Raw genomic sequence first — 203,412 nt, 5'->3', positions numbered from 1 at the left:
TTGGTTGCTAGGTGTTACAGAGCAACGGAGAAAAGAACAGATCGAAACACAGTCTCTTTGGGCTGCAGCTTAGATATGGTGACTTGGGGAGGGAAATGCACATGAATTAGCATCGAGAAGTTTAACCTAACACAAAACAAAGAAAGTGACCCGATCGCGACTAAATAGGCATTTTCCCTATTATTCATCATCCACTTCAATGTCCAGTCCATATCCATGCCCTGTATTCATTGTAGGCACGGTAGTCCTGCCTGGATTTAAACTATCCCGCTTTTCCCAGCTCCTGGCTTAACCCTCCCCCCCCCAAAAAACTGAAATGGACAAAGATGTGATCTTTGCAATTCACATTTCAGCACTGCATTCCATTGGTTCTTCTGGCTCCCTGCCAACACCCCCTAGATACCTAAGTTTAACCCTTTAGTCACCAGGTTCAGGCCAGCACTCCTTCTATCCATCACATGCCCCCCAAATCACAGACGGTGCTGGACAGGTTGGCCCTCGCTGGCTGTGATTTCTTCTTGGCAGTGTAGGATAAAACATAGTGAACAATGTACATCCACACACTACATTCCCTACTGAATACACAAAGAACTAAACATGATTCCCCACAAGCATGGATATAGGGAGATGGCTTAGTCTGGAAAACTTTCACGGAAAAGTGCATCAGCCACTTTGTTAGAAGCTGCTGAGATGTGTTGTATGTCAAAGGAAAAGTCTTGGAGAGACAAACTCCCCTGAAGGAGTTTCTTGATAGTCTCTTTCATAGAATCATAGAATCATAGAACTGGAAGAGACCTCAGAAGGTCATCAAGTCCAGCCCCCTGCTCTAGGCAGGACCAGTTCCAACCAGTTTGACTGTGGGAAGCGAACTGCAGATCAGAATGGTCAGTCTGCAGATGAAAGTGTCTCCAAATATATGGTCGTAGCTTCTCTAGAGTGTATACAATGGCGTAGCATTCCTTCTCGGAGATAGACCAGTGGCTTTCCCTCTCCGAGAGATTTTTATTGAGGAAGACAACAGGGTAGAATTGTTGCTCTGGCCCTGTTTGCATCAAAACTGCCCACACACCATGCTCTGATGCGTTTGTGGTGACGAAGAAAGGTTTGTCATAGTCTGGGGCCCTTAGGACAGCATCAGACGTAAGAGCAGCCTTAAGCTGCTTAAAAGTCCACTCAGTCCACTTAACCGCATTAGGTTGCTTTTTTCTGGTCAGGTCTGTCAGTGGTGCAGCGATCCGACTGTAGTGCGATACAAATCGCCTGTAATATCCTGAAAAGTCTAAGAAGGATTGAGCCTGTTTTTTTTGACTTAGGGACAGGCCAGTTTTTGGATAGCCTCTGCTTTAGCCTGTAGCAGGTTGATAGTACCTTGACCCACCTGATGTCCCTGGTAAGTTATTGGCTGTGTCTAGACTGGCCACTTTTTCCGGAAAAGCAGATGCTTTTCCGGAAAAACTTGCCAGCTGTCTACACTGGCCGCTTGAATTTCTGGAAAAGCACTGATGATCTCATGTAAGATCGTCAGTGATTTTCCGGAAATACTATGCTGCTCCCGTTCGGGCAAAAGTCTTTTTCCGAAAGACTTTTGCGCAAAAGGGCCAGTGTAGACAGCACAGTACTGTTTTCCGCAAAAAAGCCCCGATCGCGAAAATGGTGATCGGGGCTTTTTTGCGGAAAAGTGCGTCTAGATTGGCCACGGACACTTTTCTGGAAAAAGTGCTTTTGCGGAAAAGCGTCCTGCCAATCTAGACGCGCTTTTCCAAAAATGCTTTTAACGGAAAACTTTTCCGTTAAAAGCATTTCTGGAAAATCATGCCAGTGGAGACGTAGCCACTCTGTTTAGGCCTATTTGACACTTCCTAGCCCTAACAGTCAGCCTGGCCACCCTTATGCGGTGGAAGACAGCGTGGAGCTGGATTCTTCCCATCCCTCACAAACCAGTTAACCTGTTAAGAGGTGCCCCTTCCCCTCACCATGGCTAGGCTAGCATGGCAGGCAGCCTGGCCAGAGCAGCCCCTGCCTGTTACACACCTGGCTTGCTGCTCTGGGTGCCTACAGCAGAGGCCTGGAGCAGCCCCTGCCTGTGACGTGCTGGGCCTGCCATGGAAAGGGGCTGCTCCAGATGCCCGGAGCAGCATGGAGCAGCTCCCTGCCCACAGAGGGGAGGTGGGGGGCAGGAAGCTGCTCCAGCCCCCACCAGTGAACTGGAACTAGTAAGCATCACCCATCACATCCCTATCTCCAACTTCGCTTTTTGCTAGCCCCCACTTTATACCAGGTCTGTGCAGTCACCTGGGCAGTAGGGTCTGCAAATGTCTTCCTCTTTGCTGTTCTATCCCGGCAGGCCACTTTCTCCACAGCCTTTGCCCTAGACACTCCTTCGTCTCCTCTTAGTCACACCCCCTTCCTCTGGCAGCCTTTCCCTTCTCACGCTTCCTCCTTCCAGGCAGGGCAAAACTGACAGGTGTGTCTCAACAGTACTGGCTGAGCATACTAGCCTCCTCCCTAGCGTCTGGGTGGAACTCCTCTACCACGTCCGGGGGAGTACCTGTCCTGGGACAGACCGAAAGCTTCCGTTTTCAAGGCTGTCTCTCTGGCTGCTTTTGTCAACACTTCGGGCAGTTGTGTTTTTTAAAAGGCTGCATATGAACATGAGTATGGTGACTAAATATGCTTCATTGACTGATTCGTCCTGCCATCCAGTCCTAGCCTCTGGCAGAGGAGAGGGACATATTGAACATGGTATTAAACCCCTCCCCGCCCTGGTTAATAGCCTAAAGGGACCTACTTTCCATGAACGTAGCCAGTTCTTTTTTCGACACCTGGTATAGTCTTGGCTTTCACATCCTCTGACAAACGTTCCGCAGGTGGATTGTGAAGAAAGACTTTTATTTTGGTTGTTTTAAACCTGCCGCGTGTTAATTTCAGGGAGTGACCCCTAATTCTGGTGTTATTTGAAGAAGTAGCTAACACTTCCTTATTCAGTTTTTCCGCACCATTCATGATTTCATAGACTTCTATCAGACCCCGCCCTGTAATCATCTCTTTCAAACTGAAAAATCCGTCTTTTTAATCTCTCCTAATATGGAATGTGTTCAATATCCTAATAATTTCTTTTGCTCCTCTCTATACCTTTTCCAAATCCAATATTTATTTTTGAGATGGGCTAACCAAATTGGCACATAGTATTGAATATGTGGGTATACCATGGATTTATATCGCAGCGATATGATATTTTCTGTCTTATTATCTATCCCTTTCCTAATGAGTCCCAATATTCTGTTAGTTTTTTTGATTACCACTACACATGGAAGCAGATATTTTCAGACAACTATCCACAATGATTCCAAGTTCTCTTTATTGATGGTGTATCTAATTTATATCCCATCATTTTTAAGTATATTTGGGGTTATATTTTGCTAAGTGCATTATTTTGTATTTATCAACACTGAGGGTATGTCTAAACTACATGGCTCCATCAAGGGAGCCATGTAGATTTGTTTGTTCGGCAAAGGGAAATGAAGCCGCGATTTAAATAATCACAGCTTCATTTAAATTTAAATGGCTGCCGTGCTGACCTGACAAACAGCTGATCAGCAGTTTGTCGGCTCAGCGCGCTAGTCTGAACGCTCCCGCGCCGACATGAAAGCCCTTTATCGACCTCCCCGGTAAACCTCATCCTACGAGGCATAAGGGGGAGGTCGATAAAGGGCTTTCAGGTCTGCGCGGAGCGTCCAGAGTAGCACGCTGAGCCGACAAACAGCCGATCAGCTGTTTGTCGGCTCAGCGCAGCAGCCATTTAAATTTCAATGAAGCTGTGATTATTTAAATCACGGCTTCATTTCCCTTTGCCGATGAGCCTAATCTACATGGCTCCAATTCATCTGCCATTGTCTTGCTCGGTCACTCAGTTTTGTGAAATTCCTCTGTAACTCTTTGTAGTCTGCCTTGGACTTTGCTATCCCACTCCTTGCCTTTTTTTCCAGATCACTTATGAATGTGTTGAACAGCTCTGGTCCCAGTACTGACCCCTGGATGACACCTCCTATTTACTTCTCTCCATTCTCACCATTTCTTCCTACCCTTTGTTTCCTATCTTTTAACTAGAGTGCCTGACCACGCTTTGGGGATCATCTTCTAATGATCCTTAGTTTACTTTAATGACAAGCCTTTTGTTATCTCAATCACCCTTCCTCTGTTTACAGACACGCTCCCTGACACAAAGGAGGTGCTGCTCCTAACTTCACTCAGTCTGTCTTGCAGTTAAATGCTCCATCTAGAGGGCTAGGATCAGTAGACCTGGGTACAAAATTCTGGGGGGAGGGGCTAAGACCTCCCCCCTCCAAATGACGCCCCTGGAAGTGCAGCAGAGAGATACAGAAACACGGACACCTTTGTGCCAGACACTATTACTTAGTACTATCTGGTCAGCACCAAGACCGTGCTTGGTGCTACACAGCACACAGAAGGAAAGAGTGCCTGCCCTAAGGAGTTAACAGTCCAAAGCCTTAATCCTGCTAACAGGTACACATGGGCTTAACTTTAAACATATGAAGAGTCCAAGTGATGGCTTCTGGGCTTAAACATACATGTGGCTACATCTGCACTGGCGCAATCTCACGCAAAAACTGTTTTGTGGAAGAATTCTTCTGCAAAAACTCTTCCAGAAGAGAGCGTCTACACTGGCATGTGCTTTTGCACAAGAGCATCCATGCCAGTGTAGACGCTGTCTTGCGCAAGAAAGCACTGATGGCCATTTTAACTATAGGGCTTTCTTGCGCAAGAAATTCATGTTGCGCAAAAGGGCTTATTCCTGAGCGGGAGCATCAGAGTTCTGGCGCAAGAAGCCCTGATTTCGTACATTAGAATGTCAGTTTACTTGCGCAAGAATACGCGGCCAGTGTAGACAGGCAGCAAGTTTTTGCGCAAGAGTGGCCGCTTTTGCGCAAGATCACGCCAGTGTAGACACAGCCATAATGTTGTCCCCTCTCATGATGTTCCAAGTTGCAGAACATTTGATGTTTTTCTTAAGGCCTCCAATTCCCACGAATAAATAAAATCTGGCCTTTTTGGAGGTTCATTTTTAGCCCTCTTGATTGTAGGGAAAATAAGCTTGAAAAAGTGAAACTTAAAGTCTCAAAAACCAGGAGGCCAGAATCAAAGGAACCTCCAACTTATTTTTTTAATAATCGCATGATTTTTTAACATTGGGTGCTGGCAATACTGATTTAAGCTTGTGCACGAGTATTTTCAGGATCAGGGCCTAACAAAAGATGAGGCAAGTTAGGAATTTCAGAGGTAAACATGACTTTTTATTAAACTAAATCTACATCCTGTGGTTAAATACTAATCCCAATATTATGTTTATTCACCACACAAAATCTTTCTGCACCGTGTTTTCATATGTACAAGAGAGGCTGAGAAGAGAAACATGAGAACAAAGTGTTATCATCTGACAGATACATTTTAAAATTCATTTTAAAATTCATTTTAATTGAGAGTTTTTATACACAGAGCGAAAATGAGACCATACTCTAGAAACAGAGAGAAAAAGCAAATGGGGGGAATGAAGGCAGCTAGAGAGACACAGAACTGCTGCAGCAGGCAGAAAAGATGTCCAGAATCTGATGTCAGTCAGCCACGTGTAAATCCACAATAACTCCATTAATTTCAATGGAAATACACAGACAGTGGTAAATAATCAGAATATGGCTTTAGAAGAAAAGGCACAATATGTTTTTATGGTTTAGAAACGCTCAGATAAAATATTCACCAGACAGATCCTAGTAAAAATATTTTACCTCTGATTTAGCAAACTATCCGCATGAAGTCCAATATTAACCAAATATAATCCATTGGACAAAATCGTAACAACTGCTATCTCCTGCATGCTACCAACTCTCCATATTTTAGTGCAAGTGATAAATGTGTTAATTAGTGTTCATTTTAAAGCCCTTGCTCCAGAATCATGAGACCCCTCAACTTCCATGGTTGCAGAAAAGAGTTTGAAATGAAACTGAAGTGTAACCTGCAGAGTAAATAAACAGAAGGCAAATATAGAATCCAAAATGTTTCTAAGCTCATGATTTTTAAACCAATCTCAGGATTGAGGATTGACTCATGATTGTTAAAGGTCTGGGGTTGGCAATAGTGCTCTGACCATGCAAGAATATACGGTTCTAAAGCTCAGTAAGAACAATTCGATATAAAACTTCTATTACCAATGATTACAGAATATAATTAAGACGACACCCTTACTGCTAGCCGTACCTCAGCAGTTTGTCAGGGAATTGGTGCCTTTAGTGAATAATCTTGAATTCATTTTGGATAATGTACCTAGACGCCTTCAGGCACAGAGCAGTAAGGTACTGTGTGAGCCAATTCTTGATGCCCCATTGAAGTCCATGGGACTTCACATGGATGCAGAACTCAGCAAAGGGAGGGCTTATTGGAGGATCAGTGCCTAAAATATTAAAAGTTGAGTTATCAAAGTAACAGACAATGAAGTTCTAAGAATAGCCCTGCCAAATGGCAACAATAAATTCATTTATGTATGGACTTAATGGTTTGCAGGAGCCTTCATGTTTACAGGATCAAGTGCCTAATGAGTTTTGCTGGTTGACTAGCAGGACAAATGTTATCAGATGTTGACAAACGTTATTTATCAAGTCAATTATTAATCTTAAATCAGCTATAAAGATGACCAAATACTTTAAAAAGTGATTTGTCAAATAACAAATACCAGGAGTAATCATCAAGTCATCTGTCTGAGCAGCATAGCTGCCTAACATTCCAGTCCTGCAAACGCTTTCACATGTGCTTAACTTTCAGCACACAAGTAGCGCCAAATAGGGAGCCTAGTGATATTATCCAGATCAGAGGAAAACATAGTTTAACTAGCAGTCCCTAGGCTGGGTTCTTCACGCATGCTGATGAAACACCTTTTTGTTCATAAATTGACGGTGTTTCATCTAGAAATTGTTGAGATGTTAACTACAGAAGCCCATCATTCCTTTTTCAAGAGTCACTGTTCAGAATATGCCGAGCCTGTAAGGGAAAGCTTTATTAGTGACATCGCACAAGTGAGAGACGGTACTTGTATTATCACAGAAAATAACCGTGCAGAGAATCTTTTCTTGTGGGTAGTCTGTATCAAACAAGCAACATCTAAATGCTTTACTGTTTGATCTAAGTGAAACTGTTGGCTTACCTCAGACTTCCTTTTTATCACCCAGCAGCTATTAGAGGCAGACCCTGGGCAGAACACAGGTGGCGATTTCCCTCTGTTTCTTGTCAGCCCCAATAAAAGAGGAGCACAGCCTGCCTTCTTCCCCCTAGGGAAATTGAAGACCAAGCTGTTCTAGTACAGCAATAAAACATACGTTGTGGGAACACTACATCAGGTAAGAGAGTTAAGAAATTCTACCGTATGGGTTTATTTTAGAACAATAATTTATTACAGCGTGGAGTTACTTTCATCCCCCATAACCATCAATGGGGAATTTAAAAACTTATCACTCTCCTAAACCTGGGGGAAGACTCTTTAATCTAAGAGCCCCTCGAAGGTAAAATATATTTGAAACAAAACAGCTGAATTGGCTAGGTCCAAACACAGTGTAATCTACTGGCAATTCTTTCCCCTGGCCATAGACAACATAAGCAGCTTAGTGTCACACTTAGCTCACTCCCGTTTCTTAGCAAAACTGGTATCCAGGAAGACTCTTCAGTTCTGTTCTTGTACAGTGACACTCTGCTAATGTTTAAGTAGCTAGACACTAGGGCAAATTAGGGTGACCAGATGCACTGCTTTTACAAGCTTCAGAGGGGGAGCCATGTTAGTCTGTAACTGGAAAAAACTTAGAAAACAACAAATAGTCTTGCAGCACCTTAGAGACTAACAAAACATGTAGATGGTATCATGAGCTTTTGTGGGCACAACCCAAGCTCATACCATCTACATGTTTTGTTAGTCTCTAAGGTGCTGCAAGACTATTTGTGACTTTAAAAGAAGAGCCTCAGTATTTAGGGCTTTACCTTATATAGATGCCTATTAGCTCACCAATATTTCACACATTTGTCTGGTCAGCCTAGAGCAGGTATAATCAACTGAGTTGCCTACGGCTAAATGATTATGGGTGCTGATCATTCAAATATGTATGCATGAGTATGCGTGAGTGCTCATATGGGCAGTTACTTGCATGCATGCATATACACAAGATTAGGCCTTGCAGCTTCCTGTTCGTTATTTGGCTCTTCCCTGCCATGACCTCATATCAGGCCAACTAATGTGAAAAACTTTCCCCTTGTAGCTTGGCTGAGCTTGTAAACGACAAACATTTATCTCTGTGTGTTACAATTACTTTCTCTGCTTAATCATTCTTTTTGGCTGCAGTCCCTAGCAGACTATATTCAGCCATGTATTATCTACATGCTAATAATCACCACACAATAGCATATTAAGTCATTTATTTAGTGGATTATTTAATTAATTTTTACATGATATCCAATTAACAACTAACAGTGTACACCCCTGAATGCTGTCTGACAAGTGTACTGAACAGATTGTGTGTATTGTATTGAATATCATGTTGCCTGTTGCCACACTTTCAGTTTTGGAGCTTGGTTTGTTTTTTTTTAAACTCTCCATGCAATTTTAGATTTCAGCCAATAACACTGTAATTGAAACACTTCCCACCACTAGAGTCTACACAATATTATCAATAGAAAATGCAAATGTGTAAGGGAAAGTAGAGCAAGATTAGATTTGAAAAGCTTTTTGTGCTAAGAATTTCAGACGATAAACGTATCTTTACTTCTGTCTTAGCTTTAATAAATTATTTCTAATGTTTATTAATAAAAGTTAAATAACTTCTGGCTTTCACAAGGCATCCTATCTTCTCATACCAGTGAATTGCTCCACCTGGTTTCTCTTTACTGTTGACTTAAATGCCTTCAGCTCCAATCCTGCTCAAATTCACACACTTTTACCTGTATGAATTGTGCCCTAACACTGTCTTGAGTTTGTGCATGGTGAATCTTCACTTAAGTCCACAAGACTGGGTGTATGCACAAGTCTTCCATGCAGAACTTGTGGCAGCTAAGGGAGTAAGCCTTGCTATAGTAAAGTTAATCGTGTGTACGTGTTTGCAGAATTGGGGATCTACGTGTCTGTGTAAATGTAAAGTACATATGTGTTCTTAGAATCAGAGCTTTAGGCCACAGTTGGGCAACTTGTTATAGACTCATGGACTCATAGAACACTAGAACTGGAAGAGACCTCGAGAGGTCATCAAGTCCAGTCCCCTTTTCCCACAGCAGGACCAAGCACCGTCTAGATCATCTCTGATAGATGTCTGTCTAACCGGCTCTTAAATATCTTCAGTGATGGAGATTCCACAACTTCCCTAGGCAATTTATTCCAGTGTTTCACCACCCTGACTGTTAAGAAGTTTTCCTAATGTCCAACCTAAACTTCCCTTGCTGCAGTTTAAGCCCATTGCTTCTTGACCTATCATCAGAGGCCAAGGAGAACAATTTTCCCCACTCCTTCCTCTGATACCCTTTCAGATACCTAAAAACTGCTATCCTGTCCCCTCTGTCTTCTCTTTTCCAAACTAAACAAGCCCAATTTTTTGTCTTCCCTCATAGTTCATGTTTTCTAGACCTTTAATCATTTTTGTTGCTCTTCACTGGACCGTCTCCAAATTCTCCACATTTTTCTTGAAATGTGGTGCCCAGAACAGGACACTAGACTCCAATTGAGGCCTAATCAGCGCAGAGTAGAGTGGAAGAATGACTTCTTGTGTCTTGCTCACAACACTCCTGATAATGCATCCCAGAAGCATGTTTGCTTTTCTTGCAACAGTATCACAGAGTTGACTCATATTGAGCTTATGGTCCACTATGACCTCAGGTCCCTTTCTGCAGTACTCCTTCCTAGACAATCACTTCCCATTTGGTATGTGTGAAACAGACTGTTCCTTCCTAAGTGGAGTATTTTGCATTTGTTCTTATTAAACTTCATCCTCTTTACCTCAGACTGTACAGAAGAACCCATGTACTCATGCAGAGTCCCACTGAAGTCAATGCAATATCCAAACAGCCCAAGGGTCCACCTCCCCAGAACAAATTGCAGGTCTAGATCATTGCCCTGTAAGCTCATTAGGAGGCAACTGTCCTAATGTTTCTGCCTGTACAATACTAAGAATGATGTAATTACTAAACACTTAATGGATGATTATTATGGTCATTATCTCTTTCATAATTCATCCAGGTAACTCTTCCTTGTTTTGTAGATTTTTTTTTTATATTGACTAAATAGCATACATTATATATTGCCATTTTAAAGTAATTATTGATAAATAACATGATTTTATTACGTCTAAGTAGCAGGATTTTACTGTTGCTGTAAAAAAAAGAAGGCTAAAGTCAAAGAAAATTTCTCAGAACTTTTATTTAGTGCAATTCTAATAGACATTTTTCAGTTGCATCACCAAAATGTTGTGTATCACTTATCAGCTTTATGTGTCTATCCTATTTGAAAGATGCCACTTTGCATTTTATTTATTTTCATAATCAACCAATCTCTGCGTAAGGTTTAAAAAACTGAGATGCCTAGTATCCCATTTACTGTTAGCTTGTATACATGAATACACAATATCTGTCAGTAGACAATAACTCATTTTCAAAGATTCTCTTGCAAAAGCCTCACAAAATAACTTTTCAAGATGAAGGCCAGAGCTCAGCAGTCAACTCTCTGGGAGGTAGGTCCTTGCACCTACAACAGGGCAGAGGTAAACGCAGAATTGTAGCTTTAATCTTGCATCTTCTTAGGCAACATCCAAGTATTTTAGGGTCAAGATTTACTTACTTAATTTTTGGGTGGAGAAAAAACAGCAATAGAAATATTGTTTTGTTCAGACTTGAATTAAAAGTGTTTGTCCCCAACCCTGCAAAAATTGTTCCAAAGGTCTATGCACGTGTATCACCTGAAGTCTCATTCACTTCAATGGGACTCCATGCAGGTGCAGAAATCTGCTCACCTGGATAAGCTTATAGGATCATGCCATGTTTGGATTTAAACTTTATATGGCAGTGTTTATATTATAAATATTTCAGTTGCTGTGCAAGTTTGGGAAAATCAGCAAGAAAAAATGGCTAATCTGGTTTTACTATGCAAATGGGAAGAAATGCAAAACCTGAAGGAAAAAAAAATGAAACATAAGACATTGATTCTGCAATAAACTACATGAAGGTGCAATGGGACTATGCAAAGGCATGAGTGTCTCCCCATTCATTCATAGGATAATGGAATTTAAGTCAAGAATGGACAGTTGATAACCTGATCTTCATTTTATAAATTTCACCAGGTTCTTGATTCTTTAATCAAACCCATAACTCCTGGTTGTACTAGAGCATATCTTTTAGAAGCAACATCCAATCTTGACATGTGGAGCTCATTGCAGAATAGGGGCCTCATTTAAATTCCATCTGTTCTAAGAATCAGAGACGAATATGGTTAAAGGTTCATGCCAGAGATTAGGAAATTCTGATTTGTACTTCTGGCTTTCTCACTAGGTTCATGGCTGAGGTGTCCTACTCAACTAGAAGTTATAGTCTTAGGGTAGGAATGGCGGGGTGAAATTCAATAGTCTGACATGCCGGATATCAGACAATAGGATCACCTAGCCTTAGATTCTGACATTTCATTGAATCTCTCTGCCTCAACTTCCCTTTCTGTAAAATTGGAATAGTACATGCCTCTCTGGTGTGCTGAGGATTAATTTTTGTAATTACATGTAATGTGTTATGTTGTGTGAGAACTAAGTATTTTTATTGATAAGCTCAGATGCTAATATAGGTAATGAAATGTCCTTGATAGACACACAAAGGAGGTGGAGAGGATTTTTTTAATTGGACCATTTTCTGTTGGTGGGAGAGACAAGCTCTTGATGTTACACAGAGTTCTGAAATCTCTCTCAGCAATGGAAATTGATCCACTAAATGATTCTACCTCCCCCACCTTATCTCTCTAATATCCTGGGACCAACGCAGCTATCACACCACTTAATAAAATGCAGGACAATGTAGCACTTTAAAGACTAACAAGATGGTTTATTAGATGATGAGCTTTCGTGGGCCAGACCCACTTCCTCAGATCAAATAGTGGAAGAAAATATATGGTTGTGACTATTTTCTTCCACTACTTGATCTGAGGAAGTGGGTCTGGCCCACGAAAGCTCATCATCTAATAAACCATCTTGTTAGTCTTTAAAGTGCTACATTGTCCTGCATTTTGCTTCAGCTACCCCAGACTAACACGGCTACATTTCTATCACTATACCACTTAATAAAACCAGGATATTTAACCTGTCTCTTGTGGTGCCACTGATGCCATATGGGAGGACTACCATGTCTACTGATTAGTAAAGTATCAGAGGGGTAGCCGTGTTAGTCTGAATCTGCAAAAGCGACGAGGAGTCCTGTGGCACCTTATGGACTAACTGAAGTGTAGGAGCATAAGCTTTCGTGGGCAAAGACCCACTTCGTCAGATGCATGTAGATGTATGTAGTACATGCATCTGACGAAGTGGGTCTTTGCCCATGAAAGCTTATGCTCCTACACTTCAGTTAGTCCATAAGGTGCCACAGGACTCCTCATCGCTTTTACTGATTAGTAGGTTCACCTGCAGGAGTGACTTGTATCATATGCATTAAATGCAGGAGTCTATCTTTTTTTGTAAGCTAACAGCAAGCTGTGCAATGGCTTCTGGACAGAAGGGAAGTCATGCAGATGTATGAAAGCGGTGGATGGAGGTAAAGAATGTGCTGTAACATGTTTAGCCCATGATGATGCAAAATCGTAGACACTCTGGAGAGGACACATGCAATATTTGGACTGGGGAAATGGAACAGTGACAGAAATGTCGCCGGGTTAGTCTGGGGTAGCTGAAGCAAAATGCAGGACAATGTAGCACTTTAAAGACTAACAAGATGGTTTATTAGATGATGAGCTTTCGTGGGCCAGACCCACGGGGAGAAGACAATGCTCATAGACTCCAATTAAAAAAAACAAAGGCTGCCCACTGCTCAAGCGGGCCGAAAGCCATGACTTTCAAGAAAAGCCCCCGACCCAGACACGTCTCCTTTAGCAGCGGGCTCCCTGCTCGGTTTCCACGCCCTGAGCTTGCTCCTTTCCCTTCGCGCGGCGCCTGCATGGCCGCGGCCTCGCTCGCCCTGTGGATTTGCTGGGGCCGCGTAGGAAGTCGCCGCGTTACCGTTTCCGTTTGTGTCTCCGAGCAGGGGGCGGAGGGAGCGAGGCAGGAGCCTTTGCGCGCAGCCGGCGCCGAGCGCGGACAGAACCCCGGGCCCGCGGGAGGGCAGCGCTCCGCGCGCGCACACACACACGCGCCGGGGGCGGCAGAAGCGGAGCGGGATCCGGATTCGGATCCGGAGCGGCGGCGCGTTCGCACCGCGCTCCCCGTGCGGATTTACAGCTGGTGTTTTTTTGGAGGGGGGGGGTTGCATTGCCGCCGGGGGGGGGGCTGCATTGCCGCCGGGGGGCGGCGTGGCCCCGGCGGGGCGGGGCGGCGGCGATGGGGGGCAGCCCGGCGCTGAGGCCCGCGGGGCGCTGAGCCCGCCCGCCCGCCCGCGGAGGATGTGAAGGGCCCGGCCGCGATGGGGGATTTCTACGACCCGGAGCACCCCACCCCTGAGTAAGTGTCGGATTTCCCCGGGCAGGTGCGCGCGGGGCTAGGCCGCGCGTCCCCGGCCTCGAGTGAGCGCCCGGCGCGGGAGACAGGGCCCCGGCGGGAGGAGCCAAGGGCGCAGGCCCGGCCCCCCCCCCCAGGGCTCCGCGCGCGAGAGGGGGCAGGGCGGGTCCCGCTCCTTGTCAGCGTCGGGGGGGGGTCACTGCCTGCCACCCCCCGGGGTGTGCGTGTGTGTGGGGGGGGGTCACTGCCTGCCACCCCCCGGGGTGTGCGTGTGTGTGGGGGGGGGTCACTGCCTGCCACCCCCCGGGGTGTGTGTGTGTGGGGGGGGGGTCACTGCCTGCCACCCCCCGGGGTGTGCGTGTGTGTGGGGGGGGGTCACTGCCTGCCACCCCCCGGGGTGTGCGTGTGTGTGGGGGGGGGTCACTGCCTGCCACCCCCCGGGGTGTGCGTGTGTGTGGGGGGGGGTCACTGCCTGCCACCCCCCGGGGTGTGTGTGTGTGTGGGGGGGGTCACTGGGGGGGTGTGTGTGTGTGTGGGGGGGGTCACTGCCTGCCACCCCCCGGGGTGTGTGTGTGTGCCTGTGTGTGTGTGTGTGTGTGTGGGGGGGGGGTCTCTGCCTGCCACCCCCAAGGGTGTGTGTGGGGGGGGGTCACTGCCTGCCACCCCCCGGGGTGTGTGTGTGTGGGGGGGGGTCACTGCCTGCCACCCCCCGGGGGTGTGTGTGTGTGGGGGGGGGTCACTGCCTGCCACCCCCCGGGGGTGTGTGTGTGTGTGGGGGGGGTCTCTGCCTGCCACCCCCAAGGGTGTGTGTGGGGGGGGGCTCTCTCTTCCTGCCACCCCCAGGAGTCTGTGTGTGTGTGGGTTTTGGGGAGTCACTGCCTACCCCCCCCACCGTGGTCTGGGGGAGGAGTTGGGAGTCACTCTGCCTGGCACCCCTCTAGAGGTCTGTGGGGCAGGTAGGGAGACTCATTCTTCTCAGCCCCTGAGCATGAATGTGCGGCAGGGAGAGGCTGTGGATCACTCTCCCTGCCACCCCCAGGGATCTATTGGTAGGGGAAGATGGGAATCACTCTCCCTGCCACCCCAAGAATGTATGGGGGAAGGCAGGGGGGGCCATTCTCCCTGCCACTTCAGCTCTCCCAAGGAGGCTTTTTCTCTACACTTGTTTTATGTGGCTGAGTAAAGGGCTCCTCTTTCTGCCTACTGCTTTGTGTATTGCCCCCAGCTCACTTGTAGATGGGTAACAGGTTGGGGCTGGGGCTCTGGCCAGGTAGGTGATTGTGGCATTCTCAAGGAAATACTGAAGTTGAAATAAGGCCATACTGTGCTCCTGCCCCAGTTTCTAGCTGAAGGGGAAAAATGGTCAATGAGATACAAGCCTGAGGAGGGGACAGTCTAATGGCTGATTGTTTGTTTGTTTTTCTCTCTGCCAGGGATTTTCACCAAAACATACATACACAACAATCAGCATATCAGGGCTGCTGGTTTCATCGCCTCTTGGAGAAGGTGGTTCAGTAGCTAATAGTGTTTTTCCTCCTCTTCCTCAACAGTCTAACAGTTAGCTACTGGTCCTGAATAATATTTGTGTGCTTCGTAAACTTTATATATGCAACATCACTGAAATGGTCATCTCTGGGATGAAAGGAGGCAAACCACTGACACATAGCAACCTCCCAGTGGAGTAGTTGAATGGGTGTGAAGGGTAAAGGGAAATTTTGGACAGCACTGCAAACCTGTTAAGCAAAGTGCTTCAAAAACATTAATGTTCAAGGAGAGCAGATGGGGATTTATGACACCCAAAATGAGGCTTTGCTGAATGATGTTCACATCTGATTTTTCTAAAATTAGCTAAATACCAAGGTTTTCAGTTTGAATTCAGGTTCTGTTTTACTAAGCGTAGGTCAGAGAGTCTCATATTTCTTCTAGCGAGTGATGAATAGGTGAATAAGCATATCTGCATACATGGGACAATCCTAATTGTTGGTGTAATTTTTGGCATTCCAGGTCATTTCAGTATTAAAGACAGTAGCTGACATTAAGCTCATACATATTTAAAAACCTGTTTACTATCTTGCATAGTCAGCAGTCACTTAGAACAGCCTCCAAGCATATTTTAAACTCAATTTATAAAAATTCACGCTGGCTTTATTTAACAATGTTTAATATTTCACAAAAACATTTTATCTCAATATATTTGTGGGTTGAGATTTTGAAAAATCTTCAGCAGATACAAGTTGTAAGTTAGACAAGCCTGTTGACATGTGGTTGGGTAAAGAATCCAGAGAGAAGATGGCTTCCCAATTACCTTCCTGTATACTAGAGATATTGGGATCTTGCTTTATACATCTGATGAGTGTTTTCCATTCTGAAAAGCAAGTTTTAGATGTTATTGGGACGTGTGTCCTAAAAAGCAAAAGCTATATATACTTTATAAAGTAGATCAGTCATGATATCTTTCGAGACACAGTATTCCTGCCTCTAATAACCTTCTTCCCCTTTCTCAAATGTCACATTTTAAAAAATGTAGTGCATACCTTGTACCCATAGCCAGTTGATTTTTTCCAAAGTAAAGATCGCTGTTATGTTGGAGGACACAGCTTTAAAAACAAAAGACAGGATATTTTATGATGCTGTAGAACAGTGGCTCCCAACTTTTTCCAGCATACGGACCCCTTTTCAATCTATTGAAATTTTACAGACGTCCCCAACCAATATAGCTATACCCAAAGCTTGCATGTCTTTCAGCCTGTGCTGCTCTCTGAGCCGCATCCCCCAGCCTGCTTAGGAAACAATGCCGGCACGGAGCGCCTCAGCTCCCAACTTTTGGCGGACCCCCTACAGTACCATCGTGGACCACCAGGGGTCCATGGACCACAGGTTGGGAACCACTGTGTAAAAGATGGCTTCCTTCAAATATGGTTCCTTCTGCAGGGTACAAACTATCAGCCTGCATGCAGACTCGTCACTGACAAATTTCTTACACTGTTGCTCCCAAATTCTGTTTGTCCCCCTTTGACTGGGAGAATAAATGAAATACTTGTTATTTATCCTTGTAGCTAATGCAGTTAATGCCCTATCGGAAGAGCTTTGGATTTCTTGTACATTTTAGGTTTTGTTGCTGTGAAAAGAAAGAGGGTATTCATTTTCATATTTTGAAAGCAGGATTTGTAATTTTTGATGTCTGAAATGTATACCTAAACAGTGGTATGTTGGAGTGTGACAGTAATGACTAGTTGACTTGAACACTTAACTGGAGACAAATAAATCAATAGGCTTGGACCTAGTGCAGTTGTTTTTCTTAATGCAATTACTGCTGAGTGAATTTTGCATTAGACATATTAGACTGAAGGGAGCCATTTAATCATATGGTTGGCTGTTGTATTTGTAAATACCAAGATATTGAACTTGGATACAAAGTGATAATGCTGACTTGAGTTTTCCTGTAAGCAATTAAAGTCCATTTATATTTTCACTTGCTTATGTTTTATGGTACATGTTCCTCTCACTAAAATTTACAATTTTTGTGAAATTCACAGTATAATAAAGCCAATTCCTGTTGCCTTTGTGCGAAATAGAATTTGCAGTATATCTGGATAACTGCCCTACAGACAGTTTCCTTATTTATTTATTTTTGTCTAGAGTCAATGTTGCATTCATTGTAAATCTGTCTGGATTTTCTCCTGTAGATTTGCTAGTATTGACTTTGATTTGACAGTATTTAACAAATTAGTTATTTTTGTGCATATTGCATATTGAGTAAAGTTACTAGTGAGTGTATGCTGCTGTGGTGGTGCAATTAAATCCTGAACAAACTATTTTCTTAGCAAAGAAACAGTTTATTTTTCAGTTCAGGTTATGTATTTATTAAAATACCCAGTGAATCGAAAATGCGAAAACCCTTCTCCAACTTAAATGTGCCAGATGAAAGCTGACTCTTGTGCGACACTAAACTTTTGCTCAAAGTGCTGCAAATTCAGATAAGAATTTTGTAGTTCCCTTTAGATTTTTGTAAGCCATTATTTCTTCTGGAAATCGGAGTGAACCACCCAAGGTATCTATTAGGTATCTAAAAGGGTGTCACAATGAGGAGAGAGAAAAATAATTCTCCTTGGCCTCTGAGGATAGAACAAGAAGCCGTGGGCTTAAACTGCAGCAAGGGAGGTTTAGGTTGGACATTAGACAAATCTTCCTAACTGTCAGGGTGGTTAAACACTGGAATAAGTTGTCTAGGAAGGTTGTGGAATCTCCATTGCTAGAGATATACAAGGCTAAGTTAGATATCTTTCAGGGATGGTCTAGATGGTGCTGGGTCCTGCCATGAGGGCACGGAACTGGACTTGATGACCTTTCGAGGTCCCTTCCAGTTCTAACGTTCTATGATTCCATGATAAGAATTGTCTGCAACAAAAAAAGCTGAATGAATTAACAAATTTCAACGGTATACAACTGAAATTTGTATGCGTTTCATGTTTTGCTTTGTGCTGCTGTACAGGTTATAGCTTGGCTATGACCCCTCACCTAGATGGGCAACGCTGCCCACCCAGGCATAAAGGTCTGCCTGTGTGGATCATCCTACAGCAGAAATTCAGAAACTTTTTTCTTTTATTTTGCTTCACTTCCCACCCTCTTTGGAGATTCATGTTCCAGATATGCCCACCTCATTATAGGGGAAAAGGGGAATCTGGATGTTGCAGTTTTTGGAGCACATGGAGGTAGTGGGGGGAATCCCCAAATGACCTATACAGGTAAGAAGGAGGCTCATGCACCCTGTTAGAATTCCAGCTGCCTAGAGCGGCAACTCGTGCAGTGGTTCCATCCTCTTTGTACATGCATGTGCACATTCCAGGTGTAAGCCTTTTGTTTTAGGGCCAAGACATGTGTGGTTCCACTGTCCTGTTGATTCTGAGTGCAGCCACAATTGCTGGTCAGGTAAGTGTAAAGAGAGTGAGAGCAGAGAAAGTGTGTGTGTTCTTGGGAGGTGTTGTGTTTCCTGGAAAGCTGGCCTACAGTAGAATGGCAGCAAAGCTCTGGAAAAATGAGTAGTCCTGTGGCACCTTAGAGACTAACAAATATATATACATTATCATGAGCTTTCATGGGCAAAACCTGCTTCTTTAGATGAGATGATCTTGAAAGCTCTGTGTGTGCTTGGTAGTTGTTAATTTTTAACTAGTCAGGTCCTTCCACCCCTTTGATAATATCTGTGCACTGCCCAGGAAGGTTATGCTCCACAGTTTAAAATTCAGTGCCCTTCAGGATCAGGACCTAAAAATTATCAATCAAATTTAAAAATATTTTAAGGAAATTTTTAGTCTAAAGTTTGAGGATTATGGTAGTTGACCGGACTATATAATTTTTCAAAACTTGTTGCTATTATGCAGACACCTGGGCAATTTAGTACTGTTTGGAGGTAGTGTCGCTTGGGGATTTGATTACTTTTTTCTTGTTGGCAGCTGGATTCTATTTTCTTTTCCCCAAGAGAAAATTATCAGTAGCTTAGTACCCTCAACACAAGGTAGAAGCTCCTGGCAAACACATTGTAGGTGGATATAGTTAAATCAGAAAGATAGTTTCCTCAATTATGTTGTTATAATGCATCAGGGAGACACTAATGCAGCTGAAAAAGACTTATTTTACAGCTGCTTCTCCCTTTGATCACCTTTCCTTATTAGAAAGACTAATCATCTCCCAGGGCATGAAATTGAGGGAGGAAACTTGGTGGTTGTGGCATGTGAATTCTTGATATTACTGCACTGTGTCACTTGCTTTTCTAAGAAAGTGCTTTTAAAAAGAAAAAAACCCAGCATGTAATTATGAGATACATATATGACTTAGATTTTGAGCCTAATATCAATACAGAGAACCTATAGTTTGCAGGGGCAAGTTTGTATTAATTTTTATATTAAAACATCTCAATATTGTTGAATAAATACATTAAAACCAGGCCAAAAAAACCTGTCAAGTGCCCTAATTTTCTGCTTACACCACTTATAATTGGGCTACTGTGTTTGATTTTAAATCCTTTTTTTTATTCGAAAGCATCCAAAGTGCAATATATTCTCAAGTCTATGTATCATTTCTGTTAAATAACTCAGTTAATGTACCCATTGTTTTCTGTTTCAAGAACCTGGACCTATGCAGTCTGTAATTTTAGGACAACTTTTTTGTTTTCCAAAACATGAATTTCTGCAGGCACAAATTGTATTGGGCAAAACAATTTGAGTACGTCTTTCCTATTTCCAAGATTTTTTTCCTCTTCAAGAAGAAATACACAGTAATAATAGACGAGTCTTCCCCCCTAGTCCCTTGAATGCTGACTGTATATTCAATGCAGTTCTCTTGTGCTCTTGAAATGTACACTGTGAATCTTGTCATTGCATTGATTGGACTTCATTGGGGTGGTTAATCATACCAGTTCAAGGATTAATGAGGAATCAGTTAAATCCAGTACGCTTGTTCCCATTTTTAATGTTAATATTTACTGTCAAAACTTTCCAACATGGAATCCTCTGTTTTTAAACATGTTAAGAAACCGCCTAAGTTTCACCGAACACCGCAATTCTAGCTGAAGATGGTGAAAGCTGCCAATGTTCAATATACCTGAAAATCAGGCCACCTCTAATTTGGTCCCTGAATATGAATTTTTGGTGCTTTAGCTTTAGGGAGCCATGTTTAAAAATTATGCCTCTCTGTTTGTGAGTGCTTGTGCAGTGTCTGACCCTTTAGTTAGTTAGTTACCTGGTGTAGTGCTTGCTTCAGTGGGAATACTCACAGCAGTAGTGTCTGCAACCAATTGTAAATGTTTGCAAGATCAGTCTCATAATTTAAATTAGATTTAATTGTTCCCAGTTTGAACATATTTTGAGGTAATAGAGAACAGAACAAGGCACAGTACCTATTTGTGGGAGAACAGCTTACTGATTTGGTCATATAAGCAGGCTAAGTTATTTGAAGAATTCATTAATTATCTGCAGACTATTCATGCAATAGTAGTATGGTAAGATCCCAACTAAAGCTGTATGTACTTTATCAAATCATCCTGTATAGCTTAAATTCTATGTGTGTTCTCTATCTGGAAACTCTGTTATGGATTTTACAAAAATTGATCCTATTCTCTGGACTTTTGGTAGCGAACTAGTTGAGAGGAATTCTGAGGACATTTGCTGATCACTTTGCACTTACACTAGGGCCATAAGCTTATGCTGTGTAAAATGGTAATGTATAATTTCTGTTCTGTTGTGTTCTAACCTAATTTTTCTTTTTCCAACTTCTTGTTCTCTAACAGTTAATTTGTCTTTCTTTGGTAAAGAACAGACTTTATTTTTCAATCAGAACTGGACTTTTCTTTCCTCCATTTAAGAATTCTCTTCCCTTGTTTTTGGGTATGTAACTTTTCTTCTCACTTTTTTTGACAGTGGAGAGGGATTTCGTACTCTGCCCTGTTTCTCTCCTCGTTTCTTATACATCTCCCTTGTGTCCATCTTCCTTTTCCATTAGCTTGTATCTCAAGAAACATTGCAAATGTACCCTGCCTATGCTTCATACAAGGTTTTGAAGGGACACAGTCAACTTGAAACCATATACATTACTCTGAGTTTCAGATCCTTCAGCTATCACCAAGTTCCTTTGCCAACTTCTGTAGTTTTACAATTTTCCCTCTATTTTTATAAGGTTCTTTGTTTTCCAGTACTGGTGCAAAAGATTTTTCTTTGAGAGAACTGTACAGCTGCTCCCCGAGTTACGACCACCTCCATTTACGACCATCTGCACTTACAACCAAAGCGGTCGTAAATGCAGATCCGAGTTACGAATGGCGATCTGTGCTTATGAACAGCGTGGTCACCATGTAACTCTATGGGATCCGAGTTACGAATGCTTTGAGTTACGGACCAAGTGTTGGTCCGTAACTTGTTCATAACTCAGAGTGGCTATATATTAAAATGCTGTCAAATGCACAAAGTAAACAACTAGGAATAGTGAAGTACTTTTCCCTGTAACTTGCAGTTACAGTAATTCTCAGTGTGTGGTGACAGAAGTGATCTAGGTTGGTAGTGCCCCTTTGACATGGGATAGTTATGGAGGGAAGGAGGAGGGGAATGGAAGAAACAGGTTAAGTGGTATCCAGAGAGTACAGCCGGTCCCCGAGTTGTGAACGGTTGACTTACGACCATTGACAGTTACGACCGAAGCTGTTGTAAATGGCAGACCCAGAGTTACGAACGCGATCCGCACTTACGAACAACACAGTAGTGCGTAACTCTGTGGGGTCCGACTTACGAACAAACTGAGTTACGACCAATTGCTTGGCCCGTAACCGGTTCATAAGTCAGAGAGAAGGTGTACTTACATAATTAGATGTTCAATTCGATATATTTTTAAATGGGTGTCTTCCAAATGTATCAGCTTTAGAGCTCTTCAGAATAGTTACTTTGAACACTGAATAGCGTTTAATATTTGCAGTGACTTGTGTATTTGCATTGACATTGTCCTGCCATTTAGCATGGAGCAGGTACAAAGTCAGTAGTGCTTTTTTCTTTTTAACTACTGTAAATATTATGGATGGATGAAAAATGATAAAAGCAGGAGTTAAGGTTGCTAGTATATCCTAGCTGTTGCTGGATATTGTAGCACGTACAGTGTTTTCACTGATTTTTTTTGATTACCTGGGCACACCATTATCAGCTGAACACTAAAATCTTGAAGCAGGTAAAAAGGCCTTTCAATTCACTGCACATACCTTACCTGTGATCACTTAATCTCCGTGGTTTCTTGTCAGTTCAAGCGTCAAATGTAGAGTACTAGAAATATGTAACCACGCAAGTTTTTCTGGTAGGCTTTATTATCGCTGAATACTAGAACTGGAAGGGATCCCGACAGGTCATCCAGTTCAGTCCCCTGCCCTCACGGTAGGACCAAGCACTGTCTAGATCATCCCTGATAGGTGTCTGTCCAACCTGTTCTTAAATATCTCTAGTGATGGAGATTCTACAACCTCCCTGGGCAATTTATTCCAGTGTTCAACCACCCTGACAGTTAGGTTGAACATTAGGAAAAGTTTCCTAAAGCTCCCTAGCTCATGTTTTCTAGACCTTTCATAATTTTTGTTGTTCTCTGGATCTTCTCCAAGTTCTCCACATCTTCCTTGAAATACGGTGCCCAGAACTAGAACTCTTCCTCAAAAAATGAGGTTTACGTGGCTTTTTGACCGGGGGGAAGGGTTGCTGAAAAAGTCGCGTCTAAACTACTTTCACTTTTGAAAGCTCTGCCATTGGAAGGAGATATGCAAATTCGTGGGAATTTGCATATCCTTTCGACACTCTAGCGTAGTCTAGATAAGACCTCCATGACATCATCTAAATCATTGATGAAGATATGGAACAGAACCGGTCCCAAAACAGAGCCCTGCAGTACCTCACTTGTTATGCCCTTCCAGCATGACTGTGAACTGTTAATAACTACTCTCTGAGAACAGTTATCTAGCCAGTATGCACTCACCTTATAGTGGCTCCGTCTAGGTTGTATTTCCCTAGTTTATTGATAAGGTCATGTGAGACCATGTCAAATGCCTTACTGAAGTCTAGGTATACCACATCCACCGCTTCTCCTGTAGACGCAGGGCTTGATGTTCTATCAAAGAAAGCTATCAAATGGGTGTGACATGATTTGTTCTGTACAAATCCATGCTGGCTGTTCCCTATCACCTTATTATCTTCCAGATGTTTGCAGATGAATTGCTTAATTACCTTCTCCATTAACATCCCTGGCATGGAAGTTATACTGACTGGTCTGTGGTTTCTTGGGTTGTTCTTATTTCCCTTTTTGTACATGGGCATTATATTTGCCCTTTTCCAGTCTTCTGGAATCTCTCCCTACTTCCATGTTTTTCAAAGATAGCTAAAGGCTCAGATACCTCCTCTATCAGCTCCTTGAGTATTGTAGGGTTCATTTCATCAGGCCCTGGTGAGTTGAAGACATCTAACTTTTCTAAGTAATTTTTAACTTTTTTTTTAATTAACTTCTAAACCTACCTACCCCATTTCCACTATCATTCACCATTTGGGCGTCCTGTCACCACCTATCTTCTTGACGAAAAACAAAGAAAGCATTAAGCTCCTCCTGTCAGTTCCAAGTTTTCTGTTCTAGTTTCTCCCTCTTCACTGAGCAATGGGCCTACCCTGTCCTTGGTCTTCCTTGCTTCTACTATATTTGTAGAACATCTTCTTGTTACACTTCATGTCTCTTGCTAGATTTAGCTTGTTTTGTGCTTTTGCCTTTCTAATCTTGCCTCTGCATACCTGTGTTGTTTGCTTATATTTATCCTTTGTAATTTGACCTAGTTTCTACTTTTTATACAAGTCTTTGATTTTTTTTTTAGATGTCAGATTTCCTAGTTGATCCAAAGTGGTCTTTTGCAGTACTTTCTATCTTTCCTACGCAGTGGAATAGTTTGCTTTTGGGCCCTTAATAATGTCCCTTTAAAAAACTACCAGTGCTCTTCAGTTGCTTCCCATGGGACCTTACCTATTAGCTGTCTGAGTTGACTGAAATATGCCTTCCTGAAATTCATTGTTTCTATTTTGTTGTTAGAATCATGAACTCTATGATTTCATGATCACTTTCACCCAAGCTGCCTTCCATTTTCAAATTTTCCACCAGTTCCTCCCTATTTGTTAAAATCCAGTCAAGAACAGCTTCCCTCCAGTAGCTTTCTCAACCTTGTGAAATAAAAAAAAAATGTCTCCAATGCAGTCCAAGAACTTATTGGATAATCTGTTTCCTGCTGTGTTGAGTTTCCTAGCATATGTCTGGATAGTTGAAGTCTTCCATCACCACCAAATCCTGCGCTTTGGATGATTTTGTGAGATGTTTAAAAAAAAGCCTCATCCACCTCTTCTACCTGGGCAGGTGGTCTGTAGTAGACCCCTAGCATGACATCACCCTTGTTTTTTACCCCTTTTAGCCTAACCCATAGATTCTCAACAAGTCTGTCTCCTATGCCCATCTCTACCTCAGTCCAAGTGTATACATTTTTAGTATATAAGGTAACACCTCCTTTTTTTCCCCTGCCTATCCTTCCTGACCATGCTATACCCTTCTATACCAATATTCCAGTCGTGTATTATCCCACCAAGTCTCTGTGATACCAGCTACATCATAGTTGTGTTATTAGCACTTCAAGCTCTTCCTGCTCATTCCCCATACTTCTTACATTTGTGTATAGGTATCTAAGATACTGATTTGATTTTGCTTCCCAGTTCTGCCTTCTCTCCTTTATCTCTGCTATTACAGCCCATGCTCCCTCCCATTTCTGAGCCGTCTCCATGACTTCATGTGAAATCCTGTGAGATTGTGGACAGAAACAGCTACCCTAGTGTTTGAATTCTTTTAATATTAAATACTTTCTAGGTTTACAGGTTTAATTAACATCAGTAACAAGTAAACTTCAAAAGTATAAAAGGCAGAACTCCTAAGTAGCCTTAAGCATATATGCGTTGATATATATATCTGTTTCCATAAAATATACATATAGTGCCTTAAGCAATAAAGAAAAATAATGCCTCTGCAATGGGGATGAACTAACAGTGCAGTGAGATTTAAATGCAATTTCCTGAGTTATAGGGTCATACGTGTAAACTTAATGTTGCATTAAAATAGGAGGTTTGCATTTAATTCTGCTTAAGTAAAAGAAAAAGAAGGATCCTGGTTGTATTAGTGGAATTGTGCAATTTCTGTTTGATCAGCTTCATAGGTATTAAAGTTAGCTTGCCTGTTTGTTAGTTACTGACTGATACTCTGTACCTGCTGGGTACACTGGACAGTAACTCCATAATTCTGGAGGCATTGCTTTGACTACGCATGGTCAGACCTGTTTTCATTGCTTGTATCTTGTTAATTTTCAGTGTATGCCGATGAGGCCCAGAATTCCTCATTGAGAACTAATCATGTGTGAAATTTAACTCTAGTTTGGGGGTTCTCCAACTTCATGCACTGTGAACCCCTTCTGACAACAACTACTGCACAACCACAGGAGTGGGGACCAAAGAGGGAGTCTGCCCGAGCCACGTTATCCTGGGTTGGCGGGGAGGGAAAAGCTGAAGCCCCGGGGCTTTGACCTTGGGCAGTGGGGCATAGGATTGGGCTTCAGGCTTGCTGGGTGCCAGGGCCAACACCAGCCTGGATGACTACATTAAAATGGGGTTGCAACCCTCTTTGGGGTCCTAACCCACAGTTTGAGAATCTTGGTCTAATTCACTTACCTGGGCTATTTGCTTTTTTAAAAGTTTGGAGTAGAAGAATCGTTTCCCCCTCCCCCCCCCCGATTACTCCTAAATATCTGATGGAATTTTGTAGTTGAAAAGGAAAAATTAACAGTTCTGAGTGCAAATAGTGTTAGTGAAAGTAGTGAAGCACTTGCAATTGCTGTTCTATCTTGAATAGAAGTGCTGATATTTGCAGAAAGTTCTGAAAACCAGTGTTTAGAAACCGCCATAGCCCATTCTCAGTGTTTCACTTCCTTCATTATTTGTTATTTTGCATAAAAGCAGGATGTGTTAAATTTCTGCTGCTACTATTGTTTGCCCAGCTGTAATAATCTTCTATTGATGTTGGGAACTATACCTGTCTACGGGCAATAATACACTTCGTACGTTTGACCAGCGTATACAGTTTCTCTGTTTTCAATCACTTGGTTCTTCCCCCTTCTGCGGTGGTGAGCTTTGTCAAGTAGCTTAATTCAGACAAAGCAATTGTTTAAAAAATGATGCATGGAGTTTAGGTTATTTTAAAATTTGTAACCCTTGTGTTGGAGGGGAAGGAAGAGTGACTTCCAAGATGCCTGCTGCTGCACACTGAACCCACGCAGCAAGTTTTGTAATATAAGCTTAAACTTAATTTATCACAGCAAACTACAGTGTAATTCAAGAATTTTGGATTCTGTAATGAAGTGACCTGAATAAAAATCTGGCTGGAGGTAGTACAGAATTCATAAATGGCAGCAAAGGAGTAAGTAATGTTCCTCAGGGCTTTATATAGTGGCTAATCTCCGTTTTATCTGTAGAGCTAAATTGGCACACGCCTACATTGGATCTGTCATAAATACTGTGGAAATACAGATTTTCAGAACGATCTGAGAAGATAAGTGGCAAAAGGGGGGGGGGGTCATTGTATGAAATGGTAAGGACCAGAATTCGATGAGATGAGGTAGTAGGTGGTGAATGAGTAACATGCTAGAACTGGAATTTAGAAAGACCCTAAAAGTGTGTTAGTAAGTGGTGAACTGTATGATGCCGCAAAGAAAGCAAATGATGTTTGGATGCACTGAGTTATAAAGGAAGGGACTAAGGATTCGGCTGTAGAAGATGCTTGAGGCCACATCTAGACTACTAAGTGGATACTGATTTCAGATTTTGAAGGCATCTTTGTGTTTGGAAGACTTACAAAGATAAACATTGTGACTAATTTGGGATAGGATTGGAAAGATTTGTGAAGATAGGCTTTAAGAACTAAACACATTCAGACTAGAGATAGTCACTTAGGTTCTAGTTTGACTCCCAGAGATTTTGGATACTTTGAGATCTAACTATGTCAAATCTCTTGATCTGTTAACAGTATTGATAACCAAGGGAGTGTTTTAAATTAGATTTTTTTTTTCATCCAGAGTTCAGTGAGCATAGGAATAATCTGATTATTGTCAAATTTATTCTAAAATGCTGAGAGGGGTGGGTGTGTGTGTGTGTGTGTGTGTGTGTGTGTGTGTGTGTGTGTGTGAGAGAGAGAGTGAGACATTATTTATAAGGGAGACTGTAGAACTCTAGGAACTGAAAAATACAATGAAATCGTTCTAAAGTTTGACATGGAAGACTCTTGGTGTATAATGTGTACGTGTGTGTACACACTCACGGGAAGTGTGTGTTCTGGTTGGAAGGTAAAGGACAGAATTATTTAAATCTTTTAGCTCTTTCTGTTTTGGGAGGACATACTGGGAATAAGGGCCTAGTTACCAACTTTCATGATAAACATGTATAAGTACCTACCATAGGTAATGCAAATTTACACCTTGATTTCTCATTACTTTGTCCCTTTTGAACAGTCTGGATTTTTTCTTCATCTTTGGTTCCTGACCCTTTTTTTTACAGTTTGATAGAATTTGTTTTGTTGTGTAGTTGTATGGTAATGATGAATATGCAATGCAAACTTTCTACGTTTTACTAGAGATGAAGTTATGCATGTGTAATGCCAAGAGACCCCATGGTTGATAGGTTGGATTGAACCATAGATCTCCAAACCTTAGTATATGAGTCTCTACTTCATGAAGTAAAAGCCACATGGCTCTTATCTAATGCTGCAATACTTGTTAATCTTTAGAATGGTCTACGTGTCACAAGAGGGGAACAGTGCGCCACACAAAGTAGGCCTTGGTTCTTGCCACACAAAGTAGGCCTTGGTTCTGCATGCAAACTGTGTTTGTTAAAGTAAATGTCTTGGAGGCAGGGACAGAGGGCAGTATGACAAGTAAGAGTGATTAATTTGACTATAGGTTCCCTAGAGCATCAGATTTTTATTTATTTATTTATTTATTTATTTATTTTTTTGGTGGTGGTGGTACAAGGTGGTTGAATGTTTTATTGGACCAATTTCTGTTGGTGAAAGAGACAAGCTTTTAACTTATATAGAGCTCTTCTTCAGCTCCATGATTTTTCATGGTTAGACACCTTGATTGCCTTTAACTATGAATCTCACTTCTTACCTGTCACTTAAAATGTTGCCCAGCCATGCAGTTTTGACCCTAAATATCTTTAGTGTGTTAAGCTTGGATAAGTGGACTTCCCATTCCCTGGCAGACAAAAAGAGTCTTTGGAACAATGAAGAACTATCAGGAAGGAGACTAAACCTATTGGCTTAATCCAGAGAGATACTTGTCCAGTCTTCAGAGGAGGTTGCATATTTATACAATAGAATCTTTCTTCAAGAAGGAGCCATGTAGGGAGAGACCCAATTGTTGTCTTGATGAGCGAGAGAGGAAAACAAATTAGGGAGCCCACATCAGAGCTGCACAATATTATTAGGCTGGGCTAGTTGATACTTTTGTTTGGCAGGATCCTTGAGGTTTGTTAAATTTAATGACCAACCTCTTTTTCCCCTTGCACAACTATAAACACGCTCTCTGAAGCCACTAGTGTCAAAGAATGTAAAAATGTCACTGTTGATAATTCTGTTTCATAGGCCATCTTGAAAAGGGTAGTCTCAGGGAAGGTTGGTATTTATATCTTCACTTAAGTCTAAGACTGGTCTTATTTCTTAGTTTATGTTAAGAGCATTAACATTTTTCTTCAAGTGGCACAGAGAAGTCTAGCTTCCCTTCCAGTTAGCAAGAAAACTGTCTACATGCTGCAGACATTCCTTAATAAGATGGTGGCCAGACAGCATCATCTGTCTGGCTGCTATTGCTATGTCCTTCTTGTTTTTCAGAGAACTTTCAGACACCTCTCTACTGGAGTAACAGTGCTGACTTAACCGCTGTGACTTGTGGTACTTTGTCTGCTGTTGCTTCCACCATTGCTAGGTCTCAATATTGATCCTTGGGGGACCCTACTATTCACCTCTCTTTGCTGTGAAATCTGATCATTTATTCCTATCCTTTGATTCAGGTCTCTTAACCGTTACTGATCAGTGAAAGAACTTCCCTCTTTATCCTCTTTTAACCTCTCTAATCTGGAACCCTTGAGATTTTACTAGTGCTGCACCAGAGAATTTGCTAAACCATGGGAGGTTACTATTGTGTAGCAGCAATACCAACACTTAACTGCATAATGGGCTCTTAAAAGACATTTCCGGGGGTAAATTAGAGCTAAATAACAGTATAGAACACTGATAGCCAGGACTGGTGGCTGTAAACAAACTTTATGGGACCCCCGCAAAACTTGGCCACACCCGTGATAAGTGGACATCTGTCTAACTGAAGTCATGCTGGACCGCAGATGGTACCGGACCAGAAAGTACTGGACTAGAGAGGTTCAACCTGTAGTTTGCTTAAGCTTCTGTGGCTTGTCACGTTCTACTATATTTTTTCTGTCTCACCTGCAGGTGGACTCATGACGCCTAATAAATAGCTATGGATTATTTTTTGTAGTGATGTGAGTTTACAGAACACATTACAGATGTGGAAAAGGCAAGGTCCCTGCTATGAGTCATCTACAACCTACCGTGGACTAGATGGCAGATGGGAGTAGCAATGCAAATGCATTATGGAGTGAAGACGTTGTTAGAGTTGGAAGATTAATATTCAGTGTCTCTTCTGGTACCTTGCAGTCCTTCTTGTCATCAGCTGTTGGTATTTCATCCCCACATGTACTGTTTTATGATGGGGGGATGGGAGAGGTGGGGTTCTGGTACCAGGGTTTACAGGAAGTGAGATTAAATTTAAACTAATGGCTGCCAGTAAAGGCAGTGGGACTGATGAGTCCCTACCTCTTATATCTAGAGCCCTGCACACATACCTGCAGATATCCACAAATTTTCAGGGTTCTGCTTGTACTTTCTAAGAGCTACAAATAAAAAATCCTCTGATATCTAGAGGAGGATGGGAAGAGGGCATTCCGAGGAAGTTGTGAACTACCTGAGGATGTTAAATTGCAGTTACGGAGCTAATCGTATTGTTGATAATGATAGAGGCAGCGGGGGGCGGAGGGGAGAGAGGAAGGTGGTGTCCTTAAGATGGTGCCGAGGTAGGGGGGGGGGGGGGAAGCAACTAGTTGAATCACTACTCGACTGTCTGACAAGCTTGTGCTTATCGGGTAGTCGACTAGTTGCTTACATGCCTAGAACTACCCATTTGGTATCTCAAATATTGGCAGACGAGGAGTCTTCATTTTAAGATTGTTGTGGATTTTGGGGTAATTTTGAATTTTTGTTTAATAGTTGATTTTAATATTCTTTTTTGTTTTGCCTTTACACGCTGTCTCAGCTGGACTGTGTTGGTGTCTCTTTCATTCTCCACCTTTCTTTAGTTATTGTGCATGCAGCCATTAATTTACTTGCAGTATTCCCAGTCAGTAATCCTGTGCATGGCTGCTATGGCAACGGCATTGCTTATGATGATTCCTGTCATGCTTTAAAAATTAAGCATTCCTTTGGTTTCTTATTTAGATATCTCCTGGTACTAAACCAAAGGGGGAGATAGGGTGAGTTATACATAGTTCTTTAACAGTCCGGGAAGATTTTAGGTTATTTAAGGGGAAGTAGTGGACATGTGTGTTCTCTAGTAAAACAAAAGACCAGAAGCCCTGAAAGTTGGTGTTAGAGTTCTGAGTCACCTTGCTTCCCAATGCAAAGTACACAAGTGGCTCTAAAATTGCTTCATTTTAATATAACCATGTAGAAATAGCGGCTAATACATTTAGCTTTGGGAAAATGTTCTGCAGTTTTTCACATGTGCTGCTTTTTCTGACTCACTTTCCCTTAGTGCATCTTCTCAGAGTAGCAGCAGAAAGGCAAATGCTTTTCATAATATGGTCCTGGATCCATTTTTCATCTTCTCTTTGGGCTTCCTACCAAATCAGCTCTGCCCTTTTTCATGGCAGTCACCCTGCACCCACTCACTTCTACCACTCCATTTCCTTAATACAACTGCTTTGGAACCAGCAGCAGCATTTATGGTTGCTATGGTAGTGTTTCTCTGTGTTACCACAGCTTTGAACAAACATTTTAGCACATGCCAATATCAAGTCTCTATTCCCTTCAGCTGTGAAAGAAAGGAGTTTAAATGATCATAGTAAAAAAAAAGTATAGAGCTATAATTTTTCCACATTGTACTATGTCTGTTAGATCTATTCTTAATGCCTCCTATCAGACCTGGAAGAGGCATCAGTTAAGGTTCTTAATCATTTTAATATCTAGCATTTGGATGGAGATTGTCAATTTGTGTGGCTTGCAAGTTAGTCTGCCTCTTTCTCAGTTAGCAAAGTTCAGCTTTTTATGTGTTGAGAGAAATATTAACACTGGGGATTGCTGGGGTGAGCTGTACCAGTAGCTCCGCACTTGTAAGAAATTCTACACTGAGATTCTGGTGACCATGCATGATGCTACAGAGCACTGATCTTACAGGCCTGGCTAAAACATGAAATTAAGCCGACAAAATGTCAAATGCTGTACACGTCAAGAATTTGGATAATGCTTTCATTCAAAGTGCTCCATCTCTCTTCTTTACCAGAATGTAGGTTGAGCAACGGATCTTCGTTTCCAGCTCTGAATGTGAGAGCCAGATTAAGTGAGGAAAGAAGGCAGCAGGGTTGAAGTTAAACCCTTGTCTACACTTGACATTTTCTCTGATTCCTGCCATCGATGATGGGCTGCATCAGGAGAATATTTGTGTAACAGGCATATGCACCACTGGCGTTTACAACTGTGTCATCCTGGGATAAGCTGCAAAAGTGCAAATTACAACTTATAGCTGTTTGTCTTGTCCACCCTTGGGATTTGTACTGATGGTATTACTTCAATAGCAAGGCATATATGGATGTAACCAGGCAGATTTCTAGTGTGGAAAATGCCTTCCAAATTAGGAAACTCCTTTCCCTAAAATCTCTGTTAATAACGTCCATTGGAAACCAGGCATTTTGTTTTATGAAAGTGCCTGTCACAGCTCTGAAGTTAGGGCTGAGTTGGCAAGCAGGTGTATTAGTGAGGACCACAGTATGTTTACAGTAGCTGGGAGATACGGTATTGGTAAAGCAACCTGAAAGCTAAGTGGTGCAATCAAGGTGAGGTATTTCTTACTATATATTTTAGAAACTTGGTGCATCTGTCTATCTATCCATCTGTGAGTTGGTTTGTTCAAGAATTTCTCCTAAATGGTAAAAGCTAGGACCATCAAATTTGGTATGCTGCTTCCTTTTATCATAACTTAAAGCAAGATAAGGGTTTACCTGTGCCAGGACAATTGAATATGCCTGGAATCCAGTTGTTTTCCATAACATGGAAAGGGGAATGGTTTCCTGGAAAGGGAGTCTGATAGCAGGGACGGTTATGCTCCAGAATGACCACAAGGGGGCAGCAAGCATGAGGGACAGTTATATTGCAGAGTGACCACAGGTGGGCAGCCATACTTGTAACACAGTGGCTCGTTGAGGTGCATGGAGGAGGTCTTTGCATGTTGCCAGCTGCTGATTAGCTGCCTCCCTTCCCCAAAGTTGGATCCCAAACCACTCCCCCCCCCCCCCCTCAGCCCCATCATCGGACACCATTGGGCAGTCCCCTGGACACCAGCCACCAGCTGGGCAGCACAGTGCCAGTTGGCCCTGGGAGTAGGGGCTGGGTCAGCAGCCCTGAGCTCCCCAACACCTGCCCTCCTTCTGGCATCCCCACACCCTCCCCTGAGCCCCCAACTCCCTGCCCTGACTCCTACACCCTCCACCCCATGCCCAGAGCCGCCACAGGGACCTAAGCAATGCCTGGTAAATTCTCTATTAGTTTTCTAAATGGGAGGAAAAATATGCACACTTAGGGTACATCTACACTGCACGCTTATTCAAAATAAGCTATTCCGAAATAGTTTCTTTTGAAATAGCAGGTCTACACTGCAGGGAAGCCTCAAAATTAGTCCAAGGTCGGCTTCCCTAATGTAGATGTGTTATCTCGATTTTAGATCCCCAGAAGGCACTGGGGAGGAATAACTTAGAATGGCCCTGGTGGAGCATGACTTGTTTCGAAATAGCTATTTCGGAATAGGCATTCATTCTCGTAGAATGAGGTTTACAGATTTTGGAATAAGCCGTGTGTTATTTCAAAATAACAGAATGACTGTGTAGGTGCTCACATTATTTTGAAAAAATGCTAGTTATCTCAAAATAACGGTGCAGTGTAAACACACCCTTAGAATGATGTATAAACAATAGTCTTCAAGGTATCCTTTGCTAGGAACTTTAATACCAATGACAGATGCTCCTGTTTTGTAATGTAAGCAACTAGTTGACTGACTCAACTAGTCGCTCTCCCGCCTCTTCCTTCCCCCCTGCTGCAGAAGCAGCAAGGTGGGCGGGAGCTGGTGCTGGGGGGAGCTGGTTTAAAAACGGGTTCCCCTTCTCCCCCAGCACCATCTCTGGCGGGGGGGTGGGAAGAGGCAGAGGCATAGCAGGGGACTGGACACGAGCTAAGAATCAGCTGATTTCCCCCAGCTCGTGCTCCAATCTGCCCCACTGCGCTTGTGCTTTTAAATGTATTAGGAGGGTGGCAGCTCTTAATACATTTAAAACACAGAGCCGCAGCAGAGTTAGGTCCTAGGGCCAGGCGCTAACCCTGCTGCGGCTCTTCATTTCCTCCCTATATCAGCTAATACAGTAGACTAGTCAAATAGCTGATTAAACACCATTTAACATCCCTAATTTGTCATTCCCTATATCAGTGTTTCTTAAATTGTGCTCTGCTGAGCCCCAGGGCTCCGTGAGACATCTCCAGGGACTCCGTGAGGTTGACAAACTGGAAGCATCGATAGGTACAACACACACAATCAGTGGACCACTGGGGCTCCGCATACATTTTTACTCATGTAAAGGGCTCCAGAGCCCAAAAAGTTTGAGAACCGCTGCTCAATATAATACCCTGTCCAGTGACATCTCACTCCTCCAGTAGTAGCTCTAAAACCACATTTCTATCTATCGTGTTTTAGCACTGTTATAAGTAGCCCCTAAGATTCTTGTAAATAAAAGATGAAAGAAAAATGAATTTTCAGTCTACGTTTTGTATTTGATAGCAATGCATATACAGTCAGTTATCCCTGTTTGTGGGGTTCTTTCATGAAACAACAAAGGAGAAACACCTTTAAAATAGGAAAATCTATTATAGAACCACAAAGTCAATTGTTGGAGAGAGGAGACAGGTGTATACTTGAAACTCATTTAACGCAAGTTTGGAAATTGAGCTTAGTTTAAGTTGGTATCGTTTTTTAAGAAGAGGTCTTGACACTATTGCTGTGATTTCTTCTTTTTGTGTATATCTTAGCTCTTCTGCTCTATGCCACTTGTTGGGATGAGGGAGAAAGTACTGGTTAGTCTGTTATTTTCCTGCTTTTCTCATCATTGTATAATCCCATATGTAATTATCAAGGACATTGTTGAGGACTAGAAGTATAACTTTGTGGTCTGTACAACTGCTCACTGTAGTGTAGCACAACGTTTATTCAATTTAATCATAAGAACAGGTACTAATTTATATTTTAAAAATCTAGGCAGATTAGGGATTAATTAATAAAACACATGATGAAACTTCAGATTTCTAAGCTTTTTGGTTTTAGTTATGTTTGTCAGTGAGTGACAAATAAATGGAAAGTGAATTTTGTGTCTCTTGTTTCTAAGCATGCATAATAGCTTCTAATTTAATCTGTCCGGCTGCTCTGTAGTGGTATCAGTATCACGTAAAACACGTTGCTTACTCTGATAGATATTCTATAATTTTAACTAGTGCAATCAACGTGTGGTGGTGTTTTACACTGAAAACAAATTTTACGGAAACTGGGTGGTATGATTTGAGCAATAAAATAGAGATTATTTCATTTCTATGTTGTTGGTTCAGATTCCGCCTAGGATCTGTAACAACTGACAAGTATTGGTGTAGAGTGGTGGTTCAGTGGGCTAGGAGACATTGAGGGGATTCTCTTATTCTTGTTGTACAGCTGTTCATATCACAAATCATACCATATCTGTTAGCACTAATAAGAATTCTCAGTGGTATTGACATCAGTCAGACCAAGGCTTGAATGGGTGTTGAAACTGAACTGATAGGGAGTGAAACATGTAGAAGTGGTCTCACCAAGCTAGAAGCTTCCAGGACCTCGTTCTATCACATCAGGATTTTTTGGTAACATTTGTCTAGTGTGGACAAAGCTTATATGAAAAAGACAATTGTGAGTTGGCATACAATAGAGGCAAAAGAGTTTTCATACTAAGTTAGGAATGTCTGAGATGCTGCACATTGGGAGGTGGCAGGAGATCCTTCCTTTGTGTTAATATGCCCATGACAGCCTGGGCTGGCTAAGATGTTCCTTATTGTGTATTAGGTAGAACTTATATTTACTCTTTAGTCAGACTTCAGACATTTACAAACCTTATGGCCAAGTAACCAGATAAAAGTTTTTCACTGTGATGTAACTGTAGAAAGTGGCAGGCTGTCAGAATTAGGGATGAGAGAAGTTAACTGGTTAAGCATCATCCGTTTAGGGTGATTCCTACTGGATCTGGTAACTGGTAACTTTTGGGGGCTGGAGCAGCCCTCTCTCTGCCGCAGAGAAAGGTTGCTCTGGTGTCTGGAGCATCTTCTGTCCGTGGGGGTCGCGGGTGCGTACGAGCGGGAAACCGGCGGCATGCCTGGCCTCCATGTGGGGCTAGGAGCTGGCAGCCAGCCCCAGCGTGGGGCTTGGCATGGGAGCCCTGGGGGCCGCTTCAGCTGGGCTGGAATAGTCCCCAACTCAGAGCTGGATTTAGTTGGTTAACCTAATGTTTAACCTGTTAACTTAACATTTAACTGGCTAACAGATTGACTGGGATTTTACATCCCTAGACAGAGTTGTAATATATGGTTCTTTAATTTTAATTTGGCTTAAGTGAAAGAAACTACAGCTTTCTGATACTTGTAGTTTTTTATATAGGATTGTATGACTGGGTAAATTCCATCTTTCAGAATTTCACCCACCTGTTCATAGCTGTCTGCAATTTAAGATGTGATTTCTACTTTAGGGTTTCCTCTTTTTCGAAGGGGTGGGGAGGGTGACCCCTTAAAACAACTCCCAAGAGTTCGCGGAGAAAAGGAAACAGTGTCTGATTTAAATAGAAACATGTTTTTTTTTTAATCTACCTGAAGAGTAATAAAATGCAAACCAGAAATCTTTAAACAAGGTTGCTAGAAACATAATCTGTTAACTTGCCATGGCTAAAACATTGTAGCTACTGTGAAGTCATCAGACTTAACGTTTTGTTGTGCTTGTTCCTTTTATAGTTGATTTCAGTGCTTGTACGGGTGGGCAAGGGGAAGCTCTAGGCCGGCAGGGCCCGCTGCACTGCCTGGCTGTGTCTACACTGGCATGAATTTCCGGAAATGCTTAAAACGGAATACTATTCCGTTTTCAGTTTTTCCGGAAAAGGAGCATCTACATTGGCAGGCTGCTTTTCCGGAAAAGCCCTTTTTCCGGAAAAGCGTCTGTGGCCAATGTAGATGCGCTTTTCCGGAAAAGAGCCCCGATCGCCATTTTCGCGATCGGGGCTTTTTTCCGGAAAAGACTACTGGGCTGTCTACACTGGCCCTTTTCCGGAACAGTGTTCCGGAATAAGGACTTATGCCCGAGCGGGAGCAGAATAGTTTTTCCGGAATAGCGGCTGATTTTGTACAGTAGAGCATAATTGCTTTTCCGGAAATTCAAGGGCCAGTGTAGACAGCTCGCAGCTTATTCCGGAAAAGCGTCTGATTTTCCGGAATAAGTGGCCCAGTGTAGACACAGCCCCTCTGTTTAAGCGGTTAACTGGTTAGACATAACATCCAGTTAACTGATTAAATGGGATTTTACATTCCTAGTCATGACAAAACATAAACCTTCATAAAATCAAAGCCTGTTGTTGCTGTTGTAAAAGAAACGTATGAATATGCTTTCTGGGAGCATCAATAGACTTTTATTTAGGAGGGGAAGTTTTCAGCCAGGTCTGTGCTGTCATTTGTTGGAGTTGCTACATGTTCCATACAGAAAGTAATAGCTGGCTTTCTACTTTGAAAATTGTGACCTCACAGAGAGCCTATGGATTTCGTGACAGTGGTAAAATGTCAGGCCCTCTCTGCGTGAGCCCTTCCACCATTTCTGCCAATGGTTGAGCTGAGCTGCACCTTTGGTGAATTATTGGTCTGCATTTAATGTAAACAAGGCCTGCGGGTTTTTTCCCTAGTCAGAGAAAATATCTCCAATCTTGAGCAATTAGCTGGAAAATCATGTCTAGTGATATAAAAAACTCAAATATTTCCATCTATCCATATGAGCAGGGCTCAACAAACTGAGGCGAGAGCTACTCGCCAGTCCTGCACCACGCATGTGCCAGACCGGCACTGTGCATGTGCGCAGCACCGGTGAATGGGGCGCACGGAGCAACCGGCTGAAATCTACTTGCCACGGGCGAGTAGAATCAGCAGTGTGTCGAGCCCTGCATATGAGTATTTCCATGCTCCATCAAAGTCATATGTGAGCATCTCCCAAGCATTTAAAATCAAATGGCAGTAGAAACCGTCATATTTTTTTCTCATAGAAGAAATAACTTATTTTGTATGTAGTATATCCATGTGAAGAACTTTTATTGAGGAAATGCTAAGTCAGAACTGAGTTGTGCACTTAATTCTGAATGCTGTAAGGTTGATTAAAATTAGTTTAATATGGAAAGTTATTTAGTGCTCGAGAGGTTAGAATGTTTAAAGTATCTATTTCCTTGGCTTTGGAATGCCAGATCATATTTAAGTATTGGTGTCCGTAATATAAAATACGGGTGTTTCTCTTGGTTTCCCTGGAAAAAAAAAAGCAAGCTTTTTTTTTTTTTTTTTTTTTTAAGTTGAGATAAATATTTAGTTTTGGTAGTGATGGTGTGGGAGCTTTCTGGAAAAGAACAGGTGCTGTGATCTTTTCATAGGATTGTTAAAAGTAATCTTACAAAACTGGAAGGAAAAATGACTACAATTTCTCGTTTGTTTTTCATGATTTCATAGCTTGAAGCTTGCAGTATGCCAGTATATGGTTCTTACTCATTGAAACAGAGTTTATGAATTCTTAAAGCATCAGAAAAACTCAACTCAGCCAGTTTGGTTTTAACAAGGGTTACCTGGTCAGTGTTCTTGACTGTAGAAGCGTTGGGAAATGGCTAACCTTTTACAAACACAGATTTGTTGCCTCTTCTTTTTTAGAGGTAGTTTGGCACGTTAGGAAAAGTTAAGGCTCACAGGGACAGATTGTGACACCTTTGCTTAGCAAGTAACCTCATTCATTGCAGTGGAACTGTTTGGAGAGCAAAGTGCTATTCAATGTGAGCAAAGGCTTGAGAATCTGGCTCATTTTTTTTTTTTAATTTAAAGACTATTAATAGATCTCTTGTATCAGCAAGGTATTTACACTTTCTTTCTGTTTTTCTTTTGCATGCTTCCTCGGCTGGATTGCAATAGAGAAGAAGAAAATGAGGTGAGTGCATCCTAATTAATTTTTCATCTTTTCAAAAATGTTTTAGCAGAACAATGGGGAGAAGATAAAGCATTAGTCGTTTGTTCAGTACTAGTGTCTTGGAAAAAAAAAAAAAAGGAAGATTGAGACACCAAACATAAAAAGAACCTGATCAGACAGCATTGGTATCAAAAGTAACCAGTTTAAAAAAAAATTATTCTGTGGTCCCTTCAGTCTCGACAAATGTACTAAAGATCTTTGCTTACTGTTGTGACCATCCACACAAATACCAATGTTTACAGAATAGAAGAAGGCTTTAAACCTCTAATTATATAGACTGCTTTCTAACCAAGCTTGTGTTACATGGATTATTACAGGATTATGTAAGGATTTCAGATGCAATAAACTTTTCTTTACAGTTTGTTTTTTTAAGTGTGTGTTTTTGAGAAGGCAATCGTTTCCAAGTTGACACCTATTCTGTAAATTATAAGGCCAGGAAGGATATTTATAATTTTTGATGCATTAGAGCCGTGAATTGTTTTCGCTGTTGTGATTTAGGTATCCTCACAAGTGTTCACATTTCCTACTCTTGTAGCAAACACTAAATAAGAAGAATTTAAACAAGCTTTTATTCATTCTTCATTCACTCTACACCTCCAGCAGTCAATCAGCACAGCAACTTATAAAATAAGTTTAACTAATTATTTTATTTATAAATAGAACGAAACTACAAAATTCAAGTCTGAGCTCAGATTCCAAACCCTTGTCCCCGCCAAAGTTCAGAAGCTTTTGATGTGACATTTTGATTTGGGCCTATTCATAATGAATTGTTTATTTCATTAAATAGTTTGTAAGCTAGATACGAGAAGTAATTCCTCCACTCTACTCTGATTAAGCTTCAACTGCAGTACTGTGTCCAGTTCTGGGTGCCGCATTTCAGGAAAGATGTAGACAAATTGGATAAGGTCTAGAAAAGAGCAACAACATTATTAAAGGTCTAGAATACACAACCTGTGAGAGAATATTGAAAGAATTGGGTTGGTGTAGTCTGGAAAACAGAAGACTGAGAGGTGACATCATAGTAGCTTTCAGGTACCTAAAAGTTTGTTAAAAGGAGTAGGGAGAAAAAAGTATTATTCTTAACTCCTAATGATAGGACAAGAAGCAATGGGCTTCAATTGCAACAAGGGACGTTTAGGTTGGACATTAAGAAAAACTTTGGAAATATTTTAAGAGCAGGCGAGACAAAACACCTGTCAGAGATGGTCTAGCTCCGTGGTCACCAAACGATAGATTACGATCTACCGGTAGATCTCAGGGGCTCCAAGAGTTGCTCTTGAGCCCTCTCTGAACTGTGCACCTGCGCAGTACATTTAATTTTGATTTCCTCATTTGAGGAGCAGCTACTCACCGAGCAACAGCACAGGTGAGTAGCTGCGTGGAATGGTGGGAGCTGAGAGGTGGGGAGGGCTGAAACACCCTGGCCAGCTGGCTGTGGCTTTGAGCTGAAAGAGGCTGCCCCATGCTACAGCTGATCAGGCGGCTTCTCCTCTGTGCCTGCCCACGTAGAGGGCAGGCACAGAGGAGAAGCCGCCCGATGAGCTGGAGCGCGGTTCAGCCTCCTCCAGGCTGAACGCCACATCCCACTGACCAGGCAGCTTCCCCTCTGCACCAGCCCACGTGGAGCATGATGCACCTTGGCTGAGCGCCATGGCGAGCACCATGGCCAGCTGGCCAGGCAGCCATTTCTCTTTGTTCCAGCCCGGCTGCCCTGTGCTCAGCCCAGGGAGGCTGCGCCTGGCTCCAGCTGTGCTGGAGCAAGCTTCCTGGGCTGAGCGCAGGGCAGCTGGGCTGGAGCAAAGAGAAGGGGCTTCTCTTCGCTCCAGCCCGGCTGCCCTGCGCTCAGCCCGGAGGGAGCGTGGGTCAGAGGCTTCCCTCCGTGGCTGGTGTAGGGAACTCCCTGCCCTGAACCTTGTTTCCCGCCCCCCCCCCCGCAGAAACCTACCCCCCCTTCAGAAACAAGTTCCCTCTGACACCCTGTCCCCTAGTGCAGAAACCTGTCCCCTCCTGCCTTCCCCTCTGCAGAAACCTGTCCCCCTGCTCCCCTCTGCAGAAACCTGTCCTTCTGGCACCCTGCCCCCTCTCTCCTGCCCCCACTGGCACCCTGTTCCCTGCCCCAGAACCCACTAGCATCCCTCCCCAGTACTGTGTCCCCTGCTCCCGAATGACTTTTCTATGAGTCAGTGACCACTGACTCAAGGCAGGTTCCCTGCCATTCTCATAAAGAAAGACAATGCAGAAACTTTTTGTGTTTAACATAGTATTTTATTTAAAAATGAAGCCTGGCCAACAAACCCCCAATTGAGGCCAAGCCCCCATCTGGCCACAACCACTTCTGCATTCTCCCTTCCCCATACCCTAGATCTGAGCCTATCAAACCTGCCCGAGCCCCTCCCATACCCCAACCCAAATTCCTGCACCCTCACATCCATAAGCCCGTGGCTTGCTTAGTACCCCAACACTGCCCGGCCTGGAGCCCCCTCCCCTAGCCGGTGTCCCCTTCTCCACCTCCTCCTGCATCCAGATTTCCTCCCAGAGCTTGCACTGCTCACCCCTTCCCACACCCAAATCCCTCATTCCCACCCCAGAGACTACACATCCTGTCTCAACCCAGTGAGGGTCCGGCTAGACTGCAGGAGTTTTTCAGGATTCTGGAGATATCCCAGAAAAACTCTTCTGCATCCAGGGTTGCGTTTGTTCTTCTGCTTTTTTAGGGGAAGAGCAAACAGGCTCTTTCGGTCACCCCTATATTCCTCTTTCCCCAGGAATAAGGGGGCTTCCAAAAGAAGGGTTTTTTTTTTCTGACATTTGGTCTGGTCTAGACAGGCCAAATGTTGGAAAAACCTCTTCCTACTGAAGAATTTTTTTTTTAAAGCAGCAGTATAAGGATTGGGGATAGCAAGTGACGGAGAGGAGGAGAATAGAAAGTGCAGGGCTTCAAGGAAGGGGCGGGGCGGTAGATCTTGGCTTGGTCTATCATTTAAGAAGTGATCTTGGGTGTAAAAAGGTGGGAGACCACTGGTCTAGCTGGTGCTTGGTCCTGCCTTGTGTACTTGGGACTGGAATTGATGACCTCTTAAGGTTCCTTCCAATTCTACCATTCTATGAATATTCACAGACTGTTCAGTCCTTGAAGAATCCAGAATTGTTCTATTTTAAATTGTCCCTACTTTTACTGGTAGGATCCAGATATCCAATACAACTGTAACAAGAAACAAAATGGAGGCAGTTCCAGACAGAAAAAGCAGAAGTCCTACATGTACAGTGCAACATGAAATACAACCATTGCGGGGAAAACTTTGAAAATATCTGCTTGTTTCATGGGGATATTAAGTAACTTAAGAATAACTCTGTGAATGATTTGATATGCAGCGTTTAAAAAGTAAGCAGACTCACTAAACTCTTAAACAACGAATAAAAAACTAAACTGTTTGCCGGACCCTTTGTAAGCTAATGCTATACGCTGGTGTAGGTACATTACTGTGATGTCATTAGCATACCACATCCTGGGAATCCTCACAGAACAGGAGCTGACAGTTTGGGACTTTGTCAGAATTGAGGAAACAAAATAGTGGTTTGAAATTATTCATAGGGTGAATTCACTTTTCATGCTCCCGTCCGCCTCCCACTGTGGGAGATGGCAGAGAAACACAAAACAAGGCGTGTTGACTAATTAACACAGCTGGAGTTACGCATCTTGCTTTGATGTTTCCTCTGAGTTTAGACTTGGCCTAAGAAACAAATCTACTAACGTTTTCTATATGTCTTCGTTGAAGTACTCTTTCCAGAGATGATCATGAGACGCTTATGCTCTACTATTGAATCTTACACTTGAACAGGCATGGGGACCTAAATTTTCAAAAGTGAGCTAATGTGATGTTGGGTCTCCAGTTTTGGATGCTCAAATTCGTGTGTGTTCTACCTTTCCTGAAAATCAAGCACCTCCTTTTGGCTCAGGTTGGGCACTCAACGTTACTAGTAGTGTCTGAAGATCTAGGTCATCATCTTTAACTTAAACCTACTGTTTTTGGTATTTGTAAAAAGACTATGGAGGCTATTTTATACTTGTACAGAGTAGCCAGTTTTCCTAGAAAAGAGGTGGAATGTGATGGTGTTTCAGTTTTGCTGAAGTCGGTTTAATTATTTACCATAGTGCCTCTATCCTTAGCAACTAGTCCCTGGTTTTGCAAAAGTTAAACAGTAACAAAGAACACAAGTGATTCATAATGGAGTGCAAGGAACAATTGCTGTTGCCTAAGTGAGATAATGTTCATGGAATAGTTATGGAGTAAGCTATATTAGCATAAACCCCTCTTTGTACTAGTGTAGTTGCATCCACGTAGGGAGTTGTACTGTTAGTATACCAGTACAGTTAAAGTGTACAGTTGTGTGTAGATAAACCCTAAGATTAAAAAGACTGTCCAAAAATCAGATCAAATAAGCACACTTTGGTTCGTGCACTGAATGCTGCTGATTTCAGGTTTGGATACATTGATAAAGGCCCTTTATCAGTAGAACTTTGCCAGTCTCTAAGTTCTATTTCACTTCCATCACAAGAGCATCCCAATTTTATATGAGACAGAGAAGGTCACTCAGATAACCAGGTCCCAGACAATCCAGTGAGTTCTTGCCACACTGCATCTGAAAATCAATGGAATTAGTGGAGAAACTTGAGCATCTTATTTGGGTTTTATCCAGAATCCCCAGTTGTATTGTACAGGGTTAGATCCAAATGCATTATTATAGTAGACTGGTCTGGAGGTGATAACAGAGTGAATGATTGATTGAGATTATCTCCGAGTAATTTTATTTGCTAACACTCAATTCATTAGAAGTTACCAATGCATGGTGTAAGCTCACCGGAGAACTACATTTTGTGAGGTTTATTAGAAATGTCACTTGCAATTTGACCTGCTTTGAACCTAAATTTATCAGTTAATCTTGTCAACTACCGCATCTCTCCTCCCCCCCCCCCCCCCCCCCCGGCCGCCTCTGTATCTTAAAAGCTGGTTTCCCCCAGCATTGGCTCTGTGGTGCCACCCTCCTGCATTGCTGCCTCTATCAAAGGCGGAGCAGGCATGAAAGGTCTGCCATGAAGCAGCCTCTGCCTGTGGCAGGCCCAGGCTCGCCACGGACAGAGGCTGCTCCATTGGATGTGAAGCAGCCTCTGTCTGTGGGGAGAAACAGGAGATGTTTCCGGGGGGAGCTGGCTTAAAAGCACCACGTTGCCGCCTCTCTGGGGCGGCAGGCAGCCAGTCTGCGAGGGGAGCTGGTTTTTAAACAGGCTCCCCTTGCGGGCTAGCTCCCGCCTGGCTCCTGGCACTGCTGACAGGGTGAGGTGTCAGGGGGCTCCCCGGGATTGGGGCTGGAGCACACTGGCTTCCAGCCCTGACCCCAGGGACTATTGAATACTTGTGTAACCGATAAGAATTCATGAGGTTACACGACTATTCAGTTACCCGATATCCCTAATCACAATACAAAGTCTTCTAGTAAGTGAAAACAAATGGACACAGTCTTGGCAATCTAGTATAGTTTCTGTGATCCATTCGGTTTTTCTGAGGTCAGAACAGAGAGATGTACTACTGCTGAAATAGAAGTAAAAGATTTAATGTATTAAACTAAGAGAAATGGACTAAATTTTTGCATGGATCCTGTCTCTGTCCTAAAAGGCGTTTTGTTCAAACTTCAAAATTACTGCATAATTGATTCTATACAGCACACACCCAGTTCTGTTTTTAGTGTGCCCATACTATATCTGATTTCAGCCAAGCTTGCCCTTTTTAAATTTTATGATTACTAAAAGTGTACGAGTTAAGGGATTGTTTGCTGTGGTATGCAAAGTTCAGTTGTGCCTTTAACAACTTTTTTTTTTTTTTATTGCAGGGCAAGCCTGAAAATGTGCAGAAAGCTGGTTTTGTCAAAGGCCCAGTGTTCAAAGGTGTTGCTTCTAGCCGCTTTTTGCCCAAAGGCACGAAAACAAAGGTTAACCTTGAGGAACAAGGAAGACAGAAAGTGTCTTTCAGCTTTAGTTTAACAAAGAAAACCTTGCAGAACAGATTTCTGACTGCTCTTGGAAGTGAAAAACAAAATGAAACTCACAACTCCCCAGCTGTACCCCTTCCAACTGACTTCTCCCCCAAAATTAAAATGGACCTTGGGGATACTTCTAGTTCAGCTGAAGAATCTTCACCACCAAAACCTAAGGTGGAATTGGGCAAGATCCATTTTAAGAAGCATCTGCTTAGCGTAACAGCAAAGCCACTGCCAGCTGCTGTAGTACTATCACCCTCGCTAGAAGCTCTAGCACCGGCAGAAGTGACAACGGCAGAATTGCCATTGACACCATCTCCACCACACTCTCAAACAGCATTTCCACCAGCCCCATTGCTAACAGCAGTAACTTTGCCCCAACCACCAGTAGCAGTATCTGTTACATTGGCATCTCTTTTGCTACCACCTGTAGAGTCAGAAGTCCAAACTTCAAAGGAGCCAACAAATGCAGTAGTGAAAGAAACTTTAGAATTGGACATTAAACATGATCCTGCATCTAATAGTTCGGAAGAACATGCAGCTCAAATTATGTCTGAGCAAATGGAAATAACTTCACAGCAGGAAGAGTCCCATATTGGGAAGGACGAAGAAATTTCTGACAGCTCAAAAGGAGCTTCTCTGTGTTCCAAAAAGCAGGGTTCTAGGAGGAAATTCTCTCAAGCTGATGCCACGTTGCTGGGTTCTGAATCTGATGAAGATTCTATAAGGACTTCTTCAAGTCAGAGATCACATGAATTAAAAATATCCAGCACAGAAAAGGAAAGAGATCCAAAAAAGAGCTCAACTTCTCTCAAAAGTGAAGATTCGGTGAAATCTTCCTCAAGGTCTAAATTGGACCGAGATGAAAAACATTCTAGCTACTCAAAAGCAGAGAGAGACTCTAGGTATATGTCCTCCCGTTCGAGGTCAGACCGGGAGAGAAGACGGAGCAGGTCTCATTCGCGGTCTAGATCTGACAGAGGTTCTAGAACAAGCTCATCCTATTCACGATCAGAACGCTCTTATTATTATGAATCTGACCGAAGATACCATAGAAGCTCCCCTTATAGAGAGAGGACAAGATATTCTCGTTCTCACACAGATAATAGGACAAGAGAGAGTTCTGATTCAGAAGATGAGTATAGAAGGACCCATTCTAGGTCTAGTGACTCAAGGCGTACATCATCTCATTCCTCTTACAGGGATTCTAGAACTTCTTCGTACTCTAAATCAGAACGGGACAGCAAAACAGAGTCATCTTATGCTGAAACAGAGAGGCGAGGGAAGTCTTCAAAATCAGATAGAGAATCAAAAAGGACTTCAGAAAGTGATGTATCAAAAAGGTGTTCTCCCCTGAATGAGCTGGGATATCGAAGGGTGACATCCCATTCTAAACCTGATAGTAATGTGAACTCTTCCCGTTATAAGTATACCCCTACAAAGACTTCTGCACCAAAGTCTGATAAGTCTAAAGGTTCTTTCTGTTGTACAGAATCAGTTGAAGAAATCAAACAGCAGTCTAATTCTTTAGGGTTAGAGACATCTTGTCTAAAAAGCAGTGAGTTAAGAATGACTATTATAAAAAAGTTTGAGAGTGAATACACTGTTTCTCCATTCAGTCAATTAAATGATTCACCTTCTTTTAAAAAGCTAGATGAGTCAAAAGAGAGTTCTCCTGACTTGAAGTCTGAACTTATAGGAAATGATTGCCATGACAGTATTAAGGAACCAGAAAGTTTAATAAAGGTAAAACGTGATCAATTAAGAACTTATTGCCCCTTAGAACTGAATATAAATGGGTCCCCAGAGGGTAGGTCTGATGACTTAGCAACTTTCTGTGCCTCCAAAATAGAGGATGTTGCAATGTCTTCTGATGATAGTCTAAGTAGATCAGAGGTATCACCGAAGATAAAGAGTAATACATTTTATGTGTTGCCATCTAATGGTTTTCAAAGTATATATAAATCTAAAGAACAAGATTTAGATGATTCTCATATGCAGTCTGAGTTCAACGATTTGTTTAAAGAAACAGAGACTCCAGTTCCTTCAGAACAATATGATGATATATCTTCTGTTACGAACATAGATCATTCTGAAATGTTAGTTAAAAAATTGGATGATCTAACAACTGCATGTAACAGAACGAAAGATTCAGACTTTTGCTATGTTTCAGATACTAGTCCTTCTTTATATCATTCAGAAGTTGAAATTGAAGTTGAGCCCACATATACAAAGGTTACTCAAGAAACTTTAATGGACATTCATGTAGAGCCACAAACAGTTATATGCAATTATGAAAACGCAGAGGATCAAAATTCAGCAAAGTCTGCATGTGAAGATGAACTATATGATAGGAGTCCCTCTCATGAGATGAGCCTTATAGTAGATAATTCAAGCAGAGATTCTTCCCAAGAAGAATGCTCCCTGGAAATCAAATTAGACAATGAAATCATTACACGACAACCAGAGGAAAATCTTGCTTCCGAATTGGATAGAGCCATGCAGAATAAAAATGAAGAATGTTTGCAGCTTTCTGAAACTGAGGTGATAATTGAATTAGATGCCCAGCATATTGGTCCTGATGTAGAAAAAGGAAAACAGTCATTTAAAAAGGAGCATTCGTATTATTTACAAGTTCCAGAAGAACATCTAGCAAAAGAGGAGACAGCTGAGGAAAGATCTGAAGTCTTAGTTGAAAGAACCAGGCCTGATGATTTTAAGGATCAGTCTCTAGAAGTCTTAATTGGCAAGGATGAAGAAAATGAGTCATTGATGGTTTCAGGTTTTTCAGATGCTTTGTTTCCATCTTGCGATGTCATTGTGATTGCAGAAGAAACAGAAACTGTAACTCAGGCTGCCACATGTGACAGTAGTGGCAATACTTCTGAATTCATTTCTGTTCATGACGATGATTATTCTGATACGGCAGAAAGTGAGAGTGATCAGGACAGTGAAGAAAGTGATACAGAGGATTCCGATTCAGATGACAGTGTTCCAAGAAACCGTCTTCAGTCAGTTGTGGTGGTTCCAAAGAATTCTACTCTAAGTATGGAAGAAAGTAGCCCTTGTTCATCTCGGAGCAGCCAAGGCAATGCACGTTACTCTGACCATTGGGATGATGATAGGCCAGAGTCTAGCAAACCATACTATGAAGAAAGATCAGAGAATGCATCCAATAAAAATGGTCCACACATTGAGAACAAATGCTCTCCTTCTAGAGGAATGGACAAGAGTCCAGCAACATCTACTGAGCTTAGTAGAAAGGAAACTGAAGATCTCCAGCCTGATATTTCTCAGCCTCAGAGTGATGGAGTTGATAGTACAAGTCAGACTGACCTAACGTCAAATTCTAATGGCCAGCCAAATCCAGATGAAAGAATAATATTGAAAGAATTGATGCCCGTAGCTAGACCACTTAGCAGACAGCAAGATGAGCAGCCATTTTGTTTTTCTGAGAGCTATGAAAGTGCCGAAAATAAATCTAGGCACCAAACAAATTCTTCCAAGCCAGACAGTAGGCAGGGAAAGGCTGGGTTCAGTAATCTGTCTGGCACAGGAGATTTCTCCAGATTGGATGGTTTTCATTCAACGGAGGACTTAGGTAGCCTGGGGTGGGATTTCTCTCAACCAGAGAAACCCAGTAGCACATATCAGCAGCCTGACAGCAGTTATGGAATGTACTCAGGTTATGTCTGCCAGCAGGGTCCAGGATCATATTGTGGCTCTCAGAATTACTGGCAAGGCAATGGCTATTGGGACTCAAGGCCATGTAGTAGGTCCTCTGGAATTAATTATGAACGAATACAAGGACAGGTACCAGATTCCCTAACAGAGGACCATGAAGAGTATGAACAGGATGATAATTGGGATGATGATTGCAAAGCTCATTTTCCTATCCAGTCAAGTAAATTTCACACTCTTGGTGATCAAGAAAAGGGTTCTGTGCAGGCACATGAGATAAGCAGTAATTCAGCAAAGGAACCAACAGTGGTAAATGAGAAAAAAGAGCAGGCAAAGATTTTGGAAAAACATGATGTGAAAGAGCGAGGCCCACCAAAGAAAAGAAGGCAAGAATTAGAGAGTGACTCTGAGAGTGATGGAGATCCAAGAGAGAGAAAGAAAGTGAAAATGGAGGAGGAGGGGGAACAGTTGGAGTCCTTGCCTCAAGGTTCAGCAGTGGTTCGCCCAATGTGTATCATGGAAGACTTCAGAGACCCACAACGCTGGAAGGAGTGTGCCAAGCAAGGAAAAATGCCCTGTTACTTTGACCTTATTGAAGAAAATGTGTATTTAACAGAAAGGTAACTAATTGATTCACTTTATTTGCTCATAATGGTTTACATTTCACTTTCTCATTTGATTGGGCATTTAGTAAGAAGTCACAATCAGCCCTTCTCTAAGCAGTCATAGAGTGATATATGAGAGAGAGAGAATATCACCTTTCCACTATGTAAGAGAGCTTTTCACAAGGAAGATTAGCCATGGGGGGAAGGTGGTATGGAGAGAGAGAAAGGTATAGATCAGCCAGGGACGGACTGGCCCGGCAGGATACTGGGAATTTCCTCGTGGGCCGTCGTGTCTGCATGCCATTGCCCATCACTTGGCGCGGCTCTGTGTCCGTGCTGTATGCGGCACGTAGAGCCCGACCTGCCGCTTGCACCGTGTGCCAGACATGACGTAGGGGCGGGGCTTGAGGGGCACACAGGGGTGACATCATGGGGAGGGCTGTTCTCAACCCATTTTTCTGGGCCTATTTTGATTGCCAGTATGCTCCTGGGATCAGCTGAATTGTTGATTCATTGGCAATCCATAGAAATATCTAAGAGCAAAATGTATCCAAGTGGAGGAGCAACAGGAAATCAGCTCCTGCCAATATTAATTGGGTTTGCTGGTTTAATTTTCCCATTGAGTGCTTTAAAAAAAGTTCTTTGCTGTTCAGTAGACCAATACACTGAATATTGAGAACCTTGGGTACCGTATTTTCCGGCGTATAGGGCGACTGGGCGTATAAGACGACCCCCTATCTTTTTAATTAAAAGATAGGGTTTCATCTTATACCCCAGCGCCCCTCCGCCTCCTTTGCTCCCGGTGTCCCTGGTCTGCTGGAGATGGTCCCCAGCAGACCAGAGGCACCGGGAGCAAAGCTGCCAGGAGCGGAGGGGCTCCGGCGGGGGGGCAGCCCATGCGCGCCTGGGATGCCCCGTCGCCGGCTTCCCCCGAGGCTTTCAAAGCCGCGGAGGGGCTCCGGCGGCGGGGCATCCGGCGTACAAGACGACCCCCGATGTTTGGGGGATGTTTTTTAACTTCAGAGGTCGTCTTGTACGCCGGAATATACGGTATGTTTGGGGCTTCTCTAGTCCAAACTAATTATCACTTATTGTCATATGTGTCCATGTACCCAAGATGTTTGTAAAAATGGCTTTCTTTTTTTGGAAGAACTTAAAAAACAACAAATAGTCTAGCAGCACCTTAAAGACTAAAAAAAATGTAGATGGTATCATGAGCTTTCGTGGGCACTTTCTCGTCTGAAGAGGTGGGCTGTGCCCACAAAAGCTCGTGATACCATCTACATTTTTTTAGTCTTTAAGATGCTGCTAGGCTATTCATTGTTTTTTAAGGTTTTCCAGTTAGACTAATTCAGCTACCCCTCTGAAGCGCGTGCTCTTTATATTAAAACAGAAAAATAAAAAAAATACACCATTTCTCTGAAGTTCACGTGAGCATACAAGAGCCTGGAGTATATAGTAGCTTCACTTCAGGGCTTATCATATCCATTTGCCTATAGGCCCAGGCAACAGATCACTTTCTCAAGACAAGTTAATGGATATCTTGATTGCAGGAATAGAAGTTATGCACCATCTGTATGAGCTTTAAATGCTCCGGCTACATATATAGTCATTTGTAAATAAAGAACATGTTAGATGGTATTTTAACACTCCCAGAATTACAATCTGAAATTTTAAAAGATAACTAACTGCAAACTCTTTGATTTGTTGTTGTGTAGGAATATTTGATTTATTTTACTCTAGGGATATAAAATCCTGGTTTATTAGTGAACTGGTTAAGTGTTAGGTTGACTTAACATTTAACCAGTTAACAGACTAAGTGGGATCTGGATGAAAACAGCCCCTGTCTGAAGAGCACCCCCTGTGGAGCTGAAGCAATCCCCTTCTCGTTGCAAGCGAGGAGTGCTCTAGCCCCCACCGGTTACCAGTTAACCAAAACAAGCATTACCTGTTTAGGGCGATGCTTACTAGTTAACCTTTCACATGTCTGGTTCACTGTATCTAATTATTGAACCATAAATTCTGGTTTCCAAGCCCTGGGAATGGCTAATAACATGACGCTTCAGAGTAAGACAACTTCGCCTCTCAGAAACGTACCTACACAGTTGTCTAGCTCTGTAAAGGAATGGGTATAAAAGTACTATCTTTACCCTCGTGGCAATGAACTTAAACTCTGAATGCGATTTTGATTATAGTTAATGTATGCTATATGCAAATATTAATAATTTTGCCCTTTTGAAATTCAGCTATGGTGTTTAACTCAGTAAGATCTGTAAAATAATACTCAATTTCTTTTAAATGTAATGGCCTTCACTTTCTTCAAGTGATTCCTTGTTCTCACGTGATAAGATGAGGTAATAAGTGAGACTTGATCATGTACTTCATAGGTTTGAATTCTTCAGCTAAGTTCTGTTTAAATCTTATCCTTTCAGGACCCGAAAAAAAGCGTTTCCTTCCCCCCCCCCCCCCCCCCGTCTATGAAATCCCTTATGATTAGTGCCCTACAAGCTGTGTATCTTGTACTGTGATGCAAGAAACACACATTTGATTCAGTACTGCTCTCTGGTTCTTTAGGGTGCTGAATGAGAGCATGAACCTGGGGCAGAAAACATTTCTCACCCTCCCTCCCCCCCCAAAAAAAAGCCCCACAGATACAGTACTTCTGAAGGTTTCCCTGCACATCTCCATAAATGTGGCAGTTAAGAATGATCTCCTTCTATCATTTGTCAGCCTACCTCAGGCTAATTTCTATAAAGGCTTTAAGATTTGTTCCTTTGAAAATTTCTTTTTCCCTGCACTGAAAAATTTAAGCTAGTGTTTTCCCATTACCCGGAGTGTAGCTGCAATGAAATTAAAATCGGATTATGCGCAATAGAAAGAGGTAGAAAATACATAAATTTAATTAACATATTGGCAGTCTTTTCTGAATGATGATCGCATCAGGTCATGAATTCACCAAAACACAATGCTTTGGACTGCTCTTGCGCCTTTTGTGAGGCAAGTTGAATAGCTGAACAGTGATTTCCAAGTAGTAAATCAATTGTAGTCCAGTAGGGACTGCTGATAAAGATCATGATTTAATTTTAGCTGGAGTGATTTTTTGTCAGTTTGGGAATGCCGTAATGCTGACTTACCCTCTCCACAGGAAAAAGAACAAATCCCACCGTGATATCAAGCGAATGCTGTGTGAGTGCCCTCCACTTTCCAAAGAAGAGAGAGCGCAAGGGGATGTGGCATGTGGCGAAGATTGTCTCAATCGTCTGCTCATGATAGAATGGTAAGTCCGTTTTGGTGAGATGTCACAGCTGCGCTTTCCGCCGACACTGAGAGTCCAGAGACACCAAGTTGTCTTTGTGTTGTCATGTGCAGCGAACTGTTCAGACATGTTCCTTTCTCTTTTGGAGATTAGAATTTAAATCCTAACGTAGGGCTTGCGAGTGAACATAGTCGTCTCATACTTGTCTTGGCCTAATACCAAAGCACTAAGGTGCCTGCACAGGAGGCTCAATGCAGTGCAGCCCAGGAATGGAGGAGGAATAGTTTTCTATGCAGCTGTTTTGTTCTGCAATGTTTTCCTCTTTTGCCTACCTCTCTTTGCTCACTAGGCTTTTATCAGGCTCTTTCCTCTCCCTTTATCTTGAGTCCTCTTGCTCAGAAGAAAGAGGCAGGAGGGCTAAGACAATGGCTACTCCATGTTTTCAGTTGGCAGCAGCCAAAGAATTGGACAAAAGGAATTCAGTGACACCGACTGGCAATCAGATTTGCCCCCCTGAGAAGTGGAGACACGAGTGTTACCATGGAAGAAGAGGGTGACTGATACAGATCCTGTAGCATCTAAGACCCTGGATCTCTGCTGAGCCTAAGCTCTAGACTCTAGGGAAGGGAGTATCTCCCTGGAAGAAGCCATATAAAAATATACAGGGGAGAGGCCAGTTTATTCTAAGCACTGTAACTGCTCTTCTAAAAATACCTTTGTCTAAGTATAAATTGTTCAAAATTGAACATTGATTAGCAGGTGGTTACACTTAGAGTGAAATATGTTTGTGGTTTTGCACTGAATTTATTATTGATTGTTTCATGTCTGTTTCCCAGCTATTTCCCAAGCTGCTTCTGTTGTCACTACCAACCCAGTGGGAGCTGATTGTTCTGTTTCCTCTACTTAGTTCTTCCAGGTGCCCAAATGGGGACTACTGTTCCAACAGGCGGTTCCAGAGGAAACAGCATGCAGATGTTGAAGTGATCCTGACGGAGAAAAAAGGCTGGGGGCTGAGAGCAGCCAAAGATCTCCTGTCGTAAGGCTTTCCTTGTCATGTGACCTTTACGTTATTTCTCAATAGAAAATAAGTTGCCTGCGTTTTTTCAATTTCTTTACTTACAGTCAGCTGGCAATCTCAATTTTCCCCATCCTGAACAATAGTGGCCCCACCTGCTCGTCTCCTTCAACCCTGACATCTAAGCTAATTCCCACAGGAATCAGTCCTTGCCCCTTTTTCTCTTTTCAGCCTATCTCATGAGTAATCCCATCTGCTCACATTCTTTTAACTGCCATTTTTACACCAATGATTCACAGGTCTGACTTTCCACTCTTAGCTTCCCTCTAGCTAATCCCATATCACAGCATGTTTGACATTTAAACGTAAGGTGTCCAAAGCTGAACTCCTGCTCAGTCCACTGAAATCCTCTCTCTTTTCCTTTAATTTTTGATGTCTACGCTACTATCCTTGTGATTTGAGATCAGTTACATGGGAGACATCTTTGTCTTTTCCCACGCTGAACTGATCTGTAAGGCCCTAGTCATATTCATTCTTCATATCTCTCCTCCAGCCCCAGCGCTGCTGTAATGCTTTTGAGAAATCAAACATTTAATGTTGACATATAGGCTTATTTCAAGTATTCACTTCACGTATCTGTAAGAAAAATAAGTTTTAAGCGTACACGTTTGAAAGCTCTTTGAGGCAAAGGCCATGGATTCATGTGTTTGTATAGTGCCTAGGGCAGAAGCGTTCTAATTCTATCAGGGCCTCTGGGCACTGTTGTAACACACATCTATTATAATAGTGCTAGATGCAACACAGAGCATGGTCCCTGCCCTGAAGAGCTTGCATTCAGAGCTGCGTTCCCTCTTAAGATTTTCCATCCGTGAGTGGAGTGAGTTTTGTCTTTTGCATCAATATTGAATTAAAATATTATCTGAAGAAGAATTTGCTTCTCTTTCTCAGATTTATACTGTAGTCGCTAAGACCAGGGGTGGGCAAGAGCCTGTCAGCGGGCCAGCTCTGGTCCACTTAGCTCTTTTAACTGGCCCGCAGGGCAGTTCCTGGCCCCACCCCATAACGTGTTGCCTGGGAGCCGGGATGCGCGAGCGTTTTCAGCTGCTTCTTTTTAAAGGGCTCACGCGTCCCCAGCTCCCAGGCAATGCACAAGCAGCGCGGCCAGGAGCAATGAGCCCTTTAAATAGCAGGGGTTGAAAGGGCTCACAGTTCCCGCCCCCCACTAACATGATGCCTGGGAGTTGCAAGAGAGGGGTGAGTCCTTCCAACTCCTGCTATTTAAAGGTCCCACCCCTTCCACCCGAGGCCTGTGACTACTTCAAAACTTTTTGAAGTAGCCCTCCTTCAAAAACTATTGCCCATCCCTGGCTAAGGCTTTTAGAGTTTAATAGCTTAATGAGATGGAAAGGGATAGCTGAGAATGTTGGGACAGTTGTGTTGAGGATTGATGGGGCAGGAGGTATGGCGGGGTGGGAAGCAACATTCTTCTGTCATGCTTAAGTTACTGTAAAGCACATGTAATAAAATTGCATTAAAGTTTTGGGATATAGATCATGGATTAGATAGCTACTGACAGGGCCCGTAAGAGCAAAACACTGCAAATATTTCCAAGCATGGCTATTATCCCCATTCTATTATAACAAAACATAGAGGGCATCACTGGGTCATGTAGCAATTGTGTAGCCTAGTTGCAAGGCCTCTGGACTGAGACTATTTCTAGGTGTGCCACTGACCTGATCACCTGGGGCATGTCACTTCACCCCTCTGTGCTCAGTTTCCCATCTGTAAAGCGGGGTAATGATCTACAGTTCTTTGAGATTTACTGATTTTAAAAGCCCTACATAAAAGCTTGGTCTTGTGATTATTCCTTAGCCGTAGTAGCTTATCTGCTGCAAGCTTGGTGAGAACTAAACTGCTTTTACAGGACACTCACTCCTACCAACAACCATTTCTTGTACAATCAAATTAGGAAATTAAATGGGGAAGAAACTTTTAATGGTGATAGCTTAAGCCCTTCCAGAATGTTGAGCTAAGCAACACTTAGACTTCAGAAAGCCAGGAAATTTTGTTTCAGGAAATACAATGTTCACGCAATCTTAAGTCTGTCACCTGTGGTGGTGGTGTTCAAAGGGAACACACGTACTGCCACTGTAGTGCTCAAATACAGCCTGCTCTTCTATTCCTTAGTGAAATTTACAACTATTTCGTACTGTTTTACAATCCCTGCATACTTGCATGCCGAATGCCACCTGAGCCTATTCTTCCTTTTACCTCCCCATTGCTAAATCTACAGACTGTTCCGGTACCCCACCTCGTGACTGACAGTACTTATAGCAGGAAGTCTCAGTGCCCAGTCACTGACCGTCTTTGCGGTTCTGTACTGAGAATGTAGACTGGAACCGCAAAGTAAAGCTAATCCTTTTCCCTCTGATCATGCACGTGGGGGGTGAGGGGAATAGGGATGTGAAAGGTTGAACAGTTGTCTGATAAGCATTAGCCTTACTGGCATACTTACTAGTTAACCAAAGGGCCTGGCTGGTGGGAGTTGCCCAACTGACAGGAGCAGCCCTCCCACATCTGCAGAGGCCTGGCTGGCAGGACCCCACCCCAGGCAGGCTGATGGGCTGGAGCAGCCCCCTACCCAGGGCCGGCGATTAACTGGTTAAACAAATCATTTAACCGGTTAACTCCTTTGGGCAGTTTTTTCATCCCTCCTCAGTACAGATCATTTCAAGTTCTTTCAAGCTATTCCACATTTGTCCTCCACCAGTCAATTCACCTAACACAGTGAAGGAAACTTGAGTGCATGCAGGTAATTCCCAGTAGCTATTTGCAGCACCAGTGTGGAAGAGTAATGGTTGTGTGAGCATTTACCTTAACTGTCTATCTGGATAGCAGAAGTTTGAACATTACAGAATTAGGTGTTCTGGAAGACATCACCAGGCAGTTTGAATGTTGGGTGGGTTGATGGGTTTAGGGGGCTGGCCATTCAGTGTATTGTGTGGCATGATTCTGTGCTGGCTTTGAGGGACATGGAGCAGATGACCTAGAAAGTCTTTTCCTTCTCTAATTTGAGGTTCATCTTCCCCTAATAGTACAACAGATACTTTGTTCCCTCTTCATTCCTGCCCACAAGATCAACAGGATACAAAATGAGGCCATCACATATAGCTTTTCATATTTTTTTCAAATCGGATAATGTACATTCTGCCGAAAAGCCTTACTTTCTTCATATCCGAATACTTCCTCGGTAATATATAATGCATTTACATGGTAGGTGCTACTTAGCAAGGAACTCTTATTTTTGTCTGAAGTGCCTCACACGTTGCTTTGTAAATAGCAAAGATAATAGTAGTTTAAAAAAAATCATAATTGCCCAAGGCAGAAAGCACTTAAAATGGTTAGCTATAGTGACAGCTCTGACAGCATGTAGTTCTCCTACTCTGAGAGTTTTTTGTTGTCAATAATAGCTTTCATCCTTGGTATTTAACTTGATTCACTCCTAAGCAGATAATGATGTTTTTCCTTCTGGGGCCGTGCAGTAACACCTTTGTCCTGGAATACTGTGGAGAAGTGCTGGACCACAAAGAATTCAAAGCCCGAGTGAAAGAGTATGCCCGAAACAAGAACATTCACTACTACTTCATGGCACTGAAAAATGATGAGGTGAGTAGCAATGTGTACACATTTGTAAGAGGGATTATCGTGTGTGTGTGTGCACACGCTCAGCTGTAGGTAAATATAGCATTGACTCAAATTGAATGCCATTCATAGATAGCAATTTTTGTCTCAAGTCTCGAGTCAGTGTTTTTCATTTAAGCCCTTTGAGGTATACCAATCTGTAACTAGTTACTTATAGAAAACTTAAAACAACGAATGGTCCAGTAGCATCTTAGAGACTAACCAAAAATATAGAGCGTATCATGAGCTTTTGTGGGCACAACCCACTTCATCTGAAGACTATTTGTTGTTTTTTAAGTCTTTTTAGTTACAGACTAACGTGGCTACGCCTCTGACGCTAGCTACTTATAGCTAATTTAAGTTATCGATTTACAAATAGTTCTTCATTAGCTGTCTTCTGCAGATCCCTGTTCTTGGAGGAAAGTACCTAACTGCATGGATCTGGGATAGTTGTAAGCCTAAGATTCTGAGGGGCCATGTCTGTGTAAATACATCATTAAGGCTACGTCTACATTGTGCATTTTTACGCAAGAAGATATGCAACTGTTAGGGGTATGGAACAATTGCCATATGAGGCGAGATTAATAAGACTGGGATGTTTGAGCTTGGAAGAGAGACAGCTAAGGACAGGATAGATATCTATAAATTCACAACACATGTGGATAAAGTAAATAAGGAAGTGTCATTTACTCCTCATAACGCAAGAACCCAATTAAATTAGTAGAAAGCATGTTTAAAATTAAACGAAAGGAAGTGCTTCTTTATACAACACACAGTCAACCTGTGGAACTCCTTGCCAGAGGAGGTTTGAAGGCCAGGACTTTAATAGGGTTAGAAAGAACTAGATAAATTCATGGAAGTTAGGTCCATCAGTGGCTATTAGCTGGCATGGGTAGGAATGGTGTCCCTAGCCTCTGTTAGAGGCTGGGAATGTGTGATAGGAGAGGATTACTTGATGATTCTGTTCTGTTGACTTCCCCTGTGGCACCTGGCATTGGCCACTGTTGGAAGACGGGATACAGGGTTAGATAGACGTTTGGTCTGATCTAGTATGGCTTTTATTATGTTCTTACGTTCTTATGGTCTGACTCAGAATGGCAATTCTTACATTTTCTCTCCAAAGCTACTAAGGCTGATCAATGAAACAGGAAATAATTATTAAAATTCTTATTGAAGTTTTCACCTTCACCCTGCTGCATACACACTCTGGCACAGATGAATTACTTTTCTCTTTCAGATAATAGATGCAACCCAGAAAGGAAACTGCTCCCGTTTCATGAACCACAGCTGTGAACCAAACTGTGAGACACAAAAGGTGAGCTTTCAAAGGAAGCCTACTGCTGCTTTTGTTTTCAGTTTTGTTTCTGAGTTTTAACAGACTTGTAGAAAATCCATTTTTCATTGACCCTCTATCATTCAGTCGCTGCTATTCAAAAGTAAATATATAACTTGGAAATGGGCCAATGCAGAACTTGAATTTGGGATTTTCAGATCTTTCAGAGATGGTTTTTGCCTCTTGAAGGATTAGCAATCTTACTTGCCAGAATTCCTTAATTTAATATAGAAACTAGGATCAAGCCTGGATAATGTAATGACCAATGTTGTCACCTATTTTTTTTCCTGCTCTAGTGGACTGTGAATGGACAACTAAGGGTTGGCTTTTTCACCACCAAACTAGTTCCATCAGGCTCAGAGCTAACGTTCGATTACCAGTTCCAGAGATATGGGTAGGTAGTTTCTCTGTTTATCTGCTTCAGTGTTACAGTGCGTCTCTCTGTGCTCATACAATTAGAAATCATGCTGCAAGATTGACCAGAGAAAAGCTACCCAATTACATGTGAACAGTGGAAATCAATTGGAGGTTAGGGATGAAAAAGGTAATTAGATAATCTAATCAATGTCTTACCTAACATAGGTTTGTTCCTCTATTGTAGATTTTATGGTATTTCTTTCATTCTGCCTTTAAACAATCCAAGTCTGGTGCCTTCCCTGATTTCTCTTGGGAGATTGTTCTGCCATTTATAATATTGACATTTGCCAGATGTTGTTCTTATATGCTCCTTTTCCTTATTTGATCCCCTTGCTAGCTATCCTACCTGCACTGTGCTATACATAATTCCTTGTTCTCCACTCCCACACCCCTTTAGTGTTTTACAGTTTGCAAATATTTGTGGACAAATACCATTTTCCTCTTTCCCTTACACTCTCTCTCTCTCTCCCTCCTCTCCCATGATGCTTAGACAAGCCACAGCATGCGTATTTAACTATTAGTTAACCTGTACATTGGTCCCTCAATCCCCTAGCTGTTGTTTTTATCTGGATATTCTCTGACTTGGAAAGATTAATGTATCTCAACCTAATGTTTACAGTGAGATGCTTTTTTCGCTCTGCATCATGCTGTGTGGGGTATGTCACACGAGTGGTGCACCCTCTGACAGCTTAAACTGAGTTGAATTGTAGAGCAATTTATACTAGGGGTGTAAAATCCTATTTTATTAGCAAACCAGTTAAACACAATGTTTAACCAGTCAGCTGATTAAAGAGGGGTTCTGGGGGGGCTGCTCTAGCCTGGCTGGACTGGAGTGGGCCCCCAATTGTGGCTGGGCTGGAGCGGCCCTCCTGCTATGGGCAGGGTCTGCTCCATCCCAGCTGGAGCAGTACCTGCTCTGGTGCGCCCACTGCAGACAGGCTGCTCCAGTTGTGCTGGAGCACCTCTGTCCACAGCAGGCCCTGCAGGGCTGGAGCAGCCCTCTCCCCATGGCAGGCGTGGAGCTGTTCCAGCCCCCACTGGTTAACTGAAATGGATAAGGATGATGCTTACCGGTTATCTTTACACATCCCTAATTTATGCTCAATGAAGCATTCCTACCAAAACTGTTTTTAAAAAAATTGGCAAGATGCTTTAAATGAATAGTCTCTTCCTTTTTTGTATGACACCATTCCATGTCAGAAGGCACTATCTATGTAGTGTTTGAGGGCTGGAACTAATTTAATTAGTCTTAAAAAAAAAAAAAAAACCCGTTCCAAAACTTCCAAGTATTTTCATTGGTGTCTCATTCCAAGTGGTAACCAAGTGCAAACTGCCAAATTTGTGAAATAAGACCATCTGAGTAGAGACCTGCAAATCCACGGATATCCACTTTATATCTGCAGCTATCCACATCTGCAGATGTGGGGCATTCTAGCTTCTTTTTGTAGAAACGGATGCAGATACAGATTTTTGTATCTAGAACCCTGCAAGCATTCCTACTGCTTTCCACTTTTCATCTAACATACTGTAACTCCCACAATGCATCTGTACATCTGACTTCCATCTTCAGAGTAGCTTATTGAGAGAGTTATTTTGCAAAGTGGATTATAGAACGGTACTGACATAACAAGTTTAATCGTATAGTGTCTCAGTCACAATGTTCACATTGTTTATATTGGGGCTTACAGTCACTGCTGTAGTCTGGGTTCAGGCTCCATTTGTACTCAGCAGTGTATAAAGGAGCAAAACAAAGACAGGCCCTGCCTCTGTGACATCACAATCTAGGAAACAGGTAGAAAAACAGAAGTACTTAAAATCCACTAAAACAGCCAGGAAAGTGAATGAACTCTTGCTTTCTGACTGTTGGATCTTCATATGTAGCCCAGAGTTGAGCTTCCATAAGTGTTCGCCAAACTTCCTGTTAAGGAAATATGGGAAATATACTAACTGTAGTGAAGTAAAGGTTGGTTTGAGTTTGGGAGAGATTGCATCAGCCAGAACTGGAAGAGCCTGCCATCTATAGAGGCTTATCACCCTATAGACAGCCTTCATATGCAGGAGGCAAACTGTGTGAAAACATTTTGTTTAGAAACCATTTAGATTATCTGTTCCATTCAGTAACTCTTAATTTTTTTAGTATCAGAGGGGTAGCCGTGTTAGTCTGAATCTGCAAAAGCGGCAAGGAGTCCTGTGGCATCTTATAGACTAACTGAAGTGTTGGAGCATAAGCTTTTGTGGGCAAAGACTCACTTCGTCAGATGCATGTAGTGGAAATTTCCAGAGGCAGGTATAAATATGCAGGCCAGAATCAGGCTGGAGATGACGAGGTGGATCCAATCAAGGAGGATGAGGCCCACTTCTAGTAGCTGATCTGGAGGTGTGAATTCCAAGAGAGGATATTTTTTTAGAAGACAGTGGAGGAGAAGAAAATGTGAAATAATCACATTTGAACCACATGACAAACAGAATTTTCCAAGAGCTCTTCAGCAGCCATTCAAAATAGCAGTTTAGTGGGAAAAAGAAGGGGGTGATTGTATCCCATAGTAATTGTTCATCCTGGACTGTAAAATTAGAATGCATTTAGCAGTTAAGAAAATAACCCTGCTGTGAATCTGTCGCTAACCTCTGCAAACTAACTTCACTGTCACTCATGCCCCCTGAACAGCAAAGAGGCTCAGAAGTGCTTCTGTGGCTCAACTAATTGCCGGGGTTACCTGGGAGGAGAGAACAGGGTCAGCATCAGAGCAGCAGGAGGAAAAATGAAAAAGGAACGCTCTCGTAAGAAAGACTCGGTGAGTTTGATCCTTCCTTGTTTGTTTTGTACAATCTCCTTTCCATAAAGGATGAACCAAAGGTTTCATCAGAATGTTTCATCAGAATATTGCCAGTGACAAACATGTTTTACACACGTAAAAACCCAAGCACATACAGCACACTTAAAGCCAGCATAAGACACTCTGGTTATTTTTATGTATAATGCATGCTCATGTGACCTTGTATTAAGCTTCCTTACTTCTAGACCAACGTGATTACAAATTCAAATCTTGTGCTACGGCTTCAGGGTTCAACCTGTTGCAGGAACACAGGAAATGACTGCAACTTAGAGAGGGTGCTTAAACCAATGAAGTGTTTAAAGCAGTGCTACTATTCCTTGCTTTCTCGCAGTGAGCATTGAAGCTGTGCTATTCGGTTTAATTCACCTTAGCTTAGAGGCAAGAGTGCAAGGGAGTCATGTGAACATGCATTAGATCTGCTTTGACATCAGTTTTAATCGTTGTATTTGCTGCTCAACAGAATACATTTAATTTATACAGAATTACAGACTTTCCTAACTTCCATCTCACCTTCTACCATTTCCTCCACATAACCTTAATTAAGGTATTTATTTGAATTCAGGCCTTTGATTGGGTTGTAGTGGTGAACTTACAAGGGCAGTGACAAACTTTGCAGGAAACTCTCATGCGATGCACTTTGGGGGGTTGGAAGGGGGCAGCTTTACCTTGCGATTTCAAGTTTCCTCTAAGAAATTAGAAGGATCCCTTTCACCGTCTGTAAAATGTAGCTGGTTTTTGCTTATGGAAATGCTAGTTACACCCTTTGAAAACTACTTTTATGTTTACCTATCCATTTGGAAGAGGACTGTATTCTGAAACTAGCAGCGTAATTTTTCATTGACATGCCTCTGTTTTGGTGGTCAGGGAATTAAGCTTCTTAAAATTGAGCTTATATTTTTACATTTCCCCAGCAAAGTATTTTCCTACTTACCTTATTCAAAACAGGTTCTCTATATTTCATTTGAATGATGTGGCACTTCTTTCCAGCAAACTTCATTTCAGGTATTCTCTGTATTAAATGACATATCATTAGAAGTAGCAGTTCTTTGATCTTGAGAACAGTTATCCAGGTTTTTCCATCCTTGGATCAAAAAGTGCAACCGAATTGATTTAAGACAAGACAACTCTCTTCCTATGCTTTGCATTTCCTTGAATGTTTTCCATTTGGGCTATAGCTGCCTTTACTACAGTACAGCCGAGGCTTCCATATTCTATCTGCTTAAGAAGACTGGTCAAGTCCCACTCTTAGAATCCTATGGTTGGAAGAGATCTCAGAGGTCATCAAGACCAGCCCCCTTCCCAAAGCAGGACCAGCCCTAACTAATAATCCCAGCCAGAGCTTTGTCAAGCCACAACTTAAAAACCTCTAGGGATGGAGATTCTGCCACCTCCCTAAGGAACCCATTCCAGTGCTTCATCACCCTCCTAGGGAAATAGTTTTTCCTAATATCCAACCTAGACTCCCCCACTGCAACTTGAGACCATTGCTCCTTGTTCTGCCATCTGTCCTCAGTGAAAACAGCCTCTCTCCATCCTCTTTGGAACCCCCCCTTCAGGAAGTTGAAGGCTGCTATCCAATCCCTCCTCACTCTTCTCTTTTGCAGACTAAATAAGCCCAAATCCCTCAGCCTCTCCTCGTAAGTCATGTGCTTCAGCCAACCTCCTCATTTTTGTTGCCCTCTGCCAGCCTTTCTCCAATGCGTCCACAACCTTTCTGCAGTGAGGGGCCCAGAATTGGACGGAATACTCCAGATGTGGCCTCACCACAGCTGGAAAAAGGGGAATAATCACTTCTCTAGATCTGCTGGCGATGCTCCTCCGAATGCATCCTTATAAGCCATTACCTTTATTGGCTACAAAGGCCCAATTTTTACTCATATCCGGCTTCTCATCCGCTGTAATCTCCAGGTCCTTTTCTGCCAAACTGCTGCTTAAGCAGTCGGTCCCCAGCCTGTAACAATGCTTGCGATTCTTCCATCCAAGTGCAGGACTCTTCATGTGTCCTTGTTGAACCTCATCAGACAAATCTTCCAATTTGTCCAGGTCACTCCGGATGCTATCCCTGCCCCACCAACATATCTATCTCTCCCTGTAGCTTAGTGTCCTCTTAAGACTTGCTGAGGGTGCAATCCATCCTCTTATCCAGGTCATCAATAAAGATGTTGAACAAAACCCGACCCAGAACTGACCATTGGGGCACTCTGCTTGATAATGACCACTAACCAGACATCGAGCCCGACAGTCTAGCCAGCTTTCTATCCACCTTACAGTCAATTTATCCAATCCATACTACCTTAACTTACTGGCATGAACACTGTGAGAGACCGTATCAAAAGCTTTGCTAAAGTCCGGTATATCATGTTCACCACTGTCCACAGAGCCAGTTATGATCATAGAAGGCAGTCAGGTTGGTCAGGCATGGTGAATCCATGTTGACTGTTCCTGATCACTTTCCTCTCTTCCGAATGGATTCCTTGAGGATCGCCTCCATGATTTTTCCAGGGACTGAGGTGAGGCTGAGCAGTGTGTAGCCCCCTTTTTTCCCTTGTCCTTTTTCCCTTTTTTAAGATGACCACTACATTTGCCTCTTTCCAATCCCCACACGTTTTCAAAGATAATGGCCAAAGACGCTGCAGTCACACGAGCCAACTCCCTAAGTACCCTCAGATGCATTAAATCTAGACCCATTGATTTGTGTATGTCCAGCTTTTCTAACTGGTTCTTAACCTGTTCTTTCCCCACAAAGGGCTACCCACCTCTTTCCCATACTGCTTTGCCTAGTGCAGTAATCTGGGAGCTGACCTGGTCTGTGAAGACAGGCAAAGAAAGCATTGAGTACTTCAGCTTTTCCCACATCATCTGTCACTAGGTTAACTCCCTCATCCAGGAAGGGCTCCACATCCTCCCTGATAACCCTCTTATTGCTAACATGCCTGTAGAAACCTTTCTTGTTATCCTTGACATCCCTTGCTAGCTGCAATTCCAGTTGCGTTTCTGCCTTCCTGATTATACCTCCACATTTTCGAGCAATATTTATACTCCTCCCTAGTCATCTGTCCAAGTTCCCACTTCTTGTTCGCTTCCTTTTTGTGTTTGAGCTTGCCAAGGATTTCACTTCTAAGCCAGGGTGGTCGCCTACCCCATTTGCTTTTCTTATTGCACATCGGGATGGTTTGTTGTTGCGCTTTCAGTAAAGCTTCTTTAAAATACAGCCAGGTCTCCTGGGTTCCTTTCCCGCTCATGTTAGCATCTCAGGGGATCCTGTCCATCAGTTCCCTAAGGGAATCAAAGTCTGCTTTTCTGAAGTCCAGGTTGTGTATTTTGCTGCGCTCCTTTCTTCCTTTAGTCTTGATCCTGAAATCAACCATCTCATGATAACTCCTTCCCAGGTTACCCACCCACATCTCCTTCCCCTACTGATTCCTTCCTGTTTAACTCTATATCATCATCCAGAAAGTGGACTTAATATTCTTGCCACATTAGAATATGAATATTTCTCCCAGGTATGTTTTGTGTTTGTATAAACTAGAGTGCACATTCAGTTATTACTGCCCCAGAGCATAGCTTGAATATAGACAAATCTCCTTTTATTTGGGGTTATAAATGTAAAGTAGGCTTTCACTGAAGCAGCCCTAGCTGTGTATTATATGGCAGTTCCTGTTTTCATATATGAAAAGGAAAATCTGAAACCAGAAAATCTGGGTCTGGCTCATTAAGCAGCTGTGGGGTCCTGCTGCTGCATAACTGAGAGAACATCTTGACATTGGGGTGGCAAATGGAAATAATACAAATGAAATCAAGTCTATCTTTTTGGTATATGAGATATGGTCATGGGAGAGACTTCTTATGAAACTTCAAAGCCATAGGCTAAAGTCTCATAACTGGTTGAATGATACCTCATGAGTCCCATGGGGTGTATTTGAGCTGTATAATCATTTTCCTTTGGCTTGGTAGGTGGATGGGGAGTTGGAAGCACTGCTGGAGAATGGAGAGGGGCTTTCAGATAAGAACCAGGTCCTCAGTTTATCCCGGTTGATGGTTCGGATTGAAACTTTGGAGCAGAAACTCACCTGCCTCAAGCTCATACAGGTGAGATTCCTACCTTAGGGCAGGGGAAGGGAAGTAAAACGATGTGATGTATTTTTATTTTGAACAATGTGGCTGAAGGCTGTGAAGGAAGAAGGAGAAAACGGGTTTTACAGTTGTGCTGATACACAAACTGGAGGGAAGAGCTACTATATTTAGTGTGGAAAAGGGGTTGGTTGGCAGCCCTACTAAAGAATTTGTAGATCCTTATAGCTTCAATCCTTTACCCATAACGTTTGCCTTACAGCAGTGGTTCCCAATCGCTGGCAGCAGGCCGCGGACCACTTGCTGCTGGGACTGGGGTAGACCACTCCCGCTGTGGCTCTTTGGAGAGGCGTGTCCTGCTCTGCCACTCAGCCAGTCATTGTTGGGCAGGGGTGGGGTCTCTTCCCAGCTGCAGAAGAGCACTTTGCTGTGCTGCGGGAGGGCCATGTGGAGCCCGGCATGGCAGCCTTAGAGCAGCCATGACCTGGACAGAAGCAGTTGGCTGCCCGGTGGGAGGCAGCGCAGGGTTAGGTGAGGGGGCAGGGCTAGTGCTGGGAGGCTCTGGAGGTGGAGCTAGTGCTGGGGGGGGCTGGCACTGGAGGAGGCTCTTGAAGGGGGTTGGGTGCAGTGGGACTCTGCAGACAGGAAGCTGGCACTGGAGGCTCTGGTGCTGGTGGGCTCTAAGAGGTGGGGGCTGGCACTGAGGTATTTGGGATGGGGACTGGCACTGAGGGTGGGAGGCTGGCACTGGGAGAGGTCGGGTGCAGGGGACTAGGGTAAGTGCCTAGTGTTGGGGATAGTGGAGAGGTGGGGGTTCTAGGGGCTGCGGCTTTTGGCAGACTGGCAACATTTTATTTGCATAGTCATTATCTGCATAATGACTATTCAAATAAAGTCTTGCCAGTCCGCCAAAAGTTTGTGAATGGGTTTGCCGGTCCCTGGTATAAATGAAGTTGGGTACCACTGCCTTAGAGGATTAGACTTCTGATGTGCATAGTCCTTTTTAGATGTGAAGGGTTATTAAAAAGGTCATTTTGACAAAATCATCCAAAAGCCGTGATTAATTTTGCTGAGATTAGAATATTTTTTATCAGACAACTTAGTATACTGGTAAAAAGAAACTGGAATGCAGAGGAGTATCTTGGACATCTTAGAATGACTTTCTAAAACCATCCTGAATTTTTGTGTGTCTGGCTTAGAGGGAAAGATTTTTAGTTACTGCCAATTATATGCTCACTCTAACTTCCTGTTAAATGTTCATGCTGTAATACCACGGAGATTCATTATTGCACTGAAAAGAGCAGTTTCTGTTCACTTGGAAGTTACTTCAGCTTTCAGTGATGCTGTTAGATATTGGCATGTGGCTAGTCTAGGTTCCCTGCATTGTGTGCGTTTTTAGTAGCATTGAGTTTTGTAGGTCATTCAGTGGCTAGTAGTGACAGCAAGCGGAAACTAGGTTTGAGCTTCAGAGGAAGCTGCTGACTGTTTCCTTGGGTTCTCTGTAACTTTGTCTCATCTAGAACACACATTCACAAGCCTGCCTGAAGACCTTCTTGGAATGTCATGGCTTGTCTCTCCTCTGGATCTGGATGGCTGAGCTGGGTGATGGAAGGGGAAGCACTGCGAACAATCTGAAGCTCCAGCTAGAGGTCAGTAATTGTCTCAAGATTGCCAGGTAAATGAACCTTTCAAAGCAGCTGTAATAATTGCCGAGAAGAGGGATCATGTGTGTGTGAACAAATACTTGATGCATTATTTCCAAGGTCAGAAGGGACCATTGTGACCATCTTTTGCATAGCACAGGCCAGAGTACTGCCTACAATTCCTAGAGCAGATCTTGTGTGTTTAAAAAACAAAACACCACACACAACACCAACTTCAAATTTTGATTTAAAATGTGTCAGTGAAAGAGAATCCACCATGACCTTTGGTAAGTTTATTAATATTAACGTAAGAATGGCCATGTCGGGTCAGACCAAAGGTCCATATAGTCCTGGATCCTGTCTTCCGACAGTGGCCAATGCCAAATGCCCCCGGAAATGAACAGAATGGGGAACCAAGTGATCCCACTTCTGTTGCCCATTCCCAGCCTCTGACAAACAGAGGCTAGGGACTCCATCCCTGCCCATCCTGGCTAATAAGCATTGATGGACCTAACCTCCAGGAATGTATCTAACTTTTTTTGAACCTTGTTGAAGTCCTGGCCTCACAACCTCCTCTGGCAGGGAGTTCCATAGGTTGACTGTGGATTACTGAAGAAGTACTTCCTTTTGTTTATTTTAAACATGCTACTTATTGAAATTAAAGTTAATCACTCTCGCTGATAAAAATGTCTGCCTTATTTCTAAGTTTGAATTTGTAATGTGCTTCACTGCCAGATTGAAGAGCCTTCTATAAAGTATTTGCAAAAGACTAACACGGCTACCCCTCTGATACTATAAAGTATTTGTTGCCCTTGTCAATACTTACAGACAGTAATTAAGTCACCCCTTAATCTTCTCTTTGTTGGTGTAAGGTATGTTTCCCTTCAATCATTCTTGCTCCTCTTCTCTGAACCTTCTCCAGTTTATGATGAGTTAGTATCTATGGATTAGTATTTAAAAGTAGGTTTAATTTTCAAGTCCACAGGCAGTGAAGTACAATAAGGTGTTAATGAAACTGTGTGATACTGTACTGTGACACAAAGTAGAGATGAAACCCATAAATTGTTTCTTTAAGTGTGTTAGTTCACATACAGAAAGCATGAACTACACAGGAGTTTGCTTTCGTGATTTTCCTTAAACTTAAATTGACATATGCCAAGTTCATGAACTTAAATGTGCTTCCTCTTCATAGAAGGCATGCCACTTAAAATGGATCCAGTGCGCACAGTGTGTGAGGTTTTTTTAAATTCTTTTGTTTTCTGTCACTTGCTTGAAAACTTAACTGATGGCTTGTGGCACGAGGGTCTTAGACTGAGAATTGCTGCCTTCTCATGAGTTAATCTAGTGACATCAAAAGCCTTAAACAATAAGAGTTACTCTCAGTTACATGCTGAGAACCCAACATGCACATTACTACAGGCAGTCCCCGGGTTACATGGATCCGACTTACAATCGGATCCCTACTTACAAACGGGGTGAGGCAACCCCGCACTAGCTGCTTCCCCCCAGCAGACCAGGGAGACGCGGAGCAGCTTTTCTCAGCAGACACCTCAGCTTGAGAATAAAGGACTGAGGGGGAAGTGAGGTGTGGGAGAATAAAACTGAGCTCTGGAGAAATGTTTGGCTAGAGTTTCCCCTACAATATGTACCAGTTCCGACTTACGTACAAATTCAACTTAAGAACAAACCTACAGTCCCTATCTTGTACGTAACCCGGGGACTGCCTGTATAGTAATATGTGGCTTTATTTTCCATAGGCTTCAGATATCTACATGATCATCCTGGGTTTTATGTGTTAGATGGAAATAAGCAGGGCTTGACAATCTATGTAACCTACTCGCCCGGGTTTGGGCGATCTGCGCATGCGCAGAACACTGGACAGCGTGGCTGGCGAGCCCTGGAAATAAGGGTTAAAAAATAAAGGTTTAAAAAAAACCTTGATAAATTCATGGAGGACAGGTCCATCAATGGCTTTTAATCAGGATGGGCAGGGATAGTGTCCCTAGTGTCTGTTTGTCAGAAGCTGCCTGTGGGCAACCAGGGGCTGGAACACCTGATGATTCTCTATTCTGTTAATTCCCCCTGAAGCACTTGGCACTGACTACTGCTGGAAGACAGGACACTGGGCTTAGATGGGCCTTTGGTCTGATCCAGTCTGGCCGTTCTTATGTTCTTACGAATTGCAAAACCATCCAGTCTCTTTACCAGCTCAGCATTGTTATCTGCAGTACATTTCTCTAGTGTTTAGTCCGTTCTAGTTTTATTAAGCGCAGACAGTCATAACACACATGCTGGCATTTGTAACTTTCCACTCATGAGAATGGTGTCAGCTAATGTGTGTATTCCTGTGGTATCCAGTGGATATTTTTTAAACGCTGCTGTCTAGTGAAAAAAGAACTTTCCTAATATTGCTGTTAGAAATTTCAAATCCTCGTACAGTTGACCTCTCTTGGTTCCTCTATCACAATTTCTATTAACTTCTTCCATTCAGTTAGTTGTAGATATTGCAGCAATCATTTTATTTATAAGAACAAAATCTGATCCAATGTGTTTAGTATGCAATCAAAGCCAATCTAGAGAGAGAGATGAAGTTAATATAAAATGGGATATCTATACCAAAGGCCAATTTAAAAGGTTAACCGTTTAAATAATCCACTTTTTATGAGCTATTCTACCTTAGGTTTGTTTACATGCAAATTCAGCTGTAAGTGTATAAGTCCTTTGAACTCATTCCACTTGCAACCTGAATACATTTAGTCATTTTTTTCCACCTATATATTTATTTGGTATCAGTAGTAGTCATTAAAAGTTCACTACTCCAAGTCAGCTCCTATAACAAGTGTGAATAGGACTGTGAAGAACTCAGCTCCTCTAGGAAGAAATGGCTACTGCAATAAAAACTAGTGCTAAGTGATAGTTTCAGATGTAACTGCTGTGGTTTTGTGTTTGTAACCAGATTATGAAGACCCTGGAGCTCTTACCTATACCTAATAAAAACATGTTGGAAGAGAGCAAGGTGCTTCCAATTATCCAGCGCTGGGCCCAGACCAAGACTGTTGTCCCACAGCTTAGCGAGGGGGATGGTTATTCCAGCGAGAACACCTCACGTGCACATACGCCACTCAACACGCCAGATCCTTCCATCAAGCAGAGCACAGAAGGCGACACAGACACCCCGAAGAAGCTTGTCTTTCGAAGGCTCAAAATTATAAGTGAAAACAGTATGGACAGTGCAATCTCTGACACTACCAGTGAGCTGGAGGGAAAGGAAGGCAAAGAAGACCTAGACCAGCTGGACACCATTCCTGCAGAGGTGGCAGAGGAGCAGCAGCAACAGGAACTCAAAGCTTCTATCGACGTGCCAGTGGACAGCAACAAACCTCAGGCAGCTGAGCTGGAGGCTGAGCCTGAAACAGAGGCCAAAGAGAGCAGTGGCATAAAGCTAGAAGAGCCCATTGCGATGGAAACACCGTCTCAAGATGAAGAGGAGGGTGTGTCTGATGTGGAGAGTGAGAGGAGCCAAGAACAGACTGACAAAATAGTGGATATGAGTGACGTGGCTACCAAGCTTCTAGACAGCTGGAAAGACCTAAAGGTAAGAGGAACAGTAGCTCACTGAAGCTACGATAGTTGTATTATAAAAGGAAAGTGTCGTTGTTTGCAGTTGAACATAAACAAGGCTAAGTTTCTGCCTGGTTTGCAAATGCTTTTTGTCAGACAAATAGGAATGTCTTCCTTAAGTGAGGGATTTCAGCCAGAAACACACACATCCAGGTACTTTGTCATTTCCCTTTGTTGCAAATTATACCCTATGGGATTTATGCCACTTTGCTCAATGTCCGTGTGGTGTTCATTCATCAAAAATGAATCAGTTCAACATGGCCACTGAAAAGATGGCTGCTTCATCCAATTCAGTTTAGGTTTTTTTAATATCTGCTTATGGAAGATTTGATCTTTGCTTGGCTGATGCTGACTCGGAGGCCTGTTCTTCTAAACCATTCAGAAACCAGTAGGGTAATAATAGAGCAGTGAACAATTCTGACTCAAAAGCTTCAATGTACATCTGAATCTTACACCAAATGTCTGATCTAGATTTAAATCTGTTCTCTCAAGACTGTCATTGTTGCCTGTCCTATAAATGTTTGCTCTTCATCTGCTGTTTGAAGTAATACTAGGAGATTGTTGTCTTCTGGCAGCATTCTGTTCTGTTGTTGTTATTGCTAGTATTGAGTTAACTTCCAAAGATTTGGAGTTCAGATCAACTAACCTTCCAAAAGTCTGGATTATGCTCTGAACCTTTGAAGCCGACTTGAGTTGTCTGCCACTGGGCGGAGGGGGCTGTGATCCTACATATATACTCTTTCCAGTCCCTGTTCCTTACTTGCTGTATTGTTTTGGCATGTAAGGAAGTTGGGGCTGGCAGACTTCTTCCTTCTTCCAGTATCAGGCTGAGCTTTTCTCTGAGCAAATGAGGGACCTTCTCTGGTAATGAATCTCTTCCATGAGCAACCAGCTCTGACACAGTGAGATCCAGTGAGTCCTGAAGTTCTGTCACTTGAAAATTTAGAACAGTCAAGCATCTGTTCTGAATGGCATAATGAAAACTTCACTCTATCTACCATCCCCATAAAATGAGATTTCCTTGCAGGAATGGAAGAGTGGGTGTTTAAATTTGAAGTGGTGTTTCATTAGGACCCAGCAGAGATGTTGAAAGCGACTGCACCAGAGTGAAATAATTGCTCTTGAAAAGGGGAGGTGTTGAAAGGTGGATTGAAAGATTTAGGTTTAGACTTATCCTGGCTGGGGAATACAAGACAACAGAAGTAATGGGAGGGGACTCTAGTTTGACCTCTCTCATTGGCCTCCTTGTGGGAGAGAGAAAATGCAGGCCTGACATTTTCTTGCGCTACCAAAAGGCTTTGTTGGTTAGGTTAGTTAAGGTATAGGTTGCCTTCATTTTCAGAAGAGAGTTTGTCCACTGTTATTAGAAATTCTCTCGTACTGTATTTGCCTAACACACCATAAGGCCTTCAATGGTAGTATTTTTGCCCCTTAAAGTGACCAATTCTTGATGTTGCAGAAAAATTTAGTAAAGAGAATTGATAATGCACCTCATTAAGCAGTGCTGTACAGGAATGAGGATATTCCTTCTTGGCCTTTGCTGGAGATCAGTGACAGTCTGAATTCATGAAATTGTATTTCCTGTGCCTCTGCTTTAGCTTCAGTAGCCACCAACCTTGGAAGTTATAAAATTATCCTTTTTTGGTAGGAAAGAGAAATCCTTACTCTTACCTGTGTATTAAAAGACTCTGTAATGTATGCCTTTATGGAGTTTTGACTGTAATTCTGTTTTCACCTACTGGGAGAAAAGATGTGACCTCTCTAAGTTACAAATTATACATTAAAGTATGTTTATATATGCAAATAAGGATGTATGTATTTTCCCCCTTTTTAACCCAGTGCATCTACAGTGTATCAGCTAACTGCTTTTGTCTCCAGTTTGTTTGTTTAATCAGGGATTCAAGATTTCTTCACTTAAAGGGACACTGTCAGGTTAAATATATAAACCAAAACATTTTCTTTATGTACTTAATACCATGTATTACTAAAACAGAAAAAATTAAAAAAGCTTCACTTTATGCTGTTTTGTTTTGAATTTTTCTCACTTTGGACAGTCATGGACTATTCAGCATCTCTTTTGTTTATACATTTTCATTTTCTGGATCTCATGCTGTATTGTCTGAGTTGCAAATACTGCAAGGGAATAGTTTTTTAAAAAGTTACTGAAAGATTTAAGAAAAATCTTGGATTCTATTGGTGTTGGGTTTTATAAAATCTTGTTTGGGGCCCCGATTTGACCTGACAGTGTCATTTTAACCCCAAGCAGTGACTCCCAGCACACTGCAGTTTCTGTTGAATTTGGAGTAGCCCTGACTTGAGCCACCTAAACCCACTGGCTCAAGCCCATGATCAGCTGTGGAATCATTACCCATCAGAGTTGCCTTTTGAAATATGGATTCACTTCTTCCCTAAGGGCTTTGCCCTGTTGCGACTTACCTAACATAATTGAGGGCCCTGTTAACCTTGTATAACCTGGTTTAACGTTCTGATCTTGGGTACATGAGTATATTTGCCCAAGAGCTGATTTTGCATTACTTGAATTATAATGTACCATGTATCTGAAATCAGAAACAAACCTTACATATGTGAAAACCTTTTTATCCTGCCGAGTGTTCTTGAGGAACTGTGATGACCCTCTGGAAACATTCTGTCCTGTATTTTATCATGGCACTAAAAGAGTTAACTGCTTCTGTCCGACTTTCACCTGTTAAAGAATTGCATGTTGTCTTTTGGACTAACTGTTAAACCCGATACTACGATTCTGCAATGGCTGATAAGTCTTAAGACTTCAGGCTAGAGAGAGTCATTGGGTCACTTAGTAGAGCCCTATGTTCTACATAAAAGGGGGATGCATAGTTACCCTGTCTCCTGATCTTGTAGACTTTCTGTGAGAGATGGGTGTTTCTTCCCATCAGTTTTGTACTATCACCAAAAGAGGAAGACAGCAAGGTGAATTTTCAGGTGCTTCCAAGTTCTCTAAAGCTGATTTTTTTTTCATTGAGTTCTGGAATTCGAGTCATCTGCAATAATAGTGTCACAGGGAGGGGTGGGTGGGAGGTTGTGAAATCTCGTAACTTTAAGCTATGTCCTCCCCGATCTTGATGATGACCCCCTTGTAATTTCAACCATTTCCATCTAGCTTCTCAGGGCAGCAAGGAGCTTGTTAACATCACCAGCTGACCATGTGTCTCCTTTTCTCAACTCCATTTTCAACTCCGTGCTGAAGAAGGGAGAGAACATAGCGTGCATACTGTGAAGAAACAGGAAGATGGTTGGGAAGCTGGATGATGCATGAGAAATATAATAGGTGAAAAGAGGACAGAGGTGGTTAACTCATTGATGCTGACGTTATTTTGGTGCGTCCATTGCCGGCAATGGACGTCGCTCCGGGAAAATCCCTACTCCTGGCATGAAAGGATTAAGTGAGCTATCTTTTTATATACCTCTATACACAGGACAGCTGCCATGGGTTGCAAGGCTTTGTCTGTTTTGACTCCTGAACCCATGAGGGATATTGGCTGATAATACATACTTCATTGCAACACATACACTCACAATATCCAGTGGGGTAAATTTTCAGCATAGGCTTTTGCACACAGTTCCTGTTGGAAGAGGAAGTGGTGCATGTATCTCCTGATGCTGAAAATGTACTCTAAACCATAAGGGTCGGTGAACACATAGCAGGTAGCCGGTGATGGTTAAATGCAATACTTATATGCTCTTTAGTCTGTGCAAGAACCTGGACAGTGCCACTATACGACAGGATTCAAAGGAAACAGGTAAGGCCCCTGTGGGACAGATGAGTACCTAGTGACATTTATTATGAATACTGTATGGTGTGATGGCTAATGATTCCAGTGCTTTTCACCAAGTGGTATGTGAGAGGGCAGATGTTATTGATCATTAACTCTAATTTTTGCAGTGTTCTCAGGCTAACATTTAGCAAAATCTTACAGTATTAGGAGGATCACAGTGATATGTAGGAGAGGGCAGAGCTCTCCTCAGTAGGTTGTCTTGACTTTGGCTGTCTGCCTTAATCTGTCTTATGACGTATTACTTATCATTTTAACAGTGCTGGTATTTTGAAGACAGTCTAGCTTTTGAGATTGCCCCTGCCTGGTCTTGAACTCAGCAGCCTAAAGTATTAGAAATATGAGTTTCAATTTAGTTGTATATAGTTTCTTTCATACAAATAATCTCAAAAGGCTTTACAGAGTGAATTTAGTTACTTTAACAGAATTGGCAATAGCAACTCAATTTGCGGTATTGCAATAAATCACTTCTCCGAGTTAGCATCATATATGCATTCCTCTAGGGTTGGTAGCATTAAGTTTTTGGCGTCTTTCTTCACAGTACTTTTGGATATGCAGATCTCATAACCTTCTTGCTGACAGGTCAAAAGCATTAAGTTATAGTTGTTTGTTAGGCTTCCTGGAGCATGCCCTTATTTACAGAGTAATTCTAGCACTTTTCTGAGTATCTTTCTGAATGGATAGCTCATGGGATTAGTAAAAGTTAAGTTATCCCTGAACTCTGAGTCATAGCTGAAAGTATTTGAGGTTAGCAGTGATTAAGTAATTGTCCAAATTTGGCCTGGTGAGATGGATTTGGTCTCTGTTACAGTCTGTTTCCCAGTGTCAGCATAAAAGAGTCCCCCTCTATTTAAACAAAAGCGGCGAGGAGTCCTGTGGCACCTTATAGACTGCCCACGAAAGCTTATGCTCCAACACTTCGGTTAGTCGATAAGGTGCCACAGGACTCCTCGCTGCTTTTGCAGATTCAGTCTAACATGGCTACCTCTCTGATACTATATTTAAACAAAAGCACAAGTAGCATGATTGTTAGTCTGCCTGAGCAGAGACGGGAAGGATTGACTGGCCCTTTGGATCCTAGACATGGTCTTTCCAACTTGTAGCTGAGGCACATTGGTAAGGAGTGTTGAAGGTTTACCGTACGATTCCTTGGGCCGTACCTATTCTGTAGATAACTGACTTCACTTCCCAGACCACCTTGTACAAATACCAACCTCGAATTAAGGAAAAAATACTTACATATAATACATAGGAAAATACAGTTGCTGCTTACTGGATAATCTTACTCAACTGTCTTCACATAGATACACGTACCTTCATAGTCTTTCTCCCTCCTTCCCTTTGTAGCTTGTGCAATGACAAGTGTCACTTTGTAGCCCGAGGTGTCCACAGAATGATTTAGAGAAGAAAGGGAAGAGCTTTGCAAGGAAAAGGAGAGCAGTATATGGTATAGAAAAAAAGGGAAGATAAAAGTGGAATGGGGCTGGGGGGGAGAACAGAGGGGAGCCATGACTGGGACGGAGAAAGGATACACAAGGAAGAGACCAGAATAGCAACTAGATTCAATTCAGTGATTGAAAAAAACCTAAAGTTTTCAGTGAGAGAGGCTTAGACAATAAGCCAGAGAAAGAGGAGAAACAATTGGCAAAAAAGAGGGACAGGAATAGAAATGATAAATCCGATGCCATACACTGCATGTAAGTTAGTGAAATTCTCGGTGCTCATATTTCCCATATTTTATGATGTTACTAGAGGGCATCTACTAGCTCCGTTTTGACACTGAAAAGCAGAAAGCAGTGGCCAAATATTGATTAAACTTAAGTTGCTTCTTATATTTTAGTTTATAATTAGGCATAGATAGATCTTTAAAAAGTCCAAGCAACTGGTAATTTTCTCCCTTAATGGGCAATCTTGCCAAATGGCACAAGTTCCAGTGACGTGTTCATGTGATTCTATGGTTGCACAAACTGCAGTGCAATGGATTTGTAGAAGATGGAAAAAGCTCCAAAATAGTGTCAAATGAGCAGTTACTCTGCTGCAGTTTTCCAGCATGCTGAGATACCGGTGTGGATACATATAGTATCCATATAGTAACATTTGCTTGTCTCTATTCATTATGCTAGACAAGCCTTCTTCTTTGGTTTGTTGAGTTTCTACTCTTTCCCTGTTGTACTGTAAGTTCCTTACAATTCTTATTCATTGTCTTAATTGTCCAATGTCCTTTCTTCTTTTATTTTCTGTCCTGCTATCTTTAAAAAAAAATTAAGCTTTCCAACTTGAGACACTGAAAGGAAATTCTGTTAAACTTGATACTCCTTTCTTAGATCAGCAGAATGGTCTCAAATATGCTGCCTTACCTGAGACCCAGAAGGGTGATTTAGGGACTGGCTGGCAGTCTTAACCCTCGGTTTTCCTTTAGCTTAAATTAGACCTTTAAGGGTGATGATTTTGTATTTAATTCTCTGTGTATCCTGTTAAAGATTGCTCTGGAAGAGGGCAGAAAAATGTTTGGACATTATGCCACTTGCATTGATTCAGTAGTTATGTAAATGCAAGTTGGACATGTTTAAAAAAATAAAATCAGCCTTTCACTGGTGGTCTGTCTGGTTTGCATCTCATTTGAGCACCTCTGGTTTTCACAGAGTAATTTTAATTCATCCTTTTATATAATTTGTCTCTGCTTGCACTGTCATTCGACCCTGGAGCCTTTAGTAAACATGTTTCAATAACTAGTGCCCTGTAGGAATATAGTAATTTGGATCTGCTAAGATGGTAATCAATGCAACTGCATCCATGGATGCAGATATCAGTGCATACAAAGTGTCTGTCTACGGATTTGCAGGGCTCTATTCGTAATCTCCCTTGGCAAATTCCATTATCTAATTGACCTAACGTTTTATGGAGCTTGGGGAATCCAGTTCCTAGAATCTAATCTATACCTTCCCTCTTTTTTGTCTGTTTCTATATTAGCCACTGTAAATGTCTCATTTTGAGTACTGTTAGGGTTTTTTTATGGTTATTCTGCTCAATTTCTTATTGGATTCCCTTGGAAATTGGTAGGATTTAGTGTAAAATACGGTATAGACGAACTCTTCCCCATACGTGACCCATGTAAATGAGCTTCCTCTGGTCAACAAAGCGGTGGTGGGGAGTACTGAAATTATTGGCAGGGTACCCAGCTGCCTTTTGTAGCCACTTCAAAGTTGCTGTTGCAGTTGCTGATACTAGATCTAGATAAATAGATTCATAAGCTTAATACCCCTTCTAGCATAAAGAGGCATAGAAGAGTATGCCTGACATTATATCTCTCCAGTATCCTTGGTAATGGCAATAGAGGGCACAGGAATCATCTCCTCTCTGCAGTGTCCTTCTCCGTCACATCTGCTCCTTTTAGTCCCTCGTGGCCATCAGACCTATAAATTCTCACTAGCTTACTGCTTCTGATACAGCCTCTCTCCAAGCTAGGAATGAGTAACGGACCAAACACTTGGCCGTAAATCGATCTGTTCATAACTTGGACCCCATTGAGTTACATAGCGACTGCGCTGTTCGTAAGCGCGTGTCGCGTTCATAACTCGGGGACCGCCTTTAGAACTGCTCCATGGGAGCTTTGGTCGTAAATACGAATGGTCGTAACTCGACCGTTCGCGACTCAGGGACCGGCTGTATACTTAAAGAATTTCTTTCTGCAAGCTTGTGATTTCTTGTATAATGTATGAGCCATTTCAGCTGTTAAGAAAATTTAACTTTTCAGAGGACATTATCTCTCACCTTGGTGCAGACTTAGCATTTAATAATTTTTCTTACCACAAGAAGTTCCTCTAATTTCTTCTCGAGTGGTAAGTTAGTTATTTTCTATAGACCCACTCATAAATCCAGAACAGGTTTTTTTTGGTCCACAAATACATGATAGCAGTGCATGAATAAGAGTGTATAAAATGTGGTTAGATGTTTCTGTGGCTCTTCTCATTATACTGGGTGAGCATCACAAACATCACTGAATTGCTCCTAACTATGTGTTTTATGGAAGGCAAGTAATATTAGTCATAATCTACATATATAAGGAACTCAGAGGGTTCCTCTTTACTGCCTTATTAGCTGAAACATGAGTTTTGCCCCAACTCCATCCACAAATACAAATCTCTGGATCACGTGAAGTTGTGCTCTAAATTAGAGCATGTTAGTCCATCAGGAGGCAATCTGGAGTTTGAGTGCCACTAAAACTGGAGCTAATAATGTTATTGGGGTGCAGAGGCTGGAGTCAGACCTCCTCAGCAGCTAATCCAATCACTCTCTTAATACAGTCAGTCAGTCTGTACTACTGATCAGTTCACACTGGGTAGCTCCATTGTTTTTCCACAGTGAGGTCATTAATGCAGCTGCACTGCTGTAGTGTTTAAGATGCTCCTACACTGGGGATGCGTGCGCGCGTGCGCGCGCACATACAAGAGGCTGCTAGTGGGCCGCATTCAGCCTGCTAAGCTACTGGATCTCGCTCGCAGCCGCTTCACCAGAACCCTTAGGCAGAGATCAGTTCATGCTTCAAACATCCAATTGCTCTCTCCTCTGGATTGCTGGTGAGGGAGGAGGGAGACTTTGTATGCTGTCCCTGCCCACCAGCAAAATTTATCAGCTCCCAGCAAATAGGAGCTGAGAAATTTTGCTGGGGGGCAGGGGCAGCATGTGAAGCCTTCTCCTGTGCCCTCCCCCCCCCCCCCCCGTCCCCCCCTCCGGTGCCTGCAGCAGAGCCACATGGAGCTGCTAGCAGTCTGAAACTTCAGGTTCCTGCAGGGAGGCTGGCTGGGAGCCACTTAGGTAAGCGTCTCCTAGCCTTAGCCTGCTTCTGGAACCCTACTCTCTCTTTTCCCCAACTACCTGCCCCAAGTCACCACCCAAATTCTCTGAACCTCCTTCTTCCAAGTCACAATTCCCTCCCTCAAGCCAGAATCTGTTCCTGCATCCTTACCCCTTCCTAGGCCTCTGCCCCAGATCACAACCCGCTCCTTCACCCATTCTCCCTCTGACTCTCACCCCCTCCTGAACCGCAGTTCCTTGCCACAAGCTCCCTTCTGAACCATAACCATAGAAGTGCAACCCATGACTACTTGCCAAAATCTTGGAGTAGCCCCTCATAAAAAATGATTGCCTGCCAGTGTTTCTCAATCAGTGTTACGAGTACCCTTAGGGGTATTTGAGAAGTCTGGGGGTACGTCAACGCAACTGAAAATTGGAGAAAATAATTTTTTAAAAAGTTTTACAGCGTTTTATTATTTTTGTACTTTTTACACACACAAATTTCTTCAGCCGCCCGGCTATGATTAAGTTGTTTAAAAAAAATGTGTTGCAATGGTAGAAAAAAAAATTGCGTGACTGAAAACTGATACCGGGGGTACTTACACTTTTTTTAAAGGGGCACTTTATTTAAAAAAAAGGTTGAGAAACACTGTCCTACGCTGATGGAAGAGCCTCTGTCAGTGTAGTTCAGGGGAGGGCAAGATACGGCCTGCAGGCCGAATATGGCCCATCAAGCCCTTTAATCTGGCTTGGAGCAGCTGCACACGACACAAAGCAGCCAATGGGAGCTGAGAAATTGTGTTGGGAGTGGGGCAGCACAGAGCTAAATGGAACAGTCAGCCGCTTTGAACAGTCTGGGGCTGCTGGCAGGCCAGGAAGCCTGCCTTGAGAGTCCTGCTGGGCTGCTGACCGGGAGCTACTTAGGCTCTGGTCGGGAGGCACTTACCTACCTCTTGCACCCCACCTCTGCTGTACCCTAACTCCCTCTCACACCCAGCACCCCTTCCTATGCTCCTCTTCCAGGTCAGAATCCTCTCCTGCACCCATATCCCCTTTTGCTCCCTGCACCTCAGACACTTGCCCCAGGTCACAACTAGGTATGTCAACATGTAGTCGAGTACATGATTAACTGATAAGCCTGGGCTTGTCAGTTATTTTTATCGACTACATGCCCTTCCCCCTTGTTGCATCAGAGGCAGCAAGGGGAGGAGTGGGAGCTGGTGCCATGGGGAGTCAGCTTTTAAGCCAGCTCCTCATGAGCACCAGAGCTGTGGAGCCACCTGTCCCCCAACGCTGCTGCTTCTGATAGAGAGGCAGCAGCACAGAGGTTGAGGGGGGCAAATGGGAGTCAGTACGTGCAGGAAGCCGGCTTTCAAGCCAGCTCCCTGGGTCTTTTGCCGTCGACAATGATCATCCTTCCTTTCCTGAGGTTACCTTTCAGAGATAGCTAGTAGTCATAAATCAAATAATAAAGTATGCCTTTACTAGCACATATTGAACATTTGCTGCTGTATGTGTTAGTACCTAGTGTTTAGAAACCAAATCCAGATAGTGGCGAGGAGTCCTGTGGCACCTTATAGACTAACCGAAGTGTTGGAGCATAAGCTTTCGTGGGCAAAGACCCACTTCATCAGATGCATCTGATGAAGTGGGTAAGTGGGTCTTTGCCCACGAAACCTTATGCTCCAACACTTCGGTTAGTCTATAAGGTGCCGCAGGACTCCTCACTGCTTTCGCAAATTCAGAGTAACACGGCTGTCCCGCTGATACAAATCCAGATAGTGAAAAGGCTCAGGGCTTGCCTATGCTCAAAATGTGAAGATGCTACATATGCCAATAGAAGGGGTTCCCCATCGGCATAGGTAATCTACCCACCCAAGAAGCAGTTGCTAGTCAAAGGCAGAATTCTCCCATTGACCTAGCGCTGTTGACACTGGGGCTAGGTGGGTTTAACTGCACTGCCAGGAATGTGAATTTGTCACAGCCCTAAGCTATGTAGTAATACCAACCTGATATGCTAGTGTAGACCAGGCGCTTAACTATCCAGAGACCCACCAGTAGTATAGCTTGAATCTTAATATGCAAAATGAGATCTTATTCTTAAAAGCAAAAATATTGGAAGCCATTTAGTTTTTTCCCATTTACAATTCAAATGGGAGCATTTTAAATAGGATTCTACTTTAAAAAATTGTATCCTAGCCAATACGTCAGTATGTCAAGCTCAGCAAAAAATAGTTGAAATTACTTTTAAAGCACTGTTATAAATTCTGTTTTAAAAGCAAAAATCAAGATTGTTTTTCCCTTATAAAGAAAGGCTAACACTGAAACCAAACCATACAATGAAAACTTTCTAAAACTGTGTTTTTGGACCTGCCATAATACTTGCCTAGTTATGTACGGCATGGTTTTACTTTAAGCAGAGTAAATTTCTTTACTGTTGAATTTCTTAAACATTGATTTAACTAATTGAGGAACTTCTTTCATACAGCTGAACAGAGCAAAAAGCACTTCGCCCCATCAATAAAATTGCAAAATGTGGTTTTTAATGGCTATTGGGTTTTCTGAGTCTAGTACTGGAAGTAAATACCTTGCCAAAAGTGATGTCATTTTGTGACACTAGGAAACCCAGTGGAAAAGGCTGTAAATTTCCAACCAGCTTTAAATAATAAAAACTTTGACATTTAGTATTTTAAAATAAACATTTCATTGAAGTATTTATTAGTTTTACTTCTGACCCTAAACTATTAAACTAGGTTGGAAGGAAGGTTAATCTCTTCATTCAGACATTCACTGACGGCATCTCAAATGACATGGCTTTTGAGTGATACGGCTGCCTCCAGCTCTAAATGGGGAAATGAATGATGAAATGTTTATACCTTTTGAAGAATATTAACTTATTTTTTATTCCTGGTGACAAGTGCTTACTCTCTGGACACTTAGGCTGCTGAGTTGAGTAGTGCAGTCTCCCTTCAAATTAAATAGTGTATTGAACTGTATAAAATGAAACTGAGTTAAACTTGAGACTTAGAAGAGGGAGGCTCAGCAAAGATTTAAGTGCAGCTGAGTTATAGAAATATACAAAAGAAACTGACGGTACTCAATTGCAGCAGCAGAAAAGCCTCATCATATTATTTTGTGTAAACATAGCATTGTTAAGCCTTCCATTTAGTCTTTTCTGCCTTTGGCATCAGAAGATTTTCTTTAATGCTATGTAGAAAATAGGGCTGTACTTCGGTTGGGACATGATTACAGAAGCACTGGCTATCCACTGACTAGAGGTCTGTAAAACACCCAATAGAAAGATCCTGTTCAGAGGAGCTGGCAGTTTCAGGGTAAGGACCTTTGTGCTGTGCAGGGTTTGGTTGACTTCAGTGAAGTTCCAAGTGGCTATGCATGTAGATCTAGTAGCAGAATCCAGTCCCAAGGTAACAAAAATCAAATACAGTACATGGAGTCCCAACAGATTATGCTAACCTAGTCTTTTTTGAACGATATGGTGATCACTTTTTACTAATGCCACTTAGTATTTTGAGGACCTGAAAGAGAACATGTTTTATGGAGGCATTTTTAATAGAGGGCTATAGGTGCTTATGAATATTCTGCGTTTGCCTACATTTATAACCTTCATTCTTCATGGCAGCATTTCCCATAATAGCCTGCCTCTGTTATTTCCAATAGGTCAGGTATTTTCCCCTGTGTGCAGTACTACTCTGTCTTTTCATTAGGGATGTTAGTAAGAGGGTAATTTGCTAATTATGTAGATAGAATGTTTATTGATTACACAATTAGTTGATAAGGGAAGGCTCAGCCCCAGCTCACGCTGGGTCCAGGAGCTACCCTGGCAGCAGCTCTGCATTTAAAGTGTATTAGGAGCTGGGAGAGCAGGCAACCTGGCTCCTAATACACGTGAAATGCAGAGCCCCAGTGGGGTAGCTCCCGGACCTAGACTGAACTGGGCTGCTGGCCAGTCCACTAACAGATTTACTGGCCGCGGGGGAGAAGGGGAATGCGTGTAGTAATCTATAGCTTTTGCTTATAAGTTGATCGGTTAATCAACTACACTAATACATCTCTACGTTTCATCTGACTTTCAGTATTATTCAGCAAGAAAATGGGTAGCTTATCACATATTCCACTTCCAAGGAGTATTAAATTAGCTTCTGTTGTTAATTAAACTTTAGTCATGCTGGGGAGGGCATGGAATGAAGATGTTCTTCATTAGCTCTTCCACTTATCCCTGTATGTGGCAACAGGCTCTTGGTCTGAGTTGAAACTATAACTTTCTCCTGCAATTATTTTTAAAAAAACGTCACTGATCCAGTATGCAGCATCACATGCAAGTTATGTGTATTATATCCATATTCCGGTTACAAGGAACAAGTACAGTAAGCAAAATCCTTTTTAAATGTAGGTAGTGTATAATTTGAAACATGTAAGTGTTTATGAAAGGTGTTTCACAATCTGTAACGCTGTATAGTTGTCACTGCTAAACATATCCAGAGGCACTTGACAAGAACATTTAATCTGTCTACCCTTACACTTGCCCTTACACTGCAGGAGCCCGCCCCAGGCTAGAGCAGCCCCCTTTCTGTCTTGGACAGGGGGTTGGGGCTTTGGCCCTCCTGCCCAGAGCAGCCGGGCTCTTGCAGGGTCAAGCCTCCTATGTCATAATTTCTGTAAACTGAAGGGGGTCACTTATTTTAAGATATGAATGGAGGTAGTGCTAGGCATAAAAGGCATTTCGCAAACCATCCTACTGAGACACAAATGTAAATGAATATTCTAGTAGCACCAACAGTGTACTATGAATTATCTACACAGGATAGACAATCTATGCCCTAAAGAGCTTAAAATGTTAAGCAGTGTGCATGCATGTGTAACTTATATTCAAAATCACTAAAATGTGTGCACAAAATCTGCTTTTCCTGAATTCTCTGCTAAACTGGCGTTCTCCCCTTTGTTCCTGAAGCAATGTCTTCATCTGACATCACAAACAAAGTGTTGCTATGGATGTTGTTGTGGGAGGTCAATAAATGCATCGCTTAGGATCTGACTGGCGCCACAGAGGGGGGAGTGATTTATTTCAGTAATGGTTTGTACAGTTTGTCAAACACTAAGTCAGAAGTAAATAATTACATAGCACCTTTAATAATACTCTGCAGTGTCCTAGCACCTTTCATTCAGAGACCTCAAAAGCACTTTACAGACATTAACCTCAACATCTCTGAAATAGATAAGGGAGCATTGGTTCACTTCACCAACCAGTGAAACCTGCTCTGGGCATGGCACCAAGTTCTATCACATAAGGAACACCAACAATAATGTAGGTTAGGAAGTGAGGAAAAATACCAAGTCATCTGGAACAGGGAAAATGTATGCATACGAAATGTAAGTTATATGACTCAGAGACTTTAAGGTCAGAAGGGACCATTATGATCATCTAGTCTGACCCCCTGCACAGTGCAGGCCACAGAATCTCACCCAACCCTCCTAGAATAATCCTCTCACCTATATCTCAGATATTGAAGCCCTCAGATACTTTGAAGACCCCAAGATGCAGAGATCCTCCAGCTGTGATCTGTACCCCATGCTACAGAGGAAGGAGAAAAACCTCCAGGGTCTCTGCCAATCTACCCTGAAGGAAAATTCCTTCCCGACCCCAAATATGGCGATCAGCTAAACCCTGAGCATGTGAACAAGACTCACCAGCCAGACACCCAGAAAGTTCTCTATAATAATTCCTATCATCCCTCCATTGACCTATTTCCCACTGATAATGAATGGTCAATTAGTTACCAAGATCATGTTATCTCATTAAACCATCCCCTTCATAAACCTATCTAGTTTAATCTTGAAACCAGATAGATCTTTTGCCCCCACTACTTCCCTTGGAAGGCTGTTCCAGAACTTCACTCCTCTAGTGGTTAGAAACCTTCGTCTAATCTCAAGTCTAAACTTCCTACTAGCCAGCTTATATCCATTTGTTCTTGTGTCCACATTGGTATTAAGATTAAATAATTCCTCTCCCTCCCTGGTATTTATCCCTCTAATATATTTAAAGAGTGCAATCATGTCCCCCCTCAGCCTTCTTTTGGTTAAGGTAAACAAGCCAAGCTCTTTAAGTCTCCTTTCATAAGACAGGTTTTCCATTCCTCGGATCATCCTAGTGGCCCTTCTTTGTACCTGTTCCAGTTTGAATTCATCCTTCTTAAACATGGGAAACCAGAACTGCACACAGTATTCCAAATGGGGTCTCACCAATGCCTTGTATAATGGCACTAACACCTCCTTATCCCTACTGGAAATACCTCGCCTAATACATCCCAAGACCGTATTAGCCTTTTTCATGGCCATGTCACAATGGCGGCTCATAGTCATCCTATAATCAACCAGGACTCCAAGGTGGTTCTCCTCCTCCGTTACTTCCAACTGATGTGTCCCCTGCTTATAACTAAAATTCTTGTTATTAATCCCTAAATGCATAACCTTACACTTCTCATTATTAAATTTCATCCTATTGCTATCACTCCAATTTACAAGATCATCCAGATCTTCCTGTATGATATCCCGATCCTTTTCTGAATTGGCAATAGCTCCCAACTTTGTGTCATCCGCAAATTTTATCAGGACACTTCCACTTTTGGTGTCAAGGTCAGTGATAAAAAGATTAAATAAAATTGGCCCCAAAACTGATCCCTGAGGAACTCTGCTAGTAGCCTTCCTCCAACCTGACAGTTCACCTTTCAATATGACCCGCTGTAGTCTTCCCTTTAACCAGTTGCTTATCCACCTCTCAACTTTCATATTAATCCCTGTCTTTTCCAATTTAACCAATAATTCCTCATGTGGTACTGTATCAAATGCCTTACTAAAGTCGAGGTAGATTAGATCCACTGCATTTCCTTTATCTAAAAAATCTGTTACTTTCTCAAAAAAGATCAGGTTGGTTTGGCACAATCTACCTTTTGTAAAACCATGTTGTAATTTGTCCCAATTGCCATTAGCCTCAATGTCTCCAACTACTTTCTCCTTCAAATTTTTTTCCAAGATCTTGCATACTACAGATATCAAACTAACAGGCCTATAGTTACCCGGGTCTCTTTTTTTCCCTTTCTTAAAAATAGGAACTATATTAGCAATTCTCCAGTCAAATGGTACAACCCCTGAGTTTAGAGATTTATTAAAAAATTTTGCTAATGGACTTGCAAGTTCATGTGCCAGTTCCTTTAATATTCTTGGATGAAGATTATCTGGGCCCCCCGATTTACTCCCATTAAGCTGTTCAAGTTTGGCGTTTACCTCAGATATGGTAATATCTACCTCCACATCCTTAGTCCCATTTGTTATGTTACCATTATCCCTAAGCTCTTCATTAGCCTCATTAAAGACTGAATGACATTAATTCCCTTTGCAAGGTCCAACTCTACCTGACTTTTAGCCTTTCTCACTTTGTCCCTACATGCTCTAACCTCAAGAAGGTAGCTTTCTTTACTGATCCCTCCCATTTTCCACTCCTTATATGCTTTCTGCTTTTTCTTAATCGCCTCTCTGAGATGCTTGCTCATCCAGCTTGGTCTAACACACCTGCCTATAAATTTTTTCCCTTTTCTTGGGATACAGGCTTCTGACAGCTTCTGCAACTTTAACTTAAAATAATTGCAGGCCTCCTCCACCTCAAGATCCATAATTTCTTTAGTCCAATCAACTTCCCTAACTAATTTCCTTAATTTATTAAAGTTAGCCCTTTTGAAATCAAAAACCCTAGTCTCAGATTTATTTTTGTTTATCCTTCCATTTAATTTGAACTGAATTAGCTCATGATCACTCGAGCCAAGGTTGTCCCCTACAACCATTTCATCTATGAGGTCCTCGCTACTCACCAAAACCAAATCTAAAATAGCATCTCCCCTTGTTGGTTCAGCAACTACTTGATGAAGGAATTCATCAGCTAGCACTTCTAGGAAAATCTGAGCCCTATTATTATTACTAGAGAGACTTTGGTCAAAATCAGAGGCATAACACACACCATTGTAAAAATGCTCCAGGATTTGTAATGACCACGCGTGCACCTCTGTTTTATGTCAGATCAGAGTCATGGCTCATCCAGCAGCACGAAACCCTTAACACTATGCTGTGACATTGGTTCACACCTTAAAGAAGTATGAATTCCTAGTCCTGCTTCCTGTGTTGTTCATATCCAAGTATTAGCCAGGCCGAATCCTGATTAGCTTGAGATCTGCTAAGTTCACAAACCTTGGTGAAATGGCTACAGATGAGATGCTCAGGGTATATGATAAACTCCTTTCTAAACGAGGGTGGAGTAAATCGTTAAAGCAGCAAGATTATACAAAGCAAATGAGAGAATTTTTTAGTATTTTTAATTTCAAAGATCCACCCAGATAATTAAGTCTGAAACTTAAACTACACTTAAACTAATGTAGGATCTAATATGTAGGATCTATTTTTCTGCTTTTAAATAAATTATATCAGTGTTCCTACCACAGATAGAAAATGCTGTGGAATGGCTAACTCTTGAGATTCCTGGGATGTAAATATCTACGGCATTTTACATATGGGGGAGCTCACTGGGCAGTCACTGACAGAACCAGCATTAGAATTCTGGGTCTAAAGCTAGTACTGGATGCATAGACCTGTGGCTCTCGACCTTCCTGTACCCCTTCAAGAGTCTGATTTGTGTCTCATACCCCCCAAGTTTCACTTCACTTGCTTACAAAATCAGACCTCAAAATAAAAGTTTCCCAGCACTCTCTTACTGAAAAATGGCTTTCTCATTTTTACCATATAATTAAAAATCAATTGGACTCTAAATATTGAACTTACATAGAGCAGTATAAAGAAGTCAGCATCTATATGAAATGTTTGTTTGCACTGACTTCTCTAGCACTTCATGTAGCTTGTAAAACTAAGCAAATGTCTGTATGAGTTGATGTACCCCCTGGAAGAACTCTGCGCACTTTCAGGGGAACTTCTGCCCCTAGCTGAGAACAGCTGCACTAGACTATGTAGTTTCTGAATTTAAAAACTGGCCATCGTAATACCCCATAGACTTCACACTCTTTAATGAGACAGCCTCAGCCAAAATCTGTCCCAAGAGTTGTGTTAGTATTTGTGGCACTCTCTTATCTTAGGTGCATGTAACCCCATTGCCATGGTACTGGAGCATCTCACAGTCTCTAATGGGTTTACCCCCATACATACCCTGTGAGATAGGGAGCTGTTACTAAGACCCAAAGAAACTGACTTGCACGTTATCGTAGAAGTCTGTGGCAGAGCAAAGAATTGAAGTTTGGTCTCCCAAGCCCCAGCCTCGTGCCCTAACCAGGACTTTCCTTCTGTTATACAAAGATGTACTGGCATCATCAGGACCTATGTTGTAAATACCAGACAAGCACAGAAGAATAACATTGTGATAAGAAAATTAATTTATTTTAAATTTGTGAAGCAGGTATTTACTGCACAGCAGACTGAAAGCAAGGAAAGTTCTACTTTACCAGAACCCTGACTGAAATAGTCACCATTAATTTTTGTCTTAATGTGGCAGTAGCCAGGAATATGACAAATGTCACTTGAATCTTCATAACTCTAACTCCTATCTATAAAGGAAAATGAGCTTCATCAGTATCTCTAGAACAATGGGAAAATGTCTCAAGGGGTTCAGAACCCTCCATTATCTCTGGGACATTGGTAAGCGTCACCAGGCAGGACCATGAGACTTACTGCAGTAGAAATGCAGTGTTGTTGTAGCGGTGTCAATCCCAGGATATTAGACAAGGTGAGTGAAGTAATATCTTGTATTTGACCAACTTCTGTAGGCATGAGAGAGGAGCTTATGCAGAGCTTTTGTTAGGGTGTGGAAAACTTACTCAGTCTCACAGCTAAATAAAAGATGGAGCAGTTTAGTGTTGGTACTACTACTTGGAATAAGTTTCCCAGACCTGAACAACAGCTCTGAGCAAGTTCAAAAGCTTGTGTGTCTCATCCGCCAGAGATGGTCCAATAAAAGGTATTCCTCTCCAGTTTGTCTGTGGTGATAGTATGAACAGTTCAACAGTGTTGACTGCCAGTAAGTTCCCTAGGCTTTACGTGTGGGTCATGGAGCATTAGTGAATGTTGGTAGCCACTCTACAGTGCAAATTAGTGATGGAATAGGGTAACCATTTAAATCGTTAACCAATAAGCATGATCTCATTGGTTACTGTAATGGTTCCACCCCATATCAGAGGCAGCAGTGCAGGGTGGCAGTATAAAGCTTATACTGCAGAGCCTGCAGTGAAGGCAGCTCCCCAGGCCTGGAGCTGGGAGCCAGCTCCCAGCGCACACTGGCTTCTGATCCTGCTCTTGGGGAACCAGCTGTGCTGCAGGCTCTATGTAACTATAAGCTTCATGCTGCTGAGTCCCCAGCATGTAACCGCTGAGCTTTTAAATTGTTACCTAATTAACTGCTTTTAAACCTCCCTAGTGCACACCCATTTTCTTCACCCAGTACATGGTGGTCTTTAAGCCACAGGGTTATTAGCTCCTTGCAAAAGAATGCTGAGAGTGTGTTTAGTCATTGGATTTCCTCATCAAATTTCTTTTGCAGTAGCTGGTCATGGTATTATTCTGCCCATGGGGTAACCCTGAGCTTGGCCCAGGTGTCCTCTCATAGTTCAGGTCAGCAATACGGAGAGATCAGCTTTCTAAGATGTTGCCTCTCAATGTTAATATGTTAGCAGTTCCACTTTGCTCAGTGCTAGGCAATCCAACTTTGAAGCTTTCATGCTTCAAAACACAGCAGCCTGATTCACAAAGCAGCTTTTCTTTCTTCACTATGTCCAATGAGGCAGTTGGCTTCTGGGCACGGCATAAGAAGTCCCAGATTCTAAAATATGTCTCTTGAGAAACACCCAACGGCTTTGTGCCAGCAGCTGAGGCCAGGTGGGATAGCTGCCCGTATTTTCTTGGAGAGTGCTGATTGAACCATAATTGTGTAACATAAAAGGTGTGACTGTGCACAGTTGATGCACTCTTTCCTGGAAAGTCTTACTGTGTGATTGTGCTGAAACTGTTTGCTATGAGAGGGTCGGACAAACGTGATCAGTCAGTTACACAAATGTGTTTGAGGCCCCAGGAATGCACTTAAGCATTAGCTTCATTACCCTTTCTATATAGGAATGCCCTCCTGATAAGAGTGATAGAAATGTAGCTGTGTTAGTCTGGTGTAGCTGAAACAAAATACAGGACTATGTAGCACTTTAAAGACTAACAAGATGGTTTATTAGATGATGAGCTTTCGTGGGCCAGACCCACTTCCTCAGATCAAATTGTGGAATTAAAATAGTCACAGCCATATATACCAAAGGATACAATAAAAAAAAAAAGAACACATATGAAAAGGACAAATCACATTTCAGAACAGAAGGGAGATGCGGGGGGGGGGGGGAGGGGGGAGGAGGAAGGTGAATACCTGTGAGCTAATGATATTAGAGGTGGGGAAGGGTAGATGTCTGTGAGTTAATAGTATTAGAGGTGATAATTGGGGAAGCTATCTTTGTAATGGGTAAGATAGCTGGGGTCTTTGTTCAGCCCCCTGCGGAGAGTGTCGAATTTTAGCATGAATGCCAGTTCAGAGCATTCCCTTTCAAGTGCAGATCTGAATGTCTTCTGAAGTAGGATGCAGGTGAGTAGGTCATTGAGACAGTGTCCTTTCTGGTTGAAATGGCAAGCAACTGTTTTTTCTTTGTGATCCTGTCTAATGTCTGTTTTGTGGGCATTGATTCTTTGGCGAAGTGTCTGAGACGTTTGTCCAATGTACATAGCAGATGGACACTTTCGGCACATGATAGCATAGATTATATTTCTGGAGGCGCAGGAATATGTATTCTTGATCTTATAACTCATTTGGTTAGGCCCAATAATGGTGTCAGCAGAGTGAATATGTGGACAAAGCTGGCAACGGGGTTTGTTGCAAGGGAAAGTACCAGGGTTGGTATTAGTGTGGTATGTCCTGTGGTTGTTGGTAAGAATCATCTTGAGGTTAGGTGGTTGTCTATAGGAGACTATGGGTCTGTCTCCCAGAGCTTCTTGGAGTTTAGTGTCCTGTTCCAGTATAGGCTGTAATTTATTGATAATGTGTTGGACAGGTTTAAGTTGGGGGTTGTATGTGATGACAAGTGGTGTTCTATTGTTGGTTTTCTTGGGTCTGTCTTGTAGTAGATGGTTTCTAGGTATTCGTTTGGCTCTTTCAGTTTGCTTTTTTATTATTTCTCCGGGTGGGTAGTTGAGGTTTATAAATGCTTGGTAGAGATCCTGAAGTTTCTGGTCTCTGTCAGTGGGATTAGAGCAGATGCGGTTGTATCGAAGGGCTTGGCTATAGACGATGGATCGTATGGTGTGTGCTGGATGGGAGCTGGAAGCATGTAGGTAACTGTATGAGTCAGTGGGTTTTCTGTAGAGGGTGGTGTCTAATTTTCCATTGTTGATTTGTACTGTGGTGTCCAGGAAATGGATCTCTCATGTGGAATGGTCCAGGCTGAGGTTAATGGTGGGGTGTAGGTTGTTGAAATCTCTGTGGAATGTCTCCAGTGTTTCTTGGCCATGCGTCCAGATCATAAAGATGTCATCGATGTAGCGTAAGTAGAGAAGGGGTAAAAGAGGACGGGAGTTGAGGAAACGTTGTTCTAGGTCAGCCATAAAGATATTAGCATACTGTGGGGCCATGCGTGTACCCATGGCTGTGCCGCTGATCTGGAGGTATAAGTTGTTCTCAAACTGGAAATAATTGTGGGTGAGAACAAAGTTACATAGGTCTGCTATCAGGTTGGCAGTGGTGTCCTCTGGGATAGTGCTTCTAATAGCTTGTAATCCATCTTCATGTGGGATGTTGGTGTATAGTGCTTCTACATCCATGGTGGCAAGGATGGTGTTATTGGGGAGGTTATCGATGTTTTGTAGTTTCCTTAGGAAGTCAGTAGTGTCTCGGAGATAGCTGGGGGTGTTGGTTGCGTAGGGTGTGAGGAGAGAGTCTACATAGCTGGATAGACCAGTAGTGAGTGTGCCAATACCAGAGATGATGGGGCGTCCGGGGTATCCAGGTTTATGGATCTTGGGAAGCAGATAGAAAAATCCTGGTCGGGGGTCAGAAGGTGTTTCTGTGTGGATTTGTTTCCTGAGTAGCTGTAGGGAGGCTTTTAAGGAGACAGAGTAATTTCTTTTGGTATTCCGAGGTAGGATCAGAGGAGAGAGGTTTGTAAAATGTGGTGTTGGAGAGTTGTCTGGTTGCCTATTGGTTATAGTCGGCCTTATTCATAATGACCACAGCACCACCTTTGTCAGCTGGTTTGATTATAATGTCCAGGTTGTTTTTGAGACTCTGGACGGCATGTTGTTCAGTGTGGCTGAGATTGTGTGTCGCTTGTTGTCGTTTGCGAATAATGTCAGTCTGTGTGTTGTTGCGGAAGCTTTGTATATAGAAATCCAGATTGTAATTCTGACCGTCAGGGGGAGTCCATATAGAATTATTCTTCCTTTTGTGTTGATGGGGGGATCTGGTAGGTCAGATTGGTGTTCACTGGTGGTTTGGAAATATTCTCGGAGGCGGAGGCGGCGAAAAAAAGCTTCAAGGTCACCACAAAATTGTATCCGGTTTGTGGGGGATGTGGGGCAGAAAGAGAGACCCCTGGACAAGACAGACTCTTCTGCTGGATTGAGTTTGTAGCTCCTGATAAGAGTCTCTAAGAAATATTCTAGCTCAGAGGGGTAGCCATGCTTAGTCTGTAACCAAAAAACAAACAAACCATAAACCCATGAATGGTCCTTTAGCCATTCAGTGTTGTTGTTTTTTTTTTAAAGTATTCTAGATGTTGGCCTTCCAGAGCTGATCCACTTACTGCAAAGTGAATTGGAATCTCTACTGGCTTCTGCATAACCCATTGTACTTCACTCCGGTTCTGATTTTAGCAACGTGACTATTCACAATACAATGAGTGAGAGACAAGGTACATGAGATAATGGCCTTGTCTTTATGGACAGCAGCACAGTCGGGCTGGTGCAACTGTGCTGCTGTAGCCCTTTAGTTGAAGGCGCTCTTATGATGACAGGAGAGCTTCTCCTGTCCGAGTGGTTAATCCGCCTCCCTGCAAGACGGTGGCTGCGTTGCTGGGAAAAGCACTCCTTTTGACATAGGGCCATCAGCTGTACTGATGCCACTGCATCAGTGGGCGGGGGAGATGTTAGGTTGGTACAACTAAGTCACGCAGCAGTGTGGATTTTTTTTTTTTTCAACCACGAATCCTGCCCTTTGAGAGTTCTATTGCAAGTTGACAAGTGAGGCTTCATTTTACTCCAATTCCATCTCTTGCAATCTGGTACTTGGCGCTGGCGTGGCCTGGCCTGTGAGGAGCTCTTGAATGAACTCAGATTGAGTGTGTTTTGCCTTTTTAGCACTTTCTGTTACTCCTAGGCGAACTCTTTTCATAAAATAATCCCACCGTATCCGACTACTTCCACCAATCTGCACTACATCTTCCAGAGTGTCCCCCGGCCCCTACCACTGCTTGTCGGGGGTGGTTTAATTCTGTCGATGGAAGATCTTACAGTGGTACAGCAGCATCAGTACAGCTGTGTAAGAGTAAGCTTTCTAGTGTAGACATGGCTAACCCTCCTTTGCCCTGTGACTGCTGAGGTGTTAATGGCCTCTTTGTTATGAATGATTCCTCACCACACATCAACTCCTATGCTTCCCAGTCTGTTCCACATTGTATCTAGCTCTGACAGTCTACTTTCCTCAGACTTGAAGAGCTCAGCTGAGCTGGAATTCTTGTGGTAGGGGTCTGGTACATCACACCATATCTGACCTTTTCCCCTGGACGTAGCCACCTCTGGAAGTTGGGAGTGGATTAATTAAATCAATTGAGCCTGACCTATGCTAAAGGGGAAGGTCCAATTGAAGATATGCAGCGGAGTTGAAGTATCTTTAGTCGTGTTTTTGTGCTGTCCACACAGCGGGGGGGGGGGTTGACGAGAGCATTTGCTCCCATCAGCTTCCCTTACTCTTTGTGAGAAGCAGGACTGCTGACGCCAATGGGGGAGCCCTCTCCCTTCGACTTAGTGGGTCTTCGCTGGACCCGCTAATTCGAATCCTGGAAGATCGATTTCCACATAATGTAGACGTGGTCTTTGAGAGCTCTCACCTGTAAGCTTAGGGTGGCTAAATGAGAGACCTTAGAGCAGACTTGCTATGCCTCCAAAAGCTTTCTAGTGCAGACATGGCCTGAGGCAGAAATAGAATGCCCTAATTCAGATCAGGGGTCGGTTTACCAATAGAAAAGTCGTTCTTTGACTTTAAGTACATCTACAACTTCATCTATTTATAGTAAACAGGAAAGATGGCAACATGAGATCCTGCTGGCTTGATTGCCCTGCTGACATACTTGGATTGCTGACACAGAGTGACTGTAGCATTTGGTATGGCTATGTAAACTGAACAGATCTGATACACAAATCACCGAGAGAAATAAAACAGGACCTACCACAATGCCATGTTTTTAAACTGTATTTGCACTTTTAGAGACTTGGGCCTTTTTAGTCTGTTTACAGTGTTATGGGACTTAATTTTTTTTTAGAGTAACAGGCAAAGTGTAAATTTCCATGTAACCCTTCCCATCCCACAGTTACATCAGCAGCAGTCTCAATGTCTGACTCAAAATCTGATTATTTTTCTGGCTTGCTTTGCAGGAGGTGTATCGAATCCCAAAGAAGAGTCAAGCTGAAAAGGAGAGTAGCGGTATGTAGTCAAAGATACCTTTCAAGTAGCAGCTGAAACTGATTTCCTTCAGGAGAAAAGTCGTTTTCTTTGTGTCTAAAGTTGAAGGCTTATCAGAGAGGCACTTTGTATATTGTGCTATATGTATTACAGTGGAACCTAAGAGATCCTTCGTAGATACTGTACATACATGTCCAAGCTGGCTTCTGTCCTAAACCACTTACAATCTAGGCAGACCGTATAGGCAAACATTAACATAAGAACGGCCGTACTGGGTCAGACCAAAGGTCCATTTAGCCCAGTATCCTGTCTGCCGACAGTGGCCAGTACCAGGTGCCCCAGAGAGGGTGGACTGAAGACAATGATCAAGCGATTTGTCTCCTGCCGTCCCTCTCCAGCCTCTGACAGAGGCCAGGGACACCAATTCTATCCCCTGGCTAATAGCCTTTTATGGACTTAACCTCCAGGAAATTTCTTTAAACTCTATTATAGTCCTAGTCTTCACAGCCTCCTCTGGCAAGGAGTTCCACAGGTTGACTACACGCTGTGTGAAGAACTTTCTTTTATTAGTTTTAAACTTGCTACCCATTAATTTCATTTGGTGTCCTCTAGTTCTTCTATTATGGAAACTAATAAAAAACTTTTCTTTATGCGCCCTCTCCACACCATTCATGATTTTATAGACCTCTGTCATATTCCCCCTCAGTCTCCTTTTTTCTAAACTAAAAAGTCCCAGTCACTTTAACCTCTCCTCATATGGGACCCGTTCCAAACCCGTAATCATTTTAGTTGCCCTTTTCTGAACCCTTTCCAAGGCCAAAATATCTTTTTTGAGGTGAGGAGACCACATCTGTACACAGTATTCAAGATGTTCTTGCACAACAAGCCTGCAGTGTAGACATAGCGATTTCTCTGTGTGCCCCTTGTCACTGGACTCCATGCAGCTCATCTCCCCTAACTAACTATCCTTGCTTTTGTGAATCGCCAGCTTCAGGTGTTCTATGCGCCAGGTCTCAAATCATGTTTGCAGAACCAGCTCAATACCACTTTTCAGCAAACCAATATGAGTGAGCCCAAATGGTGTTTAAATCAACTTTTGAGACTGATACCATAGCCTGGGTAAAAGCCAAGATTGGAATATTATTTCCAAGCTCAGTTAGCGTATCGGCAGCTCTTTGTTCTTGGGTCCAAGGAGTTTCATGCATGCTAGAGTTTGATATAAACATGAAACAGAAGTAGTTTGTACCCTGGGTCACAATTCTGTTCTGTCTTAGGAGTCACTTATTTGTAACTTGAGCTCAGACAGTGTGTTTGCACCTGTTAGTCACTGTTTCATGAGGAGAGAAGGAACTCAAAACTGGTGTGCAGCGTTTGTTACGTTTTATCTCTTCACAGCCCCAGAAGAGCAAAGTCCATTGAAACCAGATGTTAAATTACATCTAGTGCTACATGACATAGGGGTGTTTGTGGAAAGTAAGGTATATGCTCTGGGCACCTTATGTTGACAGTTTTATGCATTAGACCCTGACTTTTTTTTCCCAACTTAAAAGGTTGGAGCTAAAAAGGTTGTTCCCCTGCTCTTTACAAACAGCATTTCATGCTACAATTTACATTGATTGGGTGACCTTTTGTTAAATTAATTGAATTGTGCTAGCAACCTTGCCAAAAGGCAATTTTTCTGCTAGAAAATATTCTGATGGACCCTGAAGAATTCATGCTACTCTTGCTGAGTTCAGTGGATAAGACATTTGCACAGCCCAAATCCTTGCAAATTTTCAGGTATGCGCTCTCAAGGAATGACTTCTACTTAGCTATTAATACAGTACAGCACAGTGGGATGTAATGTACACACTCATACCGTGGTGATACTTTCACTGTGATACAAAGCTGTGGCTTTCAAAATGTGGAACATTTTTTAAAATCAGGGTTCTCTCTTGGAGAATCTTCTCTGCTTCTTTTTTCCCCTTTTTATGCTTCTCCATCTGGCAGCCATAGAGGAGACATTAATATTAAGACACCACAAAAGAGAAAAAAATGAAATAGGACAGCATTAAAGAAATTCTCCTAATAGAATGGATGTAACTCCTTATGTAACTTTTCACTCTGTATCCAGGCCGTTGGTTCATAGCTCAGAGAGAGGTTGAGGACCGGGCGTAGAAACTACTGGATGGGCTTCAGTCATTTACACTTTGATTTTTGTAAAACTGTTCCTCTTCGCATCTCAAGAAAGGCTCTTTTATGGGGCCAAATGGACTGTTGCCTGAAGTCTGTTATTTCCAGGTCACTTGGCATTTTTTTCCTTTTGAATCTTTGGTACATCTGCAATTTAGATTATGCTTAATTTCTCTCCTCCTTTTCCCCCACTTCTGCTTCCCCTCCCAAAAGACTCAATCTCAACTAAGACACAGGGATCAGGGTACAAGTAAATGTTGGAGGTTTTTAGTTGCTCTAAAAAAAAAGTCTGGCTATTATGAAAAGCATCCTAGATTGTGTTTACCATTTGAGAGCATTACTCTTTGCAGACAGATGCATCATCAGTGTTGACACTTTTGCAGCCAGCCAGCATTATGCTGTGAAAACCACTGTTGAAGAATCACTGATAACAGTGCAAAATGTCATGGCCTGTCTCCCTCGCAAGCCTCTTAAAATCACTGTGACAGGCCTTTAATAGGTACAGTAACTTGTTGGTGCTGTAAACATGGGGTGCACAAATCCATTGTGAAAAATGAAAGTATTAAGTATGGCACAAAGTTGAAGGAATATGTTGTCAGCATGTCTAAATACTAATTAGAACCTGTCTCTTGTTTAGAAGGGTTTAATGGAAACAGGGGCAGATGACTGTTTTGCGGGGCCCCGAGCAGCATAATTCCGCGGGGCCCCCCCCTTTGCCACGGCACATGCGCGGTGGCGCCACGGTGCATGCGCGGGGCTTTTTGAGGCGCAGGGCCCGGGGCGGCCGCCCCGTTCGCCCTGCCCTATATCCGCCCCTGAATGGAAGTAATTATGTTCACACTGTATATGAAGGGAGGGTGTAGTGTCAAAACATGTCTCTGATGGATGTGAAGGCACGCTGTCCCAGTCACCTGAGCTGAGTATCTGGAGACAAGATTATACAACTCCCACCAAGTTTTACCGCACAAACTGTGCCCTCTGTCTTGTTAAAAATTCCCAGAGTTCTTGGCCAGATGCTCTTCTAGTCTAATAAACTACATAATCTATGTTGAGGACTATGTACATGCTAATTTTTTAGATCCAAACTTTTCAATAGCAAAAATGCATCTATCAACCTCTATTCAGGTCTGAAGACAACGTTTTTCACTCTTAAGTAATTTTATTCAAATTTAGTTGCAGGAGAGGAACTCCCCTAGGATCTAAGAATAAGCATGATACATTTCAACCTATTACGTAATGCTCCAGGAAAGAAAGTAAAGTCACTAAAAATAGGGGTTTAAAAAGAAAGTACTGTCTCGTGCGTAGTTTTGTTCCTGATACGAGACATCCAATGTTTCATTTGAGTGAATGGACCAAAAATACACAAACTACAACAGCAGCAAAGGAGAAGGCAAAACCCGACTGAAATGTAAAGACTACTTCCTTTTTTCCATGTTGCTTAACAGGAGATCGCGGAAGGGATGCAGTTGGTCATAGGGACCAAACTGCTACCCCAAAGAACCCCAGCCAGAGCAGAGAGAGAGAGCCTGAGAGGCAGAGCCAGAGTAAAGAGAAGAAGAAACGGAGAGAGTCGTTGTCCCCACCATCTTCGGCCTATGAGAGAGGAACCAAGAGGCCAGACGACAGGCAAGTTGTTTTCCTATGCCACTTCCATCAAGGATATTCATGCTGGGCATTCTGGTGATCCTATGCCAGTCCAGCAGGGGGAAGTTGAATTGTTTAGCTTTTTTAAGATAAAGTTGCCAAAAGTTGTTTGTGACCGCCTGAAAATAAATAGGAAACATGAAATGTTCTGCTAAATGAATATGCTCTGTGGTTTTTGGTAAAGATAAGTGAGTCTTTTATCTCTAGATTCTTGCTTCAATGTAGTCTGCTTCATCTAGTGTTGCTTGACGTTGTGTGGCTGAGAAGAGCTCACCAAACCATCTCAATTATCCTTAGTCTCCCATCAGCTCCTCAAAGCTGCCGAGGAATGAATTATGCTGCTGGTGTTTTGAAAGCTCTATCCAGTCCTCGTCCAAAAATTTCCCTGAAAGGGATAAGGTTTAGAGGGGGAATCAGAGAATCCCAAACTGGGTTCTGAAGGCTTCCTCTCAGCCAGCCCAGAAGATACTATATTTGATTTTAAATTGTTTTGCAATAGGACTCTGCCTGCACACCATAGATAATAACTGTGCAAAGGAAAAATTGAAATCACTTCTATGGATATGAATCTTTCAAAAATAGCCAAGAGGTAGATAAGCAGTATCTCCATATTACAGATAGCTGGACTTCAAAAATGTTAGACACGCACTCACCTTGAAATCAAATTAATTTGATAGTTTGTTTACAGTAGCTGCTGTTACTACACCTGCCCTTCAGACCTGTTGCACATTTTTGTGATTTTTATCAACCGACTTATTTTTCACATACTTTACGTGGAATACCCAGACAAATGGGAGAGCTGACTAACTATATATGGGAAACCGTGAAATTGACTATGCGCCAGATGCACAAGAATATTCAGTGGTGATTTTGTTTGGTTTGTATTACATTAGCAGCAAGGGACCCTAACTAAGATCCGTTGTGTTAGGTGCAGTGCATACACAGTAAGAGACAGTCCCTGCTTGGAGGAGTTCACAATCTGAATAGACAAGAGGACAAAGTGTAGGAGGAAAGAGGTAGTATCCCCATTTTTCAGATGGGAAACTAAGGTGCTGAGTGTGTGACTTGGCCAAAATCACACAGGAAATTTGACTGAAGTAGGTATTGAGCTCAGCTCTGGAGAGTGAGAGCCCTGTCCAAGAGGGACTTGTGGAAAGTTAGGATTAGATCTTGAGAATCTTCTGGCTCCTAGTCCTGTCGTCCAACCACTCCTGCCTGTCGTTAAACTGCTTGTAATTTTAAAGTCAGAATACATGCACACTTGTATTATTCTGGTGTCATTAATACAACCCAGAGGAAGTAAATGAAGTGCAGACAATGGGGAGAGAAGTTGGCATATAGAAGAGCTGATTGGGAACAATATAGCAACTTACTGAAATGTAATAGTTATGGTCTGCATTTACCATAATAAGTTTCTTCTGAAGGATCAGCAAAGACTGCTGTGTTTGGAGGGAGAAAAGTCCAGAATATAAAAAATGGACAAATGTGTGTCCCAAGTATTGAGCATGAACTGAACCTGTTCATTCATGTCAAATCACACTACAGAATATCCTTTAGCTTTCATCTGGACCCTTAAACTTTCCTATCTAGCCACTGATGCCATCTGCATGGTTATTTTTCAAGTGCTGTATATGAGTGTGGCACTGTGTAGAAACTCTATCGGAAATAAAATGACCCCTGCTTAGAGAGCAGATACTGGTTGTTCCCTATGAGCCAAACTTGATAAGGCGAATGTGCCAACTGGTGGAACAGGTTGGGCAAGTGCAGTGGAGTGGAAAACAAGGGGTTAATAATTATGAATAAGTGATACCTGGAGATGATGAAAGGCAGCAGAGGTCAGTGGAGTTAATAAGCATTTAATTTAGGCATCTGGGATTCTTGGGGTCTAGACAGAGAGAGAGCTCTTGTTCTTACTAGTTAAAATGCAGCACACATCCTTGTTAAAGCCAGTACCAAACCAATCAACATCTACTATATGGACTTCAGAAAAGCTGAGAAGTTATTTTTAAATTGAGTATATATAAGCTGCTAAAGGGACACACTTGAACATTACAAGGGTGAATATTTTTCACTTATTTCAGCTACTAAAAAGACCTAACATTAACTGAGACATGGGTGAAAAAATGTCTTGGGTTTTTGTGTCTTTTTACTTTATTTAGTTATAGCTACCTTCATTGTGTCCCTTGTACATCAGTTCATTCAGTCTATCTTACGCTGAATATGCTTACAAATATCAATAGGGCTATTTAAAAACACAATATGAGGTTTTTTAATTGGTCGGCTTACAAAAATTCAAGTTGACAGTGTCCCTTTAAGAGAAACTGCATTAAGAGTTTATTCCAAAAAAGTCAGTGTTCAAAGACAACAGCATTCCATTGTCCTCATGTTATTCTCTATTAAGCAAGTTTGAAAGGCCAGTATAAAAATTGGAATATAAATCCACAAAAGCTTTCAATTTGCAGAACAAAAACCAAACCAATGACTGGAGGCAGAAGTAGTGATGGTTGAATTACTAACATATATGAAGAGAGAGAAAAAGGCAAAAAGCACAGGAAACATGAGACAAAGTAAACTTCAGGGCAGGAAAGTTCTTGTTACAGCAAGAGGAAGATTAGAAAACCAGAAAATACTGAATAGCAAACCATCAAGCATAAGTGGCCTCTGGTGCTGGATGTCAGAACGTTCTTTGCATGTTCTTCCCAGCTACCCCTCTCTTTGCATAAACATTTACTTTGTACAAGAGAAAAATATACAAAGTGTAGTGGGGCAAGAACGATGCTTGGAGAAAGAGGGGATCACTACCCACAGAGGCAGCCTAAGTTATTCATCTGACTCTCTCTCATAATATGGGCCTACCAGTCTGTAGCTAAGGCATTTGGTTAGTACTTAATTCCAAAAGCAGTCTGAAAACCTTACAGTGGAGGTGAGGTGTACAGATATCGGAGGGGTAAAGAACTGTGAAGGTGATGTTAGAGCACTGGAGGTACGCTCGAGGTATCCTTGCCCTTGTCGCTGCTCTGGAATGGAGATTCTCCTAGAGGAGATGGGCCCGAGGATGAATTGAGGAACTGTTAGGACACATGCTTAACTTCACCATTGAGCACCTGTTTTCTTTTAATGTACGTATTCCTTTGCGTCAGTTGACTCAATGTAAATTCTTCAGATGAGTGAAGAAAAATAGACATTTTTGTTTAATTACTTAAATGGGGTTCTCAGTGCCATCAAGATTTATAGAAACCTAAATACTGACTCGTATTTGAATTGGACTGAAGGAACAAATGGCTGTCCTAACTATTTGTAGCCATATGTTCTTAATATACAACTTTTTATTCATGCATCCAGTTTGCCTATTAAGACTATATTGGATGTTTTGTAGAACCCAACTATAGTTAAGGCTGCAAAGCATTTTCATTTGCAACACCTGGTTTCACACACGCATAACTTTGCAAAATATACATCTTCATCTTTAAATGTACATGCTTTGTGTCTGACCAAAGTTGATTATCTTTTTTACACCTGGAAAATCCCTTCAGCTGTTTTGTGTTTCAGGAAGAAAAATGACTCCTATTTAAATAAATAATGTGGTTTGATTTTTTTTTCTAGGCAGATCTGTGGTCCAGTAAATAGCACAACTGTAAATGGAGTCAGTTGTTTTTAATTCCATTGTTCTTAAATAACATCTGCAAATTAAGATGGAGATTAGTATTCAGAAATAATTAACATTCCAGAAAGTCTCTGTGGTTGAATGTCTGAATGTCAATTGTTGAGTTATGCATACACAGTAGCCTTATTCTTGTGGCAGAAAGACTTGAATGTTTTTTACCCTTCCATAGGTCCAGATCAGTGAAAACATTTCCTTCCCTTTAATATCAGCCAAAACAGATACATTGATATTTCCATCATAGTCCCCTTTTCATATGCTTATACATTTTGAGAAATGTAATATTTACTATTGTCTTGTTGACCACTAGGAAAAGTTATGATGCAATAGATATTGTTTAGCTTATCAAGCACCACTTCTCTAGGGTTGCATTGACTGAACTTGAGAGCATAAATGCACATAAAATATGAGAGAACATACTTATTTGTGGTGGTCTGCAAAAATCCTTAAACACTCAGATAGGCCAGACCCATGATGCAGCTGTGAAGGACGTCTCCAGTGGGGATGTTAAAATCCTGTTTAATCAGTTAACCAGTTAAACGTTAGATTTAAATGGACTTCTGGGTGGGAGGCTGCTCCCGGGCACCAATTAACCGTTATACGGTAAGTATCACCCAGTAACTGGTTCACATCCCTAATCTCAGGGGGGAATGAATATTACAGGAGGGGGAGAGCAGCAACATGAGCTTCCTCAGTATTTTTAGATGCTACTAAGTGTCAGCCTCTTAATTCATAATTAAGACTTGCTGATGTCAACATAGGATAGTTGAGGAATTCAAAGGTTTAGGTTCCCATTGGAGACTTCTTTTGTTTATGTATTATACTGCAACACAGCAGAGGTTACCCAGCTGTAGCCTGGACCACTGTTGGCTCACAAGATGCTAACTGATTGCAAGATTCTGGCTTCTTAATCTTCCAGTTGCTAAAAGTACATTTAAAAACAACTTTTTTTCCTAATATTACTTTTCTGAAAGACTATTCCTGTAGTGACCCCAGAGATATTCTATTAGTGGGAAGAAAGAGTACTGAGTGACTATTAAGATATGGTCTGTGCTATGAAAATGATTGGGAGTGTGTCTCACCTGATAACATGTTGCATTTCCCATATGTATAACAAAAGTTATGCTAACTTCTACTTATGCAAATACAGCTTGAAGAACCCCAGGAAAGCAGTGTGTAGGCGATAGCTGTCTGGTGGTCTGAATAAAAATATCCAGTGAAAGTTTAATCTGGTATGGTACTGAATGCCTTTGTTCGGGGTTCTTTCAGTAGTGTGGGGTTTGTTTGCCTCCAGCAAAAGATTAAGTTTCAGGATTAGATCTGCTTGTGATAATACAAACCAGATTTTCTGCATTATTTTAAACAGTCTTTTTACAAAAGTAAATGTTATATGTGCACATATATCCAAATATCTTGCACACACATGCAGAAGGATATGAGTCTGTGTATGAAATGGAGAAAAAGTCCAAACCCAGTGATTTTTCTTTTCTTTTGCACTCTATTTCAGACTATCGTTTCTTTTAAAAAAAAAAATTAAAATTCACTCTACAGCTAAGAAATGTGTCCAAAGGCTCAGTTTGGAGCCATAAATGTTCTGTTCTGGTTCCTCCTTCCCTCTCCTTTTGGTTTGTCAAAGTGCCTCTCAGTGTGCCACTATAATCTGCAAATCTCTGGGGCAGAAGTTACGAAGTGGTTTTCTTTTTCAGGTATGACACACCAGCTTCTTCGAAGAAGAAAGTGCGGCTCAAGGATCGCAACAAGCTGTCCACGGAAGAACGCAGGAAGCTCTTTGAACAAGAAGTAGCCCAGCGGGAGGCTCAGAAGCAACAGCAGCAACTACAGACTTTAGGGATGACTTCCCCACTTCAATACGATTCCATGGGCTACAGTGCTCCCCACCACAGCTTCATTGGCTATCCCCCTGGCTATCCCATGCAGGCTTATGTGGATCCCAGCAATCCCAATGCTGGGAAGGTGCTACTACCCACTCCAAGCCTGGATCCCATGTGCTCTCCTGCAGCTTATGAGCACCCCCAGACTTTGGTTGGGCACACAGTTGAACCAGCCCTGACTACTCCTCAGCCAGTACCAGTAGTACAACATGTAGCAACGACGATGGAGGTTTCTGTTTCTCAGTATGTAGCACAAAGTGACACCGTGGTCCATCAGGAGCCTAACGTAGCTGTCTTGCCAGTGCCTGCCCCAGGTCCAGTGCAGGGGCAGAGTTATGGAGTATGGGATTCCAATCAGCAGACTGTAACTGTGCAACAGCAGTACTCTCCGGCCCAGTCTCAGCCAACCATATATTACCCAGGACAGACGTGTCAGACGGTTTATGGTGTGACATCATCTTATTCTCAGACAGCTCCACCAATTGTACAGGTAACACTATAGTGGAAAACGCGTTATGAACCCTTCAAACACAGATGGTCAAGAAGCACCAGACACGGAAAGGTGTTAGATTGCTAGCTGGAAGACACATTTTTCTACAGTTAACCCTGACCAGATGCTAGAGTTAGAAGTCTGGAGCATTAGTGCAACTTAATCATGTGGACCAGATTTGTGGGGTCCAAATAAAACATACTCTTCTCTCAATTTAAGATTTTTTTTCTTTGTGTGTAGTGAAGTATCTCTTCCTCATTGGGACTGAGTGCTTAAAAAAATCTCTCTCCTGCTGCTATTCTGCATGTTTGACTGAAGCTGTAGTCAGTCACCCCTGAACAACTAAATAGACTAAGCTTTTTGATCCTATTATGGGTTAGAGCTTCTAATTTTAGGTGTCAACTGATAAACAGCCCCAGTATGTGCGCATAGACTCTCTGTGTCTCAAAAATGAGATTGCTTACTGGATGAAAACAAGAGGCTGGAAACGGTATTTGTATTTAAGGGCTTGTCTATACAGAGCAGTAATGTAGATTATGTGGATGTGATTTCAACAAATCTGAACATTTTAGAGCATTAATTGCTCCATGTAGACCTTGCTGGTTCTTACTAAAGATTCCCGAGTGTGCTTTAAAATTGTGAAGTTTGAAACGGTACTTTGTTAAAGCCCACTAAGGAATGTTACAAAGAGATTGCTAATTACAGTATATGCTACTGTAATTTTATACACACATACACCCCTAAGTATCTACACATCATGAATAATTACACATTGCACTATATGCTAAGAGACACTTGTCCAAGAATCAGATTTTTTTCATCTGCACAAAATTCAAAAAAATCCCCAAATGTGAAATTAATTCCCAGACTCTGAAGTCATAACTGTGTAAGGCATGTATTTCCAATCCTTCAATCATTTCAATCATTTTGCTAATTTATCAACATCCTTTTTTAGTTCCAAGTACTAGAATTCCAGTAGTGGCTGTACAGTGCCAAATACAGAGACAGTATAACATTTCTGCTTCAATGCAATAGGAGTAGAGGTCTTACATTGAGTGTAGGGTACTGGTCTTCAAGAGATCTTCAAGTCCTTTCCAGTCCTAGGATTCTGTGGTTCCCCAATTTATATATCTGTGGGTCACATTATCCTTGTGGTTTCAACCTGTGTATAATACTCTGTTTATTCAGAACAAGTTCGCTATTTCTTTTCAAAACAATTCATCATCTTAGATGACAAGTGCAGATTTCATCAAAAGCTGTAGTGGACAATATTTTCCAAAAGTGATTACTGGCAGGAGATGGAAGGATTTCAGAATAGTTGATTATTTCAGGTTGTTGGTATTTTTAAAATATTGAGTCGCGGGACATTTTTGTGTCTAATCACGCTTCGCTTGGTTACCAGTATTTCAGTCTTTTTACTGAGGAACTCTAGCCATGTTACATAGGGTCTTCTCAGTCTGCAAGTATGGATTGCACCCAGATCCTTTTCAATGATAAAGGAGGAGGTGAATAAGAAAGTTTTGTTTGCCCCTTTATAAAACACAAGAACCAAGATCACCCAATGAAATAGCAGGTTTAAAAAAACATAAAGATGTGCTTGTTTACACAATGAAGAGTGCACCTGTGGAACTCGTTGCTTGAGGATGTAGTGAAGGCCAAAAAGATGATCACTTCATAGGGGATAGGTCCATCAATGAATATTAGCCAACGTGCTCAGGGATGCACCTCCATGCTCCAGGTGTCCTTGCATCTCTGACTGCCAGAAGCTGGGATTGGGTGTTTGGGAATGAATCACTCAATTGCCCTGTTCTGTTTCTTCCCTTTGAAACATTGGCCCTCTCCACTATCAAAATCCTGGATATTGAGCTAGATAGTCTGTTAGCCATACTGGGTAGACGATTCCTGCGTTCAGTTGTCCCACTGAGAAGGTTCAGTGTCTGTGCAGTGGAAGAATGAAGTGTCATAGAATCATAGAATACTAGGACTGGAAGGGACCTCAAGAGATAGAGTCCAGACCCCTGCCCTCATGGATGTGTCATTCCTTTAAGTATCAATATTATACGTGGTATACCTAGATTTTAATAAAGCATTTGATACGGTCTCACGTGACCACCTTATCAATAAACTAGGGAAATACAACCTTAGATGGGGCTACTATAAGGTGGTTGAATAACTGTTCTCAGAGGGTAGTTGTTATTGATTCACAAGCATGCTGGAAGGGTGGGGTTCTGCAGGCGTCAGTCTTGGGACTAGTTCAGTTCAATATCTTCATCAGTGATTTAGATGATGGCATAGAAAGTACGATTATTAAATTTGCAGATACAACCCCTCCCAATTTGGTATCAAGTACTTTGGAGGATAGGGTCATAATTCAAAATGATCTGAACAGACTAGAGAAACGGTCTGAGGTAAACAGGATGAAGTTTAATGCAGAGTACTCCACTTAGGAAGAAACAATCAGTTTCACATACACAGAGTGAGAAGCGACTGACTGTCTAGGAAGAAGCACCGCAGAAAGGGATCTAGGGGTCATAGTGGACCACAAGCTAAATATAAGTCAACAGTGTGCCACTTTCAAAAAAAAGCAAACATGATTCTGGGAAGCCATAATAAGTCATTCTTCGCTCTACTCTGCACTGATTAGGCCTCAGTTGGAGTATTGTGTCCAGTTCTGGGCATACATTTCAAGAAAGATGTGGAGAAATTGGAGAAAGTCAGTCTAGAAAACTTGACCTATGAAGGAAAACTGAAAGAATTGTGTTTCTTTAGTTTAGAAAAGAGAAGCCTGAAAGGGGACATGATAGCAGTTTTCAAGTAGCTAAAAAGGTGTTACATGGCGGCGGGGGAGGGAATTGTTCTCCTTAACATCTGGTGATGGGACAAGAAGCAATGGGCTTAAACCGCAGCAAGAGAGGTTGAGGTTGGACATTAGGAAAAACTTCCTGTCAGGATGGTTAAACACTGGAATAAATTGTCTAGGGAGGTTGTGGAATCTCCATCCCTGGAGATAAGAGCAGTTTGGATAGACAATCAGGGGTGATTTAGATGGTGCTTGGTCTTGCTGTGAGAGCAGGGGACTGGACCTGATGACCTCTTGAGGTCTCTTCCAGTTCTAGTGTTCTATGATTCTATGATATTCTGCTGGAAATGTGGCATTTGATAAGTTAGACATGTGGTATCTGAAGTGGTGCTGGCAGTGAGTTTTGCTCAACATCACGGATATTTTGTACTGGCGAGAGATCCAAGCCATCCCTTCCTTGGATACTACTTAATCTACAGTGATAGATACATGCTGTTCATGTATGCCTATTATGGCAGACACTGGTGTTTGTTTTCAACAAAATGGCTGCCACCAGTTAGCTGCTCAGAAATGCCATTGTAATTTAAAATCCATTGCAGGTTTTATTTATGATTTCTTTTTTGACCTAAGCATGTTGATAACTAACCATTTTTCTCAGCTCTTGTAGTTTTCTTCTAGTACTCGGGGAAATAACAGTTCTGAATGCCCAGAAATAGAATATTTTACATATTTAAAAAAGAACACTTAAATTTGATACATCTTTGTTCTTCAAAGGAAATTTGTGAAACATTTTGTGACATTAAAAAGGCATCAATACATATTCCTATTCCAGAATAGTTGTACCATACAGTCCATTCCCGTCTCCACTGCATGTTAAGATTAAATCCATTTCACCCTATTTCTTTATTCCACAGTTGATCACAGAAGTAACAAAGGATTTTCAATAAGGGAACTGATTTACCAGTCTCTCTCACTTTGTTTCAGGGTTATGCACAGCCAAGTCTTCAGTATATCCAAGGGCAGCAGATTTACACAGCTCATCCACAGGGAGTGGTGGTGCAGCCGACGACAGCAGTAACAACTATCGTAGCAGCTGGGCAGCCTCCGCCCATACAGCAGGTGGGGCCTGGAGCAATACAAACTGGCTTTGTAACATGCCAGCAATGCCTAGGATACAATTTTTGTCATGACCCATGAGAGAACATGGTTTGTGTGTCTTATTTGCTGTACCCTTTCCCTGTTTCCCCTTTTTTTTTGGGGGGGGGGGGAGGGGAGGCGGGTAATATCCTGTCCATTTCTCCTAAATCATAACTAGAAAGTCAGTGGATTTACTATCAAAAGGGTTGTTAAAACCTAGAGTTGATTCCTTTGCAAACAGCATCCTTTCTCTTGCTCTGCTGCCTGGCATTGTGAATAGGGCTGACTGATTCCATATCCACCGTTTTTTGTCTCCTACCCGATAGCATTTGTACAGATAACTTATGAAAGTGCTATCTTAAAATGATATGCCCTTTCCTCCTCCCTCTCTCTGTGTGTGGCTTTGCTGTGAATGATTGCCAGGCTTGGTCCTCTATTTTGAGAATAGAAAATTACTTGTATTATGTTTGGTGATCTGGCCTCAATGCTGTTCTGTGTAAGGGAAATATGTCTGCCTCCCAAGCAGACTGCTGTCTTGCCACTGAATAGGAAAGGTGGTTATGTTCTCTAGTAGCCTTGTTTCCAGACTGGATTCAGTATACTAAGCCTTTATCATGTGTGAAAGCCTTTATCTTGGTGCTGTTCTAGTCAGCCACCTCACAGAATGGCATAGATTCCCCTGAGGCTATTGACTGCCTAAAATTATGTCTACACTACATACTTCTGCTGGCATAATTACATCACTTGGGATGTGATCCTTGGCCTACATAACTGACATGAGAAGCCCAGAGTGTAAACATAATTATATCAGCATATCTGTGCTTTTACCAGTATAGCTTGTTTCGCTCGTGTTTGTTGGTATAGCTGTGTCCACACTAGGGCTGTGTCTACACTGGGCCACTTATTCCGGAAAAGCAGCCGCTTTTCTGGAATAACTTGAAAGCTGTCTACACTGGCCGCTTGCTTTTCCGGAAAAGCAATGACGATCTACTGTAAAATTGTCAGTGCTTTTCCGGAAAAACTATGCTGCTCCCGTTCGGGCAAAAGTCCTTTTCCGGAAAAACTATTCCGGAAAAGGGCCAGTGTAGACAGCACAGTAGTCTTTTCCGCAAAAAAGCCCCGATCACGAAAATGACGATCGGGGCTTTTTTCCGGAAAAGCGCTTCTACATTGGCCACGGACGCTTTTCCGGAAAAAGTGCTTTTCCGGAAAAGCATCCTGCCAATGTAGATGCGCTTTTTCCGGAAATACTTATAACAGAAAACTGTTCTGTTTTAAGCATTTCCGGAGAAGGGTGCCAGTGTAGACACAGCCTAGGAGTGCTTTGCTGGTATAGTAGGCCGGTTTTGCTATTCTTCTAAGACACACCTAGTGTAGATATGTTCTTAAACTCACTAAGCTAATCAGAAGCATCACATTGAAAGTGAAAGGTGGCCCATTGAACTACTGCTTTATGAATGGATTTGTAAAGTAACCATTACTTTCTTATACATACTTAGCTTTGTGTTTAAAACCTTTGCAATGTCATTCTTTGTTCATCTTTCTCTGCTGTTGTTGGGTTATTTTTAGCCAGAGCTGGTGGTGACCAACAATCTTTTGGATCTACCGCCACCATCTCCTCCCAAACCCAAAACCATCGTCCTCCCTCCCAACTGGAAAACGGCCAGAGATCCAGAGGGGAAGATCTATTATTACCATGTGATCACAAGGTAAATGCTCACTTACCTATTCAGTGCTAGTGTCCTCATTCGGGTATTAAAAATTATGCAGTGTTAGCAGTTTTCCAAACTTCGGTGCAATGTATTGTCCCGTCTCTGTAACGCCACACCAAACTGCTTCAGGAGGCAGTGCTAGCAATTCATTTAGCCATTTCCTTATGTGTCAGCACTGTTTCCTAATGAAATGTTTGGCAAATCCTTTTTCATTCATACAACTCCAATTTTAATTGGAAATAGTTTTCCTCTTAACTTAAAATATTGTGTAATGCGACTCTGCTCTGTTTAAACAGCTGTTGTATTCCCTCCTAGCAGTAGGTGAAGTGGTTCTTCAATACATGATAGATTTTTGTAAGCTTTTCCTGTCTATTTACCACACAGTAAAATATATACCACACCTTATGTAGTCCTTTAAAGTACTCAAAGCTTTAGAGATGAAATTCCATGTAAATGCAACATGTTGTTGGTTGTTAGGTATGTTTATAGGACTGCTGTGTTTCTAAGGTTGTTTTAGTTTCTTGGCATCTATTTTTATTTCCCCACTTTGTCAGCCTTCCCATCCTTAAAACTGTGGTCAGCATTAGAGTAGGTCAGATAAAATCATGTTATTTCTTTCCCCAACAAACTGTATTCATTTAGGTGTTTGACAACTTTATTTACTGTAGTTTCAACCAATTTGCCAGATACTGAAGTCAGGTTTACTGACTTGTAATTGCCCTGATGAGCTCTGGAGCCTAATTTTTTACCCCTTCACATAACACAAGAACTGTGGATCAACAAATGAAATTACTAGGCAGCAGGTTTAAAACAAATGAAGGCAGCACTGCTTCACACAATGCATAGTCATCCTGTGGAACTCCTTGCCAAGGGTTGTTGTGAAGGCCAAAAGTAGAACTGGGTTGGAAAAAGAATTAAGTAAGTTGATGGAGGACAGGTCCACCAATGGCTATTAGCCAATTTAGTTCAGGATACAACCTCATTATCTGGGTGTCCCTAAACCTCTGACTCTAGAAGCTGGGACTGAATGAAAAGGGATGAGTCATTCAATACATTTCTCTGTTTTGTTCGCTCCCAATGAAGCATCTGTCACAAGCCACTGTGAAAAGACACGATACTGAGCTAGATTGACCGTTCATCGGACTCCGTTTGGCCATTCTTATGTTCTTCTTATGCTTTATGGTCATTAAGGTTTTTTTAGGGTTAATTTAAGTCAGAAAAAGAACTGAATTCCTATCCAAACCTCCTTATTTGAAGGAAATTGGACTGTTATAGATGTTTGTTTGTGCTATCCCTATTTGCACTAGTGCTTAGAAGTCCCTTGTAATACCAATGTAAGGAGCATTTCAGAAAACCAGGCAATAGGGAGACCTTTACTGATTGCTTAACAGTGATTAATATTCTGTGTTTTTGGAGTCTGCTCATAAAAGGAATGACATGGAATTCAGCCTTCAGCTGTTGACATTGATAGACTTAGGCAATGAATCCTCCATCAGTTGCTTTGGAAACTGCTGACTGAACATAATTAGACTTAAGCTCATAGCAGTCTTACCCCCCTGGAAATGTTTTGTAAGCACGTTTTGCAACTAGCAGCTTTCTAAGGCTGATACAGTAGAGTCAAATTGCATGATTACTCATTTTCTCCATCTCTTACTTATCAGCTCATTTTCCCCATGGGGCAGATATTAGTTTAATGTTACCGCTTGTGTAGTGATGGAATAAAATCCAGCTGCCCATCATTAAAGTAGCATTTAAAAATAGCGTCTTAGGTTTGCAGAAGGACATGCAGAACATTTTAACAAGCATATTTCGTTTTTCCCCACAGTTCTCTCTCAGACTTTAAAGTCAGAAGGGGCTATTGTGATCATATTTGACCTTCACACACCCACTCCTGTAATAGACCCCTCCCCTCTGGCTGAGTTACTGAGGTCCTCAAATCAAGATTTAAATGCTTTGAGTTACAGAGAATCCACATTTGCTCTCCTCCCTGACCCACACCCCCAAAATACGTTTGTTTGGATTGTGGCGATTTTGGATACTTCCACTGATGAATCCAAACCAGATGGTCCCTTTCATCCGGGTTTCAGATTTTGTCCATAGAGTACAGACAGATACAAGTCAGGCCTTGTTTAGAAATCAGAAGTTAGCGATGGAAAAGTCTTATAGCAATCAGTTATTTAGTCTATCTGCCAGAGCCCAGTATAGAATCATTTTCCCTGTTGTCCTCTTCAGGACTTTGCTTAGCCTAACTTCAGATTATTCCAATGATGGGATGGATGTTTCAGAACTTCTCCTGGGAGACCATACTCTAGTCAAATAAACAGCATTTTAAAGAGATCTTTCCTGATAGCCTAAATTTTCCATTGTGTCTTTTCATCCCATTACTTGTTCTTACCCCACCTTGTATCACACTAAACAATTTCTCTCCCTTGTTGATGGATATGCTCTTTAATCTGGCAGTTATATCTCACTTGTTATCATTTAGCCAAGCTTTTCCATATTACATTAATTATTCTTCATCAATCAATCAACCTCTCCAGTGGGTATGTCAACATGTAAACTAGGCTTATCCGTTAATCAATGGCACGCAATCCTCCCCCCTTCCCCCCACTGCCTCTGTATCATAAGTAGCAAAGTGGGGAGAGGAGGGAGCCAGTGCCCGTGTGGAGCCAGCTTTTAAGCCAGCTCCCCATAAGCACTGGATCTGCAGAGCTGCCTCCCCCCCCCCCCTGCAGACAGAAAGAGGCAGCAGCCCAAAGGGCGAGTGCGGGGGAGGTGGGAGCCGGTACGCATGGGAAGCCGGCTTTTAAACTGGCTCTCCATGCATGCCGACTCCACAGAGCCACCTGCCTCTTCCCTCCCCCATCCTCTGTCAGAGGCAGCAGTGGGTGGGGGACAGGGGAGGCTGCTCCATTGGATAGCAGAGCAGACTCTGTTCATGGGGCGCTCACCCCCGCACCTCCTGACAGAGGGGCTGCTGTATGAGGCAGCAGCATGGAGCAGCAGGTGGGAGCTGGTCTGCTCAGGGAGCTGGCCCCACTCCGGGGGAGGGGGACTATTGAATAATTGTGTAACTGCAAAGTTTTAGTGCTGTTACATGATTACTCAATCAGTGTAACATCCCTACTCTCCAATACTTTGTTCATTCTTGTTGCACTTATGAAACCTTCCTTGTTTGTCTGCATCTTTCCAATAATGAAACGCCTAGACCTGAATATTTGATTCCAGGTGTGGTCTGCCCTCATTTCTGTAAAAAAGAGACTCCTATACACAAGCTCTGTGACATGTCTCTGTACAGACAAAGCCAACCACACTATTTCTGTGTATTAGCACATTGCTTTGCAAAGTTGTGTTGTTTCATAAACCTTTTAAACTTCTCTTACTGTATCATTCCCTGTCTTCACTGGCATTCATTGCTACCCTATTTGGTGGTATCTCTGAATGCCATCATTGTGCTATTAGTGTCATCCCTTCTTCCAGGTCAATGACTAAGAGTAGATCTGCCCCCTAATCCAGTTCATAGATGCCCCAGCATGAATTCATTGCTGTGTATTGACGACTTACTTATAGTACTTTCAGTGCATTTGACACTGTTCATATCCCTGTCAATTCTATTTTGTCAGTTGCCTCTATATAAAACCAAGGGACGCCCACATCTTCAATACTGTGTACAGATGTGGTTGCCTCTTCTCAAAAAAGATACCTTGGCATTGGGAAAGGCTCAGAAAAGGGGTTTGGAACAGGTCCTGTAGGAAGAGAGATTGAAAAGACTTAGACTTTTCAGCTTAAAAAAGAGGAGACTAAGGGGGATATGATAGAGATCTATATAATCATGACTGGTGTGGAAAAAAATGAATAAGGAAAAGTTATTTACTTATTCCCACAATATAAGAACTAGGGGTCACCAAATGAAATTCATAGGCAGCAGGTTTAAAACACACAAAAGGAAGTTTTTCTTCACTCAGCGCACAGTCAACCTGTGGAACTCATTGCCAGAGGATATGGTGAAGACTAGGATTTTAAGAGGGTTCAAAAAAGAGCTAGGTAGATTCATGGAGGTTAGGTCCAGCAATGGCTATTGGCCAGGATGGGTAGGAATGGTGTTCCTGGCCTCTGTTTCTCTGGAAATCGGTGACAGGGGAGGGATCCCGTGAGGATTACCTGTTCTGTTCCCTCCCTCTGGTGCATCTGGTTTTGGCTACTGTCAGCAGACCGGATACTGGGTTAGATGGACCTTTGGTCTGACCCAATATGGCTGTTCTTATGTTCTTACGTAATTCAGAATGTTCTTTTCTAGGAAGGTTTTGTAAGGCACTGTTTGTGTGATCAAAGTGGAGAGTCCTGTCCATTACCATTTATTTGCAAGAAGGTAATCAGGGCTGGCTTCCAAGTACAGAGGCGATGAAGGTAACTTCATTGATGTGCTTCCATTACTCCAAGATATGAATGAAACCATTCCCTTCTTTTTCTAGGCAAACCCAGTGGGATCCTCCTACTTGGGACAGTCCCGGGGATGATGCCAGCCTTGAACATGAAGCTGAGATGGATCTCGGGACCCCAACGTACGATGAAAACCCAATGAAAGTAAGTGTGTGATCCACAGATGAAACCTCTCATCCTTCACGGCTTTTTAAAATGGAGAGTGGTAAATTACGTCGTTCTGAGTATGAACCGAAGATAGAGGTGTTCTTTTAAATGTAGATCGAAGAGCTCAGATTATTGGTCTGGCCAGATTCTTCTCAAAACTTTATTAACCATCCCACAAGATTTTTCTTGGCCCTTTAATGTAGGAGAACTAATATATATTCTTACTGGAGAGTCTTGGCCCTGTCTAGCTCTTGAGAACCCTAGCACCACCAATTCTGTCCCATAGCTGCTGAATAAGTTTCTCTTCATTATCTGGAATGCCTCTTGCTTGGAGGTAGGACTCTGTCAGACATGATCGCTTGTTTGTTAGAAGTCTTCATAATGTTCCAGCTTCCCCTCTCCAAATAAAAAAAACAACCCATATTGGGTTATTATTGACCCTGATGCTAGGTCTTTTACCAAGTCAGAGTCATGGGTACAGTGTTTGAGTTGGGCTGAGCAAAGAGCTCTCTTGTGCAAAGAGCTCTCTTGTCTTATTGGTCTAGAAAGAATTAGAGATGTCATACTTTTAATGCTGGGCTTTCATTACCTAGTGTGGAACCCTGTTTCTGGCATTGGGAGGCACTGCACTTCGGGAGAGGAAAGCTTAGTGTCCTTCAAGTGCTTGCACATGTCCGTTCCATATTAGATGTGTGTGCTTCTTAAGTACAGTCACCAGAAATGTTTTCCTTAAGGGTACCTGTCAAATTGGGTTTGGCTTTAGCAACTCCTGGTACCACAGGCTCATGGTGCCAGTATAAAGGGGCTAGCGAACCCTGAGCCCATCAATTTCTTCTTCCCGCCAAAGAGGGGGGGATGCATACTGCAAGCTCTGTGCTGGGAGCTGCTGGAGCTCCAAATCATGGAGGTCAAACATGCCAAGATACCCAGCTTCCCCCGGAAGCCTGAGAGGGGACAGAGTTACTGGAAGCTTCGCAAGCGGATGTCCCAAAAGAGGTCCAGGTTCATTCGCCTCTTTGGAGCTATGAGGATACTTGAAGTAGACAAATGAGTGTCGCTGATCTCTTATCCCACGCTGTGTCTAGGTAGCACAGATCTTCTGAAAGCAGTCTTGCTTTAGGATCAACTCCTCCTTTAGTGCAGTTGACTGGCAGTCTTTACACAAGAGTGGGGTGAACAAGAGAGATTGTATCGCCTCATTGCAGGTGCAGTACCGACAATCCTATTCCCATGTGTCTCCAGACTGTGCAAATTAAAAAAAGTGGCCATTCAATGAAGGGAACCAGGCATAATAAATTATACATTTTCTTTTGTCACTAGTTGTTTGTTTTTCATTTGGACAGTAAATAGTTCCTGTACATAGTTTAGTTGAAGATTCTGCCTTCGTAGTGAATTTTCATCCGCCCCTCTGCTTCTCACATGCCTCTTGCCTGAAGTACTTGGGTGAGGGGGTCACATCTGGAATCGAGCCTCATATGATGAAGAACGGGGAGGCCAGATGGGAGCTCCTGTTGAGGAAAGAAGTATTCAGATGCTCTTCAGAGCCGTGATGATCAGACTGAATACTTCAGCATCAGAGAGGATTGCTGCTCTGACTGTCAGAGAGACAGCACTGTTCTCTGGTGCGGAGGGAGAAACCTAAGAAGCAGCTGACTGAGAGGGGGTGTTTCCCCAACTCCGCAAAAGGCCAAGCCTGTGGAGTGCAGTGCAGCGTGGCTAGCGTTGGGCACTGCCCCGTTCCCGCTCCTCAGGCAGTACTGTTGATTCCGTCCTGTATGCACGCTCCATTGAATCCAGTGCTAGAACAGCCAATTGCAGAGACACAACACAGCTCCAACATGATTGTAGCTCAGTCAACCATGGAGGTGCTTGCAGCAACCCGAGGCTTGTTGGTGCTGTTGATTTTCTCCCCCTTTAGGGGCTCCGTTTTCAGGACTACTCAGCACTCAGAAGCTCTTTGAAAACCCAACAAACTGATCAACTTTCATCTTTCTCCCCCTCTCACAATCCTGAAAAGTCCCAGCCCAACCTCCTGTTCAGATTATTTCCTTCCTCTACCTAGTGTTGCTGGTCTTCCCCCGCTAGCTGTCTGGCTAGCTCCCATGGTCATGCATTACTAGTTACTCCTTGCCAGATGTCCGTACAGAACTCAAGTCACAAGCCCACAGATAATACATTAAAAGCACAAGGTGACGTTCACTGCTAGTTTCTTTGCTTATATTACCGGAACACCCAAAGACATCCAGGATCAGCCCTGGTTCTAGGCACCATACAAAAAGAGAGATGATGTTCCTGCCATGGGGAGCTCTGCTCGAAGTAGGAGTAGCCTTGTCCCACTTCAGTTCTGCAATGAGACACTTTCCTCAGCCGTGTGTACAAAAAGCCCTTGAAAACGTAGTTTCTAGGTGATACCACCTGGGAAGGAACCAGTCTCCCATGGGTTAATAAAATCCATGCGTTGCTTTTCTCCAAGTATTTTAGCTTTCAGCATTCTATGATAATTACTTCATTTACAAATGTTTACTCCCTTGGGGGGAAAAACACCACCACAAAAATAACGAGAACTTGGTATGCAGTGGCTCAGCAATGGAGCAGTTAGTTGGACAAATTGTCAAAGGAATCCATCAGGCCATATATCTATTTTGCTATTGGTTCTGTATCCTATTGGCTGCATTTGCCTTCCATTGGATTTCATGGAATATCAAGACATTCTTGGCATAAGCAGCCATCATGTCGCTTAAAATAGATGAGATGCACATCCTGTCGTTACTGATGCTTCTTTGCATGTATATATAGAAAGGCCATTGAGTACATTTTCAATGCAACATGCAGTGAGTTTCCTGTGTGACTTAGCTACCTCCTTACGCCACTCCATTTTCACACCATCTCCCTTTAAAATAGTTAGTGAGATTGACAAAAGGATTACATATTCTATACATTAATTTCCTTTATGAATGCTCTTGATTTTTGAAAGTGAAAGAAATTCAAAATTATGCTCTTTCACCAACCTGTTACATAGTTGCATTTAACTCAGCCAGGAGAAAGTAAGTCTGGTCAGCTTGTCTTTTGTGTGTAATCTGCTTCTGGTCAATTTCGTTTTCTTGTTTATCTGTACTATTCCAGTCCTGCTGTGTAGGTTGCCAGCAAACAACACAAGGAAACAGTTGCATCCAAACCAAAAGCAAACTTTCCATCTAAACTTAAAAGGATGTTAATAAAGACCAGGGATGTCAACGTGTAGTCTGTGTGTCAGGCAGCAGGGTGGAGGTGAAGTGAGCCAGTGCCCGTGAAGAACTGGCTTTAAGCAGGTTCCTCACGAGCACTGGATTGTCCTTACCCCCCGCCCCTCTCCCCCCACACACACCCATGCGCGCTGCTGCCTCTGATAGAGAGGCAGCAGCGCAGAGGGTGAGGGGGCAGGCAGGAGCCAATACACGTGGGGAGCCAGCTTTTGGCTCTGTGTGCACCAGTTCATGGACAGGCAGGAGCTGGTGCTGCAGTTCCCCCCAGCACCAGCTTTTTGATGCCGCCTGCTTCGCCGCCCCCCCCCCCCCCCCGCTGCCTTTATCAGGGAGGCTGCTATGAAGAGGCTGGTCTGGCAGCAACCCCTGTCTGTGGACCTTCAGAGCTCCCCTGTCCACAGCGGGCCCAGGCTAACCACGGACAAAGGCTGCTTCACAGAAGCACTGTGGAGTTGGTGCTGGGGGGAGCCGACTTTTTTAAGTTTCTCTGACTTCTGATTTTTTTGTGCATTTGGCAAAAGTTTGTGAATTGTCAGTTTCACTGTTGCACATGCATAATCTGATTTTTTTTTCTGTTAGTGTGGGCCTTTCATGCATCCACAGGAGTAAACTCTCCCCCAAAAAAGCAATCCCCCAACCTTTTAAAAAAAAATAGCACAATGTGTTTGTAAAGCCACAAAAACCTGATCGGCACACTCCGATAACCTGAAACTGCTATTAATTTGCATTGTGAAATTGACTAGGTTTCAGGTTGTGTTTTAATGAAACTTTCAACATTTTATGCACTGAGATCACCAAATTAGACTCTTTCCTACTGTGCAGGACTTTGCTATAAAATTAAAGACTTTGTAGCATGTTTCAGCTTACTCTGCTTCAGTCTCTCACTGACGTCAAGGTGCATAATAAGTGCTGAGCTAGGGGGCTTATCATTATTCTACATGTACCTTTATGAAAGGCTGCAGTTATAAAAGATGGTGTACATTTTAGTTTATGAACTTACAATCTACACATTTTTCATTCGTTGTAATAGCGTTGCTAATACTGATTTCAGTTTAAACGAATCGGGTCTGATGCTTGTTTCATAGAAAATTAGGTTTGCCAGTGTACATGAGAGAGCACAGAAGAGTGATACAACTGCTGATGGATTTAATCACCTACTTTTCGTAAATTAATCAAAATTAAATCAAACTGTTTGTTGTCTTAGTAGATTCTGTTTAGTCATGATTATTAGACATAATGGGAGGAAACCTTCTAGAGTTCATTCATTTCATTGTCAGAGTTAGAATTCACTTCAGTATATTTAAAACCCTTACGCATCTAGTGCAAAACAGGCAATATCTGTCACCCGTCTAAAACGTGACATTGCACTCTCCTAAGGAACTGAATGTTGTAATTGCAAGGATGTAAATTTCACAAGTGCTGGCAAATGGGCGCTGTGCATTTGGTATAGTATTTATATAGGCAACTACTTACCCTTCCTCTCCCAGGACTTTTGAGGCGTGCCATGAAGTTCATTTTTAGTACCCATTTAGTTGTAGGTATGTGAAATCTGAGAGAGACCTTGCATGGGGCTGTGGGATCCAGTGTCATCAATATATACTGATGACACTCAGCGCAACATCTCCTGTCATTGGACCCAGACAGATGTTCCCTTGCTCTGTATCTGACAGATATGGAGTTGGGTGCTCAGTGTGGAGAAGACCAAAGCGATACTCGTTGCCAGAGGGAAGCATTCTGAGCATCTGGAAAGGTCTGACTGCTCCTTCAGTTGAAGGAATGTGCATCCTTATAAAGGTAGCTAGAGTTCTTAAACGCTTACTTGAGCCGTCTATATACTCTTGAGTATTGGCCAGAAAAACCTGTTTACAGCTAGCTAAGTCAGGTAAGTCAATTGCTCTCAGGTGTGAAACTTGTTGCAGTCAAATACTCCTTGGATCTTTGCCACATACTGTCTTGGCTAACCTTAACCCACATTCCATTTTATGGCAATGTACAGTTTAGTCACTAGCAAGTGTTTGCTTTTTTTCCCTTTACAGACATGCCTTCTTGTCTGTACTAGACTTTCCTTTTACAGGCTTCCCTTTTTGTGGTGTGTTTGCAAATACTCAAACTGAATTCTGTCTGGCTGTTTCTTAGGTGGCAGGTTGTCCCCATTCATTAACAAGTTTTCAGAAGTAGACACGTTCCTGCTTCCTCTAGTTTTGTACCTTTTAGGTTGGGAACTAGGCTCAAATTTCAGAAACCATTCAGGCTCTTCCTAACCTAGAAATCAAACCACGAATAGTCTAGTAACAATGCCAAACTTGACAGTCTCTACAGGCAAGAATTAATGGACACAAATCAGACATCCGAAAAGGCAACACACACAAGCTTGTTGGGAGAACACTTTAACCTGCCAGGGCACTCATTAATGGATCTCCAAGTTACCAGGTGCTTTCAGGGCAATTCCACAAACCAAATACACAGGGAAGGGTTGGAGCTTAAGAATTAAACTTGTAAATGAAGTTATCAGAATGGAATTAATAGGGATATCTGGCTATCTTCCACATCCTAATGACTTAACCCACCAACCATACAATGGAGGTGCTAATTGTTCTTATCAGCCTCTTGTAACTACTTGAACAATCTATTCCCTCTTTTTTTTTTTCTTCCCCTCCCTTCCCCCCCCCGCTTCCTTATTTATTCTTGGATCTGGACTTTTAATACTCAGTCATCTGAAGAAGCGGGTTGTGCCCACGAAAGCTCATGATACCATCTACATGTTTTGTTAGTCTTTAAGGTGCTACTAGACTATTTGTTGTTTAAGTTTTTCCAGTTACAGACTAACTCGGCTACCCCTTGAAGCTAGAAATCAAAGCACTTCCTGCTGAGGAGTAGTATTACTCCAGTCCTGGGGCTGATTAGCCTGTGACATGACATCACTGCCATATGTCATATGGCAAATATGAGGAAGCACGATTCTGGAATACTGGCAGTAATGTATGCGGTGTTGATGACAGATGGTCTTCAGCAATGGTTTTTTTCTCCTCTTTGATTCTTTTGGCCCAGATTATACCTCTACTCTTGGTGGTTAATAAACCCAGAGCCCCGAAAGGTGGATGAAGCAAACTTCTGCGTAACTTACATATTAATTTAAGTGCTTTCTCCTTGGGTGAGCAGTGCAGTAGATGCATCAAAGCATGGTTATTTCATTACCTCAATTCATCTTTCAAAAGGATTTTGAAGTCTACTGTGTTGCTTCCACCTCCTTTATTTTAAGAAGTGGGGATCACGGGTGGATTTCATTTCTATTTTAAAAGATGAATCTCAGGCAAGTAGCAGTGTTAAAACACCTAACTTTTTTATATTATAAATAATAAAATCTTAGGTATGTTAAGTCTGGGTTTAATATACAACCCCTTTATTGCCAGCCTCTATATTAATATATTTTATGGTTTATGCGTCTAGAAGGCGGAAAACAGGCGTAGGATTCCCCTTTTGAATTTCTTGATGTATTTGACACTCCCAATTCCTCCCTTTCAGTTGACCATGTTGACCTGCTCTCTACCTGGCATGCTAGTCTCATTTCAGCCCCTCTTCATTTACTATCCTGACCACCTTTCTGCTACTGTTTCCTGCTCTGGGATTCCTGATCACCGTCGTCTTTGCCTCTCTTGATCCTCGGGACCAGCTAGTGCTGTTAGCTCCACAGCATTTTCGTTTAACATATCACCCACTGATCCAAGATTAAGGAATTGAATATGGTCAGAGTACGCCTTTTTAATTGTTAATATTGCGTATTACTGATGGATTGTGCAGCCTGGTGTGAGCATGCACACCATTTTCCTTCTAGGCAGGAGGAATCCAGTCAAGGAACAGCCTGTGATACAGTTTTTACTACATCTCTGATTCTCTTCTTTTGTTTACTACAACATCCTTCTCTCTAGCCTTTGACTAAGGCAGTCTTGCTCTGCTAATATCCATTCCGCACGCTGCTGCAAAAACCATTTTCCTAGCCCACTGCTTTGACCATGTCACCTCTGGCTCCCACTTTTCTGTAGTATCAAATATAAGCTGCTTGTCTTAACTTCCAAGGTCATCCACAGCCTATCATTTCTCATTCAGTATTGAAAGATTAACTCCCCCTCTGATAGCCCCATGGTGCTAGCTTCCATTGCCATCTTGTTACGTTTTTCAAACACGCACCTTTGTGCTTTCTCCTCTGCTGCCCCTCACTTTTGGGAGAAGTTCCTGCAAAGCGAGCGCCATCCTCCTCAGAACTCTCCTTTGCCATGAAGCCTATCAAAAAAGTGACAATAATTAGGCTGCTGGCATGCAGAGACCACTACCTATTATCCTGACCAATATTGTCTCCTTTCCTTGTACTCCCATGTTGATCTGCTTGAATCTATCCGCTGTTTGTCTTTTATGTAGATTGTAAGCTCCTCGAGACAGGGACTGTCTGTCTTCTGTTTGTACAGCACCTCGCACGGTAGAGTCTTGATGCAGGTCTAGGGTTCCTAGGCGCTAGGGCAATACAAATAAATACTAAGCAAGTTTCTATATTAAAAGAAAAATGCACTGACATTAAAAATAATGAAGTTAAAATTAATTGTACATCTTGCAGCTTGAGATTTCTTTCTGATTTGATTCTGTTTGATGAGCACTGAGTTCAATCCACTCTGCATGTTCCAAAGCCAGCTGCAATTAACCAAGATGAAGAAGTTTTTAATTATCATTTTGGTATGTCAAGCCTGGGACCTGTGCAGCAAGTCCCTTCACCCTCTGAGGACTGGGGATTAATGTTTGTAGCTTGCAGCAAAGAGAGGGAGCCACTGGGCGGCGCAATATTAGTCTGTAGGTGTGAAACAAAACACAAGTGGCTTGTGCTGATTCTCATTTCCTGGCAACAGGATGGTAGGTTCAAGTATATTTTGGTCCATACATAATCATTTAAAATTGTCATCTATAAAATATAACTTGCAGTATAACTACCACCTTATCAGAAATTTAAAAACTGCTTTGCTACGTGCACTGCTGCAAAATACTCCTTGTTCCAGTTGCACTGGGTCAGAGCCATGTCGTGTTCAGTGCTGTCTCAACAGAGTGAAAACATGATCAAATTTAACAGAAGACAAGAAATGGGTGAAACCAACAACAAGGAAGAGTTGGGGGGAAGAGCACTGAGAGAGAGTTCACTTAAGGCCTTCTGTACACAGCTAAAATATTTCATATTGATTAAAACGATTGTCGGGTTGGGTTCTCCTTTGTGATTAAACCACTTGTCAGTGTTTAATAATTCCCCCTAATGTGCTCAATTGAACAAGAGACTCTTTTCCTCCTTGCCTCAGTCTTCATTTCCGAAGAGGGCCGGTGCTAAGAATAGCTGCGGCATGTCTTTCCAAAATGCCAGTCAATTCTAGCTCTCACAAGCAGAGCAGCTGGCTTACACCTTGTGCAGAAAAGGCTCATGCTGGAGGCACAGGCGCCATGAATGGTTCTCCGGAAGAATCCGAGATCCCACTGCAGGAAGCTCTGAGAAGTTTTCAGCTATGCATCTTTATTTTCAGTGGTTTAAACAAACAAAACACTGTTCTGCGCTGCATGTTCCTCCTCCTCCCCCCTTCTTTTCTGTGCTACAGATTAAATCTGTAACCACGTAGGATTGTTTAGTGTTGAATTTGGTTTGTGTCCACATGCAATATGACTAATACTTCGTCAGTATCCCAGCAGATGTTTCATTCCGTAGGTGGGTGCATATTTGTCTACCTGATTGGTTCTGCGTGCTATGCTTTGAAGTGCACCCGGAATCCACTAATTGTATCTGGGCAGTGGGTCTGGCCAGTCATCCTTCCTCCTAGTTCTTCCTACAGTAAGACACTGTAAAATGTATTTCCCTGATTCTGGTGCATGTGTCTCCAAGTCCAGACCCTGTCCTCTCATGAGTCTGTGAGACAGCAAGTGCAGATACTGTGCTGCAGTGCAAACACAGGAAGCTTGCATTAGATACACAGACCAGGTTAACACATTTATGTTGTGATCAAAGCAAAACTGGGCATCTTATTTCACCTTGGATTCTTCAAACACCTCTGACTCAGTATAGGTATTTCTTCCATCTCCACCACCAACTATTTCGTGATTTAGGTCACGTCTACACTGGGGATACCTGTCTTGGACTAGTTATCCCAGTGCAAATTCTCCAATAAAGACACGCTGAAATGGTGGGTATATGACATTGCATTGGTTTAGAGCAAGGGTAAGTTACACCCGTGTAAGCCTTGATTTGGCAGTCATGTGGCACATCTAAACGTTTATGCTGGATAGCAACAACAATGTGAATATCCCAGTGACACACCCTTTGTCATGAAAACTTGCCAGTACTGATTAGCGCTTTCCTGGCCTTCAGTCTTTCAGCTCTGCTGCTTCCCTTCTCCACTATGTTGTCTCAATACCACCTCCCATTTCCTGCTCTCACCTGTTACCTCAAACAAAAAACAGGACTATGTAGCACTTTAAAGACTAACAAGACGGTTTATTAGGTGATGAGCTTTTGTGGGCCAGACCCACTATTTGATCTGAGGAAGTGGATCTGGCCCACGAAAGCTCATCACCTAATAAACCATCTTGTTTAATCTTTAAAGCGCTACATAGTCCTGTTTTTTGTTTCAGCTACACCAGACTAACATGGCTACATTTCTATCACTATTATCTCAACTCTTCCTAAGCAAGCCAAACAGAAATATCAACTTCTGCTGGTCACCCATCCATTTAAAATCACCCACACAGGAAATGCGAGCCATGGGCAAAAGTAGCCAGGAGAACTTTGCACTGAAACTTACACCATCTTCCATTCCTGTTAGCGCCATTATCTTTGTGGCTGTCGCTGTTCTGTTAATGATTAAATTTGGGTTGTAAAAAGTGGAAGGAGGGACTGTTATCTCTTTGAAACATGGGCGCTGGATAAATAACCACATACTGCGGTATACCCATAAACAGCAGGGTCTCTCATCTGTTCCTAGCCTCATGATATCTGAGCCCCTTCCCAGTCACTGAAACTAGAGAATACATCAAGGGGGATAGATTGCTTCCTTCTCACTAGACGGTTGCTGAAAGTGTGCAAGCTTTTCTTTCGCCTTTGTCCTTTGCTGTTGTAGCTGCTGCCGACGAGGGAAGGTTCGGTTGTAAGTTGGTGGCACATTTAGTTCTGTGGGCATAAGATCTGTGGACTTTCTTGTCTCCTCCTGAAGGGAGGTCTAGAGTCTTTGGCCAGCTGCTAAGAAAGTTCTGTCTTCCCCCTTTCACACTCCCTCCCCCCATATAACTCCTAGCTCATTGCGGTCAGAGTAAATACTATAGTGCCCAAAATCTTCATGTGTGGGCTCTTGAACTTACATACCCATGTTGTTAAAAACTCACCCCAACTCTGTGCTCCAGAATATCTCCTCGGTAACAGGCCACGGCCTTCCAATGAGTTTTGTGTATAGAATCTGAACCAAGATGTTTTTAGAAAAAAAATCCCCCCACCTTTCTTTTTCCCCCCAGGATCCATTAGTGTGTCAAGATGGAAGCATAGAGGGTACACCAAATGCTTATAAGGTATTGCTTGCTTTTTCTGTCTATTAACGTACACATACGTGCATGTGCTTGTATGTATGCCTTTTCTGCATCACACGAAGGGGGTCTGCCAAAGGCAACAACTGTGGTGTCTCTTCATGCTGGCAAGGATAAGGAGGATAGACAAGACATAGGCTGGTCTTGTGGTTAACAAGGACGGGGAGCAAAGGAGTTCTGGGTTGTATTTATAATAGTGACTTTGGCCAAGCCACTTAGCTTTAGTGCGTGTTTCCCCGTATATAAAAAGGGATTATCACCCACCTCCCGGGGGGAACGGGGGTGGTCTGAATTCATTGATGTTAGAGAATTGCCGTGAGAACTTTGCATGGAAGGCATGGTAGAAATGTGAAGCATTGTCTGATGCGTTTCTGGGTCCGGTGGCTTTACACCCCTTTCCTTTCTGTTTTCTCCAAACCTGATTCAGTGAATGCTCCTTTCATCCCTGTTGCTTTGAGGAGCTGTTGATGTTCTAGTACTACGTATATTGATCAGACAAATACATTTAAACTCCGCTAATGTTTTCTGCCCTGTGTCCAGACCACTGAAGACAAGACACTCGTTTTCAGAGCGCTAAGGGATTAAACACATCTTAGTGCAGGGGTGGGCAAAAGGGCCTCCATGGGCCGGATCCAGCCTGCAGCGGCCCTGCTGCTCCCCTGCCCACAGGCCAGTTTGAGTCTGGGGGAGGGGGAGTGCCTGAAACCTTCACTGCCCTGCCCTGCCAGGAGCGCGGGGCACTTTGAAGCACCACATGCTGCTCGCAGGGCAGGGGGGAGAGCGGAGGGGGCTTTGCGTGCCCCCAGGCCAATCAGGGCCTGGGGGCAGGGGAGCTGCGTGACGCTTCCTTCACCCTGCCCCAGCCCTGTGAGGAGCCCGTGGCACTTCAGAGTGCCACAGGTTCCTCGCAGGGTGGGAGGAGGCTTCATGTGCTCCCCTGTCTCGAGGCCCTGTGGGGGGAGCGTGCAGAGTTTCTTCCAGAGCATGGGTGCCTAGTGGGAAAGGGGGAGGGGGGGCAAAGGGGCTCGGCCACCCCCAGATGGATCATGGTCTGGGAGTGGGATAGCCCCGCCCATTCCTGTTTAGGGTGGCTCGAGGGCACTTCAGAAATGTTTGAAGTGGCCTCAGGACAAAAATTATTTCCCGCCCCGTCTTAGAGAAAAGACAAAGGTGGCAAAAGGTTTTTCTTAAGAGTTGATAATCAGAGCGGGCATAGTTGGCTGTGAGTGGACCATATCGTGGGAGCCCTTGGAATGGAGGATACTAGATCTGGTTTAACATGCCTTTCGAGGAACCTTCTCTGGGAGCTTTATTCCTTGTGTGTTGTACTTCATAGTGCCCCCCCCCCCCCCGCCCCCATAAAGTCATTAAAATAGCCAGCCCTGGGTCAAAAATAGACTGAGCTGGAAGTATGCAGAAATGCACTGTGCAGGCTGGCCATAGACATGGAAGGGTTTTCTTCCGTTAGCCAGAGCACTCTCATATCACTTTCCATAAATGGAAAACGCTCTTGGCACTCTTGGCAACCGTGAGCATTCAAAGATCATGAGCCAGCCTCCCCCCTACCCCCCCCCCCCCCCCCCCCCGTGTCCTCCAAAAATTTCAGTGCCTTAAGTGAGATTTTTAAAAATTATTCTTCTGGGTTCACTTTCTGTGTCACCCTGTCTGAGCCCTAGGGGGTCACTCAGGTCACATTTCCAGGTTTTCTGCACAATCGTAAGGGCTGAAGACTTTTTAAACATGCAAACGGAGGTTCTCCGGTAACGATGTGACTCCAGGGGCTGGGTTGTTAAAAACACCAAATATTGTGAGATTTCCCATAAAACTGCAACAATGGGAAGCAGCAGGGCCTGCAAGGCATGTGAGAAATGTATATTCACACAGATTTTGAGCAAACTCGTGTGTGCAGTTTGTAGCGCATTATTTATTCTCTTGTTTATATACAATTGCATTTCCCCCATTCAAGGACATGTCAGCATGTCTAGGAAAAATAGACAATTTTAGGAAGGTTGTACAGTAAACTTCCGATAATCCGGCACCTTTAGGACCCAGGGAGTGCCAGATTATCAGATATGTCGGACTTTCGGAAGGGGGGAGACTGAGGGGTCTGCGGTGGGTGGATGCCACCCCAGACTCCTCATAGCCCCACCTTCTGATAGTCCAGCTCTGCCCCAGGCGTCCCTGATTCAGCTGCTGCTGGTCAGTTTCAGCAGCGGCTGAATCGGGGACACCTGCAGCAGAGCAGCTGGAGTGCTGCTTGGTTGGTCCGGTAGCACTGACCCTTGGCGCTGTGAGACTAATCCGGCAGCACCCCAGGTGCTCTTGGGGATGCCTGGGGCAGAGCAGCTGGAGTGCTGCTTGGTTGGTCCGGTAGCACCGACCCTTGGCGCTGTGAGACTAATCCGGCAGCACCCCAGGTGCTCTTGGGGACGCCTGGGGCAGAGCAGCTGGGGTGCTGCCAGGTTGGTCCCACAGCACCGCTCCTCGGCGCTACTGGACCAACCCGGCAGCACCCCAGCTTCTCTGCCCCAGGTGTCCCCAAGTCAGCTGCTGCTGATACTGACCAGCGGCTGACTCCAGGAAGCCCGAGGCAGAGCAGCTCTGCCTCGGGCTTCCTGGAGTCAGCCACTGGTCAGTAGCAGCAGTGGCTGAATCGGGGAGAGCTGGGGTGCTGCTGGTTTGGTCCCGCAGCCCCGAGGGGCAGCGCTACGGGACCTACCTGGAATCAGCCGCTGGTCAGTAGCAGCAGCGGCTGAATCGAGGAAGCTGGGGGCAGAGCAGCTCTAATGGTCCCGCTGCCCGGAGCACTTCCAGGTTCCTGATGGTGCCGGACCATCAGGAGTGCTGGACCATCAGAGTTTTACTGTATAAGGCGTATGATTTTGGGGGGGCATAGTGGCAGTGTGAAGGCTGGGAGAAGCTACTGTGAAAGATTAAATTCATAGTTTCATTTAAAATTTTCTAACCTTATACTAGAGGTTCTCAACTATTTTTGCACCACAACAGAATGGCCGAAGATTTGTTCTGGTGTCCCCTGTATCCCCTTAGTCCTTCATGGCTGCAAAGGAACACAGAGAAGCTGCTCCGGGGCTGGCTGAGGGTGCTGGTAGCAGAGGCAGTGTCTCAGATCTCAAGAGCAATGTTCGGAGGAGGCAGGAAAAGAGCTGGTCCTTCCCTGGGCTCGCTTTAGGCCTTAGTGGCAATGTCATTATGTGCTCTCACTTGGTGGGGTGGGAGGCACGACTGGGCTGTGCTCTAGCTTTTAGAGAAGATAGCTCAGTTTTTACTCTGGACTCGTCTTTCCAAGACAACATGCCCATTCCAAAACGCTCTGTCCAAAGAGAAGCAATGGTTTAAGATCACTGCTCACGCACAGGGTGGGTCGCAACGTTGTCTCAAGAGGCATCTCTGAATAAATCTAATATCCCCGTGACACATGCATTTTTTGAATACACGCCCTATACAGGGGCTGTTAACCACTTCGTTGTTGTCAGCCATTTGACTCCATTTTTCTGAAGAGTTCCAGTTGACCGTTCTAGGGTGTGATTCAGGAGTGCTGGGTTCAATTGCCCGCTCTGCCGCTTACCTGTGTCTTCGCCTCTGTGCCTCTTTCCTTAGGGTAACATGGGGTTGATCGTACTTGTGCTCTTTTGTGCAGCCTGTTGAGCTCTCTGGGTAAAAGCGCCATCAAAGAGCCAAGTGATGTGTCTCAAACCTTACACACCTCGTGGGACAGGGATCTACATCCAGTCTCCCGTGTGCACACTTTAGAATCTCTGGGCCTCCGAGCATGTCTAGGCAGCGTGCAGCTGCTGGACTGTTGAACGTGTCGGGACATTCTGACATTCCGTTGCTTTCAGCGGGATGCTAACGGATGACAGCTGCACAAGTTGCAGTGCGGGGAGCCAGCATCAAAGTGGGTACCATTGGCATTGTGATTTAATGTCCCGTAATGGGTTTACTGTACTAGTGACTAATGTGCTAATGCAGCCATGTACTTAGGACAGAATAAATGTTTCTCTGTTACTGAAGAAGGGAAAAAAAGTTAACTTAGATGCTGCACTTGTGTGTATGTGTGTGCTGTAGAAATGTAAAATATGCACACTATTTCACTGTCATACATGGCATGTATGCAGGTGTGTTGTGAGTAAGACACGAGAAGTCATTCTTCCGATCTACTCTGCGCTGGTTAGGCCTCAACTGGAGTATTGTGCCCAGAACTGGACACCGCATTTCAAGAAAGATGTGCAGAAATTGGAGAGGGTCCAGAGAAGAGCAACGAGAATGATGAAAGGTCTAGAGAACATGAGCTATGAGGGAAGGCTGAAGGAATTAGGTTTGTTTAGTTTAGAAAAGAGAAGACTGAGGGGGGACATGAGAGCCGTTTTCAGGTATCTAAAAGGGTGTCACAAGGAGGAGGGAGAAAACTTGTTCATCTTGGCCTCTGGGGATAGAACAAGAAGCATTGGGTTTAAACTGCAGCAAGGGAGGTTTAGGTTGGAGATTAGGGAAAAGTTCCTAACTGTCAGGGTGGTCAAACACTGGAATAAATTGCCCAGGGAGGTTGTGGAATCCCCATCTCTGGAGATAGACGTTTATCTAACCTGCTCTTAACTATCAGGGATGGTCTAGACAGTATTTGGTCCTGCCATGAGGGCAGGGGACTGGACTCGATGACATCTCGAGGTCCCTTCCAGTCCTAGTATTCTATGATTCTATGTCATTGGCTACTGCCAGATCTGACTTCCATGCAGCACAAATCATGAGATCTAGGTGCCACCCTACAAACGAACCCAAAGGCCCACATCCAGTGATCACTGGAGCTGGTTGCTAAACAAAACTAAGATCATGTGATGCTTGTCAATTTCCCTTTGTTAGCAAGTTCCCTGGTAGGTGCTTGACACAAAAGGAAACTGATGATTTTTTTTCACTCTTCATGAAGTGTTGAAGGACCAAAGCGGGAAAACCAAAGAGGGAAACTGGACAGGAATGCATGTCCTAATTGAGACATCGTGATTCAAAGCAGACCACTGAACTAGCTGACAGTTATTTGTCCTTGTCTGATAGATGCAGGATTTCAAGGTGTAATGATAGAGTTTGTCTTAACATAAAATCACATGAGTATTGCTCCTCTCCCTAAGGGTAAATACTGTTTGTTACCTTCATGGGTCTGTGTCACAGTACAATTTGCTGCTGCACCAAAGTCTGCTAAAAAACTGTTCAAAAGTTTGAGTACTCCAGGCCAAATGCTGCTATCATTTGCAGTGACTCCACTATAGTGACTCTAGAATGTACATGCTAGGGTGAGAGCATCATTTGGGCCTGTGGATCTTAAAAATGTTACTGTTACAACACACAGCCCCAAAACACTCCCCAGCGCCAAGCCACATGATTGCATTTTAGCTGTAGCAATGTCTCCTGTACCACCAAATGCAGAATCTTCCCAGTGTATTTGGACTTAGTTCTTTAAGTGATGCATTTTATTGGAGCCACTTGAACCCTGCTAAATCAAACTGTAGCTCATACCAGCTGGAATCTGTAATTGTGTGTTACCCGAGAAGCTTTGCTGACTCTGGATGGTAACAAGCAGCCTTAGCTTGGCACTGCAGGCTGCAATGTTGGTTTGAATGATTAATTCTCAGTTCATAAAAGTGCCCATCAAAAAGGCCCTGGTTGCATTAGTTTGAACATGATGCTGAGTTGCCATGCAGAGAAAAAATAGGCTGAATTCTGTACCGCAAGAGTTGGCTTGAAGCCAATTCCCAAAGTGCAAATTACTGTATCCCCTGCTGCTGGTTTTGTCTTTTTGGCAGCTAAATAGCATCCCACCTGTATTTACTGACACAATCAGACACCTAGATGCAAGTCGATTTTTCTAAACATACACAGACTGCATTGTGAACTCTGACAGTCTTTCTATATTCTCTGGATTTTCTCGTTTACCTTTTGTGCCATGTAAAGGATCAAAATTAACTCATCTGCTCTTCATTATTAACCCTTTGATCTGAGTGCCATAAATGAGGGAAATGAATGAACTTTGATGTTCAGCCAGCAAGTAGAATATACTAACACTAATTCACTTTAAGAAAGCCCTCAACAATAAAACTTAAAAGCCTATAACTGCCTCACTTCTATGTGAAAAGGTTATTTAAACCCAGTGTTCGTTTTATTACAGTCCCGCTACCAAATTTAAAATCCTACCTCCTTGCAAATGCTGACACGTTCTTTGAGTTCAAAATGTGTTTGGTTTGGGGGCGAAAAGTTGTATTTCCTTTGATTCCTAAAAAGGGAGCACTTGCCTTGGGGCAAGAGCCCTGCATTTAGGAGGCAGGAAAATGGAGGTGCTATTTGTAGTTGGCCATTTGCCTGCTGGACGACCTTGGGTAAGGCATACCCCTCCCTGTGCTTCAGTTTCTCCATCTAAAATGTGGACAGTAGTAATAATCCTTGTGCATTGAGGTTCACGGAACAGTGCTAAGTATTATTCATTAGGCTCTTCCAAATATCCAGAATGTTCACTTTGAAACATGCCTGTAAGAAGAAGTTGCTTTGCTAGAGACAAGAATAAGTGTTCAGGTTTGGGTTTCGCCCTTGTTCAAAATAGCCAGGCATACCTGTGGAATGTATCTCTCAATCTTTTTTTTCTTCTCAAATCGACTCCCTCAGTAGTGTTGTTTTAAAACTTGTTACCTACCATTTTAACCTGCTCTCACCAAAATGGTCTGTCCATTGTCCTGTGCAAGCTTCCAGCTTCTCGTCCTCAGCAGCAATTAAGGAACCATGGCTGTGCAGTGACGCTTTCCAGGACCACGCTTTCTGATTGTCCCTCCGTTCTTGGCTCATCCAGCTCTAAATATACCTCGAGGTAGCAGTTCAGGAATGTTCTGCCACTCCTGGATATGTGATGACAAGCTGACTTCTTACTTACCGTGCTTACCAATCTGTTAAAAACCAGGGTTGTCCCAGATGCTGGTGAACGAGGTACGAAAGGGTGTGCTGAGCAAGAGGACATGTTAGCCTTTTACTAGCGGGAGACATTAGGGTTGATGGCTCTGTCTGTCCGTTACTACCTGAGCTCACCTCCCTTGTTAGTGTAACTCCGACTGTAAGCTGTGTTGTCACATGACATTTGCATAACATGGAGGTAGGATTGTGTGGTCAGACCTGCTGATTCTCCAGTACTTATATGGCCCTTGCCAAAGTGTGGCGAGTCTCTCATTTGTGGTGATCTGCTTATGCTCAGAAAAATGATCCTAGGCAAGTGAGCAGCTGGTGAGCCAATTGACACAGGCTCCCACGTTGAGCAAGACTGGCAGGAACAGTGGTTATTGTTGCCTTCTGTGTGGAGCAGTTATTACTATTGCATTGCATTACATTCACAGCTGGGTGTGTCAGCAAGGGACTAGGGGAGAACAATGGCTTTTGTGGAACTCTTTGCCAGAGGATAGCTTGAAGGCCAAGTATAACACGGTTAAAAAAACAGCTGGATACGTTCATGGAGGTTTGGTCCATCAATGTCTATTAGCCAGGATGGGTAGGAGTGGTGTCCCTAGTCTGTTTTCCTGGGTTAACTGTGGGGTATCTTGATGTTCTGTTCATTCCCTCTGGGGCACCTGGCATTGGCTACTGTCGGCAGACAGGACCCTGGGCTAGATGGACCTTCAGTCTGACCCAGTCTGGCCGTTCGTATGTTCTTCTGTCACTGACATGCTCAGGAACGGCTTTGCTGCATTGTAACACAAAGAACAGTATATGGGGTGGTGACTGCCTTTGTGGCTGGTTGGCTGCTCTTTCCCAACAGAAAGCTCTTAGAAATTTCAAATCTATATATTCAGGGCTGTGGCAATTCTCATGGTTTTATCTTTCTGCTTCCATCACGCAAGCAGTGTGTATGCACGATGAAATGTCGTCAGTTCATATAGGTAACGAACTCGTGTCCATTGGAACTTGCCTGGTGCAACTGCAGGTACGTATCTGAATTTCAACAGATCTGAATCTGTTATTTGAACAGGTGGAACCTCTCAAGTGCAGCACTCTCGGGACCTGATGGGTGCCGCACCAGAGAATTTGCTAAACCACGGGAGGTCAATATTGTAGCAAGTGGGTCTAGGTGAATACTTCTTCACACAGCACATAGTCAACCTGTGGAACTCCTTACCAGAGGAGGCTGTGAAGGCTGCAACTATAACGGAGTTTAAAGAGAAGCTAAATAAAATAATTGAGGTTAGGTCCATAAAAGGCTATTAGCTAGAGGGTAGGAATGGTGTCCCTGGCCTCTCTTTGTCAGAGACTGGAGATGGATGGCAGGAGACAAATCGCTTGATCATTGTCTTTGGTCCACCCCCTCCGGCGCACTTGGTGCTGGCCACTGTCGGCAGACAGGCTACTGGGCTAGATGGACCTTTGGTCTGACCCAGTACGGCCGTTCTTATGTACCGTACTTGCAATGCTGCTTCACACGTTAGAGACAAACTAAAATATATAGAATTATGCGCTTTCATGGGCAAAACCTACTTCATCAGATGAATTGGAGTGGAAGTAACAACAACAAAAAAGAGCAGCAGAAGTACCTGTCAGTTGTAGGACCTATGTTAATGAGGCTAATTAAGAGGGCTGGATGTGTCCCATACATCGCTTTGTGTGGAAATGCAGATGTTAATAGTAGGAGAAATTGACTCTGTAATGCACCAGCCAGTTAAGGTCTTTGTTTAGGCCCAGGGTAATAGTGTCAAATCTGTAGATCAATGCCAGTTCTGAGATTTCATAACACGGTATTAGTTCTGTTACACAATTTTATTGCATTGGCACATGGACGCATAAAAACCATGCTTATGCTTAGTGGCACTTACCAGCACTTCTGCTGCTTGCTGGGCTCTTACCTCAAATGTCTTCTAAATTAGAGCTAAAGAACAGCACAGAACACTGGGAGCCAGGACTGGCGGCTATAAACAAACTTTACAGGACCGCAGGACACTTGGCCACACCCATGCTGACTGGACATCCAGCAAACTAAAATCCTGCAGGATCATAGATGATACCAGACTAGAGAGGTTCAACCTCTATCTAATAGACAGAACCTGTTTGCATTAAGTACTACTTAAACTGATTAAAGTAGTGCATGGGTTATTAAAAATGGTTAACTGTTTCTGTCTTCTAAATTTTAATTGGTGAGAGATCCTAGTCTGAAACCAGGGTTACCTTGTAAGGAAATAAGGAAGGAACAGATGCATCTGAAGATAAAGATATGCACTAAAGCCCCGATTTTCATCATTGGGGCACACTAACTTTACAGGACCATTAATTAACTTTTTCCCAAGACTCCTGTTTGCTTTTGATGTTAACTGGTCCAAATGATGTCCATGTCAAATGTAAAATCGGGAAGATTTAGTGAAGTCCTTTCCGAAGATATTTTTGGCACTGCTTCTCTAATAAATGATTGGCAACCACTGCCGAATGCTCAGGCTTGATTAGAGGAGTGGATAAAGCTGGATTTTGGCAAGTAAACTAGAATTCAGCACCCCATGTATTTAAAAAAGCTGTGGAAGTAAAACGTGCTTGTTGAATACTGCATCTCCTTTGCTTCTCTATCCAAGTGATTCACGGCTCCCTCAAGGCCAGCTCTGTCTCAGCACGTCAGATTTACAGGGATGTAAAATGAAATGAAAATGGCCCTGCCAAATGTCTGAGAGCGCGCCAGTCTGACTTCCCATGTCTCTGTGTGCTAACGCTGATATAAAACGCAGTGTAAGCTGGCCGTGTGCCATACCCGCTAATATTGGATCCTGGTGCTGCAACAAAATGTGATTTTTCCATATGGCAGCTTGATATTCCAGACCATGGGCTCTCATTTTTACGTTTTTAAGAGCTTATGTCAACAGATGGATTGTCCTTCACGGACGAGAAGGGAGAAAACAGGTGGAGTCAAAGAACTCCTTGTGCAGAATTTCAGGGCATGTTGCTCCAATTTGGTCCAGTTTGTGCTTGCCTATGAGCCACCAGCTCTTCCCATCCCTCAAAATGACTCGGTGCAACTAAAATGTCTCCTTTCATCCTTGTTACCAGTTCATTGCAGGGGAGAAACCAGGTATCTCTGAGATCCTCCCAGCTCTCTCTGCTTTATAATCCTCCAATTCAAACTCTATCCCGTGCTCACACTGAGTGTCACCATTGGCTTGGCTTAAAGGCGTTCCCCACTCTCCAGTCAGATATCATGTACTTTCAGATGTATTTTATACAACGAAGCAAGCAAAACACATACTGTCTTCCTGGATCTACTCCTGTTCTTCCTAGCATAGGTGAGCCGAAGTGGTAAGGGATTCGGACACGCCTTAGTGAAGCTGGGAAATCCTATCCTGAATGTAAGAAAATGCATATTAATCTGGGTGCCCTGGTCAAATTCCAGCGGGAGCAATCGGTCTCGCTAAAAATTACCCTTGCAGTTTGAACTGATTACTGCATTGTTCTTTGCCCACCATACTAGGCCGTTGGGTAACTTTGCTTTGTGCAGTTACAGTTCCTGCGTGCTACTTCTGGGGTAGCCGTTCTTCAGTTATGGGTGAAATATTTCTTGTGTCTAGCTTGCCTGTTAGGTGGTTTTTTATTTCAGTGGAGTGAGAGGCCCTGGGTTCACTGCAGGGTATCCACAGTGTCACATTGGACTCCATAATTTTCAATAAACACTAACTTAAACAAAAAGCCTCCCAAAAAAACACCATCCTGGTAACGGACTGGTCATGCTCACCTCATGGAGGGTCAAAGTCAGCACGTTGCTGTGTGGTCCTCACCCTTCCCCGCTCATCCCTCCCAACTCCTTGGTGTCCCTACTTGGCTGTGTCAAGCACCTGCATTGGAAGAGCCTGACGTATCTTTGGGTCCTGTAAAATCAGTAGCGTCGCTTTTCCTGGTAACGTTGCGTGCAAACTGATGCTGTTTGTCGGAAAACACAATGACTGTTACCTTAACAGTTGTAAGGTGGTTGACAAGCATATTCAGCCTGGGGGGATTAGGTGGAGTTGACATGCCATCGAATCCATTTCTTTGGTCCTTTCCTAAGATAGCTTTTGTGTAGTGTCCTGGTGAATAGTCCTGTTGATTTCAAAGGGAGGCCGTGGCAAGCCTTTGTATGAACATAACATCCCTTTAAAGGAAATCACAAAATAAGGCACCTCCACAGACCTGTGTAGTCCGCAGATTGTAAGCTCATAGTTCTGTCTCATAGGTCAAGAATTAACGCCTCTCCCTTTTACAACAATATGGGGAGGTATTTAGAAAGCAGCATAGTTCCATCTTGGAAACAGTGAGAAGAGCTTTAAGCAGTAGAAACAAAAGCAGCCATGGTGCTGAAGGTTAAGGGGGAAAATGTAGAATCATAATTGCATTTGTAATAGTATGTTAACATGTATGAAATAAAATGAAGGGGAAAACTCTGATTTCCTCCTCCTGGCCTCCAGCAAAACATAGTTGAGCACTAATAATGCTAACCACAGTAATCCATAGGGGACCTGAATTAGAGCTTTCTGAATTACCCAGTCGTGTTCCAATAGCCTGGCTTGCAAATTTAAGCTTTTTTCCATGGAAAATGTGAGTTTGTCTACATGAGATGCAGGCGTGCAGGAAACCTAGTGCTGTAGCCTGCTGCACCGTCGCATCCCCTGTGGACGCTGCTACAGTGCACAGGAAGTTTGGTAGCATCCTTTGGCATACTGCTGTTTTGAAATGGGAAGGCCTTCAAGCGCCTTAGAGAACGTGAGGGCACATCAGCAGTGTCCACCTGGGACCTTACAGTGCACTGTAGGGCCACGCGGTGGCTTGCTGCTCTCTTGTGCCACGCGTAGACAAACTGTGTTTTGTGGGGCTTTCTCCCAGCCCTTCTCTTCTCTTTTGTACTGTTGCTGCCTTTTCCCTCCAATAGAGCAGAGCGCTGCCGGAGAGCCAGTGTCTCTGCCATAGAAGTTTGCACAGAATCAGTGCGCCATGCACACGTTTTCTTAAGGGCAGACTAGAAGCTGGCATGCCGCACCAATGCGGCAGAGCAGCCCTAGGCTCCTCCTGCTCCTTGAAAGCCATCCATCAGCAGGGAATCAAGTTCACGTTCCATTGAAAAATGGACACGTGCAGGTCCTTGGAGCTTGCGATCCAGTGGCTATTCCCACCACTGTTCCTCCCTTGTGTCCCGTAGCAACCCTGAAAGCTGTTGCCTCTGACTGCATAGAAGGGGACTTGCGTGGTGTTAACAGGATGACTCTGTATGTGCGTGTGCTCCTCCACTTGAGACCGTTTGAAATGGGGCGCTGTTTCCACTTGGAATCAAAATAGCGTTCACGATTGGTGTAGTGGATCTGCCCTTTATTCCGGGAGAAGTGTCCAGTAGGCTCTCTGGGAAGACCCTGTTCTCAGTTGCTTATGTCTTTGCCAGCTTTTAAGTTTCCTATGGTGGGTGACTGTCTTAGCCGAATTGGTTTTAGAGTTTCAGCTAAGATGGCTCAGCCATTTCTGAAAACAAGGGAAAACGGTTGTCTGAGTGCTTGCTTGTGCCCATTCCACGGTAAGTGTATATGCTAGGGTGTTACATATCGGTTCATTGAATAGTCGATTAACCTCATGAATTCTTATTGGGTAGTCGACTATTCTATAGTCCCCAGGCAGCCCCTGTCCAAGAGGGAGGGGTCTGAGCTCCTGGAGCCAGAACTAAGCCGGGCTGCCTGCCCACCTGGCTCCTAGCACACTTGAAATGCAGAGCCACAGCGGGGGTAGGTCCAGGACCCAGTGCAAGCTGGGACTGAGCTGGGTCGCTGGCCAGCCTGCTAAAAAATTTACTGGCAAGGGGTGGGGGTGGGGGGGGGATGCATGTACTCTGTAGCATTAACCTATGAGCTTTTGCTTATCGGTTAATCAACTACACTAGTACACCCCTAGTACGTGCTCACCCCATGCACCGGTGCAAGAAGTTATTTTCCTCAGTGGTATGCATCGATATTAAGGCTTGAATGTTGGAACCTCTATATATGATGTTCTGCAAAGACGAGGTGAGGCTGTGTTCCCGTCCAGCCTCCCTGCCAAAGTTGGTGTGGAAAGGACCATGTCAATCAGATACCTTCCTTCTGGTGTTGTTTCTGAAGCCATGCGCTTCCAGGGAGGGGAAGCGTCTGCACACTCAAGACGTCGGGCACACCCTGGCATTCGGCCTTGAGCAAAACGCCCTTCTGCCGATGTATTCAGTTGTCCGTTACCGTGGTTGGCAGAGTGAAGGGTCTCCCCAGAGGATTTCGTTCTGGATCTGCTACGAACCGGCACAGGCCGTGCCTCCATTGATAGTGATGGCTCATTTCACGCGGGCTCAAGTGTTGTCAGCTGCTGTCTTGGCACACGTCCCTGTCAAGGATATCTGCAAAGTCGAGATGTGGTGGTCAGTGGCCACTTCACAATCCTCTCTGCCATCCCCCAGCAATCACTCTGGCTCCGGCAGAGCGTGTCCATGAACTCCTGCCTGCTTCCTACACCTTGGGAGCTATCTGACATGGAACGGACGTGGGCACTGGGGGTGTCAGCGTGGAGTCCACGACATGACTAACCAATGAGCCTGGACTTATCGGTTAATCCTAATGACTACATGCACTCCCCTCTCCTCTCCTTGCTGTCTCTCTATCAGAGGCAGCAAAGGGCAGGGCAGCTGCAGCCTCTATCCACCGAGAGCTCGGACCCCCGCGGGTAGGGAGCTAGTTTTTAAACTGGCCCCTCTCGCGGACCGGCTCCCACCTGCCACCCGGCGCTGCTGCCTCTGAGAGAGGCACAGTGCAGGCTGGCAAGGGGGCTCCCTGGTAGTGGGACCAGATCGCACTGGCTGCCGGCCCTGCCCCCGGGGACTATCGAATAGTCGTGTAACCGATAAGGTTTCATGCTGTTACGTGACTCTGCAACTACACCACTATAGCGAACATCCCTAGCAGGCACAAAGAAGCAGAAACAGTTGCCTGCCTCTCATAACTGTGTGCTCTTCAAGATGTGTTGCTCTTGTTCTTTCCACAAGCGGTCTCGCTGCCCCTGTCTGAGTTCTGGCAGGAAGGAACTGAAGGGGGTGATGGCAGTGCCCCTTAGACGGGCACCCCTGCGGATATCACGGAGGGGGAGACCACCTCACCATCTGGTGTGGGATAGGATGTGAGCCACACGTCTCAAAGAATAACAATTACACCAGGCTAGTAACCCCCCCCCCCCCCCCGATTTAAAAACATGCTGACACGTATTTGTGACGGCGAGTTGGGATTCCCCCTGATCATGCAGCCCCGTAGCAGCAAGGACAGACTCTGCCAGCCAGTAGAACAGAGAGGGTTTATTGCTCCTCCAGGATACAGCACAGACATGACATGGCTACAGGAGTCTGGACCAGGATGCCTCAGACCCCTTGAGATGGGGTGCCTCAGCCCTTAAGACTCCCAGCCCCCCTTCCTTAGTCCATCTCCTTCATGATTCCAGCCAGAAACTCTCACTTCCCCCAACACTCACTTCCTTTGTTCCATCCCTTCCCTTAACCGGTAGAACCGGTTCGGTCACTGTCATGGGGGCCTTCAAGGTGCCCCTTGCTGGGCAGTGCTTACAGACAGCCCAAGCACAGGTACTGACACTCCACCACAGCATTTTGTTGTTGAGAAGGTCCATTTTTGCAGCAAGAACTTGAAATGGGCCTTTGTCATCCGCCTGAAATCGTTTCCAAATTAGGCCTCTGAAGTTAGGGGCCTCTGAAAAAAATCTTGGTTTGTGGAGATTTCCGTTTGGCAGCTAATGGTGTCTGCACTGAGCATGTGTAACCCCCGAGCACTGAGCCTGCTCTAGTCCAGGCCTGCAAGACTAGCTGCCTCCGGTTGCTGGGCTGAAAGCGAGCGCCTGGGTTCCTGCTGTTGGCACTCAGGCATCGTGGGAAGGGCGGGGGAAGCACTCTGAGTGAAATGCAGAGGACGAATAGGAGCAGGGGGCTGCAGAAGCCCGAGAGCGAGAGGAAGGGGCTGGAGGGTGGCAGAGGAGCCTGTGGAGGTGAGGGGCAAGCTGAGGACAATTGGCTGTAAAACCAGCTGGCAAAGCGTGTCTCTCACCCCCCTGCCTGAACCACGTAGAAGCTAACTGCCGGCTGCTGCTTCGAGTTTCTCGGTCAGCTCAAAGGGTAGAGGGCTATGCTGCGGATCTAACTATCCGATGACTCGAGTGAGGGGTCGGGATGGTTCCACAGGAGACACTGAGAAAACAGAAATTAGGAAATTGCATTCTGAAAGACTGTGAAAGCCACCGGAGCTGCAAAGTGAAGCGCTCAAAAGTTAGGAAATGCCAGAATTAAGGAAAAATAGTATGTGATGATGTAATTAGACTGTACCATCATGGGTACGTACATGGGCCCAAAGTAAGGTGGCCTGAACCATGTTGGTTTGGCCTCCTTGTGTGCACATGTTATACCACCATCTTTAATTACATGATCACATATTGCTACTTTTGCCATTTACGAACTTTCAAGTGCTTGACTCTGCAGCCTTCCCGTTCGGATGGTAACGATTTACATAGCACCGTCGAACGGAGAGAGAACCAGCTTCCTGGCCTGCAGAGCTCATGTTCTGAGCTAGAGAGCGTAAGAGCAGGACGCGGAGGAGGGGAAACCAGAAGACCAGTGGGTCGGAGGAAACGAGCTGTTTGCAACGATCATCCATGTTACTGTTTTGTGCTTTGTTTCCAGCGCGGTCAGGCCCGAGTGAGAGAACAGCTAGCTCCGGAGCCACCAATAGCGACGGAGAGTGAGCCAGCAGCAGTGAGTCTTGAGATGGTTGGAGGAGACTAGGATGTGTGTCGGCAGGGAGTTGCAAGTGGGTGGAAGGAAAGATACCAGCATAGCCATACAAGGGTCCATGTCCTATGCCTGGCACAGAGAATGTCCCTTTGCAGACAGGCTCTCAGAGCGGTGTGGTATGGCATAGGGTGCGTGTTGGAGGAGTAGGAGGCTGATAGAGTTGTGCAAATGAGCACGAGGCATCAGTGCAGAAACAGATCAGGACTCTACCTCCCAAAAGGCATTCGGGCCCAGCTGTGTGCCCCAGTACTGAGTGTCTTCCTCAGGATGTGGTAACCCTCCCTTGCCACCAGAATTCTTACTCTCCAGAGCTGTTGGGGGGAGAGGCTGCTGGTCCAGCCCTGCATACGTGGAGTCCGTGGTGGGCCTGGGGAAAAGCTTCTGGTGTTGCAAAGGTATGTCTGTAAATCAGAAAGTGACTGTTCGACCTTTTTCCTCTCCCGCAGTCTTCCAAGAAACCCAAAACAGCGGAAGCCGACACTTCGAGTGAGCTGGCTAAGAAGAGCAAAGAAGTGTTCAGGAAAGAGGTAAGGAGGCAAGATGGGATACGTAAAACGTGGGGCTAGAGGGCAGCAGGATGCCTTGTCCTTCACAGAAGGGGTTATTCTCAATCTTTACTTGGGCTCCTAAATCAGTAATCCCTTAGATGAGCTACTACACATGCAGCTGCAGAGCCTTAAAAACCCTCTAAGGCAGTGTTTCCCAATTTGATTTGGCCATAGAACCCTTTAAAACTGGAAAGAATTTTGCAGAGCCCCTAATAACAGTCTAATATACGGAGTTGAAAAAGTAGACCACAAATAAGTAAGGAGGATAATAAACAAATGCTAAACAAGGTCATGAGATCAACGTTAGTTTAATTGCACATATTTAAAAACAAGAATCACTTTTAATGTGTACAAAAAATGAAGCTCATACAAGCAACTGGTTTGACAGCTGAAGCTTCGACTTTGTCCGATGCGGCGCTAGTCTATTTGTATTCAGTCACTCACATGATCCACGCTCCGTAAGAGTGAGTACAGGGATTTACGGTGGCATACAACAGACGATTGCATCATTGATTGATGACGAGCGCAGTGCTGAGTAACATCAAAATCCCCGCTCACTGGCTAAACAGGCATTACACAGAGACACTGATTGTGGCCAACAACAAATGAAAATCGTTTTCAATAAAATTAATAAATGCTTAAATATTTATTTAAAAAAATCATAAAATGTTGTCATGGAATTTTCCTGCAAAACTCGTATTTTCACTTCCCCATGGAACCCCGTTCGGGAAACACTGCTCTAAGGCTACGTCCAGACTGCAGGTTTTTTGCGCGAGAAGCTTTTGTCGGAAGAGAGCTCCCGCAAAAACGTCTTGCTCAAGAGCGCGTCCACACTGCAAAAGCACATCGGAAAAGCGACACGCTTTTGCGCAAGAGAGCGTCCGGACTGCATGGACGCTCTCTCGGAAGTAGGCACTGGTTGGTATGCACAGAATGGCCACCAGGGCACCTGTGCGTTCTCCTCTTTCCTCTTGTGACACAAAAAGCTCTGTAGTGTGGACACAGCTTCCGGGAAATGCTGACCCTACTGAAGCCAAGGGCAAACTCACATTGACTGAAATGGGGCAGGATTTCCCTCCCCGTGTGTCTGGGAGGCAGGGTTGTGGTGTTGCAGCTCAGAGGAGTTCAGGACCGAAGGGCCCAGGGCCATTGGCCATACCCTGCTTAGGATTCTTCGTAGGGCAACGGTGGCTCGGGACTGTTTGCTGTGCGAAGGAGGGTCTCCTGAGAGGTGAGCAGGACAAGAGGAGCCTGTTCCCGTGCAGTGTGGTCACTAGGGAGGTGAAGGGTTAACCCATTAACCAGAGTGGAGAATGCTGACTGGTTAAGGTTCGCGGGCGGGGGCTGGAGCAACTCCCCGCCTGCTGCGGGCAGCGTCTGCTCCAGCCCCCCGAGGGCCCACTGCAGACAGGAGCTGCCCCAACCTGGGACACCAGAGCAGCCCCTGCCAGTGGCAGATGCACCAGTCAAGAAGCTGGAGCAGCCCCTGCCAGCGGGGGAGGGGTGGCAGTGGCTTCCCCCCCCATGGGGACGCCCTGGCAGTGTCCTGGACCTGGCTGCATGGTAGCAGCCCGGAGGGACTCCAGCTCCAAAGGTGGCCGGTGGGTGTCCTAGCCCCTGCTGTGCAGGAATGGGCAGGGAGACTCAGGCCGAGTGGGGCAGGCAGTTGCTTCTCCCCCACCCCCAAGTCCTGCCAGTTCAACTCAACTGGGCAGGAACGTGCACACCCCCAGCTGTCGGAGCAGCCAAGATCGTCAAATGCTAAAATGTTACCCATTTAACGGTTACCTGTTTCAGCGCATTTCAACATCCCTAGTGGTTACACAGGCAGCACTCTGCAAGTGACTCTTGTGATCGGATGACTCATAGACTTTAAGGTCAGAAGGGACCATTATGATCATCTAGTCTGACCCCCTGCACAGTGCAGGCCACAGAATCTCACCCACCCCCTCCTAGAATAATCCTCTCACCTATATCTCAGATATTGAAGCCTTCAAATACTTTGAAGACACCAAGATGCAGAGAATCCTCCAGCTGTGATCTGCGCCCCATGCTACAGAGGAAGGCGAAAAACCTCCAGGGTCTCTGCCAATCTACCCTGGAGGAAAATTCCTTCCCTACCCCAAATATGGTGATCAGCTAAACCCTGAGCATGTGGGCAAGACTCACCAGCCAGACACCCAGAAAGATCTCTATAGTAACTCCTATCATCCCTCCATTGACCTATTTCCCACTGATAATGAATGGTCAATTAGTGGATGAGAATCGTGTGTCTTCAGGCTGAACAGCCCTGAGTTACGGCATGAAAGGGAAAGTCCCGTTCCCATCCTGCTGGGCAGGCGGGATGCAAAGGCTCCAGGACTGTAGATACTCATAATCCTGCAAGTTGCCTACAGAGGGCCCAATCTTGGCCGTCTTACACAGGCTGATTTCCTAGGGAATTAAAGGGAGCTTTGCCTGGGGAAGGTGTTCAGGAGGGGTCCAGGGTTACATTTCTCCCACCATTTTTGTTTTCCTGTGTAATAAAATGAGTTGGTTACTTTGCAGACTAGCTCACTGTGGTAGCTGGCCTTTGGTCCATGCATATAGCGCGTGGGGCATGTGGGTTGAGAAAGGAATAGCTATTAGAGGTGGCCCTAAAGAAATCCTGTAACAATTACTCCGCATGAGAGTATGTAACCCGCTGGGGGTGGGGTGTTAGGTCCCCCTCTATGCTGAGGTTGTGAGTGGCTACGGAGTTTGGCACCTTACCTCAAGCTATAGGCGTTTAGCTGTGAAAGGTCCCTGGTTCGAGCCATCCAAAGTTGGCAACTGCCACAAATCTGTGCTGCGATTGACCGCCTCTTACCACACAGAAATGTGGTCCTTCCTTAGTCACAGCTGTGTAAGTGGGAGCTGTTCCCTTGGACACCAGCAAAAAGGCTTCACTTGGTTCAGTAGCTCTACTGACGGTTGTCTTTACCTGCACTCCTGCAAAAGCACAAATGTCGTGCTTGGAGGGATGAGTTTTACCCCTTCCGGTAAATGTTCCTGGGCCAGAAACGGTCAGTAGCTAATCAGCAGTGGCTTGAGGCGTTCTTATTTACTATCAGAGGGGTAGCCGTGTTAGTCTGAATCTGCAAAAGCGACGAGGAGTCCTGTGGCACCTTATAGACTAACTTATTTACTAGTTTCTCTCCTTCCTAACTCCAGATGTCTCAGTTCATCGTGCAGTGCTTGAACCCCTACCGCAAACCTGACTGCAAAGTGGGAAGAATTACCACAACAGAAGACTTCAAACACTTAGCACGCAAGGTATCCAGGCTTTATGACAGTATCTGTGCATGCGCAGGAATGGTTTTCCACTCAGTAATCCCGAAGAAGTTCTAGGACCTGATGCTGTGTCTGACAAACCCGCCCTGATTTAGAGTGGGGTAGGGGAGTTAATGCAGAGGAAATGGACATGGTTTTTAAACAGCTCTTGAGGCTTAGCTGCCTTACACCCCCTGAGCCTTCTCTGACCATCCAGGGATGGATCACAAATTCTTAGCTCCCCCCACCCACCCACACCCAGTCCACAGGCATGGGGCAGTCACACGTGCTGGAGGAAGGCTGTGTTCACGGTACACTGGAAGATGGGCATAGAACTGGTGCATCTGGTCTGCTCTCCTGTCTGACCATGGCCAGCAGTGCCAGCTGCTTCACAGGAAGGAGAAAAAGCTGTTTGGGTCAGTTATCGGGGAACTTTACTGAGAGAAATGTCTGTCTTTCTCTCCTCAGTGGCTCTAGAGCCACAAGGGGGTTTTGCTCTGTCTAATGTAATGTGATAGCAGATGTTCTCCCTACTCAGATGCATATACTGTCCTTTTGGAATCCGCCTTGCCGTTGGGCTTACTTCTGTCTAGTGGCGAGGAGTTCCATGGGTGAATTATTCATTGTGGAAGAGGGGATTTTTTTCTGCCTTACACTGAAAGGCTGCAAAAATGTAACTGGGTTTTCCTTTGTTCTCTTATGATGAGGAAGGGTAAATTGGATCAATGTTTCTGTAGTGCCATCTCAATTCAGTACCCCATAAGCTAGTGGAATAGTTTGTCCAACAATCCCAGCTTCCACTGGTAGGAAAGTCCCCCATAGGGATGTGAAGGACTAGTCAACTAGCAAATGCTTATTGGATAGTCGACATGCTAATTGACTAGCGGCTTCTCTCTCCCAGCAAGTGGGAGGGGAGGAAGGGGTTCTTCAGAGCAGCTGCGCCGCCTGGGGCCAGACCCTGGGCTCCACGTGGTGGTGTCGCTTTGAAACTCTGCGTGCAGCCTGGGGCCAGCTGGCGTGTCCCTAGGCTGCATGTGGTGTTTCAAAGCGACAGGGCCATGTGGAGCCCAGAATCAGCTGGAGTCTCCAGCTGCTCCGGGGCTACACACGGAGTTTTCGCCCTATCAACTAATCAAATAGTCCAATGCAAAATGCATCGACTATTCGATTAGTCAAATAGTCGATATTTAACATCCTTAGTCCTCCGTTCCACTTCAGACATCCCCACGTGTATGAAACCCTCCCAGTTCATAGGCATGTGCTTGCCAGCTTCCTGGATCAATGAGTAACCTTTGCATTTCTTGCTTGCTTTCCAGCTGACTCATGGCGTGATGAACAAAGAGCTGAAATACTGCAAGAACCCAGAGGATCTGGAGTGCAATGAGAATGTGAAGCACAAAACGAAGGAGTACATTAAGAAATACATGCAGAAGTTTGGGGCAGTTTACAAGCCCAAAGAGGACACGGACTTAGAATAACCACCTCTAATTCTTTTGGGAGGAAAGCGATCCATCCTCTTCAGACTCCGAACCTCGGAGACTGTCAGCGTGGGCAGGACTTACAGATCTGACTCGACCCTGTGTATTCTTTGACAGAAACAACCCCTTTTCTGTATGAAATGAAGTAGTTGCCTCCTGTTGGAGGGCAGCACAGTGCGGCCATCCTCGTCCTCTCCACAGGCAAACCCGGGTCTCAAATCTGGCGGTGCTGTTAGGCGCACTGACCCATGCGCACACCTTGTGTCCCCGAGATCTGTATTATATTTTAACGTATATGTGAATATATTGATAAATTTTTTTTTTTTTTTTTTTTGCTTTTAGCCCGACACGTGCTAATCTCACGGGAACATTTTGTAAGGATAGTTTTGTTTTGTTTTTTGGTTCTCCTGCAAGGTTCATCTGTTATCATGTAAATATTCAGGAACAGGCTGCCTCTGGGTTTCTGGCAGGCCTTGTGCTATGTTGATAAGATTGATTTTACTGCTTAAATCATTTTACTTTATCCAATTTTTACTGAACTTTTTATGTAAAAAAAAATTTAAAAAATAAAATAAAATGAAATGAAAGAATGGACGCAGCTTGCAAATGGCTTGTGAGCCAGCCCAGGGGAATGGCCAAAGCTCTCTGTCCTTGATGTAAGCAAGCAACGGTGTGACTCGTTTGAGAGCAGGCCATCGTGTATGGGAACGTCTGCTTCTCTTGGTAATTTAATGTCATCCTGCATGTGCGAGAGGGCAAAATTATGACCGAGATCCTGGCCCTGCTGTGTTAGGATTTGCTTCATCCCCGCCCCAGAGAGCTCCCAGTGGAACTAGGCATACAGAATGGGAGGGCCAAACAGGCTCAGGGCACTGAGGTACCTTGCAGCAGGTCAGCAAGGACCCCAGCTCTCCTGGCTCTGTCACATGGCCTGCCCCAGTGGGTTAGAACCAGGGACTGGACCCCCGGGAGTTGGCCAAAATAAACCAGAGAGTAGGGCCAGCCTTAGACTCACTGGGCCCAGGGCTGAAACTGAGGGCCAAGCAACGTTGCTCTGTGGGGCACTGGGCAACTGGTCTGCTTCCTGCCCCCGACATTGGGCCTGGCTCTTAATCTGTTGGGTAGGCAGAAAAAGAGTTCTTGTGGCACAGGGGAGCTGTGGAGTTTTACTAGCCTGCTGGGGGGAGGCAGGGTTGTCAGGGAAAAAAGATGGAGAAGCCCCCATCTTAGTCCACGTGGGCACAGCAGCAGAGTTGGAAGGAGGCGGCTAGTTTTTTCATGATCACCGTCATGAAGGGGAGCGGCTTGGTCCTTTCTCGTGACTATTGGGTGGCAATGCCGAAAGGGGGTACAGGCACCTAGCACGTCTCTCCGAGCATCCCAAAGTGTTTGCAACAAAAGGAAAGGCTCGTGGTCCCTGTTTGGTTTGTGGGACAATGGCCCAGAGTGACCGACATCTGGAAGATAAGGTGATGAGTAACAGCATGGATTTGTCAAGAACCTGATGGCTTTTCTTGACAGGGTAACAAGCCTTGTGGATAAAGGGGAAGTGGTAGATGTGGTATGGCTAGACTTTTCAGTGAAGCACTTGAAAGAGTTTTGCATTAACACACGAAGGAAATACAGCCTGGATGGGGTTGTTATAGGGTAGGTTCATAGCTGGTTGGATAACCGTTTCCATAGAATAGTTGTTAATGGTTCACAGTGATGCTGGAAGGCCCATAAGTGGAGTTCCACAGGGACCAGTTCTGTTTAAATCACTGATGAAGATATTGGATGACGGCACAGAGAATACGCTAAGAAAGTTTGCAGAAAACACCAACCTGGGAGGAGTTGCCAGTGCTTTGGAGGAGAAGGATGAAAATTTTATATGATCTGGACAACCAAGAGAAATGGTCTGAGGTAAATAGGATGAAGTTCAATCGGGACAAATGTAAAATACTCCACTTAAGAAGAAACAATCTATCACACCCATACAAAATGGGAAACGACTGCCTAGGCCGTCTACAATGAAAAGGATTCCAGCGGGCATAGTAGACCGCAAGCTAAATGAGTCAAGAGGGTAACACCTTATTCTAGGATGCAGTAGCTGGAGTGCTGTAAGCAAGACATGAGAAATAATTCTTCTGCTTGACTCTGCACTGCCTAGGCCTCATTTGGAGTATTGTCGCCAGTCCTGAGCACCACATTTCAGGAATGATGTGGAGAAATTGGAGACGGTCCAGAGAAGAGCAACAAATGTGATTAAAGGTCAAGAAAAGATGACACATAAGGAAAGGTTTCTTTAGTCTGGAGTAGAGAAGACTGAGAGGACGTAAGTTTTCAAGTATCTAAAAGGTTGTTGCAAGGAGGGAAGAAAAATTGTTCTCCTTGATGTCTGATAGGACAAGAAGTATGGGCTTAAACTGCAGCAAGGGAGGTTTACGTTGGACATTAGAGGAAACTTCCTACCTGTCGGTGGTCAAACACTGGAATAAATTGCTTAGGGAGGTTGTGGAATCTCCATCCCTGGAGATATTTAAGAGCAGGATGTAAGCAAGTAGTCAACTACCCAATAAGCCTCACTACTCAACTAGTCTCTTCCCTGCCTTGCTGCCACTGTGTTCGGGGAAGCAGGAGCCGGTGTTGGGAGGAGCCTGGCTTAAAAGCCAATATTTCCCCCCCAGCATTGTCTCTATCCGGGGGGCAGGAAAGGGAGAGTCCCAGACGGCTGCAGCTCTGCTTTTTAAGTATACTAAGAGCCACCAGGCTGCTTTCCTCCAGGAATAACGCTAATTTCAAAAATTATTTTGAAGCAGCGGTCGTGTGGACGCTCTAAGTTGAATTAGCGCATCCATGTTAACGAAGCCGGCCTGGGACTCATTTTGAAAGCGTTGCCTAGTGTAAACATGCCCTAGGGACCTGGGTGCAATCCACTCTCGGCTCTTCCCCCTCTAACCCCTGATTCTTACTGCCCTCCTTCCAGATTGTCATTTGCTGTGGTCGTGGCAATGCCCTCAACTGATTTGTATTCAGAGGAGTGTCCAAAGGGTCCGTTGTGCAGGGGGCTGCTTGCACACGCTCGGTGAGACAGTCCCTGTTCCAAAACAGTCGGAGGGGAAGGGACTGGAGGGGCCGTCTCCCCTGTGAATAGGCGTCTGGAACTTGCTGTTGTAGACCAGGCTGTTGTAGAGGTTAGCAGGTCTTGCTGGAAGGGGCTCGGTCCCATTGCTTCATTTCATTGGAAAAGGGCAGCCAACGCGCCGTTGGCTCAAGGGTGAGAGGCATCGCCAGACGACAAACTGCACGTGTCCAGCAAAAGGACGTCCTACCTTCACTCCTGATGCACCTGCAGGTGGGATCCCCTTAACTACTGCCAATGTTACTAGCTCACTCCTGGGCTCAGCTCTCCAGGGAAACAGCCTTTTAACGAGCATTCAGAGCCAGCGCCGTGCCGGTGAGTCAGTGTTTTGGCTTACGGCAAAGCTGAGATCATTCAACGTTTCTCTTGGCTGTGACTCTGCACTGCCAGCCGCAGCAGGATTTCATCTTGGTGGGTTAGACCAGACTCCGGCTCTTCGTACAAAACGCTCAGAGCTCGAGGCCTGGACTCAGGGAGCACGTGCTTACCTTTAAGGACACGCTGAGTCCTCAAGTGCTTTTCACTGGACCTAGTCCAGCCCTGGCACTGCAATGGCTCAGGAAGCAAACTGAGCAGAGGAAGTATTCAGTGTTAGACCTTCCCACCGCACCAGACATTAGAACTTGAGCGTAGAAGCATCCAGCGGTCCAGCTGGGAAATGAAGCTACACACAGGAAAGAGCAGCCATGTTACATGGACCGCCTTTGCCCCTTCTTGGTGTGTCTCAGATTCCGCATGAAACTTTGAATCCTGTTAAACCTTTGAAATCCACATCCTGGGGCGGAGTGTTCCCCAGGTGTTTCCTTGGCTCAGTTTTAAACTTGCTACCTTGCTTTCATTTCCACTGAGCTTGGTCTGTCTTGTGTTGACAGAGGGTCTTTGGAAGTTCCCGATCTCCCTCCTCTGTCAGTTTGTTGCTTTGAAAACTTCTGCCTGCCCTCTGGCTCTCATAAACAGCCTTTTCCTGTGGAATCCCTTAAGGTACAACTAGATTGTGGGGGGTTTTCGGGAGACCAGAAAAGTGGTATCTGAAAAAACTCCGCTGTGTCCAGGGAACATTTGCTCTTCTGTTTTTTATTTGTTTGTTTTTGTTTTTAGTGGAAGCCCCTGTCTTCCTCGTTCTACAAGAAAGAAGTGGGCTTCTGAAAAAGGGGGTTTTTCCGACATTTTGCCCAGTCTAGACGGGCCAAATGTCGGAAAAGCTGCTTCTGACAAAAGAATCGGGGGGGAAACCACACGGCGGAGTGCATTTTGCTTGCCTTTTTCTGACCACTTGTAGTCTAGCCCTACCCTTAGGATACATCTACACAGTAACATTTCATAGTAACTTAGTCCACGTCAATACAGCAGGCAGTTATGTCAAAATAATGTCAAAGTTCTGTCAAGCCGGAGGCCGTCTGACTGCGCCTCCTGTAGCCCTTGTTGTACGAGGAGTGGGGGAAGTCGGAGGAAGATTTCGAAATCAGCTGCACAATGGAGGTAGCTCAATCTGTAGTTTATTTTGAGTTAAGCCCTGCTGGGTAGACGCTCCCTAAATCTAACCGCCCCCGAGGCAGGGCTGCCTGACCCAGGGCTGTGGCTGGATTCTTTACCTGGGGGGAAGCTCAGGATGGTTGAGAACAAGGCAGGCGCGCCGCCCAGGAGGTGAAATGTTGTTCCTTGACCTCCACTGTGGCAGCACGGCCTGATCCATGACTTAGCTCCCAAGGAGCAGGACAGCACGGCCTGGGCTTTTAAGAGGCCTTTACAACACCAGAAGAGGAGTGACTGCCAGAGCCGTGTCCACACGGTGGCAGTGGGGAGCCGTCTCCTAAGGGGCTGGGGAGGGAATAAATCCAGTTATCTTGGGCAGTCCACAGTGCCGGGGCCGGCCTCGGCCCAAGGGCCTGCTTGCTGGGAACGGTGCCTGGGCTGAGCCGGGCATGCGGCGGCTGGCTAGTGAGCAAGAGGGGAGCAGACGGAGCCCTACCCACCAACCCTCCTTGTGCAGAGCCTCGCCTGGGAGCACCGGAGCAGAGGCCGGGGGGTGGGGGGTGGGGGGTGGCCCAGTCTGCCTTAGCGGAAGCTGGATTAGGGGGTGCACTGCCGCTTGAAGGCTGTGGAGGGGGCAGTGGTCCCTGTCATTCAAACATATTGTCCCTTCCCCCCACTGCCCACTCCTTCAGCCCTGGATGGGCCTTACAGGGACATTCCCCCTATGCTGTGCCCTCCCCTCTCCTCACCACCCCACACACACACAGTCCATCTCTTGCTTGGGGCAGGCGGGCCAGTCTTCCCCCCCCCCCCCCCCCCGCCCAACTCCAGGAATCCGGACCCTCCCCCCTGTCATTCAGGAACAAGCCCCAGCCTACAATGCTCCGGCGTTCCTGGGCTTTTAAAGGGGATTCCTCCCCGGCCCCTGGGCGCCTTAATCCTCACTGATGGAGCCGGCCCCTCTGCTTTGCTCGGAAACGGGAGCCCTCGTGGGCCTGTCGGCGCTCACGCTAGTGCAATGTCTGGGGCTTGCTCGTGGCCGCTCCGTCGCCTGCAGCGGCCTCCCGTGTGCCGTGCTCAGGGCCCGAGCGCTGCTGGCTCACGCCCTCTCAGGGCCGCCTCGCTGCCCACCGGGGTCAGTCGGAGCAGCCCTCCCGCTGGGCGTCCTGGGGGAGACACCCATCCCCCTTGCCGGCGCCGTGGGGCTGCTCCCTTTCGTGTCACGGGAGCCGCTGTCCCGGCATTGCCACCGCTCGCTCATGCCCGGCCGGCGTTCCCCGCAGGGAGACAGACCCCCTGGTCGGCGGGGGCGGTTCCTCTGGCACACAGGCCCCGTTTGGCCCCCGGGACTGGGCCTGGAGGCTGCTCTACCTCCTGTGCCCGCAGGGAGCACGGGGCTCTCCGGCTGTGCCTGCATCCCCCTGCGCTGTGCGCCTCAGCGGCCCCCTCGGCACAGAGGTTGGCAGACCCAGGCCTGGTACCGGGAACTGGCTTCAGGGTTGAGGTGGAAGCTCTGGAGCCAGCCCCAAACCACCCTCGCCAGCAGCAGGCCCCCAGCACCTCCCCTGGGAGCCAGGGCTGCCTCTTCCTCCCCGGGCGAGGTGACCACGGGGCCTGCCGGGGCCAGCCCCACCTGGCTTTGAACAGCACTGAGCCCCCGGGGCTGGACCTGCAGGAGATGCCCCTCTTCAGTGTCCCCTTGGCCTCGGCTCCGCCCGGGGCGCCCTGTGCACGACGGTGCCTTCAGGATCGCTAAGGCGTCTGTGGCAGAGCTTGTCCTTGGGGCCCGTGCCCAGCCCCATAGCCGGAGGGGAGGGGCAACGGGGCGGGGGTGGAGGGTACCGGGCGGGGGGCAGAACCTGCTGGAAGTGCAGGCCTGGGGGCACAGGAGGGAGGAAAGTGCAGGGGTGAAGTGGGCATTGTGCAGAGGGGGCTCAGGACGGGGGGGCTCAGGATGGGGGTGCCAGGGGAGATGGGTGGGGCTAGGGCCACAGGGGTCGGGGCACCACCCCCCAAGCTCGCCCGGAGCTCCGTGTTCCCCAAGGCCGGCCCTGCTCCTCCGCCCTCCCGCCCACCTCAAAACCCGGCTTTGCACCAGCCAGGAGTTCTGAGTATTTGGATAAAACCCCGTCCCCTGGCGGTGAGTGTGGGGCCGGGCCCCCCCGCCCCAGCTTTCCGCTCCCCACTGGCCGTGAGCGCGGCGGGCGCCTGCACGGAGGGAGCTCGCAGAGCTGGTGGGGTGCGGGGGGGGGGCTCCCTGTGCCACCGCTCATGGCAGCTGGGTAACTCTGGGGCGCGGGCCGCCCTGGCTCTGGGAGCAGGCGGAGCGTCCGCCCAGCCACGCTGAGGGGGCAGCAGCGGTGCCAATCCCCCCCCCCCCCCGCATCCATGGACACGAGAGGCTGCTGCCGGGCTCCCCTTGGCACTGGAGCACCCCCCCCCCCCCGGCCTCTCCGCATGGCGCCGCCCCCAGCCTTGAACCGCAGAGCTCTCGGCTCCTTCCCGAGGGGCCCCGCTGCCTTCGCATCGCCACCCTGCCTAGTGGGGGAGTCACCCCCTGGAGCCATCGCCGGCGGCTGCGCCCCCGCCCCAGAGGTGGCCGCATGGCAGTACCCGGGGGGGTGTTGCCTGCGCTGCATTGGGGGGGCGGCCGGGTCCCACCCCAGAGGTGGCTGCATGGTAGTGCCCGGGGGTGCTGCCGGCGCTGCGCTGGGGGGGGGAGGCAGGTCCCAGTCCCACCATCCCAGGGGTGGCTGCATGGCATTGCCTGTTTGTTTCGTTCAGTGCGTGACGCCGGGCTGGGAGCCGGTGGCTCCGGAACCCACCGGGCCCAACGGCGCGAGCAGCAGGCCCGGCCGAAGCTGCATGGACCCGGCTCTCCTGGCGCTGCCCCTCCCGCTCCTCTCGCCAGCCCGGCCTCTTCCCTTTGCCCGTCCAGCCCCGGGCTGCAGGCGCGTCCAAGGGGAGCCCCCAGGCCTGTGCCCCTGGTAGGGGGGACACGGCAAGGGCCCGGGGTAGGGCCGGTGGCCGCAGGCCCTGGGCAAGGCCCCCAGCTCCCCTCCCCTTTGCCTAGCGAGGCTGGGGGGGGGCTTCTGTGCAGGGCTGGCTCGCCCTAGGGGCAGGCGTGTGCCCAGTGCAGCAGGGCCCTGTGCCCGTGGGGCATGCACCTAAGGCCGAGTGTGCCCCAGCCGTGGGCTACGCGCCCTCCGTGGTCCCTGGGCACCCGCCTGCACGGAGCCTCCTGCGCCGGGCTCTGCAAGCCCCCCGTGCCCGGTCTTGCCTGGCCCCTGGAAAGCTGGCGCTGGGGGCATCCCACGTTGGGGCGGTCACGGGGAAGCCGCATGGGACAGTGGCGCTGCTGCTAGCCAGAGGCACAAATCCCCCCCCCCCCCCCCCCCCAGCCATCTTCAGCTGCTAGAGTGGGGCAGCTTCCCTGGGGGGTGCCTAGAGAGGGCCCCCCCCTTACAGAATGGCCTCAGGTTTGGCCCAGGACCGGCACCTCCGTGGCACCATGGCAGCTGAAGCAGTGACGCCATCAGCCTGCAGGAGTAGGAGGCTGTTATCCTCCGGGGGGGGAGGGGGGGGGCAAAGGGCCACCTGGGGCTGGAGCCGGCCTGCCAAGCGGGTTGATCTGGCTCGCAGAGGCCCTGCGGCTCCTCCTGCCCCCAGGCCAATCAGGGAATGAGGAGACGTGCACAAAGTCTCCTCTTCCCCCCCTTGCCTGGCGTGCAAGCGCCCTGCACCCCTGGCAGGGTGGGAGGAGACCGTGCACCCCTCCCCTTTCCTTCCCTCCCTCCCCCGCCGGTGCCCTGATTGACCGGTGGGGGAAAAGTGACTAAGGAAAAGTTACTTATTCCTCTAACACAAGAACGAGGGGGGGGGGGGGTCACCAAATGAAATGAACAGGCAGCAGATTTAAAACAAGCAAAAGGAAGTTTTTCTTCATTCATTGCACAGGAAACCTGTGGAACTCCTTGCCAGAGGATGTGGCAGAGGCTAGAACTTAACAGGGTTAAAAAAAGAGCTAGATAGAGTCAAGGCAGTTGGGTCCATCAATGGCTAATAGCCAGGCTGGGTCGGAGTGGTGTCCCCAGCCTGTTTGTCTGGAAATGGATGACAGGGGAGAGATCACATGAGGATTCCCTGTTCTGTTCCCTCCCTCTGGGGCACCTGGCGTTGGCCACTGTTGGCAGACAGGACACTGGGCGAGATGGACTTTGGTCTGGCCCTTTTTATGAGCCAGACGCTGCTTGGTCCTTCTGGGGGGGGGGAGGGGGGGGCTGAACTTGATGGCCTCTTGAGGTCCCTTCCAGTTCGTGTTGTGATTCTATAGGTGGCCCCATAGGGCAACCGTGTTCCCACAGGCAGCACGGGGGCCTGGTTAGACTAAGCTGGGACGTGGGGTAGTTTTCACGCTCACACTTCATGGCTTAAACAAACTCGACTCTGGTGGTGAGGAAGAGAAATTCCCTGGGGGCAGCTTATGCCATGAGAACCGTTTCCAGGGCTTCACCCCATTTCGGCAGCCTCTGGGGCTGGCCCAGCAGGGCCCCGAGGGGGTGTGTGCGCCTCGCTCGTCACTCGAGGCCTCGTGGGTCCTTGGCGCCTGCGCCCTGCCCAAGAGGAAAGGACACAGGTCACCAGAGGAGGCGTTTAATGCAACGGTTTTGTAAGACGGGAGCAGCCCACGGGTGGCTCCGGAGGCCTACACAGCTAGAGGGAGAACAGTACAGCACGGGAGCCGGCAGGGTCGGCGAGTGGCGCCACAGCACCCAGCCCGAGACAAGGCTGCGGGAAAGAGCCGGGCGCTGTGGTGATTGCAGGGTAGAGCAGACGGGAATTGACGTGGTGGCCAGGCCAGCGCGAGCACGCGGGCCCGTCCTGCCCAATGCACCGGGCCCACGAGCGCCCGCTCAGGCTGCAGCGCTGCACCCACGCAATGGATGGGTGCAGGGGGCATCCCAGGGGCTGGACCTCGGCCCTGCTGCACCAAGCCCCAGGGTGGTGCCCGCAGGCTGGTAGGGTCCCTAGGGGGGGCCATGTTTGCACATGCTGCCCACGGACTGAGCCCAGGAACTGGCAGCTGGGACACCCCTCCTCAGGGCCCCTCGGTGAGCCGTTCGGGCCAAAGTTGCCTGGGCAGTGGGGAAGAGCGGAGGTCCCACCGCGGCCCGGGGGGGGGACCGGCGCACACGTATTCACGTGCAGGGGTGACGCATCAGCGCCCTCTGCGGGGCGCGGCCGGGGAGAGCTGTCCCTGCAGGCCCTCTGGGGGCGGGGCAACGGGAGGGCAAGCGCCGTGGGGCCCACCTGGCCCCTGCTGCCGGGCCAAGGGAGGGCCCAGCACATGCTGCAAGGGGGTAGCTCGGCCGCGAGGCGGTGGGTCAGTACCGGGCAGTCCCAGGGCAGTGTGGGTCACAGGCAGGCGGGTGGAGCCCCACGTGGCATGGGGGTGCCAGGCCGGACTGGAGCGAGCCTCAGCCAGCCAGCCCGTCAGCACTGCCCAGCCCGGCCTGCTTGGGCACCGGCCTCAGGTTCAAGGGCCCGGGGGGTCAGACCCCTTTTGTGCTCCCAGGGGGTTAACAGCAGCGCCGTCCGGGGGAGCAGGGGCAAAGGAGCTGCTGATGGATCCCCCCCCCCCCCAGTTCCTGCTCTGCTCCTTGCCGAAGGGGGTTTGCTCGGTCCCGTTGACGCCCCCATATGCCATTGGGCCAGTCCGTCCCCTTCCCTTCCCCCCAGCAATTGGGGCCCAGGGCTGAACCCCCTAAAAGGCAGCGAGCCCGTGGCCTGGGGCAGCCACCCAAAGGCTTCTGGGAACTGCCCTCGGTGAGCAAGTGCTAGGCTTGGCCCCAGGGGCTGTCGGGGGGATGGTGTGAAGAACAACCCCCCCCCCAAACAAATCAGCCAGCGGGGCAGGGTAAGGGGAGACATCGCGTCAGGGATGGAGCCAGGAGGGCGTCAATTAACTCCCTGACTGGTGCAGGCATTTCTCTGTGAATGTGGGGGGGGGGGGGGGTTGACAAGATTTGGGGCTGCTGCAGCAAGTGTGGGGGGGACTGACTGGGCTGGCGGGGTGACAGAGGGCTGGGGGTCTAGCACTACAAAGGGGTAGGCAGCAGTGCTCCGTGCTGCGTCCCTTCACCCCTCGGCTGCTCGGGCAGGCTGGGTTTTGGCACCCAGGGACAGGGGCGAGCGCACAGGGAGGCCCCACGGCTTTCAATAGTCGTGTGATGCAATGAAAACGTGGCCAGGTGGGAGCTGCACCAGGGCAGGCATGGAGATGGACTCAAAGGGAACTTCCCCTCACACTGCCCGTCCTCTCCAGTCTCGCTCCCTGCCAGGCTGTGAGGCGGCATCCTCCCACGCCCCTTGAGGGGTGGCGCTCGCCTACGCGCATGGCCCAGTACAGCCGCCAGCTGCAAGCTTTGGGCTCCCGAATCCCAGGGTGCTTCCATGGAGCCAAGAGGCTCCCAAATGTTAATGCGCATCGCCCCTGCTGCCACAGCCGATTGTGCCTGCAGGTCCAGTTCCCAGTGGTCAGCGGGTTGTACCTACAAGTCTGCCTGCAGCCAGTAGGGGGCAGCATGTGGCACCAGCAGGTCCAATTCCAGCCACCAGGGGGCAGCATGTGGTGCCAGCAGGTCCAATTCCAGCCACTAGGGGGCAGCATGTGGCACCTGCAGCCCCAATTCCAGCCACTAGGGGGCAGCATGTGGCACCCACAGGTCCAATTCCAGCCACTAGGGGCAGCATGTGGCACCCACAGATCCGATTCCAGCCACTAGGGGCAGCATGTGACACTCGCAGGTCCCATTCTCACCAGTAGGGGGGAGTGGGCTCAGTCGCCGATCACGACCTTGTGCCGTCCTTCGTCCCTCCACAGGTCGCAGCCCTGCGGATTTTTTTGTTTGTTTTGACGCTTTTGCCCCCCCCAAAGTTCCCTTATAATTAACAAAATTTGCTCCCCTCCCACCTTGTCTTTTCGAATTCGTAGCGAGTCCCAGTCTCGCGGGGCAGGCGCCCCCTGCTGGCTCGCCCGTGCCGTTACACCACCGAGCTGGCCTCAGCCGGGCTGGTCAAGTTCTCCACCACGTCGGGCCGCTCGATGCCGGCCAGGGCCGCGCACAGGGCCTCCAGCGTGGCCCCCTCGTTGGCAGACCAGTCGGAGAGGAGGGTGTGGGCAGGGGCTTCGCCCCGGCCGAAGGTGTCGATGGCCTCCTCCTCGTAGCCCAGCTGGCTGGCCAGGCAGCGCCAGTCTCTGCTGTGGTCGGAGCTCTCCAGCAGCTGCTCCACTTCCTCCTGCTTGTGCGGGGGCAAGGCGCTGTAGAGCCGGGGCTCCGCTTTGTGCGCTGCGGGGGGGGAGGCAGAGCGTGCGTCAGGGCCGGGCCGGCGGCAGGGCGGAGTATCCGCGCCTCCGTGTACCCGAACAGGAGCCGCCCCTCTGCTGTGCCGGACACTGGCCCCGCAGGCCACAGCCCACGGGGTGCGCGGAGCCGAGCCAGGCCCGTGGTTGGCCAGGAGCCCGCCTGGCGGCTAGAAGACGTGGTCCCCGTGATTCAGTGCAGACCCCTCCTCCCTGGAGTCACCCTGGCTGCCTAAGAGGCCACAGCGCCCGGCTGAAGCACAAACCCGAGCCGGGCCCGGGGCCGCTGCAGCGTTTTATGCTGCTCTAGAGGCACTAGCTCAGCCGCGAGTCCCCCACAGCATCCGGGGAGCCTAGAACCCCAGGGCGGGCACAGACCTCAGGAGCCACCGAGTCCAGCCCCTGCCCGAAGCAGGACCCACCCGACACAACCATCCCAGCCAGAGCTTGGTCAAGCCGGGACTTACACACCCCTAGGGATGGAGACTCCACCCCTCCCTAGGGAACCCAGCCCAGCGCTTCCCCACCCGCCTAGGGAAATAGCATCTCCTAGTATCCACCCTAGACCTCCCCCCCTGCAACTTGAGCCCATTGCTCCTTGTTCTGCCGCCTCCCCCACCGAAAACAGCCTCTCTCCAGCCTCTGTGGAACCCCCCTCCCGGGGGACGTAGAACACACCAATGCCCGTATCCCTGGAGGACATGGAAACTTCCTGCGTAGACTGCCTGGGGCGCATAGAAACTGCCAATGCTCACACTCGGGGGGGAGGGGGGGGCCCAGAAACCGCCGAGCCCCCTAACCAGCAGTGAAAGTAACGTAACGTTTCTTACAGGCACTGTCCCTATCGCAGCCTGGGTCCCTGGACACCCCTGCTTCCTCTCACCCCCGCCCTCGGGCGTGGGAGCTCCCAAGCTCGCCCGTGGGGGGAAGCGACACCCCTCGGGGGGCGGGGGCGTGGCCTGCGCCGGGCGCCCTTACCCTTGTTGAGCGCGTGGTGCTCCTGCAGGCTGTGCGTGTCGAGGAAGACCCCGCTGTCGCTGTGCAGCTTCTCGCCCTCGGGGGAGGCCCCCAGCTCCCCGGCCCGGGCTTTGGCCAGCTGCTGCTTCTGCTTGCAGGTGGTCCAGCTGCGGGAGAGAGGGGACGGGGGTCCGGGGGTGGAGAGGGGGCTGGGCTTAGTCGCAAGCAGAGGGCATGAGTGGGGCCAGTGGGGGAGGGGGTCTGTGTGCGCGTTGGGGGGTTACTATGCCCCCCCCTTAACCCCCCAGCCCATCCCTGCCTGCCCCCTGCACAGCTGGTTCGGCCGGGCTGGGCTGCGGGAGGCAGGTCAGGGAGAGGGGGCAGCCTCCTGCTGTTTCCATCTCTCTCCCCCGCCTGCCTGCCCTGCTTTGGCTCTCCCTCCGCCTCCCTCCCTCTCCTTCTCCCTTGCTTCCCTGTCCCGGGCAGGGTGCTGGGCCAAATGCCCCCGGCCAGGGCTAGCTCTCCAGTGCCAGGCCGTGCACAGGCGCACACGTCTATCACCACCGGGTGAGCACTGGTGAAAGGTCTCTCAGAGCGCACACGTCTAACACCACCGTGCGAGCACTGGTGAAAAGGGGGCGGGCACACACGTCTATCACCACCGGGTGAGCACTGGTGAAAGGTCTCTCAGAGCGCACACGTCTATCACCACCATGCGAGCACTGGTGAAAAGGGGGCGGGCACACACATCTATCACCACCATGCGAGCACTGGTGAAAAGGGGGCGGGCACACACATCTATCACCACCATGCGAGCACTGGTGAAAAGGGGGCGGGCACACACATCTATCACCACCATGCGAGCACTGGTGAAAAGGTCTCACAGGGGGCGGGCACACACGTCTATCACCACCGTGCGAGCACTGGTGAAAAGGTCTCACAGGGGGCGGGCACACACGTCTATCACCACCGTGCGAGCACTGGTGAAAGGTCTCACAGGGGGCGGGCACACACGTCTATCACCACCGTGTGAGCACTGGTGAAAGGTCTCACAGGGGGCGGGCACACACGTCTATCACCACCGTGCGAGCACTGGTGAAAGGTCTCACAGGGGGCGGGCACACACGTCTATCACCACCGTGCGAGCACTGGTGAAAAGGTCTCACACAGGGCGGGCACACACGTCTATCACCACCGTGCGAGCACCGGTGAAAAGGTCTCACAGGGGGCGGGCACACACGTCTAACACCACCGTGCGAGCACTGGTGAAAGGTCTCCCAGGGCAGCACAGGGCGCGGGCCTAGGCCTCAAGCCAGTCACTACACCCGCTCCGTGGCCGTTTCTCTGCCCGCACCCCCCGTTGATTCAGGCCCTAACGCTCTTCCTAGGTTTGTGCCAGTCCCCTGGTGGCACCGAGACCTGTGACGCTGGGGCCGTGCACGCATGACAGCCACTTCTTGCCCCGCAGCATCACACCGGGGCTCTGCGCGGGACTCGGCCGCTGCTGGGCAGCAGGCAGCCGGGGGCGGCCAGGGCCCGATCCCGGGGGGTACTGAGCCTCCCCACACTGGCGCCAGCAAGCGGGATCTCAGGAGAGGCGTCGGGCAGCTCCCAGGACTGGGCTTCGCCAGTGAGAGGAGGGGAGCAGCGGGTGGCAAGGGGGGATATCTGCAGGCGGGGGGGGCGAGGTGATTGAGTGCCCTCGCCTGCGGGTTGGCTCTGGGTTTGCACCACACCGGGCACAGCAGGGCGCGGGCCCCCGTCACCCGAGCCGGTAGCAGAGCCGGGCACCGGACTCGGCACGGAGGCAGCCTGGCCCAGTGGTTAGCCACCGGGTGCCTGTCGAGCCGGGGCCCTCCCATCGCGCGCCCTAGGACATGGGCTCTGTGCGTGGGGCGAGCCCCACATCTAGACGTGTGCGCCCGCCCCCGAGACACCTTTTCACCAGTGCTCACCGGGTGGTGATAGACGTGTGTGCCCACCCCGTGAGACACCTTTCACCAGTGCTCACACGGTGGTGATAAACATGTGTGCCCGCCCCCGTGAGACCTTTTCACCAGTGTTCGCATCCAGGGCCCAGGAGAGCGAATACTCTGATTCATCCGACAGGAGGAGACGTGGGGAAAGGAATCCAGGGTGAGTGAAGAGAAGGGATGTCTATGATCCATAGGGTGGGGGAGACAGGGAGTCTATGATCTATAGGGCAGGAGGAGAGATGGGGAGTCTATGATCTATAGGGACAGAGAGGTAAGGGAGGCTTATAATCTATAGGGCAGGCGAAGAGATTGGGGGGGTTGATCTATTGGACAGGGAAGAGACTGGGTGGCCCATTATCTATAGGGCAGAGAAAGAGATGAAGGGTATCTATAATCTATAGGGCAGGGGAAGGGATGAGGTGTATCTATGATCTATAGGGCAGGAGGAGGGATGGGGAGTCTATGATCTATAGAGCCAGGGAGGTAAGAGGGGAGGGTTATGATCTATAGGGCAGGGGAGACACAGGGGGGCCCATGATCTCTAGGGCAGCAGCAGGCCACCCTGGGCTCTGGAGTCTCTCAGTGCGAGTGGAATATGAAGAATGTAAACAAGCGGGCGGCCGGGGAGATAAATCCCGAACACAGGCAGCAAGAGCGGGGAGCCGGGCGGGTGCAGGGCCTGCCTTGGCTCTTGCCACCCAGCCAGCGGTTGGAACGCCTTTCCGCAGGGCTCCCGTCGACCTACCCCCGGAGAGGCTGGCTACGTCCCCCAGCTACCCAACCCCCCGCGAGGGTTACTCCGATTCAGCGCCGAGCGCCCAGGGGCCACGGCCCCCTCCCCTTCTCCAACTGCTCCCCCCCCCTCCCCCCCGGCTCCCAGAGCACTGGGGCTGGCTGCGGGGGCGAGGGGCAGAGGGGCTAGCTGACTCCTCCCCCCAAGGCTATCCTGACTCCGCTCCCCGATGGGAGCTTGGGAGCTGGACAAAAGGGCCTATTGGGCCAGACATGGCCCTCGGGCTGTAGTTTGCCACCCTGTGCTCAACTCCTAGGTGCTTTCCAGCATCAAAAGTGCCTCCCAAGCAACCCCTAGCTCATCGCTTCTCCCCGTCCGCCCCCCCGTGGGAGGTACCACAGACCCTAGCCAAAGAGAGCCAGGCAGAGAAAGGTGAAGGGACATGCCAAAGGTCGCAGAGTCAGTCGGTGTCAGAACCTGGCTTAGAACCCCAGCCCTGTGCTGAGCCCCTAGAGAATCGTCTCTCTCCTCCTTCCTGCTGTGGGATAAATCCCACTTTTAGCAGGAGGGCCCGCCTCTGCTCTCCTGCCGTCTTTTCTAAGCCCAGGGAGCCCACATGTGAAGGGGAAGCGTGGTCTAGTGCTTATGGCACCGGGCTGGGAACCAGGACGCCTGACTTCTCTTCCTGGCCGTGCCACTGACGTGGTGTGTGACCTAATGCAAGTCATGTCACGGCGCTGTGCCTCGGTTTCCCATAATGATATTTCTCTGCGCCCTGGGGTCAAATGGGAGGCATTTTGTATAGGCCAGGGGAGCCCGTAGCTCAGTGGTCACCAGGCAGTAGAGCAGGATCTACAAGTAGATCTCTGAGCCTCTGCCAGGTGACCCTGACTGGTTTGACTAGGAGGGTGCCGGTACTTCAACCGCCCTGCCTCAGAGCTGCCGCCTGCCTGCTGTGCGGAGTGGGGGAGACCGAGGCAGAGGGGTGTTGGGAGGAGGGCCAAGTGAGGCAGCGGTGGGGCCTTGGCAAAGGAACAGGGCAGAGGTGTTTGGGTCGGAGGTAGCTCCTGGACTGACAACTTCAAAGAGCGACCGTGTGCTTAAGCAGGTTGGAGACCCTGCCTGGGATGGGACTCAGGGAGCGAGGGGAGATGCTCTGCTCCGGGGGGAGGACAGAGGAGGATGCTGCAGCCTGTGAACTTTCCCCTCGCTCCCCGAGAGGAAAAAGAGCAGCAGCAACCGGGTATGTGTGGCTGCAGCCCCCCCCCAAAATGGTGCCCCTGCCCTGGGCCCCCCCACCCCAGCCCTGACTCCTGAACCCCCCGACTCCTGACCCCCCCATCTCTCTGCCCTGGGCCCCTCCACCCCAGCCCTGACTCCTGAACCCCCTGACTCCTGACCCCCCCATCTCTCTGCCCTGGGCCCCTCCACCCCAGCCCTGACTCCTGAACCCCCCGACTCCTGACCCCCCCATCTCTCTGCCCTGGGCCCCTCCACCCCAGCCCTGACTCCTGAACCCCCTGCCCTGGCCCCTCCACCCCAGCCCTGACTCCTGAACCCCCTGACTCCTGACCCCCCCATCTCTCTGCCCTGGGCCCCTCCACCCCCCCCCCGACTCCTGAGCCCCCATCTTTCTGCCCTGGGCCCCTCCACCCCAGCCCTGACTCCTGAACCCCCTGACTCCTGACCCCCCCATCTCTCTGCCCTGGGCCCCTCCACCCCAGCCCTGACTCCTGAGCCCCCCATTTCTCTGGCCTGGGCCCCCGTGCACCAAATGCACCTGTTCTCTAGTCCGGAGGTACCGTGATGGCCACCCTAGCTCTGCCGGGCATCAGTGGGGTAAAACAAGAGAAGGATCCGCAACAGGAGGACACCAGCTCGCCCACGTCTGCACGGCCCCGTTCCTGCCCGCAGCTCTCCCGGCAGCCAGCCGCACGTACCATTTGAAAGCCACGTAGGCCAGCAGACCCACCACCACGGCGGCCAGGATGGAGCAGTACACGGGGATGATGTTCTTGCTGTTGTCCGGCAGCGGCGGGACGAACTCGGAGGAGTTGCTGGGGGAGGCGCTGCCCTCCGACTCGGCCAGCGGGGGCTTCCTGGGGTAATCCTTGCGGGGGTCCCCCTCGGTGCGCTTCAGGATCTGCAGCTCTCTCTCTGCAAGCAAACACCACCGGCAACGTGAGGGGACGCAAAGAGAACCGGGCTCGCCCCGGCTTCCATTCTGAGGGCCTAGTGTGAGCCAGCAGCTCCCCCAAGTCAGCCGCCGAGACTGGTCCCCAGTGTGCCTCAGTTTCCCCATTTGGGGGGCAAATTTCCATCAAAACACTTTTTTCACCTGAAAATGCCCCCTTTTTTTGGCACAACAGAAATACATTTTTCAGGCAAAATTTCCATTTCACTGAAGCTCTCCAAGTTTGCCTTAAAACCCCCTCAAGATTGAGGATTTTTTTTTTTGCAATCACCAGCCCCCAAAAGCTGACTTTTGTGAGGTTTAACCTGAGAATGGTTTAATTTTGGGGGTGTCAGAAACCAGCACGTCGGGGGGACGGTTTCTGACAAACACTCAAACATTTTTGACGAACAACAATGTTTTTGTCAAAACTTTTTGTTGCTGGCTCGGGGGGGAGGAGGGGGGTGGGTGATGAAGGAACTCCGGACTCTGGTCTACGCTTGGGCTTTATTCCAAAATAACCCCCCTTAGGTCGAATGAATAAGCGGTAAGTCCTCACGACCAAGCCCGTTATTTCAAAATAATGAGCCCCATTTGAAATCTGCGCGCCTGCTTTCCTGGAGGAATAATCCTAATTTTGAAATCATTTCAGAATGGCGGTTGTGTGGTTGGCCGGTGCTATTTCGAAATAACGACTCTGCAGAGTCGTTCAAAGTAATTACTTCCCGAGGCTCTACGTCCGAGCTAGCGCAGCCAGAGTAACGGAGACGGCTTTGAACTCATTTCGAGTCGTGTGGTCGCACTAGTTCGATTGTGTTATTTCGGGAGTGATTAAGTCGAATCTAGTGATTTCGAAAGAGTTTCCTAGCGTAGACATGCCCTGAGAGAACAGCTGCCTCCTACATGGGTTTGGTGGGTTGATAGATGTTTACCAAGAGCTAGTATGTCATACCATTAACCTGTGGTTCTCAACTTGTGGTCCATGGGACTTTCTCGGTGGTCCATTGTCCACAGTCACACGGCGTGACTACCATCGAGAAATTTTGGGCCAACGGGGCCAGGAGTTACCCAAATCTGTCAGCGCACACAGTCAGATTTCCTTTTGCCATTTGCATCAACGTATCCGTGCGAGACTGGATTTTCGTGTTTGTTGCACGTTATGTCCAAACAGAGGGATCGCCTTGCTGTGGAAAGCGATATTCATTGTGCATTATCAAAGTACCACTCCAAACATTGAAAAGCTTGTCAGCGAGAAGACAAGCCAAAAATCTGTTAGGAAGAAATCAATTACAACCCAAAATGTTCGTGGTCTCCTCTTCTTGATCATGTCTCAAAAAGGAGGTGGTCCACGAAAATTCGTGGATTGGCCTGGTGGTCCGTGGACTGAAACGAGTTGAGAACCACTGCCCTAAGCAGGCGGCTAAAAATCATTCTTGTGGGGGTGCATCCAAGCCATTTCAGGGAGCAGGAGGGAAGCGCTGAGTGTCTGGCAGGAGGAAAAGTTGACTCGGTCTCTAGTGATTTTCATCCCAAAGGTTGCTGACAAAGGGTGCAACGCGCTCCGCGTGTCGGTGTAAATCGGGAGTCACTCTGTTAAGTTGGCGGCATTGAGCTTACATAAAACTGGTGGGAACGGACAACTGGGCCCTCTACAGGCCAGGCCTTGCTTTGCCCGCCAGTGAAATGCAGCTGATTCTGGGGCAGAGCAGCATAGTGCCCTGCACTACACAGCAGTTTTGGACAGGATGATGAAAACACCAGTTACTCCCCGCGACGCTGCAGGGGGTTTAATGCAGGATGCAACGCCCCACGCTGGGGCTTGGCCTGGTCCCAGAAGAGCTCTGTGTCACTCGAAAGCTAGTCTCTTTCACCAGCAGGAGAGGGGCCAATTAACGATATTACCTCCCCTGCCTTGTCTTGCTCATCTCCTGGGAATCCAGGGTTCCCTGTACGCTTGGGCGGCTGCCCAGGAGAGAATCAAATGCCACCCAAGCTCTTAGCAGAGCCCCCCCCCCCCGACAGCAACCTGTGTTTCTACTGGTGGTGCACATCTGCACAGGCCTCGGTGCACAGAACAAAATTCATTCTGCACCCAGACGGAAAAAATGAAAGAGAGCATTGTCTGGGGTTGATACCGCTATCCCAACAGGGCCAACATGAAAATGGGAGGGGCAATTGAAACAGACAGGGCAGCGTCCTCCTCCCCATTTTGGAGCAGGGAAACTGAGGCAAGGAGCAATTCAGTGATTTGCTCAAGGCCATGCAGGGAGGGATAGCCGGGCAGCGCAGGCAACTGAACACAGCTCTCTCCTGCCTGGGCCACAAAACCTGCCTCCTTCTTGCTAAAACTTCCCCCACCCACTACCGTGGGGGGGTAGCTGGCCCATTGACCCACCCCGGCAGTGTGGGAGGGGGGCCACGCTGCCCCGAGGGCCTTCTCCCGATGCGGTGGAAGCCGAAAGAGGTTGAAACCCGGCTGCAGTCTCCGCACGAAGCCCCGGGCGCTGGGAAAAAGACTGGGGCTTGCGAGCCTGCTGCTCTCCTTCTCCAGCCTCCCCGTCCGGCCCCGCTAGACCCCTCCGGCTCCCCCGCCTCCTGCCCCCTCGCACGGCTACATCAAAGCCTCCCGCGCCTGCGAGGAGCATCTGGCGCAGCGGCTGGAAGGTGATGACAGGCTCCGGGCTGGGGGAGGGGGGAGACAGACCAAGGAACAGCTGGAGAGGTGACCGCTTGGCCGGGTCCCTCCTGCCTTGGAAGCGGCAAAGTTGGGTGCGGGAATTTGTGCCCCCCCCCTTAGAGCTAGGGAGGGGGGGACCCTTGTGTTGGGCCAGCGTGGGGCTGGCAGAATTCGTGAGCTGGAAATGAAGCAGCCTTTTCCAGCCAGACCCCCGGCCCGGCGGCAGGGTCTCCGAGCTCAGGGTCACGTGGCAGAGAATTGCAAACCGAGTCCCTCGGTGTCCACTTTGGGGGGGGGGGGTCAGGGGAGCCCTCCACAGAGCTGAGTGCAGGCCCCCCTGGAGCCGTAGGGAGCTTTCAGCTCCAACTCAGAATGTGACATCTCCGGATTTTCTTGGTCCCCTGGACTAGGACCCCCGAGGACTGGTGGGCAGCTCTCCTCCAAGCAGGCCTGGTGGGTGACAGTCTCGGCCTTAAAGTTTGTGAGTCTCCAGGGGACGGGGTACGAGCTCTGGGGAGAGTTGGACGAGGACTCCCGGCTGTGGAATTGTTGGCTTGAGTCCCTCTCTGACTTCAACAGCCTGCAGCTGCGCTGGCTCCCGCAGAGATGAAAGTGGCATGGAAGCGTGAGCGGGGGGTGGGTGGACAGGAGATACGTGGGCGAAAGCTCTGCTCGCCAGGGATATTTCTGGCTAGGAATGTACAGCACCTGGCACGCTGGGGCCCGGGTTGTGTTAACGAGAGGCAAGGAAGCGGCTCATTTTCCACTGCGGGCAGCATCGGTACAGAGCAGGACGTGGCTGCTAAGAACGACTGGCTGGCAATATTCCCCCGAGTTTTTCCATCCATGTGCCGAATGGGGATGTGACCGTGAACACAGTTAACGATGATACAGAGGCAGCCGAGTGGGGAGTTAGGGTCTCACACTGCTGTCTCTGCTGCCTCCCACTCCTGCATGTAAACAATGCTTACAGGTTTACGGGAAAAAAAAAAAAAAAAAAAGGTTTTAACATCCCTAGTGTGGAATGAATTTTGTTGTGTGCACCGAGGCATGTGCCGATGTGCACCACCAGTAGAAACACATAGGTGCTGTGGGTGCTCTGCTAATCTTTCCTGGGTGGCCGCCTAAGCAGTCGGCTTACAAGGAACACTATTGGCTGGACATTTAAAAAAAACGGTTTCATTGGAAGGCGCGATTTCAATGGAGCGCATGCTTTTTTGCAAAGGGGTAGCAATTTTGACAAAATTTCGTTCCAGAAAATGAAAAAAACCCCAACCCCACCCGACTGCGAGAAGAGATCAAGGCGGCATTTTGGGAAGAAACCGTTTGGCTGGTTCCTGCGGACGTTGGAATTAGCCTGACGGCCGCGAAAAGGGCAAAATCCAAAGGAGCCCTTCCGAACTCGTGGAAACAGACCCTGGTCAGCGGCGTCAGGCTGCCCTCTTTGCAGAATTTCGTTGCCCCGGCGCTCACGTTTTCCTGCCGGACAGAAGAGCCATTTTCTGGCCAACTTGAACGCTAAAAGCTGGCCTGGTGGCGTGGGAGAGGGGGGCCACGTGCCACAGAATCGGGCCCTCCCATGCCTCGTGTGTGTGCTGCATGTTGGGGCGTCCGGCAGCTGGAACTTGCTCGCTCACATGCAAGCCCCAGGAAGGGCTGGACTGAGCCAGCTGCTGCATTCCCTTGATGGTAACACTAGGAATATGGAATGAGACGAGGGAAGCCATGTGGTTGCACCCGAAACCCCCACGCTCCAGGCAGGTGACGGCTGTCCAGTGAATACACCCCCTGGGCCGCCCAACCCCCCCCCCGCATGCTCTCTCTCCTTACATAGCTGGGCTCACCACGGCCCTACCCGCTCCAGGGTGCAAGTTGCCGGCGGTGAAAGACACTGGGCATGGCTGCTCTGAAAGGCTCCGGTACGCCTCTGGACTCCTTGGGCCACCCCTCCTGCCAGCGCTAGCTAATCCCGGTGGGGTCGGGGGAATCGAAGCAGTGCCCGACTGCCAGTGCAGCCCAGCCTCTCCGCCCCGACAGCTGCTTCAGCGGCAGGTGCGTGAATCCCTGCAGCAGCCGTTCTGGGTCAAGCCGCCCTAAAGAAAGTCGCCTCTCGACTTCTGCTGCACAGCAGCTGCCTGAAGCCCCGACGTATTAAGGGTTCCACCCTTGCAAAGCCCGGGGGGGGGTTTTAAATCCTGACTACTAGAAGCCTGGAGGTTCCTTTCTCCCATAAACATCTTTCTCCTGTGGCAATGAGTTCCACAGATCGTGCCTCCTTCCATTCGCCCTTGAATCCCCAAAGCATGCTGGGGGGAAGGGGAGGAGCTTACTAGCCAGAGAAGCATTATGGCTGGTCCCAAGCCCCTTTAGGGCTGGTCCAAAACAAGGCATTTCTAGGCTCAGAGACTAGGCAGCCGAGCGTCCTCAATCATGACAGCACAGCCTGTTACTAGAAGCACAGTCCATTTCCTGCCATAGCAGGGGAGACATTCCCTCCTGTGCTCGTCTCCACCGCGTCTCCCTTGATTTCAGCGTCCCACGTCCGTCCTGCCTGGCTTTGCGGTGTCGGGCTGAGCACCGAACTGGCTGAAGGGGTTGGTTTCCCCGTGAAAGGAGAGGGGGGCGCGGGGGAGTCAAGCGTGGGAGGGGCAGCAGTTTCCCTCGCCCGCTGCTCCTCCACTCCTGTGCTGAGACGGCTCAGAAGGCAGGTACAGTTTGGGATGACCAAGACCCAAGCCCTGGGAAAGGGCATGAAGCCCTTCATCCTGGAGCCAGGCCTCCAGTTCCCACGGTCTGCGGCGGGATATGCAGCAACATGACAGCACATTAGCACAATCGTGCCCCGTCTTTTGTAGCATGTCCTACCTCTCCCAGGAGGGGGGCTCCGTTCTTGACGGGACATTCCCAGAATTCACCCTGCCCAGAAGTCAGGCGCACTGTGGCACTTCTTTAGGGTTTTGTATGAAAGAAGGAGGGGTTCCCCCCCCCCGGATTTTTTTTTTTAAACATTCCAAATTGGAGGCTGGCTGCCATCCGGTGAGTTAGTCAAGACATCACGCAGCCCTGAAGTTTGAGCCACTGGGAGAGGGAAGGGATTTTAAGTCGGCACGTTCAAACTTTCATGACCATCTATTTCACTCTAATGCCTAACATACTCTTGGGAGAAAGGACGCTCCTGTTAAAGCGCGTCAACCAGCCAGCTCTCTCAATCAAGGAAAAGAGCTCCTAAAAAAACCTCTCCCAGAAGAGCTCCAGCAAAACAGAGGAAGAGGGGAATGGATGTTCTGGAGATCTCTCACGTCAAAACTATGGGAGCTGGAAGAAATGTGGGTATGACGCAGCTGTCAGCCACGGGCTCCCTGTTCCTGGTGCCTAGCAATGGCAAATCGTGCCAGCCAGCCCCGCCCCAGTCACGCAGGAACTTGGGAGTGCTGGCGGAAGTCAGATGATTTATATCACAGAGGCGCCTAAAAGCTGCCTCCGAGATTGGGCACCTTGCTGCCAAAGACAGCCCCGGCTCCGCAGGCCTAGCTCTGCACAGGTCTATAAGCACCACTTGGATGGAGGGAGTCAGGTGCCAACCTGCCTCGGAGGATCCAGGCCTGCAGTGTAAAGACTCAAGACAGAAGGCGGGATGCTAGAGCAGGGTTGGTGGCAAGCCCACGGCTCTGGAGCCACCTGGGGCTCTTCTGAAGCTAGTACGCGGCTCCTTGCTCAGGCACCGACTCCGGGGATGCAGCGACAGGTGTCAACTTTCCAGCACTCAGCTCCTGGCTCCCCCGCCTCCTCCAAGTGTACTGCACCCTTGCTTCTTCCTTCCTCCAGAGCCTCCCCAGGGCCGTGGAACAGCTGATTGCAGTGGGCAGGAGGCCGGGGAAGGAAGAGGAGGCGCCGATCGATGGGCAAAAGATGCTGGAGACAGCTCACAAATGACTGTCGTGCATGCTGGAGGATTGTGGGATACGAAAAGCCTCGCCATTCCAATGCCCTTCTGTCCGGTGCAAGTTTAGCCGCCCGCAGCCCACAATGTTTTGCCCGTACGCAGCCCCTTTCGGTCACAGAGCCCAACGCGCTTTCCTTTCAGCCCCATTTCCTAGCTAGGGAAACTGAGGCACGGGGCGGGTACCGTGACTTCCCAGCGTGCCTCATGCAGAAACCTTCAGAGCGGGCCAGGATCCATCCTCAAGCTGTGCTCGAGCCATTACCCACGTTCCCTCTCGTACGCAGGGATCTCCGTACCCCGGGCCTCGTAAGGAACAATTCTGTACACCGGAGATGAGGAACTAAGACCCAGGGGGCTGAGGAACCTAAGACCCTGGTTCCGGCCACAAGGCTCCTCCCAGCATTGGGGAGCCCACGCTGACACTCCAGCCCCTGCCCCACGGAGCTGGAGCGCACAAAATCTACCAGCCTGGACCCTCTCTTGGCTCTGTTGTGAGGGGGACGTGGGGCAGGTCTTTTTCCCTCTCCACTGGGGGCGGCCTCCGTGGGGGTTGGTTTGGCTCTTTGTGTCGCACTGTGTGCGGCCCCCGACGGATTCTTCTGTGGGTCAACGCCCCCCCCGCCCCAGAAAAGCTCCCCCCACTGCCGTGCGCTTAGAAAGCCGACGTCCCCAGGGCTTTGGCAGCTGAAAGCTCTGCTTTGTGGCCCTGCCGGGGCTCACGATGCAGCAGGCCCCGGGCCTTGGACCAGGTCCGATTTCGTTCCCCGGTCCCATCATATCATTGCGCAGAGATGGCTCCCCTGCTGTTCTATTATGGGACAATCCCCTCCCCTCGCCCGCCCGCTCTCCCCCTTCAGAAATCGCCAGGGCTCAAGGACGCGGCTCCTTCCAGGAGGGCTGTCCCCCCTCCCCGGCCCGGAGCCCCCTCCCTGCCGGCCCCCTTTCAAACGCGGCGAGGCGGCGCTCGCACGGAAGCAGGCGGCAAATCCCGGGGAAGACAATGAAGCCCGGAGGGATTGGCGCTGCCCCCGCGGCATGGCGCTGCCACCCAGCCCTTTAATGCCCTCCGCTCCGGAGTGCTTCATTAGCCAGCCCCCAGACGCGCCCCGCCGCCGCCGAGCGGGATGAAAGACGCAGCCACCGGGACAAAGGGGAGATTAAGGGCAACCTAAGGAGACTCTGTCCTCGCAGACAAAAACGCAACTGTGTCTCTCCAACAAAACCCCAGGGAGAGACGGATGGGGAGAGAGCGAGAGCGCAGGAGCTGGATTCACTCCGCCCGGGCCTCACGTTCCGATTCTGGCCCGGATCCTCGGCCCTGGAACGTGCCCCCCATTCTTCACACGGACTGACAGACCGACCGACACAGACAGACAGACAGACAGCGTGTGCAGGGAGAGAGAGTGCGTATGGGACTAGATACAGAGCCAGCTAGTGTGTATAAGGTTAGACAGATAGGTGGCCATTATGTATGGGGCTACAGAGACCAGAAACCAGTGTGTATGGGGCTAGAGAGACCAGTAGCCAGTGTATACAGGGATAAAGAGACGGGTAGCCAGTGTATATGGGGCTAGAGAGGCTGGTAGCCAGTGTGTATGGGGATAGAGAGCCAGCCAGTGTATACAGGGCTAGAGAGACCGGTAGCCAGTGTATATGGGGATAGAGAGCCAGCCAGTGTGTATGGGACTAGAGAGACCAGTAGCCAGCGTATACAAGGCTAGAGAGACCAGTAGCCAGCGTATACAAGGCTAGAGAGACCGGTAGCCAGTGTATATGGGGCTAGAGAGACCGGTAGCCAGTGTATATGGGGCTAGAGAGACCGGTAGACAGTGTTTATGGGGATAGAGAGCCAGCCAGTGTGTATGGGACTAGAGAGACCAGTAGCCAGCGTATACAAGGCTAGAGAGACCGGTAGCCAGTGTATACAAGGCTAGAGAGACCAGTAGCCAGTGTATACAAGGCTAGAGAGTCAGCCAGCCAGGGTGTATGGGGCTAGAGAGAGACTGACAGACAGCCAGCATGTCTGGGGCTAAAGAGACTGATGGCCAGCCTCTATGGGTCTAGCCAGCCAGCGTGTATGGGGCTGGAGAGACCGGTAGCCAGTTTCTATGGGTCCAACCAGCCAGCGTGTATGGGTCTAGAGACCGGTAGCCAGTGTGTACGGGGCTAATGTCTGGACTGCGCCTGGCCTGTGGGTCTGAGGCGCCATGGTACGCACCGCCACGCCTCGACCACTTTGCACGCCGCAGCCGCAGGGGTTGTAAGGAGTCAGCGGCCGGCTGCGGTCTGTCACAGGTTGAGCCTCACCCAGGGCAGCTCAACGCCCAGCACCCCCCAGGCCCACCTGCCCACCCAGAGAAGCCAGCTCGCCTCCCCGTGCCCCCCTGTCCCCCGCCGGTGCCCCCAGCCGCACGTACCCATGCACAGGGTGTCCGACACCGGGCTGCAGCCGCGGATCATCACCTCGTCCTCACTGCATTCCCGCCGGCAGGGCAGGCACGGTGCCACGGCGCTCTTCTCCTCCGAGTAAAAGCCCTCCGGGCAGCGCTGGCAGACGGTGTTGGCGGTGGGCCGGCACAGTGCCACGACCCCGGAGCCCAGCCCGCACGCCTGGCACGGCAGGCACCGGCTGCTGCTCCCGTTCTCCGCATGCAGGAAATGGCCAGGGGCGCAGTGGGGGGCGCACACCGTGTCGCGGGTGGGGGTGCACGCCTCGGCCACCATCATGTGCGCTGGGCACCAGGAGCACGGCCGGCACGGCTCCGTGGCGCTGCTGATGGAGGAGAACGTCCCATCTGCCGTGGAAAGCGACACACCCGGCGCTCAGCACTACGCCTGGTAGAACCACGAGCCCCTGCCGCCGAGCGACCAGACAGCAAGCAGCCACCATGAGCCGGAGGAGGAACGCCCTCCGGCGGGAGTAGTAGGCTGTTATACTGACAGGCGCCAACCACCAGGGGGAGACATGTGCCCGCCTCTGTCTGATTTCAGCCATGGAATGACCGCCGCACAAAGCATTGTGGGTAGCAGCGGCCACACCCTCTAGTAGGGGGCGCGAATGTTCCCCGTTTTGCCCTGCTACAGTCCAGAGAATTTTCATCGCGGCCTGAGGAACTCTACCCCCGCCCCCTGCCCGGCGGGTCTTTATTAGGGATGTTAAATCTCGATGAATTGACTAGTCGAGTAACCTCAGGAATTCTTCTCGGTTAGTCGACTTCTATAGTCCCCGGGGGCGAGGCCGACAGCCAGTGCGCTCCAGCCCCACTTCCAAGGATACCCAGGTCGCTCCACGCTGCTGCCTCTGGATCAGAGGCAGCAGCGCCGGGTGCCAGAGGGGAGCTGGTCCGCGAGGGGAGCCAGTTTAAAAACCGGCTCCCCTCGAAGTCCAGCGGCCTGTCGCTCCATGCTACTGTCTCTGATACTTGGAAGGGGGTGAGGGGCAATGAGTGTAGCCTATAGCCTCAACCTGTAAGCTTTTGCTTATCGGTTAATCAACTGCACTTTACTGGCCGGTGAAATGCAGCCACCTCTGAGACGGAACCTGGCAGCTGTTTAACAGCTCACAGCAACAGCCCCCAGGATGGGTTTGAATAGGAAGGGACGAGCCACGTGGGGATCGGGCTGGGCTGTTTCTCGGCCGGGGCCGCGTCTCGCAGCTGCGGCAGGGCTGACAAGCTGTGCTCGGCGGGCAGCTCTGGCCCAGAAGGGCTGGGTTTGGGTGGGGCTGGGTGTGGGCCCAGGCCAGGAAGAGCAAGTGGGGATGGGGGGGGGGGGGGCAGAGCAGTGGCTGAGGAATCACCCCCCCCTTGGCCCTGCTCCCCTCGCATGCAGGGCCCACTTACCGCTCCCCTGGGTCGGTCCCTGCTCCTTACCCGGCCCCGTGTGCAGAGGGCACAGCCTGCAGCTGAGGGCGCTTGTCCTCTCTTCCTTCCCGTCTCTGCTCCCCTACCCCCTCCCTCTCTGTGCAGCCCCATCCCAGCCCGTCTCTCCCTATCGCTGTACTCCCTAGCCCCCCTTCAGACCTGGTGGCTGCTTCCTGGAAGCTGTGGTAAGTGGTGCCAGAACCCAACATCCTCAACTCCCTTCCTCACCTCAACCCTCTGCCCCAGCCGAGCCCCCTTCTGCACCCCAAACCCCTCAGCTGAACCCCCCCTGCACCCCGAAACCCTCAGCCCCAGCCAAGCCCCCTCCTGCACCCCAAACCCCTCAGCCCCAGCCGAGCCCCCTCCTGCACCCCAAGCACCTCAGCCCAGAGCCCCCTCCTGCACCTCAAACCCCTCAGCCCCAGCCCAGAGCCTGCACCCAAACCCCAAACTGCTCAATTTTGGCTCCACCCAGAGTCTACAACCAGCCGGATCCCTAACCTGCCCCTCACTCAACCCCTCTGCCCCAGCCCAGAGCCCCCTCCTGCACCCCAAACTCCCCTGCCCCAGCCCAGAGCCCCCTCCTGCACCCCAAACCCCTCAGTCCAGAGCCCCTTCCTGCAGCCCAAACTCTCCTGCCCCAGTTCAGAGCGCGCATCCCCACCCGGAGCCCTCACCTGCATCCTGCACCCCAACCCTCTGCCCCAGCCTGGAGAAACTGAGCGAGGGCAGGAGAGAGCCAGCACAAGAGGGAGGGAGGATGGAATGAGCAGGGGTGGGGCCTTGGAGAAAGGGCGGGGCCTCCTGGAAGGGGCGGGGCAAGGGGCTTGGTTTTGTGCTATTAGAAAGTCGGCAGCCCCTCCCTTACCCCCCCCCCCCCCCCGTGACCCTGGGCCTGTCCGTCAGGCCGCAGCACCTGCACGACCCAATGCGGAGAAGTGGGGGCCCTTCCGCCGTGCCCGTGGAGGGGGTCGGCCCCGTGCCCCACAGCGTGGGATGCTCCAGGCTGGCTGCCCTTAGCAGGGTGAGACGAGTCTCCTGCGTCACAGACTGGGGAAGGGGAAGTCCCCCCGGCAACCCGCCAGCCCCACAACTGACCGCCGGGGCGGGCGTCTGCCGCTCCCTCTGAGGCTGCCGAAGACCCTAGCAGCCAGGGCCACCCCTCCGCTCCCCACGCGGCGTCCCCCCACTCACTCTCTCGGCAGGGCTCGCATTCGGTGTTGGAGCTGCCACACGGGACAGCCACCCCGTAGCCCTGGGGGCAGAGGTCACAGCAGGCCCCCAGGGAGTCGAATCGTCCGCTCGTGCAATCCAGCTGGGCCCACACCTGCAGGGGAGAGGGGTGATGAGACGGCGAATGAGGCAGGGCCCACGCTGGCCGGAGAGTAGCAGGCGAGGTGTGTGGGGCTGCAGCAAGAGACCCTCAGAGAGCCACCCGGGGAGCCAGCAGGGGAGAAACTATTCCCCCCCCCCACTAGGGACGTTAGAGATCGGTGAATTGAATAGTCGAGTAACCTCATCAATTCTTCTCGGTTAGTCGACTATTCGATAGGCCCTGGGGGCGGAGCCAGCAGTTAGGGTTGCCAGATGGCTGAAACAAAAATACCGACACCTCTCCCCCCCCCCCCCCAAAAAAACCACCAGGAAAAAATTTTGTTGAAGGAAAAAAGGGGGTGGGGGACCAAAGTTGTGTGTGTGTGTGTGTGTGTGTGTGTGTGTGTGTGTGTGTGTGTGTGTGTGTGTGTGTGTGTGTGTGTGTGTGTGTGTTTTTTTTTGGTAAGACTCCAAGAACCTGGATCAGTGCTAGGGGTTACCAGGTAGTCATTTAAAAAACAAAAAAACAGACACACTTCATGGTGAGGGGGCGGGGGGAGAAGACTGGCCAGGAAAGGAGCTGTGCTGGCTGGGAAGGGGGGGGCCTGGAAACAGCTAACGGAGGGGGCAACAGGGCTGGCCGGGGGAGATGGGGGGGCAACGGGAAGCAGGGCAGGTTGAGGGGGGGGTCGGGCGGAACGGGGCTGCCTGCGGGATATCGGGGGAGGAAGGACTGGCCGGGAGGGGGTGAGGCTGGCCGGAAGTAAGGGGGACGGGAAGCAGAGCTGGGGGGGGGGGGTTGTTTGGGGCCGTGGCACTGGCTGGGAGAAAGGGGGGGCGGGAAGTGGAGCTGGTGAGGGCGGGGGTGCAGCAGCGCTGGCCGGGGAGATCAGGAAGAGGAACGGGCCAGCGGGAAGCACAGCTGGCGGGGGAGGGGAGGGGGTCATGGGGCTGGCCGGGAGGAAGGGCAGGCGGGAAGCAGAGCTGGTGAGGGTGGGGGTGCAGCAGCGCTGGCCGGGGAGATCAGGAAGAGGAACGGGCCAGCGGGAAGCACAGCTGGCGGGGGAGGGGGCAGGGGTCGCGGGGCTGGCCGGGAGAAAGGGGGAGCGGGAAGCAGAGCTGGGGGGGAGTCCAGGTGGGCTGACCGGGGAAGATCCGGAGGGGAAGTGGGGGAGAACCGGCTGGCTGGGAAGGTGGGCGGGTGAGCAAATTGGCCAGTGGGATAGGGACTGACCCAGGCACTTGCATGAGCGAGGAGGAGGCTTCCCCTCCCCCTCACACTCCACCGACTGAGGGCTCCCGGCGGCAATCGCGGCCACGCCTCCCAGCCGGGACTCCCAGCCGCTCCCCCGCCCCCGCCAGGCTTCCGTCAGGCTTCCGTCCAGTGCGCAGCCAGAAAAGTCAGAAAATACTGGACATTGCACGTGTCCGGTATTTTCTGATTTTTTTACCAGACCGAGGGCGCAAATACCGGACTGTCCAGTACAATACCGGACACCTGGCAACCCTACCGGCAGCCTGTGCGCTCCAGCCCCACTCCCGAGGGGCCCCCTGCCACTCTGCGCTGCTGCCTCTGGATCAGAGGAAGCAGCATGGGATACCCGGCGGGAGCTCGTCCGCGAGGGAGCCAGTTTAAAAACCAGCTCCCCTCGCGGACCAGCTTCCTGTTGCCCTGCGCGGCTGCCTCGGGCAAGCCAGGATGGATCCAGCCTGCTAAAATATGTACCTGGGCAGGAGGGGGGGGATGCGTGTAGATTAACCAATACGCTTTTTCGGGGAATCGACTGCACTGCTACAGCCCTAGCCCAGCCCACCGCCTTGTTCTTCGGCATGGGCCTGTCAGAGGGAGATCCGTGTCCCCCCCCCCCCCCCCCCCGTGTTGCCCATGGGTTTCCAAGCACCATTACGCCGGTAATCAGCCAAAAGCGCCACCGGCTCAGCTGAGCACCAGTCCCGCCCAGCCTCCCTGCTCGGCTGCCCCCTAGGGAAGGGCTGACTGGGCACAGGCTATGCTGTGGCACGGGGTCTCCCTGGCTGCGTCCTGCCCTTGGCTGGGCTCTCGGGGCCTGCCTGAGCATGGATCATCGGGGGGCGGCTCCACTGGCCTGGCCCTGGCTAACCGGGAGGGCCCCCTCCTAGCCGGAAGCTGTGTACTCTGCTCCAGCCGGCAGCTGGAGGTTCCTCTCCCCACCCCTTCTACCGGTGCCCACGCCCTGTTTGCTTCCTTCGCCCGGCCCTGCCTCCCCCCTGCACCGGCCTCCAGCCCCCTCTCCTTCCTGCAGGCTCTCTCGGCTCAACACTTAACACTACAGCTGAAGCCGGCACAGGCCCCGGATCTGGGTCTGGCACCCCAGCCGGCGAGCTCTCCAGGGCAGGAGACAGCTGATCTGTGCTGCGGGCACTGACAGGAATGCAGTGGGGACACTGAGGCACGGCGTGGCAAAGCCCCACGACTCCGAGTCCCAAGGCAAGTCAGTGGTACAGCCCGGCCCTGAGTCCAGGTCTCTTGACTAGATCCAGCTGCCTGGTCCTGTCTAGGCTGGTCGGTCACAGCTGATCTTGCTGGTTCCCCTGCAAAGTAGCCCCAGGTAGCTCAGATGCCTCCTCTCCCTTCCCCCTCTCCTCTCCTGGGCCCTTCCTCCTCCCGAAGAGGGTCTCCTCCCCGCAGAGGGCTCTCTGGGGTCTGACACCTGTGTGAAGCCCTAAAGCAGTTTCCATATCCGAGCAGAAATCGGAGGAAGGACAAGAGGCCCTAAAGGCAAAGAGGGCCCCGGTGTGTGTGTGTGTGGGTGTGTGTGTGTGTGTGTCGGAGAATCCTCTTCTAACAATGCCTGTTTGTTCCCTTCTGATCTTCACACTCCCCCTTTGACAAGTCTCTGTGAACAGGCGCAGGATGATTCATCTGCCCACAAACACAGCGGGGGGCCCAGATTAAAACAGAAATGCCCCTCTGGTTAATATCATCTGGGCGGAAACCGTCAAGGATTCTGGAGTAAAGGGCCAGGTCTGAGAGTCATTAATAAGAGCCGGGGACAAAAGCCGAAGAGGGCAGATTTCAGAAGCTTTGGGGAGGCAAAGCTGCGTAGGATCAGAAAACACAGGGGTGGAGGGTAGGAAAATAGAGTTGCCTCGTTCCCTTAACTTGTTTGTGGGGCCTTGACCGGCACTCACCGTGTTCCACATTTCAGAAGTTACCACCCAAGCGACATCTACACCGCGGGAAGAGGAAATGCAAACGAAGCACTCATTTGCAAATCTCACGTGCTCGTTTGCATATTCTCTTCCGATCCTTGTTGCGGAAGGTTTTTGCGGGGGAAAAAAACCCCTCAGCGTAGATGGGGCCGTTTGTCCGAAAAAACCCCTTTTGCGCAAGATCCCTTGTTCCTCAAAAAAGGAGTTTTACAGGATCTTGCGCAAAAGGGTTTTTTTTCCAACAAATGGCCCCATCTACACTGCCGGGTTGTTTTCACAAAAACCTCTTCCGCAAAAGGGATCGGAAGAAAATACGCAAACAAGAGCGCAAGATTTGCAAATGAGCGCTTCGTTTGCATCTCCTCTTCTGCAAAAAACACACAGTATAGACATAGCCTCTCTCACAAAACTTTTTTTGGGGGGGTGAGGTTGAAAAAATGCAGATCCAGGGACACCGAAGCTTGTGTCTTGGCTTCAACCAATTGCTGAGGTGAAAAGAAAATTAGTTAAAAAAAAAAAAAAAACCTGTTTCGATTTTGTTTGTTTCCAAATGTTCTTTATGTACAAAACAGTCCAGACTATTGCAAAGATGCCAGAAATGGACAAAACATTTCTTTGGACACAAAACAAAAATGTTTGCCTACTTTTCCAGTATGCAGAAAATGCCCCCCAAAATTTGGATCTGAATTCCTTCCACCTGGTTTTTTGGAATTGCTGGTGAACTCAAAACTCCAGCAGGCCAAAATTCCTGTTCTTTGCACAGCTCTAGCGCGGACCGCATTCTATGTGCTACATTAAGATGCCCTGAGGTGTGCAATATCTTTGATATGCCAATATGACAGGTAGTGACTAGGTTTATTGAATAGTCATGTAACCGCAGGAAATCTGTGGAACTCATCGCCACAGGATTGGAGCAAAGGGACAGGGCAGCCAGTGTACTCCTGGCCCTAATCCCTGCATGTGACTCTTTCTGGGCCCCATCTCCTGTTTGATGAGGCATTATGGGAGACTGCCTGGCTTTTCCCAGAATGCAGCTGGACACCCAGAGGAGTAAGAAGCACACTGACATGGTTATGCTCACTGCCAGCAGCTCAGACTTGCTGTGTTTGCCATACAGATAGCACCTGGAAGGGCCAAGCCTCCAGTAGCCCAAAGAGAGTGCAAAGAGTTGCCCCGAGAAAGGGACATAGCGTATTTGTTAAAGCCCAACATTTATGGTGCATCCCAGAACCAAGGCCATCTCCCCTCACATAGCACAGACCCCTGAAGAACCAGGCTGCAGCTGGGTCGGAGCGCGGGGACAGTGCGAACAGCTGTCTGCAAGTTTCTGCCAGCCAGTCACCATCCCACCCATTAGCCCCCCATAGCCGTACACCCAGGTGTAACCTTTTGTGATTTCCTAATGAAACTGACCTGGATCTCGCAGGATGATGGTCAGAGTGGAGGAGCCAAAAAGAGAAAAGAAAAGAATCCTCGGAAGAACTAAAACAGAACTCCCCTAAGGGGGCACAGAGGAACGTTTGAGGGGTGCATGGCCGGGGCTGGATCCCCACACACATGGGGGGGTGCAGAGGGGGCCCCGCCCAGCTCTGATCCAGGCCTGCCCCCCATCTGCGTCCACCCCCCCCCCCCCCGGGAGCTGCAGCCCCACTGTGGGGGGGAGCTGCACAGAGCTGAGGAGGAGGGCGGGGGGAAGGTGAAAAGTTTGTTGAGCACTGAGCAGCAGGGACGGACGGAACAGAGGAGGAAAGAAAAACCAAGACAGAAGGGAAGAGGGAAGGAAACGGCCGCTCGCACGAGAAGGAAACCGGTGCCGAGTGACATGAGAGAAAAAGCCCTTGTCTAGCTGACTCCCCGAGCTTCGCGCGAGCCAGGGCGCCCTGGGGGGACCGCAGAGCACACCTGTTTAAAAACGCTGCCCACACAGGAGTCCATTGTGTGCTCCCAGTGTTTCCGACTTTCCGTTTGCCCACAGGCGGCGATGGGGGGAGAGACGGGGGCGGGGGAGGTTAGATGCGGGGGGGCCCCTTGCCACCATCCTGGCTTCTCTGATAAATGTCAGGAGACCAGTGGCCCCTCCCTTTACAGCCCCTACCCCAGAGCTGGGAGGGCAGGCTGGGGGCTGGCAGGCAAACGGCCGCTCCCCTGCTTGGCTAACATATCCCCCGAGCATTACAGACAGGGCAGGGAGCGGGCCCCAGGCCTGGCCTTGCTGTGGGCCTTGGATGCTGGTTCCTGACCCCGGGACTCTGCCAGTAGCCTCCTGACTGGCCCTTGGGGGTCCACGCTGGCTGCCCGTGGCCTGGCGCTCACGGGCCCTTGCAAGAGGCATGGCTGGAGGGACTACGCTATTGCCTCCTTCCCTTGTTGTTAGATGCAGATTTCTCCTCAAGCCTTTTGAAATTCACTGGTCCGCAGCCCCGCCCGGGATGTAAGAGTGTCGTTGATGAAACCGATTAACCGATAAGCAAAAACGTCGAGGTTAATGTGATGGACTACGCGCGTTGCCCAACCAGTACATTTTTTAGCAGGCTGGCCAGCAGCCCGGCTCGGTTCCGGGGCGTGCCGGGTCCTGGTGCTCAGATCCCGCCCCTAGACAGGGGCTGTTGCCACCCCACGCTGCTGCCTCTTTATCAGAGGCAGCAGCGCTGGGCAAAAAGCAGCCAGCCTGCCAAAGAAGCTGGTTTTTAAACAGTCTCCCCTTGCGGACTAGCTCCTTCCTTGCACCCTGCGCTGCTGCCTCTGATACAGCGGCTGCCGGCCCTGCCCCCGGGGACCATCGAATCGTCGACTAACCGATAAGAATTCACAAGGTTACTCGACGATTCAATTCACCGATCTTTAACATCCCTCCCCCCTCCCCACCCACACATCTCCCAGTGTAAAACGACGGCCACGGTTGAGACAAGGCCCCCGTGTAAACACAACTACACGCTGGCGCGTCTCACGGCTGGTGCGTCATGGACGCACGGTGTCTGGGAAGCACACCCACAAACCCCCTGGATGTCAGGCGCCACTGAACGGATCAGAATCCAGACGAATGGCGAACTAAGGCCACTATGCGTTGTCTGAAGAAATATTTCTTTTTGTCTTATACGTGCTACCTATTAATTTCATTTAGTGACAGCCCCCCACCCCAATTCTTGTGTAATGAGGAGTAAATAACTCTTCCTTCTTTATTTTTGACTGGCATACCTATATGCAGGTGTGTGACCACGTTCTGTGCTGAAAAGCCCCTGTGTGTGCCTGGAACTCCCTCCCTTCACACTTGTCCGCATGAGACTCTCTGGCTCCCTCTCCACTGAGCATTGTTGCACAATAATATATGTAAATGAGGCATGGGGATGACTATCGCCACGCCTCATTTGCATACTTAATGAGCTGCAATTTTTGCGGCACGGGCTTTTGCGCAAGAAGGAGTTGTCTACACTAATTCTTCTTGTGCAAAAAAACCATTTTGTACAATGCCGTTCTTCCTGAAAATAAGCAGAGTAACAGCTCTGCACAAAAGCCCGTGCCACAAAAATGGTAGCTCATTAGGTATGCAAATGAGGCATGGCAATATTCATCCCCCGCACCTCATTTGCATATCTTATTGCGCAACAATGCACAGTGCAGATGGAGCCTCTAAGTGAGTCTCTCTGGCGCTGTGTCTACACAGCAGCGTTATTTCGGCATAACTGACGCTACTCCGAAATAACAGTCCGTGTCTACACTCCAAGCAGTTATTTCAACATAATATCAGTCTCGAGGACTTCTTACTCTGACTCCTGTAACCCTAATTTTACGAGGAGGAAAGGCAATTGGAGGAAGTGTGTTCTCCCTTCCTTCCCTGTTGTGTAGACAGCGCCAAAAGCTGAAATAAGCTATTTCCACTTAAGGTACGCAAGTGATGTAGCTCCGAGTGCGTAGCTTATCTCGGCTTTAGCCCTGCTGCGTAACCCTGCCCTGGGTGTGTGCGCATCTTGCCAGCTCTCGTGACCTTACCACAAGCCTTGGGGTAAAATTCGGGGTGCTAATCTGATGAGATTTGCAGCAGTCGTTTTAAAAAAAAAAAAAAAAAAGGAACAATTCTGGCCCTCCTGTTACAGAAGAAAGCTGGAAAATGTGACCCAAGCCTGACTCGGAAGGCTCAAACTAGACAGCAAAGAAAAAGAAGCTGCTTTCTTCTTATTTTTTAAAATCTCCAACCTCAGGACTTTTTTGGAGGCGGGGGGAGGGAGGGGGGAGAACAGACAGACTCCTGATTTGTAGCTGCTTGAGGCTGGCAGCACTGTACGCACTTGTGTGCACGTGAATATTACCGTGTGCATGTAGCTCTGTGCACGTGCCCGTTGGCAGGCGCGTGAACAGGCCAACCTTCGCGAGGGGTGGGGGTGGGCTGAACATCCCATGCCTAATTGCTGGCAGGGGGGCCCACAGACTTGTCAGGTCCCTGGGCAAGGTGCGGGGTGGGAGGGGCTTTGTGCTCCTGAAAGGGGTGGGGCTAGAAGCAGCCAACCCATAAGCTCCTCCCCTCTCCGAGCCCTCAGAGCTACTCCAGCGAACACCCAGTGCTCCAGCGGCAATTTAAAGGGACCCGGGGCGGGGGGGGGGGGTATCTGACCACTGCTGTAGCAACGGCAGCAGCCCTTTTGAATCACCAGGCCCTGGGGCAGACGCCCTCTTTGGAAACCCCCAACCCCAGCAGCTGGCCCGACCGCAGGATGTAAAGGAAATTCCTCACATGCAGACGAGGCAAGCTAGGGATCTTTGAGAGGGGCAACCCACGGCCCTTCGGGTTCCCATCCCCCCACGGCCACCTCAGCTCTACCATTACTGTGCAGAAGGGCTAAGCTACGCCCTTCTTCGCCCCCTCTCGCCTTCTGCCCCACGGCTCCTCCCTGCCGGCTCCAGGGCTGCAACAGGCCGCTTCGCTTCCCCGGAAAGCAGCCCAGCTGCGAACCACGCAGGAGGGCGTGCAGTGAAACTCCCTGGCTGGCCCGGGGCGTGCTTTTCCATCCCGCTGGGGCCGATCCCTGCAGCCGGGACAAAACCGCACTGTCCCGCGAGGTGGGAGCCCGGCTCTTTTCCCCACTGGAGTCAAAGCTTGTTCTAATTAAGCCAAAACCTCTCCCCCCAGCTCACTCCTCTCCCCCCCTTCCTTAGGAGACGATCACATTACAGTGACTTGATCCATATTTGCTACAGGGATTCAGCTGGCTGCATCTTTCAAGAAGCGCCGCGCCTTTAAATATTTTCCCTCTGTATCCAAGAACAAAGACATTAATTGGCACCAGGCATCTGGAGATGGTTAATTATCATCAGGGCCTCTTAAAGGCACAGCGCCTACAGAAAGCAGGGGTGGGGACAAGCCGAGGGAGAGAAGCCGCAGCGGTGGATTTGCTTTAATATACATTCCTCAGTGTCCATGTGTTTTCAAACATCCACACAGAACACAGCCCTGTTAGAGCCACAAAATCTTCCTGGCCATCCAAACAGCCCAGCCTGTTCGCAAAGGCCTTTATTCTGGCTGCCTCCAGGTGTTCGGATTCCCAGTTAAACTCTTTAGCTGCTGGTCTTCCTTCACCGTGGCAGAGCGTTAAGCGCTACCTCAGGAGCAACTCCAACAAACGGAAGAGGAAGCCAGGCTGGCTCGTGGGCTAGGGCCTCTAATCTGAGACATGGAGGTCGTTTCCCAGCTCTGCCACTGAGATCCGGTGTGCCCTTGGGCAAGTCACTTAGCTGCCCCGTGGCCTGACTCCTCACCTTTACAATGGGGTTAATAACCCCACCCTGCCTCGCAGGGGGCACTGTGGGGAGAAGTACGTCCACAATTATTAAGTGCTCCGTGACAAAAAGGGGGCCGAATCAGCATCAAAGGCAGACCCGAACAACCCCAGAGGGACACGCGCCACCTAAACCTTTCACCCCACTTGCACAGCAATCTAGGGGGGGGTTCCCCTATAGGTCTCCCAAATACCAGCCGGTCTTAGTTGAGAACTGACCGCAGCCCAGGTAAATGTGGAGACAACTGCACGCCACAGTGCCTATGTACATAGCACATCCTTTCGGACGCAGCCTCTGGCCCCGCCGACAGTGTCTGCCTTGAGGTTTGATCCAGATTCGAGCTGGCCCAGCTAAGGCCCAAGGAGAGGAATAACCGGCTGGAGGTCAGGGCTTGGATTCGTGTCCTTTGTGCTGCGCTCTGACACCTGGGTAATGCCGTTTTCTGCACAGGGCCTGCGTGAGGTGTGGGCAGCCGGCTCCCCCGCATCTGGCCTGGTGCTTTATTATTGCCCTTCCGGCCTGGCCCGGGCGGCGCCTCCTTCCTGAGGTGCGTCCCGAAGCTGCGGGCTGTGCCTGGTGGACTGGCAGGGGATGCAACTCAGCCCAGCACCCCTGAAGTCAGCAGAAATTCGGACCATTTCCCCCAGCCGAGGACTTGGCTCCTTGGTGACCTCAACCCTGTTTCTTTAAAACCCAGCACCCAGCCTCACTTAAAGAGGCTGCGCTTTTTTTTTTTTTTTTTTTTAAACCTCCACTCAGCTCTTTTCCTCAGGTCAGGAAAGTGCTCCAAACAAGGCCTTGAAACACACAGAAGAGCAGCTGAAGCAAGAGGCTGTCTCATGTGAGGCATTAACCCTCCATCAGCAACCACGGGCCCGCCCCGCACCCAGCACAGGTGTCCTGCAAGATGAGCAGTCAGATACAGTGGGGATTATACTCGTCATGAATAATGCTCGGCACTTCTGCAGGGCTTAGTTTCTAATTGCAGAGTTTGGCCCTCCCCCCCATTTTTTTTTCCAAATGGTGGATAAAACAGAGAACTTCCTATCCCCCACCCCCCACCCACACTTGCGTTCTTACACAGTGGCCTTGTCTGCTTCCTGGGAGCTTCTAAGTGTGGTCGGAGAGCAAGGGAAAGATTTTCACTGGGATGTAAAAGCGGCACGGACCTTGCGGGTTACTGAGTCCGGACCCTTGCGAGGGCCGGGCACGCCAACGGATACACATGGATCACCCTCCAGCTTCACGCGCCCGGGGGTGTCTGCCCCACAACTCCGTCCCAGGACATTGTTCCAGACCCTTGTCAATCCCACAGAGCAGCAAAGTGGGCTGGTTCAGGGTTGTGCACTTAGAAGCATCTGACCAGGATGAGGGGTGGGTGGCAGGGGCCTGGGGACACCAAACATCGACTCCACCCCCAGAGCTGGAGCATGTCTTAGGCAGACTCGGGATACTGCCCAAGACTCCAATCTCCGCACATGTCGCGGGGCTAACCCAGAGGGCTTCCAAACAGAGACAACCGGGTGCAAAGGGCTAGTGCCGCTCACAGAATCCTAGAACCGGAAGGCACCGAGAGGTCAGCAAGTCCAGGACCCTGACCTCACAGCAGGACCCAGCCCCATCTAGACCGGGGCTATTCAACATGCAGCCTGTTTGCCACCCACGGTGCAGTCTGGGTTCACGTGGGCTCAACACATGGGATGGCAGGAGACAAATCGCTTGATCATTGTCTTCGATCCATCCTCTCCGGGGCACCTGGTGCTGGCCACTGTTGGCAGACAGGATACTGGGCTAGAAGGACCTTTGGTCTGACCCAGTACGGCCGTTCTCATGTTCTTATGTGGCCTCGACTGGGAACACGATCCCATAATGGCGAGTCCACAGAAGGGTCTCCCGTGGATGCGTGTTTTAGCGGTTACGTTCCCGGGCTGTCATTGCTCATTAAAAGTGCTGCCATACGGGTGGAAAGTAGGTAACTATCGAATGTTGCTAATATCAGCAGAATTGACTTCAACGGGGCCTGCGTGTGTTGTAGTCTTGCCTTAATCTTTGTATTCATGCCTGTCCGTGTGAAATAAGCTATTTGCATATATTTGCATGTTCACGTAACCACACTTAAATTGTGGTCCTCGGCATGTGCTTCCAAAGTGGAGTAGCCCTGTTCTAGACTGTCCCTGGCAGGCGTCTAACACTCAGGTTTGGCCCAGCTGACCTTTCATCACAACAGAGGGGTGGCTCGGCCAAAACTGGGGGGCGGGGATGCGACACTGCATTAGGTCACAATGCTGGCCGTGGGGAGCAAAAGCTGCGTATGGTGTGTGTGTGGGGGGGGGGGGGAAGGGAGTGCAGGGTTGGTTTGCTTGGCCACCTCCCCCTTCTAGGCCTCTGCTCAGTATTTTTCCACTTTTAGTTGGGTTTGAGTTTTTTTTTTTTTTAAGGGGGGGATGAGTTGGCCACCTCCCCAACCTCCTTGTGGCCCTGTTAAAAGTTCAGTGGGGGCCAGATCCCACTGAATTCAAGCTGGTCACGCATGCCCAGTTACACTTGCATGCGAATGCAGGCCTAAGGGAGAGGAGAAGGGGGTGCAGAGGGAGCTAGTCTCGGGGCTGTTCCCTAGGAACGCTGCAAAGAGGCACATGGGAGATTTCCCTCATCTTGCGTTTAAGGGCACAACGGTCCGGATCTGGAGGAACCAGGCTGTGAAATTCCTGTGGTGCTCCCGCCGCTCTGCTCCCCAGCCCCGCTTCCGAGCAGACACATCTCGCACGAGGGCGGTGACTCAGCCTTTCGAAATCCAGCGGCCCGTCGCACATGCAGCACCATTGCAGCTGAGCGGGTTGGCATCAGCTGGGAAAACTAGCTTTGGTCTGCACACGGCTCAGCGCTCTCATTCCAACGTGCAAGACTTTGGGGAGCGGGAAAAAACAAAGGGCCAACACTCGGGGAGGGCGGAGGAGGGGAGAATATTTAGCAAGTGGAAAATGGCCTGGAAAGTAATTGTGAAAATTGTCACTAGGGTTCCCGAGCTCCACGTGCACACTCGTGCCAACCATTCCTGATTGTGCAGGCACATGCCCCGAGCATTCCTGCTCTCCATGCACACGGACGCGCCGCACGCGCCTGCTCTCCGTGCACACGGGCGCGCCGCACGCGCCTGCTCTCCGTGCACACAGACGCACCGCACGCGTCTGCTCTCCGTGCACACAGACGCACCGCACGCGCCTGCTCTCCGTGCACACGGGCGTGCCGCACGCGCCTGCTCTCCGTGCACACGGGCGCGCCGCACGCGCCTGCTCTCCGTGCACACGGGCGCGCCGCACGCGCCTGCTCTCCGTGCACACGGGCGCGCCGCACGCGCCTGCTCTCCGTGCACACGGGCGCGCCGCACGCGCCTGCTCTCCGTGCACACGGGCGCGCCGCACGCGCCTGCTCTCCGTGCACACGGGCGCGCCGCACGCGCCTGCTCTCCGTGCACACGGGCGCGCCGCACGCGCCTGCTCTCCGTGCACACGGGCGCGCCGCACGCGCCTGCTCTCCGTGCACACGGGCGCGCCGCACGCGCCTGCTCTCCGTGCACACGGGCGCGCCGCACGCGCCTGCTCTCCGTGCACACGGGCGCGCCGCACGCGCCTGCTCTCCGTGCACACGGGCGCGCCGCACGCGCCGGCTCTCCGTGCACACGGGCGCGCCGCACGCGCCTGCTCTCCGTGCACACGGGCGCGCCGCACGCGCCTGCTCTCCGTGCACACGGGCGCGCCGCACGCGCCTGCTCTCCGTGCACACGTTGTGCATCGCACTGTCCCCATGAGTGCTCATCTCCCTGCGTGGGCCCCACCCTTCCACCTGGCTTCCTTCCTTAGCAGGCCCCAATGAGGCGCGAGTGGCCAGCACGTGGAGGGGGAAGCTCCCCCGTGTAACACGACGGGTTCGACAAGGCCAAGGGAGGGAGCCCAGCAGAATCTCTCCCGCACTTGCTCTTCGGACCTGGCGCCCGCCTCCCTCTGCCAGTCACACCCAGCTTGGGACTTGGCTGTTCCCCTGCTGGTGCCTTGCCCCGCCGCTGCTCAGGCCAGCACCCCCAGCTATTGACACTGTGCTGGTGACAGGCGTGACCCATACAGAGCCTCCCCCCCGCCCCCAGTCTCATTGAACCGGAGCTCCCCCACCCACCCGTCAATCCTGCCCAACCTGTTAGATAGGCTGTTCCCCTCACGTCACGCCCCCCGGCACACTGCACACCCAACCCACCGGGTGTTCCCTTCACAGCCCCCACTCCTCCTCCGCGGCCTGTCCGAGTGCTCTGTCTCATGAGCTCTCCGTCCCGCCCTTCCCCATACCCGGCCGCTGCCAGGAGAGGAGGAGAAAATACAAGCCCCTGGCCACAGCACTTATACCCCGGTAGTGTCTACATGACGGGGTCAGCAGCTGCAGCGCTGTTAGGGACATAAAGGGTTAACTGGCCACCCGGTAAGCAGGAGCCTTACCAGCATGCTTACTGGGTAACTGGTTAAATGGCAGCCTGGCCCACGCCCGTGGCTTGCCCAGCCAGAGCGGCCCCTGTGGCACGCCCAGCCTGGCCCAGCTCAGCCAGAGCGGCCCACGCCCGTGGCTTGCCCAGCCAGAGCGGCCCACGCCCGTGGCCCACCGTGGCTTGCCCAGCCAGAGCGGCCCACGCCCGTGGCCCAGTGTGGCTTGCCCAGCCTGGCCAGCCCAGCCTGGCCCAGCTCAGCCAGGGCGGCCCACGCCCGTGGCCCAGTGTGGCTTGCCCAGCCTGGCCCAGCTCAGCCAGGGCGGCCCACGCCCGTGGCCCAGTGTGGCTTGCCCAGCCTGGCCAGCCCAGCCTGGCCCAGCTCAGCCAGAGCGGCCCACGCCCGTGGCCCACGCCCGCGGCCCACGCCCGTGGCCCAGCGTGGCAAGCCCAGCCTGACTCAGCTCAACCAGAGCAGCCCACGCCTGTGGCCCAGCGTGGCAAGCCCAGCCTGACTCAGCTCAACCAGAGCAGCCCACGCCTGTGGCCCACCATGGCAAGCCCAGCCTGACTCAGCTCAACCAGAGCAGCCCACGCCTGTGGCCCAGCGTGGCAAGCCCAGCCCTGCCTGAGCAGCACCCTGCCCGTGGCTTGATGCAGCCACACGCAATTTGAAAACTTCTAAAAGCCCTTCCCCCAGCCTTGCGGGAGGGACGACTGGACCCAAGGCTCAACTGATTCCGGGGGACAAATGATGAAAAACAGGGCCGGGGCGTGAGGGTCAAAGGTTAAAAACGAGGAAACCGGACAGGGACACCGAGCAGAGAACCCCGAACAGCGCCCACTGCCCTTTGGAGCTGTCCCGGGAGCCAGTGGACATGGTCCAGAGGAGCTCTGCCCGGACGCGCGAGACCGGGGAGGAACAGAAATCGGCCCCCCAGTCGCAGAAAATCCCCCCGTCCAGCATCCTCCTCCTGGTGCGGGATATCGCGGCGCTCGCCAGGGCCAGGAGGCGGCTGACGAGGAGGCCCCGCGACTGTGTGGGGCCACGGGTGGGGTGTACACGAATGAAAAGGTGCAGGGAAAAACGCAGCCAGAACCTCAGCAGGGTCTGGAGGAGCCGGAGTGGGGGCTACAACCTGGCGCGTTCTAGATACACACACGCCTGGTTCACGCCGCAGAAGGGGCAGGCCTCTGGGATAGGGGTGAACCGAGCCGCCAACGGATGTCCTGTGGGATTAGTGTGGAAGACACTGGCCCCTCGGGGTTCCTCACCCTCAACACGTCTTGGAGGGTCCCGGCATTTGGTGTCGGGGCGGGACGTGCGGGTGAGGAAACGTATCGTACGGAGCACGTGCGGGTACAGCTGGTCTCCGGGCGCGGTTCGGAAACCCCCTGCCCGCGTCCCACCGCATGTAGCTGGTTAACATTTCTAACGTTCAGCATTTTAAGCATCGATTAACACCCCGAGTGGCTGTGCAGTTCTCGCCCGGCTGGCATTGCCCTGCAGTGTAGGCACAGCCGAAGGGGATCTCCGCGGGAGTAGGAAGTGAGCGACGCTGATGGAAGAAGCCGTCTTCCGGCCCCACGTCTGGGCGGGGGCTGAGGTCAACATAGCTCTGGTGAACAGGGCAGGGGGGTGTTTTTTCACACCCCTACCCTACGTAGCTCTGCTGGCTTGATTTTCATGCTCCCTCCCCCCTTCCCAAGCCGTGAGAACTGTAGCGACAAGGACAAAATTAAAACCTGCACCCAACCGAACAGGACAGCGGGGGGAGAGCAGACAACTCGCAGCCACTGGCACGGACGCCAGCTCTGCTCTCGTTTTTGATGCATAAGCATGACTAATGCTGGGGCTTGAAGAGTAACAAAGCTGGGAGACCATCAATACCCAGCACATGTTTCTTGTTTATTCGTAAGGCGGAGCTTCGAGGCCTCTGAGCTCATAGTGCCCATACCACGCAAGGCGGAGCTTCCAGACTAAATAAACAAACCAGTGAACGGAAGGCAAAGTGACTTGCCCAGGGTCAAAAAGCACAACAGTGGCAGAGCCAGGGACAGAACCCAGCTTTGCTATCGTAACCGCCACCAGGCGGATTTGAACCGGGGATCTCTGGAGCTTAGTGTAGGAGCCTCTCCCGCTTGAGCTAAAAGCCACCCGGCTCCCACCCTAGGCTGTACAGTTCCCTTGTTCTTAGCTCACGCTGTAAGTGGTCTAAGTGTCAGTGACCCAGGTTACACTATGTCTCAATCCAGTAACAGTCTTGCCTGGCTCTTACCGACTCAAAGGTGTCACAGACATTGGGACACTCGCACAATTATATTTTAAAACTGTTCAAGAGACCAAGCAAACTGAACTTAGCCACACTGACTGTCTAAAGACAAAGCTGTAGGATACAAAGAGCAAACACGCAGGCTTTCCTCCAGGAAGCAGCTTGTACCAGGGATGTAAAATCCCAGTTAATCAGTGGACCAGTTAAACGTTAGGGTTAACTGGCTGAGAGGGATCCAGGCAGGGGACTTCTACAGAGTTTTGTCGGAAACACAGCTGTTTTTCCAAAAAAAACTTCGCTTACATCCACACTGCAATCGTGTTCTTCCGAAAGAAAAATCGAAAGCACAGAGGGGTTTTTCCGGCATTGGCAATCCTCATTCTACGAAGAAAAAGCCTTTTTGCTAAAGAGCTCTTTTGGAAAACGGCGTGTGTGGACGGGGAAGAGGGAGTTCTTTCGGAAGAAGAGGAAAGAGGAAAAAACACAGGTGCCCTGGCGGCCACTCCACCCGTAGTGATCACAGCTGAAATGTGAGAGCGCGTCTATTCAGTGCGGATGCTCTCTTTCAAAAAAGCAGATCGCTTTTTCACTGTGCTTTGGCAGTGTGGATGCTCTCTTTCGGAAGATCTCTTCTGAAAAAGCGTCTTCCGAAAGAAACCTTCAGTCTAGACGTAGCCATAGGGTCTCCGGCTGCCGCTGATTCAAGGCTCGCAGGCCCTGACTGCGGTGGGCCCCTGCTCCCTGTGGTCATGGGCTGCTCCAGAGGATAGCTGCTCCAGCCCCCACCGGTTAATCCGAATCAGTGAGCGTTACCCATTTATGGCGATGCTTACCAATTAACCTTTCACGGCCCTAACTTGTACCAGGCCGGAACATTCACAGATTTTGCCAGAGTTCCTATTATCAGCCTTGATTTTTGCAAAGTGCTGTGGATACCTGACCTGGGGGAACAGAACTGTGGGGAAGCTTTCAGGTACGAGAGAAGTAATGTCTGCTATCCTGATACCTCTCACCATGGTGTATACCAGAGTTCCCTGTAAGCTGCCCAGGAGAGATTCAGGTGCCAACCAACTGATTAGCAGAGCACCCACTGTGGGTGTTTATACTGGTGGTGCACGTTTGCATGTGCCGGGTGCATTTAACAAAATTTATTCTGCACATGGATGGGAAAAATTAGAGGGAACATTGGTGAACTGTGCTAAACAGGTATTGGCTAACAGCCCAGAACCTGAAAGGAAACCCTCTTTGCACATTAAGGGCATTGTTCCCTTTTAGCATTCACACCTCACTAGTGTGAATGAGCCGATAATGGGCAAATTATTCCTTGGGACAGGCCAGACTTTTTGTTTTCCCCAAACCTCCCGCTGTTACTACCCCGGGGTGGGAGCAGCAGTGGGGAACTGGGAGCCAAGGGCCTGCTGTGGACAAGAAGTGGGATTTCGGAGAGCTGTGGGTCTGCGGAGGGAAACGGCTATGGGAGGGGACTCTCCAAGTGGGGGGTGGGGAGGCTGGCTGTTGAGAGACAGTGCTGTCCAGTAGCTACAGCAGTTTGGGACAGCTGCTAGCCACCACTGTAATAAACAGCTTGTTATAGAATCATCAAATCCCAGGGCTGGAAGAGCCCTCACGTCACTGAGTCCAGCCTGGACCAAGCCCAACTCCATCATCCCAGCCAGGGCTTTGTCAAGTGGAGACTTCAAAACCTCTAGGCTTGGGAGATTCCACCCCCTCCCTAGGGAACCCATCCCAGGGCTTCCCCACACTCCTAGGGAAATAGATTTTCCTAATATCCAACCTAGACCTCCCCCACGGCAACTTGAGACCATTGCTCCTTGTTCCGCCATCTCCCACCACTGAGGGCGGCTCTCAAATCCCCCCTCACTCGTCTCTTCTGCAGATTAAACAAGCCCAAATCCCTCAGTCTCTCCTCGAGGTCACATGCTCCAGCCCGCCCCCCTCCCATCATCTTCGTTGCCCTCCGCTGGACCCTCTCCAATGCGTCCACATCCTTGCTCTAGTGGGGGACCAGAATTGGCCTCCCCAGTGCCGAATAAAGGGGAATACTCACTTCTCTAGATCTGCTGGCAATGCTCCTCCTAATGCAGCCCAATATGCCTTAGCCTTCTTGGCTACAAGGGCACCCTGTTGACTCAGATCCAGCTTCTCCTCCACTGTCATTCCCAGGTCCTTTTCTGCAGAACTGCTGCTGAGCCAGTCGGTCCCCAGCCTGTAACAACACTTTGGGATTCTTCCGTCAAGTGCAGGACTCTGCACTTGTCCTTGTTGAACCACATCAGATTTCTTTTGGCCCAATTCTCTAATCTGTCCAGGTCACTCTGGATCCGATCCCTGCCCTCTAGCGTATCTACCTCTCCCCTTAGCTTAGGGTCAGCTGCAAACTGAGGGTGCAATCCATCCCCTCATCCAGGCCATTAATAAAGATGTTGAACAAAACCAGCTCCAGAACTGAACCTTCGGGCACTCCGCTTGACAGCGACCGCCAACCTGACATCAAGCCATTGATCACTACCCATTGAGCCCGACAGTCTAGCCAGCTTTCTATCCACCTTACAGTCTATGTATCCAATCCACACTCCCTTAACTTACCAGCAAAACACTGTAGGAGACAGTATCAAAAGCTTGGCAAAGTCTGGAATATCACCACCTTCCCCATGGCCACAGAGCCATAGAAGGCAGTCAGGTTGGTCAGGCATGACTTGCCCTTCGTGAATCCATGCTGACTGTTCCTGATCACTTTCCTCTGTTCCAAGTCCTTTAAAATCGATTCCTTAAGGATCCCCTCCATGATTTCCCCAGGGACCGAGGACTGGTCTGTACTTCCCTGGATTGTCCTCTGTCCCTTTTTCAAAGATGGGCACTACACTTCCCTTTTTCCAATCATCCCAGACCTCTCCTATCTCCATGAGTTTTCAAAGATAATGGCCAAAGGCTCTACAGTGACATCTGTCAACTCCCTCAGCACCCTCGGATGCATTAAATCCAGACCCATGTGTATGTCTAACTTTTCTAAATAGTCCTTAACCTGTTCTTTCTCCATTATGGGCTGCCCACCTCCTTCCCATACTGCACTACCGAGTGCCATAGTCTGGAAACTGACCTGGTCTAAAGACAGAGGGAAAGAAAGCATTGAGTACTTCAGCTTTTCCCACATCATCTGTCACTAGGTTACCTCCCTCATCCAGTAAGGGCCCCACACCCTCTCTGATCACCTTCTTATTGCTAACATGCCGGTAGAAATCTTTCTTATCCTTCACATCCTTTGCTAGCTGCAATTCCAATGGTGCTTTCTCCTTCCTGATTACACCCCTGCATGCTCGTGCACTATAGTTATTCTCCTCCCTAGTCATCTGCCCAAGTTCCCACTTCTAGCTAGCTTCCTTTTTAGTGTTTAAGCTCACCAAGGATTTCACCGCTAAGCCAAGCGGGTCGCCTACCACATTTGCTTTTCTTACTGCGTTTTGGGATGGTTTCTTTCTGTGCCTTCCATAAGGCTTCTTTAAAATACAGCCAGGTCTCCTGGACCCTGTCCCCCCCTCGTGTTGGCATCCCAAGGGACCCTGGCCATCAGTTCTCTGAGGGAGTCAAAGGCTGCTTTTCTGAAGTCCTGGGTCTGTATTTTGCTGCGCTCCTTTCTTCCTTTCGCCAGGATCCTGAAATCGACCATCTCATGATCACTGCTGCCCAGGTTACCACTCACATCTACTAAGCTATGCTGCCTGCAGAATGAAATAGCTGGCGTGCCAACTCGTGGGATGTTCTTTACTGGCAGTGTTGTCTGGCAGCTAACGTCAGAACACCTGGCTTCTCTTCCTAGCTTGGCCACCAACACCTGCTATGGCCTCGGGCTGCTCCAATGCCCCGTGCCTCAGTTTCCCCATCCACACGGCACTTTCCACCGGCCTCACAGGTGGACGGGGCGCCTACATTCACGTCGACAGCCCTCCAATGAAAGGGCTACGCCTCTAGACTAGAGAACGTCCATTTTAAGGCAGACTGGGACTGTTTCACGTAAGAGATTTAGAGCAGAATGTGTTTCTAATCCGGAGTCTACAAAACCAGCCTGCCTTCCAACGGGCCCGGAAGGTCTAACTAGCTCCCCGCCGCCCCATCCTCGAGGCCATTGGTCTAGACCTCATCCACCAGGGGTCGATTATTATATTTTGGCAGCTGTCAAGGGCCCCCAGCCAGGATCAATACCTGAGGCCTGGACAAACAGAGAGAGTCAACCATTGTCTGGCCTCGAATTGAACCCCATGTCATGGCCTGGGAGGGCGACATTCCAGCGCTCGGCGGGATAGTAACAGAAGCAGGGCTCCTTCCCGCTGAGCACAGGGTCCCTCTGCTAAAGTACTTTTCGCTCTACCCCTCGCCCCCCAGAGGTGGCCGCATTCCGGGAGCACGGAGCGTCCATCGTGTGAAGGGCTCTGCATGAAGTGTTCGGACCCCGCCTAACCCGGTCTGGCTTTGGGAGTTCCAGGCCAGACTGTCCAAAACGGCACACTGCCTCCTCCCCCCGCGTCTTCCTTTGAACGTGGCCACCCAGGTCCAAGCGGCAAGCCGCAGAGAAGTCAAAGACGGAGCCGTTCTACCCGGCGTGCTAACAGTGCTCTGCCCTCCCTTAACAAAAGCCTCCATCCATCAGGAAGTTTTAACTGCGCTCACTGGCAGTCAGCACCGCTAAAGACTTTGCCTGAAGCTCGCCCCATCGTACTCCCACCTATATGCAGTGTCACTGCACCCCCCCGAGTAACCCTCCTCCCTCTTTTGGATTTACAGCCGTGAAATCGCGCCAGCCCCTCGACACGCCAGCCCAGTTCGACGGACGGGGCCTGATTCATAGCTCAGTGACATCCACGGGCCTGTCAACTTTCCGCCCGAAGGCCGGGCTTGCGGAGCGTCTTTGAACATGATGCTGCCCGCGTCAGGGCGCTAACGTTTAGAGACCAGGAGGCGACCTCATCTAGGCTCGTACGCCATCCCCTGTACAGTCTGGTGCTTGCCAAGCCATGATGCTGGACTCCGGGTCGCAGCGAGCCTGGTGCTGTGTGTGCACCGGCCTTGGTTCCATTTTAGGCTGTACCGAGGAGTCCTAGACTTTACAGGTTCTGTGCGTGTGCACACATTGGTGTGCAGGGCTGTGGTGTGCGCGTGTGTGTGTATACACACACACCCATGTGTGCGCTGTGCAAACCACCCTCCTCTGCCGTAGGAAATCGGCTCAGACTCTCCGGCAAATCACAGGAGGCCGCGCAGATCGAGTTTCATTTCCCCGCCGAAAGAAAAATTACAGGCCGTAGAAGGAGAAGAAAATTTGCTCTTTATATGGGGTGGCAAAGCTTTTACAAGTGTGGAGAGGGGAGGAGGGGTCAGTAGCTCACGCAGGCAGGAAATCCTTAGCGCCCCTCAAAAGAAGAGGTTTCCTTGGGAGCCTGAAAACAACCTCCGTGGTTCTTTGCCCGGAGCTCTGCGCGTGTGTAAACACACATACTGCCTGTGTGTCCAGGCCACCGGCCCAGCTCTGTTCGCGGAGTGCTGCTGCTTCGTACCCGCCCTAGCCCTGGCCCAGTATCCCACTACCTAGCAGCACGGGTGCGTGTGCATCGCACGGCTGTTTGGCGGTGCGGCGTGGGCGAGTGTGCGTGTGCACGGCCTGCCTGGGAGGACTTTGCAGGGATGTCGGCACATTTGTTCTCGGAGCTGAAGTGTCCGAAAAGCTCAGGACTCGGCACTCACCAGATTTTCCAGCCCTCTGCTCACCTCCGAGTCCAGCTACCGGGGCCACTGGGTGGGGATAGCCGGGTGGGGTTAGCCGGATGACTGGGTGGGGATAGCCGGATGACATGGGAGTGCGACGTGGGGCCTGTCACTCGCTCAGTATGTACAGCACCTAACACAATAGGGCTCTGCGCGCCACTGGGCCCGAGGGAGAGTGCGGGAGGGGGGGGGGAGCCCTGATATGGAGGAAGAAGGCACACAGAGCCCCTGGCTGGAGGCACCCTGGTGTGGGAGGAGAAGACGGAATGGGAGAGGGACACACAGGACTCTCATGGGGGAGAAGGGGCGGAGTGGAAGGAAGGTGGCCTGGGATGTGCACTAGGCCTATGGAAGCCACAAAGAGAGGGTGTGTGTGTGTGGTTGTGTGTCCCTGTAGAGGGGCGTGTGCGTGTGGCAGCCGAGTACAAACCTCTTCTAACCCCATTTGCTTTCTCTGAGTCCCTGTGAGTCCTGACCCCACCTGCATCCACAAAACCGGCTCCTTTGTACCTCTCCACACGGAGCCCACGCAGAGAGGGGTTCTAAAGAGAATCCCTTGGTGCCCAGCAGATCCTAGGCAGATTGCGACTAGCAGAACCTGGGACGTCACCCCACCGGGCTGGAGGCCTGCATGGACCAAACCGGGTTGACCCAGGGACAAGCCAGCAGCGGGCACTCAGCCGAGACCAATGGCGCAAGAGCGCCACTGTAAACCAGGGCCCTAAATCGTAAGGCCCACGGGACATGCTTGGTGTCTCATCTGTGGGGCCCTACCAAATGCACAGCCATGAAAATCGCACCCCCAGCTGTGAAATCTGCCCCTCCCTCATGAAATTACAACTTTTGTGGGCATTTTTTACACAGATTTCATAGGGGAGACCAGCATTTCTCGAACTGGAGGCCCTGACCCTAGGTTTGCCAGATGGTTTCCGCAAAAATACCAGACACGCTTGACACGACATCACAAGCTACATTCCATCTTAGTTAGACAATACCGGACATTGCTATTTTCTCATGTCTATTTTCTTAATTTGTTTCCCGGACAGAAAGCTCAAATACTGGACTGTCCGGTTCAAAACCGGACGCCTGGCAACCCTAGACCGAAAAGGGACTTGCCGGGTTGGGGGTGTCACAAGCAGCGTTTCCTGTAAGCCGAGTGCTTCGGCAGCCACCCAGGAGGACTGATTAGCTGAGTGCCCACAGCTGGAAGCAGCTGGCAGAATGTGTTTCTATGGGGGTGCACATCCACACCCACATTGGTGCACAGAACAAAATTTATTCCACACATGGGTGGAAAAAAAAATGAGGGAACACTGGCCACAAGGCTATTTTAGAAGGGGTCGCAGTATTGCCAGCCTTACCGCTGTGTTGCTTTGAGAACTGGGTGGCCAGAGAGCAGTGGCTGTTGACCGGGCACCTTGCTCTGAAGGCTGCATTCTACCAGCAGCAGGGCAGAGGGAAAGGTGGCAATACCACCCCAAGACAGTTGTCACCGTTCTGCGCTGCTGCCTGCCAAATTGGGTGGACCGAGGGCAGCCACTGGCGGAGAGCCTGGCTCTGCAGGCGGCTGCACAGATGTAAGAGTGGCAACACCATGGCATGCCACCCTTACTTCTGCACTGCTGCTGCTGCTCTCCAGCTGCCCAGCTTTAAAAACAGCTAGAATGCCAGCAACAGTGCAGATATAAGAGCAGGAGAACCATACCCCCCCCAATCTAGTGACCCCTCCCCCACAATTCCTTTATAGGACCCTTTCCAATTACCACCCCATGAAATATCACATTTAAGCAGCTAAAGTCATGCAACGTATTATTTTAAACATCCTACGACCATGACACTGACCAAAATCAGCTGTGCTTTTGGTAGGGCCCTATTTGTCGTATGGTGCTTGTATGGACCTGAGCCAAAATTCCCATTAACAGCTTCGGGAGGGAGAGTCTTTCCATTGCCTCTAATAGGAGTTTTAGCCCCAGGCACTAGCTCTCTGCTGGTGTCAATGGGCAAACTGCCACCCCAGTCAAGGAAGCATTCACACCAGCAGAGAATTTGGCCCACAGGTTTTAAGGCCAATGGAACCACTATGATCCTCTCATCTGTACCCTGGGCATAATGCAGGTCAGAAGGAAGAAAAAGAAAAAAGAAAGTGGAGGGATAGATAAATAGCTAGATAGACAGGGTGTATGGGAATAGATAGACAGAAGGACAGACAGACGGGGTGTATGGAGCTAGACAGAGAGACAGACAGGGTGCATGGGGCTAGATAGACAGACAGAGTGTTTCGGGATAGATAGACAGATAGAAAGACAGACGGGGTGTATGGGGATAGACAGATGGACAGAAAGACAGACAGGGTGTATCGGGATAGATAGACAGACAGACAGATGGGGTGTATGGGGATAGATAGACGGGGTATATGGGGATAGATAGCTAGACAGACAAAACAGATGGGGTGCATGGGGATAGATAGACGGGGTGTATGGGGATAGATAGCTAGATAGACAAGACAGATGGGGTGTATGGGGATAGATAGCTAGACAGACAAAACAGATGGGGTGCGTGGGGATAGACAGACGGGGTGTATGGGGATAGACAGACGGGGTGTATGGGGATAGATAGCTAGACAGACAAAACAGATGGGGTGCATGGGGATAGATAGATGGGGTGTATGGGGATAGATAGCTAGATAGACAAGACAGACGGGGTGCATGGGGATAGACAGACAGATGGGGTGTATGGGGATAGACAGACAGATGGGGTGTATGGGGATAGACAGACAGACAGATGGGGTGTGTGGGGATAGACTGATGGATAGATCCTTCTACATTTAATGAAAAATCTCTCACTATTTGTTGGTAAAAATTCATCGAGTGAATCCTTAATGAATCTGGCCCAGTGTTTACATCTTCCAAGAAACGAACAAGGACCCAACACACACACACTCCTCCCCCCTTAATCTCAGCCTGAGCAGCTGCGATCCCGCTGCGCTCCCCCAAAGTTTACAAAGCAGCCCTTCCCAACCAGGGTGAGCATTGCTCTGAACACAGACACGACCCGAGGCCCCAGCGGCTTCTTCAAAGCAGGGTCTACATAAAATCCAAGCCCCTCTTCGCAGCCCCTCCTCCAGGAAGCAAGTCCCCCCCCCCCACCCCCGCTTTTTATAACGGCGCCATTATTTTATTTGACGCAGCGCCCCCCCCCCCCCATAACCCCTCCTCAACTAAACGAAAAGTCTCTCCGAGTCACAACTAATAAGAATAGAGAAACGAAGCCCTGCAAGTTAATTACCTCCTAAGGATACAGGAGGATAAATGCAGCTTTCATATGAGCTGACCGCATAATTACAGAGCCTGGCTGTACAAAAATGTTAATACCAGACCGGGAAAATGTGGAACACATTAATCCGAACATGAAATTTACTGGAAAGAATGAATGAGGCACTCGCGTCGCTTTTCCCTCTCATTTACACACACACTGGATTCGGATCTCACTCCGAATGGGGCAGAGCCAGCGCCGGGATCCCGCCGGTTGTCCAGTCCCCCAAAAAAGGAGCGAGCGAGACACACGGGCCCCCGAGGCAGACAAAAGGTCGGTGGGGCGTGTGTCTGAGCCCTGCGTGTGAACGAGCAGGCGTTTGACTCTCCTGCCGGGCGGGACGGAGGAGGCTCGCAGGGAAGGGCATGACAGCCGAAAGCGGACTCAAACCGGAGTCAGACCGAGCCTAACAAGTCATCGCCGAGGCACGATCCCTTCTAGCGCCTTCCACACAAGAAAGGCTTGGCGGGGGTAGGGGGCTGGCGAGTGGCCCCGCTCAGCTCGGAAGTGCCCCGAGTCTTTTTTTTTTACGCCGTGCAAAAATTCCGTGCAACGTTCAGGGGCTGCGCCCAGTCGTGTCCTCACCCCCCCCCCTTCACCTCCCTTTAACATGCAAACCGATGTACCCCCCCCCGATCCGAGTTAGGAGAAACTTTGCGGGGGGATAGCAGCAACAGGGAAGGCCACCCCCGTCCCCTCCCACGAGTGTGCACAGCACCCCCACGCCCGTGCACGAGTGTGCACAGCACCCCCCACGCCCGTGCACGAGTGTGCACAGCACCCCCACGCCCGTGCACGAGTGTGCACAGCACCCCCCACTGCCGTGCACGAGTGTGCACAGCAACCCCCACGCCCGTGCACGAGTGTGCACAGCAACCCCCACTCCCGTGCACGAGTGCGCGCGCGTGCACAGGAGCGGGGGCGAACCCCCAGCCCGTCCCGGGAGCGCTCACCTCGTCCGGGAAGAGCTGGCCGAGCAGCAGCAGGCAGAGGGGCGCCCGGGCCAGCGGCATCTCGCCTCCCCGCCGCCTCGGGGCAGAGACGTCTCGCCGCGGGGTCCGGCTGCAGGCGGCGGGGCCAACGCCCTCCCCCCAGCCGCGGGTGTGTCCGGGCGGGGACCTCCCCAGCCGCGCGGGCCCCAGGGAAGGAGCCGAGGGGGGGGTCCAGGGGGTGCAGAGCGCTGCGCTGCGAGCCCCCCTCGTCCCGGCCTGTGCAGGGCGCGAGCGGGCCGGCTGGGGGGGCGCAGCGCGAGCTCCTACATTTGTAAAAGTGCCGGGGGGGGGGGGGCGGGGGGGCGGCCCTGCCATTGGCTGCCGGGCCGGGCGGGGGCGGGGCGGGGGCGGGGCGGGGCTCGGGGACTGGCCGAGGGCCGGGAGGGGCCGGGACTCCGGGCGCGGGGAGCGCCCCGACGCCTGGAGCCGAAACGCCCGGCCCGGTACCCCCCCCCCCCCCCCCGGGGCC

General features: G+C 47.7%; 2 protein-coding genes across 6 annotated transcripts; one reads left to right on the top strand and one right to left on the bottom strand.

Moving 5' to 3' along the window:
* Window positions 1–13,587: 13,587 nt before the first annotated feature.
* Window positions 13,588–148,163, top strand: SETD2 (SET domain containing 2, histone lysine methyltransferase). Of its 4 annotated transcripts, none has more exons than XM_075922983.2 (23): window positions 13,588–13,715; window positions 38,886–38,901; window positions 44,827–49,274; window positions 52,405–52,536; window positions 53,423–53,551; window positions 57,073–57,196; window positions 58,449–58,526; window positions 58,841–58,938; window positions 61,627–61,753; window positions 65,750–65,884; window positions 67,387–67,515; window positions 70,466–71,104; window positions 95,472–95,520; window positions 99,117–99,297; window positions 104,683–105,358; window positions 109,143–109,277; window positions 110,865–111,004; window positions 115,480–115,591; window positions 126,358–126,411; window positions 142,142–142,213; window positions 142,699–142,779; window positions 145,993–146,094; window positions 147,408–148,163. In XM_075922983.2, exons 1-23 carry the CDS (start codon window positions 13,678–13,680, stop codon window positions 147,567–147,569), a joined length of 7,857 nt encoding a protein of 2,618 aa, XP_075779098.2. In that variant the 5' UTR covers window positions 13,588–13,677; the 3' UTR covers window positions 147,570–148,163. The 4 variants fall into 4 exon arrangements, with proteins under 4 accessions (XP_075779098.2, XP_075779097.2, XP_075779099.2 ...); XM_075922982.2 differs by having other exon boundaries at window positions 13,596–13,716; window positions 38,863–38,901; XM_075922984.2 differs by lacking the exon at window positions 142,142–142,213 and having other exon boundaries at window positions 13,597–13,716; window positions 38,863–38,901.
* An 8,637-nt stretch (window positions 148,164–156,800) lies between these two features.
* On the bottom strand, window positions 156,801–203,200 carry LOC102462804 (tumor necrosis factor receptor superfamily member 16-like). Of its 2 annotated transcripts, XR_016348989.1 has the most exons (7): window positions 202,905–203,200; window positions 177,043–177,175; window positions 174,403–174,780; window positions 165,133–165,349; window positions 160,505–160,650; window positions 158,965–159,512; window positions 156,801–158,840 (listed from the first exon to the last, which is right to left on the bottom strand). XR_016348989.1 is itself a non-coding variant. In XM_075922981.2 (6 exons), the coding sequence occupies exons 1-6, from the start codon at window positions 202,962–202,964 to the stop codon at window positions 159,208–159,210; spliced, it is 1,239 nt and encodes a 412-aa protein (XP_075779096.2). In that variant the 5' UTR covers window positions 202,965–203,200; the 3' UTR covers window positions 156,801–159,207. The 2 variants fall into 2 exon arrangements, 1 of the variants encoding a protein (XP_075779096.2); XM_075922981.2 differs by having other exon boundaries at window positions 156,801–159,512.
* Window positions 203,201–203,412: the final 212 nt, after the last annotated feature.

Source organism: Pelodiscus sinensis, chromosome 2 (assembly GCF_052426305.1).
Source record: "Pelodiscus sinensis isolate ZL-2025 chromosome 2, ASM5242630v1, whole genome shotgun sequence".
NCBI classification, from domain to species: domain Eukaryota; kingdom Metazoa; phylum Chordata; order Testudines; family Trionychidae; genus Pelodiscus; species Pelodiscus sinensis.
This window is presented reverse-complemented; position numbering and strand designations above follow the sequence as displayed.

Coding starts and splice junctions, on each gene's coding strand:
- SETD2 (XM_075922982.2), top strand. CDS start 13,678: ATGGGGGATTTCTACGACCCGGAGCACCCCACCCCTGAG. Junction 71,105..95,471: donor ACAGCTGGAAAGACCTAAAG/GTAAGAGGAACA, acceptor CTTGCTTTGCAG/GAGGTGTATCGAATCCCAAA. Junction 126,412..142,141: donor GTACACCAAATGCTTATAAG/GTATTGCTTGCT, acceptor CTTTGTTTCCAG/CGCGGTCAGGCCCGAGTGAG.
- LOC102462804 (XM_075922981.2), bottom strand. CDS start 202,964: ATGCCGCTGGCCCGGGCGCCCCTCTGCCTGCTGCTGCTCGGCCAGCTC. Junction 177,176..202,904: donor GCCAGCTCTTCCCGGACGAG/GTGAGCGCTCCC, acceptor TCTCCCCTGCAG/GTGTGGGCCCAGCTGGATTG. Junction 174,781..177,042: donor ATGCGAGCCCTGCCGAGAGA/GTGAGTGGGGGG, acceptor TTTCCACGGCAG/ATGGGACGTTCTCCTCCATC.